Here is a 276,589-nt window from a genome sequence, read left to right as displayed (position 1 = left end):
GATATACTTAGTGTACGGTGTACCTAATTATTATTTCAAATACTAGTTTGAGCTAACTTGACAGTACTTACTACTTTGTAATGGAAATTTCCAAATTATCTGACTTACTTACTTCTATGAATTACAACTAATTTGTATAAATATTCAAAACAAGATATGGATATTACATTTTTTGTATTATTCTATAAAATAATTTGTAAAAAGAAACGCTTTAAAAAGCAAATTTCAAATAGGCAGTAATAATATTGTTAAATCAGTGGTATCATAGATTAAAATACTCTAAAGTTAATGACCGCTTCATCAGTTTGGCCAAACAACTAAATATAATTTAGCTCATTTAGTTGGTAATGACAAACTATAGTACATTATGTTTATAACCAAGTGCCAAAAACGGTTTTTTTTCATACGTCCATGGAGACCTGGGGGGGCCCGCCCGGTGAGGCATTACTTCCCCCCAGGTTTCTGACGCCGTTTATTAGGACACAATAAACAGTTTCCAATAATGACTAAATACTTGTCTTAAACTATTTAAACAAAATCGCAAAATTTTTACCCGGTAGATTTTGGATGCATAATATCTACTTATTAACCTATATTAAAAAATAAAAAGAATTACACTTGGCTATCCTCTTGATTATCACTCGGCACTACTTACAGTGGTCGACCTAAAAGTCATCCGATTATGTTTCTCGTGTAGGTACAGTTTAACATAGAACGTTTACTTCTGGGTTAACTCTATAAGTACACCGGTTTTTATGAACAATAGTAATTCAAGGGAAATGTACCTAATGCCAAGAACTTCCACTTGGCGCGGTAGTGTTAGTGTGTCTTACTAGTAGGAAAACTACCCGATTTCGAAGAGAACAAAAAAAAAAGCGTACCATAATAACGTTTGTGTGTACAATATCGTTTACGTTTCCTGATGAGTTCGTCTAGTGTATACCTACCTAAGTATAATACACACTCATACACACACTATCCCTTCACCTGGACGAGGCGGTGCGGTTCGAATGGAGTGAGTGCTATACCGAAATTCTGTCGCCGTATTCGGATCACGGACTCAGACATGGCGTGGTGGCGGCTGGCACGCATTATATAACAATATTATTCGATAGCGGCATGCACCGTGCGAGTGCCGAAGGATTCGCGACACTCCTATTGCGTCCGCCCACTTCCAAAATGGCTGACACCCTCCCCCCAGCGGCCGCTTTACAAGACGGGACACGCGAAAAAAACAACCCAGCACCACTAAGGCGGGGGCGAGGAGTACAACAACAAGAAAATAAGGAGAAGAAAGCACTCTCGATTCAGTATCCTTCCCTAACCCCCTCGCGCATTGCCGTTTTTTCCTCGAAGCCCCTTCTCGTCTCTTGCCGCCGTCACAACTGCATTGCTTATATATATATATATATACTTATATACATACAACGACGAATAGTTGATAAATTTTCCATTTCATTCACCCCTCCCCCCCCTCTCTCGCGATTCGTCTTTGCCTTATTTTTTGTTTTGTTTGTCGTCATCCTTTTGCTTGGCGCGTACTTTTCCTGGTCCAAAAAAATATCTACCCGCAAACAGCTAAAATAATGGACTCCTCACCGCTGGCATCTAAATATACATAATAATATACACCAACATTGCGTGTCATCATGACCGAAATTCCACATTGTTCAAAAAACAAGATAACAAAAATTGTACTTCCCTAATTTGTATAATATAACCATATACGTGTCCACTTTGCAATACCATCCCGTCTACAAGTCCATACCGTAGGGCGTAGTGCATAAGGTGCCTTTAAAAAAGTGTGCCAATAGTTCGTTAGCTAAAACCCTTAGCGTTTGCCGTTTAGGCATAATAATACATAATTTTGTGCTTTTATCGCATCGACATATCTTATGTCTTCGATAGGTATATCTTAAAATGAGTAAAAACAAAATTCGCATCATTCCCATTGAGCTTAGAACCAGTCTTAGAGTGCCTTCCGATTTTCTGTCTCTCATTATAGCTGATTCTTTTATCATTCTTCTCTTGTCAGTTATCCAGGGATTATCTATATTTAATCTATGTATCACCATTCTATCCCCATATAATCCCATACTCTAACACATCACGCAAATATTCGACAGACCCCAGCCGTGAAAAATGTCGAAAATGGACTCAGCTACTTACCTGGACCAATAAAGTGGAGTAAAGTCTAAAATGTTCATAAAAATGAACACGATAACAATGTAAAAATATAATTTTGTAAACAAAGTCTGGTTAACCAGAAAAAAATCAAAACTCTTTCGTTTAGAAGGGTTGGAACATTCTCATTTATCTTTTTCGAGCGAAGTTTTAGAACTTAAGGTTCTGAAAATTAGACCAAAGATAATTTCTATACCTACAATTTAAAATGTTTTTTATTAAGAAAAAAAGGGGAAAATTACACTTTAACCGAATAGTAAATTTTTCAGGTTGCTATGTGTGATTGAATTAATTAATAAAATTAATATACGTGTACAACACAGCAAATACAAATATATTTAATTGATAATATATTATATTATAATATATTGTACACAGACGGTCAATCCTAATCGTATCCAACCTAAAACTAACGATAATTTTCGGCACATTATAGCTTTTACAATTTATGCTGTTATCGATTTGTATACATCAATACGTTTAGTTATAATAATTCCTATACTCCTGCGACTACACAGGCCTAACTACGCCCCTCTACTTTTTTAACAAATATAAAATGTACACAGTTATTCAGCCGGTTTCGAGAGATTTATGGTTATTGAACGTAAATTTGTCTGTATTCTTAACATTATTTTCGTTAAACTTTGGCGAGGTTTTTTTTTATCACCGGAATAATATTTGAAAACAATACTCTTAACCAATGAAAAAGTATTATAATAAGTACGCCAAAATCCGATACACCGTATTTAAATTTTAAATTAGTCTGCTTGGGGCAATATCGATTCAGCAGTGTGCGACGACGCGAAATCGTTTACCAGAACTGCAGTGGGTGTAGTGTATAATATTATATTATGTATAAACTATTATAAATAAAACAACTTCTAACTTAAGTTAGAAGTAGTTAGAACTCTTTCAGTTGAATTACTGACTGGCATATGACTCTGGACTTCAAGTCTTGTGTTATATAAATTGTTATTTGTCGTCATTTGACTAATTTTGGTACACATAGTCGTATACAATTTTTCAGTATTTTACCTTCGGTTTCGGTTATACAGGAAGATAATAGTGTTATACATATAACATATTAACACTAATTCAAACGAATCCGTTATGGAAATAATGATGTTTAATGACCGCGCTTTGTATACAGAAGCACTAGGTTTTGTATAACGTTACGAAAGATAAGAGGAGACGTAGAGAGTAAAAGGAAAAATGCACAAGTTTGTACATCTGGCTGAGAGGGATTAACGTTTTAATAGTTCAATGGCTATAGCCGCCGACCTTTTTGTAAACGCGACAAATAAAACACAAGCTTAAGCCCTTTATGACGAGTAACAAAATGTGGAACGTATATTATACGACTTAGTCATGTTCATTCGACTTGCCACCCGCTGGCCGACGATCTCATTCTAAAACGGGCGGTGCTCGAATGAGGCAATTAACAAAAAACATCTATTTTCGTTCAAGGCGAAGACATTAATTAAATTTCAAGCTATAAAACATAAAACAACTGAACTATCGTTATAACATGAGTAGGTAGTACAGGGAAGGAAAAACAAACAAAACGAAAATTAATTTGGTTTTCTTAATTAAAACTCTTTATAACAATTTCTAGCGAATATCACGATGCAGGAATTTTATGAAATCAAAAAATGTAGCAAAACATTACTTATCTATATTTCATGTACAGCCTACTTAACAATCTAATCAAAAATAGACCATGAGAATATATTTTTCAAGAGTGCATCGACGTCATTTATATAGAAATCATGTAATCTTTTTCATATTATCATGAAAATTTAGTAAGAACGAACTGCAAATGAATTTTTACACTAATACTTAGTCTTATGGTTATTCTAAGTCTACATATTCGTATTAATGTTAAAACATAATTTTTATAAGATAATAATTACAGAAGCGAGGTATAAAGTCTAAATAATACTTATTGTAAATATGAGATGATTTTTCTAAACAATTATACCGAATTTAACAATTATTAGTTAACTACTTGGACTTAAATTATTATACCTCATTTTATTTTATCTTTAATATATGCATTCAGAATGTATGTAATACTCCAAATTGTTATTATAGGTAGTTGGCAGTTGCAAAATCGATAATAACGCAAAAAATAATTTAATGAAATGGTTAATTGTTAAAAAAGAAATAATGATACATAGATCTCCATTAACCTTTTATATTATTGCATTTTTTAATTCTTCACCAGATGGGTTCAGACGGGATTCTGATTTTGCGGGTTGGAATTACTTACCTACAGACTACAGCTAGTCTGTCTGTCAATAATCAACATATTGCTGACTAAATAAGTTCGGGACCTGGGTAAGGGTATATTCTAATTAATTCATATCTAATTTTACTTACTCTGCATACAATTATTTTAGCTTAAACCCCCCAAACAAGCGATGTGTAAGTGTACTGACACTTACACAATGCCATATGTCAAAATAGTTTATTAACTTTCACAGTATATTCGCCACTTAATTAACTTACTTCTGAACAGATTTTATGTTGAGCAATTTTAAACATTTACTGTTTACACAAAGCACACACCAAGTATACAATTACTAATTTTAAATACTTAAAGTAAATTAATTCGTACTTTAATAGGTACTAAAATGATAACGAAGATTGTGTATTTTATAAGTTAGTTACCTAATGTCGTATAAAGGATATTTAATAATTATATAATACCTATACAAAAGGTCAAACTTATTCTCAATCCAACAAGTAAAAACATAGAATAAATTTTATTCGAACTTACCATATTATAATATTATATATTACATACCGTTGCTATTTACATAAAAATTCGCACTTGCGATTCTCTTTTCATCTCGTCAGTATGTCAAAATCAATTTTTTCTGTGAGTTTCATTCTTTAAAAAGAGTAATCATTTTATAGTAATTAGTCATATGATCATACTCTTTGTGTTTATACACGTATCGCCCTTAATTTATTCATAGCCGTACGTGTAACGTTTGGGCAAAAAAAATCATTGCCAAACAGTGGGGTTGCGGCTCCCTCGTGCCGCCGGGACAAAAGAAAACGTCATATGTCTCCCATTCCCGGAGACCTGTCACCCGACACTGAGTTAGGGCGCGAGGTCGGTCTAAAAATAATTTGTACAACACTTAATGGCTCATCGGTTTTGCATAATGCATTACGACACCCCTGCCGGCGCTTCAGTATTATACAAATTTACCGTATGTAACACCAATAGAGTATAACGCTAATGGTTTGCAGTTTTAAATGAAGTATGGGGAAATGTTTTATTATACTACACGTTGCGTTGGCCCGAAGAAAACGCGGTAGCAATATCAAGTTTGGACCGCAAGGGAAGTCGTTTGGGAACTTCAAAGAGCATCAGCTCAACCCTAGTTTCTATAAAAAAAAGTCTCCTAGCGTAATATTTTTTTCGGGCTGACTGCGCCAAAAATGAGTCACAAATAATATATTGTGCCGTCTCGGATACTTGACTTGTAAACTATTCAAAAATATAGTATACAAAAAAAAAAAAGAAACTCGATTGATTCTTATCAACAAGTACTTAGAACTACATTGTAGTAGTTCTTTTTATCACATTTATCACTGATCCTATTATAATATATTGGATAATATAAATTATTATTATTATCGGTAGTGTTTGTTTCGGTATAAGGTAACTATTTTCCTTAACTATAACTATTGTAATATAATAATAGTTTTTCTCTGTGTATTGCTAAAATATCATGTTATTCACTTATTAATACCATAGTTGTCAGAGCGAGAAAAACAAAAGGCTGTCGATCGATGCGTGATACAGTAGTATGCTGTAGTAGGTACAATGTATGGTCTCAGCACATACCTCTTCCTGCGGTGGTCACGAGCATGTGCTTTCCCTATACGCTCGACTAAGCGGCGATCGGAAAAGGAGCGACGGAAACGTGATTTTCCGCATATCCACGCTAATCCCCCATCAGCGGCCACCGAGCAACGTGTCCGAGCGCGCAAATGTATACAAGCAAACCCCCCGCGCGCGTTCGGCTAATTGTAATTCTATTGGTAAACATTTATTTGGCGTAAAACTATGCGCGAGGGTGAACGGCTTCCACGTATACAAGTACACACAATAATGTATGCTATACGTGCGCCAGCGGTATACATGTATAATCATATTTATATGTGTAATACTATATATATATAGATAAAACGGAGTAGTAATGATGCTGGTATTGGTTGTTGTTGTTGTTGTTGTTGTCGTGCGATGGTATATACAAAGGCGTGGTGGACGACCGGTCACGTGTGCGTAAATCGTGCGATGCGTATCGTATTATGTCATTGCTATGCAAGGCGTTGCAATCGGCTAGTCACGTGACCGTAAGCACGATAAAATAAAAATATATGCTACGGCGTGATTTTTTCAAAATAAGTCCGTTTTGTATATTCGTACGAACTCTCCGGGGATGATGACGACGACAGCCGGATTTTATTTCATAAATCCACTCAACACCGCCTATACCTACTTTGCCAAAAAGATACCTGAAATAGGGGTCGCTGTAAATTGTAAGTTATTTTTTTGCACTCTATAACTAAAAAAAATAATTGTGTAGTCTTTAAAGGTAGTGATATATAAACGAGTTGAACGTAAGACTGATTTTTTTAAATTCAGAATGGATAATAATTTTAGATGGTCTGATGAACGTAATATCGTCAACTATGACTGTATATTGTTAACTGCGCCCCGTTTCTATCGTACGGCAGGTCACCGAGTGATCGTGATGGGAATTCGCTCCGCTAAACTAAAAATATCCTAGGTTTGCAGGCTACAGTCTAGGAGGACATCACAGGTTTAAAGTTAAGTCAAATTTAAATTCTGATCAGGTGGCACTACTGAGAGCCTTCCTATTCTTACATTAATGTCACTGTATCTTTGTCATCAGACTTGCTGATTATACATATTTTGTATAGATTGTAAGTAAAGAAAATTGTTGAATAAGTCAAAAAATGAAGAAAAAAAATGATGTAGTGAATTAAACTCAAGTCACCCGTACGATTATAATATCGCATACGCAGTTTACGTATATATAAAATATACCCGAGCCGCAATTTACACAGTATATGACGATGACCTTTTTGGGGGGACGCAATTTACCGACTCCGGAAAATAGAGTCTCTAGGATTAGGATCGATCCTAATATAGGATTTATCCTTTATAGGTCAAATCATAGAATCGAATAATAACCGAAATTAGTATAAATCGATCTCGGTAAAAGGGACCTCTTGTCGGCCGACTATAAAGTTGCAAACTTAAAAAATTCAAGGATTTGCTACAAAGATGTACCCAGTGGCGTACGAACGGGGGAGGGTGTTAACTGTTTATCAATTTCTAAAAGAGACATTGAAAAAAACTAATGAACACTGTCTAAAAAAATTCATTGAAACAGAAAACTATAATTTTTCTTTTTCTTTCTAGTACAATTTTATAAAAATATCTTATAATTATTTGGTTCATATCCCTTGCCTAAATATAAATTCATACATTATTAATGAGGCCAGTTGAAAATGTAATCAGATAAAATCTTTTATACTGCCTATTTTAATCTAACATTTGTATTTATTTATTTTAATAAATAAATGGGCGACTTCCTTTTTCCAAAACACTTAAAAAATTATATAAAATAAAACTTATGAACTTTTTTATTTTTGCTAAATGTGCACTCTCTTTTATACCCTCTTTTACTAAGCGCGCTCGCGCTATTTTGTCACCGTCGCCCGTCGATCTCGGCCGCGATGATGATGACACTATAGTTTTGTATTGTGACCAAATTGCATTATTCATCAAATGTCCGTTTTATTTTTTTCGGCTGGCAAAAAAAAAAAGCTATATAAAAAAACGAAAGAAAAAAATACAAGGCAGACAGGTCGGTCGCCCAAAAGCAATAATTCATAAGCAGCGCCCGTGAACCGCGGCGGCATAAACAAACAAAACACCAGCAGCACCATCATCGCGACAGTGTCTATCGCCGGCTGTTTCACCACGCTGCTCGCCACCGCTGCTATTATACAATATAATAAACAGTATACATATATAAGTAGTCGTATAATATCATACAACTGTAATATTGTCGTTCGTATACAGTCATATTTTGCGGCAAACAGACGGGATCATTATATCGATGTTACACTACATACAGCTATGGTTATAATATATTATACGGATCTCCTCCGCCACCGTGTCGTCGTTAGTCTGTTGTTCTACCGAAAGGTCCATCGCTATTGATATGGTAATGGCCTGCACACTCTATCCCCGTTAGCTTTGCTCGTAACCATAATAATATACAACGACAACCGGCTGAATACATTGTTGTTGTCTGTTGACGTTGGAAATCACGCCCACCATACTTGCTCATTATATTCTTACAGTCGATGATCATCAAACACCGTATCAAGCTAGTCGGTCGACCTGCAAGCCAAGTTGACAATAATGAACAGCCGTTATTTAGTAATATTTACGCATTTTTATGAAAAAAAAAAACCAGAAAATAATTGCCATTGTTATTAAACAGCAAGACAAGAAATATTGTGTATGCGAAAGCGGTCAACGCGATGAGCAGTGGGCAGTGGCAGCAAAACCGGACATTAACGGAGTTGGTCCTTGCCTGTGCGGGTCCTCGCCTTGTTTTTTTATTGAATTTTTGTAAGATAAAAAACAAGCCAGATAAATTATGGTGTATAGTAATAAAAAGCAGGAGAAGTCATAATTACAACACGTATAACGTAAAAAATAAAAATAACTATATATATATACCGTACACAGAACAAAAAATAAAAATAAATATACAAACTAACAATTTCAACATTGGTAATGTAATGTTGCAATGCTGTGGAATTTGTAGAGTAAAAACAGAACTTGGGCACATGAGTATTATAACTAATTATAGCCAATAGCTATAGTCTATATAACTATTTTAGTCGAAAACAATTTTTTCTATAGAAATGATTGTTATAGTCCCTAACAATTTTAGAGCCTTTTAGTACCTAGAGATAAAGTTTTCAAAACTAAAATTAAGATTTATTTGCAAAGTACAAAAAATTGTCTCCCAAAGAGATTAACAGAATTCTAAATAAACATAAATTAAAAATAATATATTTTTATTCAATTTTTAAAAACATGTTATTGACTAATTTAAGTATTGCTTTTTAATATGAACTAAATAAACTTAACCTAGGGAGAACTGTGTTTATTTGTATTTTGCTTATTAATAATTGTTCAAATGTTAACGATTAGTATAGTATTTGGGTTTTCTATGACGACAATTGATAAAATATTTTGACTGCTTACCGGTATTATTTTCTTTCGGTCGACGAATTTTGCATGTGTTCCGAGTCGTCAGTGTTCATATGTATTTTGTACGGTCTAAATATTAGCGAAACTATTACAAATAATCGATTATACACATTGTGAAAACGTCATCGAAGAAGGGACGAAAATCCATTAGGCTCCCGGTGTGGTATAACCCATTTGTTTTGTATTATTATTTCTAACACGGCTATTTTGTGGATCCACAGCGATTGGATCGATTAATTTCGACTTTGTCACCATCAAACTCTCATTATTAACGATACGCTCGTTTACATTACAATAACACAGTACTGTATATACGGCTCGGCGGCCAAATGGTAGTTTTACAGTAACACAATATTATACTTTAAAATTGATTCTTCTATTTATTCAACTCGACCTAACTGACGAGTGAGCTATAATATATTTTCAATAGCTACCCTTTTTTTTTTATTATTCTTTATAAATTAACTTTATAGTAAACACTGCACCTGTCATTTTCAAACGAATTGAAAAATAATGTTTATTTTACCATTTAGTATTAGTAATTAATTAGGTACAATTGTGCAAATCAATACTTCAATTTTTAAACGAAATCTTCCTATACTTAATATTTTTACAATCGTGTATTCATATCTCACACACATATTTATTGGTTATAATATCTCATAATTATTGAATAATTGAGGTAAACGGATACCAGCATTTTTTTACAAAGTAGTAATATTCATTATTTATTTATTAAGAGATTTTGATCACGCAAATAACAAATTTAATAAGGGTAAATAAATATTATTTGTTTGAATAATTTTTTCCAGGATATAGTCTTAACAATAGAACGTACATGGGTTTTTTTTATAATAACAGTTTTCATTCATTTAATATTCAAAGTATTTACTAAAAAAAGATAACATTTTACATGGCACACCGATTTCCTTGCTTTATTTACTAATGTAGTTATTAATTGTATCTATAAAATATAATTGAAATTACCTTAAAATTCCCACATTTCTGAAAACTTTTATAACTCAATATTTGAAATCGATGTGCTATACTAAGTCCTATACGTTATTCTTTTTATGTGAAATTAGGTTACCAAAAACGTTTTATTTTAGCCATATAAACTTTTAATACTACAATTAAATACAATATATTTATGTATAACGTACTTGTTATTTGTTAAAAAAAAATGTACTTGAATTTTGTGATTTCAGCAATTAATTTGTTCAGTTTTCCTTTAAAAATATTGTTTTCATAGAATATTATATTTCTATATTTTAGACATTTATCAATTAATATTATTAACATAAAAAAAATAATAAGAAGCCTGTAGCATAATTTTTATTTGTCAATTGTCTGTGAATTTAAATTTTTCGATTCTCATTAATCATTACTAGTAAAAATAAGCTTCCGTCTACCGTTTTATGGAATATATGTAGTCACCTGGATGGCTGAATGTTGGATAAAAATATATTTATTGAAGAGATAAACCAACCTCAAAAGCTATGTGAACGTTGTATTAAAAATAAATCAAATGAGTACATAAAAAAATCTGTAGTTGCAATATATTTGATCGAAGAAAAACTTTTAACTAATAACATTACTAAAATACAACTATCATATCAAAATTGCTACTGTAATAATTATACTAGGTATTATAGTTATCTTTATCGTCTACAGAGCTGTAAGTACGGAAGCAAATTTTTCGTTGTGATGTTATAATACTTTTAGATATGACACACTATTTTTATTAGCCATCGTGGTCACACTGTACTTGCTTATTATTTAATTTGTGTATTACATTGATTTTATCAATAATTGTTTAAGGTAGTTAATATTTTAAAACCAAATTTTTAAAGACTGATTGGATGTTACTGTTAATATACTAAAGAGCTCTCCGTGTCTTGTTAGGAAGGTTATTAATAATAAGTTATGGGTTTCCATTCACAGTTGGTCAATGGTTTAGCCTTTGAGAGGGCATTGTATGGTCTTGACTTAATCTTCAATAATAATAGTTTCGGCATTATTATTATAACAGGTGTAGGTATCGGTCAGAGAGCGACTCTAACTTACTATGTTTTGTCTTCAAGCGGGTAATTTTGCTTATAATATGTATGTTAATGTGGCGGTTAGGGAGCGGTCGTAAAACGCGAGAAATGACATTGTATTATTATTATTATTATTATTATTGCATAGCACATAGGGTTAGTTTCTATTGTCACCAAGGGTCCAAAAGGCATAAATAATCGCGAAAACCACCCTCCCGCGTACCATCCGCCAGTCACCACCCTCAGAAAGTCTATTAGGACTCCGTGTGTTTGTGTGGAGCAGGGGACCGAATATATGAATTATAGATCTTATTAAATCGGTAACGACCTTTTTCCCCTCTGTCTCCCCAAGCGTTTCTCTCTCACTCCCTCGATAACACAAAGATGAGCGTATGTTGTGGTTAAACAAACAAATAGCTTATGTTCACCCTGGACACAAAAAAAGTTACTGGTATATAATATTATGTAAACATTAAACATCTGATAACTGTGTGTGGCAACAGCTACGTTAAAATCGATATAGCTGTGACTGTTTTACCACTTTTATTTAACCGCTATTACAGTTTGTTCAGTTTTTGCTTTTTCGACAAAAAACATTTTTGTGTAACATGGCCACTGAAAACCAACATAATCAGGAACATGATCACTATCACGAGAATCAACACCATCAGCCACATCAGCCACATACCGACAATGAATTACCCAAAGGTATAGTCAACAACAATACGGTTACTTATACAATTACTATTATAATACGATAGCAAAACGGGTAATGTTTTTCGAGTTACGTTTTTTTCTTCATTAAAACAACATTCTTCATCAAAATCGTTCTAAAAAACCTATTACGGGCTCCGTAAATTGACATAAAATATTTGTATAAATGTTTAATACAATTAAATAGCGTCCACTTAAAATTTAATAATATTAACCCTGCACTTGAATAAAAAAAAATTATAAAGGATTACCTTAAACCTAAATGATACATTTAATTATGTTGATACCTTTTAGTATAGTTTTATCCATGGCTTATTTTTGGAAGTGTTCTATTAATTCCCTTGTTCACCAGTTGACGAGTCGATTGTGGAAAATAAATATTATTATTTAACGGCTTTATATTTTTTGTAAGGTTAAAGGTTTGTGTACATTGATTTCTACTTTTTAGTTAATTTTGCTTGTAAATATATACCTTCATAAATATTAAACTATTTATTTATTTATCAACGTTTTTCAGCAATAAAAGGAATTCCATCAAATAAAATTGTGTAAAACATTACACAACTATCATACATTACATTATTATTATTAAAAAGCGATTAAGGTAATAAGTGTAACTTTGTGTAGATTAATTTTATTGGCATTAATAAACTCGTCGAAGTCTTTATAATACTTAATTATTTTGATAAACCCAACCTATCTTGCTTTAATTGTACACTTTTAAACAACGATAAAGTTTTATCATAATTGACGTTTTGCTCTGAGTTAATAACATTGCAATGGGTATATAATATAAGTAAATGTATATTTACTAATATATACAGGGTGAATCATTAGAAATAAGACACACTTTTTTTTTAAAAATAATTGCAATTTTATAGTTTTTCCTTTTTGAAGTACAGCTTATGTTTTTTTACAATATTTTAAAACAATACTTTTGAAACTTAAATGGTAACGTATGCTATATTTAGTTTACTTTTAAAATTAAGAATAATTGACTGATTATTTTGACTGGTCGATAACCAGTTTTGGATAATTATTTTTAAAGTTATTAAACTTTAAAATTTAGGACGGGAAGAAGGGTGAAGTTTAGTATTACTATGATCTGTATGCCGTACGCGTTACTCACTCACTCCACTTCCCGTTAAGTTAAATTTTAAACTTAAATAATTTTAAAAGTAATAATCCAAAACTGGTTATAAATCAGTCAAAATGTTCAACAAATTATTCTTATTAAAAAAATTTAATTAAATTATACTTTATAATTAAGTTTAAAAAGTTCCCAGAGGCTTTGGAAAACAATAGAATGGATACAAATTTGAACATTATTTAATATTTTAAAATAACATAAACTTAATTATCATTAAAATGAAAGTTGCTATTATTTTAAGAGAAATTGAATAATCTATCCTTAATGAATCACTCTGTAATGAATCACACCCTTTTTTTTGTATAAGGGTTGGAGATACAAATGTTTACAGTTTTGAAAAATGTAGTACAATGTGTACCTAAAAGTATAGAAAAATTTTTTTTTTTTTTAATGTTCATTATTTTCGAGAAAATTAGTGTCTTGCCCAAAATGAATCACTCTGTATGTGCATGTGTTGTCTCGGCTTATTCAAACAAACGGAAATGTCATCAAGAATTAGGCGCCAATTTACTGATATAAAATGCAAACAAACCTCGTGTTTTTGGTTTTTTTCTAATTTTTATTTAATGAAAGTATATTATGCTTATTTGATTTATGACCCTCTTGTGACTCAAGTTAATTTGAACACATTGAATAAAGTTTAATCATATTTATTGGATACATTTCTATCTAAAATCGCCTATACTTATAGCTACTATATGTATAGTATATAACATTATAACATATACTACAACTATAACTATATAAGTTAGAACTATATTGTTTTATTTTATTTGATTATTATTGGATCTACATCTATTATAGTTAAAAAATGAAAAATATTTTGTTTGTTACGTCTAATACTAGCTTTCCATATAAACAATAAATCACAAAATTAATTTTTATTAGTATCCTGCGAAATGCAGCGTATTTTGCAGTGGTTATTTTCAAGATTTCCTTGATGGAATTTCACAAAATAGATCTATAATATTTAAATTAAATAATTATTACATTCAAACGTGTCTCGTGATCTCAACGTTATGACGCGGTTGCTAAATTTTTTTATTGTCTTTTATAAGACCTCGTTTAGTGGGGCTGCAACAGGCCCTAATGCATTTTTGTTCAACTCGCAACTTAATAATATTTTAGTAAAACCCTCTATTAGTCCGCTATTTAGCAAACCGAGTGCATGGTCTTATATAAGTGTTTGCATTACGATTGTAATTGCTTTTGTGAGACACGAGGGGACGCAATCGGTAAAGCTCACGTACGCCAGTCGGGCAAAATCGCTTTGGACATTTTACCATCTTGTATATAAATTGTAGACACGTATACGATTGGCCTACATATCTATGTGCTTAATGAACGAATGTTGCAATTAATTTCAGTGAGATTTACCACCCGTCAAATCGCTGTTGACCTGGGCAATAGAGATCTGTATATCAAATGTTCAATGCGAGAGATGTTACTGTATGCCATTTTCTTTACGTTGCTTGTGATCTGTAAGTCCAAACCTAACATTAGATTGATGTACGTAATGAGGATATTACTAAGGGTAGGTTCAAACATAAACACATCAAGCTTTCACTGGTATAAATTATTACAACTTAAACATTTTTACTGATAGAATAATTATTCTTCTAGATCTCATTCTATCTGTACCGCTAGTACAATGATTATGGAGGGAGTCCAAAAACGGTCTTATAGATGCACATTGTTCTAATATCCCATGTCTTCCTTATGATTACTACCCTGCCATTCAATTGCTTGGTCATAAAAGTATTTATGATTGTAGACATTTAATTAATACTGCGGGACGGAGTGGCGGTAGTGCCACTGCGCAAAGTCGCTGGTTCGAATCCGGCCACGGGCGGTCTCGCTTACTGAGCAGGGCTATCTGGCTAGGAGTAGAGACGGCCACCCCTCCCTCCTACGCTATGCATGACAGAAATTCTATGTGCCCCACTCGGCGACCGAATTAGGCCATAATAGGGCCTACTTCCGGTAAAGACGCTATATGAAAAAAAAAACTAATCTTACATTCCTTACTTATCACCTGTAGACTGTAATTCAATTTGAAAAAAATGATGCCTCTGGTTTACTATCGCGAGTAAATTTCAAAATTACTATAAATTATAATGTTATAACATTTTTTAAGACAGTGGCGCCGTACACATACTCAAAATAGTGGCCCGTGCCATCATCCTATTATAGGCTATCTGAAACCTTAGTTGGTTGAACGATTCTTAAAGGCTAGATTTAAATTAAAACTCGTTATTGTTTGAGTTAAAAGCAGGCCTTGACTTTTGTTCTCCAAATAATAGGAGGATCTCCGATGTCCTATCTGTGTTTAAATGTTGTATGTAAATGCATTTCGATAGCTGAAATCGAATTTGGCGGTACTCATCCCAATGATTATACACTAAACTCACCGCTTTAATTATTTCTCGGTCTTCAAAGCTTGTTCCAAAATGTATTCGTACGACGTGTTCGCCGTCACTCAAGAAATATTCTCTTTGTTCTTGGACACTAATTTGGATGACACGAGGACCGAAATTTCAACCATGACACATGGCAATATATACACCATGGAGCACCTGTGGAAAGTAAGTCACGCAGCTTCCAAGACACTGTAAAAACCCTCTCAATACTCGTTTTAGTATTATGAAGACGTTCTGTGTGACAAACTGTACGGTATAAAAGAGGACAACAACACCATCGCCGAAGAATCGGACGTTATAAATTATCTGAACAAACTGCTGTATCGGCCCCGTTCTAGACAGGTAAACGTTTATTAACAGTAAAACCATACGTCATAATTTTTTTAATGCTGATTTGTGACAGAGCAACAATTACTTCGTGTAGTGTTAAGTCCCTAAGCACTATAAATCCGACAGGATTTGAGAATGCCGTTAGAGGATTAAACTAGCTCTACGGGCTTCTCTAAAATACCCACTCTCTTTTAATGGCTTATATGTTTTGCGCTTTATGATTGCGACAACGTATTAACACTACAATTAAAGACACGACAATACCAGCGAGATCTGATATGATATGCGGTTTGATATAACCCGCATACAAATAATACACACGCGGTATTCTGTCAATATTCATTTGAGGATCCTTATTTTTCTTCTATTAGCTTAGAATCGAAGAAGGACACTGCACTGTTAGAAACAATTTTAAAGGACTGTTCGAAGAATGTTATGTGTCGTATAAGATAAAGTATGAGGATAAGCGGACTTTTGGACCAGGCAACGGGACGCAGTAAGTTAAACTAGTTCAAGAGTATCAATTGATTATTAGGATATAGAACATTCAAAATATACATACTTAGAATTCCATTGAAAATCTTTACATTATTGATTTAGATTAAGATAAATTGACTTTTCTATTACAGCTGGACCTATTCTGACGAAACTGTCACTCAGGGAACATATTATAGTGGAAAACTAGCCTCTTATGGAGCTGGTGGATTTTATTTTGATTTTCCACAAAGCAAAAAGGAATGCTTATCGCTAGTAAAAGAACTTGAGGAAAATAAGTGGTTTAATCGAGGTACCAGGGCCGTTTTTGTCGATTTCGCTGTGTTTAATGGAAATGCCAACACAATATGCGTTGTTAAGTAAGAATATTATTATTATTAATACATACATATGACAATATTATAGATTAATAGTTAAAATCTTGAGGGCTTCATTCGATCTTCTAATGCAGTGATAAACATAGGTGTTTATGTACTTAAATAAATAATATTATACAAATTATTTATAAATTAAAAAGAGTGAGTGAAAAAGAAATTTTATATATTATTTAAAAAATCCCGAGATCCCGAAAAAATATACATAAAACTAATTTTCTTACATAAACAAATTGTATTGTTACTTGGGATAATTATATTGCGTTATTTGGAAAGGCTTTGGGAGCTTTGGACACCTCGTATATTATACTAAGAGGACAGATCCTATTTTAAGGGGTTACGTATAGGCAATTATTTAAATTAATTATATTGCCGAATTCTTAAGGCGCATTGGATAGGCAATTTTTCAATATATCAACATCAAGCTAAACATTTTTAGCTTTTAATATTATTAAAAATCAAAGCAGGAACATCTATTTTAATATTTCTTTTTTTGTTCAACTTTTTATAACCTATTAGAGCCTGTTATTTGTACCTAAACACATATTTATACTTGTAAAAGTATACATACCACGTTCCTCAGAATACCCCGATTTTAGTTTTGAAAAAAACAATTGAACTCATCATAATTCATTACATTTACAAAGCTTCGGTCTTGACAAAATATTGAAATTATTTTTAGTTAATTATCTATTTTTTGAAAATAGCATTTTTCAAAATTTCTTCATAGTTTTTACCTTACAATTAAAAAATATTATATTTCATTTATTTATATTAGTCTATTTCTAGTTTTTAAACTATTGCCGGATACCCATTTTAGAGTACAGTTAAATTAAAAATAAATTTTGTCAACCGAAAATACGCTGTTCTAGGAGAAACAAGCAACTCTGCCTATCTATTTTGGACAGAGGTGATTTTCGATGAATTTTGCAAAAGCTTATAACGTTGCTCAAAAAATATGTACCATAAAGCGCCCAAGACAAAATTTAAATTAACTTAAATTTTAACATTCATAGCTTTACGTCAACTACAAACAAATTAGCACGGTTAATAAAATGGCTAAAAATTAATGGACCACATTAAGTACCTAATTAAGTTTACCTAGGTAAAAATAAAAAAACTAATAAGCAAAATCGCAGAGAATCCTGCGATAAAGTATATATTTTTTTAAAATATATAATAATTAATCAAGTTTGATTTTTTATATTTTTATTATTTTTAAATGTCCCACCTCTTCAAAAAGTAAATGCTAAACATTATATTCTTTGAATGGTTAAAATATTTAAAAACCCCTTTTTGTGATCTTATAATGAGATAATGAAACCAATCTATGGGAGTATATATAATATATTCTCTATCATACTAGAGAAGTAACATGTATATTATTCATAATTTTTTACCATGTAATTTTTATAACATTAACAAAACTGGCGAATTAATGATACAAATTTTTTTTTCATAAAGATTAGTGTTTGAGTTCCCGAAGTCTGGTGGCGTCATACCTTCTTATAATATTCGAACCGCTAAAATACGTGACTATTTCATGGTCGATTCGAAGCTAGACTTGATATGTACAGTAGCTGTTGTCGCGATTACCATATTGTATTACGCCATCGAAGAGTTGTTCGAAGCGGTTTACTTTAAGCTCCGCTATTTCACCATTTTCTGGAACATAATCGACTTAAGCATTGTGACCGTAAGCCGTAGTCTAGCTGATAAGTGATAAATAATTACTTGTCAATAGCATTTGAGTAAATTCTACTTTTAGGATCATAAATTGCTAGTTGCCTCTCATACTAGGTAGTTATTTAGTCATAACAAATTCGCATCGAAGCGTTTATAAGTGATTTTATCACTTTCATTTGTAATAATTCATATAGATCTATGGCCTCTTCTGTTCCAATATGTTCCATCCTCACTATACTGCCTTTTTGTAATTGTCTTTGTATATATAATTACAAAAAAAAATGTTATCGCAATGCCATTTAAATATGATTAACGATATTTAATAATTCAAGGTTTCCAACACCGTTAATCGTAAAGTACCGACATTATATTATATATATATATATATATATATATAGTATATATTTTGACCATCTCATAAATTCGGTTTAAATATTTACAGCTTGTGTTGGCGTGTGCTACAATGATAATGTTGATGGAAATATCGGAGCCACGGTCCAAAATAGAGAATTCTGCGATTTCCGGCCAGGGTCACAAGTTTTTTGAAAGCTTAGTAAACAGGCACGAGAGACTGAATTTATTGATTGCCATATTGGTCTTTGTAGCTTGCATCAAGATCATCAAGTATTTCGATCTGACCAAGTCTATGACGATCATATACTTAAGCATTGACAGAGTAAACGCATTAGTCAAAGTTTCCCTTCTTGTTTTAGATTAAGATATTATGTTTTATAACTTCACTAGACCTCGATACGATAAATTTTACAGAAATAATCTTTAGTTTGGTACCAATTCTGAATGCTGATGTTGGTTAGCATGATTCGTTGGAAAATCATTCGCCATTTCATTATTATTTATTTTCATTGGATATTGCCTATCAATGCGTTACCAATAGGAATTATTACTGTCCAATATTAATTATGCCAATATCGTATTATGCTATATTAAGTCTACAGGTCTTAAAAATAATTTATTTTGCTTATTTTAATCACAGATCTCTTTCATCATATATTCTTATATTTGTTTAACGATCTGTGTCCTAACTCCTAACGTTTCTGGATTTCTAACCAGTGTTGCAGCGCTGTGGCCAGATACTTGGTAGTCATTATGGTCGTTGTGTTTTCGTTCGCTGTACTTGGATTCTGCGCATTCGGTACTCAGGCAAGTATATTCGAAGTCGCACTAAAACTTGACTTTAGATACATCTAACAACATCACACTACCGCCCTAGGTAGAAGGATTCTCCACTATCGGCCACTCGTTGATGTCCGCCATGAGGATATTAGTGAGAGATTTCGATTATCGTTCCATCGAGCACGTTGACCAAACGCTGACCACAATTTTTTTCAACCTGTATACTTGTGTTGTGGTTTTCGTTTTTCTGGCAAGTAAAGACAAATTTGTATTCAACATGACGTGTGACTGTTAACAATAATTAAAGCAAAAAAAAACCATCTAAAATCAGATTATTATTTTTTTTGTTAACCTCCGTTCTTTGTTACGTAGTTTCAATTCGGAGCTGAGAAATTATTGTTTTCACAATGATATGGTTTTATTTTATTTTTTATGTTTGGACCCATGGTATCTTTTAAAACGCTGAATCGATTTCTCCATGTAGCAAAACGTACCTGAAAGATACTTTATTGGGTCACTATTTTAAAAAGTTTACCCCTTCTCCATCAAAATAAATAAACGTCCATTAGTTACTCACAAATTAGTTGAAGTTTGCATAGAATGTGTTGTTGAAATATCTAAATGGTTTTCGGTAACACCTATGACCTATAGAATATGTTTACATATTGCTAACGTTTCGGATGCCTTTTATCTTCCATCTTCAAGGCTGTGTGCGTGCTGGTTGTGATGTTGTACGTTGCGTTGAACTTGCTACCTGTAGACTGCAACGACCGTCTCCGCGGTCGTAGTTTATGTAATATGCCGATAAGTTGTCTACCCCCACTATTATTTTTTGCTGCCACCTTTTTATCTGTCGTTGCCGCCAGCTTCACCTGTCTCCCCCTCTCTGCGGACTCTCCGCTTCCCCTCCCTCCCACCATCAATTTGTAAATACAAATAATTTGTAACTAACTAAAAAGTTTTATTTGTTCCGCGCATTTTATACTTACTACTGTATTATTGACTAATTTATCTTCCAGAACAATTGAATATTATTATTTTTACTTTTTGTAAATTTAAAATTTTTCAACATTGAACATGATTTTTTTGGAAATACATGACTTCTCGTTGCAGACAATGTTAGTGGCAATCGCCTTTCACGCCTACTTTGATGTCAACATTGAAGAACTGATTGCCGATCGTAAACAATATGTTTGGGATAAGGTTTTCACGTGTTTGGGTGGCATTTTTAATCATCTGGGCTTAAATAAATGGGCGAATAAGAAGCCATTAGAGAAGGTACAGGAAAAACCTGGTTACATCAACTATGAAGATGTCTATAAACTATTGAGACGGTAATTATTTATAAAACATGCTTTTTACACAAATACCTAACTCCTAAGTTTTTAGATAACAATACATTTTTTAGGCAATGACAAATTAGTTCAAAAACTTTCGTTGTACAAAAATTAAAAATTAAAAAACTTTAATGAAAAATAGTTTAAATCTTTTAAATCAGAATAAAATCCTAAAGCAAATACAATATAGAAATACACCTATTTTTGTCCAATACAATATTGTGCCATTTATTTTTCAAGAAAATTTACTTTCGACCAACATACACGCTTTTGTTCTCGCTTACTGATTGTTCTAGTGATGTATTACCATGATGATGATATTCATGATAACATTTAAAAAATAAATATACGTACCTAAACAAAACAAAATTAAATACAAATCTTGAAAATTTTGCCCGCTTAGTGACAAATGTTACTTTTAAAATGGTTTGAACGTCAAAATAATTTTTAAAAAAACACGTGTAAATACAAATTATAAGACGATGGGTAACATTATTGCTTTTGTTCTTCAGCTGCAATTTCACAAACGAGGAGACGGAAAATATATTGGAACAACATAACATCGTACCACATGAACCCATTCACGAAAACGATGTTAGAAATATATTCAAAGATCTAATGAAGAAACCCCAATCTCCAGGTAATCATGTACCTTTGGTAGCAGATTAAGTTTAAAATTAATAAAATTTGTTTTGTTTTATCAAAAATAAGACGAGGCTAGTGAAACAGATCCCGATTCGTTAGACATCCAAAGGTAAAGAATAAAGTCACACTAAACAACGTTTGACAGTTTCACTTAAAAAAATATATTGCACAATTCATTTCAGGATAACTAAGCAAATGGATTCCTTGGATAAAAGGTTAGACAGAGCACACGAAGATATTACTGTGGTCATATCGCGTTTATATTTATTGCGTGGCGTACTACCGACAAATTATGCTGAAGATAAAGAAAATCGCCGAACCTGATAAATAAAAAAATACTTTTTAGAAATTTAGCAGGTAATGGCCAGACGCATCGATCTTTTTTCCCTTTTTGTCTTCTTAAGGCTTTCAAAGTATTGAGATCATTAAATGCCTATTATCTTTAATTTCTATGTACATGTACATAGAACTTTAATCTGTTTAAATTAAGATTTATAATTTAGTATAACCGTGAACATCAATATATACTATACATATATATTTTTTGTAAATGTATGCCATTTCAACAAAACAAATTATAATGTTCAATGAAAGTGATTTTCAGAATTCAGGCTAATATTGCGTTAATGTTACCACCAACGAACAACGTGTTATTTTATAATATCGTCTTCGCTCAATAATTTGGTGATGAAGAAATAACATGACTGTGGTTTTGACTTTATTAAATGTAAAATGTTTACATTACACTCCCCTCAGAACTACACTACCCTTCGTGTAAAACATATTTATAGGAGGATCGATAAATAATATTAAGCTTATTATAATACATACAATGCTAAAAACATGTTTATAAACATAGTTAGCGTCTAGTGCATAACGTTTACAAAAATATGTAAACTGGTTTTATAAACATTGTAGTTACAGTCAAATGCATCAATCAGGCGAGAACAACTACACGGATTTTGATGTTGTTTTTACTTTTTTGATAATTAACTGATGGCTTCCCAATTCGAGAATAATAGACTATGCAACAGTTTTTCTAACGATCCCTAAAATAATCTCTTTGTTTAAATTAGAGAATCTTAAATTTCTTTTAAAAATCCGACTTTTAAGCTTCTAAAACGTTTAACCGATTATGTCCAATTTTGCTATTCCATAATACCCCTTTGTCCCTTTGTTAAACAAGTGCAATAATTATTTAACATTTAACTACACGTATACAGAATAAGAAGAGTTTGTGTCATTTTATACAGGTTGATTCCGGGAAAAAAAACAGTCGCACACTATGCAGTTTTTCTTAAGTTTTCAATTCCACAAAAAATTTGATCATTTTCTTGTTTTAATAAATTCCAAAAATAATTGTTCAATTGAATAAATTATTACTAATACGTACAGGATTAATTCGCATTACATTGATTTAATAAAATTGAAAAGTATACATTAAACTTATTAATGCATTCTCTTATTTCTTATGTCTAGAATTATTTTCTTAAAAGCTTTTAAAAATGTATCGGCATTCGCTTTGCTAAAAACCATCGGAGGCTTTAACTTGATCACATTGGCGTCCGGTCCGTCACTACTGAGCAATATTCTCTCTTCGTCTTTCATCCTAAAACATAATTCCAACTGTTACTAATGGCATTTAATTTAAATTAATCATGAGTACACATACATATTGTACTAATTTTTTATAAGTAAACTGTAATATAGTCCAACAAGTTTTAGTCCACATATAACTTAGCACTGTTAATATTATTATCGGTTTAGTTTATATATTCCTCCCCACTCTGATACGTCTTATTGTGAAGTCCATATTAATACTATTGGGAAATATACAATGTATCATGTATAATTGTCAACTAACGGTGACTCTTATTTTTCAATGGTTGGCGATTATAACTTAACAAATACTAAATGGACTTTGCAATCGTCTGGCCTTTAGCCTAATAATTCGTAGCTTATACATACATAAATTACTTTTATGAGATTATAATATTGTATGCAAAATTTTGTACATTTTTTTGTAGTTATTTGTACTTTTTTGTTATACACATAATTTTACGTTTTTCTAAATAGCATAAATTCTGTCATATTTCTAAATAAATATTTAGTTAATTCATCATTACCGGTTGACAATTTCTTTAGCTTCATCAGTGGCCGGCGTTTTGGCTTTCGGATTGTTGATTATTTCAATTCCAATGAACAGTCCTATGCCACGAACGTCCCCGATCATGTCAGGGTAAGCTTCTTGTAACTTTTTTGATTCGGACAACAAATGATCGCCAACGACTCGAGCGTTTTCTATTAGGTTTTCTTTGTCGATAACATCCATTACGGCTAAAGCTATGGCGCATGACACTGGGTTGCCACCATACTGAAAGAAAAAAACCAATTTAACATTTAGGAAAACTTAAAATGACCGAGACCACAGTACAATATCTTTTGCAACCGGCATGTTTTTAATTTTTACAGGTTTATTGTGACTGATTAGTTTAAATGCTACAAATTGTTTAAAATGGTTAGAATTTGTTTTGTTTTATTTTTATAACTAACCGTGTTAAAATATTGAATACCGGTGGCAGCAAAACTTCGAGCAATGGCTTTAGTAGTAACGACAGCTGCTACTGGATGCCCATTGCCCATTGGTTTGCCTACAGTTACTATGTCAGGCACAACATCGGGACCGTCGATTTGGAAAGCCCAGTAGTGTGTACCTACTCTGCCGAACCCAACTTGGACTTCATCAGCGATACATACTCCACCGGTTTCTCGCACGTACCTGACAAAATTAATACATTGGTCATTTGTACATTAATTAGATAATCAGGAAGTGGAATACCTAGAACATCTTTCATGAAGCAAATTATGAAAGACGCCAGAATAAAAACTTATAGAGAGCTTAAAAAATAAGTGACAGGAAAAATTGAGAAAAACATCAATAATTTAACCAATCTTTGAATTGAAAAAAAATACATTAATTACAAACATACGTACGCACATTACAAGAAATGTAAACATTGGTCATTCATACATACATTAATACATTATAGAGATATATAAATCGAAAAAGAGATTTGAACGAAGGGTTAAATGTAAACAGAACAAACTATATTTAACTGAAAAAACTGTACCCTAACATTTCCTATAAATGTATCAAATAGAATTATTTCGGCTGCAACATTCCACGCACAGGAACTGTAATGGTTAATAATTGCAAATTCAATAGCCAATATTAAAAAAAAAAGTAAAATCTATATAAATCACAAATTATGTCATAATATAATAGGACTGTATAGGACTTAACATAATAATAGTTAATAATTAGCAGTTTCCAGTATTATCAATATTATGTAATACTTTGAACATCTATTGAATAGGTATGGACTATTGTGTCAGAAATGTACATATATGTATGAATAATAATTATTATGTACAATTATTATTTACAATTGCTGTAATTTATATAACTGTTATTTATTATAAGCTAAAGAGTATTATACTACATTTCAATATTTTTTTTTATCATTTGTATTTTATAAGATTACACTTTATAAGCGATTGCTACACTATACTAGTGTACTGTCAACAATTATTTTACGTCAGAATGTAAATATAAAGGTCGATATTCTGGTTTTAAATGTGTGTTTAATTTTTATTCACGTTCGATAACACTAATAAAGTCGTTAGGTACTCACTTGTACACATTTTTCAAATAATTTTTAGGCAATATAATTTGTCCTCCACAACTTTGTAAACTTTCCGCATAGAAAGCACACACTTTCTGACCACGTTTTCCAATCACTTGTTCATCGATGATCTTCTTTACTTCCAAAGCGTATAACTCTCCCATGTCTTCATCGGGGTGTTGGTCGGCCCTCAGTTTCCCCCTATAGACATCCGGCACCGGTGTCTAAAATAATTTTAACTATATAGCTAACGTGGTAACATGATACCTATAAATGACAATTACACGTTATGATATCATATCAAGATAGCTATCTGTTTTAATAGAGTCTGTGTTATAACAGTGTATAAATCGTAGAACAATGGCTACGATGGCCACTTAATTTCAATTTAACAATGTGTTAATACCTAGGAGTGAATATATTTTATGAATAACATACTATGTGTACGTAATCCGGTTTTTTTGGTGCTCCGGATAAATTTAGTTTGTAAGGTGAAATGTCAATTGTTGACGTCAGGTGTCCGTGATAAGCGCTGAAAACAAAATACAACAATTTTTTTTCATTCACGAAAACTCGTTTTGTTTTTTGTATTTTTAGTGCATTTTTATTGTTGAATTGAAATTATTTTTTCCCGATTACAAATTCATGAGTTTGCTACACCTACAAACAAAATACATAAACATTTTTAAAACTAATGAATAATTTTACAATTTGCCTAAATTGTTTATTGAATGTAAAATAGTAGTTGTTATAATATATCTAATCACGCAAGCCAACAATAAAATATACCATAGCACCTATAGTAGGTACCTATTTAATGTATTGTAGAAAAAACAGGACTTTTCATTTTTTTTTATCACGTAATAAATCGAAAACTCCACATTATCTCACGAGTCATGACTTCAATATCTGTGATAGTAAACTCACATAGCATTAATGATTAGATATGCAGAAAAACAAACATAAATGAACCATAGTATTTATTATCTATTAGTCTAATATATTATAATGTTTTTTTTTTTATTTCTCTTTGTGTTTTAACAGACAACAAACTACTAGTAATATACACATAATGCAATTAAACGTTTCCTTTAGTATTTAAACGCGTCAACGACAAAAAGGTTAAATGATCTAACAACTTAAGGGGAATCGAAAGCGCCATTTATTAAGGGGCAAAGGATAAGCAATATTTGACAAAAATTTATCAATTAGCCATTTTTTAATATGCCGACGAATTTTAAGGAGAAAAATATTTAGTTTTTCTAGTTATGATACATTTAAAGTTATTTTTCTCCGAGCTATGGCGAAAGTGTAATAAAAAATTACTTTCGTAGAAGTCATTATCTGGCGTATCTATTAGACGGATTTAAATTTTTTTTTAAGTGAAACTTACTATACTTTCTATGGGAGCTGAAGGCCGATTTTTGATTTAGCAAAAAAAAAATCAGCCTTTTAGCCCTCATAGAAAAGATTTTTAACTAAATGACAAAAAAAAATTGTTAAAATCGGTTCGGTAGACAATTCAGAAAACCTTCTTTATTTATAAAAAATTGTTCGCTTTCCGTTCTCCTTAACTAAAAAAATAAATAAATAACAGGTTAAAATATTCGGATAACTCACTGATCGAGTGTTATAATGTCGGTGTTACCGGTATGTTGCCGGCCTAATCTGAGAGCTAAATCGTTCGCTTCCGAGCCAGAGTTGACGAAATAACAAACTGACAAAGATTCAGGCATTTTGGAAACCAATTTTTCAGCACAAAGGACAAGATTGTCGTGTAAAAATCTATTGTTAGTGTTCAAAACTTGCATTTGTTTCACTCCGGCTTGTACCACTTCGGGATGGCAATGTCCAACTTAAAATTAAAAAAAACGACCAGCATTAAAACGTTTATACACAATAGCTATACTATATTATATAGCAATTCTAGTCCTGTAACATTAAATCCTATTAATAATATTTTAATATTAAAATTTATGTACTGAAAAGTGTTTTACATATTTTCCATGTACTCATCAATTTTTGAACTTAAACAAGTAAAAATAAACAATTATTTACTTCAATGAGAACAAAGCGAACGAAATAAACAATTCAATTTATTGTTGAATTGTTCTAATGTTGTAATATCATTAGTACATGCCTACTAGGGTACAATTATTAATAAGTACATTATTGATTTAACAATGATTTTAATCGGTATTTATTAATTGCACCATCGTTTTGTTTGAGTGCTTCATCACTATTCACTACCACTCAAAACAATTTCTATAATCCTGCCACTATGAAAACTTCACCTCCGACCTGTGTGTTGTGTGATTGGTATCTTTAATTTCTAAATGAAATATAGGTACCTAATTTATATACGAACGCATCCTGCCCTCTACATATGCTACAAGTTAATTATAATTTTTCAGTAACACTAGCAAGTCGTGTGCTCAAAACTAAAAATAATATGCGAAGTCATAATTAAGATTACCTTGTCACAAAACTGAATAGACAATTGTATGATGGAGATAGTTCCCCCGAGAATTTTTTTTATGTTAGATTTATGATGTATGTAAAGTAAAAACATAATACTTTTAACCTACCTCGTCTTTATCTTGGTTTTCAAATTGTACCTATCATACGCAATAAGCCACGCGGAAAACCATTTTTTTTAAATATTTTATTGTGATGATAAGTGATAAAGAACTCATAAAATACGGAGGTGAGGAACTGCATGTAGTAATCTACAGATTGTGTCAGCTAATATGGGTTAAAGAACGAATACCGGATAGCTGGAATGAGGCAATCATCATACCATTGCACAAAAAAAGAGACAAGACAAAATGTGACAATTATAGAGGGATATCGCTTTTGAACTCTGCGTACAAAGTCTTCTCTAGAGTACTACTAAATTGCATTGTCCCTTATGCGGAGGATTGCTTAGGTGATTACCAATGCGGCTTCCGAAAAGGCCGTTTAACCACAGAACAACTGTCCATAATAGGTAAAATAATTGAAAAGAGGTATGAATACAGGCAGAATATGTGGCAACTATTCATAAATTTTAAAAAGGCCTACGATAGTATCCATAGAGAGAGTCTCTACAATATTATGTACGAGTTCGGTTTCCCAAAAAAAATAATTGCACTAACTACTAACTAAAATGTGAATGGAAAACACGAAATACAGAGTGAGAACACAAAATGTAACATCAGGAACTTTTACAGTGGAAACCGGGCTGAAGCAGGGGACGCCCTGTCCCCAGTTCTTTTCAATCTTGCCCTAGAGAAGGTAGTAAGGATACTACAGGACAATGAAGGTGGTTTATTAATTGGTCAGAATAAGATACGGCTCCTAGGTTTCGCTGACGATTTAGACATAATATGTGATTCGCTTGCAGACACAGCTAACGCGGCCAGAGTGTTAGAAGAAGTAGCGAGAAAAATAGGTCTTGAAATAAATAATGAGAAAACAAAGATAATGGAACTCATTGAGAGTGGGGAGGACCCCAATGAGATGGAGGACTTAATCTATGAAAAGGTTAGCGATTTTAAATATTTGAGAGCAACGTTAAGTACAAAAAATGACTGGGCAAAGGAAATAAGTATTCGGATAAATAAAGCCCAAAAAGCCTTCTACGCACTGACAAAATTCATAACATCCAAAATGATGTCTAGGAAAACAAAAGTAAGACTGTATGTGGCTATTATAAGACCGACTCTCACGTATGGTTGTGAAGCTTGGACGACGACCAAACAAACAGAGAGAAATCTGAGGACTTTCGAGAACAGAGTATGGAGGAAAATATGTGGACCTATCATCGATGAAACCACGGGGAACTGGCGGAGGAGACATAACAAAGAGTTGTACGATATGTTAGAACTAGCACTAGTAACAAGCTTTATTAAGGGCCAACGGATACAATGGTTAGGCCATATAATGAGAAGAGGAGAGGACGTAGGGAGTTAGAGTAGCATTGGAATGGAAACCACAAGGGAAAAGACCTAGAGGAAGACGGATTGACGTGGTGGAAGAAGATCTAAAAACCCTTGGAGTTGAGGATTGGAGAGAGTACAAGGTCAGTACAAGGTAGAGATAAGTGGCGAAGTGTAGTAATGGCGGCAAAAACTCTTAGAACGTAGACATGCCAGAGGAAGAAGAAGAAGATGATAAGTGATAACCACTGACACACTACCATAGGCCATAGTGACATATGGTACCTATCTACGTTTACTCAAAAATACATCTACCCCCCCCCCCCTCGAACAAAATCATAACTACGTTTATGAGTATTGAAAAAAGGTTCTAAATGGTATAGATTCAGATAGAATAGTTAATAAGGCTAATACAAGTTACGTTCTACCAAAACTTTTGTTTTAAAATAAAAAAAATAATTTCAACAGGCGATGATTATTGTTATGATTTATCATAAAAATCTTCGAGTTAGTATGCGAGAGTAGCGATCAATTTTTTTCCCATTTTAAAATATTTCATTTTAACAAAAAAATCTACCTATCTGCCCTTGCGTCTAGTTATAGCTACCTCATTTAGTTTAGTTCTTATCAAACGTGTTAATAGTTTGACTAATCGAATAATGTTTACTTCCAAACGATATTGACATATTAGTTTATTTTGAACAAATTATGTTAAAATCATAATCATAGGCAATGATCTCTCTGGCCTACTTATAATTTAAGCTCGTTTTACTAGAGAAGATTTATTTTAATTAATGCAAATATTACCCAGTCCAGCAGAGATGCCGACCTCGGCCATCTCGGCAAGGAGAACTACTAAACATATAATCCTGAGACATACCTATTACATAAATATCCGTATTGAATGATTTATTAATTTTATACCTACTTATTAGATCTTAGTTCTAATAAGTATTATTTGTTTATAGTTTATTATAAACGAAACTTTAAAGTACACGTTTACACCTAAAAATGTCTAATAATTAACTCATTTAAGAATCTGGTAGTCCTGACTTACTGAATTGACATATTAAATTGCAATAAATCTGACCAAATATTTTAGGGGCCCTTAATACTCTTCCAAGATAAAATTATATTTAACTCGTCTTATAAAAACCAAAATGCATAAACAAACACTACAATACTCATATGTATGTGACGCAATTAGATACATACTAATAGCTAATAAAACGGAATAATATTTCTGCTTGCTGAAACTCGATCAACATAATATTTCAAGACAACCACATTAATATTTTTTTGTAATAATATCCTTTAAATATTGAAGTAAGCTGTGTCTTATAACCAGCAATGCAAAAAATTCCCATCACGATGACAAAAAGTGCCGTATTAAGTGTTTTATGGTATTATTATTATTATTGATTTTAATAAAATGTATGTACCATTTCGTTAACGGTTAAACCATGTTCGTTTTAAATTAAATGTATAAACCGCAAACTCCAAAAGCTCAGTGTGCTATAAAAGCTAATTTTTTATTTCTGCACACACACCGTTTAAAAATTGACAATCTGAACTCTGTTAAATGGATTAGCAATAATTCGTGTATAATGGCTTTAAATTTAACAAGCTGCTATTCGTCATGGGAATCGTGATTAAAATACATTATAACGCACGCTTATTTGTAATTAATTGGACATTTTTAGCATGAACCGACTACCTAGTTTGTATGAGTCCAAAGCTCGATCAGCAAAATCGTTCTTGATCGTTTAATTAGCGCCAAACAAATAACATATTTATATGGATTATGCGGCTTTACGCTTATCGCGAGTATTGTTGACATTCGCATAATTGCAATATCAGTCAACAGTTTAACACGCAATGGCCCTAATAAATCACTAAGATAACTATAAAATGTTTACAAACCTTTTTTAACGCTATTTTTAAAGAAATCCTCAGGCTCACTGCTCAGACTATATTATCAATTTATACAATATTCATTAATAACGTTAAGTCTCGGTTAGTTGTTGCTAACTGGTTTGCAAAACACATTTTAAAGAAACTGGTTATATTCAATGTCGTTATTGGCTTTGACAACATTCAACGCATACGATTTACATCATAAAAGAAAACACTCAAGACCTCAATCAGCACGACCTTATTTGATAGGAGGGTGGGCAAGTACTCTGTGTTTCCCAGGGCACTACAGGTTAAGTTTAATCTATTAGCTTAAAATGTAGGCCTCTTAATAGGCGAATGAAAAATATATAGATAAGTCATGGATTTTTTAGTGTTGCCCTGGATGTAAAATTAGCAACTACAGCTGTGATTACAAAACAAATATATTATTAATAATAAGAACGATCAAATGTTTGCGCCCAAGCGACTAGTCAGATCTGCTAAATATGCTCTCTCTTTTCGTTTGTACTGAGTATCGACCCCTTATGACTTAAAGTAAGTAATAGAATAGACCTCCATTTCTCAACTTAAATCAGAAATCAGTTCTAAATATAATTCCTTAATAATTTCTTAACAAGTGATAACACCATAAATCGTATTTTGAAGTCGAGATTAAGACAACTTGTAATAAGACTGTACTTGTTATAAGATCAAACTATACTTACTGTAGAACTTGATAAAACCAATTTAGTGATAAGCTTTTTGTTTTCAAATATATACCGAAACCCTAAGTTAGTTATTACATAAAGTATCTAATACCTAACTTAAAACTATGACTCTTAAATAAAATAAAACATTAAATATGTTTATTAACCAAAAGTACAAGCTAGTTGGTTGGCCGACTAATTAACAATAAAACGTAGAAATGCATACCATGTGCCACGTTGTTAATGCAATCCAAGTATTCTTTACCATCTTGATCGTACAAATACTGGCCTTCGCCCTTAACTATTTTCAACGGATTGTGCTTGAAAAACAATTCGCAATTTTGTCTGAAACAATAGAGACAACATTTTTATATAATAATGTATTATAATGTGGGCTGTCTGTCTGATTTCATGTAAATTCGAACACCATGTAAAAATTCATACACATTAATTTAGTACAGTTAGAAAAAATATAAATCGATAAACTTTAGGTAATATTCGAAATATTATAATCCTCTTATTTGTGTGCAATATTAACTACTGTACCTACTGACTTGTTTTATGGTTAGATAGAAAAAAATTAACTGTAAGATAAAGAGGACACTAAACTAAATAAAATGTCAAATTTTAGCAGAATAAATTAAGGAAGCTTCATACATTATTAAAAAAAGATCTTAGATCCCAGGTCTCTAGTTAATTTTTTTTAATTTACCTATACTACTTTACTCGAAGTATAGTAAAATGTATTTAATCCGGTAGATAAAATGTGAACCATGTTGGAATATAGAATGCTAAACATTCAGGTGACTTACACTGTATACATATATATAATATATAACATATTACATACATTATAAATATTATTAACGATTCGGTAGCGTTAGTGTTTCCAAAAATTTCAATTGATTTTATAAAAATGATACTTATAAAAAACAATTTTTAAATTATTTTCTGATTTATCTGAATCCATTAATAATTGCTAATTAGCTATTATTAATTTCACGCCAACAGGTGTCTATAATGTGTTTACTACTGCCCAGTGATAACACTGAACACTGTAATAAATAATGTTTACACAGAGTTGTGTACTATGACAGTGAGTAGCTCGATTGAAATCATACATAGATTATTTATATTGACATTTGACAATGGCAAAATTAACTTACTTACTATAGACAATAGACATAGATTATATTATTATCGTTTTTTTTTATGGAGAACGGGGGATAATAAATTATACGTCATATTTTAACTGCGTTAAAAGTATGGCTTTAGAACACCGCCTTATCATATTATTTCCTATGAAATATAATATAGGCGATGACCTTAGATAGCTTGTTGATTGAACCTACGGGCTACGTTGTAAAAATACAGTCAAAATTAAATGTAATTTAATTATTGTTGTGGGAAACTGTGTTTTCCATGGTTCTTAATACTTATAAGTCTCTTCTTTGTATATGTATTCTCTTGGTACACACATATCATTAATGTTAATAATTAATACTGATTGCAAGTATTCTATATTATAAAGGATTTTAAATTTCATATAACAACCTAGACAATTAGACGACCTAAAACAATGCTGGTACCTACTATTTTAACTATTTTCGGAAAAATATTGAGCGACGTAATTTTAAAAAAGGAAAACAAAATAGCTATATTTTTTCTCCATTTTTAAAGAGAAGAAATAAACCTTTTACCTTATAAGATTATATACTTGATGATATTACATATAGACCCAATGGTTTTAGTGTTACCTTGAATCCAAACAAATAACATCATTGAAAAACAGGAAAAAATACACAAATGTAAAAAAAAAATGTCAATTTCATTATCATTTTTCAAACAATCAATTAACGCTAATTATCAGAATCTATACACCGTTTTCGTCGTAATTGTTCATCTATTAATTTGTTGAACTCAAATTTAAATAAATTAGGGCAAATATTTAAATGCTTAATTAAAAAAAAATATGGTCCGTAAAATCTTTAAGAGTACAAGCTATAAAGTATAAATATTATGATTCAATGTGGACACAACCATTCCATATTTTCATAGGTATTAGGTATATACAAACAGAAAACATTAAACAAAAATGGAAAGTATATATACCAGAGACCTTTGATATTTTATGTACGGACCACAGTCCACAGGTACCTACCTAACCTAACCGTTAATATTTAGTTGAATTAGTAGAACAAAACGTTTAAAATAAAAAAATATACTACATAATATTTAGACAAACAATAGTACCTATATCTTATCAGTCTAGGAGTAGAGAATATAACTCACAAATTGAAGTCGACTATGAGAATAACTTGGGGAACATACAACGGAATTGGAAGGTATTCAACCTTTTATTTTTATAAAAAATGAATATACAACTTTAAATATAGAACTAACCCGATGTACTTATTGCGTAGATCAATGGTCTGGGCCACGGTGAGCTGTTTGTTTTCCATCGTTTTTTATACAAATCTGAACTGTCGATTTCGATATAATGTTATTATTATTATTATCAAACGCTAATGGAAATAAAATTTAATTAACCGAAAAGTGTACATGTGAGCAGGTTCACGAACTACATCCTACTGATATAACTTTTGTAAAGTTTATACAGGTCTGTATCAATTAGAATTAAGTAGGTGGAACAGCAGTTTAAATGACCTTCGCAATTGGTATATTATTATAAGTCTTAACACATGCACTCACACGCCAATTGTGAACATGTAGCTAATAGGTAGAGATATAAAAATACTCTAGGTATCATAAATATATATCACCGCTTTTGAAACGGTTAAATTAATCACAAAATATATTTGTGATTGCAATCGACGTAGTTTTACATTAGGTTTTCTTAGATTATCATTATTATTATTATAATATATATTATAAATAAACCTAATGTAAAACGACGGCAATAATTTAATATAAATTATTATAATATAGTATGGTGTATATTATAAATATAGTAAATAATTAAAAAATATGTATAAATTATGTGTATTACAATAATACAATATACCATTTGAATAACCATAGATAATTATAAACTAGGTGACGAACAAATAATAATATCATAATTGCTAAAAAATCATATAAATTAATATAATATAGAAATAAAATAAAAAAATGTATTACGATATAAATACTGAGTGGCAGATATAATTTTAATTGTTACTTATGTAGGTATAGTAAATAATATTATTATCAAAAATCGAAATTATTTTTTTTGTAATAATATTTGTATTTTAATAATAAATTAGTATAATAATAAAAATAAAATAATTATAATATATAGGTATAATATAATATAATATTTTTACGTGATATGAACAATTTTTAATAAGTGCTATTTAAAATAAATGTTCAAAGGTCGGCTCGCATATTTCACTTAACCATTGAATATTAATAAAATTAGACATACATTATAACAAAATATAAATCACAAAGTTATCTTAAAATTAATAAGGTAAGTTATACAGTTTTAGATCTTTGAGTTCATCCAGACGTCACAAATCATAGTATGTAATGTATTATGTGACATCTGAAATATGAAACACCCAGTTCAACATTGTATTGTGATTTAACAACAGTATGAAGGATTAAAATAAAAAATTTTTTTAATAATTCAAAATTATATTGTACATTGAAAAATATAATGTTGAACGCCTTGATTGAATTGGGTATTATCATCTATGGCATATACTTATAAGTTAAATAAGTTGTGGTCATATCTAAACCTACATAGATGTACTCGTAACAAAAATTGTGTACTCTATTCACTGGTACACAGAATTCGAGTACATGCATACATAGAAAAGTGGCTGCTGGGTACAGTCAGTACTTAATGTATACCCTTACACCACTGCTTCCATCCATTACACAACTGAAATACAAATAAAATGGCCAAATTTACAATAATACTGGCACATATTTTAAATTTTATGAAAAATATATATACTTTTTTTATATAAATTTAAATATTTGAATTACTAAATTTAATAATATAACATATTTTATCATTATGTATGTACTTTAATAATAAATAAACAAAGAACATGGAAGATTCAATTTGATAATTTCCAGTAGAAATATGTATGTATACAATTACAATTACAAAATAACAAACGGAATGTCACATATGGGCTAAGCAACCGTGCATAAGTACTTAATTACCTCAAATTTATTGCGTAATGATAAAGATTTATAAAAAAAAATTCTTTTTTTTATATTTAATTTATCTTTTTGGTGACACACAGTCTATAATAATATTAATTAATATATAATTCAAGTAGCATTTTTATTCTGTTTTTAAATAATTTGAGAACGACTTAGAATAAAATGTATTTATGTTTAACAAATGCTAACTTAATAACAAAAATTCAGAACTAGAATTTTTATAAATTTGTATTTTGATACGAGAAAAAGTTAAATAATATATAAAAATATGTATATAATATACCTATATAAAGAATAACAAATCCAATTAAAAAGATTCAGGCTGTCACATTATTAACTATTATAACTTTAATTTTACTTATTTCCTAGCTACAAGTATAAATGTTATTATATATCGAAAGAATACAATAATATCCCTTTTACTAATGCCTATAAAATATGACAATAATACTATCAGGTCATTTTTACCATGAAATACACATATTTCATGATTATCACTGCACATAATATAATATATATACTTATAAATATATTTTTATTTATTATGGTGTTTAAGTTTTCTACGATTCTTCTTGTATTCGATTGAAGCAATCAGCAAGGAATGTAAACTGTTCAAAACAATATTTATAATAAAATATAAATTTAAATTAATAATTAAGTACAAGCAGTTACTTCAATATTGTCTAGTCTAATAAATTAACACTTACATAAGGAGTATGCAGCTTGACACATTTGGGATTTTTATCTTCACGCTGAAATTGAAAACTAAATAAACCATTTGTTTCATTAACTTCCCAACATTTTATGGTTTTCCAAGTAAACTCAACAACTTGATTCTGTATGCAAAATATTAATAAATTATTAAAAAAAAATAACTTAGCAACAAACAAATTACAGACATCCTCATTTTATATTTGTTAACCAAATAATGGTTAAAAAAAATATTTGATTAACCTCTAGAGTCCCATCTTCAGTACAAGCTATAAGCTTTAAACCTAGATATCCGACTGCAGCCATTACGTGACCCGTCTTTCGTGAGTCACAAGGGCAATGTGGAAATATCACTTCACCGTAACCAGGAAGTTCTTTAGCCATTTTTAAATACTGTAATAACAACAATAATATTATAAGAATAAAATAAAATTCAGCCAAATATATTAGTATTTTAAAATGTCGAAAAGTTTGTTAGTATTTTTTAGTTATGTTTTCGAAAGGTGATTAAATGTTTTAAAAATATTATTTACAAAATTATATTTGAGTATTAGGTTATTTTTTTATAAATTAATAATACCTAAACAAACATTTAACCTTCTACCAAAGTATGATATAAAAACACTAACAAACTAACTATAAATATAAACCATCGTATTTGTATTTTTTATGGTAGTTATAGTTTTTAAATTAAAATATTGCATAAAATTGTTAATAGTTTTTATAAATAGGAGAGTATGGTATCTTCATAACTTGATAATAGGAGCATTAAGTATCAATACAGTTGTACTAAAAATCATTTATCAGAAAAAAATTTCAGTTTGAACTTTAAAATTTTGAAAAGAAAAAACAAAACTAAAAAAATCTTAAATTATTACTAGTATTTTCTGTAAAGTTTCGTTATTTCATTAAAAAATAGAAGAAAATGTTTTTCCCTGTTTTTTTACTCAAACTTGCTTTTGGTTTTAATACATTGTCCGCAGTGACCAAATTAATTCAATATTTAAAAACTAAATTAGCTATAACCCAAAAATAGTTTAATTAAATTAAACATATTAAATGCATTAAGACGTTAACACCCAGTATTACGTCTAATTAAGTTAAGTATATTTGTCCCTTTTTTTTCAATTTCTAAATAACTTTTATAACAAATGATTCATTTTTTATCAGGCTTTACTAATAACCATTATGTAATTAAAAAAACAATTGCTTACATCTAACATTTTGGAAGAATCTTGCAAAGCTTTTAGCTCATATAAACGATCACCTACAAAAATATTATTTCTATCAACTTCATCGATTGTACTCCAAAATATAAATGATGCTGCTAATGTATCTGATTCTAGTAGACGGGCCTCAACTGATGGATTAAAAAGCCATCGTTTTATGCACAAACAACTAGCACTAGCTGTTCTATAATTTTGTACGTATAATTGATGCGCAATTTCATTAGGTTGAATTTTTCTTTCTAAAAGATAAATAATTTTATTTAAACAACTCTACAATAAATAAGAGAAAACAATACGAATTACTAACCAAAATTGTACTCAACAATTTCAAACAAGTAAAAATAAGCTGCTGTGTTTTCAGTCATCTGAATCTTATCAACAACACTATTATAGACACTGTCGGCTGTGGAATTTTTCTTAGTTTTGATAATTACAATTTCTCTGTCTGGTAATATAACTTTTAAATCGACTATTGTGTCATAGTTCTGTAAATATAAAAATAAGTGTAAAAAAAAAATGTATACAAATATTAAAAAAGTTGAATCACTCTCTCTAATTACATAACAACGCATCAAAATATTTTAATATTCTACTCTAATGTTTGTTCTTTTATTTACAGTTATTATATTAATTTTTATAAAAGTAGGTTGAAGTAAATTTTAAGGCAATTTAAATATACTGGATTAAAATTTAGCATGCAAATTTATATGGAAGTAACTAATTATTGTAGCTTTTGAAAAATGATAAATTTTATAAAACCTTAAAATTAATTAAATTTTAAATTTTAATTCACTAAAAAAAACTTTTCTAACAATTAGGTTATCATCTTTCTTTTAGATAATATTTGTTGTAATATTTGGGTCACATTATAATTGGGACTGCCAGTAAAATATAGTTAAAGAGTTGACCAGGGTTGGCACAAGTCTGCTATCTAATCATTAGTTCTGTAGTCTGTATTAACCCATCAACGACGAGAACATATTATTTGATTACAATGGTTTCTTGTTGTTGATGGGTTAATATCCAGTTAAGTGTCGTTTATTTATTAAAAATATAAGTTAACTAAATTAAATTTTCAAAGAATGTATTAATTAATTTAAATTATTTAAGAAATACCTGATTATTGCCAGTATCAGCTAAAAAATCTTGCATAATTTCACTTTCAGCTATAACACGAACTGCGCATACTTTTTCCAAGTACAACTCTAAACCTCGTCTTCTTGAATCTAATTGTTGTTCACTCAATCTTTTTTTAAACAAATTAAGATAAAATTAGACAATGTAATGAAAAATAATAATACAATACAGAAATATACTTACGTAAAAGGCCATTTTCCAGGAAGTTTTGGAAAATTGTACCCGATAAACTCTCTTTTTAAATTAACATGCAAGTTGGAAAATTCACTGTAGCGTTTAGAGCATAAATGGCGACCAGCCATGTATATATTAAACACCTGAAATAAAACATTATTATAGCAAAGAGCTGATTAGCAGAGACTTAATTATTTTATTATTACTGATAAAATTAATATGTAATAATATTACAACACACATTTAGATTTTTATATAATTTTTTTTAGCAGAATAATATTAACTTCAAAGAACAGAAATTGTTTGACTTTTGTGTATAATAAAATTAATAGTCTAAAAAAGAGGGACCAAATACCAACATGCACAATTGACAGCTCGATCCTGACCATAGGAGGTCTCTTTCTATAAGCAGAAGGCTGTCTAAAGATAGAGTCTGTGATTACTCTCCCTGTTATAGCAAAATATAATTTTGGCTAACTAGAGACCGAACTAGTCGACTTCTGGTCAACAGTGACCATAGGCGCAATTTAAAAAAAAAAAAGGGCGCTTAAGCTCTGCATTTTTTATATATTTAAATTTAATTTAAAATGAATGAGGTTAATGTCTTTTTGGAGCAAGGATGTTGTTTATCAATTTAACATTTAACACTTGTTTGTTAGCATTTTTATTTTATAACAAAAAATAATAAAAATGTATGCAATATTACAATTTACAGGTATTTTATACAAGAGTTATACGCTTTGCTTATTTTGCAAATGTGTCAATAACGTTGTTTATGTTAATTAAATGTGTCATATCTTTTTCTATTTATAATATTGGCAAATCTGTACGTCTGTTCTGTCTCATTAAAACCCTAAGCCAAATCTTTTTTTTTTTTTAAAGCAGTAACGAGCGTTCACAAAATGCTGAACTAATGGGGAGAGTGATATCCACATGAAAGTGATAAATAATACTTAATAATAAGTACTGTTATCAACTATGCAAAAAGCTTTTGGTTTTTTTAATATTAAACATTTTATAAGCAAAAGTTTAGTACATAAACAGGAAAAATATTAGAGGGGCATTTTTTTAAAATTGGGGGATGCTAATACCCACTAAGCTCCCCCTTAATTGTACCTATGACAGTGACATATGAAAATAAATTAAATAATTAATGCAACAAAAAAACTACCTGTAACTCTTGATTAGTTGCACTTTGATCCCCAGAGACCAAATAAGAACTAAATAGCAATAGCCCTATTTTCTATCTTAGTTGTAGTTTTCTGAGGGAAATTTAAAATTCAAAATAGGTACTAGATATTTAAAGTATGTTGCCCGGGGTATGTACACTAAGAGAGATTTCACTGTAAATTGTTTTTAATAGAAGACATTCATATTATTTTAGATATTAAACTAATAAGTCAGTATACTTATTCAAGATGATAACATTATACAATATTTATATTTCCCTATAATAATATAAATTTAAATGTCTACAACATCATAAATAATTTATTAACATATTCTTACCACAAACTTTTCACCATCCTTATCAGTTACATGATAATCTGGAATAGAAATGGGTAATGATCTTTTATCACTATAATCTATATAGTTGTAAGTAGATTGATCTTCACTAGGTTCTAGTCTTTCCGCCTCCTAAAATATAAAATTAATTTGTCTAGCATTTATTGTTATTGATAATTTAAATAGCATACCCAAATATAAAAAATATGTAAATTCTAATGACATCACAACATAATTATAATTTAGAACACTTTTAAACTCTAATTAATTTGAATTGTTTGTTCTTTAAGGGTCAACATTAAATAAATAACAAATTTGACATTTTTTTTTTGATATAAACACGCATTTTAAATCAATCAAAATGTTATAAAATATTATTTGTTAAACTAAATGCTTTTAGTAGTTATATTATTCATAAGAATAATATTATTTTACTATAATAAGACTTTGTCTAGAATGTCAATAGAATTACATGTAATAATTATTATACCTATATACCCATAAAGTGTATCGGTATATTTATATAAACATACGTAATAAGAAACAAAATTACCTGAGGAGTAACAGATATGACTGTTAATGTTAAAACATCTCCTCCAGATTTAATCAGATCAACAACTTGCTTATGGGTTGATCCTTCTACATTTACATTGTTCCTGTAATTATCATATGTGATATATTATATTACGCATAGATTGAAAAAAATAAAACTACTTACACTTCAAGTATTCTATCTCCTTTGCGTATTCCCGCATCATAAGCGGCACCTCCTTCTAGCACTGCACTTACATGCTGTAAAGGAGCGTATAGCTGACCATTGATACTTTTTAGTTGTCCGCCCTCACTGACTTGGCCGCGAACATTAAAGCCAAAACCAGTGACGCTCTTAGTAATTGTAACTTCTCGTGGGCCTATAGGGATTTTCGACGACATGTTCTGTTAGTACTCCATCACCTAGAATTATGCAAACATCAAACATGTGACAAATAACATAAGGATAAAAGTTATTTTCATTTATTTTGAAAATCGCTGATGAGCAATGAACCTTATCACTTGATTGTCGTTATCAACATTATCAGTAAAAGGAAAGCTGAAATATGATAAACACGAATCTCGATCGTAAAGCAATACAAATTTTACTGTTTAAACTTTAAGCTAAAAATAAGTATCAATTGGTAAGCTTAAGCTTAAAAAAAAGAGAATTAATAAAAAATGTAAGGACCAATTATGTAAAAGAAGATGTTTTTAATATACATTTTTCAAACAAATTTAAATAAATTAAAAATGTTTTTCTTCACTCTTATAGGTATACTCCTTAAATAATAATATTACTTAGTAAACCCGAATAAAACACATTTAACGACCGTCGGGTGTCAAAATCCTAACAAACATTATTTTACTTCAATTACCAAAAGGATATTAGTATGAAAATAGTATTATTTTACGCTATAGAATATAGATAGATATTAGGTAAGCTAAGGTTATATACAATAGAAATTATAACTCATTGTTGAACGCTGGTGACTTGTAAAAATAACCCTACGTTATAGGTACTAATCCTTTACATATTAAGAAAACATATGGCATTTTGCCACCTGCACTACCGTGTTTTACGATTCTGTTTAAAATATAGTTTAAGATTGACAATTTATAATACTTTGATATTTTTAGACATAAAATACACTTACGCAAATAAATCATTACCAATAATTTCAAAATACCTATTCATTATAACTTATGAGAAAATTCTAAGTGCCCTGTAATTAATACATTGCAAAATTACACATACCTATATTATAATTTATAGCGTTTCCTAGATAATAACAACGCAAAAGTACGTGTTTTTTAATATGCGTGTAATGTAATAATTTTTAGTTCTTATAAACCTAAAAGATGATGTACTACTAAAATTTCAAATGATACGTACCTGATACAGGTACTATATTTTGTTGTAAGCTATTAATTCAAGATTATTTTTGACCTAATAAATAAATAATAATAATAAATTAAACAGTTTACTCAAGAAAATGGTAAACATATTGTAGGTAGGTACCTACATAAATGTATTTATTTAATATTTATCAGAGAAATATAATTTAGATAGATTTTATTTTATTTTTAATTAAAAATAATAGTTACAGCATTATTGTCCAGTACAGCAGTACCTATATATAATAAGGCTATTACTTATTACTTTTGTGGCTGTTATTAATCAGAACAACAACAATTTTGATTGCAGAAAACTGAAATGAAATATTGTAGTGAGATAAAGTAACAGCTACTAATAGACAATTTAGTAGTAAGTATCTAGCAAATGTTGTTCCTAGAATAACACGAACGACCGACCAAATGTCATTACTATCTATTGATACACGTATACCGTATAAAGTAGTATATATATATAGATATTAAGACATAATAGAACTCTACGGTACATTCAACTGCACTGGGAAAGTAGTGCACTCACACAATTATGCTATATAACGCGACACGCGTGCAATGCGTATTTAAGAAGAAGGGGCGAAATTACTGTTTTAAGACACCCACCCTATTTTGTGATAGAACCACGGATAAAAATAATAATTGAACCGAAGATGACTAACTAAAAAAGTATTATTTTCCTCGTTCAAATAAGAGCATAAGAATGATTTAAGTAAAATTATAATTATAAACTTGGGTAAGGGAACTACAATAAAATACAATATACTATTTACAATATACCACAAAGTAGTTAAATATTAAGCTTATCGAGGATAAAAACATTACGTAGGTACGAATTTTTAGAATTTCAAAAATTTTTCTTTCGGTAATCGATTTTCAATAAATTGTTTACAAAATATATTATACCTACTTAAATAAGTCATTAGTTGTATATGTATTAATATTGAGAATTTATAAGTAAATAAATTAACTAGAATAAAACAATTTTGCGAATTCGCCTCTTGCAGAAAATCCTAATTTTACAGCCACGTTCCTTAATTGTATCGTTAAGTTAATCTGTAAAAGTAAAACTATAGGACATAGGTAACTATAGGCTATACAGCTTGGCTACAGGCAAACGTTCACACACAGAATACTTAGTAAAAAGACAAAAACATAATCTGTTACCTAAACAGTAACAAATTAGGTACTGTTAAACTTTTAAAACTTAAATGGGAACGTGTACATTTAGTTAACTTTTTAAATAAAGAATAATTTGCTGAAAATGTTGACTGGTCGATAACCAGTTTTGAATAATTATTTTTAAAGTTGGTAAACTTTAAAATTTAGGACGGTGGCGAGAGTAGTGTAGTAATGTTTATATCTGCGCCGTCACCCTATCGCACTCCACCTCCCGTTCTAAATTTTAAGCTTTAATAGCTTAAAAAAAGTATCCAAAACTGGTTAATATTCTTAATTTAAAAAGTTAATTAAATATAATATGTTCCCATTTATGTTCCGAAAGTTAATAGTGCTGTCGAAAAAATTGAAAAAGATAAAAATTGAATATTGTTTAACATTTTAAAACAACATAAATTATAGTGTCTCCAAAAGGATAACTATACAATTTTAATTTTTTTTAGAGAAAATAAGAGTTTTATTCTAAATGAATAACCCTGCATATTGGAAGTACTAAAATCCAAAATATATCCCAAACTAATTTAAAATTTGAAACTATTTTGACTATTTTTCGTAATGTTATTATGGCATAATTTTTAATTGATAAATGTTTAAGATGCTTTTTCTCACTTCTATGGAAATAGGTGATTATTTTCAACGTTTGGCCTAAAAAAGTGTATTTGGTAGTACAATTTCTTATGTATGTAATGCAGTCCAGTGGTTAGTCGTTTTCTTAAACGGCGAAAGATAATCGTCCGAAATGCCTAGGGCAATGGTAAAAAGATGTTTTGATATCTGATTCATTTTTCAGATTTAAAGTACATTAACTTTTGCAAACGTTTGACGTTTTCTGTTGCAAAATATTCCAGATTATCTATCAATACGTAAATAAAATAACTATACTTTAACTATCAGGATCGACAGCAGAACCAAGTTATAGTTTTAGGAAGTTCTTAAAACCCAATAACACCAAAATGTATTTTCTATAATAACGCCTTAAAACTCATATTTAAAAAAAAAACATGAATAAAACAAAAATGTTTATATAGAACAATCAACAAAGAAATTAAAAATAATAAGCCTGGTGGCTCCTGATTAACAATTTTTTGGGAGGCCCCGGGAGTAGGCTGCATATTTTAGCAAATTGCTGGAACGGATTCTAAATGCGGCTTTGCATTTAGAAGTAAAATTCCTCTCAATTATTTTGGCGAATTAGACTAGTATTATAGTATATTAAGGGGATTACATGCTGTCTGTTTTTTTATGTTTTATACCAAAAAGCCAGACAACATTTCGACTACTTAGAATGGTACGAATTACATTCTGTAAAAATATACGAGTTCTTTGGCAACTTTACTAAGTTACGTAGGAAACATTTTTTGCTTCTATTACGAAAAAAAATTCAGTTTTAGTATTGAACAAATTTAAAATTAAATTCATTTAATTACAAGAAACTGACATTTTTAAATGAAAATCGGCTTCTTACATAGTAAAGTAGCCAAAGAACTCGAATCTCTTTACAGAATTGAAATTAGATCATCTTATGTAGTCGAAATTTTGCCTGGCTTTTTGGTCTGAAATATACCTAAATGGCTTTACTCATAGGAAAAAATTATTTTAATTAAAAATAATACCTTGAAGCTTATACAAATTAACCGTTAAATTGATTGACATGGTCGAAGTTTGTTAAAACCTCCTTTTTGTTAAATTTTGCCTATACAAAACTCCTTAAAAACAGACCACATGCAATCCCTTTAAGCGCGTTTCAACGAAATTTGTTGGAGTCTAAACAATATCATATATTTTTTTGTTATAGCGTGTAGTTATAATTTTAAACATGTCAAATAATTCATTTAAACTGTTTTTTATTAAAATTGTACACCTATTTATGTAAAATTACAAATAATAATGCTTAATTTGCATTATTGACATAAGTTAAAGCACCAGCTACCAATAATATTAGTATGTTTTATAATAATATCCATACGAAAAATAGGTATGTTAACCTATTTTTTTGCATAAAATTGCCTAAAAATAAATATTTTACCTTTTCTTAATACTGTTTCCGTTTTGAAACTATAATAATTGTTAAAATAATTATAGTGTTCAATAATAGCATATAAACAGAATAACTGTTGTAAAATCCAAATCATTCTTGTTCCGCTTATATTCTAAAATGTTCTACTTAATTGTGTCGATGTTTTGAAGTGCTCACTGCTCACTACAGAATACAATTCAAATTTATTTTAGCGCGTTTTGCGTCGATATTATATTTAAGAGCACTTGAAAAAATGTTTTCGACAATAAAACCGGATGGATCGTAAAATATGTTGACCCTAACATATAGTATCTATGTTCAGGTACCTACAGAGTAATACACCTTTTGTAAGCCAGTTTATATTTTGTTTGTATGTAATTATTAATTGTCCGGCGTTTATTTACACGGACATCACTCTTTATATACTTTTGGTAAAATGTCGAGACCTACATGATTTTTACCTGATGTGATGTTTATTTTGAGTCGTATGTCATCCACACGCTTTCACTTTCACCTTCGACATATGCGGATCAGAAACTAAATTCCAAGAAAAATAACTGATTTTATTATTTAAATGTAAGTAGGCCTCTATATAGGTATATAGAATATAAAACAGTTATTCTTCGTGCAATATCTCATTTATCTACTGTATATTACAAAGATAATTACATGCTAATTGTTAAAAGTATATAATTATTCATCTGTCAGAGCATAACTAAGAGCCACTAAGCTGATAAAAGAAAAAAATATATTTAAAAATAAAAATTTTAGTTTTTAGTGCATAGTCTCATAACACAGAGCACTCGGATAAAATTGAATAAGATATTACATATTTTGATACAAATTTGTATATTTTATATGTACAATATATTTAATATTATAATATTGACTTAAGTAATTTTATAAATATTATATTTATATGTTAAACAATACCTATGTATATCTCAACTAGTTAATATTAATTTATAATCTGATATAAATATTGTAAATTATAATAAGGTCCTTGATTAGTACCAAGGTATTAGTCCTTGATGTTTTTAATATTAATACATTTTAATTCACGAATTAATTATATATCAAGGTTTGTATCGTTAAGTTATTTTATATAATCTAATCTAATGATGTTGTCTCATTAAATTAAAAAATTAAAACTAAGTATTCTTAATTTATAATCGCCTTGTCTTTTAATAAATAAATACCTTAAGTACAATAAAAAAAAATGTGTATAAAATAAGATCAGTTTTAATTTTTAAACACTGACCAGAAAACATAAATACTGTCAACAAATCTCTAATGTTCTTGGGCTATTTATTACAAAATACTTGTAACGTTAAAACGTTGGCGAAACACAAAACGCAGAAAAAAATGAAAAATGGGTACGATTACAAACATAGTTTACTATAACTTTCAGACTTCAAAAAATATACATTATATACTTTTCTAATGGAAGGAAGTAAATAAATTCAAATTTCCAATTGAAAATATGACTAAACTTGTGTAGGTGATGTTTTTCTTCATACCAAATTTGTCCATTATATAAAATACAATCAGCAAGTTTAATGAACATATGAAATATGTATTCTGAAACTATTTGAATAGTTAAACTTGTGCGTTTATGAAAATATTTAAATAAATTGTTGTAAAAAAATTGTCCCAACAGTTTCGAGCTGGTTCATTTCAAGACGACCACCGCTACACGGTGTCGTCGTCTCGTATAACCAGTTTTTTTATTCCAATTATTATTATGAGTTATGACTGTAGTTAAAAGCCGAGATCGATTTTCTTTGGTACCGTCAAACCGAAGACCGGCATAAAAGAAAGAAGAACGCGTGTAAGGACGGAGTAGGTAACGACATAAAATCCAGCAGCCGGCAGGGTGTATAGGCTATAGTATTATAAAGCTATGCCCGTTCATACGCTTAGGTACTTCGGGTGTCCGCCGACCGCGTGGTGCATACATTCTGGTCACCGGAGTCCGGACGGGTCGGGTAAACCGTAATAAAAATGAATTATAATACAGTGTGAAGGCTGTGGTGGAGGTGGCGATTGTGGAATAACAATAAAGAGAGGAAAAAAGGCAGTTTTGCTATTGAGAGATCAATAACGCATCGAGCGGGTTGGGTAGGAGGAAGGGCAGACCGGTAGAGCCAAGTTACCGCGGTTATGGGCGTCACGGACGTTGTAACGGCGGCGCGCTTGCAATGTCTCTGACATCGGCCGATTGATGTTTTCGTTCGGAATTCCTGTCTGCCTCCGTCCTTGTCTAACTAAATATAGCGCCTATATATACAGCGGAGATCGTCGTCGTACGCGGTATCTTCACGCGCATAATGCATTATCGTTTCATCTCCGTCTGATTCCCGTCGTTTAGTGTGTGCGTGCATGCGCGTGTGTGTGTATGTGTGTCTGTGTGTGTGTATTATTGTTTTTTTTTCTATCGTTCCTTCCACTCTTTTATATACGTCCAAATATCATATAGGTTCATGTATATTTTGTATTTATAATATTTTAACAATACATATATATGTTTATCGTGCGTGCGTGTGCGTATGTGCGCGTATAATAGCGACCGTCGCGTTTTTCGCCTATACGAATATTTTTTAAAATTATTATTGTATTTTATTTATTTTTGTATTCATGGACCGCAAACAATAATAATAGGCGAATTGCTCGTCTAAAAAAAAAAAAATTATTATATCGGACGGCAATTGTGGCCACCGCTGTCGATTATACCGTTTACATGTCCGTTCGTCGTTTACCTTAGGATTTTACCATTTAGCATCGATTGAGTAGATCGGCTATCGCGTGTACCCGTTACGGCGGCGGCCCAGAACATCATCAGCACAGCCGCCGTCGCTGCGATATGGCGTAGGCAGTCAATGTCCAGTGTTCATATTTTACTTACTATTGTCTGTGGTCCCCTCAATTGGGACATCGTCGCAAATAGTCGTGAGTACTGCCCGAAAGTAAATTTTCATCTATTGTTGTTATTGTTCTTTAATTGGCATATTGGTCCAGAGCTTCGATTTGATCTAGTTGCTCGTCTTATCTCTTTAACCAATGTAGGTGTCTATTTAAAAAAATAATTCAGTTTTCAAATTATATATTTATAGGTATGTATAATATTTATTTTTTACACAGACTCCAGGTGATGCTGTGATGCATTTGGTTCTTAGAGCGTAGTGTTATAGCAATGAGCCACAATATGGGCGGCATGGCCCCTTACGTGACGTAAGTATATTAATTCTAAACGCTTTTAGATGGTGTCCAATGCATCTGTAGTTCTAAATCAAATGTTCATTTTCCAAGTAGGTTACCTAGAGGCCGCAATCAAATGCCGTACTACAACCAATGTCAGGACATGCCACCACACATGCAACGAGGTCCATGCTACCCGGACGATTATAACAAAATGGGTGGACCGTGCTCGTACGTATTACTTACCATTTACTTATGTTATCCCAAAATTTGTGTTATCTATACTAAAAGTAGTGATTTAATTTGTCTAATATACAATATTCCAACTGAAGAATGACGCTAAAGGAAATTGCTGTTCTGTTCTAGAAAACACTTGATTAAAAAGTTATTTAATTATTCATTTAAGATTATGATTGGAAGTGAATAACATTAAAATTGTAGCCACATTGTACAGATTTATTTACAAATGTATTGTCCAAATTTCAACTAGAAGTTTTATTTGATTTTATATTAGTAGAGAACTAAACAAGTTAAAGAACTGACCTCTCATATTATAAGCCTTGGTTCTACCACTGATGACAATTCGTTTTCAATTATGTGTAGCCTAAACTAAATATGATATTTTCGAATAAAATAATTAAAGATGTTCATAACACCGCAAATATAAAATACTTACAATATTATTATATGAAAACTATTAACTTATAGGATAAATAATATTTATTGTTGAGTAGGTTGTATAATGTGTAAGAATAGTAAATATTATACAACAGTACTGAAAATTAGGTATTTAAAAAATCAACATTATTTAGATACTTATTTTGAGTGAAAAAATGTCTAAATATCTAACGTTTGATATCGCAACCTATTCAATAATTAGATATATTAGGTTTATTAATTTATATCAATTTGTTATCACTTATTTGTATAGTAGGTATATAAAAAAATTTATAAATGCAAATGCTGAAGGGGGCGATCACCCTAGCGCTATACTTGAAGTCAACAAATAAGTGGCTTTCTTATTATTTTATTTATTAGGTATGTAAAAATAAAAAGTGTCTGCTGAATAAGTTATTAAAAAGTCAAAACTAAATGTAAACATTAACAAAAGATTTACAAAATTCAAAAACTAAATTATTTTAAAATATTTATTTTTTTAGCACTGTTTTTTTAATCTTCCTATATTTCTTTTTAGTATTGGTTTAAGAATAACGCATTTTTTTCAAGACTTAAAAATATTATTATCTAGTGTTTTTTTTTGTAAAACTGTATTTAAAAAATCCTCTAAAAGTGGTACATATATTTTTATAATCTTAATATTTAATATTCTTATATGCTATATTACTATAGAATTGGTACGGTATTTAAAATGAACATAGCTTATATACATTATAACCCTCTCAATATGTCTTGAAATTGTTCGCCGTCTACCCATTACTTTTACATGATCTTAGTACTTGGATCGGTCCAAGTACCAAGATTATTATCTTGACAGATTAGCGAATGAAAAAAATTCACAATTTGTTACAGTTACTTTATAAAAATATTTTATTTATGTTGCTAATTGAAATTTTTAATGACTAATGAATGAAGGGTATTGACTGATTATATAATTGAAATAAAAAAATTAAGTTTTGATAATAATATCAATATTTTTGTTTTTAGAAATTATTGGAAAGAAAACTATGATCTTGCCTTATGTAGTTACCTCATAGTTCTCTAAAGTATTCAGCATATACTTTTAATTTTTAATTATATTAAGTGAAAAACAATTTGATTTTTTAAACTAAACATTTTTAAACACCAATTATTTAAATTGGTTTATATATTTTATTTCTTACAATTTGTGCTATTCTTATTATTTCTTATAGTTGAAATCATTCTTCAGATTTAAAATATGACTAAAAAACAGTATGGTATATCAAGGATATAATACAAATTATTTGTAAAATTAATAATATCTAACCAAATTTTATTGTATTAAATTCTAAATTATTAATATTTAATTAATATAAAATGATTAAAATTAAAGGTTCATTTATTGATCTTATGTTGTATTTTACAGGATGTTGCCTATGGGCAATGAGTTTAAATCTCCAATGATGAATCCAGATCCACCACCACCTCCGGCTAAGAAGAAAAGAAGAACTTCTAACGCAGCAACTGTGACAAATCACGCACCTCAGCCACCACCACCATCACCTCAAGATCTATTGCCACCTCCTTTAACGGGTAAGTACTTTTACATGAATTAATGATTATTTTATTTAAGTTCCTATAAACTAATAACAATTTTAGTTTGATTGGAGATTTACAACTATTTAGACAATAGTTTCTTATTTAGCAATTACAAATAAGCAGTATTCTTTATAAAAACTGAAACCAATTTTGTGTGGGTTTGTGGCTGTAAAAGATAAATATAGCTTAAACAGATAAACTATAGAATCCATGTCATACCCAGTCGGTATAGATTTAAATAAGAAATTTTAATTTTTTAAGAATTTAAATCTGTAATGACTTCACTAGGGGACTTAAATTTTCATTTAGAGTATTATTTAAGACCCTCCCCCTTAAATATAAAAAATGATACTTTTGAAAATAGATTCATGTTATTAATTTAAGTAAAACTATAATCATTTTTTATAGCTTCAATGCAAAACTAAGAAGGTATTGGTTTTACTTTTATATGTCTTTTTTTGTTTGTTGGAGTACTATAATAATTTAATTTGTATTACACAAATATTAATGTTGTTTTGTTTAGGTTATGGCGATACAATTGTTGCATCGAACCCATTTGATGACACTCCACCTCCAATCATGAACACCAATCACATGAACAGGCAAATGATGAACTCTCGGCCCATGATGTCTGGAAGTCCGTGCCAAATGGGTGGCTCACCTATGAACTGCGGCCCACCAATGGGTAGCCCAATGGGAGGTCCTTGCAGCAATAGTCCACATAGAAATTCTATGGTGTGTGGACCGCCAATGATGAATTGTGGTGCACCGGGTAATAGTCCTCACGCCATGTCGATGAACCGCAGTCCATCCGCAATGGGTAGTCCACACATGGTACCAAATATGCGCGGCAACAGCCCTATGGAATGTGCAGCTATGGTAAAGCCATCATTAAATTGTGCATCACCAATGGGCAGCCCTGTCCCACCTAATACTAGTATGAACATACATCCTCCAATGTCTAGTCCCATGACATTGGGGCCTTCGCCAATTAATGGACATCCTAATTCAGGACCAGGCGGTAGTCCTATGATGATGGGCAGGGGAGGCCCCTCACCTTTAACAAATAGCCCTATGTCTATGAATATGCCTGTGGGTTCAACTGACCTAAATGACATGAATCAACATATGTCCATGGATAATAATGGATGCTCAATTCGAGGACCGTGTCCGGGATCTAATAATATGCCATCAGTTTCCATGGCGTGTAGACCACCTATGTCGAATCAGCAGTGCAATAGTATGCCTGGACCTAGTAATATGATGAACTGTCCAAGAGGTATGCCATGTCCTCAAATGATGAGGGGACCACCTCAATCTTCTGATCAACATAGACTTATGCCTCCTATGATGCATCATTCTCAAATACCTAATAGTCAACCAGGTGGCTATGGTCCTGGTCCTAGTTCTAAGCCAATGCCAGTGTCAGCTGGAAAGGTAAATAGTTCAATTTAAATGTATGGCGTTCAACACCAAAGTTTCCACCTAAACATTCGAAACGGGATGGCTTTTGACGAATGTCACAAACCCCCACTGATCTATAACGCATCAGCGAGGGTTTCCATCTTTTCACTCAGTTTATAATCCCCGTCTTACTCTAAAATTGACATATTTTATAGTAAAAAAGTCAAGTTTTCCATCTATCCACAATTCAAAAATATCAAAATGGTCGCAAGTGTCAAAAACTGCAAAAATATTTTTCAAATTAATTTTTTTCAAGTTAAAAATGGTTTGACATAATTTCAAATATTTGTGTTGTAAACTACGAAAAATATGCTAAGGAACTCGTTGTTCTTAAATCCTAAGCGACCAGTTTTTATTTGTGTAATAATTAAAAGAAAAAGGGAGGACGTGAAAAAAGTTAAAACTTTTGAATTTTTAGGTGGGAACACTTGGTGTGGAATACCCAATTTACAAAAACAATAGTGTGAAAGGTTTCAAAAGAAAGTCTGGTCTGAAAGGATTCAAATGTTAAATAATTTATTATACACATTTATTTATAATTAAATATTTAATGAGCCGTCAAGAGTAAAAGTGGTGCAAGTTACGAAAGTCAAAAGTTGAGAAATCAATTGTTAATGTAGAAAAGCTGTATACGTTTTTATGAGAATGTATAAGTTTCTTTGCCATTTAACAAGCAAAGCAGAATTTGCATCACTTTCGCAGGCAATAAATTGAAGGTTAACATATTGGTTGGTGCTATTACTTCAGATTGTGTGAAAACTTGATTTGCACTACTTTTGTTTTTGATAGCTCAAATAAGCTTGTTAAATGCAAATTATAGTTTAATTATTTATACTTGTAACTAAACTGTTTTGTATACCTATTTTATTTATTTTAATAATATATATATTTTTTAGATTTATCCTCATGATCAACCAATGGTCTTCAATCCACAAAATCCCAATGCACCACCTATATATCCCTGTGGTAATTGTCATAAAGAAGTTCATGACAATGATCAAGCTGTGTTATGTGAATCTGGCTGTAATTTTTGGTTCCATAGGTAAATTATTTATTAGCATTAATGTAATTGTTTTTATACAGGGTGATTCAAAAAGAATAAAACGATTCCATGATGAAATATTTTGTGAGTAAATGTATGAATCAAAATGAAGGAGTGGCTGTTTGAAAGATTAGGTTTCTAAGTTTCAAATGGTTGCTACGTGACCGCGCTAGGTGCATCGGTCTCCTAAAGAAACCTTTTCTGTGTTGTATCCTGCACCAAGGTTTATGGCCCATTTCTCATTGAGGGAAACTCTGTTATACCTAATCTTTCAAACAGCCACTCCCTCATTCTGATTTATTTACTTACAAAATATTTAATCATGGAATCGATTCATTCTTTTTGAATCGCCCTGTATAGTTCATAATAATATAGATTTTAGCCTATTGGTAATATAACACTTTTCTTATGTAGAATTATATAAGTTTTACGAGACGCAGAAAATCTTATCCCACAAATACATTATTTAAAAAAAATTACAACTTAAATTAAGTTCTGCCATTTATTGGACAATTATTATTTAGGTTTGGGTCAATTTAATTTTTGAAATATTTAATTATTCTAAAATGTTAATTGTAATAAAACCAAATTAAACTTTTGGTGGGTTAAGCTTTTTTAGTGGTAGCGCTGCTTCATATATATGTATATTTGGCTGTTTAGAAAATGATTTTATTTTACAAAATAATACATATGTATAATATTTCAAATCAATAATCTAGCATAAACTCATAATAAATATGAAAATATGTTTAATAATTACAGACCCACCTTGTACCCAAATCCCTCTTCCCACCTCATAAAGGATTTTGGGCGAAATTTGTGTTCCACGGTTATATAAAGAAAAATTTTTATTATAGGATTTGCACCGGTCTGATGGAACCTGCTTTTCAACTGCTTACAGCCGAAGTATATGCTGAGTGGGTATGTGATAAGTGTCTGCAGACTAAGAACATACCTTTGGTCAAATACAAACCGTAACGATCATCTTTAAATGCCTCTCAGCTACTACTTTTCTCTCCAGACAGGCTAGTATCAGCGGTCGCAGCGCTTTAGCCGGTGATAAAGTACTTAATCTCATGTACCAGCATCAATACAAATACTTATTTATTATTATTCATGTATGAATTATATGAAATCAAAAACGTACTCTTTTTTTTTTTTTTTTTTTTTATTGAGCTACTGTCAGTTTTATTATTATTTTTATTTTAAATATATATTATATATATATATGATTTTTTTTTAATTATGTAGCAATATATGGCTCGACATTACGTATGTGTGAAGAACAGAAAAAAGTAACTAGTACTTGTCAGTATTTCATTTATTTGCATATATTGAGTATGTTGTCACTTGTTTTTATTTGGCATTTATTGTCTTAAGTTCCTCCTTCGATAGTAATTTCATTGAATTGGGCCTTTATACTTTCTAATCTTTGTATCCTTATTGCCACTTATCTTCTCTATTATTTTATTTTTGTATGTTTTCCTAATTGGAAATGTTTTTAATAACAAAAACAATTATTGATGATTTATATTATATTTGTATGTATGATTATAAATTATGAACATTTTTTTTTTTAGAAAATAATTTAATAACAATCAACATTTGTAAATATTTAGTTCAATTAAAAAAACAATACCGAAAAACTTGAGAATATTATTCTAAGTAACTAATTAAAATGAAATATTTAAAATGAATTACTATATTTTGTATTTTTTTTATCATTGTCATCTAGTGTTATTTTATCACTTGACGATTAACCTTAATCCTATCCTATTATTAATAAAAATCAGTCATAATGGACAATCAATTGTACGTCGACAGACTGAAAAATAAACTAAAAAAATTGTAGGTACAAAAGCAACAAGAAAAAAATGTAATACATTGTAGTTTCAACAAATAATTATTTAGTTATAAACCTTTTTATATAATTAATAATATTACGAGCTGTAATAACTACAATGTGCAATATTTATTTTAAATAATATTTTTCTTTAACAACACATGTAAGAAATATATAATACACCAATGTAAGTAATTACCTACTCCATAAATCAAAACAAATAATAGACTGAATACTTAAATCTAGCCAGGTTGACACACATATAAATGTTTTCCCTATTCAACCAGATTTCACAACTCATTTAGTCATTGTACCAGTCTAAAAAGAGAAGAGTAAATGAAAGTACTAAGATAAAAAATAATATATACACCCTAAGACCAGCGTTAGTTTGTATAGCCGATCGTATTTCAGTATTGGCATCGACTATGTTTTCTGTAGTGTTTGCAGCGACTGCATCTATCCGTTCAATATCCTGATCTTGTTCTAGTATTTTCTCTGTAAACAACTCTTGTAGTTCAGCAATTCTAACAGCTTTGGACTCAATATTTCTGACCTAGGAAATACTGTTATTAGTATTCTGAAACAATAGGAAAATAGTTACTGAATTATTTACCTCGTTAGAAAGTTGATTTAGCTCATTGTACATTTCTATATTTTCAGCTTCAAACATTTGTAACTCTTCTGGCGATAGCTCTTCTTCTATATGGTTAGTACACAGACGATCAGCTGCTTCGTATTTAACTGCCATGGGTTTTTTTATTTCTTTTGAAGTGTCTGAACTATGAGCCAATTTACTCAATTTTAAGCTGTTATCATATTCTATACATCTTTGTGCTCTAGTAGTTTTCATTTCGGCAAATAACTTTGATACAGACTTGAGTCGCCATTCCACATAACGCACAATCTGTGTTCTGTGATCATTAATTTGACCATTATTACTGTCCAATTCTTTCTTGAGTACATATATTTGTTGGCCACACGTTTTGATTATGTGCTGAGCACCAATATCAATTTTGTCACGGTCCGCGTCCGTCAGTGGCGTATGTTGATCGAATGACGTAACATTAATGTAATCCCTAAAATGACGATCTAAAAAGTCCTTTAACTTTACTAAATCATTTACTATATCCTTGGCTCTTCGAGAAAAATCATCACGCCGCGGCTTACGCTGTCGCAATATATCAACTTGTGGAGCAGGCGAGCCAAATGCTCTATTCCTGGTTTTAATAGTTTTCACATAAGCCTTAAAAACTGCAGTCTTATCCATAATAACTGGTAGTTCCTTAAAAACTATTCGAATTTCGTGACGTTTGTGGTTTGTTAAATTATTTTTATCACTTTATGTTTTTGCCAGCTTATCAAATTGATAATACAATTTTGATAACAGATTATGATAACTCACAGATATATATAATAAACTAGATTGCTAACTAGCGATAAGAATTGAAGCCGACGGTCCGCCATTCTGGTGGGATTTATGTGTGTTATCAATGCATATAATATATATCTGTATATATTATTATATCAATAATATATAAATGTGATTGTTATAAACATATATTATTCTCGCGTGATAAGGTTCTAATTCCCACCAGGATGGCGGAAAGTGGCTGCATCAATCTTCTCTATTGGTGGTATATACAGTTAGCAATCTAGTTTATTATATATATCTGTGTGATAACTATAGTTCTTATCAATGGAATATGGATTAGAGACCGTTCAGGTGGACACATCTGCAACGCAAGCTATTCATACCATAAGAATTAAGAAATGGAAATCATTTGAAAATGTAAAATTTACCAAATTGTAGTTTATAATTTGTAGTTTTAAAAAATTGATTAGCGTATAACTTTTGTACCAATCAAGATGTTTGATTTATGTATAAAAAATGTTTTTTAAGTTTTACAAAGATCCTGACCCAACAATCACAACAACTTAATCATTTTTATAATCAGTCAATTCAATTTTTTTAAATTAACCAGAGAACCTAGGGTATCATTTTATTTTTTGTTAACATACAATGAATTCTGAATTCATGATATCAATATTTTATTTATTTTTGTTTCGTGTTATAGATTAGAAAATATTCCGTATTCGATGTGGCCTAGACTTAAAACAATTTAACCAGTGGCGTATATAGGGGGGTGGGTGGGGGTTCAAACTCCTCCTGAAATTTGTGATTGGTACGGCACATGTGCAATTCATTTAATCTATGCATAAACTAAAATCCAACGGGCAGGCGTATAAGAAAATATATATATTGATATATTTTTAAATTACATTTTTTCATGTTTTAAGATATTTGTCAATGTGTGCGTGTAGTATTATTATTACCATCGGGATTTTTATAAAATTAGATAACGACGGACCGTCGTAAATTATTTAACCGTTTTCAAATAAATACGACACATTATTTTAGAGCTTATAAAAATAGTTTTTTTTATTAATGCTTTTATTAAAAACTTACAATCTGTAAAAAAGTTTTACCATAAGTATTTTTTTTTAATATTATCAATAATATGTATGGTTTGTTTTTTATTTAGTTGAATTTAAAACGTCTAATTTAATGACGTGTTGTACAGTAAATTTATGACACAGTACATTGTTTAAAAAATATGAGAATATTTAAGTATATATAGTAGTTACTAGTTTATTATTGGTCTATTATTATAACAAATCCAAATAAGAAATGGACTATTACTTACATTAAGATATTTTATCAATTAATATTTTGTAAATACATTTCTTGAAAGTCTGATCACACCAGAGTGTTTTGAAATTTCCTTTTGTAATCTGTATTTTCACAATCAATTTTAACTGGCCGACTATTTTTAAGTACAGTTGATAACCTTTTAAATCGTACTTCTACGTTTCGGGGGTTTTTGTAAAATGTTATACCCTGTGTTACTACTATTTTAACTTTTAAGGTACAATTGAGGTAGAATAAGCTGCTGGACATTTAATATTTTTTTAATTCATGTCAAATGTTTTAGATTTTTGTCTTCTTATGCTATGTCTTTTACAATAATGTAGTTATGAAATGTATTAATTATTAATATAATCCCCAAAAACACATATAGAGAAAATAACTCATGCGGCAGTACGATGGTTAATCGGTCCATTGAAATAAAACAATATAATATGTAAAACACTGGAATGTATTCAAGTGTAAAGCCAGGATGTAACTTTGTGAAGTCACCGTTGCCTGCACACGTGAGTCGTGAACATATGTTACCAATGCGTCGTTTTAATTGGTGTTTTTCAACGGTTTTTTTTCTGTCGACCAGTACATTGCGCTGTCATAAGTTTCACCGGTGTAAACAAATTATCTATTCAAAACGCCTTGGCAAAAAATTCAAAAACCGTTTAATTCTGTAGAATTTTACAAACAAATTTTTTTTTAAAAAAAGGCATTTTTTCCCTAACCCAACCTAATTTGTTTATATGGTTTACGTTCTATTAACCGCTGAACCAATTTCTTCGTGTAGCAACTATAGATCAGTAATCGTATCTGAAATGTACTTCATAAGGCCGAAAAATTAAAAAATTATCTTTTCCCTATCAAAATCGAGAAAACACCCAAAAATGTCCATATTTTTCAACTTAATAATATGGCGCTCTGTATTTTTTTAAAAAATAGTCGAATTCGTCCGTTGAATATAACACATGGTGTCTATAAAAAAAAATATAATATAATGAGTAATAATATAATAAGTAATAATTAATATAATGATTATTTTAATCGTAATCAAATATCGAAAAAAAAAATTAAAATACCAATGCCTTAAGACATTGTTTACTATTTAATTAGATTTGTATGAAATAGTATTTAGGCATAGTACTGCCAATAAACGTAGATAAACCAAAAACATATCATTAACTCTTTCATAGGGAAAAACCTTATTTATTTCAATTTTTCCATCAAAGGTTTAGGAACTTAGGTCTGAAAATTAGACTGAAGGTAGATCTGTGATGGAACTATAACAAATACAACTTTCTAAAAATCTGTATTTAAATTTTTTTTGAAAATCCCCAAAAAAAAGGCGAAAATTACATTAAAACTGCTTTGCGCGGGAAAAGTATGTGAGGTTAGTATTAACAGTAGATTTACCAAATTTTCACAATGTATAGAGAAAAACTATCTATGGGGTAGCGTTTTTATTTTTTTTGATATATTTTATACTTAATATTTTGTTTATAAGCAAATGGGAAAAAGGAAAACAAAATTAATTTTCACGAATGAATAATTATGATTGTGCTTAAGCTATCAAAGAACTAAAAATGCCACGTCGTAGAAAAAGTTGTTCTATCCATTGTAAAAAATGTATAAGGTAACTTATACACAGTAATGTATGCTGTAAATACTAAATACCACTAAGTACTAAATTCTGGTCCCCCACAAACCCTTTTTTTGCGAATAAATTACGGGTGGGTAGTGTCCTCTTTAAGATTTATGGAGTTGAGCGTATATTCTTGCGAAAATAAAAAAGTCACGGTAACAACATTTCACATAATCAGTCAGAATTCGCTGATAACACAAACCAATACTTAAGTCAAACATTTTAGTACATTATTCTTTATCACTATTTTTGCTAACCCAACCTAACTTAGCAAAATTTGTTTTAACATTCTCGGGGTAAAACAAATTATAACGTCATTCGGTATAACGTTCTCGGAGCAAATCAATTTAAAACTTTATTCGGTATAACGTTCTCGGGGAAAAAAATTGTTATAACGTTATTTGTTATAACGTTCTCGGACCAAAAAAATGTAAAACGTTATTCATTATAACGAAATAATTGACTTTATAACGTTACGGAACCCTGGTTTTTTCCAATCTGAACCTCCACTTAAGGCTTCTACGTCTTTCCATCTTACACGACGTCTTCCCAGTGGCCTCCTGTTGAATTCTTTTCTAATACTATGCGCAGCAAGGGATTCTGGCTACGCCAAGCATGTCCATTGTCCGCCCACTATAGTCTGTACATATGTTGGGTCTATGGAAAATTAATTCTAGTTCATTATTTGTTCTTATTCTTCACTAATTATTATTGGTATTCTTCATTGGTCCATAAATCTTCCTTTGAAATTTCCTCTCCATGACTCAGTTTTCTTTTATCTTCCTTTCGTCGTTGCCACGCTCCGCTCCATTTGTGATAACCGGACGTAATAATGTGTTTTATATGTAGCTGTATATTCAGGTCACTCGATAAAGATCTAAATTCAAGCAATTTGGCAAGTCCATATGAACATTTATTTGCGAAAATTTGCTGATATTTCCTTTTATATATTTTTTTTCAATTAATACTGATCTCAAGTATGTAAACTGCTTGGTTACGTTGAAAACATACTACTAATAGTTTCCTATTTTCAGGGAGGCGTATGTACCCGCAGTTTCCTTTCTGCCTACGACCATGTACTCCGTTTTGGTTTTATTTATCTATAGTCGTACCTACGACGCCATTATTTGTATTCGGCCGAACAGTAATTTTACTGCAATCCATGATTATTGATTCATCCATGAGTACCAAATCATAGCAATGCATATGATCAATAACGACGTTTATACATATCTCTCTGTCTTCTTTATCTTCGCCTCACACTCCTAACTACATGGAGTCGGCCACCCTAGTCCTAAACCTCCATAGAGCTCGGTTTTTTACATCTCGTTTAATAACCCTTGCTTCCATCATATCACTCTGTATTCCGTCCACCCATCTTTTCTTAAGTCTTCCTCGTTTTCCCTCTACATTTATCTTCATAATACCTCTCACTACCTCTGCCTCATCTCTTCTCATAACATGACCGAACCATCTCAACCTATTCTCTAACCTCTTATTTTCTCCACAATTGATGCAACTCCTAGACTGCCCCTTGTGTATTAATTTCTTATTCTATCTTCTCTAGTCACTCCACTCATCCATCTTAACATTCTCATCTCCGCTACACTCATTCTCTGTTCCATTTTCTTATCTACTGCCCAACATTCTGACCCATATAACATTGCTGGCCTCACTACCTACCTATAAAATTTACCTTCAATCTTATAGGCATGCTTCTGTCACACAAAACACCCGACGCTTCCTTCCATTTCATCCATCCACAATTAATTATATTTTTCACATCCTCCTCGTACCCACCATTTTTCTGTACCACCGATCCTAAGTACTTAAACCTATCAACGTCACACACTTAATCATCACCCATCTGCTGCATTACCTGTCTTACCCTATAACCTTCTCCAAAATCAAACACGATTGTCTCCATTTACGCCTACTAATCCTCAGTCCTTTCCCTTTAAGCGCTTCTCTCCACTCTTCAAGTCTCTCACTCAAGTCTTCCGGACTTTCCCCCACTAACACTACGTCATTCGCAATCATCTCTCTGTCGTGGATGAAAATTGTGCAAAAGTTAGAGTCGTATCACGGTTTTTAATTAAACACATTTTTATTTAAATGTTTCTAATAACCTTTAATTTTAAATACAAATTTATTTGATTTTATTATTTAAAATTTGTATTTTTATTTAAATAAAACATTATTTCAAGTAAAATTTGATAATTTATTTAAATAATTTTCAAGAAAAATTCAATTAAATATTTGTGTATGACTAACTAGATGGCGTTAGGCATACCACAAACACATAAATCCTATAACGATCTATACCGTTTGAAGTCGGCGGCAGTATCCGGATAGGGGTTTTGTGCAACGTAGCCGTATTTCAGAACTTTATGTACTAGCTAAAATATTAAATTTTAATATTAGTTAAATTTATAGTATTTGCCCAAAACATATTACGATTATGTGTGTACACTATACTTAGGACACATCATAAGTAGGTAATATAGTAGTAATAATAATCAATAATTAATGTGCAATAAGAAATTGTGGTGCGATAAAGCAGATGGTAGGGAATCTGAAGTTGATAGCGAGTGTTGTAAGTTGTTGTATACTGTAAACTGTCCAAGCACATAATAAATTTAAAGTTTACCAAAACATTTTTAAATATTTACAAAGTATTTGTTACAAGTACCAAGGTATCAATTTATTATTTATTTATTTTTTAATTTCAAACTAAAACATGTAATAACAAAAAATTTTAAATCATTTTAATCACAAATAATATAATATCAATAAATGGCAACATAGTGCAGAAAAACGTACGCAATCATGTGATGTTTAGGGACATTTCTACACTTTATTGTATGCTAAAAAACGTACGCAATCATGCTTTACCGTTCGGATCAGTATCGGTGCATCAAAATTCAAAATATGTGTAATTAAATACTCTAACGTCTAAGACTATAAAGTATTGGGTGTTTGTCGGTAATCCGTGGTATACACTATAATGCGCTATTGTTCTAAGTCTCTCTTTATTATGAACACGTCCATTTTCATTAGAAAAGTATCAATTTCACAACAAAGCATTTCGTTCGTGTTCGTCTTTGATTATGAATTTCACATCGAACCCTCATTTAAATATATTGTACTTTTTATTGTATGTTAACATGTAACACTTATCTTTACTTACTTTATATTACAAATTATAATATACTTTTATTTCCGCATAAACTATAGTGTTATAACTTCTATAGTGTAATTTTTCATATCAATGTACATAGTTTTAATGAACTTGATGTCTAGAACTTTATCCTAATTGGCACCAAAGATAGATATATTAAAGAATATCAAATACAAATTCTACTTACACGTTGTACTATGTAGACAAAATTTGCGTAAAAGACTTAAATGAGTATTTGTTAGCATTTTAAAATTGTTTTGCTTCCATACATAAATAGACGTAATCCATTAAAAACTCTTTTATTATTTTGTTTTTGAGCGCAATTTTACACATTGAAGGGTTCATAAATTATGTTTTATGAAAATGTTTCTTAAAACAATAAACAGGGCAAATAGCTGGTACAAGCTGTTCAAGTCAAAACTAATATGAAGGAGAACAAAAATTAGACTATACAAAGCCCTTGTAAGGCCTATTATATTATATGCAAGCAGGGCGTGAGCATCAACAAAGACAGACGAGAAGAAACTAATGACATTTGAGAGGAAAATATTAAGGAGGATCTTCGGCCCTAAAAAGAATACTTGTAACAACGAATACGAACGCAGAACTAAGGGAATTATTTAACGAAACCAATATAGTAGGTGTTCTAAAAAGTCGAAGACTTAGCTGGGCAGGACATGTGTGAAGAGCGGGGGTACAATGTGAAAGCCAGATCGAAGAAGACCAAAAAGGCGGCCAAGACAGCGATGGAGTGACTGAGTCAAAGAAGATCTGAAGCTCCTAGGAATCAGAGATGGATAAAGGTTAGCGTTGGATAAAGAGGCGTGAAGAGGAATAGTGGAAGCGGCGATGGGTCTAAATGACCTCGAATAAGCCATAGAAAAAAAAATTCTAGTTAACATTGGATTAAAAAGGAGTTATTGGAGTTGTAACCATTTTTTGTAAGTACCTAGATTTTTTTAGAAACATATTGTTAAGTTTGTAGTATAATAAAAGGGTTATTTTTTATTTATTTCTTAAAATCTTGATTTGGTATATCATACGAAAACCAGTTGACATGTTTGTTTAAATTTAAATTATTATATAATAATCATTGTCATCATGTAAGTACTTTAATGGAAACAGTATGATTTGAAATTAAATTAAAAACAGTAGTTATAATACATAACATTTGAATGTGATTTAAGTACCTACTATAAAGTTAATATTAGACTAAATGCGAGCGTTTGAATAAAAGGTAAAGTATGGTTCAAAAGAATTGAAAACATGTATTGTGCGTAAAAATTAGACTTGGGACGACGATTAAACTATGTACAATTTGTCAGCGCTTAGTTATACAATAATATAGTAGGTTTAAGTTTCCACGAATGGGTTTTGGTGTGTGTTTTGTGTATGCTCGATTTCGATCATATTTCTGTACATCATATAGTATAGATTTTATTATGTCGAGAGGACAGGAAAAAATCTCTGGGAAAGAACACCCTTAACGGTTGCGAGAAACGTGTGCCAGGCGGAAACAGAGCAGCCAGCTCTGTCCGGGATGTGGTTTCCGCGAGACACGCGATATCCTCGTCTTCCGGTGGCCGCAGCCTAATAAAATAACACATATTAAAACAGAACGATAATGCTTATGGTCGGGGGAAAAAATAATTCAAAAACTGTCTCGCATTCTTTCGAAAAATACCGTTCTTTGCGTCTTAACACGCTAGCCACTTGCTGTTTGTCACTGGGCAAGTGTGGGTCACGTTCACGATTTCACACTACTATAGGATCGATCGCATGGTATTTATTTATCGCATTGTAATTAATGATAATACGTTAACAATACATACATTGTTGTTGTACAAATGATTAAAATTTCAAATGATCTCGGCACACATGTAGCCGACGACTATTGACTATAGGCCATAGGTAATAGGTATATCGTATACCTGTATAATATTATAATGTTCTGTAGGAAATAATAAAGCGCACATAAAAATTGTACAGTTGGCAGCGCCGAGGGTTGCTAACGACGGTTTATGGCAACTACCCCCAAATCCCGTTGAAACATGTGGTCGATCGCGGTATTCGACGATTTTTCGTTTAACCGAAAATAATAGGATCTATTTTTTTTGTTATTGTCGACACCCAAAACTACACATTAAAAACCTTATAAAATAACTAATTTCTCTTGGGTCGTCCGACAGGCAATCGCACACAGAATATTCTACTAAACAAATCATAGATAAATTATATTTGCAATACTCCATGGCATGGAGTCTATGCTATGATATATTTTAACCTAATTAAAGATGACAACATACCCACCACATTTGACAGCTGACGTCATAATTATCAGTGGGTATTCTAATATAAATGTTGAGTGTTTTGGTTATGTATATTTATTAAGTAGGCAGTAGTCCTTGGTGTTTATTAAGCGTTGACTACGTGATAAATTATATACATTTTTATTTAGTTTGTGCAATTTTATGATGAAAGTAATTGTTCTAAAAGTGCTTTGTGAAAAAGTATCAGCATTTAAAATTTTAAATGTGTTCAAACTACAAATATAATTTTCAAATAAACTTGGAAAATTATATTCAACGGTGGAACTGTACGACAAAAACATGAAGAGCTTTTCTTTAGGTAGCACCGGCCACCGAGGATAAAATCGTAGACTGTATGTTAGATCATAATCATGAAACTCTTATCAGATGAATTATTACAGAGAAGTAATGAGCAATACACTAAAATAATACCCAATCGATTGTTATTTTTATTTTGTAATTTGTACCAAGTATTTCAAAAAATGAAAACCTACATAGCTTTTGAGAAAATGTCTGTAGTCAATAATACTATAGATAAAACTTCTTCACACTTCTTGTAATTACATACTGGCGTAATGGACTTTTAAAGAGCATTATGTGTGTGGGTGTTGATTTTAAATTATTTGAGTGCATAGCACGGATTTGTTCGAGGTATCCGAACACGAAGTCGGGCTGTCTAAATGTTTTAATGGTAAAAAAAAACATGAAAATACCTCGTTAAAATTCTGCGTTGGCGATGTGGGTGGCAGAACGCACAAAATGTTCAACCCCGCGGATGCGAAGAATGAGCGCTTTACCGTAGATAATGTGTCATGTATTATAATATTATATGTGTTTAAGGCGAAAAGCATACGACACAATGGGCTGACGGATGCGGAGGAGGAGCAAGACTCGTCTAAGAAGAAAAAACCGTAGTGATTTTTTTCCTTTCGTTTCTTATTCTCCCGCAAAGTGTATACACGGAAGTTATTACAATAGGCGAATACCTGCACGGCGCACATATTTCATTCCTAAATAAATACATAGGTACACGGGACCGCCGTTATACCTGCAGAAAATCGGTTGCGCTCCTCGGCCATGTGTTGTGTTGTACTATATAATAGAGTATTACACCGGCCGTGTATCCAGTATGTGTATATACATACTGATTGCATACTGTACATAATATATATATATAGTTTATAGCGTTACTGCAATCCGGGCAAACACCGTTTGAATACGATGCGCCCCGAAACCAGTTTGATAATGGTCGCATCAGCTGCCTTATTAGATCCCTGCAGCCCCGGGCACATAGTATTAGATCTCCAAACCATATCTCTGGTTAGGTTTGTTTGAACGCACGCGTCTGTCCCGGGACGTTTAATTGCTTATTTGACTTCTTTGCCAAATGTGTTTACGATCGTTAGTCCAAGGATATAAAGTCGACGTCATCAGGCCGTAAGAGACCACCTGAGGCGGTCAGGAGATTTTATTAGACCCAGCAGAGAAACAAAATACATAATTTCAAGGAGAAATGATATAGAATTTTCTTGATCTGTCAAACAAAAACAAGACCAAAGACTCAGTTATCGAGCACCTACCGTAGTTTGGATTGATGTAGTGTACACTATTACAATCAGTAGTGTGACTCGGGGTAAATTCTAGGAGAGCCAAATTATTTGGCCCAAATATACCTCTGGAGTATACACACTTTAAACGTATTTCGGTGAAAATTAACTAGCGAGGGACTCGTATACAGTTCTTCTTCATTTATACGTTACCTCCTTTCCAACTATTAAGAGTTGGTACTAGCCATTCCTCCTCCACCTATGTGCAACATAAAAAAAGAGGGTTAAAGCCATAGTGGTGTAAGTCAAATTTTCGTAAAAGTTAAGTTAAGTATTTGTAAGCATTCATTTCTTAAGAACTCAATTCATCGAAAGGCAAAATGAATTAAGCCATAACTCATAACTACTACCCACCAGATGGCAGCACAATACAAAAGTTCTATTGTTTTCTCCAATTAAGATTAATGTGACCGACACCACTATGCTTTTAATCCCCTCATACTTCAGTATACTACTGTGATGAGAAATTTGCAAGTGATATTCTTTTGGAAGATGTTTCCACTCATGCATTGGCTCATGCTTTATACTAGTGTCAGTTTCAATACGTCCAACTATATTTTTTATACCTTCTTTCTTTATTTCTTTCAACATTAAATTTAATTTCCGTACTTACTGCTCAATTCATATTAATCTACTCTCTTTCACCTTCTCTACGATAGACGCCACACTTGAGCTCCCTCTATTATATTAATTTTCTTACCGGTTAGTAGTTTTTACCAGTAAAATACATAGTTAGACATTTGGTTATATTGAATCGTCATTCTATTAAATTAAATCATGGACCACAACGATATTTAGTTAACTCTTTCCAGAATACTACACAATCAGCCTCTAAGGTATAGCCCCCGTATCATTTTTTACAGAAAAGCTTTAATTGTTATTAGTAATTAGTACAATATAGTTTAGCGTACGTAGAAGCCAAAGAAGTCCTACATACGCGAAATGTGAAAACGATTATAATTATTACGGCGTGTAATAAATCACTGACGAGTGAGTATAAATTATTATTTGATTACAATTCGATTGTCTTAGTGAAGTGCGTATCGGTTCATCCTTCAATTTACTTTGTATTTATTTATAATACAAATCATTTTATAAGAATAGAAGGACAATTAGCTCATTGTTAATTTTAAATTCAAAATTAATTATTTAGAATCCTCGTAAAAAATAATTAGAATTTAGATGTTTCATAATTAATTTAAACCAAATGATGGCTTTTTTCATTTTATATCTTTATAGATGTTCAAAGAACATCTAAATGATGAAACGTACCCAAATTAAAAAGATAAACTTTTTTTAATAACCACCGTCCTTTAATACAAAACTACTCTCTTCAACTGTTGATAGCAAATAATTTATGTAGGTATATGATTAAAATATTTATTAAACGATTAATAATTGTTATACACTTATTGAATACATAATAAGTATTAATTTAAATCTTATTTGTTTTAAAAACGCATTCGGCCCTTCAATTGACTTGAGTTCTACTAAAATTATTCTGAAATACTACTGACTGTTTTAATACATAATTTATGTAGGTTATTGTTTACTTGGGCTTCTTCTAATAGTAATCTAGCAGCAGCTCAAAAAAATTAAAAAGTCTAATTTACGAATAATCTAATACTTTTATTATTGTAACCACGTTAATAGTTTATAACTTATAATGTAATACACTATATCATTGGCAGTGACGAAATCCTCGATCAAAACCCATTGACAATTCTTAATCTTTCGGTCATAAATCAATAACCGCATAACATTGTTGTAGTTGTTACCATTATTTGCTACAAGAGTCCAAAATATAACCATTAAGTACATACTTTTGAGTAGGTACTAGGTACCCTTTGCTTCTTTATTAATGATTGTTTGTTTTAACAGAATGAAAGCATCAATTAAACACAAATGCTAAAAACATTAATAAAATCAATTTGTTTACCTAGTTATACATTTTTAAGAATGTAAGAAAAAATGACATTTTTGAACTTTTATGGCTGTATATTAGTATAACTAAACTTAGATCGTAGACCAGGCATAATTAAATTATAATTTCGTTTAACATCAGGCAGTTTTGTTTTAATTTTGTGGTTTGATTTTGATTTATATAGAACCAAACTTCCTACATTTAAAAATGTTAAAACACGATCTCTTGTAGAAAACGAGAATCCTATAATGATAAAGTACACTCTTATTAGTTCTATAAATCGCTATGTTTATAATAATACTAAACAGTTAAAAGAGTAAAATATATGTTTTTGTAAATCGTACCCAAAGGTATAAGGTAATGTGTTAGTAAGTGACTTGAACGCTCTAAACGTCTACTCAAAGTAAAGTAAACGTATTTGTTTTATGCAACACTCGTTAATTCGCTAGTATTGGTGTAGTAATTTTGTACGATTGGTGTTCTTTGGTAATCTTTTAAATGTTAAAACTACGAGTAACGTAAAATGATATTTGTTTCTTTTGTTGTCTCGTCGTGTCTGGCCTTTATGCAATTGTACAACGCACAGGTATAAATTGTATAATTAACACCCCAAGACACTTGTACGATTTTCGTACTCACCGATTACCCGACAATCAAATATGGCTTAACATTACGGTACACAAACCGATCCTTGTAACGAGTGGAATACACGTATTAAAACGCTATCGTTTCGTCTACTTGCCGAAGGAGCAACGTCGTTTGTTGAACGCGATGCCGACAAATTACCGTGTTATAATATGAGAGATTGCACTACAACACTGTTATCGGAGTTGTGACGGTCTAAAACGTGATCGTATAGATGCCAGTCAAAGAAGAAGGATATTTTCTTATGAGGCGGAGGGACCAGATGTACAAAAAAAAAAAAGGAAAAAAAGTAAAAACGCTATTATAATAGTCGTCTGAGCCCGAGTTATTATATGCGACGCGCCCGCCGTCCTTGGGCGATTGTGTCCTTTAACGGAGCATCTTGCAAGCTGCCTCGTCGACCTAAGAACAGCTGCAACCGCGCACGGCTCGTCCTTAAAACCCCACCACTCCGCCCACTTCCTCTCTCTCGGTGTATGTACCGTCGTTTTTACCCAGCTCAGGTATATATATATATATATGTATACGTAGGGTAGTATAAAATAATATTATATACAATGCTACACGTTTATATGTACAATCCTTAAGCATAATATTTCTAAGGGTTGTTGGCGCGCGCGAGCTCACGTATGTATACCTATAATATAATAAACCGTCTTAGAGGCCGGGTGTTTCGACGAAGACGGTCGGCGGGCCAAGGGGCGCGTGCCCGACACACGCACCGACACTACCACCACCACCACCCTCTTGTTGCTGATGCACTCCCGTTTCTCAATTTTTCTCGGCCGTTTTTCAGCCGGCAGCACGAGACAATCGCCTTGTCTTTCTGTAACCGTCTTTTGCTTGCATAATAATACTGTATATATATATAGTGTGTGTATGTCAATTGTTACGTGTGCGCCTTTTGTTGTTGAAATGCTCATACAAGCGTGCCCTTTGCGGGGAAAGACGTTGGTGTTTTGTGAGGGCTGCGCACAAGCCCCATACAAGCCTATGCTTAAGACAAGAAGCGCTTCGCATCAACTGTTGGCAGGTGGATGTATATACTCTGATGTATCGGCGATTTTTGGGGGTAGCTAAAAGAAACAAATCTGACGCCTCGGTCACCTGGCCGCACCCCGTTTGGTTCAAAAGAACTTAATGCTTAGGCGTATTGTTTACATTTTGATTCCGCAGCCGACAAAATAACAAAATAACAGCTCTAGTCCTCTAGCTCTGCACCATTCGGCGCACCATTTACATAATATGTACATACAATGTAATTATCTGGCGGTCACGGCGACAATCTTAACATCTGGACTCGATGATTTTACTTTGCATAAATTATACGCTCACTGTTTTTTTTTCACCCGGCACAGCTGTTGGGCGCAATAAAACGCGTATCGCGTGTAACAGGACGACAAACAAAAAAATTACCTTACAACCGTTTACTTGTCCGTTTTAAGTAGTAGTTCTGCACAATTGTCAATGATTTATCGCGTTACCTGGAGCAACCTAGTTATAATGTAAGCCATCGAATGTGCTTTGGGTCATTTGGTCACGAGTAGGTGTAATTTTTATTACAAAATTATATAGATAATTTTTATCTACATGATATTAAATCCGCTGTATGATACAATGATCGTTTAATTATTGGTAGCGCAGGCGGTAAAAATTAATTGCACGAAACCATGAAAAGCTCAACCATTTTTTTAATCGTTTTTTGCGCTTACGACAGCTTAATAACGTACCTTTAATCTATCACGCGGAGAATACATACCGCGTGTAGTTATTTATGTGTCCACGATGATGTATTGCTTTTTTAATTATTTTTTGTGTAAACAATTAAAAGTTGTCAATTAAAATTAAAAATTATAGACTATTATATATTAAAATAAAACAATTGCTTTTATAGTTGCTCTATTTGCTTACAATTACAGCACTTGACCCTAAAATAATTTTAAAACGTTTAGACCTAACGAATTTGTTTTACAAGAAACTATTGTTTTATATTTGTTTTTGCTAAACAATAAACGATTTTGGATTCCGTTCAGACGGGAAGCACGTTGCAAAATCCGAGACCTATGTAAATTTAATAGTTCAGCCTACTGCTTAAATGATAGCCGAAAATTAATAAAAATAATGTGTAGTTGCGATTGTAGTCCTAATCACTCTAAGCTAACTTCTTACATTACTGAACACAGAACAATTATGGTATTGTGTTAGGCTTGCATAAATTATAATGTATGCTGGCGTACACCTTCACTTTATTTTCAATTGATTAAATTTAATATATATTTGATTATGCCAGGACATAGGCGAAAAAACTATTTTAAACTGTTTGCGGTTGATTTCTTTTTGTATTTATAATAATTTAAAGTTCTCCCATTATGTACAGTGTATTCCCCGTTACAATCATTGGCGTGAATAGGATCATTATTGTTTAGGAAAAGAGAGCTAGGTGTGCCCTATAGGCTTCTAAGACTCCTTCAAGTTACTTTTAAACAATTGCTATCAAATAGCGTAGACTTTGAAGCATTTTTTAAAATTAATATTTGTGGGAAGGGAATAACTTCCGTTCCCAATCGTTGGGGCTATTCGCTCTTATAGCTATAAAAATGGAATTCCAACTGTACTCTTGGGAACTACGGTGTTTGGTCATGAGGTTCGATTGAGAGTTATTACTACATTTACATGGGGTGGGATTTTGGACCGAACTATAGGTGCACGTCTTCAAATATACGAGTAGATACTTGTCCCGAGGCAGTTGCCCACCAAAATCCTGACCGGGCACGCGTCAAGACGATAATCATAAATTGTCAGACCATTGCAGCATTACCCTCTGATCTTGTTTAAAGATACCCTCAGCTCGCGGGTACCCGTAAATTAAAATTCTAAGTATGTTATCGTCTTAACGTGAACGGAGGCACGCACGCTCAGTGTAGGCATAATAATTGATATATTATTATTTCATAAGATGACGAAACTGGCGAACACTTGTTGAGCAGGTGACCACGTTGCTGCCGTCGTTGTTGTTGTCTTTGTAGCATAGGCATCGGTATTTAAAAGCTGGTCCAACTGTCAGGGCCACCTGTCGATCGTCGTCTGTGGTGGCCACCTGTCCCCCAGTTTTTGTCAGTAGACTCGTGCCACTTCCTCCGCGTTCGTCAGCTGCGTCTGATGCAGGCTGGCGTTAGGTTTTTTCATCTTGTAATTACACCGCATAGACCGGCATCGCTTTTTAATGATTCCGACACAACATTTTATATCCGTGTATATCTGATTCGCTATAACGGGTTAACGCGGTTTTGTCTAAAATTTATAGGTACCGAGTGTCTGTAAATCCGCAATCGTCTTAAGTCCACGATAGGTCAGGTCCAACTATAGTTTGAAAAAATGCCTGTTATTTTGTAAAATAAAGAGAATTAATTTCTATTTTACATAATTTTTACAGCACCTGCTAAAACATATGAATGTATATACATAACTCCAATAAGACATTTTTATTTTCATTTCTTAAACAAATGTTCATATCGAAAAATATTTTCGAAATTACTCAAAAATTTACATTATTTATTACATAAGTTAAGCATTTTAAATTTGGTCAGGTTTCATACAATTTTCAAAAAATAATGTTCAATATAAAATGCAATTGTACGTCGTCGTATAATACTGGTGTCTATTAGGTATAACTTAATACAAAAATGGTCACTGATATTATATTTGTAAACTAGACGAGTCTTATTTAAATTTGCCAAACCATTAGTTAAGCATGTATATTGTAGTAAATATTTAAAAATTGTAAATCTATTGTTAAATACGAGTATATATCGCATACCTAGATCAAAACTGTAGCAACTCAAAAAACACATTTTTTCAGGAATTCCAAAAAACGTATTTTCAAGTTTAATTACTTAAACTTGTTAAATAAACGGTAACTGTTTATTTTCATAAAACAGTTTTGTACGAACCCACGTGCACTCCGCTTGATGTCCGAGTAAAAACTTGAGTTTTAAACGGTTTTGGTAGTTAGGATTATGGAATTAGTCATTTTTACAAAAATTACTTACAGCGCCATATTTTGGAGAGTAATCAAGATAAATTTTAATTTCTTTTGAAGGTTCATGCAACTTTGTTTGTAGAATCCGAATATACAAACAAACTAAAAATACCCACTTTTTGAGTTGTTACAATTTTGATCTAGGTGTGAGATATATAAAATTATCATATATTTGGATAATTATATGTAATATATAATGATCGATTAGATGACCATCTAATATGGCTGAGGCATATATCAGTGGCACATGTAGGTATTCTTTTTTTTTTGAGGAGGGGTATAGTAGAAATGTTATTTCCCAGGCTACGCTTCGCGTGGCGGGTCTAGAAAAGTTAAGGACAAATATTTAAGAGAAATTAACTTGATTACTGATTATTACGATTTTTCCATTTAAATTAGTTTAAATCCGTTATATTTATAAGGTAAAAAAGTGTTTTTTATTAGTTTGTAAATTTACTCTACAAATATTTCGCACCCAGTGACAGTAATTTGGTATAGGACACCTGGACAGATATATGGATTTTAGCGGCAGATTTTTCGTTCTTGCGACGTAGTTAGGCGGAGAAAATTCTAGGTCGGCTGTCGTCAGACAGTAGGCTGTAGGATGACACCAGTTCGTCGACGAAATCGTTATAATTACGTTGTATTACCTATATAGGCATCAAACAAGATTTTGTTGTCAATAAAAATAACTAGAATGATAAAAAAAAAACAGGGTTACTCGACCAATACTAATAGCGTTATAATATGTATTACTATAATACTTTAAGAGCATGTATTATATTATGTTTTTTTTTTTAAATATAAGTGGGGTTGTATTGCGGCAGTTATGAAGAAATGAGAAGTCAGAATAATTGATATTGCCGCTGCCGTAGTTGTTGCGTGCTGCCGTGAATAGAAAGGCGGCGGCGTCGGCTTAACAGAAGAGCGGTTTCCCTATTGCACGACCAGATAGACCGGGCAGATGTCGGGTAGGCATAGGCGAAGAAAAAGAAGAAAAACATGCCCTAAGATATTATTTGCCAAAGGAACGTGAACAACAATGGGACGTTGTAAGTCTTCGGCAACCGTACCACGAGGATCCACGAGGCGGCTGCAAAGTAGCCCCGACGGCGGCAGCTGTTGATGGGATAGAACCGCTAACACAATCAACGGCCGGAGATCCCTCAGGGCCACAGTGGGAATTCTTATAAAACGTGTACACGCAAACAAAAGCGATGCTTTTATTATTTTTTTTGTCCATTTCAAATTATTCACCCCAAAAACTTTTCCTTTTTTTTTAATGGAATCGCGACAAAAATCAAAACGAACTATAAGAGAAAATCGAAAAAATACTCGTTACAAAAATCTATTCAGTAACGCGAGGTGACAAAGTGTATTTGATAGACATATTGGTAATACGTTTTTCTAGTGAAAAATGCAATAAAAAAAAAAAAACCTTTCCGAGATGAAAAGTAAACTTCAATTACCGTAAGTTCTTAGAAAACGGAATAACCGAAAATAATCAGCGTGTATAGCATTGAAGGCTACGTACGTTGTGTTGCAATCCATTAGCTTTTGACTACACATTGTACACAAATAAAAAAAAAATTTTTAAAAAAGAGTACTGTTTAAAGTATAATAGGACCAAAAAATAACGTGACGTCGAAGTTGTTTAACGATAAATTTGTTTTCTTTTAAAAAATAGGTTATTTTTATGCAAACGAATTACGCACAATTTTATTTTGTCTACCCGAAATTACATAGTCTAAAAAAAGCACACTGTGGTTATCGACAAAATTTTTTTTCTTTATTCAATAGAATAATTTAAAAATTAGCTTAAACTCTGTTAAAAACTCTGTTATGTATCGAATTACGAAGATAATAAAATATATAATGGTAAGCAAAATTTATGAACGAAATATACAGAGCTCAACAAAAGTTCGTTAACGCTCGAGTATATACGAACTCTCTACACAGGTGACTAAAATTTGTCTCGATATTACTTTTTTACTAAATAACTAAATAGTCAGGCGTCAGCTAAAATTAGATTAAACAATTTTAAATTAAGTCTATACTACTTTTCAAAATCAAATTAGTTATTAGTAATTAGTATTAACATTATAGTTAATACTGATGCCATAAGTGCACTACGCTATATTCATATTTAATTAAACATGTGCTTTTTTAAGCTATATTATTATGCTCCTTTGGCCTAAGATATGAGTATAGCGCTCTTTCGAGAACGATCATTTTTTACCAAATGAAAAAAAAAAAAATTCACTTTCAAGTTAAGTCGGCGATGTCGTTTGGTAACGTTATCTCGCCGATAACAATCGAATAGGACATACATCATAAACGTTTAGGTGCATTTACCTGGACATCGAACATCGTGGTTTGAGATCTATAGCGATTTTTAGAAGACCCCGAACACCGAGGTCATGCTCTACGATATTAGATCCTTGGATTAGCTTTACATATGTATAAGATTAACGGATAAGAAGTTCACTCGAAAACTACATAATAAACGTTGAATCACTTCTGTCAGCTCCGCTACGCACAAGACGAACCATCTTAAATTACAACCTTATCTATATGTGCACATATTGTCTGTCGGCGGGTTTGTGCAATCCGAGCAGAACTTCTCACGACCATGCTCTCGAATCTTTTACAATGGAAATGTATTGACATAATATTTGCGGATCCCCAGGGGTGGATTTAGCTTTAATATCTCATCCTCCTTGGCTACACTCTTTCACTTATATTTTGTTACTTAAAACCTAAATTTTAGGTAACAGTAATAATTCGGCTGTGACTAGCTAAATAATAGATACCGCCAAATACCATTTTATACTATTTATACATAAACATGAGCATGATCACAAAAAAAAAATTTGAAATTTGCACGATACGTTTGAACGAAGCGGGTGGTCGCTTTGTATGAAGAATTACTTGCATGATAAATCTTATTTATGAATAATTAATACTATATAGACACTATAAAGACTATATAGACTACTATAAAGAGTAATGTAACATATGACGTGTATTTTAATAATTACGAATTAGAAAATACCCACATAATACATATAAAACAATTGTATGGCTACAATCATATACTTGATCTGAATCATTTATTAGATGTAGGTTATAAAAAATTATTATTTTGTATTTAGTCCATTACATTAATAAATAACGTCTAATACATTGGAGCATTGACTTGCACATTGTTAGACCTATAAATGTGATCATCCTCTAGGAACTAGTGTTAATTGTTTATTAAAGGCAATCTTAATGGCAACCGCAATCCTATGCAATTTGCATACATGAATAAATACATTTCTTCGTGGTGCCTGCGCTATTTCATAAGTATTCTACATTATTATTAATCATTAACGTTTTTATTTTATTTTTGGCAATTCATGAGTTCTGTGAATATCTGTGAATGTGATGTGTAAAAATCAAACAGAACGTAAGTATACAAAACCACTAAGCCGGAAGCCCTATTAATTTAGCTTATAAAATAGATATTCTTTTCTATTTATTCAATTTATTATACCTACATGGCTACATGATTTTTGCAGACTAATAGAAAATGAATAGTGAAAATTATACCATTTGCTGTCGCGATTCATCTATTGCGCTCTGTAAACAGTTGCCGTGCGTAAACAATACAGTCAATTAGTCACAGCCATTTATACGGTGCGGTACAATAATGTTTGTTAATTGATCACCGTTTGTTAATTTAATTTAATTATTAATTGTTTGTTAATCGGCCACAATAAACTATCCCTAATTCAATGTTTTGTATTAGCAACGAATTCGAATTTGGGTCGCCAAACCTCTGTGGTATGAAATAATAACCAGACTGCAAAAAATGTATTTAATTTAATTTACGTATGTTGATTTTGCAAGTCTCGGGTCGTAATTCAGATTTCAGTGACACAACTGGGATTTTTGACGACCCAGACAAGAGCTTATATATGAGACATGGACCTTTAACCTCAACTTGTTACTAAAATTGTAATTAAAAAAGAAAATCATTAACTTCCGTTAAATTAAGGGGGTACAAGTATTTTATACTTGTCTCAACTGTCTTAATAGTTACTTTCATTTATCGTGTTTTATTTTTGAGTAATTAACACGTTTCATTATTGTTGTACTATATTAATTATGAACCTAGTTTAGGATTTGTAAACTTAAAAATACTAATCTAATCCGGTAAATAAATAGATACCTATCAATTTTAGTCAAATACACTGTGTTAATTTAACTAATAGACTAATTAACTCTATAATGAAATAACGTGTTACTTGTACACCATATAGGCTCGCTTTAGCCGTTCATTTGCAAATGCATGACACTTGGTTCGTTATACTTCCTGTAACAATTAACAACTATCCATTTGTACCATTAGATATACACCTACATATAGTAATAATTTGTAATAAAACATCCTCTGAAGCGTATTTCACCTGTTTAAAGGTTTAAAGGCATTCACGGTTTACATAGAGCACATATAACGTACGTAGTTAAAACGTTTTTACGCCAGACGCTTGTTGTTTTTTGAATATTATATTATATTATGAAGTCCTCTACAAGAAATATTTTTACATTCAATAATAATACACTCGTGGCCGTTTTCGGGGACAAATCCGAAATTCCTTTATTTTCGTGTGTATTGTTTGGTTTCTTTTATTGGCTCTATTTTTCAAAAATGGGTTAATGATGCGTACGAACACATTCTTTCATTGTAATCCATCTCCGTGGATTTGCTTTTAGTGATCGTTAAAATTGTCGTACAGCTGCGTCTTTACATTTTTCTCGTCCAGTTCAGAGTTGATCGTTCGGTTTTCGCGGAACGCGCCAGACCGAAAATTGCATATACCATTTTGCAAGATATAATATAAATGCCCATTAATGCTTATATATAAATATATTGATATCTAAAAATTCTTTTTTGAAAGGAACCAAGTATTTTTTCGGGGTCTCGAGAATCTTTAAATGCAAAGCCCGAGAAAGTACTTCAAATTCTTCCCTCCTTGAACGCATTATACTATAGAACCTTTTACTAAGATACGTAAATACATTTCCTTAAGTCTTAAACGTTTCCTTTCGTCAAAAATACAAAGTTTCCACGAGGTCGCAAGTGTTTTCGGGCATAATAACAAAGTTTTTATCTTTTTTTACATCATATTATATGGTGCATAGTTCCTGATGTTAATTTCAATTTTGAAGAGGTCATTACGCTAGCTGAACGTCGTCGTTTACGGTGATAATTTATAAAGTCTACTATTGCATTATTATTAAACATGTTAGTTTCTCGTGATCTATGTTGTACCTATCATATATTACATTTTTAACTACAACCTAAATAAAAAAATTATATTAATGTTATTTAATAATTTGATTTCCCAGCTAGGCTCGATATAGTTGGGATACAGGATGTAAATGATTTATAGGTAAATTTTACAAATTTTTTATTTTTTTACAGTATTAAAAAAGTACATAAAAAAATCAGTTGTATATTTCTTTTAGTCCATCATCTTTTGGTTTAACCGGCACACATTAATACCGTATTTGTACTTTCTACGTGTCTAAATTAAATTAGACTTTAGACTAGATATGACTTATTATGTTGACTATGCATGACAATATTTTATTATTGTATTAACAATTACCCAGAATATCCTGTGCGTTATTATTATAACTATTTACAAATGAAAACGAGCAAGTCGTAATATAGTATAAATGTTTTATTAGATATTGAAAGAATAAGTAGTATATATTTTAATGGATTTTATTGACCCTGCCATGTTTGTAAGCTGTAGTTCAAACACAAATGTAATATACTTTGTTTTATTGTACCGAGGGCGATGTATTTGTTAACGTGTGTCATACGTTAAACTAATATAAAACATATGTACACCCGACATTATTGAATAAGCTAAGTACATTTATGTATGTAAATAAATTTAATGTTAAGTAATACAATATATAAAATAAAGTGATCAGTGAAAACTAAACAAAACAAACAAGCATAATGTGATATCAGAGTAAACATTAGTCAGCTCAGTATAAACTCATAACAATGATTAGAGATAACAAAAACTCCCGGAAATCGGGGAAGGGGGCGTAGCCATTCAAAAATATATTAATACCTGTAACAAATTATTGTAAAATATTATAAAAGTCTTGATGTTTTGTGAGAAAAATTGTTTTAATAGTCTCCTAGGCAAATTATATAAACATTTAATATTCATAAATATTTTTAATCCAAATCCAATTTATTGTGTGTTTTAAAATTCCAACACAATGATTAATTGGAGTAAATGCTAATAATGTAGTTCACATTATTTTTTGGCGTTTACCCCATGTCAATGTCGTTTACGAATTTTCAAATGTGCCTATTTGACGTGGCTTAAATAATAGTTTAAATCGTTGAATGTGGCTTAAAACAATTAAAAGTGTAAGAATATCAAAAAAACCATTAGGTATCATCGTCAAAGTTTTAGGTACTTATGTTTGTCTTCCGGAAAGTGATGTCGGGTGCAGATGTCTGCATCTTATCAAACTATTTCTTGGAATATCTCTGAATCGTAGAAGAGTCGACCTTAATGTCCGCCCACTCGGTTGTTCGAATATTGTCACGTAAGGATTGCACAGTTGTGCTGTATTTGCAGTGACTTGACACGATAACGGATTACAATATAAAAAAAATTGTTACAATATTGCATTTTGTATTTTCTTGTAATATTATAAAACGCATTTGACGTCTTAAACTAATGTACACTACATATTCATTCATATTAAATTTAGATTTTAAAATTTTTTTTTTGATGAAATAGAAAAACTATGCGTTTTAGTTTAACCAGATGAGTGTTTACAACGTTGTAGTATTTGTAATTATTTAAATTTAAATGAATAAATTATAACGTTCCATCAAAATATGAAGTACCTGACATATCACATAGCTCTAAAATCATACAAAAATCTAAACCCTTGTGATTGTGAGAATAAAACATCTAAACAAAAGTTATCTATTGATATTAGTTAAGTAGTTAATACTTTTAAAGCGATTTACTCCGTGCAATGAAATAAAAAAAAATACATAATAAGTTAACTGATCACCGCATAACTTCTGTTTGATAAAACAAATACTAGGACAAAATAAACTTGGGTCAATTGTGATTTGGATGGCTATTCGACCAATTTAGCTACTCGAATGAGAATAATATTAATTAGTTAAGTTAGGTCGTTACTGTCAGAAAATTTAGTGGGGCTATAATATGAGGACAAGTATATGACCTAATTAGGACGTTAGTACAAAGAGGACGTTATGAATGAGGTAATAAAAAAGTTTGTTTTGGTCTCATAATGAGCAATAATAATGTTAAATTTATTTTGTGGGTACCAACAATGGTGTTAATAATAATTTGTTCTTCCGCAGAAAAGTTAATTTATTTAAACATAACACGCTCTCTAGTTATAAAACAAAATAGCAAAATTATCACAATCAATATTTATTATGCGTAAATAAAAAATGTTGTTAGACATTAATGTGATCAATGAATAAATAATATAAAAAAGTCCTACTATTGACAAATATTACTAGATTACTTTATTTAATAGTAACATGGCATAAACATGAGTGTATAAGTGTTATTTACAGATTAGCATTAATCTGTATATTAATTTGTTAGGTTATGGTAATACACCTTATTCAATATGAAATATCGATATCATTGTCATTGATAAAAATATAAATTAATGACATAGGTTTGTAGAAGCCAACTGATAGACGGTAGTATAAAATACTTAAGATATTAAAAACAAAACACATTTTATTTTCATTTTGATTCTGAGCGAAGCTCTACAGTGATGTATATTTTTTTTTTATCCACGATACATTTTTAACCACTAGGGTAAGTTCTTTATGTAACAAGTCGATAGATTAAAAATCGTATACGAGGTTAAAAGATGAAAAATTCCATCCTTTTAAAATTGAAAAAAACACCCAACAAATTTACAAATCTTTCTTCTAAAAATACAGCCCTCAACTTTCCAAAAAATAGTCAAAATAGTTCTAAATTTGTTTGAGGTATTTCATTTGATATGGCCATCTACGATAAATCAAAATAATAATATCACTGTTAAAGAGAGGACATCTTTACATTTACAATATACAAATGTTGAATGACTCATTACCACTTTGCTAGCCTTCTGAATTTCGACCCTAAAAGTTATATAGCACCGATTAATGCAGTGGCGTAACTAAGAGGGTGCAAAGCAAAGGGTACAGTTATACTTTGGTCCAAACCTTCTAGAGGCCCGAAAGGTCTATACTTGTTTTTATCTGTTTTTGTTTTTAAATCATTCGTATCATATTTTAATATCATTAACTTAATAAGTATTATTTTTATAACATACGTCGTCTGGCTGGCGTGGTAACGGAAAAACAGTACGAACTACTAAGTACAAACAACTGTACGAACATTTCAAAACAATTAAAATTAATCTTCAAAAGAGGGATTAGATTTGACGAGCTGCCAATATAATGGATATTCCCTATAATGGATTACATGCACGTATCAAACAAGCTCAACCTTTAGCCATACAATATGTACACTGCGCTGCTAATAATTTAAACCCCGTTATTAAAGTTTCCGTTTAACAAAATAAAATATTTTTACTAAAAACATGAAAATCTCCATACGTATTTTGCAAATAGCATTAAAGTATGCGGGCACGCCTAACCGTTAATAGTTAGACCAAATTCCCAAGCTTTCTTTATTTGTTTTAGTTTTTTTTTTTAGAAATATTTGGCATTTTTTCTAACGTTGATCCATTTTTTAACACCAAACACTACAGCCCGTGTTGCAGTTCTCAGTTCCGACGCAGTGTTGTCTCCAAGTCGGTTAGTTGACAAATGTCGAATTAACATACGAACCGTGCACGGGAATATGTGGAAAAAGGTGAAAACCACCTAGTACCTAACACTTGGGGTCGTATTGTGTGTGTGAGAACGTTTCCTCGGCTTTGCCAGCATAGCCGCCGCCTGAGGGATAGGCCGTCTGGTCGTCTACGGGACCCCACCATAATATAGCCGACGCCGGATGCTGCCAGCGCACCACCCGGATATCGATCGAATCCTAACGAGGGACCAGGCCAACGACGGCGGTGGTGGTGGCGGCTACGATGGTAGTGGTATTGCAGCCAAGTGGGGCTAGGGGTTATTATTACCTGTGTTGAAGCTACCGCGAGAGCGAAGGCAAAACTCCGCAAGAGAACGAGCGAGAGAGAGAAAGAGAAAAACTTCCCATCGGAGCACCTCTGACCGACCTAAAATCACACGATACCCTTTACCTGATACAATATTATTGTATGTATTGTTTGTGTGTATATATATATATATATATATTATTCATATCATCTCGGGACCATTTGTCTAGTGTGAGAATATCACATACGCACAGCACAACCCATCTTCTTAGCATCTCGATGCGCCGCTTTTCCCACGCCCGCGTTACTCATTTTTTGTGTATCATATGCTTCTGTAGAACTACTGTTGTTGCTGCTGACGTTAGTGCAGGTGTCCCGCGCGCAGGATGTCCGCGAAATGGCCATGGATACATTATTATTAAGTCCAGGTGATCGACGACTCTGGATTTTCAACATGGGCAAGACACCCTCGGTGAACTATGCCCGTCTGTGCACTATGTCACCTTATAAATGATATGTGGGAACTAGCCGCGTAGATTTCACTCGTAATAATATAAACAGAATAAGGTGGCAACAAAATAATACCAGTACCTAAATCAAATGCATTTTTATATCACTATATTTTTTTTTGTTGTAGGACGTAAGTGAAGTGTAAAAATCAATAGTCCGACTCTCCTAAAACTGATTAGACTTAATATCATATGTGTCAATCAAATTATTTAAGTGCGAATTCCGCGATTGCTCACATTTTTTTACAAATAAAAAATGAATATTACAATCGTTAAAATGATTGACGCATGCAGTGGCATAACGATAGGATGACATGATAAACAAAAGCCGTAAAGTCCATAGCCCGTGACTATATAATGGCCATTACTGGACGTTATATTTTATTCAAAATATTACAGTTAGACCAAACGCTTAGTCGTCATTAAACAGTAGTATTATACTTTATAACGTATTTTATATAATAATACTAGTTTACCTACAGCTTACAATAGTTATACAAAACAATCATTGTTTACAAAATATGAGATTTACCATAAAGTCTGCTAAAAAACTGTAACCTAATCAAAAACAATAACTTAAATACCTTTTTAATTTTGAGTTACAGCACCGGGGCAAAACTAAAAATGAATAATAGTTTTTTTTTAAATATTAATGTTTTGTTATATTTATTATTTTGCTTATAGATTTGCATTAAAACTATTAGTATTTACTTTTATGGAATACTTCTAATTTCTAACCATTAGAAATCTCATGAAATTAGACATAATTTCATAATCTAATATTAGAGGGTTAAAGGAATAGGGATGCTTAGGCAACATTTGTTTAGGGTTCATATGAGGGGTTAGTTTATTATTGTAATTAGGTTGGTTTCGTGCCAAACATTAATCATTATTAATTATGTACCAAAACATTTTTATAAGTATTTACGTTCATATTTTATGTTATTTTTAATTTATATATATACATATATGGATTTTTTATTTAATTGCTTTTTAAAATGTTAGTCTATAGTAAAATTTCAATAAAAAAAAATTGATGGTTTTAAAATGTGCAAAAGTTAAGGTGTACGCGTGTAAAGCGTGCTAACGGATCAAGAAATGTATTCGTGTATTATTGTTCAACGGCACCATAATAATATAGATCCTACGTTATAATTTATTGACAGGTGCGCAGTAAGCATTTCTTTTTTGCACACATATAACTTAGTAGGTATTGTGTGTGTGCGCGCGCTCGCACTATTATTGTATTCCATCTTGATGAAAATAACGAGATTTATTAATGGAATTCAATCGAAAGTATGCATAGTCGTTGCCTTGGGTTTCGCCTGCAATATAATAACGTTTCTTCTTATTTTTCCGTCCAGTTGAGCGGCTGATGAAAATCGCATTACCTATCGTCGGCGTTCAAAACTCAAAAGAGCAAGCATTTAGGGCGTTTCCATTGTTGAAAAGCGCTATTCGGCGACAACGCTATCATATAAAACGGTACACCCGCGACCACATTTAGACCAATACTCGTAAAGTCTTATTATATTACTATTTTATATGAACTATTCGTTACCGATCAAATCTCGTATTACCCAACCGCTTTGTTTTTTTATGCTCACGTCCAGTCGCTCTGCCTTCGTTACGATGCGAAAACGAAAAGTGTTTAGCCGTAATGCGTTGTAGACATGGTAAATTGCTTGTTTATCTTCAGAAGGCCGATCGACCCGGTTCTAGGCCGGTGGGGAGAAGGCGACGATTTTGAAATTTGATCTCATCGCTAACCATTTCACGTTTACCGATTTTTTTTTTTAAGGCAATCTCTGGCATTCATTTTTGTGTGGACTGCAATGTCGGTTCATCCTCGATCTCCATTGTGAAATACTGATTTCTATACAAATTCGATTTTCGTCTGCTGCAGTAAAATACGCGATGGGATTATTATTTGTCGAATAAAACCAGCTTCCAGCCATTTTCAGGATTTAAATTGAAGTGTTTAATTCCCGTTGCGCTCCCACTTGCCATTCAGATTGTACATTACCTCTTATCTCTTAATACAAATTATAACTACACACGTCACATTGTAGAAGGGAAATATTTTACTCCTCGTGCAATTCACCAAGTTAGATTATCAGGGAAAATACTCTTATCTCTTACGGCCTTACCACGGCTAAAAGCCAGCGGCACCAAACTAATTTTCTATACAAAACCCAAACCCTCCAGTCGTTGTTTAGAAAACACGGTATACCTTAGTTTTTTTTTTTAATTAAAACAATAATACAATTATTGTTAGCTTACATCTGACCGACGATCAGCCAACTCAAGACCAAGTGTCTCAATTCAGTTTTTCACTATTGGAGGCAAACGTTTAATGAGGAAAACTGTTTCCTCTTTCTGGCATTTATTTTTAATTTTTACTATGTAATAGGTATACCATATGACATAATAGTAATTGGTACAAAATATAATGGATTAGAAATAATAAATATGTTGTTTTTTTATAAACAAAACCAATGAGAGAGCGATTGATTAAAATACATTCCCTTAAACATTTAGGTTATTTGCATGTTAGTTTCATACACTTGGTCAAGAATTTTAACGTTATCAGTGTAATTACAATATTTGATGACAAATGTGGCGCACTCGGTCGGAGAGCGAGAGGGTGATAGCCCTTAGGGCAACTAATGTTTAGGCCACTTTGGGTAATTAAAACTATTATTTCTATTAAAAATTGAAAAAAATGAAGGAGTACTAACTTTTATGTTATTACTTGACCAAATTATATAATCGCTCGTGTTAAATTGTACGCCGATCCGCTTCTGTACCTAACGAGCGTTCGACGCCAATAGTAAAATGTAAAATAATATATACGTCATTTTTGGTTGGCTGAAATGTTCTTTTTACTTATACTTCATTCGTTGCTAATAATATTGTTTTATTTTTATTATTAGAACTATTAAAATATTAACCCAATCAAAATATGACTATATTCATTCATTTATCATAATATTAGAATTGTGTTTATTTATTTAACTAATAAAGACTAGCAATGTAAACTAAACACTATCTAAGTCTTAAGGTCAGAAGTCGTACCTGAAAGATACTTTATAAGGCCAACATTTAAAAAATTACCCCTCCCCTTTTAAATTGACATATATTTTTTCAACTTAAAATTTAGGTGCGCTATAACTTTTTTTTAAATAGTCTAATTAGTTCCAAATTTGTATGGAATATTCTTTAAACATAGTACTATCAATAAACGTTAACAAACCAAAAAATTATCAAAAACCCTTTCCCCCCGAAGGAGTGGAAACTTCTCGTATGTATCAAAAAAAAAATGTTTTCATAATATTAATTACAATAAATGGAAAACAACGGAAACAAATTCATAGACAAACGATCATGGTCGCCGCCTTTTTTCCTTGACACCTCTGTATTGACCGTTACTGATACAAATTTTATATTTCATTAGTTCAAAGATATATGTCCCCCGTAAAAATTAATGTCTAAGAGTTATTGTCTTCATAATATAAACTCTAGTTACTATAATCATTCAGCTGTTATTAGTTATTAATTTTATTAGTTTACCGGAAGTAAAATACAATAAATCAAAAAAATATACTTTTTCCACACAACAATTCAGAGTAAATCTCTTAACTAGTTTAGGACCTTTTAGAGAAATGTGTATTATTTCTTTTGCTCGTCATACATTTCTCCAAAACCCATAACGACTAAATTGAGTATTCCAAAGACGCTACCGAAGCTCAGTGGTACTTACACTAAGGCAGAAATAGAAAGAGAAGACTGTTTTCATTTTTTGAAATTCGTACCTTATAAAAAATATAGGTTTTTTTTAGAAGTTTTCAGAACGAAAGATCATGATTGCTTTTTGCCAATGAGCGTCACATTATATGGTACAAAATTCTGGGCAAAGCGAAGGTAGGAAAATAATGTCTAAAGAAACGGTTAGGAAATGTTATAAGGAAAAGTTTTTGGTGACTACCTTTGTAGTAGTTATAGAAGGAAAACCAGGATGGAGACAAGCATTCATGAAAATAATGTTTGGAGTTAAATGGCTCGATGGAACCGCGTTTTTCGGATCAGAAAAGTTTTTTAAAAGTATTTGAAAGTGATATTTTCTTATTATTATCTGTAAATTTTGACTTTTCTTCACTACCCCGTTATTAAACCGAAGAGCAAACATTTCGCCTGCGCCCCGATTGAACTCGGCGACTCCCTTTGCCTCTAAAGGGATCCCGGGGAATGTTCAAAGGGTTTGTGCACCGACTCCGAAAAAGCAGCAGCAGCCGGTGCGTGTGTACACTCGGAAAATCACACCCTATTTCACTGTGCAGTGTGCACACACAGTGAGGGCCGGGGATGATGTATAAACGTATAAACTACGGCCAGAAGAATGGGTGCTGCAGACAAGTGCGGTGCAGAAAGTATATATATATATATATATATATGCTGTCGGCGGCTGTCCGATTCGCTCTTCTCGCTAAAGTCGTTTACCCCGGAAACATGTCGGTGGCTGCTGCAAAACAGGAAGGGGTGGAAAGAGAGAGCGAGAGGAAAGGGACTGGAAAATGAGCGCCCGGTTATCTCCATAGCAACGCCCTCCGTCGACTTTTCGCGACAGCAGCTTCCCTCCCGGAAAATCCAAAAAGGTTCGCGTCCCAGTACGGGCATAATAATAATCATAATAATATGTATATATATAGACTGCGACTGACCGCGGTATCGTGACTGGGATACGATTTGTGTCCATGGCCGTCGGCACGTGTTTAGTTTCCAAGGTAAATAATATAATTGTGATACTGACAAATCGAAAATTTAATAGAGACACCAAATACTACCACCTAATCAGAAACTAAACATTGAATCCAATAATTGTACTTGTTATATACTAATTATACAAACTTTAACACAGTTAACATGAGTAATAAATAAACCTTCGAATACTCTGCAACTAAAGTTCTAAAAATATATGTTTTTCGAGATCAAGCCCTTTTATGCTATAACTTTTAATACATACTATTTTAATCAATCGATTTAACTTATTATTTTATCTTACTGCAAAATGTCCTACAGAAATAAAACCTCTTGTAACCTATTCATTAACAAACCACGCCATCTGAGTTTGACGTCACAGCATTTCCTGATTAACAATGATATCCAGAATTTACAGAGATTCTATGATTCTAGAGTGTATAGAGATTTTTGTAACTTTCTTCAGTTTATATCTCTGACTATATGTTATTCTAAGTAAGCCTAACCATAGTATAATAATAACAAAAACCCTAAAATAATTACAATAGTTATCGGGGTAGACCTTAATTTAATTTCTTGTAAATCAAAATATAAAAAAAGGTACAAAACCTAAAAAGCTAAAGTGCCATTTAACAATTATTATAGTCACACGCCGTATGCTGTATGATATAGAACGTAGGTCAATTGCATTAATAGTGCAACCCTTTTTTTTTATAATATTATTTTTTAAAACCTATAATTATTTTGATCGATTTGATATTTTTTCACACGGGGAAAAACATTTTTTTGACTGTAAATAATACCCTTGATATTTAAGTCATACTTTTTATGTTTATAAAATTATTATCTACTAACAACAGAAAATAAAGGAAGCACCTAAAAAAACATAAATAAAATAAGTTATAATTATCAGATTAAGACTAAAAAAAATTTAGCGTGTATAATCGACTTTGAACTATTACTATAAATTCAAGAAAACGTATTGCTCGTCAACGTCAAGTTCTGTTGGTTGTACTTAGTAATAAATTCGAGGCTACGATCCGAAAGGGGAAGATAAAAGGTTGGAAATTATTATCATTTAAAAACACCTCAAATTCTTATCAGTTAAAACGCCGAAAATAACGAATGGCCAGTAAGAACAGGTCGTAAGAAATAAGTATAAGTAGCTAGTAACTAGTAACTAGATACTAGTAAACTACAGTAGTAAAACAGACTTAAACTTTTAACATGACAAGTAAACTAAATATCGATTTTTACATGACTGATATGTACACGTAATACTATTCATGTGTAGAATTTACAAATAATATATGTAAATTCTATTAGTTTATTTGTTGGCATATTTTATGGTATAAATTATGAACAAGTTGGTTTATCGAAGCTTAAGTCTTATTTACTAACCACAAGCAGTGGCGTACTTACGGGGGGAGAGGGGGGGTCCAGGTTCTAACTTCCCCCCATAGAGCCAAAACACTAACTGTGAATAAGTAATATATTATAGGTATTTATTATATAATTGTTAAAATGTTACTCTCAACTGTTTTGTACAGTTTTGACTTTGGTAACTAATAAATGCTCAAACGCATAACTAATCTGATATTAAAAAAACGAATTACAATAATTTTATATACATAGCTATTTTACTATAAACTATTTAAGAAGATGTATACATGACTGATAACACGATAATAACTATTTTGATTATTAATTTGTACATCAATATATTATCAGAGATGGGCAAAATAGTTACCGAAATGCATTTCAAATGCAAAATTGCATTTAAAATCACGGAATAAAAACGTGTAAAGAAATGTCTGAAATTTCATTCGTGTAAAGAAAATGTGAAGAAACGTAATAGTAAAAATAAACAGATAATGTATAAGTAAAATTATTTGTTCAAAGAATTCAATTTGGAGTTTACAATTTTATCAAAGATAAAAATATAAAGCGCAATTTTGTATTTTTAAATTAGGGGAAGGTGGGGGAATCTTGGCCACCTAAGCAAGAATTAAAATATCTTTGGAACTATAAGTCCAGAAATGTCGTGATTTCTTGAAATTGAACTATGGAGTTTTTTTTCGGTAATATATTCCAAAAAATCACTTAATTGATAATTATTTTTTGGTGGGAAAAAAGTTGTTTATCATTTTGAAACAAATGGTTAGGTAGTATTATTTTTTACAACCCCCCTACCCCAGAGCAAGATTGAATATACGCCACTGACCACAAGAGTGTGACTTGATAATAGGATAAATATAGATAAATATAATTATAAATATAGTATAATATAGGATAGATAGATATTTCGTTTTAACTTTCGCGCAAAAAACCTGAGAATGTGAAAAAATGGACTTGTTTACCTACTTTTGCACTAAGCCCTCCATATTTTGTCGGGTATTAAATGTAGCGTCTATCAACCTCACAGTTATAGCTGTTATTGTAATATACAATATTCTTCTTTATAAATTGATTATGACAGAGCATTTATATCCTTACCGACTGCGAATAAAAGTTTCTGACACTGATACTTAGTTTATGAAATATTATGTGGTTTTATTTTTGAATTGCAGATTCTCTCTCGTCTAAAACTTTCTTATGGAATGCATTTTATCTTTTCGGTCGTTGAAGGTTTGATGTACTTTTCAATCACGGAGCGTAGCACGAACTTAGTAGTTTCAAGCGTGAAAAATTGACTTTAATAATGTGAAGTACTTATTGTTTTTTTTAAAGTTGAAGTGCTCGCGGTATTCTATATCTTCACATCACATATTTGATTTTTCATACACTCTTACGTTGAAATCGATTTTTATATTCAACGAAACTATCATTTATAATCCAAGCGGGTGTTCCTAATCCCAAAATTCTACACTTCCCCGTGCATGGAATTGTGTCAGAAAAATAAATAAAACTGTACAAATTAGCAATAAAGCTTAAGTCAATGAACAGATAGCCGTTCGACTTCACTTTTTTATATGAATTTCCAATTAAAATCTTTAAAGTCCAGGCGAGCATATTTTGATGTACTGTTCCTCTTTAAACTTATAAATGATATGATTGACTGGCGACTGCCCATAGTTGCTGTTTAATATTGGGTTATGGACTCCAAAGTTAGAACTAGATAAAATAAATTATATCACGTTCCCATTGCTAAGCAAAATTCAGTTCTTAATAGCCCCATTAATAGAATGTTAACTTATAGTAATAATTTGTTCAACAATTTTGATTTTTTTTACAATAATTTATTTAAACTAAAACATATTATGTTTCAATAACGTCATGCTGTTTTTGTTTGTTTTGTTCTCTGCCCGATTGTGCGTATGAAACTCAAATAAATAATAAATAAAAAATTCTCATATTACGCAGTGTATTTATTCAAGATAAATAGAATATACGGAAAATTTTCTCCACTGTAGTTCTAACTCGTCTAATGTGCAGTTGGGCTCTATAGTCTATTTATTCGACTCCTTAGAAAGAAACTTTCCAGGTGTAACTCGCGATTAATATTAGAATACGCAGAGTAATCACAATTTGACGAAATTATGTCTAAGTTAAACATTTGTTTTCTAATTATATTAGTTGTATTTTATTATTGTTGTTATAAAAATATAATTTTTTTAGAAATAGGACAGAGTGTGTAGCAAGATTTTGACAATTCCCATAGATAAAACCTCGCCAGGCGAAGAATGAAGTATAGAGGATACTGTTGAGGAGATAGTAAGGAAATATGGTGGTGCCGAGATAGACGAAAATCATTAAACAAAACGTGGACTGATGAAGTAAACAGATTAGTCAAATATACTATCTAAAAAGAATATGTCAACTAGATTGAAGATGAAGGACATTTTTTAAAAAATATTTAGGAGGTGTCAGCTGGCCAAATAAATGTATTAAAACGCTGGCTAGTGGATAAGGAAATGAAGTACAACATGATAAGTATGTTAAAATGGATGAGTTGTGTCCAGTGTAATAAGAGAGAACGAAATAAGGCATAGTTAAGCCTTAGTGCCTTGGTGAAACCTCAGTAGTACCAAAGTTAATGTAGTTTTGAAAATATTATAAAAAGAGCGAACAATGAATAGCATAGGTGGTAGTCATTGCCACCTAATTAGTCATTAATGAATATAGATTTTGATGTAAAAGAAAAGATAGGAAGGTAGTGGAAGCAAAAAGAAAATAGCTGGTATAAGAGAAAAAGTTATTAAATAATAATACTTCTTTGGTATTATTATTTAATAATAATACTATTATAATATTATTTATTTATTATTATCGACTGAACTCTAAAATTAGTAGTAAATTAGCAGTAAAGAAATGAAAACAAATATAATTTCCCACAAAACATACTTAAATTATTTAACTTTTTTACACAAATAAAAAATTATTTAGCATATTAATTTTTTCAAACATATTTCAATAAGACTTTCCTCTTGCGCTTGTTGAAGCATAACGATAATTTTTTGGTTCTTGATTAGTTATTATATTTCACGTGTCATCGAAATAATATGATAAAAACCTTTGTCTACTTATAAATATAATACATAATATGTTCACTATAGTAAAGAATGGCCTTTTAAGTTTTGAAATCGGGTCATGTTAAGTTGAAATAATTCAGACTCAAAATAGGGATTGTCACATTTGCATGATATTCCCTAACAACCCCATCGGTTCCCGCGGACTAAAATGACGACCGTGTTGCGGTAAAGTTAATGGCGGCCTCTGTAAAATGTAAACAAATACGGACCCTATACTTGTTCTCATTCGGCCTATGTCGATCAGTCCATTAAAAAAAAAACACGTTGGTTACAACAAACAGAGAATAAGCCAAGATCAATAGTCCCTCGTTTCAGTATGTGTGTGTTTGTGTGCGCGCCTTGTGCTTGATGACGCGAAACTTGGACACATTATTTTATACTCTTAAACTTGCTACAACGTGTGCTATGGTAGTCAAATACAAAATTAACCTCATCTTTTACATCATTTAATGTGCACACATTTTAGAGTCATTGGGTCAATCACACATTTATTGAAATGAGATTACATTTTCTTTGGGTCCCAAAAATTTATTTTTATCACGTTTATTATAGTTTTTAATAAACATGATTAATTTTTGGTTCATTATGATTTCGGCCATTGTCTGAAGATATGATATACCTATTACAATATGATTCTAGTACAATAAACCTATAATGTGCTGTGTGCATAGATACGTAGTCATTTATTAGCTACGAGACAGCAATATTCACTCTTTATTTCTTGTACATTTTTTGGCAAACGATCGGTATTTTACATAATAATTTTATCAGTTATTATAAAACTTCTTCCTTTCTCTCTCTGACTAATTTTTAAATAGAAATTTAACATTTTTTTAAAATTAAATTCCTTTATTAAAATTTAAAACCAAAACAATAATGTTCTTCCAAAATCGATAACTGTTCGAAAGCCAATTTTAAAAAAGTAAGAAAATGAGTATCAATGTTAATATGCTAATACAAAAGTTTGATAGCGGTAGAGTCTTCATTATTTTGAACAATAAAACGAAAGCCTACTATAATATTTTTTTTTAATGTTCAAATGTAACGGTTCTTTTAATAATAATTTAACTTCGAGAAGTTCCCTCTTGCATTTAGCTTACCTATCGCGGGGTTGGTAGTTTGGGACCATTCTGCCTACTCCGGAAAGGAAGTTTCTATATTCATACATTTTTTATAAAATCAAAATCTGGCTACACCACTGTGTTATAACTTTTAGAAACTTGTGGACAACAATTAAATACCATTTTTAAATATTATTATTCTAGTTTAATGATATACGTATATTATAATGATATAATATGCTTTACGAATCATGTATAAAATTAGTAGTCACAAATATTTATTATAATTTCGTATTAAAAGTTTATTGTATCGTTAATTAATATTGCAATGGACAATGAAATCAATTCTTCGCAGTTGTAACTTGTAAACGGCAATCGGGTCAATAAACTCCAAAGTTTTTTGCTGAATGGATAAGTAACAATCAAGTTACAATAAAATAAAACGGAAATCTGTGAAATTTGTATTACTGTGTTATATACAAAAATGGTTTCAATTATGTTGAAGCTGTATGTTAAATTAAATATTATGTTAATGTAATAATACTATCTATGAATTATAACCCCTTTGCTTGCGATGATATCAACCAAATTGTTGGAAAAAAAAATGTTTCCATATATCATCTCAGAGGGCAAAACATTACTATCAACGCATTATTGATAATTGGAAGCTATGGCTTATGCGAAAATTTAATGAATTTAAACGATCCGGGCAAGTGTTTATAGTCGTTTGTTGTTAGATTTATGTGCGGTTAGTATAGTTGCACTGTGGAGTGTCCGGTCGGGTCGCAGCCACTTCGTCTGGTACATTTAGAAATAATTGAAGTGTTGTACATACGAACGTCATATCGAGTTACAGAACACTGCTCTTACGCTCTCGCACAGACTCGTATTACACAAGTCATTGCCAAATTCCGTCTGGGCCTCGACAACTACAAGGAGTGTCGTCGGGTATTGTGAAGAAACGCCGATTTCAATTTTTTTTCCTACGTTTTGTTTTCCCCTACACACACTCGCACGTACGTCTGGTGCATTATTACGATTAAATAATAATAATACTATTAACAATGCAATAGCGTCTGAGGCGGCGGTGTCGCACAATGGATCCGGTCCCGGGGTCTAGAGCAAGGCAAATCCGGGGCGCGTTCGTGGGGCCGGTTCTCCTCTTCCTTCCGAAGACGCAGGAAGAACTGGTCTTAACGGTTTTTTCGCCTTTTGTTCTGAGCACGGGGGACTTGTGCAACCCTCTGTCTGCGTCGGACGACGTGTTAGTTTTTTCCCGGGCAAAATATCGTGAGAAGCTTACAAGGGGCGCCCTTTCCGTTTTTTCCCAAGACCGAGTCCGGCAAAAAAACATTATATTATACCGCTGGTAAAGGACATGTGTCGAAATTGGGTCTTTTAACCGTCGTTTGAATTTCAAAATTCACAGCAGCGCGGCGTTTTGTTTTAAACGCATAATGCAGATTGTTCAACGCATTCAGTACAATATAATATTTTATGTAGGATCGAAAAGGCACGAAAACCCATAATGATTACACTTTAAACGAGGGTACTCTGTTTTTTTTTGTGTTTAGATTTTAGAGCAACATTGTAATTTTCTTTAACAATCCCTCAAAATTAACGTTATGGATAAGTATAATTAAATTTTAAATTACGTTCTTTATGGCCGACAAACAACAAATTTCTTAATTTTTTGTTTAAATATTTACTCTAGCACTTATTATGCGGTAAAACAATTTAGGAATCACTAAAGTGTTTATGGAAAGCATTTTGGAACTACGAATTTAAAATTTAAATTAGGCATAACCGATTTTCGATATATTATTTATGTGAATATATTTTTTCAAGTATTAAAAGTACTTAAATATTAGTTGTTGAACTATAATTGGTATTTACTTTTTATTGATTGAATTCATTTTCGAGACGAGTCCCCGTAAAGTGGGATGACGGCGTCTATTCATTAAATGTTTTTTAAGTATTATAGTAACTTATATTTATTTCTGCTGTAATCATATATAATAATATTATATTTACTAAATGATAGTAATTATTTTAATAAACAATTATAGGTCATATAATATAATTTTTTAACAATTGAGAATTCAATTTCGAGGTACTTCAAGCGGTAGGGAAAACGCCTATTCTAAAGGCGTAATTTTAGGAGAGACAGAATGTAATTAATATCCCTAAAATTGTTCTATACATTAAATTGTATTGAAGAATTAAAATATTCTCGGTGTTGAAACACACCCATTTTTTTTAGTAAAATATATTCTCCCCTATGGAAAAGTGGTAAAATAGTTTAAAATAATTTCATCAGAAATTACAAAATTATATTAAAGTTTGGCCCAATTATTTACAGTAATACTTGAAATGCTTGATCTTAGCTGCAAACAAATCTAGTGGAGAACCAGTATAATTTCTAACCAGAGGTGGTTTTGAATTAAGTGACTAAAAGTGTTCTGAATTCTAATGTATTCTAGAGTTTTTGTTAACAGGGGTTTTTTCAATTTCCAATTTTGTGGCCAGTCTTGACTTCTAGTAAATTATGAATAACTGTGCGTTAAAATCGATTTAGTTTATCTAGAGGTCTAACTAAACACCGTTTTAAAGAATAAAACTGTGAATACTTTTAGCTACGGTTGAAATAGCTGTCATACACGATGTTTTTCTATTTGATATCTCTAGCGGAAAAGTGATTGTGCTTGCTGATTATATTTATTTAGACGAAGAAAGAGAAAAATTATATTTCCTTTAACGATTTGGCTTTGTGTGGAATGACGGCTTTCGTGGCCTGTCCAACCCGTGTGATCGTCCCGTGACAAGGCTTGAGGTTTTTACCATGTGTATCATAGAAAACCACGTGGGCATTACCCGTTTGGTGTATACACAGCGTTTGTGTGAATGTGTTTTGAAAAAGTTGAACGAGTGGTAGTTAGCTGCTGCTGCCGCTGCTGTGTTGTACCGTGAACAACCAGGACGGTTGCTAGGCAATACCTCCACGGTACACATGAACCGAGGGTGGCCAAAGCTAATTGAAAAGTCGTCGTGCAGGCTGCAACGCGAAAACTGTGTGTACGAATTTGCGCAAGCTGTGTGTGCGTGAATGCGTATACCGCCGCCGCCACCCCTGTTTTCGCACAGCATCTATATTTATATATATTTAGCCGGGGAAAGGAAGCAGCGGTGAAGTGAAGCAGATCGATGGTGCAGCCACAGGGCAACCCGTACCCGACAACGGTCTGGGTCGAACGGGTACAATGACCCTTTTTCCACCCGGTACTCGCGGGTGCAGGCCATGCCGGATCCAGGGGCTGAGCCCGGGCTAAACTTTTAGACGATATTCTTCCTCACCCTCGGTTTCCTCACCTTCGGATCTCTTTTCCCCTTATTTTATCTTATTTTTCCGGCCCCCCCCCCTCCAAACCTGAACCCCGTATACCGGTAGTTTGATATCACACAATCCGCTGTATAGCCTCAAAGCAGTTATACATTATTTCCGCTTCATGGCTTATAGTCGCACAGAATCTAAATGCAAATATACAATAACATGCGGATTCAAGACTTGAAGAATGTTTATTTGGTAAATACTACGCGTATTCTTTCACGGTTGTTATAATTATGAATTGTGTTGATTCCATTTCTTATAAAATCGGGTTTCCTCATTTGGAAGCGAAAACGCCATTTTCATATTCGAGGAAAATGTCACTTCTTCGAATTTTTCAGGAAAATTGATTGAAGACTGCTTCGGAGTTCGGGTATAGTGGCTGTTAACGATATAACGTTTCGATTCTGTTACCTTCGATTAATATATTTTATACCTCTTAATTTACGTTATCCTCTAGAATTAAGCTATAAAAAAACATGTTAATTTTCTAAAACTGGCCATAATACGAGTCTCAAATCAATCGCGTATTTCACTCAGGCGGCAGGCCTATAGTTTAAAACATATTCAATACCAATTTGACCAATCATTATATTGTGTATAAAATATTTTCATAAAGTATCAACTTTTTTACTTGGAAAAATTCGGAATGCGATATTGTATACTTTGACGAAAATATATCGTTGCCCCGCTCCCCTGGAGACGACAAACCTTAGAAGTTAGAAAAGTTTTTTTTTAAATTCACAGAAGATATAACCTTTTTTTCCTCTCGAAACTCATCCTAGTACTCATTATTATTTATTGAAGTACATACTCACTTTTTGTTTATTATTTCTTAATGTGTAAAACCTACTCCCAGCATAAATAATGATTTCATTAATATGTGTATCAGCCCATACACGCGCACTTACTTACATTACCTATAAGGTGGTTTGGCTTTTACTACTGGCAGTGGTGACCTAAATATTACTGCGGCTATGCATTTTTGAGGGGTCGTTATAAAAATATAACACACTCCTGTAGTATACAACAAGCAATTGGTCACAAACAAAAGCAGAAAAATATTATTACTTATTAAGTACTTACTTGAATATTGCTACATTGTAGGAAATTTTTGTTCATTCCTAATTTATCGATCCTCGTAGTTGTATTTGCTGTACGAAAAAATAAACATATTTTAGTAACTTAACTTGTTTAAAAAAACGTTTATATTTTATGCTTTGCGTTTACCGTATCTATAGCGTAATTCATTATAGATAAGACACTCATTTTCTTCTATAATAAATGCAATTTTATAGTTTTTCTTCTTGAAAATTGTTTTATTTATGTTATTTTACAATATTATGAAATTAATTATTATTTATCGTCTTTCATTTTTTCCTGAGGCCTATCAACTTATGAAACTTAAATAGGAAGTTATATACTTAATTAACTTTTTGAAAATAGAATAATTTGCTAAAATATTGACTGTCGAAAACCAGTTTTGGATAATTACTTTTAAGCTTAAAAACTTAAGGGTGAGAAACGTGCGCAAACAAAATTAACTCTTCACTCCACCCTTCCTTTCCCAAACTTAAAAATGTTTTCAAAAAAAAAAACTACAAAATTGCAATTATTTTAGAGAAAATGAGTCTTATCTTTAATGATTCATCCTGTATGTAACTAGAATTATTTTCAACATATTTTTTACCTATATTTTTTTTTTTATTGGAAATATTTACAATTTGTATTAATATATTATATATTTAGTAAAATGGCTCATTTTTATACAAAGCTGGACGACTTGAGTGAAGGGGGTGTCTTATGACACTACTTCAGATTTTTTATAATAATTGAAATATTTTTCCCAAAAATACGAAATTATTAACAGATTAATTGTGTTGTCATATTTACAATAAGTAAAATTAAAACTTTCGAATCAATGACTGTCTGTTAGTTGGCGCATTATCCTGATCAATGCTTTAAAATGCCTATTGTACCACATGTGTACAAACAATTTGAAAGCAAATTTGTATTTGTAACCTGTCACACAGCTTTAGTCTTTGGCTGAGCCTCTGTTGACCTGAGGTCAAACGTGTATAAAAAGAAAAAGATCTAGGTGTTTGGTAACAATCAAGATAAACTTCCTGTGTCTCTCATTCAGTAGATGCGACAGGGCCGTCGCGTCGTTCCAAGGTGTACCGGTCTGACAAGATAATTGGACTGTATTCATTATTAGGGGCGTACTTGGCGCTAACCATACGCCGCCCGTTTTAAAATCATAGTGTTATATAATTATGACACACAAAAGATCATAACTTTGAGCGTGGACAACGCACATAACATTGAACAGATCAACATCTGAATCTCTGAAAGCTAGGCCGGCAGGTGACAAATCAACAGGTGGCAAATTGTAGATTTCTTAATCAGTTATAATATTGTAATAGCCTTATTAATTATAATACCGTTATTAAATTTACATACGATGAATATGGTTTTTAAAACCCGTCGATGTTTTTATAAGACCACAAAACCCTCATTCAGCGTTTTTTATAGGACACGTGCCAAATTGTTTTTTGATTGCATCTAGTTAAAAATATTGGAAAACATAACACTCCGTACGTAATACTAAGCAAACTGTTTCGGTTTACTTAATTTAATCACAATATATTAATATTATGTCTCCTTATTTTTAATTGGATATGTCTCGCATTTTGCTCTCGAAGTAAATTAATATAATCAAAGTGTAATGTCTATTTAATTACTTTGAAGAAAAAAAAATCAATACTTTATTATTTACCTCCCTTATTGGCTGATACGATCTACGTATACAGTTTAGAATTCAATAGTCTTTCTTGCAAACAATATCCCATTTAATCTCTTCTCCATGCAATAACCACACTGTATCATAACGAACCGGAAATGAGCTTGTCCGAAATTAACCGGGCACAGTAATTTCGGGGTATTTAGTCATAAAAATAGTTTGTGATAAATTAAATAAATTAGTATATCAATGCCGCGCCGGCCGGAAACCTGCAGGTCTAATCAAACAAAAACTTTTCATAATATTCTTTCAACATTCTCCGATTCCAAAGCTGATGACTAATAAATATGTTTCAAATATTATTGTACCATTTTCTGCAAAAAAAATTGTAGTAGTCCAAATTAAGGTTTTCTTGTTTGAACAGTTATATTATTGCAAAAAAAAAAATCATACTATGTATTATTTTCCTAATTCAATGTCGAGTACTATAGTTAGCTCCGTTCTCACGAAAAATTTAGTTCTTTTTCCTCAAAACAAACCTTTTTTTTTTTATTTGCTATAGGCATAGACGCGAAAAATCCATGAGAAAATCAAACCATGTACGTAACATATCACATGTGTTCCTCCAGGCGCGAACAAATGCGGTAATATAATTTTGTATTGTCAAAATTTTTGGACAGTTTCGACGAAAAAAGTATTGTATTTTTTTCCAATTTTTCTAAAGAAGGCGTGTTTGATAAATCCGCAAGGCTGATATAGCAAGTAAAAAAACACAGCCGCGTCAGGTGCACAGGTTAGGGTACTCACGAAAAATTCTCAATGAAAAACACATGAATGGATTCGCGAATGTATACATGCAGCATACTTGCCCGTACATATTATATATATATATATATATATATATATATATATATATATATATATATATATATATATATATATATATATATATATATATATATATATACCTTTTTTTTTGCTCACAATCATAAGAATCACCAAATAATACAGAATGTATCATTAATATATTATTATACATTTTTTATAAAGCTTCAAACGCCGCGTTTATCCCACGGTCGAAAACGTACGGGACTGAAAAACCTATACTATTTATTTTGTATACCTAAAAAAGGTAAATATTTTAAGACATGGTAAACTATTATAAATTATAATGATTTCGATATCGTGCTTGGACATATTATGTGACATAAATTATTTTTTTTAAATATCAACCGACGAAACGGGCACTCTATGCGACGTCGAATACCAAAAATGATTTTAAGAAAGAAATTGATCAAACTAAAAATAGGCACACACACAAACAAATATAATAATGAGCGTTGTTTATGTTTAGGACTTCGCCTAATTGAAAATAAGATATTAAATTGACGCTTAGCCTTGACAGGTCCACGTATAAATTGTATCACGAAAGAAAGGAACAAAATTAAAAATACATCATTGTAAAATCAATTACTCACAGCCTAGTATTGAAGCTAAAATATAAACACGCCGCCCATAATCGTCATATATAACAAATACTTTTTATCAACTATCAATGTTTAATGGTAAAAACATTACAAAAAGTGAACTCAGTCGCGTCGGTAAACAAATATTTATTAGTAAACCAATTTCTGAACTATCTGGTATCACTGGCTTATAACAGTCAACATGGAAGTGTACGTTAAGGAATAAAATACATAGTTGTAAAATATTATTAATAATGACGTTTAAAAAAAAACTAATAGAACTATGGCTGATGACAGTACAGGATTATCCATTTAAATTAAATCAGTATCTCTTAAAATAATTACGTCATTGTTATTTTTCTTTTTAAAAAAATGTTTGTTATTTTTGCAATATTATAAAACTTATAAAGTAACGTAAATACATAACTGAATTTTTAAATTAAAAAGAGTATGCTAAACATTTTGACAAGTGACAGGGCGATAGCCAGTTTTCAAATTTTTAAATTTAAGACGGGTCTTATTTCTAATTTCTAGAAGGCAAAAGCTGTATGTAATATGACGATAGTTAAGTAGTATTTATTAACAACACGGAGGCGCGAGCCACGTCCATGTGATGTCATTTACTTTTGATTTCGGTGTAGGTACTAGGTATTACAAGATAAAAATAATTTTAATTTGGGCCGAAATTGACAGGCGAATAATAGCGGTGATCAATAAAAACGACTAGGGTTGACAATAGTCGGAAAGTACCACCAGCACGTGCTCGCGATAAGACCGGACGCATTGTTATCGGTGTTTTCCTTCCTTATTATTTTTAAGACGACCAAGGCTCATAAACACGATCGTCTACAGTATTATATTACATACAATACACGACCAGTAACAATTTTAAACTATCTGCGGAAATAACCTTTGACTCATAGGTGGTTAAATGAAAAAGTCATTTTTCAGATCACTAATTCGCATTTTTTCCAAAAATAATTTGGTATACTTGATTAATATATTTTTCAAAGATTTATTTTTAATTTGTAAATGCCCTGTATCTTTTTAAGGATTAAATAAAAGACGGTACAAAAAAATTCGCATCCCTACGACGTAAAACATTAAAAAACTGATCTAGGAATCTTACTTCTCATTCTTCTAGGATGCCATAGCACAAAACATGAACAAACTTGATACTTCAATTTAATCGAAAATATCAATCACAGACTACACTGGCATATTTGTTGGAGGTGGAAATCTATCAAATAACCATGAACGAACATTGTGTTGGCGTTCCGTATCCTCCTGAATCGTATATGAACGTTAATAAAGCGTTTTAGTGCTATTTTCTGATATTTAGCCAACGTGATTATCGTAATTTGAATTTAACTTATATTCTAAGAAATATAAAGAAAATGCTTGATCATTTTGCCTTATTTTTAAATTATATTATTAAATGCCAAATGGGTCCGACTCCGGACTAGCTCACTGGCTACAATTTTGTACATGTTTCTACACATGAATCTGTATTTATATTTATATTTTATACATTTGACAAATGGTAAGAGTAGTGTATAGTTTTTATTTCTTAGTGTAAGTGTAATTGAATAATTTAATTATAAATTATCTTATTTTTATTTTAATTCTTTATATTTTTTACTAAAATAACAATGAATTATTGAATAATAAGGTTTTTGAATAATTCCAATAATTCGATTTTTCATGAATAATTTATGGATTGGTCGGATGAAAAATAAATAATAAAAGTTCGATAATTATTAATTTGTGAATGAATAACAAATCGTGTTTTAGGGAATGTTAAAGGGAAAAGTGTATTCATTTTGTTCAAATTTTTTGAAAACATTTTCATTTGAATTGAATATAAAGCCATAGTTACCTATACAGATTTTTGTGCCCCATTCTAGATCTAAATTCGGTCTAATTTTTAGACCTCGAGTCGTAAATTTTCACCAAAAAAGCATAATAAAGAAAAAGTTTCTATCTCTTCTAGAAGAAATGATATTTGTTTGGTTTGTCAACGTTTATCGGTAGTATTAAAAAAATCCCATACACATTTGGAACTTATTCTACTTTTTCAAAAACATTTATGGAGCGCCGTAATTTTAAGTTGAAAAACATGTAAATTTTTAATGAGTAAAGTTTGCTCGATTTTGAGAACTTTTGAGTACTTTTAAATTTGTTGGCCAATAAAGTACCTTTAGATACGATTTCTGATCTATAGAGTTGCTACACGAAGAAATCGGTTCAGCGGTTTATATAAGATATCGTGAATCCACACAGTAATAAAATAAAATTAAAATAAAACACATTATTGTAAAAACAATACCTCTCAGCTCAGCATCTAAGCTAATAACTCGAATATTATTTTCTCACTATTTTTAATGATATATTTTTTAATAAATAAGCGTAATTATTAATTGTATATTACCGTTAAAAAGCCTATCTAAGGACCATAGGTTAACCGTTATAGCCTTCGAAGAAAATAGAAGACAGTGGCATAAAGCAATATTTTTTTAAAACAAATTATTGTTACTTTTATTCAAATTTAGTTAGATTTTTCGCTCGAGTCATTGGTATTTAATTCTTTAGACGATAACAACGTGTTATTCCAAATTTACCATAGAAAAAGGGAATTATCACGTGGTCGCCCGGCGTTCTTCGGGTAGTGCTCTGTGGTAGGGGTGGACTGGGTGGCGTTAACGATCAGCGGAGGAGGGGGTGAGGTGGAGGCGGCACACAGAGCGAGCAAAGACGCCGGCCGGCCGCCGCATGACATCCCTACCCCGGGGCCAACAAATCTACCCCACCAAAACAGACGAACACCACTGCAGCCACCCCGGTCGTCACCGTCGTCGTCGTCCTCGTCTCGGCCACAAGCCACCGGCAGTCGTTAGAGAATCGTTCGTGCAGTCAGTCGTCGAGTTCACCACAAACGCCTGGCACATTTTTTTATCGGCGCGCGCCAAGCAACTTGACACAATTTTTTATTATTATTAGTGTAATATTACAATATTAATCGTTTTTTTAATTAAACGTAACAAACCATTCATTTTATATCAATATAAGTAATATATTTACGTCTTCGACAATTTTTTTTTTACACTTTTTATAACACGCGACCAGACTCCAAACCGCGGGAAAGCGCGGTACATGTGACTACCATTGATACACCTACCTACTCGTTGTTGGACGTAATATTTTTACTAATATTTTTTACACGCAGACGACGCTCGTGTTGTCGTATACGAATTTTTCGGCCGCCGGATTATAAAATTCTAATATAGTTTAATTTAAATTAAACCCGAGTTAACGTAGAAATTTATTTTTCTAAAACATTAATTGTCGCTCTGTCGCCGTAGTCGTCAGAATCGTTTAAACCGCAACCGACAGACTTATTACTATTATGCCAACCACGATGTTCGCCGACATGGAGTTCTCAAACAACCAGCACGGCAAAGTGATCGAAGACACCAGGGCTCTGCAAGTAGCTCTCGAGCTCAGCATGCTGTACATGAGCGGTGAGCAACGCCAGAAGACTGAACTTCCCATGTCCGGCGGCAACGCCGGTATGGTCGACTCATCTATGGTCTCTCAAAACTATAACATTCCTAACGGATTTCCGGAAGAGCCTAGGAACAAGAAGAGCCAGAACATGACTGAATGCGTGCCCGTACCCAGTTCCGAGCACGTGGCTGAAATTGTTGGCAGACAAGGTGAGCATTTTGTTTTCATACCTAGTTTTTATTTAATACCTTCAAAAACAATCATGTTTGATCATATAATTGTTTTTTTAAACAACTTTTTCGTTATTTCTACGCGGTTACAACTGTTGGGAATTATTTTTGGAATACCGGGGAATTATTGTTCGGCCGGCCGTTTTCTTATCTTAACGGTCGATTTCACGTTCGATCGTTCGAGACAATACCATCCAACCGCGGATATTCCGGTTACAATTTTAGACGACCCGGTGACCGTGTGTACCTGTTGTATGATTTATAACTCGTTTTCCGCCAATACGGATTTATCCTCGTCCTACCCTTGCCTCATGTCTAACGAGTAGTACTGGACCTTTCTATGCGCTTTGCCTGCAATCGCTTAGCTGGCCGTTAATTTAAAATATTATACATTAATACGTTTTGCTATGTACGTTGTCTCGACGTTTTTTTATAATTCCCCAGGAACCTTTTTTCCCTGATCCCACGCAATCTGATCTACCCCGACCCCTATGACCGTACTTGGTAGTGGAGGTAATGCAAACGCACGCGGGATGACGAACAGGTCGTCAAGTTTCATTAATTTTTTTAAACAAAAGCCTCGTCGGTCGTCTGCCGACTGCCGGTGAGACCACGTTGTGTGTGTGTGTGTCGGTTGCATACGGCGAGACAGCTGGCAGGAAATGGTCCCGGGGCGCCTCCTGTTTTCTCTGGTTAAAACGCCTCTTGGTTTCACACAAATAATATTATCGTCGTATCGGTTATGCTCAGGTTTGCGTGTACGTGTGTCAGATGGTTCTCGGGATGGTTTTTTTTATTATTTTAATTTCGTTTTAACCTCGGATTACGGCGGTTAGACTCCTCGCGCACAACCTTGAATTCACTAAAAGAGCACTAATAAAAAACTAATCGTACTACACCATTCCTAATGAATGACTCGTACATCTTTCGTATTTTAATTTTTGCCACCACCGTCGTAGACAGCTTGTCCCCCTTGATCTAAACCAGTGGCGTATATATATATATATATATATATATGTGTGGAATAGATCCCCCTTGGCCTTTTTAGAATAGTTATAAAGTAATATTGTATTGAGAAATACAGAAAACATAACTTCAAAAAATACCAAAAAAGGTCAAGGGGTATGATCTATCCTTCATACCCCCCCATAAATACGTCACTGGTCTAACATCATTTTTTATGCTACAATAGTCGATAATAATTATCCCTTTAGTAGCTAACAGTAAGTATTCTATATTTACAACGTTGAACTTCGGTTAAGTAGGTATGATGAGCCTCTTTAGGAACATTGACCCAATGCAGCCGGTTGTTACCAAGGCCACGGTCTTTAGCAAACATGCCTTGTGTGTGTTATATTATAATCGCGTTATGTATAAAAAAACAACTCAAGTATATTAACCCGGACAATGCTGCGGAGTTCCCGCCAAACGACGTCGTTCACAATATTAATGTCCATTCCAAGGTTGTCTGTTTCTCTTTTCGTTGGAACGTGTAAACCACGTGGTTCTCGGCTTATGTCGTCGTCAAGTATACACCGGACAGAAATAATAATAATGGGGACCATTTTAGTTTTCCGGTGGTTGTGTGTGGTATACACTGCACCATCGCGTTATATTATCATCATCGGGATATCGGTGGTCAGGTGGTCGTGAAATGAGAAAAAAAAAATTGGACCGTTTCCCCGACTGGTACCGAGAACGGCAGCTGCCCGCCGTCGAGGGGTTGGACCACATTTTCAGTATCACAATGCGCTTTTTGTACCTGTTCGACGTCGTCTACCTGTTAGGAACCGTGTGACCTAAGGTCTCGTGGTTATTCGAAATGTATGCGAACCTATATTTCCACCAGATACCATTTACTATGTGTTTAAGTGGTGTACAATAAACGCCGTCTTTTCGCCCTTCTGGCGTTCTTAGGAATTTTTATTAATATACGACGAGAAGAGAAACACAAACGAACCCGACAGATTTGTTGGGTACGTTCGGCCATTTTCTCCAATACGAAATCGATGTTTTTTACGGTTGTGATAGGCCTGTAGAATCTGATGAAAAATCATTCCACACACGCTTTCCTCCGAAACGAAAGTTTAAACCAACCTTGCGTTGATTTTCTGCATAACTAAAACCGACAGTTAGCGACAGAGCGACACGTGTAAAGGGTCGTACACCCCAGTACCAATGGCGTAGGCGTGTGCAAGATACGAAATCAATATTGCAGTCTGGGCTGCCGTCGTTGCTGTTATTATACCGGGAGTCCCACGGGCAACGAGGGTGTGTCCAACAACCCTTTGGTATACGAACGAATCTAGAGTTCTGACAGAACTTTGAAATCATAATATTATTATACCCGTTTCAACATTTTAACGTTTTAGCGTTAGTCGTGGCCACATAACTCATCAGACGGCGACCTAAAATCCAATTAGTTTCTTTCTCACCTATTGGATTTAATGAGCAAAGAATAAAAAAAACGGGGCGAGCGCTTCTCGAAGTTTAGCCGTGGTTTTTTTTACCACACATCGCCCAAAGGCGGTGGCCGCTTCGTTTTCCATCCCCTCCCTTTCCCCCGTTGCGCGTGAAGATTAGAACCCTCCGGAGTCTGCCGCTTATCGTGGCGGTTTTGGTGGCGCGTAAGAAGGTCGCTTCTCCGAATTCGCTCCCCCTCTAACTAGTAACTACACTTCCCCATGACAACGGATGTTGTTGCCTTGGATACTGGCGCACCCTCTACCGCGGCCACCGCCTTCGTCTGCCGAGCACCGTTACTACAAGCACGGGCGAGGCGGCCGGCGAAATCGAAGCTCACGTGTGCGTGCGTTTCGCGCCGACCGCCAGTAGCGAAATGGTGGGGGTTGGTCTCACCGCCGGCGAATTGATTTGTGTAGGCCGTTCACCCCGTCGCACTGACACTACCGATCCTCCCTCCCTTACACGTTCGCCGGGGACTCGACCGTGTTTTGTATGCGTGCGTGTATGTATGTTTTTTTGCCGCACGTCAGCGGTCGAAACTTTTTGGGGGAGCTTTTGTCTTTTTCCCCCTCGAAAAACACTCGTGTCACGTCACGTTTTTTTGTCCCGGGCAAACGCCGAAAATTTTATGTTTCGCCCAAAATACAGGAATAAAAACGATCGACAAATTATTTAGAACCAATACCTCACAAACATATTACGCAATAAATTCTGCGAAATCGATGAATAGTTATCGAATCTCGTTTTTTTTTATTAAAATATCCTGCCGGCGCGGTAGAGAACAGAAAGAACAATGAGACGGTGTCGGCGGCTATAGTTCAAATAATTGTATGTTATTATTACGATGTATATATAAGTATACACAAATACATACACGCCGTTCAGCAAGGTTGGAGACAAAGCGCCGGTTGAACTGCCTCTATCAAGGTGAGCGGCGTCTGCTTCCATCGGTTATCGCCACTGTTAAGACTGTTTAAATTACTCCCACCGCCCCGTTGCATAAACTCGACCACCAATCTTAAACATGGCGCGGCGTGGGGAAGGGGAGACCAATGTAATAATGAACCTTATTAGTTTTTTATTCGATGATTATTTGCAGTACTTGGAATGAAGTTTTGACCGATTTATAATGTTTAAAAAAGCATTAATAAGGAGACTCGTGGAATGTACCCTCTCCTCCCCTTCCCCGACGGTCGTGTGTGTTTGGTAATAGAAGAAAAGGCATGAATTCAAAATGTTTTATTTAGTCGATATCATAGTATATAATAGTGTAGCGACGATGAGTTGGGGTTTGGTGTCAACTAAAGTGGATGAAATACAACTACAGTAGTTTTAGTCTAATTTTAATATAGATTTTAGGGGAATGGATATAAGAAATTTTTTTTAAGTTTTACGTTTTTAAGAGAGTTGTCGGGTACATTAAAAACAATGTTTTGTATGATATAGCCTGTTGGACATTTGTAAATCGTTCGCAATATGAAGGGAAATGGCATATACATATAAATAAACTAAAATTATTCATTCGGTTAAAGATTATTATTGATTTATTTAGGTTGCAAAATCAAGGCCCTGCGCGCTAAGACTAATACTTACATCAAGACACCTGTGCGTGGTGAAGAACCCGTGTTCGTCGTCACTGGCCGCAAGGAAGATGTGGCTAAAGCTAAAAAAGAAATACTGTCGGCTGCCGAACATTTTTCACAAATCAGAGCTTCTCGCAAAAACATGGCTGGTACACTGTCGCCACCTGGCCCTCCAACTGTTCCTGGACATGTCACCATTCAGGTAAGTGTTTAAAACTTGCACAAATCTTTTAGAAATTAATTAAAAATGTATTCTACCAACAGGTCAGAGTACCCTATAGAGTTGTTGGACTCGTTGTTGGGCCTAAGGGTGCAACCATCAAGCGCATTCAACACCAAACTGGGACTTACATTGTTACGCCATCTCGCGATAAGGAGCCCGTTTTTGATGTCACTGGTTTGCCGGATAGTGTGGAAACTGCTAAACGTGAAATTGAAGCCCATATAGCTCTGCGTACAGGCAATGGTTTGATGGATGATGAGAATGGTGTAGCTCTCGCCGCATTATGCAAAGCTAATCCACTGGCTGGTCTTTTCGACCTCACAGACTCAATGGGCCCTGCTATATTATCTGGCAGTTCAGGATGCAGCTCTGGATCAGTAAGTTCATGTGGTTCGGGCATTTCGGCAATTGGCGATTTGGGTAACATTTGGTCAGATGAAGGCATTGGTGGAGAATCTCCGTCTTTTGAAAATGTTGGCTTGTGGGGATTTATGGGATCATCCAGACCTTCACCAGCTAGTTCAACATCACCTCCACCCGCCAAAAAGACTTGCATGGTGTGCCACATGAGGGATATCGATGCCGCACTAGTACCTTGTGGCCACAATTTATTCTGCTTGGACTGTGCGTCTAACGCTTGTGACTCCAATGGTCTTTCCAGTTGTCCGGTATGTAAAATGCCGGCCCGCCAGGCCATTCGCATCATCTCTTAAACACAAAGGATACATATATATAGAGAAAGTACCATAAATAAATCCCTTTTATTTAGTACCTAAATGATTCCTATAAACAATTCCAAAACAATTAGTATTAAAGGTAGATTATAGACAAAATGACATTATTATTATAATTGCTCTTTTGTGGAACGAAAAAAGGGATTCAATCAAAGGCTGATTGATTTAACTGACGAACATTACAAAACGAGTCATTTTTTATTTAGTTATTATTATTATTATTATTAAATTATTATTCTTATTTAAAGAATTTTTATTATTATCCATTTGGTTATTGTGTATTTTGTTGATAAAATATGTTATTTGTTTAGTTTTTCCTCAAATTGACTGACGATCTCTATGAGAAGTCGTAATTTAAATGTTCTCGCCAGAAAACATGACATTTTAAATATTAATTTTGCCAGTGTTAGTGTTTAATAATTTATTATCAACAAATTTTTTCTCTGAGTTTTTTTTTATATGATGTTAGATTTTAATAAATTACTGTGAACAAATGTTAAGAGTTTGTTTCGGTTCTACTCACGACTGTGTAAGATAAATAATATTGTATACTGACATATCCCTTGTTAAGTTTTTTTACAAAACAGTTTAAAGAAATTAGCAGCACCTAATCTCCAATATATATTGGAACTTGGTGCTAAATATATACTTTTTTCTTCACAGTTTAAAAAAGTTTCTAATTAATGTAAAAGATTATATATAATATATAATAATTTATAATTATAAAATACTTAAAGCTAAGTTACATTCAAATAAGCCATGGTCATTTTATTTATTATTTTTTTTTAAAAATTTTCTTTTTTACATATATAAACAAATTTAAAAATATATCTATTTATAAATATATATTTTATAAATTATTTAAAAAAATCCATTCCGAAGCGGCACATTTTAATAACAGGTGCAGTGATCGGGCTGTGATTTAAACTGCCAATTTTTTCCATTACCCCGACATCTCACCAAAGTCATTTAATAAGGAAATTTAGACATTTTTTACTAGCTAATTAAAGCTCAATTTAACTAAAATACAATCATTTGTTAGAATAAAATAAAATTAGAATATAATATTTTAGCACCTTCACCACTCTACAAACAAAGACTGGAAGAAAATGTAAAATAAATATAACCCAACATCAATTTTTTATTAATTTAATATATGTATGAGTGTGTGTTTGGTGCAAAAGAGGCATTTGCAAAAGTAATAACCTAAATTTTTATATCTACTTAATAATTATATAATATTTATAAAAATTTATAATTTTTATATTAAATAAATTGAAAATTATTTTGTTATTATAAGTCCTAATATTGCCAAATGTATAGCCTTTAATATTAAAATGTGCCATTTCGCTTAAGAAAAAAAAATATTTTTTTCAATAAAAAAATAATTTACATTTTGATATGTAGCATCATTAATTATATTAAATATTTATTAACAATATAATTGAATCTTAATTTATGTCTAAATACTTATTCTTATATATATAATATATGATGTTGTGTAGTACCTTTAGGTTTTTAGAGTGATTGAAGTAAATGTTATATTGTAACTATTTACGTACTTATATTATGCTAAAATTGATTATTTAAAAAATATTAAAAAAAGTTTTCGTTTTCTAGAGATATTATACTTAAATAAATTGTATATTTTTGTTATTTATTAAATACTCCCCGCCCACCTCCCCTATCATTATTACCCCACCCCTTACTGCATTGTTAAGTATGTAGGCTACTTAGTTAACTTTCTTTTTATTATTATTATTTTTTTATACTTTTTTATTTCATATATTTATCTGAAGAAAAAACTAATTTAGTTATTTACATTTTAATTATTAAATATTTTTATTATTTAGTTGTGATGTTTTATTTTTTAATAGTATTTGATGTTAATATTGATACTTAAAAAAAATATACCGAACTAGTATTATTTATTAGGATCTTTTGTTTATTTTTTTATTTAAACATTGTTCAGGTTTATTTCTTAGTGCACATTTTTATTAACCTTTTTTTATTAACATAAATAAAAAATCTTATTGCTTTTTATGTTTTGTGTCTTGAATTTGTTTTGTTTATTTTTGGTTATATATATAATTATGTGTTAGCTATACATAATACACACAACAATTAGTACCAAAATGATGTTTTTCTGCATTTACGAGAAAAAATTGCTTTGATGTTTCCATATACTGCATTTAATACTGTTTATTTCTTATACACAAATAAGTTTTATAAATTTATTATTTACTGAAAACTGAAATTTTTTGTGTCCATACGTATAAATGGCAAACAGACCATATGATAATCATTAATGCAATTATATGTATACATACATAGTATATTGATTAATTCCATTTTTACATATATTTGAACTTGGCCTTTTTTTTAAATTTAAGAGAATGGCAGTCTCTTGTTATTTATGTATAGCAAAATTTAGTAAAAATATATTGTATCTAATATAGACATAATATAAAATTAATTACATTTATAAAAAGTGTAGGAGCAGTACTGTTGTTTACGGTTTTCTATATCCAATGATTAATTAATCAATGTTTAAGTTGTATTAATTATTAAGGTTTTAGATTATTATTATAATTACATGGTTGTCATGCTTTTAATTATTAGAGTGATGGGCTTGATATATTCTTTTTTTTTTCAATGTTTGGATCGCAGTTTACATTATTTCAGTCTTTACAAATCAGTATTAATATGAAACATGATTAGACTTGTACACACTCTTGTCATTTAAAGGCTCCATTATTTGTGAATTAATTTATTAAAATGATTGCCTTTAACGTTGTTAAAAAATGATATAATATCCTCATCTTTTTGTTTTAGATCTCAATATTTTTACTTTGCATTATTATTATACTTGCAAATAACAAGGACTGATTATAAAGCAATAATGAAAGTATAATGTATTTAAAATAAATATTTATTTTTCATTTTACATTTATTGATATTTGAGATAATAAGTAATAATCAAATAATGTTCACAAACATCAACAAAATACGATTATACTTCTATAATCATTCTTTTGTTGTTTGATTAAGTGTAATTGTGTATTTGAAACTGCTCATCATCCCTATAAATAATTTATAATTAAATATATATAAGTAAAAATTTAATTGTATTAGCGTTTAAAATTTATATAATTATGTTTTTGTGTTTCTATTTATAATATTATATTGTAAAAAAGTAACAGTGAACTTGTAACTTTAACACATAAAGGAGTCCTAAATAATTGTTTTTTCAATATAAAAAATATATTGCTACAAAATTTGTGTTTTTATTTCAGTTTAAGAATTAGTGCACATACATTTTATTTGGATGGGTGAACTATGTTAAGAGTGGAAATTTTACAACTGAAACATTCTTAAAATCGGGAACCTTAATCAAAAAGTCAATAATTGTAATAACCCTATTACAATATTTTATCAGTTGAGAGTCACAGCCAATAGATGAAAAATAGAGAATAGATTGATTGAGACCGTGGGTGATGATCTTACAATTAGCATAGAATTTAAATTTTAAGACTGTTTTTTCACGTCTCGGGTAAATGGCAAAGAAAAGTTGCTTTAATCCCATATTTTTTAAATTGGGAAACTTAAAAGAAATTTGATTTGGAGCAGATTTTTTTTAGGATTATTTATTTCTACTATTTAGATTAAAATATATCACTGAAACCACACATTTTTGAAAATAACGGACACCATAATATAATTAGGATAGTTATTTAGGATTTAGTGGACTTTTAATGCCTACACAATCTCAGGTAAAGTACAGCGCTGTGTTAACATTAGTATCTAGAATTGTTGCTGCCTTTTTATAAAATTAATATTCAACTAATTTAGAGGGTATTCCAATTGAAATCTACCGAAACCCAAAATAAGGACCACCATCCAACCAATATACAGGGTGATGTTTTTAAAGTGATATATCACCGCTCAATATCAATTTAGGCCATACTATATATAGGGTTTAATTAATAATTACATTATTTTTTCATGTAATATTTTTATACGAGATCTCAAGTTTTCACAAACCTTTCATATTAATTATATTTATTTAAAAATAAACGGTAATGTATATATATATATATATATATATATATTTAGAGAATGTTATACACCCAATTTGCTAGTGTTAAAACATACCTACCCAGAATGTGTTTTTCTCGCTCCGTGATGATTTTAGAGCAAAATGTGTACTCTATGTATAATAAAAACATAAGAAAAAAACACTTCTGTTGATTTCATGTTTATTTGAAATATCTATATTTTGTGGACAATGAGTTGAATCAGTACATCAAAACAGTATTACCTGTAACTATTTATTGTAAAAATATGTAGCAATCATATTTCATATTTTTGTTAAAAATATGATAGTTAACACAGTTATTTACAAGTAATATAATGAAAAACAATCATTTGATTTTGATTATATAAAGTTATTTAATACTTATAAAATTAAGTCCATAATTAACCATGTATTAGTATTAACAATACATTTATAATGGTTTAATATAAAGAAATTAAACTTAAAACTATTTAAGTAAAATTAATTATCATTGAAAAAAAAATCACAAACATATAAAGTGTATATTGTTATTAATTAATGCATTTTTGAACAAAATTGTAAAAGTGATAAAAATGTGCAAAAAGTTTAAATGTTTACATTCCCATTATTACTTTTACTTGATTTTTCCCATTATTTCTTGGAGTCGTTTTCTAGCTGCTATTACTCGGTCTTCTTGACTTTTGATATCCTCTATTGTAATATTAACTTCCTAATAAAAATGAAGAGGTTATAAAAAATATAGATTATTTATGTATCAAGTTATAACTATTATCTGGCATGAACAAACTTGTACAAGCGGTTGATCTGGAATCCGGTATACAATTTCTTTATCATATTGAGATCTCATTGGAGGTTGTCCAGTCACTGGCACAGCACAAACATGTAAAGCAGTAGCAACACTTTGTAGCAAAGTTTCATCTCTAACGTGTGGTCCAGCTGGCCGCAATAATCCAGTCCACCTAGTTCCTAATTCATAACCATCTTTTTCTGAAGCTCTGATTCCTTCCAACCTTTTTTCCCAGAAAACCTAGATGTAAAATTATAGGTTACAGTAACTATATTAAAAGGGAAACAAAAAACAGTTTACTTGTCTCGGTTTTTCTTGTCTGCCGTGTTTAAAATCAGATTTAACTTTACCCTCTTGATTCTTATAAACAGTAACTGGTTGTTTAAAAATTGAAGCGGTCTGTCTGATAGGAGGCACAAGAGCACCTTCGCTTCTTACACCACGACTATAATTATTTTACAAACATTAAAAATATAATTAGACAATCACACAATACAATTATAACACTTAAAATGTAATTATTATTAATTAGAATTGTTTTTACAATGATGTAGTGTAGACTAGTAACATGATTATTTCTAGTGGGGGATGTATAGGGTATATCATATAATACCAGAATATTTTAGGAATAACCAAAAATACTCGATATTACAACATAATATTAAGTTAAGCCTCTTAAGTTAGCAGGACATTTTTTCCAGCATGATTGGGTAGCGCAACAATTACTATAGAAGGAGGAGAGAAAGGTGTTATACCCTTATCAGGTGTTATTAGTTAACTACAATAATTAGATAGCAAATGCTTAAAGAACTACAATTTCTTCTATGCTTAAGGTTTGATTTTGTAAAATTTTAGTAACCAAAGTATTAACACGAAGCAGCTTAAAAATATTGTTTATCTCATAATTCCATAAGAATTGTACTGTTTAATTCCAAGAAAACTAAAGCACTGAATAGTAACAGCTCATTAATAAAATTAAAATATGATGTATGAGGTATTACCATAAAATTTCCATTTCTTCAGCCTGTGTTTTGAGGTATAATATTTGTTCTCTTCGTTTTTCTGCACGTTTCATTCGCGATATCCGCGCTTTTGTTTCTAATGACTTCTTTTTTAACCGGGGCATTGTGAACTATCTACACAAATATCTGCTAACAAACACAAGCAACTATGACTATTATTATGTTATTATACATCCAACAAACTTTGATGTCACTTAATTAATTAAGTGCATATTAATTTGTAAATTCAATACAATAACACACTTCAATTATGTGTACGTACAATTAAACAATTTCTAAGATTCACTTAAAAACGTACAATTTATTTAAATTAATTACTTATTTAAATAGATATACACTATACAATATTCGGCAATCAGCAGTATAATAATATTATTATTATTTATAATGATAAAAATTGTACATTACTACCATAGACCTATAAACATGGTAACATTTTTGCCGTGATTGAAGTTATCTATTGTTGATAACGCCATAACGGGCATTGGGATGGAGCCAGTCATGACTATAGACGCCATAGACAAGTATACGCCGGGCACTGAGACACTCAGCGCTGCAGGGCTCAACAGCGCAAGTTTATTTTCCCCTAAAAAAACATTGAAAAATGTAATGTAAAATTTATAAAATTGTTATTTTAAAAAATGATGGTAAATTTTTTTATTCTTATCAAGATGTAAAATTGATAAAACCATTCGCTTTAAAACTGTAATGGATTTTAGAAAAAATTCGGGAGTCGCGTATACCTTAGATTAAATATACATAGATAGGCCACTGCAATATCCCAAATGGCAACCGCTTTTTTGTTTCTTTATTTTTGGAGAGATAGCGCAGCATACCTTTATGGACAAAATATATTATATTAAATATTAAATAATAATAAATGTTTTTTTTACTACTACGGCAACCGCGATCGTCGTTCTACGGCTGACAGCCGCATGCAATCGATAAAACCGGTTTTATATTACCAAGCCCGTCTATTATTATTCTATTATTTGATAAAATGAAATGTTTTATATTTTACGCGGATTTCATGTTACATTAGCAAAATCTTTTTTAAACAATGTCATCTCGATTTTTCACAACTATTTTGTTTTTACCCCCTCCCCCTCCCCCTATCAAATATATGAATATTATATTTAATAATTAAAACAATTATAAACAACAAAAAATTCAGTAAAAATACGAGAATACCAAATAGACTATCAAAATAAATTAACAACATTAAAAAACATAAATAAATAAATAAGAAACCCCAAATAAAACATACTATTCAAAAAGGTTTAAAAACCTATTTAACTGAAGAATATTTGATTCTTTCAAATAATCAATTTTTTATTTACATTATTTTTAAAATTTAATTTAATTTTATTGTTTACTTTACGGGGCTTTTTCTAAAAAAATATGAATTATTTGTTGAGAATTTGTCACAAAACTAATATCAGAATAGGTATGCGTTTGAGCATTTGAAGGGCTGCGGGGAAAAAAGATCAATGTCAATTTTTTACATTCTGAGAAAATCATGTTTTTAATTTCAAAACGTAATACATTTTGCCTGTACGCCTAAACTTCCGGCGGTCGTTACTCTCGACTTATCTTTTTTTTCCCTGGTTGGAGCTCATAAAAGATACAATTCATCAATACAAATAATTTGATACCAAAATCTCATTTTCAAAAAAAATTGACAATGATCTTTTTTCCCCGCAACCCTTTATTTAATAGTTAACAAAAGTCAAAACTGTATAAAACCCTAAACACTTAATAATTAAAATATAATTATTAAATTATTATTTATTATATTTATTTACTTTAAGTTCTAAATTACTCCAGAGAGTAACATTGTAACAATTATACAATAAATACCTATACTATATTACTAATTCACATTTTTTTTTTTTTGGCTCTGGGAAGGTTGAACTCGAACTCCCCCCCCGTAAGTACGCCACTGTTCTTATCCAAATATTTCAATAGCATTCAATAACGGTCATCCTTCGGAGAACTGTGTAATTTGAGAGCTGGGTCTTCTCTTTTGTTTTTCCCGCAGTTAAAAAATACACACTTATTTCCTCTTAATGTGCTCATTGTTATGTTAATTAATTGTTAAAATAATACAAAAAAACAATGAAAACAAATAAAAAGTGAACTAAAAAGTAAAAAATAATTTTATTACAAGAACAATTTACCAATCAATTGTAGCACATTTAATTTAAAATGTCAATTACTTTGAAAACAACCAAATATTTACTACAATTTTAAATAATATAAAACATCTTTAATTTTTTACTAATAAGAAAAGCGTGGGCCCTATTCAACAAAGTCCAAATTCATTGGGTTAAGTATTATTTCATTGGCTAAGTATTATGAAATGTTTGTGTCACACACAAATATTGAACCAAATTAAAATTACAAAAGAACTTACAATATAAAACATTATCTGATAAATTTATGAGGGACTTTGTTAAATAGGGCCCACGCTTTTCTTTTTTGTCAAAAATTAAAGATGTTTAACATTATTTAAAATTGTAGTTAATTTTCGGTTGTTTTCAAAGTTTTTATTTTTTACTTTTAAGTCCAACTAAAGTTACTTAATAATTGGTTGAATAGGTTACTACTAAATTTTAGTGAAATGACTCCCACATTTGATTCTGCGTAGGGCGACCTGGATGTCCGAATCCTAATATGATTACAGGATATTGTATTGTCATCCGAGATGAGTGTCTGTGCCACGTTTCAGCCCTTTACGACATAAGGAAGTGGGTTAAATTAATTTTGCAAGATTTGAAAAATACCCGTTCAAACGTACGTACGTGTTAGCGAGCTAAAGAATAGCATGGTAATTAATGTACGAGTTCAACTCATTGAGGCTAGAGCTAAAATAAAGTTGTCAATTCTGATTATAAAAAATAATTGAATCTTTGGGTAGGTATTCAGCTTTTTTACATCAAAACATAAATAAACAACATAAAGTGTGTAGCTATAAAAAAATCGATGGTAACGATAACTTGTAATAATTTATACCCTCATATCTTTATTACACCCTGTCTTTGCCCGCTTCTAAGTATGTCCTTAACTACAAGACTTGTATTTCCTATTATTATTATTGGTTTTTCACATGTAGACTCAACTACTTATAGTTTTGTCAATGAACAAACAAATGTGTACCTAATACACACACTTGGTCCTGCGATTTATTTAAAGTTCACGAGCTCACATAATTTAGGGGAGTAATTTCCATGATATGCTATTCATATTTTTAATTTATTATTATGACAATTTATAATTTAATGTATTTAATCTTTGGTATTAAAATTGTTTTAAAAAAATCGAGTGTTTTTGTCTATAAATAAATTATAATGTACTTAATCTATGGACAAAACAGGTTTTGGAAGGAATGAGGTGATCCCACGCTTTAATCCGAACAAATATGTTAAAATTTAAATTTAAAGCAAAATTGATCCAAAAAAATTAAGCCGAGTTTATTAAATTTATAGTTAAAAATAAAATATACTCCTGCAAAACTTAAATTTCGATATTATCGTGCATACTTACTTACTACATAGACTAAATAAATATGCAGACTTATGTATTTAATCTAAACTTACTAGTGTTGCCAGATTTTTAAGTAGGTTATTAGTAAAAATCCTTAACCAAAACTAATCAAAGGTGTAAAAAAAGTAGAGAAAATTAGAATTCTAGTACTTCATGATAATATTATGTATGGAAATTTCATACATAACATTATTATATGAATATAATTAAATAATGTTTATAATATTATAAATGAAGTCAAAAATAAAAAATTTAGATTGCCGCGTAAAGTTTAACCAATAGAATCGCGCGACATTTACGCTATCTATCAACATAATCGCCTGCGTCCAACGTATCGTTTCGCTGCGTCCATTCGTGATAAATATGGGGTGGCCAAAAATTTACACGGGATGGCCCATCTATATGTTTTTAATCTATGATGAAGTGCCTAGTGTCTATAAATAAATGGTTGTACCACAGAACCACAGGTATAATATATAATATTGATATAATAATATATACAGATATATCATATATATAATATGCATTGATAACACACATAAATCCCACCAGAATGGCGGACCGTCGGCCTCAATTATTATCGCTAGCTAGCAATCTAGTTTATTATATATATCTGTGTACAAAATAGACTAAATATTTAGTCTATTCTGTGGTTGTACATAACTTTCTATTTTTATAACAGATCTATGATTATAGTATAAAAATTGATTTTATCTAATGTGGCTGCACTGTAAATTTGAGTCTTTTTGTCGCACCAATATTTTGACGGAACGGCTCCTTCATACTACCACCACTTGGGACATTGAGCAGTAGATTGAGATAACAATGATAACAATGTGTTAAACATTTGAATTATCAAGCCTAAAGAATTAAGCAAGAATATCTAATTACTTATAGATGAATAGTTTAGTGTAAATATTTATTGTTTATAATGTTTACAATTAAAGCTAAATTTAATTAGTTTTTTAAATTTAAAACCATTAGTAATCACATATCGTTCTACCATTCTTCATGTTACTGTAAGTATCTACAAAGTTTTATTTTATAATGTGTTTTGTTAGAATGTCAATTCAGTTTTTAATAAACTATAAGTTGTAAATTGGTTAAATTGAACTTTATAGTATTTTGACACGTTATGTAGTACCTATTTTTTTAAAACATAGTATAATTACACCAGAATTGACAAAAAATGCCATATCAACTTGGGGCATTCTACCACAGTCTCATAAAATTAAAATATATTTATACATGTATGTATATTTGTTTAGGTAATTTGTTCAAGTTCTCATCATGACTTGTAATTGTGTGGATGCTTCCATTACTCCATTGTTTGGCGTACAGACATTATTTGCCGCTCAACATACTTCCGAATCCTGTGGCACTAATGGTTTACCATTAACTCCAAATTCGATTACAATTTTGGGGCGAGCTCAAAGACTGCGTACTTTAAGCCATTCAAATTTAACTATTCATTTAGACTTCATTCGCAAACAGCATGGGCGTATCATTTTAATATCTCAATGCTTTAACCACTCTCTGTGGACTGAATCAAACTGTTGTTCATTATTACTGCCATTGGACAAAATTTTATGCTGGATACATGAAGTTCTGTTAGCATTAAGTTATCTTAATTCTAATGGCCTGGTACACAGGTTTTTAACACCAGAAAATATATTGCTAGATGAGCAAGATAATGTTAAATTATTTAACTATGGCCTTTATTATATGACAAACAATGGTAAAAACATAAGTTTCCCTATAGGTAAACTAAAATACACAGCACCAGAAGTGCTGATACTTGATCATATACAAAAGAAATCAGGTCCTAAAACTGATTCTTGGTCATTAGGTATTATTGTACTGGAATTAGTTCTTGGAACACAGCTTTGGCCAACTCTTAAACTTAGTCAAATTATTCGAAAGATTTTATCATTGACACATTGTTCAGATATTGTTATAAGATTGGCCCGTGAAATGGGTCGCTTATCAATGTATCAATCTCTGCCTAACGAACTCAAAGATTTCCTTAGTAAATGCATATGTATAGATGTTACTAAAAGAATGCGGCCAAAAGAACTGTGTACACACCAGGTGTTTTCATTATTTGGCAGTTCTAAAATATTAAAGAATAAATGTTATTCGTGTAAACATCCATTGAGAAAAATGGATCTTGCTCAAATCTACTACTTGTGGAAATTAGCAGGCGGCGATGTAGAGTGGGCGTTAAAGAAAAAGGGATTGATGCGGAACGAATCTTCTGTATTACTTTTACCACGATTAATAACTCTCGAAGGAACTTTTTACGGCATTGCACGTAATCAAAGTTGTTTAATGGATTTGCAAGTAGTAGAGTTATCTTTAGATTTGCTCGCAAATCGATTGCAGCATTTGCAAATTACAGATTATGACCCATTACTTGAAGAATCAAAAGAGCGTTCTGACGTTACCAATAAGCTACCATTAGTTATTCGAGAAAAAGACACTGAGTACCAATTCCATCGAGTAGTGTTGTTTGATAGACTTTTATCTGCTTATCCTCATGAATTGGACAGACTACTTACTGAAGCCAAAAAAGATATTCCTCCTTATTATAGAGGAGAAATTTGGACGTGTTTGTTGAATGTGTCTGGTGATACTGAAAGCACATATTTGGCCATAGACAAAGAAACTGCTGGCGTTACAGACAGACAAATAGAAGTTGACATACCAAGGTGTCATCAGTACAACGATCTACTCTCATCTCCTGTTGCCCATAAAATGTTAAAGCGCGTTTTGAAAGCTTGGCTTGTTAGTCATCCTAAGTATGTTTATTGGCAGGGGCTAGATTCGTTGTGTGCTCCATTTGTGTATTTAAATTTTTGTAAAGAGCATGTAGCATACGGTTGTCTGACGGCGTTTGTTAAAAAATATTTAAATGATGTGTTCCTAAGAGATAATTCTTCCGTCATACGGGAATATTTGATCAAACTTTCTCACTTGATTGCGTTCCACGATCCAGAGTTGGCCAACCATTTAGACGACAATGCTTTCATACCAGATCTATTTGCAATTCCCTGGTTTCTGACCATGTTTTCGCACGTTTTCCCCTTGCATAAGATATTCCATCTCTGGGATAAACTTTTACTAGGTGATTCTTCATATCCATTATTTGTAGGATTATCTATCTTGAGTCAACTGCGCAACACTTTATTGAACTCTGGCTTCAATGAGTGCATACTTTTGTTCTCAGATTTACCTGAAGTAGATATTGAAAAATGTGTTACAGAATCATCAAAGTTTTACGAGGCCACTCCCAGGTCCATTACTTTTAGAAAACATGAGTTGAGGATAGAAACCCAAGATTTAGACCCGTGTTTAACTTACCAGGTATTACAAGGTGAATTTTGCCCACGCATAAGCGCTTATGATTTATTAGACTTGAAAAGATCTTGCAACAAGTTCCTGGTGGTAGATACAAGGTCACAAGAGTGTTACGTAGAAAGGAGTATACCAGGTAGTTTAAATATTTATATTACGGAGGATCAGTTGAAAAATGAAAATTTTGATCTGGAACCCAGTCCCGAGCTTAGTGCGCTGGTGAACAACAAGGGCAGTGTGTTGATCGTAGTCGACAAAATCGACAAGTTTGACAAAGTTCAAAAGTTTTGTCGATTCTTAGTATCGAAAGATTATCCGAAAGTGTGCTGTTTACATGGTGGTATTGAGTCCTTGGAATCATTTAATATATTGGTACCTGCAATACCATTTTGACCAAGACAACAACATTTTTAATTTAGTTGTTAAAAAATTTAAGCTTATATTGTTATTATTATTTTTATTGATATTTAATATATTTTTTGTACTAACTTTACTAATGCACAAAAAACTTGTTATAATCTATTTAAGTATGATTTATTTTGTTTATATCATTATTTAAAAAAATCCTAATTATTATTGTTCAATTGTTCTCATTTATTTATTAATGTTCCTTAAACGTTAAACCCTAATTCGTTATTATTATTAAAAACATTTTTTTTAACTACATAATATACAGCGTGCTAGTTCCTTATTGAAAAGTTTTTTATAGAAATTACATGAAATAAGTTATAATTTCTAAAGTTATAACTAAACAATTAACAAAAATACATGAGGTTACAATAGTAATACGTTTCCCAATGTTTGGGTACTTGTAGGTTAAAAATGTAAGGCTATAAAATGCTATAATATGTTAGAGACGTGTTTAATGATACAATAATATTCTGGTTAAGGGTATATTTTTGTGAAAATCACGTGCGATTTCAATCTTTAATGCTTTAGTTAAATATTTAAAAATATGTTAACATAAATAATTTTTGTGAACTCTGAATTTTAGAATATGAATGTTGTTTTTGTATTTGAATATTAAAAGCAATTTGTAGAAGACCAACGGCAGATTGTGAAAGAAGGCACCCGTGTATCGTTCCATGTTTAAATTTGAAAAATTCGAATAACTACCATAGCTGGAAGTTTAATTATTCGAGTGGTGTAACTACAGTCTAAAACGCATAGGTGTAAGACCATTTTCGCTATTAAGTACATATGTTAACGTGTTTAGTATTTGTAGTTAGTTACACTACATACTAGAATATACCCATCCCTAATAAACAATAATAACCTTTATATTATAAAATCAACGATGCTTCTTGACGTTCTTCAAATTAATTAAAAAATGTTAACCTCTATTTTTCGAAGTATATGCCGAAAACATTAATACAATTTTAATGAAAATCTTAGATCGGCGAGTTCAGATCATTTTTAACCTAATTAGAAATAGGTCCATCCGACCATGGCGTTACCGTGCTGCAAAATACTCTGAAATCAAGAGTCTTGGTATTATAATTTGTTTGTACTTAAAACAAACATACTCACGAATCACGCGATGTTTATTTTAATCGTATTTTATACTAAATGAATGATAGTAACAACAACCTTTCTTTTTCAAATGTACGACGTGCTGTGCCCTGGGAGTGTCTGTGGGCTGTGGTCATATAACTAAAAAAATCAATAAACACATGAATGCTCAACGCACCAACTCCGCAGGCCACAGCGGGAGGCATTAGTCGCGGACTTTAAGCTGCGTAAAATTACACGAGTTACACTTACAAATTAAGATTTTAAATCATTTTAATTAATTACAACATCCGGTAAGTTTATATACATTTAATTGTACATACAGATACCGTATAACGCCCTAACAACAAATACCTAATAATAAAACGTATTGATGTATATCGAAATAAATTGTATGGAAACGCTAAAAAATAGGTGTTATTAATTATTATTCAATGTATTTTATAATATGCGTATGTACACGTGTGTATCTTTGCCTTTGCAAAGGTTCGTTTTGCATGTCAGGCCAACCATGAGGCGTTTATCGTCGCATCATGGCGGTAATGAAAAGGCAAAGGGTTCGAGTATTTCGACACACGCCATCCACGAGAATTTGGGGTTGGCTGGTCAGAGTGCTGCCGTTCCTGTTGGTGTTGCTCGTAGTTATCGCCATGTGCTTCATAGCTATAACTCACGTGAGTCTCTGACCTCTGTTTTTCGATTTAATTACGTTGTTAACGGTTCTTAATTTATAAAATGTTTCTTAAAATCGAATTTATTTTCAGATACCAACTGCAATGCAAAAGCGCAGTCTATCAATAAAAAATTCCGCCCGAGTAACAAAATTAAAATCAGATGTAAGTGTTAACTGAAGCCCCTAAATGATATCGTGTCTTATGGGAAATTTATGCCTTCTTTACCTTCATAATATTAACAAAATAAATACTTAGGGAATTAAATACAATGATACTAAAATATTTTTAAGTAATATTTTGTTTCAATTGAGAAAGTGTTTTATTTAGTTTCTCGAAAAGAGAAAAATCTAATATTAAATATACCCGGGTAAGACTAGCCTATAACTGCACTTTTATTAAAATATTCAACTACTACACCTAATTAATTTATTACAGCAAGTTAACAATGTGCCGAACAATGATTTTCAATTGGAACGTTTAATTAAGACAAAACCAGAAAGTGTTAGTTTATTTGTTGCTCGCTTGAAGAACGAAGCGAGGGGATATTGTTCGAAAAAACTTATGGAGCTTAAAAAGAGTATAGAAAAAACAAAACTATTAGCAGAAACATATGAATCTTGCCGTCCAAAATCATGGTGTCCTAAAATTCCACCAATTTTATGTAAGTTTTGATTTATGAAGTACAATATATTTAAAAATACTTTACATTTTATTAGTTTAGATAAAAATACATTTTAAATTCAAAACTGCAATATTTGCATGTTTGATAGTTAAAACTTTTATTTACTAAGAATTATTTCTAGTACAAATGTTTGATAAGTACTTTTACTTAATTATAATGTTTTTTCCATCGATCAGTATTTTCAAACATAATCATAATTGCCTATCATTGAATTACTTTAATTATGAATGCATCGGACATTTTTTTTACAAAATAGGAATTAATTTTTTTTTAAATAATGTATTCCACTATAGGACAAATTGTAGCATATGAAAAGCTGAAAAACAATGATAATATAGTTAATATTTCCAACTTGAAAGTTGGAAATTATTCAAAGTTTCAGAGCTCAACTTGTTCTACAGTCATAGGTATTTTTGAAACTCATTTTGCAGATTGAGGTATTTTTGCCACAACCCTATTCTTGGATCGATTTTTTGGAAACAAACCACAAAATGGTTTTATTTACTATTATTTACAAAAAAATTACTAATTGTTTTTTCCCACACCTCTTCATATGTTACCAACTCAAACTAATTTTAAATTTGAATGGTCTTTAGATGGTGCTGAACAATTAAGTAGTGCTGTGATCAATATGACTAAAGAGGAAATCATTGATGCGGTTGGTGCAATGAACATAGGTGGCTCCTGGGCACCCGAAGATTGTAAAGCTAGGCATTCTGTTTGTATCATAATACCTTACAGGGATAGACAGGATCATTTATGGACACTACTTCATAGACTTATACCAGTGCTTAAACGACAGCAGCTGGATTTCAAAATATTTGTTGTTGAACAGGTTTGGATTTACTTTCAAAATTATGATTCTATTTATAGTTTTAACTAAAGTGTATTTTATATAATACCTATAATCACTATATGTGCTAGTAGGTCAGTAATGCAACTTTCAATAAAGGAGCTATAATGAATGCAGCGTTTTTGACTATCTACCGTACTTATGGTTTACGGAATATAGATGATTGGCATAAAGGATTGTACGGCTGTTATATTTTTCATGATGTTGACATGCTACCTGAAGATGACCGGAATATGTACAGTTGCTCAGAATTTCCTAAACATTTATCAGTAGCAGTGAACGAGTTTAAATATCAGTAAGAACACATTAAAACTATTGGTCTAGCCTTGGTACAATCCAATACCAATAATATTGTATTACATTAAATATACCGTAATTAATTTATAGATTACCTTACCACAAGTTAGTTGGGGGTGTGTTTAACATACGACCTCATCATTATTTTCAAGTAAATGGATATTCCAACCTTTTTTGGGGGTGGGGAGGAGAAGATGACGATATGGGATATAGGTAAGCAAATCAAAAACAGTTACTTAATATATTAGTATTAATCTATTTATCATAGTATGTTTAAATAATCCATTTTTTAGATTAGAACAAGTTGGTCTACCGATCACTCGACCACCAACTCATTTTGGACGGTATACAATGGTTAAACACATCAAGCGCAAGCCTCTTGCTCATGCTGTTCGTTTAAAATTAGTCCATACCAGCCAAAAGCGTTATAAATATGACGGTTTGAACACATTAAAGTATGAAGTTTTTAATGTTGAATCAGAAAAATTATATACAAGGATATTGGTTGATGTTGGAGACATGCCTGATTATGTTAGATCATTCGAAGCAAAACGGACTGTTCTTAAGAAAAAGTGGAAATAAATACTATAATGCTAAGACTGGTGCAGGCAATGTGAACTTTAAAATCGTATATGGCACAACCAAAAGTTACAGAAATATTTTTTTAGTTTTCAAAGAGGAGTATGTTAGTGTTAAGAGAGAGAGGTAGGCATGGGCTATTTTCAAATTAAGGAGGCCAAATGACTGATGCACCTATGTCCAGAAATACAAATTTATTAATTTTTTGTCTTTAATTTATTGTTTAATTTTTAATTTAAATGTAAATCATTAAATCATCACAAATTAAGCATATTATTTTGTTCTCTTGGCACTTTAAGTACTGGCCATTGTATTCAATGTTCGGCTATGTTTATAATTATACGCATAGGACCGTTATCAATATATACATAAATTATTTTTTCTGCTTCAAAGCTATTTTTGTAATTTTTTTCCCTAGCTGATATTTTGTGCGGCGTGCCAGTTGTATCTTATGAACTGTGAAAAAGTATTGATTGTCTTTATTTAAATCTAATTACTCATTAATCGTGTAGATATATTTATTTAATATGTACAATAGATTTGAATTACCAGTTAAAAAAAAAAATGCAATATTAAAATAATTATTAGTTTGGTAAGTATGATAAGTCTGTAAGTACAAATATATCATTAAATAAAATAGCATTTTAAAATAAATATTACGAAATATCTTATTGTCTTATATGATATTACAGGATACAATTTTAGTAGAATTAATTTACTTTCTATCATAAATTATTAAAAACCAACAATATTAGGATTTACATTGTTATTATTACCAATAATGTGTATTAGTATAAAATGTGGAAGAAACAAAACAGAACATTAAAGGTTTACCTACATAAGTAAATATTAATTGCCACAAACAACAACAAATCTATTATATTATATTTTACTTACATTTTTTTTTTTTTTTAATAAAGACTAGACATTTAAAACAATAAGTATATATTAAATTACATTCATTCAATATGTATAAAACAAAAATATCACAATTAACACACACGGCTATATAAAAAAATGTGTTAGGAACAGAATAAAAAACATAATTAAAATAATAGGTGTATAAAAATATTACTAAATATTTACAATTAAAAAGTTATTTACAGTATGAATCTTAAGCTTTATAGTGCTATAAACATTATTTTGTGGTATCAAATCATGATTGAGTTTATCAAAATTATTATTTTTGTGTTAATCAATGTTTGAAATGTATACAGTACACAGAGTCAAATGTATATGAAAACTGTTTATACACTCTTTTGAAAAGTAGGAATAATGTAGCTTAAAAGTAAATAGCCTTTTAATAACTGTTATAACTTGTGTTATACAATATACAACCAACCAAAAAAATAAAAGCCTACCAAATAACTAAAACTAATATTACAGAAAAAAAGTTGTTTACTATCTTCATAAATATAGGAAAATTTGAAAAATAATACTAATTTAAATTTATGAAATAGGAGTCATTTTTTTAATCTCAACTCTTACTGTTATGCAACAATTTTTTAACATAAATAGAAAATTTGGTAAATTATTTAGAAAATAGAACATAACTTATACTAATAAGGTCAATTTAACCAACTAAATATATAAATAAACTTAAAAACCTCGAATAATCAATATAACTATAGTTTAAACTATTGACCATAACATTAATAGTAGTACTAACTTATTTAATAGTCAATAATTTTCTGCTCTTTGAACTAAAAAAAACACATCATTCGCTTCAATTAGTTTTTCATAAAACAAGAATATAGTAACATTTTAAATTAATTGTAAATTTACAAAATAAATAATGACAGGAATTTAAAGTTCTTCAGATGTATAGCGACCAACAACAATAGTTCTTAACATTGATCCAACATCATTTGGATCGTGCAAGGCTTCTCCCAACATTTTTTCTACATTTCTCATAATTGCCATTTTTTGATAATCCTGTAATGGATATTCAATTTTTTCTATTGGTCCAGCCTAAAAGCATTAAAATAAAATAACATCTTACTGTTTAACTGTATAGTACTTTATTTACTTTGAACCAAAAGTTAATTGAAACAGTGTAGCCACCACTCATTAATGACTCAACGTGGTGAAACCAATAAATTGGTATGTATAAAACATCTTCAGGACCTACAACCGCTTCATAACCACACGCATCTTTAAATTTAGGAAACATTGTATAATTAGGATTATCGAAATCTACCTAATAAAATTATATAATAAAATATTATCAATTAAAATGGTCATTAATAATATATTTTTTATTTTATATTACTTGACTTTGTCGATCGTAAGGGTGATGAACTGGATGGGGATATAAACATTCAAATTGACTGGGTGGAAACAATATAAATCTTTTATAACCTTTAACAACAGCAAACATATTCTGCTGTTCATCGTAATGGCATGGTGTAATGTTTCCTGATAAAAAAAAACATTGAAATTAAGCCATTTTTATGGGTTATAACTTATAATTAAATAATAACACAAATATTATTACCTTCTTGTGAAATTAAAAGTAGGTTAGATGTCAACGCACCCCATTTGCATATCTTTTGTTTAGACATAACCCAATCCCAATTAAACATAACAAAATCTCTAACTACGTGATGGCCAATGGAGTTGTTTAAAGTTTGTTGCAAATACAATCTAAAAATAAAAACAAATTATACTACGACGTTTACCAAGAATAAAAAAAATATTATAAACTGTTTACTGGCTATAATCTATTTTAGTAAAATCTGTTATTTTCTTTAGCAATTAATTTTTAATATTGAACATTACTTAGTTTTTATTCTTAAAACCACATATTATTTATTTATTCCTCCATTGTATTTATATACAATAATATAAGGCTTTGCCCCGGGTTTAGTTTGCCAGGGCAGAGTAAAATAATTACCAATAAGATAAAAAAAAGTCAGTACTCCAGGCTGCATATTGCAAAGCTTTAGCATACCCCGTCTCGCATTTTTTCTGGATCTACATTTGTACATTACATTATATTGATTATGTCCCCCTCTTACTCAAGGGTCCCAGTCCCAGTCACAGATCCAGTTCCAATTGTGAAAATGTTTAACAGCGTTCCCAGAATCGTGGTACATAGAATTGGCTTGTTCCTTTAATCATCACCTACCATTCGCTCAAGTATCGGGGTTACCATGGTTACAAACCAAGTGTTTATTTTGGGTTAGCAACGAAAAATATATTGTATTTAAAGTACAAAATTTGTGTTTGAGGCCACCCTTAGGGGTGGAATTTTCAAAAAGTACTATGCCAGAAACCTTCGCGGGAGTGTACTTAACAACTTCCCAAAGTTTTATGGCGATTGGATGAATGGTGTACTAATGCGTAAAGGACAAACAGACTTACATTCATTTTTGTAAATATTTTTTGTTAATGTGATCTGGCCAAGAAGAAATAAATAAACAAATAATTTGTTTATACAATATTGTTTTAATTCTTTTTAATTTAAAGTATTACAGATTCAGAATTAAAACAAAATAAAATTTAAGTGTAATGGTGATTTAAAGAAGTGGGGTGGGCTAACTAGGCAACCCCAGTTATTAATAGTCTTGTTTGTATTTAAATTATTGAGTGATTAGTATCAAATACAATATTATAATATCATAATGTGTATTACCTGGGAGCTCCTTTTTTCCATGTTTTCATTCTTTCAGCAAACTCAGAAAATGTCATGGAACTAGGGCGACTTTGTGGTTTAAATGTTATACTAGGTGTAATTTTTTTTTGATCATAATATTTAAATTTGTGATTTGTTGACACCATGACATTACAACATACTGAACTCATATGCTTTTGTAAGTAATCCAAATCCCAGTTCAACACACTGGATACTAACTTGGATCCTTTAATTAATACTGGTTTCTACAAAGTGTAAAAATACATTTAAAAATAAATAATAACAAATATTATACATGTTTTAAAAGTACAAACTTATGTTTTTTTTCAATATTGGTATGATTAGAATTTGTAGAAATCTAAAATTTGTAAGTACATTTTTATATTTTTCAGTAAAAAATGATACCATTGATTAAACTATTGACTAAAATTTTTATACTATTTGTAATTGTTGTAGCATTTGCATTGCTAATACGTACATTATTGCAGAGAAGCGAATTTACTTTAGGATCATCATGTTGCAAAACCGGTATTTTTTCAAACTTTATGTTATACTTCCTTAATTGGTTATTATTCCATCCTGCCATAATGTTAAAATAATTAAACACTAGTTCTTTTGTATCGAATAGCGTATACTAGTACTACATGAATGTTTTTTAAGTAATAAGGGTAGAAATATTAACAAAATTATATTTAATTAAATAAAAATACAATCTTTCTAAGACCCAACGCTTTCAAACTCTTTTCTAATTTCTATGTGTCGACCGTCGACTGTGCGAAATCTCTGGCCTACGTGCAAAATCTCACAAACTCTTTGCTTACAAAACTGAAGTATGATTCGGTTACAAACAGTATAAATAAATACCGTGTCTACGTTTTATCAATGTTTTGAAAGTGCGAGGATTTCGAAAATCACGAAAACAAAGACAATTTATGATAACACTATCTACTAAAATGTTCTAAAGGTAAAAATTAATTTGTTAAATTCCCAAAAGTAATGGGGATTTAATATTCATACAACGGCAAGATAAAAATATAATGATTTTTTATACTATATTTATAAGTTCTATAAATTAGATGTTAAGTTTAATTGAGTGCAATACATTTAAATTTACAATGAATTAAGCATAAGTGATATTTAGTATTAACACCATACCATAAAATAATTTTGGATAACATGTCTGATATAATTAAGTCGGCCTTAGACTATTTTAGTAGTAGTTTTTCAGCCGAAGATAATGACTATGTTGGTTCTAACGTTGAGTTGGGTAGTGTCAAGTTAAAGATTAAAAGACTTGTAGCTGAAGGTAAAACATATATTATAGCAGCTGTGGTTTAAGATTAAATATTTAATGTGTATGTTTAAAGGTGGATCGGGCATGGTCTTTGTAGCTCAAGCTCAAGATACTGGAAAAGAATATGCATTAAAGGTAGTGTATAAAAGCATGACAATGAATATGAAATTAATTAAATAATTGTTATTAATTGTAAACTACTTTTTTTTTTAGAGATTAATAGCTGGAGATGATGTTGCAGATAAAGCTATTTTAAATGAAATAGATGTACTTGTAAGTTATATTTATAGTTATATAGATATCTATGGTCGTATTACTCCTGATATATTTATAGTTTTCTATTGTATATATTAATTTTATTAGAAAAAATTGACTGGTCATCCGAATGTAATCCATTTTATGTCTGCGGCATTCACTAGTAAAATTGATTCAGTAAAAGGATCTAATGAATATCTCATATTAACAGAATTTTGTTCAGGTTTGTAAAAAAATGATTATTTCATCATCTTCATTTTTTTTCATCAATAAAAAACCTAATTTTTTACTTAGGCGGTAATATAGCAGAATTGTTATCATCAAGGAGAAAACCATTGAGTCCAAATATTGTAATATTGCTTTACTATCAAATGTGTTCGGCTACACGACATATGCATTGCCAGAGTCCTCCTATTATTCATAGAGATTTAAAAGTAATATAACTTTAGTCAACTGTGAATTATACCTAAACTAATTTTGAATTTTTTTTGTGCTTAGATTGAAAACTTTTTGATCAGTGATAATGGCAGAATCAAATTATGTGATTTTGGCAGTTGTACTACTAAAGTTTATAAGCCAGATGATAGTTGGACATCTCAACAAAGAGCCCTTTTAGAAGACAAGGTAATAAGAAAAACGTTTTCATTTGTTAATGAAATTAACTTTGATGTGGTTAACTTTGACTACCGTCCTAATCTTTGATGTACATTTTTATTTTATTTTCCTCAAAATTGAGAAAAACACCTTAAAGCAATAAAAATTACTTTTAAATTTTAACTACTTTAAATAAAACGCTAAGTAATGCTTATATTGTCACAATAAGGACTTTTATAGATATTTAATATTTTTATCATCTACAGAATTACAAAAAATTGTTTGTGAAAAGTATATAAACAGAAAGTCACTTTGAACCACATTCAAATTACGCATACAAAAGCGCATTACATTAAATATAATTATTCAATACTAGTTATCGACTGTCAAATTATTTTTAATTTTAAAATCCTATACAAATTTTAGGTACCGGTATTGACTTGAAAATATACCGATAAGTGGTGCAATACACAAGAACGGTGACTGATTTTATGAGGGATTCCTGTTGTCAACAGAGGTCATAGTTTATGAACTATGACAAAGGTATCTCTGTTGACGGGGAAAATTCTGCATAAATTCGCCGTTGTTGTGTATAGCAAAGCTTATCTGTGTAATCTAAAATCAATGGTTTCAGGTTAAAATTCTTCCAATCTTTCTATTCTTTATAAATATATTTATTAAAAATGATTTTATTAATATTTAGATCAATCTGTGTACAACGCCAATGTATAGAGCTCCAGAGATGATTGATACATGGTCAAATTTTGAGATTGGAACTGCTGTTGATGTTTGGGCCTTAGGATGTGTTTGTTATGCTCTTTGTTATAATCGACATCCCTTTGAAGATTCAAACAAATTAGCAATTATCAATGCAAGATTTTCTATTCCTCCATTGAATAGTTTATATCCAGAACTTATAACTATCATAAGTAAGTATATTTGGTCTTATTAATTTGAGTTAGTTTCCACACATTACAAAACAGAAATGTCCGCATCATTTATACACAATCCCTGCTTATTTGTGGGGGTATCATAAATGAATATCAAATTGATATTTATTTGGAATGGGACTTTAACTCTAGAATACTAACCTTATTTTTACCCTTTTATTGCTAACCATTCGTAGATTTGGTGAAATGTACATAAATATATAAAATTACGCTGATTGTTTTCTTTACTTATTATAAAATAAATATAACAATATAAATAAATAATAATAATATAATATATTTTGTATTATTTAAAATCATCCCGTAGAAACTAACCTTCGTTGTATCGACAAACTAAAACAGCATGCATTTTGTATGTACAACTTTGTATTACTAACTATTCGTCGATTTAACAATGTGGATTTTGCACAATCGAAGGTCAACGGCTAACTGATAACAATAGGGCTTTTTATTTTATCATTAAATATACTCAACAATATGTACGAGAGATTGATCAAGGGTAGAAGCTCATATGACAAACATGCTAAAAGTAGTCAGTTTAAAATTATCAGTATTCGTCGAATAGACGAATGGTTAGCTTTCTAGGGTTAATCCAAATTTCTAAAACCTAGATGTACTCATTACTATTATACATTTATATAAATAGGTATAAATGTATTTATACTATATACGTATAAAAAATATGTTAATAATTATTATTAAATTTATTTATTTAAATATGTACATAAATCTTGTACATTTATTTAAATATAAATACATTTTTACGTAAAATATTATAATATTTAATAAAAATAATATGGTAATAATTAGAAAGAAGTTCACTACAAATTTATATCATAGTATAATTACATTTTACATAAAAATAATTTTAAACAACATAACATTGTGTTTGTTTAAAGAGGGGTGTTTGCAACCTGATCCTTCATTGAGGATGTCTGTTTTTGAAACTTTACAACTTGTTGAAAGTATCAGAGAAACTTATAAAATAAATCTAGAATCAATAGATGTTAACAAACTTAAATCAGAAGCAAAACCTATAGAACCTTTAGGAGTCCAGGCTCCAAATGTTCCACAACAACAGCAACAACCGCCAGTGACAGCAAGGTATATTTTTTATTAACTTTGAATAAATAATTAATAGTTGTTTATTCAAATAAGTATAAAAAATATAATATTATTTATTATTAATTATTTTTTGTAATTATGCAAAATTTTATAGACAATCCCCTTCATTAACATTCAATTCTGGCCTATTTTCACAAATTCGCGGAGGAGCTGGTAGTTTTTTGAAAAATTTGAAAGATACATCTAATAGAGTTATGCAAACAGTTCAGTCGTAAGTACAATTTATAAAATTATTTTTTTTAGTTTTGTATCATACGAAATATATGGCAGCGAATTTGAATAACAATAGTTTGACAGGTCAAAAGTTTAAAAATAAATACATCACAAATTGTTATAGTATGAGTAGAGTCTCTCGTTTTTACGTTCGTTACTCCCACCGATCGGGGGTTAGACCGTTAAGATATGGCATTTTTGGGCTTATAGCTGGCTGTCGACTGGCTGTAGGTGGCCATTTCTCTCCTCCAGATAGTGGCCTGCCCGGAGGAACAAACCACCAGTGGCTGAGATTCAAACCGGCGACCATGTGTTGGCACACTACCTTATCTCATTCCGCCACTTGCCTGTCCCTTAGTATGAGCAGACTATCACAAAAAATAAGAAAACCCGGAACGGTTGTCTACGACCAGTTATTGAATAGATTATCAGTGCTCAATGTATATTTTATTGTTTACACAGTGTATGTGTTTTGATGACATGATTTTCACCTGAGGTGTGGTCAGTTAAAATTTGTTTGATCTATGTATTTTTGAACTTTTGACTTAATAAACAACTCCTTTTGAAATATTGTCATTCAAAAATTGGTTATTTGAAGACCCCTTTCTTAATATACCTATAATATACATATTATTGATTTTAAGGTCTGTTAATGTAAAAGCTGGTGTAGATATGACATATATAACATCAAAATTGGCTGTGTTAACTGTTTCTCAAGATACCAGTACAGATAATCTAATATCATTTCTTGATAGCCGACAATGTCGTTTATATAATATGTCTGGACAGTCATATCCTCGTACTATTGGGCAAACTGTTGTAAGTTTTGTAAATTTTACTATTTGTTTGAATTATTGACTTTATAATACACAGATAACTAGTGATATGCACATAAAAACAATCACTGATTTTCTGCTGTCAAGAAGGGATTCTACCGTCCACCCATTTATAAAGTAAGACAAAGGTACCTTTGCTGGCAGCGTGAAATCGGATACATTTTATAGATAAACATTGCTTATTAGTTATTTGAATATTATAAAATAATATATCTAACAGGATATATTATAGACATGTAATTTTTGTTTTTAGGTCATTGAGCTTTGTCCAAAATTAAACACTTGTCCAACCTTACATGAAATTTATGCTGTTTGTGATGATATGTATAATTATTTAAAAAAGAACCCTACAAATCTTTGCATTATTGCCCAGTCTTCTGTAATAATAATAACTTATTATTTAAAATTTGTTTTTTTTAATATTACTTTAACCACAGTTATTATGCAAATAGGAAAATGATAGTACTTCTGCATTGATTGCGCTTGCATTTTTACTGTACATGAATGTTTCCAGTACTGTTGAAGATGTTTGTACTATATATGTAGTAAAAAAATCATCACCCGTTTTACAACCATCAGAAAATAGGTAAAGTATATATGTTGGGACTTGTTAGGTAATTTAAAATTTAAGATTGTTTTAGAAAAGTTAATGACAATAATGATTCGTTCACGTATTATTATTATGTTTAGTAAGGAAGTATCAACTACTAATTATTTAATTGTTTTTTCCTAAATAGATATTTAAATTATATGGCAACTGAACAAACGCATAATGTTGATTCAATCAATATTAGACGAATAGTTATTGAGCCTGTTCCTCTTTTCAATAAAAATCGGTTAGTATTATTAAGAATAGCTTACAACTATTTAATTAATTAAAAAAAGTTAACATTTATTTAATGATTTTCATTGAAAATTATTGATTTATTTTTGTTTATTAAGGGATGGTTGCCGTCCATTTATTGAAGTATATGAAGGTTACAATAAAGTACTATCTACCGAACAAGAACATGAACGAATGACTTCTTATGATATTTCCAGTGGAAAGGTAAACATTAGGGAGGACAAATGTTGGCGTTTTTTTTTAAATTCTAATGTGAATATTTTGTTTTGTTGTAAAGATATTATTTATACTTAAGTCCCTTCCTGCTGGAATCAGAAATGATATCACAGTCATTGCATATCATTCTAGACAAGTCCTTGGTCGCCCAGTACCATTAAAAATGTTCCAATTTCAGTTTCATTCTGATTTTTTGATATTTCCTGATGGTGATGATGTTGTTATTGATTTTAATAAGTGAGTATATAAAATTAAAAATTGTCAAAAGTTTAAAAAGCAAAAAAAAAAATTAATAGATTCTTCCTGCTGCATATAGAATACTTCAGTATTTATACTTGTACTTAAGGAGGAGAGCAAAATCGGGAAAATGTCATGAAAATTAATTCATAAATAAATAAATGTAATTTTCTTTAATATCTACTACTCAAATACATTTTTTTTTTGTCAAGTTTAAAAAATCTTATGGGGTTATTGAGGCCAATTTTTAATTTTTAAATTGTAGCTATAAACTTAAAATAATGAACTAATTTTATATTATTACACTTTTTTATAACATAATTCATTTCAGGCGCGGATCCAACCTGCATTAACAAGAGGCGGATAAATAAAAAAAGTATATCAATATAAATTTATTTTAATCTTGTTATATTGTAAAATATACTATGATACAGCAAACAGAGAATTTCTATCCTCTCTGGATCCCGCGCCTGATTCATTTTAGAATAACTGTAGTACAATAAATCGCTACTATAAAACTAACTTTGTTAATATTGGGAAATAAAATGTGTAAACTAGTTTTTGTTACATTCTAATTTAAATTAATTGTGTACCTTTTAGGAGTGAATTAGATTTTATATCTACTGCTGAACACTACCAGAGTAATATGTTTCATGTTAGAGTTGAAATAGAACAACATAAAAACGGAATCTCAATGCAATATAGAACTCGAGACAACAAAATAATCCCTGATGCTTTATTTTCAACAGACAATGAAAAGGCACAGTTTTTTGACTTGTTTCCACAACGAAAAAATACATCTAAATCGATTGCTAATCATGTTATACCACAAGTAATTTTATAAAACCAAGTGGAAATTATCTACCTTTTTTTTTATACTTTTGTATATTTTAAAGGAGTTGCAAAAAAATCAGGCATGTGTACCACCTTTAAGACCAGACAATCCACCACATGTGATTGAATCAAAATCCAATAAAACTAATGAAGGCTTATTATTAAATTTATCATTTGTATCAATCGAAGATGAACCGGCAAAGTCAAAAAAAGAAGATTTATTTGATCTCTTAGGGTCTGAAAACAATAAGACTGACAATTCTAAAGATTTATTTGATGGATTCGTAGAAGCTACCAATACCAATAATGATATTTTGTTCGACTCGTTTGTTTCAAAACCCAAATCTCAAGTATTATATTAAATTATAAGTACTTTAATAACAAATGCAAATTAACTAAATCTTAAATATTATTTGAACTAACTTGTTCTTAGGAAGGTGATTTGTTGAATTTAAATGAACAAAACGTACAAAAAGTTGACAATCCTTGGTTAAATCAGTCAATTCCAATTGATATAAATAAGTCTTTTAGTAAGTAACCATGAACTCAAATGGTTCAAAAAATAAATGAATAATATTTATGTATGTATGTATATTTGTATGTAGCAGTTAAGAGTAGCAGCATGTCGAATGGTAGTTTTAGTTCTTCCAAATCAAATGTTGGTGATTTTGACTTTTTGAAAACAGACAATTGGATGAATTCAACCAGTTATTCCCAAACTAGTAATATTTCTTTTTACAATACTTAATTTTGACTTTTTTACTATACGAATAATTTTAGGTAGCCCTACAAAAACATTTAAAACTCCTGCAGAACCGGATTATAGTAGTATACATTTAGAAGAAGAAACTAAGGTTCCTCCAAAATCGTCCTTTGGTAGTGGTGATATATTTGGTGATTTGTTGGGAAGCCAAGGATATAAATTTAATTCTAAGACTAATACTGGCCCAAAAACAATAAATGAATTACGCCGAGAAGATTTAGTCAAGGAAATTGACCCTGAAAAGTTAAAAGTATGAAAGAATAAATTATATATATTTTATAATAATTTTTAAATTTTTAAATAATTATAATAATTTAGGTTATGGAATGGACTGAAGGGAAAAAAGGAAATATTAGAGCTTTACTTGGAACACTACATACAGTCCTATGGGAAGGGTCTGGTTGGAACTGTAATCTTAGTAATTTAGTAAGCTACGCAGATGTTAAAAAATCGTATCGGAAAGCATGTCTTGCTGTTCATCCTGACAAGGTATAATTACATAATATAATTTGTCAAAACTGAGTATCAATCATAGCAATAATAATATGTTTTTGATTAAGCAAACTGGAACTAGAAACGAAAATCTAGCGAAATTAATATTTGTGGAATTGAACAATGCATGGTCAGAATTTGATTCCAAATCAAGCTAATAAAAATAAAATTATTATATGTATTATGTTTTAAGAATAATATTTATAATGTTATTTATTGTCCTATATGTCCAAAATATTCAGTCTTTTTTAGAATTTTATGTTTTTATTTATTATATTATTGTACTATAACAATGTATTTTATTAAATATTGTATTGCAATTTCAAACACTACTTTTATCTAGTCTAAAATTAATGCTAAATAATACATTTATTTATATATTATTTTTTATATTGGTTCTAATTTTTAAAATATTGTGTTAAATCATTTACATGACAGATAAAATAATGATACTCCTTAAAAGACACGTGTTTTTAAAACTATGAAATTATTTGCTATAAATATTTTTTTTTGCCAACATGGACATAATTATTAAAATACATTATTCAAATTTTCTTAGCAATATATTTATATAAATCGTATTGTACATTCCATGTATACTAAACAATTGTAATACAAACACAGTTATATTATGTTTATTATTTCAACGGACAATGGTTTATACTATTAATTTATGAACATGTTGTATTATAATTAAAGTTGTTATTAATTATTATAAATTAATAAAATTGATTGAAACTCTATTGTCTATTTTACTTTGTGGCACACATGACTACTTAGAGAGATCACGTGTAACAACTAATTAATAGGCATTATTGAATATTACATGCTACAAATATCCAAAACCTACCTAACTTAATAACAAATATGATAATTCTTGTTTTTTTTTTAAATTGCAAAATTTTTATCTAATGTTGAAAGTTTGTTTACATGACGTAACGACTGACAGAGTGGTATAAGATATCAAAATGGTCGCAGTGTAAAATTGAATTCTTAATATAACGGTCATTTTTTTTTTTTTTTGAGGGATAACCAGTGACTTGTTAAACATAAAAAAGTATCTAATGATATTTTTTTTTATTCAAAATGTGAACAAACTAAGTTTAAAATGCATTCATAAGAGGAGGTATTTTAATAAACAAAACGGTGTCAAGTTTAATAATTTGTTTATTTTATATCACGGTAAAAAATTAAAAATAACTAAGAGAATATTATAATATAATATAATGTTAAAAAAATAATAACTTTATGTACAGAATTGTTAGTTGGTATATGCGAGTCACAGCAGCAGATTAATGATTTTTAAAAATACTAGTTGATGTGTAATTGTGAGAAAAGCTGTAGATAAGGGTAAATGGACAATTCCCCATTTAGGAAAACGTTTTTAGATGATACTGCTATATTTTAATTTTTAACCGTAAAGACAAAAATTAATTACGATTTAGAATTATAGTAGCTAATTTTATTTTGTTTTGCGGTCAGTGGAACAACAAAATTGCGAATATATGAAGAGCTGATATTTTTTAATTTATTCAAATTTTTAAGATGGTGGTGTTGAAAGAGTCGTGACTTGAGAACAAATTATTTACACAGTGCAACTTAGTATTTTATTGGTATAAGTGCAGTTTAGTTCCCACACGCTTTTTTCAAATTTTTTTTTTGGACTATATGTACTATTTTACGATAAAAATTATGGTGAAGTCAGATTTTGGGGGTCGGACTTACTTTTGAAGTTATAAGCAAAAACTTCATTTTCGTAATTTTTTAAAAAGTGCAATAACTTGGTGAAAATGAACTTTAAAAAAAAAATTGTTTTAAAAAATACGTATTTTTATAAGACTAAAAGAATGGTACAACCCAAATTTTGATTTCATACTTACTTTTCAAGTTATAAGCAATAACTTCATGTTCGTATTTTTTTTTAAAAACCCTATAACTTTTTTAAAAATCAACATTTTTAAATATTTTTTTTTTCCATTATATTTGTTTTTTAATTTTGAAGTTTTTGGTAAAATCAGAATTGCTCTAGCTTCATTAACTATTGAGTTATTCGTAAAAAACTGTAAAGGCGATTTTTGCGTGTGCGCGTCACTATATTATAACGGTAACGGCCGACGCGAGGACGTCTCTCGCCCGTCGTGGTCCTTTTTTTTTTTTGCCGTAATACCTTGTAGATATTAATACTAAGATTTACTTAAATTTAAACCTGTGACCTCCTCCTAGACTGAAGCCTGCAAACCTAGGATATTTTTAGTTTAGCGGAGCGAAGCGATAATACCCGGCGACCTGCCGTTTTGTGTCTCCATTAGATTTTTAAAAAAGTTATACGGTTTTAAAAAAAAAAATACGAAAATGAAGTTATTGCTTATAACTTGAAAAGTAAGTATGATATTAAAATTTGGGTTGCACCATTCTTTTAGTCTTATAAAAATACGTATTTTGAATAACAATTTTTTTTTTAAAGTTCATTTTTACCAAGTTATTGCACTTTTTAAAAAATGACGAAAATGAAGTTTTTGCTTATAACTTCAAAAGTAAGTCCGATCCCCAAAATCTGACTTCACCATAATTTTTATCGTAAAAAAGTACATATAGTCCAAAAAAAAATTTGAAAAAGGCGTGTGGGAACTAAACTGCACTTGTTCCATACAAATAGACAATAATAGTGAACATTTTAAACACTACTCATCAAATTAGTGTTTTTAAAACAACCGGTATAACGGTCTGACGAAAGTTCTGTGGAACTGCCTGGCGTACCGGTCCCAATCAGCGGCGTAACCGTTGCGGCTGCCGCTGTCGCCCAAACCGGCGATGCTACCCGCACTGCTTATTGCGCCCGTCAGCAAAGGTCCATGGTTATTCAGCATTTGCATGCACTCCGGATCGTAACCGCCATTACCGGCGCCTTGATGGTATTCGCCGTTGCCGTAATTACCTTCTCCGTTAGTAACACCGTCGTTGACGTTGACATTGGTGCTCTGGAGCACTATGGGTAAGGGTAACAAGAACCGTCCGGTGGCGGCCGTGTCCCTCCTGCGTCTATGGTGCGACAGCAGACAGTGCAATAACAACCGTTTCTTCAACTTCTTGAGTTTATGTTTATGGGTGCGCGACTCCGGTGAGGCGTCGTTGTAATCTTGGAATTCCACGGCATCGCTGAGCGCTGTACACGCGAAAAGAGCAAAAAGCACTAATGTACACTGCAAAAACAAATATCATAATAATTATACCCAAGTTTACAGTTTGAGTGTTTGGCGCAAGTATTGAAAAAACTACCATTACCCTTCATCCCTCCTACCAACACATTAACGTTCAAAGCCACTTCTCCTCAAATGTTCACTACCAAAAAAACGTTAGTACACTGATGAATGATGATATTTAAATCCCCCATCCTAGCATTATATTAAGTTAGCAATTGCCTGGTGGTTATACTTAGATCTTTCTGCGTGTTCCATTGAGTCGAATGTCGATGTAAGTTATATAGCGAATAATAATTGATCAGTTTAGTGATTGTAGAAATTAGGTATACCCACTCCCTGTACTCGACCACAATATATTAAAAAAAGTATAAAGTGAATGAAAAAAATGAATATTAATATAAAAATAATAGTTTTATGTTGAAATTTGTGTTATATAATATAGGAAACACAAAGACCCGGCGTGGCATATTTTATAAGGATACCTACATGAATTACGCCATACACCTATTTAGTATACTTTATATTCATTGTTACAAATCGCAAAAACTAATATTGCGCAAAAAACATGATCGTAGATGGCCAGCTTCTACAAGTTATAAAGAAATATTATTATTAACTAAAAATGATTATTAGCTTTAAACAGAGTGAATCCAAATACAACACGAAAATTATAATCATCGAGTATACAATATAAACCCAATGATATATCTATACATATAAAAATTAATGTTTGTCTGTCTGTTTGTCTGACCTTTATGCATTAGTACACCATTCATCCGATCGCCATGAAACTTAAGGAAGTTGTTGAGTACACTCCCGCGAAGGTTTCTGGCATAGTACTTTTTGTAAATTCCACCCCTAAGGGTGACCTCAAACACGAATCTTGTACTTTAAATACGAAATTACACTTGGTTTGTAACCATGGTAACCACGGTACTCGATCGAATGGTAGGTGATGATTAAAGGAACAAGCCGATTCTATGTACCACGATTCTGGGGACGCTATTAAACATTTTCACTTTTTGGAACTGGATCTGGGACTGGGACCTTTGAGTAAGAGGGGGACATAATATAATGTAATGTACATAATATGTAGATAAAAAAAAATCCGAGACGGGGTAAGTTAAAGCTTTACAATATACAGACTAGAGCACTGACATTTTTTTATTCTAATTTATAATTATTTTACTCAGCCCTGGCAACGCCGGGTCGGGACAGCTTGTATATTATATATCTGTAACAACTGTGAATAAGTGTGTAAGTCGATTTCAGTGATTTTACAGGGGAGCTTAAACTTTGACCAGCTGCCATAAATCTCTACTTAGCCAATAACTCACATCTCTCTCAAGGTTTTCTTGTTGGTCCAAAGAATTAGACATTTATTCAAGGTGTGCTAGACGCCTCGGACTACATCCTAGCGTACTTACAAGGGGAGGTCACAGTGATGGCGTGACGGATTTTCTTCAAATTGCGAATGAATGTTATTTATGAGAAATAAAAAGACCCTTATTCGAGCGTTTGTGCCAATGCGTCCTAATTCCAGAGATAATCAACTTTGAAATTTACATATTTTTTCGGTATATCTTAAATAGACCTATTTTACAACCGCCGGTAAAAACTAAATGTGGTGCAGTCGAGCATGATCGGTGCTCCGGAGCGCGCAGTACCGGGTTCAGCTCTGGCTACCGCCGCAGCACTTTTTGCATTTTTTTACAACTTTTTTTTAACTTTTATGGTAATTTATATTACAAGAAGTCTAAAAACTTATAAAATATTTATATTTTATTCCTACAGAATACATTTTTACCCTTAAAAGTACTTGATAACCTATATTCCATTCGGTTTTTCGTAATTTATTATACCTCTCGTACTGATGATTGAATAACAATTTTTTTTGTATAATTGCACTATTGTATAGTGCAATTTAACCTGTAAAGTTGTAAGACTAAAAAAATAATTTTTTTCCATTTTTCTATAATAGTTATTGGTTATTAATTAATAATTTTTTTACAACCAAAAAAAATACATTTATACTCTGTTAAGCAATGTAGTGTATTAATGTTGATGGTGATATTATAATTTATCTTCATTGGGGAAATTACGACCCGGGTGGGATGTAATAACCAATAACTATTATAGAAAAATGGAAAAAAATTATTTTTTTAGTCTTACAACTTTACAGGTTAAATTGCACTATACAATAGTGCAATTATACAAAAAAAATTGTTATTCAATCATCAGTACGAGAGGTATAATAAATGACGAAAAACCGAATGGAATATAGGTTATCAAATACTTTTAAGGGTAAAAATGTATTCTGTAGTAATAAAATCGATCATGCTCGACTGCACCACATTTAGTTTTTACCGGCGGCTGTAAAATAGTTCTATTTAAGATATACCGAAAAAATATGTAAATCTCAAAGTTGATTATCTCTGGAATTAGGACGCATTGGCACAAACGCTCGAATAAGGGTCTTTTTATTTCTCATAAATAACATTCATTCGCAATTTGAAGAAAATCCGTCACGCCATCACTGTGACCTCCCCTTGTTAGTCAATTATGACCAAAATTCGACTTGCACACTTATTCACAGTTGTTACAGATAAGGTACTAGCGAATAATAATATTGTTTTTCTCTTCTTTTTTAAAAATGTTTTTTCTTTATTAAATGACTTTCTAAAGCTAATTATTGAAGAATTATTAAATAAAAGTTTCATAGTTAAAACATTTTTTGAAACTAAAATTTCATAAAACGGTGTAACCGAAAAATTATAAAAATAATAATCATTTAATTATTTATATTATATTGAAAAAAAGTATTCAGTTAAAAAAAAAATGTTTATGTTGTAAGCCGTAAGTGTAATTAAAAATGTTTAGAACTAATTTGATTTTTTTTTTGGAAGTTCTGTACGTACTACGTAGCATGACTTATGTCTTATTGCCATTGAAAAATATATCAACTTTGAGAGCGTTATCCTTGAATAGTCGTGATGATATAATCGTCCTAGCTTACAAAGTTATTGTCGGTCGAGACAAATGAAACAACATGCTAAAACAATGTGATATATCTTCTAAGCTTTAAAATCTAATACCCATACCTAAAAAAAATTACTTTTTAATACATTTTGTAATTTAAAAAATTATAGGAATGCGTTTTAAAATAAAAGCTTCAGAATAAAACTAAGTTTTTAACAGAGTCTTGCCAAAAAGTGATTATAGATCTAATTTGAATTATTTAAATTTATAAAATATGTTAGTTTTTGTGCAACTTAGCATCAGGCTATAATTATTTTTAAATAGTATTGTTTTAATCTTATGTATGTCATAAACGTTTGGTATTGTAAAATATTATAGTCAACTTAGAAACTTATACTTAAAAATTGAAAAAAAACCTTGTTAACTTTGTTAAAAAATGCTACATGCAACTATTTGTACAACTAATACCTACTTGCGCAAAGTATGTACCTAATACTTGAAATTCAAATTTAGATTTATAATAATTAATGAGATAAAGTAATGTGTAGAACGTATGGTGGAAACTAAGATTCAAAAGGAGGAATTAGAATACATTTGGTATCAGCGATCTACTTAGAGCAAATATAACAGGATAATTAAAGTTTAACATGTTCAAATATTTTGAGCATTTGATACGTTGTTTTTTGCTTGTGTACAATTAAAAATAAAACAATAATTTTACCGAACTTGATACGTAAGCTGCAAATTAACATAAATTTTAAAACTCACCAAATGTTTCATAATTTGACTGATGGCGTTTTTCACAAACTATAGAACGTTATTGGGTATAAGCACCGGCATCCCAAACATCTTATTATGTTCGCATGAAACGGTGCAGTGACTTTCACACGAATTTGTTCTGTGAGCACGTTTGGTTTGTGTCCTATGATGTTTGTATATGCGCGAAAATATTATAGCGCCAACTCGTGTGCTCCGTCTCTAACGCGGATTCGTTATATAAGTCCGTACATGCGAGTTTAAGCATATTTAAGTACTAGTTTAACCCACGCAAACGGTGTGGCTTGACCCAGTGACTTCAATACTTGCGGCGCGTATGAATTACATAATTTTGGATAATCCACAAGCTATATTAGAAACACAAACCTACATAATATACAGGTACAGTTGGGTTGTAAAATAACACGAAATGGGTTCACCCGTGGATGTTTTGTTGTTGTAATGATTTTTTTTATGGTTACTCGCGTAAATTCAATAATACAGTGTTATTCTTTCACTGTTAAGTCCCACGATGTTAAACTGTTATTACCTGCCTGATACCTTTTGCACAGCCATCGAATTTTCCATCACAAGACACAACAAGTAGGTCGTTACAGTTACAAATAGTCCTGGATATCTGGGTATTACTTAATTAATTCATTATTTTTGGTCAGAACTCAGATGTCTCCCAAATAAGTATTTTCTCTAAAATACAGGTATTGAGAAACATTGTTTAAAACAAATTACACACAGCGCAGATAATATGACAGCAATCGATACGTTTAATTCGTTTTTACATCTTTAAATAATTGTACAGCCATATAAACGTATTTATTATACTTTTTGCAATTAAGTGACCATTGAGTAATTAAATTAACTATAAAAATATGTTAATGTATTATTTACCTAAAATTAAATAGCTTAAATATGCACAATGATATAGCAATAACGAACGGTATATGTATGTGTATGTTTATATAAATAGTAAATACTCGTATATTTAAACAAATAGCTGTAGCAGTACAAATTCAGAATTCTTTCAGAAGTCGGATTCTCCCAATTCCAAATGACCTGTAAATAATTTTTAAAATAACATTAAAAAAAAACTAAATTTGATTGTAAATGGAAGCGTTCCAAGTGTCTGGTTCCAATTAATCGGATAGTAGACAAGTAAGTGTAATTAGTAGAACCTGGTAGATTGTATTATACATTTATTGTAATACAGACATTTGGAACACTCCAAAGAAAAGCCGTATTATCAATGTAAAAAAAAAACAAAAACACACTGCATTTGCAATAATATGGTTAATAAATAAATATTTAAATAGTAAATATTAAAAACTACACCTTTTGTTTTATTTTGGTATTGTAATTACTAATTAGTAGTATCAAAACTAAATCTAATATTAAAATATCATTCAATATCATTACGAGACCTTCAAATATTTGATACTTTTTTCGATAGCAAAAAATAAATAAATAAAAAACTTAACGGACATAATTCAAAAGGTGGAGTTTGAGAAAACCATTAAGAGCAATAATGTTATTATTATAATTATTATTTCCAATATTAAAAAGGAGTTAACGTAGCAAAGAACTAAGAAGAAGACGTTATGTGATATACAGACGTGTGGTGTTTGTCGATCAGTACATTAGCCATTAAATGATGCGCCTCAACCCCGTTTATCTTTTAAAAAAAATCACTGAAATTTATTTTTTATAGTACATCTAATATAAGAGAAGAACAGTACAAAATGGTGTTATAAAAATAATTAATTTGAAAGGGAGGGGGGTGAAATATAAAAGTTAGTGAAAATAAAAATACTACTAAATATATGCGGCTTTATTTGCGAAAATATATTTTGTTAAATCCTTATAGTTTCAACGCGGAGCTAAGAAGTTGTTGATTTGAACTTATAAATTATGTATTATCTTTTTGTACTGAAGTCTGAACCTACGATTATCATTAAATTTGTTATATATGTATAAATACATATATACATATATAACTATACAAAGTCAATTGAAGGGCTGCGGGGAAAAAAGATCAATGTCAATTTTTTAACATTCTGAGAAAATCATGTTTTTAATTTTAAAACGTAATACATTTTGCCTGTATGCCTAAACTTTCAGCGGTCGTTACTCTCGACCAATCGGGTTTTTCCATGGTCGAGCGCATAAACGATACAATACATCAATACAAATAACTTGATACCAAAATCTCATTTTCAAAAAAAATTGGCATTGATCTTTTTTCCCCGCAGCCCTTCAATTTATTCATATACGTAATACACATAACTCAAAAGTCACATAAAAAATCTTTCACAATAAATACTTTTCACCATTTGGTCGTCAAAATAAAAAAAATTTAAAAAATGTCCCAATTTCTATAATAATGATTTATGAGCAACTTTAACTAACCAAATCAATTATTTTAACAATGTTATAGAATATCAATAACTTTAAGATAATAATAATACATTTTAATTTAAGAAAAATTTGTACAAATAGAAACTAGAATAGGTATGATGATTGACTCAAAAGAAAAAATTATTTAATGCAAAATATAACACACTACTTTATAATAACAAACGTCGTACGTTGTTGGTATAAAAAATGTTATACTAAAGTTATATTTTGTATGTTATCTCATGCAGTTATCTGTATATTAATATTGATAACTATTTAGTAAACTGTAAAATTAATTAAGTCATATGAAATATCGACGGTGTAATGCACATATTGTAGGATACGTCTGTATTTAAAATGTTTTGCTAGTTTGTAAATTTCTGTGACAACAACTGTATTGTAAATGGAATTTATTTCCTAAATAAAAAAATTAAAATATTTGTTTAACAAAATATATATATATATATATATACGTTACGAAGGGGTAATAATGACCGACTGGCTCCTAGAGAATCTAGAGACTCCAATCGTGGCCTCATTCGCTAAAACATGTGTTTTTAGGTATTTGGCCACAGCTCGGCTGCTAATATCTTTGCTACTGATCTAAATAGCGATACTCCTATACCAGAACTAGAAAACGTATATAAATTGTAATGCTTAATAATTGTTGCATAGTCTTTTTTATGTTAAAATACGAGTACCTACTCATGTAAATCACTCAATAAAATCTTAGATAAACGAGGCCAATAAATAAAATTAAAAAAAACCGCTCACAGATTTAAAAAAAAAACACAGCAGATTATATATGTATATACCTTAGAAAATCGTTATAAAAATAGAAAACGAGACAATGGTGAATAAAAAAAATTGATGATTAAAAAACTTTCAATTTTTTGGACGATGAATGGGAATTTTCGGACATTTGAACTTGGTCGTAGTTTTCACGCTGGCTCCCTGAATGGTCTTAAACGCTTTGGATGGCAGTATATCATAACCATCATAAGGGCAAGTGAATTCCCAACTCTTGTAGTAGTCATCGTATTCCGTTCCACTGTCGGTACGGTTAGCGTTGTGGACGGAAGTCAAGGCTGGCGTAGACGGCGTTGTAGCCGTTGACGAATACCCGGACGCGGTCATCGGTGTGATCTGCATGTCGTCCGCCACGTCATCTTCCCTCAGGAAATCAAACAGCCGAGAGTGTGTGCACGTCCTATGGTATTTTTTAGGACCGCTGACATCCTTTTCGGATGTCTGATGGCTGATGTCCGACGTGATGCCAGAATCAGCGTCTTCGCTTTTCCGCCTGAGATCATGGTCCTTGACGTCTAACAAGAGATAACTTGGCGATGCGTCATCTTCAGTTTCGCTAAACGAAATAACATCTTGGTTAACTGACGCGATATTGTGTTGCTGTTCTCCTTGTGGTTTAACTGCACTACGATCGTCGTTGATTTGTCGCCAAAAATCAACTGGTGATTCCCGTACAGCCTTTGCGTTCACACTTTTGTTTCCCGTTGTCTTCATTTTCGGTAAAGTAATGGTCACTGTGATTTCACAATCGGTTTCAGCTATTCGATTCTTATTTTTTTCTTTTTTGGCACTCACTTGGTTTCCTTTATCTCTATTTTCGTCAAGTTTTTTCTCCTTGGATTTCTCGTTAACAGTCACATCTTCCTCGTCGATAGTGTTTAACATGTGAGCCTCGTGTTCGCCGAGCGGAGAAGTAGGACAAAGCGATAAATCTATTTTATTTTTAGGTTCGTGTTCGTAAAATTCTTGTAGGGAACTTTTAAGGTGGCAAAACCCACCAAAGGAATAGAAATAGGGAGCCAACAGGGGTAACTTTCGTGATTTCACTTCTTGGTTTTCCTCTTCTACAAAAAAAAAAGACAATATCTATGCTAATAGGTGTACTAAAGTAATTTCGTTGGTATGAAGTTAAAAATGTTTTTAAAATTAACCGACAACGAACAAAGAGAGTATTCGCCGAGTATAAACCGATTATCGACGGTAGCGTAAAATCGATGCTATATCATTATTCTAGTATTTTATATAGAACAACTTGTTTTAACACAAACATTTGGAATAACGTGTAAAAGGTTAGAGACCGTCTACAGGTATTTATTTATATTTTATATATTTATACGTGTATATATTTTTGTTGATGCTGGGCGGAGGTCTTCTCACCAGGGTCAAACTATAAATAGTACTGAGAGTGAGTAATACAACAAAATATGATAGTTGAATAGCTCAGTGCTTACATTGCAGAAAGCTAAAAATAACGAATAATTTTTAACAACACTTCATTACAGAACTGATTATTAAATGTAAGTCGACTTATGCATAAGTGATAAGCACAACCATAAGCAACATTTAATAGTACGTGATACTCTCTATCTATTAAGGAGTAAAGTATAGGCAATTTTTTGCAAAATCTTAATTTAAAGATTGAACTATACTCTATGGTGTATACTTATTAATAAAGAATAAAAATAAAGCAATGAGGTTTCTTTATGGGTAGTTATTTTGTTAGCCAGACTATCACAGTCTTTTCTATAGGATAAACAACAATTGTTTCCTCATCAAAACTCTGCTTTGCAAAGGACAAGAGGTCAATATTCACAGTAAAATTACCAAATTTCCACATTACAGTATAGAAATTTATCTGTTGCTGTGTCGTCTATGTATTTAATATTATTACTCACTAACTTTTAATAAAATGAAAAAAAACAAATCTTTACGAATGAATAACTTTAGTTATCAAACAAATCAAAACGCTACGACACGTGTAAAGTTATTCTTTGTGACCTGTGTAATGTAACATTAACAAAATTCTACATCCGAGTACAAAAAAATAAGATTGCGGCTAAAATACGGGTGATATTATGTCCTCTTAAGAGTAAAACGATAAGCATATTCTAATGTTCAACAAACAAGTTAATGATCGGTACCTATTTTTTTAATGTCTAAATTAGGTTTTATTAATGGCAACGATATGTAGCATATTAAGTGTTTTATTGTAATTTAACACTTAGTTAAATGTATTTATACAAACCATTAAAAACAAATTTTGGATAATAAAGCTTGCGAAAGAAAAATAAATGTAAAAATATTGCTTAATAAATTTCTTAATTACGTAAGTATATATTTTATACGTATAGACTATGGTGAAAGTAAATATTCCTAGTAACATTAATCAACTAAACTTATAGAAATATAATGCGTCACTAGATCTATTTGTATAATAACTAATGTTTAAGACACGTTTAGAATTCTTTATACAATTCAATTTTTCATCTGGATGGTTTTTAAGATACAAAAATAAATCTGTCATATCATTTGCCAAAAAATGAATTGCAATAATCATTGGTGTCTAGTCCAAGACTCAAAATTAATAAAATAGATGTTCGTATACAAATTATGAAGTATAGTGTGATGTAAAAAATACTCATTAATTGCTTAAAGTTACTGGTTACTATCGACGATATGATTTGGATCTATAATTAGATTTGAAAGTAGTACTACTGATCACGATAGTTAATTTAAGTTGTGCGGAATTATTTCCGAAAATTAAATGAGCATAATGGGACTTTCATTCGCAGTCATTCACTATAATCATATTTTATACCTATTACTTGGCATAGTAAAAAATTTTAATTTCCCCGGTATAATGTAACCTTCCTACTGGGTCTCGGTATTTAATTTAGAATTTATAAACTCGAACATTTATTATTAATGTTTTAAATTTCCATACAAACATTGTCCTTATTAGTATACTTAATTCTTTGGTAGGATTACAGAAGTTGATGTCACATTTTGTCAATATTGATGTAGTTATACAAATATATATTCAACTGGGTATAAAAAATTTAAAAAATTTAATTTTCTTGAAGTTGGAAAATCACAATTTACATATGAACTTGAGTCATCCTACCACAGAAATAATGTAGCTGAATTAGTATTTAGTAACTGGTAGTTGTTTAAAAAACAATTTCTGATTAAAGCTTCTTAAAGGTACTTTTCTTGTATTAAAAATAAAGTTATTAAAAGTATTAAATTTTTTTATTTTACTTATTATTGTACAGAGGTATTTAGAATACCTTAATAAGTATGATGTAGTAAAATGTTAAGAATTGTGCAAATAAAAAAAATGATGTCTATAATAATAATTTAAAATTAAATTGACATTTATTTTCTTATGCTAGAAATATATAATGCTATCAACAATTTATGTTATCAATTTTAGTATAATTTATGGTCAGCAAAGCTACACGTATAATTTATTTATCTGAAATAGTTTGAAGTCTATAGTAGTAAAAAATACACTTTTTAGGCTATAGTTATCAATGTGCATAACTTACAATTATTATACGTATTCTAAAAACAATTTTCAAAACAGAAATAGAAAAAATAACTGCTTTGTCTCTTAAATAAAAAAAAAATGGACAGTAAAAAAATCTTGTTTACAATATGCACTGTACATAATATATGTAAACATGATTTTTTTTACTCATATATTATATGTGTGTATATCTGATTAACTACAAAAGGAATGTTGCATATATACTACGCAAACGTGTTGTAAACAGTTATAATATAACAATAATAAATTAGCGTAGATAATTGTGTTGACTCAATTTTTATGCGAACAATTATGTGGTGAAAATATCGATTGCATTGTAATAATTGAACAATCTCGCACTCGATCGATTACACACAATTAACGTTCAACGACATTCGTGGCTTAATAGACCAGAACAAATATACAAACAAATAACAATGTATTTGCTCCACGAAAAAAATGATAAAAAAAATAGATACATATAATGATCATTATCATTATTTTGAGCAAACCTAAACCAATTACTTAAAAATTACACATTTTTTTAATGGTTTTCGTCATGTTTTATCATCAGACGCTACATATCATTAAAATTGTTTCTAATATATATATTTCAAATCTATTTACGTTAAAAGTTCATCGAAAGATTGTATCACATATTTGATCGTCAATTATATTAAAGTAGATTAGTTAGATAAAATAAAAATAAAAATAAATACATTAACAATTTTTTACCGTTGTTCTGGCCGGTCATGGCTTGGAGCATCTTGAAAGACCTAGATGGTATAGAGCCTCCAGTGTACTTGTGTGGTTCAACGCCGGTCGGTCTTTCAGACGGTGGCACGTATATTTTGGACTCGACAGGCTCTGAAAAGTTTCAACAAACAATATAAGCCTCGCTTTACTTGAAGCCATACAAATACACCCCTAACCCAGGTCACAGGTGAGCTTTAAAGACAATAAACGTTTACCTGACACATAATGGGTTATCGGCACTGAATGGTGTTGTACGCCGTTGTCCGTCGAAACTAAACAAAATGCACAATCAATTTAATTAAACTCGAGCGTAATCGTACTGCGTGCAACATTTTTATTTAACGATTTTATTAAACAAAAGCATGTGGTAAGAAATAATAAAAAGCAACAAGCGCGCATTGCAATGACACTACTACAAAAACATGGCGTACACAGTAAAAAGTTGTCAAAAGCAAATCTACTCGTTAATAAATTCAGTCGTTTAATAACACAGTATACAGGGAGAACGCGTGCTTTACCCGGTCCTGAGTTGGTCATTGTTTGCAACATTCGGAAACTTCTAGACGGTATAGACGCGCCTCTGTAACGAGGATCCGTTTCGTTATGTAAATATTTTTCGTCGTCAACTGATAATTATACAAAACAGTAATTACTTCGATTAGTACGGTTTCATTTATATCGGGTTCGTTTTCATATGATGATGATGATAATATTGTCGAAGAAATATTGTTTTTCATTTTTTTGTATCGAGTATATGGGGCATTTTGGGTTGGGAAAATGTCAGATGTGTGAAAATCGAATTGATATATATATACACATACAATATGCTGCTCGGTTTAAAAGTGTATAGCAATATTATGCCGCCATCAGAATACGGGCATTTAAACATAATATTCATGATTACCACTATCGACCAAGACTTTGAAAATTTTGGAAGGAATAGAATCTCCTCTGTACCTCCTCGGGTTCTCTATTTGTACATTAGCTACAATGATTGTGGTGTAGAAATTTAACGGATATCTCATGTATTATTAATTATGTAATCATATACATACTTTGAGTTTTAACTTTATTCATTAATGATCTGTCGTCGTCATTCAAGTTTAATTTTCTAAGTTCGGAAAGCGGAAGCGCTTGGCTGTTGTAAGGTTGCGTGCCATCGTAAATCCCTGAAAATAATATAATATATTTATATGTTTAATTATAAAAAAAGTTTTTAGGAAAAATGAAACACGTAGAATTACAATTCGGACGACATCATAAATAAGATGGTAAATATATTTTAATTAAAAAAATCTTTTTTAGCTGCACCTTTAGGTTCTTGGGTAATTTGTTGTAGCACTTTAAAAGATCTTCCTTGTATGGGCTCCGCATCGTATGAATGGCTTAAGTTATTTTTCATCGGTGGTGGTTGTCTAACAGGCTCGACTCTCAATGGTATTACTCGTTCTTGTGCTGGTCTATCAACCTATATATTTTTATAATAACATTAATATTAATTAAATACAGTTCTTTTGAATAAAATCGTTGTTTTCTTATTCTGATGAAAAAATAATAAAAACCTTTGTTCTGGTTAAACTGTTTAGAATTATAAAACAACTAGATAATCATCTCAGAGTTTACATTGTATCCTACAAAATGACCGTAAGAGGTACATTTAACCTAATGCTGATGTCCGTGTTTTAAAATAGTAGAAATACAAATATTTACCCCTTAACACACTTTTGGTCACTTTGGCCTTTGTTCAGTTTGTAGGAGAAATAATTTTACATTGCTGGTATTGTGAGTTGGATACCTATACCCTGTTCGCCAAGAGAGCATGCCGCGACCCGACGAAAATTGGCCGTTCTGCGCATCCCGCTGCGGCACCCAGTGTGACTAGTATTCCCCCGAAGTCTGCCAGCCTTAGTCTTGCTGCTTAGTCTTCAGTCTACATGCGCAAACCCGACATGCTCTCTAAGCGAACAGGGTATAGTTGTTGTATTTGGGTTAAACCTTTTACGTGAAATCATGGTGCAAACCAAGTTTATAGTTTAAAATAAATTTACCTGATCAACGTTTTCGTTTCTGTTTTGAGCCCAAGGCGCTAGATTATGATTTTGTTGGGGTTGTGCAACTTTTTGCAACCACGGAGTGGGTGCTTTGTTCAAATGTGGCTGTTGAACCTGCGGTAAAAGACATACTCTTTCTGCAGCAGGGCGCACGTTACAAACTGGTTTCTGATCAATATTTGTTTTTGCTGGTGATTGTTGCTGAGGAAGTTGATACTGCTGTGGTTGTTGATTTTGCTGTAGTTGTTGATGTTGTTGTTGTTGATGCTGCTGAGGCTGTGGCAGTTGAAACTGCTGCGGTTGTGGTAAATGATATTGCTGTGGCTGTTGCTGAAGATAATTTTGTTGTTGTGGTAGAATGGGATATTGCTGTTGTTGTTGTTGATAATCAGGAGATTTTTGGAGTATCTGTTCAGGAGTAGGTGGAGTTTGAGCATTTCTTTCTAAACGCCTCTGCATTCTAGGACTTTTGATCTCACTGAGATCGAGACCACCCGGTAAGTATGTAAACGGCTTCTTATCTTTAGTAGCCATTGCATTTTGGATTGCTGATGGCAATTCTTTGGGTTGTTCATTCAGCTGTAAACGTTCATTAATAGAAATATATTATTTATAGAACTATTAATTAAAACGCTCCATTTTTGGACAAATTTGTTCGCTTAAAAAAAACCCACCGACAAAATGTCTACTTGTCTGGCTATTTTTAGAAATTATAAAAATATACTAGACATTAAATAGAGTAGTCAATGTATAAAAAAAATCGAAGAAAAATGATGTAGGAAATTGTATACATAAACCTACTATATTATCTACATATATTGTGATATGAAAATAATCAAGTACAATAATTGTTTTGTAGCTATGGAGAAATATAGAGGACGTTTCTCTATATTGACTGCATTCTACATTGATTTGACAAGTGGCTCCATTTTACAGTTTGACCATAGACATAAAAAAATTGCTCCATAGACCTGATACTGATAGATAGAGCATAGCATTAGTTGCCGCGGTTAACGGTGGCTACGGTCAGCGGTGCAAACTTTGTTCCATAATTATGTGCATGTGCAAAGAACAAATATGTTGTGCAATATCTATAGACTTTGTACTAATAGACGGAACATAATATCAGTAGAAATCGAAAATCGGCATCACTGCACAACAAGTGACACAAAACCGCACCACCTACCCGCATCCCGCCAGGATGCTTTGTCTATTAGTATAAAGTCTATGACCTACTCCCAATATTTTGATAAGTAATAGTAAATGGTAACACAAGTACTGGCACCATAATTTTATCTAAATTCTGTATAAAAATGGGTTTTATCTAATGTGGCAGCACTGTAAAATCAAGACTCTTGTTGAACCAACATTTTGATGAAACGCGGCTCTTCTTCAAAATGGCTTCTAAGATACATTTTTTAAAGAATAATAACAAATGATAAAAAAAATGTATAGCGAGTGCAATATTAGTATGTAGTTAAACCGCAATATTTTAATTAAATCGATTGTTAAAACATTAAATTAGCAATTAAAAGAACACAATGCACATTATGTTACTTCACTTACTTAAAGTGAATGAATAAAAAAAATAAGCTTAGGCTAGTACATCATTACACAGCAGTATAAAAAAGAGTTGTTAAATAATTGTTATTATTTTTTTTAGCATATTAATTGTAAAACAAGATAAAAACATTTTCCCATAATATTTTCGTTACAATTATTTAATAATTAAAAATTAAATTTGTTTATGTTATTACTTAATACTTATTAGTTATGTCAAAGGTATTTAAAAAATAATCAGGCACTAACTTATTTTTATAACTTATTATATAAACCATTTTATTGTTAATATTTATAAAAAATAATTAAAAATAAGTCGAGTGTTAATTATTTTTGAAATATTTTTATTTATAATTAAGTGATTTTTTACGCCTAATACTTCAATTAAATACTTTATACTATAAAGCATTTTTATAACAATGAATGATAGATAATCGCATATTGTAATAGCTGAAGGGTTAATATTTAAATCATATAATTGTAATTTGATATAATAATAGTTACCTCTGTTTTTATACGTATTGCTGGAATGTGTCCACTATGCAACATGGGAGGAGGTGGGGGTGGACCACCTTGAACTGTGCCTCCTGTAAATTAAAAACCATTGACAAAATAAGTATTGTGTTATGTGTTATCACTTTAAAATTGTTTGTAGCAAAATCTAATAGTCGACAATTGTTATAGTAGTAGTATAATATAATATTGGTATACTACACTTACCAGAACAAGGCATTGGTGGGGGCGGGGGAGGCGCAGACATGTCTCCTGTTGAGTTTCTTACTCCTACTTGGTGCCTAAAAAATATAAATAAAGTCTGTACAGTGGGGTCAGGCCATAGTGAAGTCGGTGTCGTCATAGGATGTCGGAATTATTATAACTAAGAGTGAAGAAATCACTCTGAAACGAAGAGCTTCGATGGGAATCTGCAGATGGTATAATTATTAGATTTCGATAAAATGTATTGTAAAAGCAATACAGTGATTTAAATTGTATTTATAGTATTAGTATGGATACGATTAGGGTTGATCGGTCATCTATAATTATTTCTTACCCATGTAATATATTATGTGATACGAACGTTTTATTCGAATAATGAACTGAACTATGACTATAATGACTACTTTAAGAAATCGGTTCAGCTGTTTAAAAGATACCGTGGGCCCAGACACAAAAAAAAAAAAAATAACACATCGTTGTAAAAACAATACCATCTCAGCTCTGCATCGAAGCTAAAACAATATCCTATTAGTTAAACAGTCATTAACGATAAACGTGAAAAAGATAAACTCGCATTTTTGTCGATTAGACGTGGTCACTCTTCAAAACAACAATATATAATACATAACTGAACCTACTTATGCAAGAACATGTCTAATGCAAGTAGAAAATGAGCCAAAATTGCTTAAACAAAATTTGTTGTTTCCCATAATAATAGCGTCGTATAAGTGTATTTCATATTAAATAATATACAGAGTATGCTAGAGTAATACACATTTGTGTCTCAAATTGTCGTTGAGGGGGGACAAGCTACCATATTAGGTCCGAAATGCGCTGCTTGAGAGCAGCTGTCTGTTTAACGCTAGTTATCTCTTTTGATTTTTCTGCAGGATCAGCCTTGCTAATGCCCTTGGTCGGGCGCCGATGTTTTTTTTACTCTCTTCTAATAACAAAATACACATCATTTCAACCTTGCTTGTGCACACGTTGAATTTTTTTTTGCTGCTTGTTTATCTTCTACATTATGTCTTTATAGTATTGCTAAGGTCAACGGTAATTCGATTAAACGATTGCCACAGAAAACAAATACATAGGTATACGCGGAAATGGGACAATCCAACAATGGCCATCCAAATAACAATACAAATTATGAACTGTAAGGGTCGACTACTAAGTAGATCAATACTTATGATTTTCCCTTATATTTCGAACAGCATCAGGTGAGTCAAACCGTTTATGTCTCAATTTAAAACAAAATATTCAAATAAAAAATTTAGGAAAAAATATCCTCTTTAGGGTACAATATAAGTAATAGTATGATATTTAAAAAATATAAAGTCGTATATGTTTTGTATCCAGCTTAATAGTAATACATGTCAATATGTTATGTTATTAATTTTTTTAATAAATATAACTCTAATAATCATAATACAAATTTTGGTACCTACAGATTATTAACATAAAAGTGCCCACTATAAAAAAAAAATTATGTACGGGCTACATTTTTAAAAACAAGTAAGACTCCAGTTTGACTCCAGTGAGGGCTGACATAATGGTAGATCCCGACCCAAGGAAATACGAGTTCATATAATATATTATTATATTATATTATAATACGTAACATATGAGTTATGACATTCACATATCAAGATTTTAGAAATATTTTGATTTAAAATTTTATAATATGTACATCACAGCCAACGGACTCAATTTTCAAACAGTTTCATAGATAAATTTCATATATACATTTATAGCGTCGTGGAATAATGTTAAGCTATATTAATTATGTATGCTAAAAAAACTATTTTGTAATAATTAATAATCATAATTATACTCATGTTTCATTACATACAAATAATAATAGTTTCTAATAAAACATTATTATATTTCATATACTTCATATTATAATATCATGAAGTACCAATCATTATCCAGCACCAATATCGTTTGTACAATTATATTATGCTGCAATTAGTTGATGGGTAAATATATCCGTGACTCATTTTACAAGGCCGACATTAATCAGCATCATTATTTATATGAGCAGATTGTGTATAGTTAAATAAATAATACATTCAATTATTATTTCAAGTAAAAATCAGTAAAAACATTTCAAACAGTTATCAAAGGAAGTTTAAAGAACGTTGGCTTTTGAACTTGATTTAAATACTACTCAATAATATGTTAATAATAAACAATAACTGTTAAGCTTGTCAATATATTTTTATCTCAGAATAATAAATATCAATTGAATCATAGGATACTTAAGTATTAATTTTGGTAAAATTTGATTTTATACTAATATATCAAACAAGGCTTTTAGTGTTATTTACAAACTTTGGGTTGATCATTACAGTTTCAATCGCTAATATGCATTATCTATATAGACAACTAATGAGCACATAACAAAGCATAGTATCAAAATCTCTTAAAAGTTAAAGAGGATGTAATATTACAATGTCTACATGGCGCTTTTGACATAATATTCTTCTTAATGCCCATAATGTATTGCTACAATCACGTCAAAACTATAATTTCAAAAGTATTAATAGGCATAAACTTAAAGATCTATGGTTTTTATTTAAATCAAAAGACGGATATTGAATATTTACATTACAATATATACACATTCTCAGTGTGCACGACATACACATTTATTGTCTGCGCCTTCAAATTCATATATAATAGGTATATCATACCTGAAAATGAGCATTTTTACATATAAAAATCCTGTCGTTATCCATAAGATCATAAAAGTTTTAAGAGCTAATTAGTAATTATACACACATTAGTGCATACTAATGTCGGGAAGTTCATTAAAAAGGCAATTCTATTTCTTACGAATTCAGGCTTAACGATTTAATGTGCTTCGAAAAATAACTCTAATTTATTACGTACATACATTTAATATGATAATAATGTAATAATTCACGTTTAAAAAATCAAATCTGGATAAATATAATTAAAATATGTTTTTTCTGTTAATTAAATAATTTGTTTGTTTTTTATGACTACAGACACCTTAAATAATATTGGAAATAAAGGATACATGATTTAAAACCGTTGTCGAAAAACATAAAAAATAGATATAGTAAAATAGGATACATTTTTTTAAACAAATTATTCGAATTAATGACCATTGGAATTCTGATTGGACTAAAAAAGAATACCCATCTGTTCAAACTAAAATGCACGATAAATATTTACAAATATGTTGACAATAATTTTTTAAGCTATGCAGAAAATTCAATAGTATCTGAAACAGATTATTTAACGCAAAACATATTCGATCGGGTACTCAAATATTTAAATAAAAAATGCCAGAATAGTGGGATAGGAACATAATGGGGACGAAGCCTACACTCATCGAAAAATAACGTTATATTTAATAAAAATGTAGACTAATTGGATAAACACTTAATTGATACTGACCCCATAAATGTTTTATCAGCATAATATATTCATAGTTGTTACTTGTTATTATAAATTATAAATATTTTATCACGGTAATCGAAAAATACAATAATACATTTATTAAAAATTTGTTAGTTAATTAATTAATTACAATTTATATCAACATAAGAATTTCTTTTATCGTGTTGACAGTATTTTTTTCATATGAATAAAGTAGTTTTATTAAGTGTTGATAAATAAAGTTTATTTTTAGAGTCATATAAGTTTTCAGGAATTATTACAATTGAAAGTTATGTAATCACTTTTAAATAAACGCTTCGATTCGAATCTGTGTATGGTAGGAATAATAAATATCGATAAAAGTATTGTAAAGGCAAAAATGTGTTTAAAATTGTATTTTAGGTATTAAGGTGGATACGATTAGGGTTGATTGTCTATCTTTTCTGAAAATTCGTTGCCGTTGTTATAAACCAACAACGTATTATGCAAATATTTTTTCGAATACCTTCTAATTAATTAAATGCCTTCATTAAATGTTGATTCACACACGTGACAACCTAGTAATTGAATTTGATCAAAGTATAATGATCCTCTTCTTTGGTTTATTTAAAAAAAAAAAAATTTGACTATTGATTTTCGAGAAAATTGTATGTTATCACCCACTCATGATATACGTTCAATCCAAAAACTACACTCGAAAAAGATAAATAATAAAAAAGTTTTCTACCTCTTCTAGGGAAAAAGTTTATTAACATTTTTTGTCAACGTTTAACGATTGTGCTTAAGTTTAACAAGTTGAATTAATTCGCTATTTGGAAAAAGTTATAGCGCACTGGAATTTTAAGTTGCAAAATATGTAGTTTCTGGGTGTTCAGCTTGATTTTTAATAGAGAGGTAAAAATGTTTTGAATGTTTGGTCTATAAAGTACCTTTCAGGTACGATTTCTAATCAATAGACTCACTACATAAAGAAGCAAATTTAAAGGCTTAGAATATATATATATAGGTTCCAGACAAAAAAAAACACATCATTGTATAATAGTTAATAATACTTTCTTAGCTCCGCATTGAAGGTAAAATGATTAAGGACGACGGCAAGAGCCAAATTGTATACAAGTTAAGAATACAACGCGAAGTCAAATCCAATGTTCCTATGGAACGGATTGATTGTCATAAAATTTAACATCTTTCCTATAGGGGCTATAAGGCCTGTTATTTATTTTTTTTAATTGAAGATAACCGTTTAATTTTTATTTTTTATGAAATTTTAATAATCCAACTAAATTTCTAATAAAAAAAACAATTCCATTAAAACAATTGAAATCCATCATTGAAAGTAACTTCTACGACTTTTCTTTATCAAACTACCACCAAAACTCAAATAAAAATAACTTTAAAAGTGTTGTCAATGAAACATTTTAATACCTAATCATTTCTCCTTAAATTAGTTAACATATTTAAAATTACTTCAAAATATTGCCTATATTTTGCGTTTCAATAAATAGCCTCATTTTGTTTCCCTTAATGCGATCAACCCAATAAATTCAGCGTACCTTAAAAGTAAAATGCAAAACTAAACACAGATACCCAATATAAATAAAATAATAACAGTTATTTGTCGCAGATCGAACACCGCCAAGACGTTTCTATTCACTTACAGTATACTCGCTAGTTGTCGGTCTATGCCTTGGTCTTGGATCACTTGGTTTTCGGGCAGAGAATCCAACATAGCGTTTGCTTTATCATTGTAATTGCCCAAGACGTTCCTATACATGTTATACACGAGCTTTCGCACCCTGGGATCGGTCCTGTCCACCTTCACCGGTTCGGCAGCGGCTGCCATCGGACAATTGAGTACAATATAATTATAGTTGTATACGGTATTCAAACGAAATAAAATAAATGCAATAAAATTTTAAACAAAATGGAGAACCGAAATTATTTTATTATGAACCGAATTCAGACATTAATGTTCTTCCGATTGGATAGTCGGAACGTCCGTACGTGTTTGCATGACAACAGTTAGGCGCGGAATGCTCGATGACTATTAGCCGTGTATGGTACGTGCCAGACGATAACAGGTCTGTCACTGAAAAGTAACAGTGATAGTATGCTGTCCTGTATATATTATGTACTATATTACGCTAACGCGCCATCCAACGGACCGTTTGGAAAATATATATCAATGATGAATAATGAACGTGTACATTATTATTTTTTTTCCCTAAACTTCGACAACTTAGGCCATAAGTTGTCGGTTGATTTGTCATTGGTTGGTTTTTGGGATTGTGTGAGTGTGAAACACATGTAGTATGAACATGGGTGAGCATTCGCCGCTATAAAATATTAATTATCATTACGGCGCAATACTCGTGATGCACTTTTCAATACTGAATTATCCTAACGCAAACTGATAAAGCGCCTACGTGGGTAGTAAATAAAAAAATACAATGGTAGTTTCAGAATTTCATGACACAGTATTTTTTTTCTATGAAACACTATAAATACATGTTTTTAATAAAAAAAGTCAATTACAATATTTCTAATTTTAAATCAAGTTGTTAATGTTCAAGTTCAACACTTTTTAGAGGGAAACATTTAAAAGACAAACCTATATATTTCATTTAGGTAATTACTAAAAGCAAAAGAATACAATGAAAATAATAAATTATCGATAACCAATTTCAAATAAATTCTTTTCAAGTTTTTAGCATTTGAATTATTATACAAGAGAGGTGAATATAGTGAGTACTTTATTTTATAATTGGCTTTTAAACTCGGTCAGAAGTTTATCATACAACAAAGGACCGTAATTTAAAAAAAACATGTTTAATGAATCTTTAATGATTACTTAAAATTGTATTTTTGAGTATAAGACGTGAATTGATCTATTTATAACTTAGATTTTCTGAGTAGGTTTGCACATCTAGATACATTTAGAGAAATACAAATGACGGCCACATTGTTTACATTATAATGCTTTAGTTTACTCGCACACGATATTGAATTCTAAATGAATTTTATCATTATTATTTTATCATTATGACATGCTTAACTTAAAAGTAGCCTTAAGTATTGTTGTCGTGTCCAGGTTGTATTATTTAAAACCAATGTTCTGTCCAACATTATCAGCATCAGTCTTATCACATACTTGTAATTTCCTGAATTATATCTATAAGCAAAATTACAAGCAGAAAATACAACTACAATGACGGTTCATCGCTTAAATTTTTATTTCGCTCAATTCGAAAATTAAAAAAATGTGCGATCGCGTGGGAAAACTTGCATTTCTTCAGGAAATAATGCATTCAACGTTTGATTAAATTTGAGAACAAAATAATATATCTAAAGAATTACAATATCTAATCGACCAAGCCGGACAAAAAAACCTGATCCACCATCCTGAACCTGAAAGACCATTAACAGACATTTACATTAAGACAGTTAATACAAATTAATATAAATTGATAAATCAGTTAAAGAGGTTATTTGTCTCTATGTCTATTGGAAAATATATCATGTACCTATGCAGAAGAACGTATACCACAAAAAAACTTGATCTGGAAAAATCTAAAAGAAATCATACGTTAAGGTCTTGAAGGAACGCACGTAAGGATCCGTCGAAACTAAAATTACATAAACCTGTTTTGTGCATATAAAAAAAAAAAGGTATAGTGCATCGTCCACTGCCGACGCGCCGGTTGCGTGAGAGTTATTTATTGGGAAGTTTACACATAGGAATGTGGGAGAGCCATAAGTATGTTATGTATGTAAATACAATATCAAATATATTATGTACCACACGCGGCCCGGTATGAGTCATCCTGACATTCATTTTAAATTTCCCTTTTCTTCTTTTACCGAGATTAAAACACACACAAGTGTTATAAGTTATATTTAGATATACTTTTATACGTTTTTGGTAGTTACAAACTGTAATAAATTTCAAAATGAATGCGAATTTCGTGTCAGTTACAGGTAAAATAGTAATACTTAGTAACTTTAAAAGTCAACCGCGAAAGCTGCACACGAATCGCCGTCCTTACTATGATGTTTCGTGAAGAATTTAATTTATTTAAAAGCGGTTTAGCCTTTTACTTCAATAAAATTAGCTGTATTTAACAAAGTTAATTACAACCTTTCCTCAAAACCATAATAGTTAATAACAATATATTGACTTGTTCTAATTGAAATTAACTCTGTATACATACTTCGAAATGTTATCGCCAAATAAAATAATAAACTAATTTCCATTTTATGATTAATTTCGGTGTTTTTAGAAAAACAATACTTTTGTGTATACGGTACGGGTCACATTTACCCGTATATTTCGACATAATTAGTCAATTGATAACAATAGCCTTCGTGAATAATTTGTATTTATGGATAACGTTACACTAGCCAAACTTTTTTGAATAATGATATAATATAAAAACTTCTTTGTTTTTTAGTTATTCAAAATGTATTAATTCTTCTACTTTTTATTACTATTAGACATGATTACAATATTAATTATTATGACATACTTCTACGACAGTACGATTTACATTATTTGCATATTAATACATTAAAAACAAATATATTGACCACCGAATACAGTCGTAGTGCACTAAATCCTGGAAGCTTCTGTTTATGTTGCATATTACTTATTAGCCTTTTAGTTATAAATTAATCTTAACTGTCTGGTTCATGTAAACTTTATTGTTAACATTAACAACATGTACACATTACCCGAAATCCGTAACACATACACTAAAAGCTAAACGGTGGGGCCAATGTTCTGAAATTGTTATAAATGAAGCAAATAATAATTAAAAATTAAATACTATTAGTACTTGTATAATGTATTTACTACACATTCCTATATTTAAAATTAGAACAAATTTCTTATTTATATTGAAACTGCAAGATTGAGCATTTTTTTTTTGTCAACATCGATGTTTCGATTACTGAATTTTTATTTTAGAATCAATGATGTATAAAATAATTTTAAATTTATTGTGTATAAATTATAATTTATTGCCCAGAGCCGGATTTACCTAAAAGGCGCCCCTAGGCTAACAAAAAACAAACGACCCTACTTCTTAGAACATAGATAGAATAAGAGCTGAGAATCCCCCCAATTTATTTACCAATATTTATGTTTGTATAAAAATGTATAATGGATCAATTTAAAAGTATTTTAAATTCAACCTAAAAAATTTAAGTATTGAAATTTTGTAGTGTAAGATACTAGAAGGGCCAAAAAAAAAACAATTTATTATGATGATAGTAAACAAATTATACTTAATATATTATTAAATAAAAAAGTCGTGTATATTAAATATTTGTTTTATCTGTTAATGGTTAACCTATTAAGTACAATTTTCAATTAATGTAAATAGCAAAAATGTACACTGCTATAACCAATAATAATTATTAATTAATAGTGTTTATATATGGCGCTTCCTTGACTTAGTCGCTTGATTCAAGTTATTCTGAATTTGCGATAAATGATGCCATGGTAGTTTTTAACTCTCTTTAAAATACAGAACGATCTTTCACTAGTTGCATTCGATGGAATAATGGTTAAAAACATTTTCAGAGCAGCGTCTAAATTTGGAAACGTTGCAATCATTTTCTTTTCTCTTAAAATATAATTAAGTATAATTTTGAAAAACATGCTGGGAGATTTTTTATCTGACTCTTCTATTTCAAGCTCTTAAAAATTGTTTGAAATGTAAACATTTCTCATATAACAAAACTATAATGGCAAAACATTAAAAAAATGATCAAGCTTTTAAATTTTTCCCATTAAATCATTATGTTTATCGTCTTTTTCTTTTTGTAATTTTCTCGTTTGTGCACCACTTAATTTACTATTTACTATTCGACATTGCGAATGCAAAATGAAAAAAAAAATTATTTTTGAAGAATTAAACACATAACTAGTCAACAGACTACAGAGCAATGAGCATAACCAGTGTTGAAATATTATAAAAACGTAACAATATAATGTACAGGTTTATCACCCATTTGACATTTACTTATCGAATGTTCGTATGATATTCGGAAAATTCCGGGCTATTTTTATATTTTTACAACAGCGAACATTTAATTTACAAAAATAAACATTATTATACTATATATGTTCAACAATATAAATTCTAGTAGTTGGTAAATTAAATTCGCAGATAGGAATTATATCTAAAAAGAAAAAAATCAAAAGTTTGCCGAGTCCTAAATCCGGCCTTGTGTGTATAGTTTATACTCAATATTTAAAAATCGAAAAACATCGACGCTATAAAATGCCAAATGCCTTAGGTAGATTAATATATTAGAGATTAAATGTTTAGAAATAATAAAATAATTACAATTTTGTAGTTTTTCTTTTTGGAGATACTTTTGTTTATGTTATTGTATACAATTAGAAAATATTCAAATAATGCTCATAAAATTGAACATACTCGATAGACAATAATGGATAACCTAACCTTTTGATAAGGGATAACCGTTAGCTTGTAGCCAGGTGCAAGGCATAGACAACATAGGTTATTGCGTTATTATTGCCTAATGCCTAGAGCAACATTTTAAACAGACGGCGATTTTTTACAAATTTACATTTTTTTTTAATCTTTTATTGAAATATACAACTTTTCAATTTACAACCCATGAATTACATGCAAATTGAAAGGCGACAAACTTGTAGTTTACCTAGGTTGAAATATTATGTATTGAAAGTAGCAACCAATGGCGTCAGGAGGCGGCAGGCCGTTAGGTGTGCCAAAGATAATAGACTGTAGAAAAATCCAAATAAAAACATTTAAAATGAACACTGTAACATCGATGCAAAACATCGACACTGTGAAATCGATGATTTTAGAGCAAAACATAGATTTTTCCGAAACATAGAAATGTTGATGCCACTCCTATTTATAGTTTACTTATTTGCAAGGTCAGTGCAGTGGTATTTTCGAACGCCTAACACATAAAACTAATGAGATCAAGGTGGTTAAAACAATTAATGTAGGATGTTAGAATCGACAAAATATTTATGTTTACATGAGACACATTTATATAATAATTATTTTGGTAGTCGGTTGGCCGCCTCATGAGCCATGGCATAAAAAAGACAGGCTTTAAAAGCTTTTTGAAGACAAATTTGAGCGTGGATTAAATTTTGTGAAACGTTCATAAAAAATGGCGAGCGTTTTTATTTGCGTTATCAGACACAGAGCCATTTAAAGTTTTTAGAATCCCGTATCAAAGGCACCAACCGAAATAAGTCTTTTCAACAATAACGTTTATTTGGCACTCTACCGTGTACAAAAATCAAAGCAATTTATAAAAATAAACTTGGTCTATACAATTATTCTTAATGGATACTGTACGCGAGGACTGATCATTCTATATATAACAAAACATACCTATCAAATCAATATTCCAATAGAATAATGAAGTAGGTCAAAAACACGTGTAGTGCGATTGTACAGGGTAGGGCGGAGCCGACTGACGATTTTTGAAGGCCTATGAATAACGAACAGTAAAACTTAGAGAAAAACGGTTTGTTTTATTAAAATCATTAACAAATCCCGTTTTTTTAAGTACAGTTTTGAAAATTATATCACCAAGATGGCGGCCGTCATTAGCAATATATTGTTGTAAGCGATTTCCGAAGTTTTCGTGTGATCTTCGGCACGTTTCGATGGGTGTGGCCGTGATTTCTTTCGGTGATTCTCTCCTACAGGTCTTCTATGGTATAGGGATGATGTTTGAAAACCTTATCCTTAGCCCCAAAGGAAAAAGTCGCACATAATCAAATTAGGGGAGCGTGCTGGCCAGCCCACGTCACCCTTTTGAGATACCAACCGTCCAGGGAACATTTGTCGAAAAAAACTACCAAATTTCGAGTTGTATGCGCTGTAGCCCCATTTAGGCGAAACCATACATACCTCCAGTCATATTCTTCGCCCATTTCTTCCAACCTGTGCTGCAGTTAAGTTTCCAACATCAGAACATATCGCGCCGAAGTGACAGTGACAGTCATGTTGTCCTCCTCAAAAAGTACCTGCCGATCACCCCAAATTGGGACACGGCACACCACATTGTCACTTTAGTGGAGTAGAATGGTCTTTCGAGGAGTTTCCGTGGGTTATTTTCAGCCCAGTAGCGAAAATTCTGTTTATTGGCAGATCCAGAGATCGATGAGTAAACTTAAAAAAATCGACTACAGCAATGTATTGCTGCTGACGGCCGCCATCTTGGAGATATAATTTTCAAAACATAACTTCAAAAACGGGATTTCACACTGATTTTAATAAAACAAACTGCTTTTTCTAAGTTTTACTAATCGTTATTTATAGCCCCTCAAATCTCGTCAGTCGGCTCCGCCCCACCTTGTATTTATGAGGCTAAATAGTTAGTTCTGCGTTTTAATTACGAATGGTATTTATGATGTTAATTTTACAATTAACCATTTCAGATCGTTCGATCGAGCTTTTAAATTATATATTCTATCAATCCAAAAACTTTTAAAATTATAATTATGTAAAGATTTAAAAAGTAATCTCCCTTCACTTTAAGACCAGAAACTCGCCTCATCTTCTCCTTAATTTAAAGAGATTTTTAAAAAACTAAATATATCAATCTACATTTCAATCTCAAAATAAAAAAAAAATAATTTCTTTAAAATATTTTTATGAACACTCGTTAAAATGATAGACAAACCCCAGAAAGAACCTTACTCGCCTAATCTCTGCTTTCCAAAAGATTTTACTTTTATTATTTTATATTATGAACGTGGTTAACTTAAACTCTAAAAATGTATTGAAGGGAATCAAATGTATCTATATTATATTTAAAAAAATTGTAGAAGCGTAAATTTTTTTATAATGAGGAAACCCCATAAAAACATAATTTGATCTCTAATTCTATTAAAAAATTTGAATATTTCTACAACATGTAGTTGATAGTACACTTAATAAATTGTTAGGTTAGAAGTTTATTATTACACAACTTTTTAGTAATCAACCGCTTGCAACTACAGGGTTACAAAAAAGTGATTTTTATACATTTTTACTGTATTCTGTAAAATGTATCACTAAGTAATGTTTGTGGTTTATTTACTTACGTTAGTGGACTTTATCTTATTTCAAATACCATAATCATATATTTCTAATAAATACATTTAATTGATTTAATATTTTTTAAGGAAAATGGTTTATTATGAACTGAGAATGTTAATCGACTATAAACGCCGCGAACGCGAGAAATACGTTAAATTATGTTAATAGATAGTTAATAAAAATGTAATAAATACAATACTGGATTTGTTATACACAATTATAAAATTCACTGTACTTAATCTGCTTATTATTAAGATGTTTATACCTTTAAAAGCCGGAGTCTTCTTAATTTATTTATCCTTTGGGTCGAAGCGAAATGAGACTAAATCTACACTTAACATTTTCTTTCTTAGTAATGTTTTTGTCTTGAAACAATTTTTAGTAGTTTTCATAAAAAAATGGCTCATCTCGCTACTGGACACTGCGAAGACCACCACTACATTTACCACCACTACAAAACAGCGGTGTATTTAAAACGTTATTTTTAACATAGCCATTTTGGCCCCGGTTCTTGTTTTTTGCAACGCTATTTTCGTACAACACAACCACAGAATACAACAACCGAGATTGTTTATTACAATTTTATAGGAATTTATGAAATACAGCAGGAATAACAAAAGCAATGGAAAATTATCATACAGTTCAATTTTTAATTAATAATATACTTCTCAATAACCTTATATCTTTTATTTTAGGCTACACAAGAATCTAATTTACTAGTAATCAAGTCATATTTGAATGTTTAAATTTAAAAATTAATTTTTGAAATATATATATTATCATTGCAATAATTTTACTTTTTAATTATCAAAATAATATTATTATTGATATCATAAAATTTCATAAATTGTTCAGGTATAATGTTAAAATGTTCAGGTAAAACTATTTAAGCTGTTTTGTTATTTCTATAAATAGGTGTATATTATAATCCTTAAGATACCAACAATTTAAAACTTAGCAAAGATTGATTTTCGGTTAATATACATGTTGAGAGGAGGGGGAAAAGGACATTTTATTTTTAGACATCAAATCAAACGATTTTGTCATATCAGGGAAATTTATTTTAAAATATTAGCTTCCACATAAGTAACAGCTATAGCATGAATGAAAGCATCCCATGTTGCATAATACCAATTTAAAAACATATCTGAATAATTTCACCAAGATTGGCAAAATGAGACATTAATTTCTGTTATTTTACCACAGAACTTATGTCACTAAAAACTATAAAAGTTAAAAATACGTACAATATATCACTTATGTGATTATGTCTATTAACGAAAGTAGGAGGGTGCCTTCGACTTCACCAACTCATTCAAGCCCTCTTTAAATTGTAGGTAATTAAATAATTTTGATCAACTCACTGTTCTTCCTGTTTTGATCTGTTATATATTTTATTGAATTCTTCATCCACTTTTGAACCAGGTGATAAATCCGGCATATCCATTTGTAAATAGTTTCTCTCTTTTAACACATTACTAAATGATACCTGTAAACAATTTGTTTAAGTTATGATAGTCAAACTTACTAAAAACCCGTAAAATGTACTTTTTTCTTTGAAACAACTTCAGACTTGGAAGAAGAAACAAAAAGTTCAGGCGTTTTTGAGTAAAACGCAACACTCGCAGGTCTCACGGGACTAGGGGTATGCCTGACGGTCAAATCCTCCAACGAACATTTTTCAAGTTTCTTCCAAAAATGTCTACAATCGTTATTTGAGTTGTTTGTAGAAGATTCTGTACGTAGTTTCCAAAATTGAGGTGAATTTGATCTGCTTCTAAGGCGAACTGGCTCAGAATCCTTTTGGAACGAATTTCTGCGGGGCCTGAAATTTGAAAAATCCGTGCAAGCATTTTGACTTTCGAATGGTCCATGTGGTTCTGAACGGCTATTAGTATCTATGTGAGCAATGTGTTTTGGCGGTTCTCCGACATTAATTGACGAATTCGAGTTCTCGGTGAAATTGTTTAGTTCTGTGTTTCCATTTTGTAAATTATATTGAAATTCAGGTAGCGTACAGGGTTTTGAAATGCTTTGAAATGTACTTTGTTTTGGAAAAGTAAAGTTTTTTAGAGCTTTACAACTCGACGATCTCTTGGGAGGCACAACATTTCCCCCCCGACGTTTCAATACTAGTAGCTCGATACATGTACTAGGTCTTCGCAAAAATGCAATAGCTTGCGATTCGGTAAGAGAGTAGCAGTCTATGCCATCAATTTCAAGCACGCGGTCATCCACATTCAAGTAATTTGCAGCTAATGTCTCATCTTGTACCTGGAACCAATTAGTCTGTTTAACTCATTGTTAGTTAGTATTCGGGTCAAATATTCTAAAGATTAAGTGCTTAAGTGTATGCATTGTTATGTGTAGTTGGATTTTAAAATTGAATACACCACAAAGGCGATTTAAATGTTTGGCGCAATTGTGGATGAGAAGAAAACAGAGCCAAATTAGCCATTGTCTCATTTTTAATAACTAAAATAATTTTGTGGTAAAATAATTATTTGAAAATGTAAAATGAAATTTAGCTTCTGTAGTTTAGAAGTTCAAACAATAACCAGGAGTTATTCGTGAAAAAACCCTCTATTTAAAGGATCAAAAAAATGAAAACAATTTAAAAAAAATAAGAGTCTTATATCAAAAAAAGTTATATATATAACTAAGGACTAAACTATACATAGGATATTGTTAAGGTTATAGGATATTGGTACCTCGCAGTCCGCATTAAACAAATTGTCAATTATACAATAGGTACCTATCGGTTTGAGTGTATACTGTATACTTACGTGTCTTACAGTCAGCGGTCGCCAACTGTCCCGTCCTCCACATACTTGAAAACCCCACGACGTGTAGGGGTCGTTCTTCTTAAATACAATGTTCAGCAACTGTGCCATCAATGTTGATTATGTTGCACCGAAAATTTGTAAGTGTAATGAAGCTGCTGGCATTTGACTAAGTGTCCCAGTTTTGTATGCCAACGTGAACACTGCGAATAGCATTCTTAATTAAATAGTTGACAATTGACCGGACACATTTATACTAAGACTTTAGAGTTTAGACCCATGATACAATTGCCTTTAGAATTATTCAAAATTAACATACCTTTTTTAAGTATGAATTTTTTTAGATAACCATGTTTTTGGTACATGGTCAATATGGTAGCCAGTACATATTGTACAATATGCTAGAACTCGTTATCTATCCTTTTAATTTGGTATATTATTGAGTAGTACACCAGTGGCGTAATTTGGTCATGATTGTGGGGGGGGGGGAGGGGGATAAAAAAAATTGCATACATTTTACTCATCACCCCCTCCTTCCCCCAATTTTTTTTGTATGTATACCATTGTCATATATATAACATCACTCGAACGACACTCAAATCCCCCCCCCCGTTATTACGCCACTGTAGTACACAAATACCTAACCAGCGTACAAGAATCAAACCTAATAATACCTATCAGGTAGACGTAGGTATACTTTGATCTATTAGCTAAGTTTTTTTAACTATACTCAATGATTTAGCCATAAAATCCTAAAATAATTTTAATAATTAATAATTAATTTTAGTATGAAAGCTAAAAATAAATAACACTAATCATTGCAAATATATATATTATATAAGTTTTTAAATGGTGTTCAGATGTATATACCAGTAGCCATAACATATCATTATAATGAAATAAAATTGATTTTGGGTTAAAAAATATTGATTGTGCTGAATAGTGATAAAGTAGAATAGTTACAGGCATTTTATTGTTGCATTTATAATGGTTGGTTCAAATACATAACGTAATATAAATGGACTTAAACACATAACGTTACATAACGTAACTATTTATTCGGATACGAAGCTTTAAGTCCATTTATATTACGTTATGTATTTGAACCAACCATTATAAATGCAACAATAAAATGCCTGTAACTATATATATATATATATATATATATAAAGAAGAAGACCTGACTGACTGATTCATAATCAACGCACACCTATACTATGATTTAGCTAGTGACTTTAAATGGTCAGGGTATGTTTATATTATAGTACAGGCGTGCAATAAGAAAGGATTTTGAATAATTTTTATTTTAAATGTTGAAATGGGCAAAAAACAAAATGTAAGTAGCTGAATGACCTTTATGCATTAGTACATCATTCATCAGATCGCCATGAAACATTGGGAAGTTGTAGAGTACACTCCCGCGAAGGTTTCTGGCATAGTACTTTTTGAAAATTCCACCCCTAAGGGTGTCCTTAAGCACGAATTTTGTACTTTAAATAAGAAATATTTTTCCTTGCTAAGCCAAAATAAACACTTGGTTTGTAACTATGGTAATTACGGTACTCGAGCGAATGGCAGGTGATGATTAAAGGATTCTAGTATGTACCACTATTAAACGTTTTCACTTATTGGAACCGGATCTGGGACCTTTGAGTAAGAGGGGGGCATAATCAATATATTGTTATCTACAATATGTAGATAAAAAAAAGAAACCTAGTTGAGGTATGTCTGGGAGCCTGGAGAACTGTTTTTTTTTTTATCTTATTTATAATTATTTTACTCAGCCCTGGCAACGCCGTGTCGGGACAGCTTGTAGGTATATAAAATAAAATATTGTTAAGAGATACTGGATTAGGATAGCAGTTATTTAAAAAAAAAACATTTACCCTTTTTAATATTACATACGTATACAAAAAAACTATTTAAATTAGATAGGTTACATAAAAGATAATAACTAGTTTCTGTGTTTTTTCAATAATAACAAGTCATTTGGATTTTTTAAGTTATTCTTCTTATAATTACCTACTTCTTTACCAAGTTAATGGGCTTCAATATCTGCGTATTTTTTGGTAGGAAAAACTCATTCTAACTTTAGCCGTGCTCTAAAGCATGTAATTCGGCTATAGTTTAGAAAACTAATATAAATTTTTCAATGCTTGCTTGATGTATCGAACGAAGTACATTTTTAATTTTAATTTTTCAATACTATTGTAAAATCAATATAAAATTCAAATTTAAATCTGAGTATTTTAAGGAACGTACTGCTAGAAGTAGAAACATATGTTATTATGTCGTATAAAATTAGGGCTTGTATACATTATAAAAGTAAAAAAAACAGGCACATTTTCCTATATTAATATACTACTACAAATTTTAGCATAATGTTAATTTTTAGTAAAAAATTGCCTATACAATGATCTTAATAACTGTTAGTGTAAAAGCCCCTTAAAAAATAATACTAGAGTAAAAATTAAAAATAATATTGCCACCAAGTTAAAAAGTTAATAAGTCTAAAACTGGGTAGATTATTTTTTTTTATAATAATGCATCACAGCCTACTCAAATTGAACTTCTCATTAACTGAGCAATTGATTATACAATAGTTATGACAGAGATCCAATGTTTACATTTTATTATATTTTGTATATTTATTCTATACTCTATTCAGAATAAGAACAGGCTTCAGCGGCCGACCAGTTTTCATCAGGCGGCGGTCAGGCACCGCCCATTTTACATTTTATCTGTAGCCCCACCGGCCGCAGTGTTTGAGTTCCGTTGCTCGTAGTGAAGCCACGACCATGCGCACAAGTCGGCCGCCGAAGCCTGTTCTTATTCTGAATAGAGTATAGGTAGCAAAATATAGACATTCTTAGAAATGGATGTTTGGATCTCTGCCAATAATAATAAAATTTAACTTTTTCTATTAATTAATCAGTCATTGGAAAATAACACTGTCTAGTATGATTATTACTATTTATTTATACAAGGAAAAAAATATTAAATACATTTCACAGTACATGCACTTGAGTTTATTTCATAAAAATAAAAATATTATATTTTTATCTATAGTTATACAAAGCACAATAAAATTAACTATAAAATATAACAGATCTCTACAGATTTAAAATTAACATAATTATCAATTAAATTAATATTTATTATGGTATTAAAATATTTTAAGTTCTAAATTTAATTTTTTTAAATATAATATGTAAGAGTAATATTTTCTAATTATAGATATTAAACACTATTTGAGCCTTTCATTACATTTAAAATTATTACTTTCATTTTGCTGGGTTCATTAAAGATTAATTTACGCGATACTCTGTTCAGAATAAGAACAGAGTATGCATTACTGAACAATTTATTTTAATAATAATCAGATTTAGTTATTTACAATTAAAAATTATTATTATGTTTAAGACTTAGTGTGATAACTATAATGTTTAAGAATTATGTTATACATTTATAAGTCTCTATTTAAAATAAATCTGTTACCCTCTGAATGTTTTCCAGCATAACGAAAACGACGACGTCCATATGCAGCTGATAAAAAATAATTTAAAACACATTTTAATTACTAAAACAAAAATATGTAACTTGAAAATACCTTGATGATGAATTTGATGTGTCATAGACTCTTCTGCTGGCAAGAAAATATTTGATGTATCTGCAAGTGGATGAGTAACATTGGATAATTTCCAATCATATTGAAGTGGTTCATTTTCATATCGCTAAATAATCATAAAAAATGTATATTACAATTTATTAGTTCATTAGGGTTAGTTAGTATGAAACATACTGGTCGTATGACTTTAGTGAATTCTCCTTTTTCTAATGCTGTGCTAAGTTCTTCATTAGTAACTGGTCTTGAGTCAAGAAATTTTAACTCTGGCAAATAATACAACACAAAATATCTAAAATAAAAAAATTTGACAATTTTTATTAAGATTTAGCTAAGTGGTGTCTCGCCAATCTAATCACCCTTGTATGTACATCTGGTTAATTTGGACTAAGATGATGTTTTTTTTATCCTAAATCAATTTTTAAGTTTTAAAATAGACCAACAATACAGTGTTGAGACTAAAAAAGGAAGTTTTACGATAAAAAATTCATTTTAGTAATTTTACCCATCTAAAACTTGTTTCTAAACATTTCAAAGCCCATTAGGTTTTATCTGGACTTAGGTGATCCGAGCGGGGTCTAGTTCCATTAGTTACAGGTTAGCGAGACTACACTGCATTACCAATATTATTATATATAGTTTTCTAAAATGTATTAATTTCACCTGTATCGCCTATAATCATCTTCGTCTTTTTCAAAATCAATTAGTTGCGTTGGACATGCCTTATTTCCAAGTAAACTGAGGAATCTCAAAGAAGGCATACTGTATTTGATTTGGTTAATTAAATTTTCAAGTATTGTTATCTAAACACCAAATATGTTTAAAAATTATTTTAATAATCCAAAATATATATAGTTATATTACTTTGTTATTGTTTAGTGATAAAGTGTGTAAATTAGGTAAATGAGGTAAAATTATTTTGTCATCTAAATGATTATTATCCAATATCAACTCTTCTAATTCCGAGAAATGTTCTGAATGGTTCAATGTTGTCAGGTTATTAAAACTTAAATCTAAAGATCGTACTTTTGATCCATACATTTTTCCAAGTACTTCTGGAATACATGTTACATCTTGGCCAATATAACAAAGCTGAAAAGAAACTATTATTAATACTTATCACTTTAAGCAACACAATATGTTAATATTAAATTCTAGAACATTTTCCCTCTACTTTTTAACATTTTTTTATCCACCTGTAAATTATATTATTTTACCTGATTTTTGGATACTTTAGAATCTTTGCAAAACTCATTATTAATAGTATAATAAAGATGTGAATATTGACATGACATAATTTTGCAATTAGTTTCATTGTAACCATCGCCACCTGATTATTATAGTTGATAAAAATAAATGTCACTATTTTTTAAAATTTGTATAGCTTATTTAAATATTACTACTTGTTAGAATTCTAGTAGTATTATTTTCTGTTGTAACAGTCAATGAGTATGAAAATTTACACTGCCGTGGGGCAAAGAAATTGAATTTAAGAAAGTTCATCTTGAAACTGTGTTGACATATGAAATACATAGTATTTGATGTTTGCAATTCAATGGACTGCAAACTAAATAGGGTTTCTTGATTTTATATTGAATGTGTGTATGAAGCCTCCCAAGTGTAAAGCAATTATTGTGAGTAATAGGATAAGTTATTACGTATATACAAGAGAATTCATGAAATATTTAGTAGAAATTATTTCTGAAGGCCAAAGGTGCTATTAATAGGAGCACACACTCCCAAAATGTCTAAAGCACCCCCAATAAGGTAAAAATTAAATAGTTTTTGTATATTTTATATCTAATACTTATGTGTAGGTTGGGTTATGTATACATACATATTATGATTTCATAATAATTATTAGTATAAGTCAGATAATTTACATGAAGGCAAGGTGAACAATTTTCCAAATCTTTTTAGATATTTACATTATTTACATACTTGAAAAGTAAGTTTTTTGTTGATAAAAACATGTTTAGACTTCAATAGACTATGTAATAAATGCAATCATTAATAACATCTTTATTTTAACTAAACGTAATATCTCAACAATAAAAATTAATAAACTTTTAAGTAATTGTATTATGCATAACTATAAATTTAAAAAATAATTTCTCAGTAATTTATTTCTTCGATATCATAATAAGGGGTTATAATATCTGAATATAGGCTAGTTGAGAACCGGCTACAAGTTATTTGAACAAATAAGTGTTTTTTTTCCTGGCTGATAATTGTAACCATACTGTGACAGTCAATGTACATTTCACAAAACGCTCCAGTGCGTTGATCAATTTGTATTAATTATTATTTACTAATTATATATATAAAATAAGGTATTTGATTACTTGATAGTTTTACGTTCCTACAACACTATGTTTTCTTTAATTTTAGTTTTATCAAATTGAATGAGGAATGCTTTGTTCTCAGCTTATTGATTTTGGAAACCAATAAGATTGCCAGTAGTAGGACCCAATAAGTATAAGTTAAATACATATTTTTAAAGGCTTTTGTTATTACAACAACTTACTCGATTATTTTGAAAATTAATCTTTTTGGCATCTTCAAAATTCTCTTGCTCCATTATGAAATAGATTATGTACAGTATGTAATTTTAGTATCAATTATGTAATTTCTTTCAAATCAATCTAAACAATAAAAGTTATATTATACATAATACATATAATAATATTTTTTTTTAAGATACTACTATAATATATGTTTTTTTATAAATACCAACAACTATAATAACTAAGGACGCATGACTGATACTAGTTAACTACATATTCTGGAAGTCCTGTAAATTCTTAATATTTAATTCCATTGAGTTGACGGTATATTAAATTATAATTTATATTGTTGATCATTGTATCCTGATAATTCCAAACAGCCAACTAATATTGATAACATCAACACGGGTCACAAAGAACAATTTTGTTATCTTATCACAGTCCAGAGCATGGTTTAATATTCCATTAATTACTGCCATGGGGTTTTACTCTACGTTTACTACATTTTTAAGACGTTATACCCCCTATTTATTAAGGAGTTAGGTATAGGCAATTTTTTGCAATAATCTTATTTTAAGTGTTAAACTGTGATGTGCAATTGTTATATTAAATCAGTAGTTATGACTCTTTTTTTGGTAGTTATTAATTTCTCGGATTATCACAGCATCTTAGACAGCCATTTAAAAAAAAAATTCTTTTAAATATAGCTATACGCTGAATGAGTTTTATTCTGTCCTTAGTATATATAGATTTAGAGCAGAAAATCTAATATAAAATAGCAAGATAATAAAATTTCGGAGACAATGCCATATTCTATTTTGAAAACAATAACGTAAAAAGTTATATGACATTATCTCCAGAATCTTGTCATCTTCTTTTTTTGTACATAAGTATTTTTGCTCTAAAATTATTTCAGGGCGAGTAAACCGCATTCTGTGTAGGTATGTTTAAATGCTAGAAAATTGGGTGTTTATCTTCCTCTTAAACAGAAACATACTAACGTTTCGTTTCTTTATCTTTTTATATTATTAAGATACAAATATTTATATTCTAATAGTATGATACTACTTTTTAATAAATTTAAGATATTTTATTTATAATACCAACATATTATTATTGCTTATCAAAAATATTTTATGATTTAAGTTTTAGCACATAATGTTTCCTTAACTCGTTTACCAAATTAGTAACTTAAGGAAAAAAAAATATGATTTTACCATATTCAAATTCCTTACATCCTTAAAATACAACAAATTTTAATAACTTTTAGGTTTTAAGTTAATAAAAAAATTTACTAAAAAAATGATATAAAAATACTATTTAATATTACTTAGGAATTTAAAATATTTACAATTTCAATAGCACTAAACATTTATAATCCAAATGTTCTATATTATTTATGCTACAAAATACCATTATAAAATATATGAAACATTCTTATCATAATTTATTAATTAATAATATACATACTATTATCTTACTGTTGTTTTTATATACTAATTTTTTACATAAATGTTAAATAACCTTGTACATTTTTTATACAACATTTTGAGACATTGGCATACAATTTATAAATTGATAACAAGTTTGTTTTTAATGTAAGTAAAAATTAAAAGCAAAATTGGATTAACCATTAGATGATTTCATAATTGGTGCAAACAAAACTGTAGACAAAGAAGGAAAAGTGAAAATAAATTAAAATATGTAAACAGATAAATATTATTACAATATAATGAAAAAACACTAAGTTATGCCTTTCAAATAAATTAGAGTATTAATTATAGATTATACTCACTTAACAGTAATTTTTAGCTAACACTAACTACATAATATTACGGGTACAAATTTTTCCATTACCTATCCTAGTCAAAATGATTTGTAAAACATTAAAAATATAGAATGTCATTTATATCTGATTATAATTCTATAAAAAATTATTGATTTAATTGTTTTTCTGATATTAGTCCATAAATCTGATCACACGCCAGATGTTTGGTTTTAGTATAAAAGTCATCAACTTCTTTTTTAAATGTATCTAGGAACGATTGCCCATCAGGGACAGTGAACAGGGCTCTAAATTTATTAAATACCATATTGGCCTTACGTCGAACTTTAGCGGTTTTTTCTGACATTTCATTTGCTTCCTCATCATTAGTTTCCCATTCTTTACGGTTACCAATATACATAGTTACTTTTTTTACAGTATCAACAACTTCAGAATGTTTTTTCAACATCAAAGTATTAATTTTTAATTCAGCCATTTGATCTAATATCTTTATGGCTTTGTCACAATCTGCCTTATCAGTACGCAAAGCCATTCGTAGATGATATACACAATCTAATAAGTCGACTTCAGTGGTTAAACATTCAACTTTTACTGCTTTACTAGTAGTCACTTTTGACCACTCAACGTCTAAATGATCTATTGCGCCTTTCATAAGATTTTTTAAATTTGCTGGAAGCTCATCGTCTTGATTAATTTTTTTGCTTATTTGTTTCATTTCTTTAGACACACTGTCATTGATTATAGGTGTAGTGCTATGACTCTTCGTTTTGTTCACCAATTCTGAGCTTGAACCTAAAAATTGAATTGTACTATGTTAATTAGGCGTACAAAAATATAAATAATACAACTAAAAATAAATTAAATAAATATTCACCTTTCACCATTTCATTTTGTTCTGATGAATTATCAGCATCAACACTTCCATTGATCTTTTCAGAGTTCTTAGACATATCTTTGCTTAGTCTAGAACGTTTTGGTACTTCAGCATCATTCTCATAATCAGTATATTTCTTTGGTTTGATTTTACGGCCCGAGCGTGACACTTGTCCAATGTTTGAGCTATTTGAAGACATATCCCCACTAGAAATTGGGCTACTTTTAATTTTAGAATTATGTTTTGACGATTTATTATTATCAAAGGAAACTTCACTAGTTTCTAAAACAGAATCTGACACATTTTGAGGTTCGGATTGTAATTCATTGGTTTCACAAGTTTTTCCTTCAGAAACAGAGTTCTGAAATTATAAATATACAAAATTAAAATTTTTTAAAATGACAAATTAAATTTATTAATTAATTTTAAACAAATTATGCTATATATTTATTATAGTTAAACCAAGGCTAATTTAGCCAATGTTAATAATATTATAAGTGAACAAGAAATAAACAAAGCATAAACATTATAATGCAAAAAACTAAAATTAAATAGATGTAATAATAATATAATTTTGTTTAGTTTTAAATGTACATAATTTCATGATAAAACATGCATGCCATGCAATAAAAAAAAAATTATGTCTTTAATAATTCTAACTAAGACTAAGACCGAAACTAATAGTTAGCTTATTTAAAAGCAAGTTCTAAAATTAAAATTAAATTACATTATTACTTATTAGCATGGAACATCCTTTAACCTTGGCCTCCCAGCTCGAAAACGACACAAAATAGCATTACGAAAGTAGCGCATATACTTTAAATGTATAATATAACGAGTCGTCGTCGCCATGCAAATCCAGAACTTATAATTAAGACTATACTATCGTCTTAAATCGCAAGGATATTATAGATCACAAATAATGACTATTCAGGAGCCAACAGACTAAAGCATGTTATGTTCCATGTTTAATAATTTTAGCCATTAGGCTTTAAGTAAACTGTAACTTTAAAAAAAAAATTGAATACACAAATTTGCAGTTTTAAACAAAAAACTGAGGCTAATTACACACATAAGAGTATTGCTTAATGATTTACAACATGAAACATTTGTACCTCTTATTTATGTGTTCTAAAATTAATTGTCATTGAAATATCTTCTACAGTATAACTATAGATAATAATAAAAGTAAGAAAACACCCCTGCACCTCACTATAGTTTCAATGTAACATTCTGAGTCGCTTATTGTCGCAAACCCCTGTCTCACCTCCTTTAGTAAAATGGGGTGACGTACACCTCAGGTAAAAATATACTAAATATTTACATTTTATTCTCAAAATATCTATTATATAAATTTATATTTTTAATAAGCAAAAAATTAATATGTACGATGTTAATATTTACACATTCATACATACTGTTTATAAACCATAATATTGTAAGCCATCACGAACAATATTTTTAATTTAATACATTTTATTGTAAAACTATAAAAATATTTTAAGTTCTTATTCATTAATTACATGCTTAATAAACATAATTAAATGTATTTACCGTGTTTTCCTTCAAACAAGCAATTGTCATAATGGGCAAATCTGAAACACTTTCTAACTCTTTTGTTTTAGTGGTCATTAATTTCTTAGCTGGGGATTCTAATTTTCCATCAGATAATTTTCTTTTTGTAGTTTTAGACAAAGAGAGTCCTAAACTCTTTTTTGGTCCAATAGATTTTTTTCCTTTAGAAGAACTTGACTCATCAATTGTTAGCTTTCCTTCACTTTCAGAATTTAACTCTCCATTTTTTTCAGTTTCGGTGTTAGTTTCTGATTCATTTATAATTGTATCGTTTTCTGTACTCTGATCAATGCTAGATGATGCTTGGAAAGCTTGCACAGTATCTTCAGTAATTACCGAACATTCAGTATCATTCTCAATTTGCATAAGAGCTTCAGAAAAGTGCTTGCGCTTATTTGGCTTTCCTAACTTAGACTTGTTTTCTTCATATGGAAATAGTTCATCAGACTTACATACGGCGCGCTCACCAGTACCATAGAAATAAACATGATACCGTTGACGGGAAGGAGTGTCTGCTTCAACTCCAGAAATAACAGCCGGCCAAGCAGGATAACCACGAACTTTTGCAAAGACTTTGTCTTTGATACTATAAACTTTTTTTGAAGACATTGAGTTATTTTGTACCTATGGAAATAAAGTAACTATAAAATCTGCTATACATATGTTATTGCATTAGACAAAAAATAATAATATACTGGATACTAAATTTACAGACAAATACGCATTATACTAAATTAGCCATATAGAAAGTTACAATATAATAGTTGCAAATACTGATACCATAAAAGTAACCACAAACTAAGATATGATCAACTAAGTCAATGCATGTACTATGTTTCCCCGAACAAATTTACATTAATTACTCCCTAACATAGGTTATAGGAATTATTCTTTCATTTAGTTTGAAATTGAAAAAAAATAGAAATTATCCATTTAGATTTAAGATAATTTACAAAATGAAAAAATTAATCAATAAAAATAATAAGTTAATGCCGCGTTTTTTTCGTTACCTCAGCAGTCCTTTGAATAGAAATGGCGGCAACCGTTTACGATGTACGACACATTCAACAAACAAAGGTTAATCATCTATAAAACCGCTACGTGCCGTATTATACTTACAGAATATTCTTAATCTGAAGTATAGCGTTAAACTTCCGGTCACAATTGTAAAAAAATTCAGAAACGCACCTAAATCACCAATTACTTTCAAGTTTCAACAAAATACAATTTATTTTATGAATTTGCAAACTTGAAACACATAAATATTAAACAAACCGACGGCGGCATATTGAAGTTAGGAATGCGTATCAGCGTATCAGATAATTACTATCATTGGTTCTCAAGATGTACTACTTTTTTTAATAACCAGGGATCACATATATTAATGCCTTTTATACATGTTAACCTAGATAGCTGACGGTAAGCGGTCATAGGTTCCCAAGCCATCCTATAGTATTCTTCAATTGGTATAACTTGGTTATAACCTGGTAAAAATGAAAGGTCCACGAATGGTAGAGTAGAGCGGGACCGTCATAACCATAGTGGTAAACTGTTATCATTTGGGAACCTATGACCCAATGCCATAATGACTACGGACTACGCTTTAAACTTATAGACATTTGTAGGTTGGCCAATGTTTATATTATGTTACGAATTCAATACTTAATTATAATATATCACTATTTAAGATAACTGGATAGTCAACGACGTATGTTCCATTCTGTGGTATGATAAACCACTGTTATATCGGGACCAGAATTGGATTTGGAATGTGCAAACATACTACATACAATAAACTAAATTACTAACTATATGCCACCAATAGAGAAGATTGAAGCAGCCACTTTCCGCCATTTCGGTGGGAATTAGAACCTTATCACGCGAGAATAATATATGGTTATAACAATATCATAAATACATATATATATATATATAATATCGATATAATTATATATACAGATATATATTATATGCATTGATAACACACATAAATCCCACCAGAATGGCGGACCGTCGGCTTCAATTCTTATCGCTAGTTAGCAACACGATTTAAGATAATATGGTTGCTCAACGGTCTATGTTAAGCCCATTGTCACATTGACCGCGAAACTGTCTATAATATGGCCGACATGGACAAAAGTACAACAGCGCTCCTAACCGTAAAAGTTGCAGTCCAAAATAATGATAACCCGAATACCCGCCAAAATATAAATATTTATATAATGAAGTTGTTTTTTTAGATGAGCCCACGATTTAAGATAAATAATAATACTTAAAATCGTGAACTGTACTTTATTACTAATTACGTATATATAATATACACAACGTATAGTTAATTTATAAATATTAACACTTAACATTATATATCATTATGACGTGTTGTGTACCGATGTGTTTGTCAAAAAGGACAAAAAGTACTTTTAGTGTACCCTAAGATAATAATCTTTTAAAAATTTGGGAAGAAAATTTAGGGGTAAATTTAAAAAGAAACTCTAGAGTTTGCGAGTTACATTTTAAGTCCGACAGTAAAACTACACAATGGGTATCAGGACAAGGCTTTAGTAAATACACTGTGCGTTACTGAAATTTCAATATAATTAATAAATTAATTACAAAATTTCACTAGTTATTTAAGTATTTACTAATTGCACTTATTTTTAGGTTTGTTTAAAAAAACCTAGGTTAAAAATAGGAGTTTTACCAACAAAAGCCAACTTGGATTGCAGTGCTTTGGCTAATCCTTTAGTCATGCCTCCAACAAAAAAAATTAAGGTTTCAATCAATAATATACATTTTTAGTGTAACTACAGAATAAATAATTGTAGCCTGCAATATTATGTCTATTAGATTATAAATGATACTGATATTATTGGACATGATCACTGCTATTTCTCTAAGGAGATAAATGACTTAAAATTGGACACATTTTTTGAACAAGTTTTAAAATACAACAAGTCAATGAAAGTTCCAATAGGATGGTTTGTAGATGTATAAAGTGATTACTCTAATCAACTGTGTGTTTGTTTTCATAAACTCGGTCCCTTTAAAAAAGACTATACAAGATACATAGAAAAACAACTTGTTTTAACTAGAGGTAAAATAACAATTATATAATCTCCCAAACATGTATTCTTCTTTTTGGCTATAATTTATGTAAATATTTTATCATACTAACTAGTTATAGGTATAATATAAAATAATTTTTTTAATATTATTTAAACTTTAAAGATTTAGCCATAGTTCTTCAAATGAATGGAAAAACTATTACAATATCAGACATTGATATAGAGTCTAATTTTAAACTTAAGTCCATTGAAGAACTAGAAGATATAATACAATTATTTGACAAAATTAAAGTCTATCAAGGAATAGATTTAGATCGTAAATATAGTTCTATAAAATCAAAATTTGGACCACAATTCATTAATTATTTTGACCAGTGGAGACATGTAAAATGCATAAGTGTACTAAAAGCAAATATGAGGTAGGTATAATTCATAACCATAAATATTGAGGGTTCCAATAAAGCAAATCATGCATTGGTCTTAATGTGGCAAAGTCTAGCAGAAAATGTAGACCAGCCTATTGCTGTATTTGCCTCACATGGAACAGTCAAAGGTTAACTATTTATCTAATCTGTATGCTAAATTTAAAATTAAGTTAATAAACTAAATCAATTTTTCTCATTTTCAAAAGAATGCTTTTGAAAAAAAAGTTATTGGTTGTAGAACTACTGAATACTTGGCTACAAGAAAAAGTTTCTATAAATGCTGAAATAGTATTGTATTTTTTTTTTATGAAGGTGTTGATTTAGCGAAGCTTATACTAAAAGCTATAATGTTAATAGAGGATTCTGGAGGGCAAGTTATTGGTCTTACGTGTGACGGTGCTTCTACGAATAGGACAATGTTGAACCAATTAGGGGTATTATAAAATTAACATTTATATAATGCTATGTATTATATTTTTAATATCACTTTTTATTACTTTTATTTAAAACCATTAGATAAGTGTCAAATCAGTATTAGTATTTACACCAAGGTGGATTTATAAATCCACGATGATAATAATTATTTTAAATCGTGATTGTTATACAGGTTGTAGGCGTCAATAAAAAAAAAGCTAAATATTCTTAAAAGTGGTAATGCTGGTTTTGTGGTTTGTCCGCTAAAAGCGCTAGGAGTGATTTGCACATAGCAATTCTCAGCGAAGACAGTTTGGCGGTCACATTATCAGGGCTCGTTGGGCAACTATATTATCTTAAATCGTGGTTAGCAATCAAGTTTATTATATATATTATATACACCTGTGTGTGCATAAGGCACCTAGCGCCATCTATCATACTAGAAGCGATTTACTCTAGTAAATCATAATAATGAAATATAACCGGTAAATTCATGGCAAAATAACATTTTGTTGTTTTGTCATGAATCAATTTAGCACCACTATTGGAATTTGGAATTATGTATTAGTTTTATAGATGATCCGCTTATAGCACTTAATGATTTTTGCCAAAGGCGTAGAGGTTTTGGGATAGTATATCTTATTATTATTGGCCGTTGACACGATGTAAAGCAGATATCTTATCTACACCGTGGCTGTAGGTTATACTCCATGGCGGGAGTCTTATTACATGTTAAATAAAAACTTGAAAACCAAATAATATTTAGAACACTTAATAATTTAATTTAAAATTATCAGTACAAATATGTAAAAGATAATTAAGTCGAAAATCAATATAACGATTCTTTATTGGTAAATTACAACCATAATTCTGTTTTAGGATGGCCAAAACTAATAAGTCACTTTTGGGGATATCACATACAGATATATTGTTTTAAAATGGGTATTACAAAGTGGGAAAAAAATAAATATTGTAAGACTGGGTGATTTTATTATTAAACTATATTTAATAATATGGAAGTTAATACATAAGAATACTTTTTGCTAAAAATCTTAAATTGTATTTTACCGAAAGTTGGAAAAATGGACATACCAGCTTCTGTCATCAGCCAAGGCCGTCGTTAGGGGTAGGCAGTCGATCAATTGCCTAGGGCCTCGCGCTTGTAGGACAGCTGTTGTAGGGGCATCGTGGCTAGCACGGCCGTTGACTAACATAGGACCTCGCAATTTAGAAATTGCCAATGGCCACACATACTGTAAAAACGAGCCTTTAATTCCACACAACTATTTTTCAGAATAAATTAATCAAATAATAATATCTATGATACCTAATATTTAAAAAAAAATTATCATACAATTATAAATATTATAAGGGGGCACGGTGTGGCGCAGTGGACACCTCAACTGTCACGCGGCACCTGAATTTAAGCTGTGTCCGTTGGTGTCTGGTGCTTGATCCCAGATAGGCGACTACCCGGGATTTTAAGCGGCGACCCATGCTCTACACCTACATAAAACAAACTCAAAAACTAACTAGGACATCTACCAACAGCTAATGGGCAAAGTCACCGAAGTTAAAAAAATATATATTATAGTTTATTTTTATAAAGAGTATTTCAGTTGTTAATTGTTATCATCTAGGATTGGATAATTGTCCTGCCATATTTTGAGGTAGTGCAGTTTCCCAGGGTATGTCACCTACTCAGAGGTCTTATAATAATAATAAAATAATTTACCTTTCTAGCGACTGAATTTCAGTCTCAATCTTTTTTTTTTAAGGAGTAAATAAGTATGTGTTATTTAAAAAAAACTTTACAATTATAAAGCTATATAAAAAAATATATACATATTATTATAATTTGTGTTATAAATGGAAATATACTATTAATCTAATATGTTATTGCAATAACTTTTAATTAATATATTGTGTATGTTTTAAAGCTAGGTTAAGAATAAAATATTAAAATAAATAATAATAAAAATCTTTTTTTTTATACTACAAATATTTGTATAAAATGGTTCATATGTAACTAAGGTATCTAGGTATACCGTAAACCTATTTATAGGTACATAGTATATACTATATTTAATTTGAATAATTCTTAATATTTTTCTATCTCTGTAAATATACCTAAGGAAAGGGCATTAATGAAAAGGGAAAGGAAAGGGTATACTCGTACCTATTATAGAACAGAGTACTAAGGTTTTTCCGACGTTGAAAATCTTTTATCAGGGCTATCTTTCACACAATAACAATTTATTATATATTATTATGAACCTATTAATTTACCATAGAAAAGTATTACATTACAAATACATACTATATAAGTATATGCATGTTTCAAATAGGTTTTAACTTTTAAATGAGAAATATAGTGCAATGCAATGAGTATAGAAGTATATTCCTTACTCGATATCTGAGACATTTCTAAAAAAATAAACTTAAGTTTGAATAGGTAATATTACTTCTATGCGTAGCTGAGAAGGTTACATTTTTTTTGAGTTAGTTTTTCAATGTGTTTTATTTTGTACCTGAAGTCATGATACCTTTTTCTTGTGGATCGATTTACTCGAGTAGTAACTTTATTGATTCGTAATCATATGCAATTGGTACATTGGTGGGTCAGAAGTAGAAAAGTTCACCCCTTCCCTTTTAAAATCGAGAAAAATACCCAAAAAATGTACATATTTTTTTTTGAACTTAAAATGACGGCATGCTATAACTTTTTTACAAATAGTCGAATTAGTTTCAAATTTGTGTCGAATATTCTTTAGACTAAACTCTACCGATAAACGTTAACAAACCAAACACATATTGTAAACCCTTTCCCCTAGAAAGGGGAAAACATTTTTCTTTATTTTGATTTTTTGGGTAAAGTTTTTAGGATTCATTTATTTTCTGAATTGAACATTTTATTAAATTCAATTAAATTCATAATTATACGCATTGGCGCAACTAGAGGGGATGCTGAGAAAGGTCAAATCCTACTTAACTCGTTCAGGCTCTAAAATAATGTCAGCAACCAAACAAACACATCCCCCAAGTAAGGTTTATGATTTTTACTAAAATTTAAAGGATTCACATTGTTTTTTGAAAAAATACATACTTTTTAAGTTTTACTAGCTCTTAATAATAAACAAACATAATTTTAGTTAGAGCTTCATATAATTACAAAACCATTTGGAACAAACAAACGTAGATAAAAGCTCGGACGTCACTACCCGTAAATGAAGTGCCAGACGAGAGTTTACCCGAAAACAATTTTTTTCTCTTGTTGTAGCTCGCCGGAATTCTCATATAATTATAATAGTAATAATAATGCCATTATTTTTGTTGTGTTATTAACGACATGTCTTCTTCAATCTTCTGTAAGAATTATCATTATTGTTGACCGTTTAAACATATAGCACGCGTTCCACATTACCACGCATGGTCGCCTGTTAAAACAATACATACCTGTAGTTCGTTAACTAAAAGCGGGGCACGGTGCCTTGTCGTTAGTTCTCGTGGACATTTCGCCGACGAATGCGAAAATGCAAATAAATAATAACTTAATATAACTCGTTCTGTTGGTCTCGGTGGCTGTTGGAGACGATGGTTTTCGCTCGCAGTTACCACCACCATAAACAAAACCGCCTTGGTCACCGGGACGAGTGTTCACGCCCACACGCTACGGCATGCATGCCCGCGCGAAGTTTGGCCGTTCGTTCGCACAGTAAAAGCTGACCGACCATTCGCGTTTGTCGTCTTCGCCGCAACGTAAGAATTCATTTATTTTATCGTTGCCGACCGCACGTTTGGTTAGCCTTCGACGTCCACACACGTAAACCGCAACTCAAAGGTGCGCCGCGCGTCGCTGAAACTGCACCACAAAGCAGTTGCACCACTTGTACATGACACTACTTCAAACAAGGTACGTTACGTTTTAAAAATAACACAAATATACTAAGTAGAATTTTGCAAGCTCTTATTCGAATAAAAGTGTATCCTAATAAATTATAAAACGTTATTTCAATAATGTTATAACTTATACATAAATAAACAGCTTTAAGCAGGAGTTGACCATGCGAAGGTACGAATAATAATACATTTCATTGTCAATCTACAAGTCGTAGGTATCTAATGAACCGCTAGATCAATTCGAGATTTGTATTATATATGAGATCACAACATTGTAGCGATAAAAATATAATTAAAATAAATAAAAAAGGAGTAATTTTTTTTTTTAAATTCGTATACATATTTCACTATCGAAACTATTTAAGCTATTGTTTAAATTAGGTATTGTTTTTACAACGATGTGTTTTTAATAATTTTTTTTAATTCATACATTTTTTAACTCCTACTTATGACACTCCATAACTTTTTTTAAATAGTCAAACTAGTTTGGAGTACTCTTAAGTTATAGAACTATAGTTCTATCAATATACTCAAACAAACCATAACTATAAAAATAAAATAATCTCCTTCTCTCTCAGAAGGGGTGGAAACTTTCTCTTTACTTCTCTTTTTAAAGCGTATTTTTAGGATGTGTGCGCAGTATTAATTGTATTTTTGTAGACTAGTACATTATGTGACACTTTCTTTTATCATTCAGGGAAGTTTATGAAAACCCGTGTGCGGTTTACCGTTGCAACTTGCAAAATTTAAACTTTCAGATTTTTACCTTATTTTATAAATACAATTTAATAGGTATTTTAGTCGAATCAATTGTCAAGTAAATTCAATTAAAAAATAATAAAACAACGTACTAAAATCCATCTTTTAAAAGCAATACTTCTCTTATTGCTAAGGGTAATTTAGAAAAGTCGTTTCTTTGTAATCGTTGGATCTTGTGTTTTAAATATAAAGTGCCGATCCTACCCAAAGACTCAAAAGTCGATTGAATTCAACTATTGTAAATTAGCTAAAGCAATTCAGAGAAAATCAATGCCAAAAGGTTCCTTTTAGGACGTCAGAATAATAATACTACAATTGTTGATAAATTTGTCACCTTTTGAAGATACCTACCGAAGTGTTAGGGTATAGACTATAGTATACACTGTGTACAGTGTACTGTGTACTGTGTACAGTGTATACGATAGGCATAAGTAAAACAAATGAATAACAAAAATGAATTTGCTAATACATTTTAAGATAATACGAGAAAGCTTCTTATTCGACGACGAACTTTACCTGAGGATACAATAACATATTGTTTATCGAACGCCTGTAAATTAATTACATTGCCTATAGTATAAACCTATAAATCGAGCTAGTGGGTACCGTTAATATCAAATATTTCTATTTCGGGTGAACTTTTATGTCCTTATACGGTGTAAGGCATTGTTTGCGCGTAATTCTATTTACAATGGGTGTTGGGCGATCGCTGCAGATGAAGTGGATAGTTGCTATAATTATAAGTAATTATTAGTAATTATATATATATATATAATTGCGAACTGTGTAGCCACTAAATAATAGTGACTGTGCGCTTTAACACGGTCAGTTGGTAGAACAACTGAAAGAGATTGACTCTTGTCACTATTGATCTTATTGCTGCAACCATTAACTTTAATTCGTATATATAAATACTGTAAAAGATAAAAATTACGATAAACATCTTGATAAGCCTTGACCACATAACATTAACGTATTATAAAATATTTATTACAATTACAAATAATACGTTTTTAAGACTTCGCGATTAAAATTAGGCGCCACGGGTTTATTATGGTTTGTTTTTTATTCTACGAGGGCGTGCGTTTTTTATGCAGTCGCTAACAGACAGACATAAAGAATCATTCGCTTTTTTCATTACTATCTATTTTTTTTTTTTACTGTCTTACACTTTTACAATCCCGATTTAAATTTAACCCGGTGCTGAGTCAGCCGTCCGTGGATCCTCGCCAACACTAGGAATAACTCTATGGTCGTAAATGTATATTTTTTATCGCTTCTCTCAATGAGTGTGCACTGATTAAAAAATATTTTAATTGCTAAAAAATAAAAATACGCTAGTTGTCGACAATCACTGTGTTCTCACAAGTCACAATTCAAGCGCCAAGTGTAAAAATAATTATTATTGTAAATTACTAATACGAAGACGGAGAGGAGTGCGTAATATTTTTATATATAAACATACATTCGATTTTCGCATAAACATCAAAAAACTACCATGACTTCCGGTCTTTCCGAGTTGCAAACATCCGGTATAGAAGACCGCAGATTCAGAAGAGTAATTGTCATTAGCTTCTTATTAAGAGCGTTTAATAGTTCGAAACTTGCATTTGTTACTTAACGTTTGGAAACAAAATCATCTATATTCGTGGATTTGTTTTTGGAATTCAGCATTAACGAAATAGAATATAAGTTTTAATTTATAACTAACTTACGATCCAAAAACCCAACCAGTTTTAATAGTAAAATTTTACCACCAGCGTTAATGTTTATTGCAAAAGGCAAAGACAGAACAAAATAATTATTAAAGTATAAAAATAAGTTATTACACTTCAATTATAGTTTTTGAAAACGGGTACATACTTTACCTAAATTTTAAGCCAAGAGCACGTATTTTGTTTATACAACCCAACAAATTATGGTCAAAATAACCGCCTTGAGAGGATTCTGGGATAGGGAAATGAGTCCGGATTGGACTTTTTTTATTACTAGCAGCAACTATATATCATCAGTTAACCGATTGGATATATATATTAAAATTTAATTTTAGTTGGCGTTCATTTTATTATAATATAAGAAAAATATCCTACAATCTTTAGATTGTAATATTTTATACGGCATTTTGTATCGTGTCATCACGAAACATCCGTCTATGACTTGCATTTGAGAGACATTTCGATTTTGACTATAATGCTTTATGCTACGACTATAATATATAATAATTACAAGTAAAGTCATTGATTTGCGCCGAAACAAAACTATCAAAAGGGAAAACGTTATAAATCACTGTGATAGGACATAGAGCGGATAGATATGTCAAAATGTTGTCATTTATTTAAAAACCAGGAGACAAAGCCATCAAGTTATTTTACTACACAACATAATATTTTATTTTTAAACTCACATCTGGGTTAAACGGTTGTGAACGGATGCTGCGTTTCAAATGTGTTTTCCTATAATCTATGTATAGTGCATAATAACACCGTCTAGAAAACCTCGCTTATTACCGTTGGACCCCGCATTGTTAACAGAGTTTGTTCCATCTGAACATGATGAAAGATCAAGTAAAATTTGTATAAATACAATACCATTATTTATAGCGGACACACTATGGTGTTAAAAAGCTGGCCAAAAGTAAAAAAAATTTTTTTTTTTAAACCATAACAATTTTAAAGGATTATTTTATTGTGTACACATAAATATTAAATTAATAATATATTTTGCTAAAATTAATTAAAAACATAATCTAAAATTGATTTTTAATTAATTTCAACTTCATAAAGCCAATAAAATATTTTTGACTAGGTTTTTTGTATAAATACTCCACTATGGGAAGTCTCGCAAACCCGTTGTTGTTGGGCTAGAATAGTAATTCCCGTATCCAAAGTGTTTACAACAAGAACCATTCATCCGATACCGAATAGGTGGGTGGTATCGGCGTAATTATGAAATCTGAAGAAATGTTGACATAATTATAAGCGTAGTATAGGCGTTAAAGGTCATCGGATACCGATGACGGATTTTCTGTAGGACGTAGAATCTGTTATAATATTACACATGGTATGATCTACAGTAGGTATGTATTATATTACTATATAAAGTATAACTACCTTGTTGTTGTAGTGTGCGTCATTGGAAAAACGATTAATTTTTTTGTATTTATGTTATTTACATGTCACACTTGATAATACTCCCACATAATTGGGTTTGGGGCCAGGGTTGATACTTTGCCAGTAGATTATATAAATGGGAGTATGTTTAAGACATAACGTCACAATTTACAAATACACTAAATAAACCCCCTACCAGTTTTAACTAATTTCACCAATTTTTTCGAACAGCTAACAAAATTTATTTTTGCCGCCTATATTTCATAACGATCATGGTTATAAGTTTCAAAATATTTCCGGCTAGGTTAGGTTTTGTCAATATGTGTGGTTGATGGCAGATATTTTCAAAGTTTCTACGTTTTTAGAATGAGAAATTATAATTTTTTCAACAAATATTTTGAGCCAGTTGTAAAATATAACTGATTATTTCTAAAAATTGTACTAGAGTACAGTATATTTTCTTTGACAATCAACCCAATTTTTAGTTTTCCATATTCTCTCGATTATTTTCTATTAGTTGTCAGTATTTTTAGTTTCGAAAAATTTTACATCTACACACACTTACTAGAGTTTAGTTTACTTAACTTAATGTTTGGAAGGAAAAACTACAATTTATTAATTATTTGGTTGTGATTTATTCAACCAAATTTATTTTCCGTATGCCCAATTTAGCATTTATTTTTTTATTAACATAAACAGTAAACCATATCGGTTCAACTTGTTATTCCATACCAAACTAAATAAATATTAATACGTTTACAATTCCTAATCGTTTACACTCTCAAATTGAGCCAAAAACACTTAACAAATTACTAGAAATCCGTTATACGACTTGGCACTTGTGGATAATTCCAATTTCAAAAATATTTTATAGGCGACAGACGAGTCATTACGCTTTCTTTTTGCCAAACAAGTAAACAACAAGTTATTAAAAGTTAATTACCAAAAAAAAAAGTCTTGAGCAATAAATCGTTTGGTTATTTTTACTCTAACAAAATGCTTAATTTTGACTAACAGTAGAAATAGAGTAATAGATTTCCTTGTCAGACAGTATCCGGTAACAACGTCACTTATGTTGCAATACTCTATAGACGTTTTAGGGTGGAACACTGTATGCAGGAACTATTTTATTACTATATGGATGCGTTTGTTAAATATAATCTAAATTTTGGCTAGAAATGTATTTTTTTTAATTTATTTTTTTAGTGGTTTTAAAATAGAATAATGTTTCTGTTTTTCATAACTATGTGGTCATCATAAGCTATCGTGTACGGTTATTTCTGAAATGTATATAAATAACTTAATAACTACATCATACATTTGGCATTTTTGTAAGATAAAGTGTAGGTAAAATTTTGTATTACCTAGTGGCATATTTTGGGGGGGTGTCCACGGTGTCTGGACGCCCTTGGCTAAAAAAAGTGTATTACATATGACAAATTTTTATTAAATTAATACAATTTTTGTTATAAATTTACCACTTATTTAACAATACAAAGACAAACCCATTCTATAGGTTTTATATAATTTTACATTAAAACTTTCAAAAATATATTTGTTTAAATTGTAATTGGCCTTGGCAGTCGGCACCAATGGTCATAAGCAAAATCTGTAGTTGTAGAGACTGACAATGTACTGCAAGAACTAAATAAAAAAAATACTTCTTGATTTTATAGTTTAATTTAATTTAGTTTTGTTAATAAAGAAAAATAGAATACAAAGAATATATTATAATCAAAATATATTGTGAGTAAAAATATTTTATTTATAAGTTTTTAGTGGTCGACATCTAAGGAGGGGGGGCTGGCATAGATTGAGGGGAAGGGTCTATACGAAAAATACGAATATAGAAATTACGGACACCGGATATTAAAAAAATGGACCCCCCCCAAATGTTGTTAAAATTACGCCACTGGTAATACATACTAACCTGATAAAAGTAATATTTCATAAATCAAAAAAATGTGAGAAAAACTACGCTACAAAAGTTATACTACCCACTATTGTTTAATGGTCTCTTTATTATAATGCAACATAAAAATAGGGTCGAAAATATTTGAGGGTAAAATGACAGGTGTGCGTGTAGAAATTGCAAGCAACTGTTATTAGAGGAGCCAAGGACTAAGTAGTTAATATATGTAATAGTGGTGAAGAACAAGACAAAGAAAAATATTGTTATTGGCAATGTAAGAAATGTATGCAATCGTGTTTGATTTTGTTTTTTAATATTGATAAATCTAAAGTGTTATTTATAAATTGATGGTTTTCTTTCTTGGGTAATTCACGAATGAATTAAAATGACAAAAAAATTATGTAGTTGACGGCCAACTGTAGCTCAATCAACTGGAATTCATGATTTCGTCGCCCACGCAATACCTATATCCCGCGGACTGACCCCTAAAGAGTACACGAGAAACAGTTATAGTTGAACACAATTGTAGCCTTTGTGATGTTATGGTGTTTGACGTTTTTGTGTTTTTCAAAATCAATATTACCGGGAAGCCAGCTGCTGCAGAAACCACTTATAGCTCGTGAGCGTTGCATGTATGGATCAACATCTGTTTTATTTGAATTTCCGCGATCAATGACAAACGCCACAGTGACGACGGTTCTCCTAATGATTTGTTTAAAACAATAATAAAATGGATCGGTAGAGGAGAAGTGCGAGGAGCGGATACGATCAGAGAATCTAATGGGCGCTGTCTCTTCCCCATATGGGTAACAAAAATAAAAGACAATCAGCGGTGCGCGGGGACTGTGAGGACAAGGTCAATTTGATCGTTGTCAAATCTTACACACATATGTACGCGATACAAGGTCATACCTCTACCTCCGACACTCCCCGGGCAAAGCGGCGCGGTCCGTGCCCGTTTTCACCGTGACGATTCCGCCGCCCGTTTTCGGCCTTACGTCATTATTGACGACGCCGCCGCTACAACGTACCTACAACACGCGGCGGATTCTCTTCTCCTTATTTGGAAGCGTGGTCACACAAACACACACACACGTCTAACCATATTAACGGATTTACCTCCGGCACTCTTTCAGTGATACTGTGTGCATAAAAACAAGGGAAATTGTCCTACTATGCACTATAAGGTACTATAATAAGTAAAATGATGATTGTAATTGTTGTCCTACTTTTTTTCCCCGGAAAAAAAATTCCCGTGGAAATTTTTATAGATTTTTCTGAGTTTTTTCTCGTTGAAACGCTTTTTGTTACCATTGTATTGTAGTATATATATTTAAGTGATCACTAATAAGTCTCTGATAACAATCTATTATTTTACTCGTACACTACAAACATCATAATATCATTGATTATAAATATTAGTATTTACTACTAAATACTAATACTAGTAAACATAAAAGTATTTATAATCGATGATATTATAATACATTTATGAATTGATTAATGGCGCTTAGGTTTGCTTCATACTATTAAAATTACATGGAATTATACAAATTAGCACCTCCAAAATTAGACCAAATTTAATTTGTTACATGTGTGAGTTTCACATCTTAAGTTATATAGAGAGCAGTTTTTTGTTATTATAGCCATGCCTTTTCTCTAAGCATTGAACAAAATAAGGTTAAAAGTAGTAGCGGATCATTTACACTTGAGATTAGTATAAGTAGGAAGGAAGTATTCAGCTCCTTATTCCATTAATCAAATCGACCAATAAGTAATCTGTTAAATAAAAATTATTCTTTACTAGCATAAGTATTTTAGCAATCTCTTTTATCTACAATCTACATACATAAACAGAGATCCGAGAGCAATAGGCATATGCAAGCTATTCCTTACCCGGCCTTAAAAAACCTCGTTTTAGCTAAAGAATCTTATTTTGTAGAAAAAAAGTTGCAATTTAATTTCATGGGATTAGCATAAATAAAACGAATATATCATTCTGATGTTATCTTTGTAGTTAATATATTATTAATGGATCTTCTTCATCTTCGCCTTACCTACACTCCCAACTACATGGGGTCGGCCAATATATTACTAATAGATCATTTAGAAAAAAATTAAGCAACATAAAATAAAGAATAAAATATCTAACACTAATCTAACCGCAAAAAAATACACTAGCGTATACGCGTATTTCAGTAGCAATACTCGTCAGCGGTCACAACAGACTAAGCTTACAATTAGTTTATTATTGAATGGATAATTATTACATTGTATCATAGTTTTGCGATTTTCTTCTTAAATATCAACCTACTAACTATTTATCGTACAAACAATTACTTATGCACTTAGGGGTTTCCAATTTTTAACACGGTCATGCAAACGACAAATTCTTAATGGTACCTACTACAATACTTTAAAAAAGGCGAGGTTTTTTTAATAGTACAAACGTGTCCGCCAAAGCCAAGGTCAAGTTTTACATTCTAAACTTCCAAATTTGGAAAACACATTTATATTAGCATAGAAATACGTCTTCCGGTCCATTTACCATATGGTGCTATCAAGACCAACTATATTATTTCGTTTAAAATGTCCGTTAAAATGTTTTAATTAAATCTAGTTAGAATTAATACTGTATACACGGTACAAGTATTTTAATTTCGAGATGGTTGTTTACTTAGGTATTGATCAATGAGAGATAAAAATGTAATTTATCATCTAATTATCAGTAAAATTTTCCAGCAGTCTGCATCATAATAATTTTGTTTAAACTGCTGGAGAACCCCTGGATGTATAATGTACACATATATAAATGTTATTTCCGAGGAGCAAAACTGGGCACACATTGAACATGTGTACTGCATCATAATCAAACAATAGATGTATATAAATTATGCAAATTTAAAACGTCTACTACTTGTCATAATTTATGTTACTAATGGACCGCGCAAGTACACTAATAATATACTATAGGATATATAGATAGTACTTGACACGCACTGCAATATTACATCGTCGTCATTTTTATTACAGTAGCGTTTACATTACCACTCATGTAGTTTTAATTCTCAAAATTTGTAAAATTATTTTAACCTACAATAAACAGCAGCAAAGGACTCAAAAATATTTAACCTAAATCACGTATAATATTCTATTTTACAACCGTGTATGTGTTACCTGTTGGATCGTATCCAAACCGTAAGATATACGAAGGATATTCGAACGGACAACCCCAAACCCACAAGTTGTAGACAAACGACGGAAAGGTACACTAATTATTATTTATCATTGTTCTTTGGACATACTGTTAGCCATATAGATACATCTTAGGTATATTTTAGTTTATTACCAGATGGGTGAACCATTATTACAGTATTTACAGTATTACAGAGCATTGATGGAAATCCTGGTCTGTTATTAAAACAATTTTTTCACTTTTATTTTTAAACAAAATATTTAAAACATTTTGAAAAAAATTACTATTTGCATATGTTTTTCGCAGTTTATTTACATAAATAATCATACTATTCTAGTATAACTTTATAATAATATCGCCGCTCCGGTAGAACAATGACACAACTGCAATAATTTAAATTTTACAGGAGAACCAAAAAACCAAATTATTTTTCACCAAAATGTTAATAATTCATGAATACACAATTAATTATTACAACTACAGTTACGTCGTTTTTCTACCTTATGCGTTCGCTATATCTAAACACATTGAAGCATTTAGTCCATTTTACCAAATGTTGCCGTTGTGTCATTGTTCTACCGAGGTGGCGATATGTAGGTAATTAATAATAACCGTAGTTTTAATAATCTTAATGAATGGATACAGTATTTCTAAAAATTTCTTTATTGTTAACATAAAATTTGAATAACAAATTAAGAATTTGTTAAAAGATAAAATTTGAGAGATTTATGTATAAAAAGGTAGTCCTCCAACATTTTAAATGGATTTCCTCTAAGACGAAGGTTCTCCCTCCTAAAGGAAAACATAAATTAAGTAAAATAATATCGAATAATATCGACGTGAAAAGAAATTTAAATAATTATATTTTACTGCAGATGCTATCAGTAAAATATTAAATGCGTCCAACTGAATTACATGCACAACTTGTGCTACAATTATTATGCCATTGGAAACTTTTCTGATATTGGTGTATAAATTGCGAGTTCTATAAATATGAATAAGTGTATTCAACTAATTTATACTTGTTGCAAAATAGGGAAGCCTAGCTGGCTCAAGGCCAAAAAACCTATTCATCCGCTATATTTCCACTAGTCAAGATGCGAACAAAAACCACGTGTCCGTTATAGATCACATCGACATCTGTAATCGTTACATATTATACAGTTTATTTTGTATTTATTAAATTAATTGTTATGACTCTAAAATTACAAGAATTCACATCGCTTAAAATTATTACTTTTAGTAAACTTAGCAATAGTTTGGAAAAAAAAATGGGGAAGATAGTGACTTAGATTTTTTGTTCTTAAACTAGTTAAACTAAATAATTATTTAAATACATTTGGTCAACCACTACTAAAAATAGGTTTTTTTTTTTAAATCAGTAAATATTAAAAAACTCACTATGAAGTAGGTCAATTAATACTGCGGTATTGGCTTAAGTACAAAAGTCGAAATGTTCTCAACAAATTTTGAAATTAGAACAATATTTACAAAAATGTGAACAACTTTTTGTTGAAAAATAAAAATCATAATTTTTTAAAAAAAGTATTTAAATTTAGTAAACTTAAATATTATACTAAAAAAAAATTGAAAACTTTATTGTAGCAATATTTTTTAAATATATAACAAAAAAAGGCAAATATATAAACATATTATACTTATAAAATATCGCAATAATAAATGTATGTAAAAAAACACAAAATTATCATAATATTATTTTATGCTAAGTGCCACTTTAACCTTATTTTTATTATAGATAAAATAATTTATATTATTATATTTTATAAATTATATTATTTAAAATATCTATAGCATTATAAATACTTGCACGTATGACGTATCTTTAAAACATTATTTAAGAAACGTGGGAATGCTAAGAATGTATTTTATTTTAGAATAACACAATACTGTTTTGTTGATGTTACAGGATACAGAAAAATGTATAGTCGACAAAATCAAGGCGAAGCAAGACTAGGTAAGCGGATTAACAACTGGAAATGAGATTAGTCACGTAATTAACAATATGTCGGTTAGTCACATTACCGATGTAGTTATAACCATATAAGTACACCTCGAAGCATTACTTTATCGTGTAATGAATATGGTACCTGTAGCGCCTTGCAGGATTCACTGAATTTTAGGAGGAAATTGAATTGGAATCTAGGCTAGTTGCAATACAAATCATTTCAAAACTATTGTCAAGCCATAAAAAATGTTAATTTTTAGTATATTTACGATAGCACTACATTCAAAAAGGCTATAGTTTTATTATTATTTTGTAGGTACCAATTGTCCAAGATTTGCAGACATATACAATTACATTACATACGTATACCTTTAAGAGTTTAATCCTACATCCTACATCTAAAAAAACGATAGTAGTGATCAATAGATGATTTTTTAATCTCAAAAACTTTCTTGCCTGTGCTATTTTTTATTATATGATTTCTTCTCAAAACAAACTAGAACAATATTATCCGGATCTAACTCTGACAAAATAAGAATAGATACATGCTCCCATAAGCCATAATGTGATATACCCGATAAACTGATTAACTGATATAAAGATATAGGAAAGATAATAAATAATAATAATGTATGCTATATTTTCAATTTACAATTTTTGTAACTTTTCAATTAAATTTATTTTACAATGCTTTTAGCCTCCTTCTATTTGTGCCAAATCACCCATCGATATCTTCGATCGTTCACGAATAACAATAATATTTAAAAATCAAAAACATACCCTGTAAAAATGAAGAATCGGTTTTTAATATTGGGTAATACTATTTTGTGGTTAGTAAGTACTCGAGGTCACGGTTAAAAACAAGAATAGGTTATTAAGTATATAATAAATAAATTGAAAATAATTTCTTTAGTTATCCTACTATAAAAATTTCATAATAATTAATATACTATGTCTTATATAGTATTAGTTCAAGCAGTTTAATTATGCTTTTATCACTTATTATGCAGTTTCATGCGTAGTTAAAAACATGTGTAGCCGTGTATTTATTTAAACGGAGTTGAAGTACTTTTAATCAAATACACTTGTATTCGTGTATTTATGTATATATTTACCTATATAAATTAGTAAAATTAATTTATATACCGTGTGCCGAAATAGTTCAAGTTCGAATTCGTTAACTCCGGATACACGTGTTAAATCGTGAGCTCTAGTTTCACTTCAAAGATATTGGACGGAAATGGAAAAGAAGATCGTTATGGCCTAACTTAGGCTAGGTATATGTAAAAATATACTTATAAATAAGTTTAAAAAAAATAAATCGTGTTTAATTTCCAAATGCTATTTTTGTTCCGTTACAGTTAGTTTGAACGTTGACACATTTCGGCTGTCTGGACCATAACAAACATACAGTAAAAATAGAAACTCCTGAATAAACATTTACATAATGCCGTTGCACCTTATTACTATTTTTCTTTCTATAATTTAAAAAATAAGACGGTGTACTAAAAGAACTATAACACAAAATTGTACAACATTTTATAGGACCTATAACCTATAACATACAGGTTATAAAACACGTCTCAATTGAGAGTTGGCCTTTTCTAAAGAACAATGTAGTTAAAACGTGAAAGTATATTTATACAAAATTAAAGATCAAGACTTTAGAATTTTTAGATAAAACCTTGTTTTTGGTATAGAGGTTTAAGGTATTCTTATGCTAAAACTGCCTAGTTACTTTGAAAAGTTGACATCCTGAGACTTACTATTGAGTAAACAATATCTAAGTAACTTCGTTATAATTATTAAAACCAATATTAAATATTAATTTTAATTTAAATATAAAATCAAAACTATTCATTTTATAATATTATTCTGATAATTTTTATACTTTTTTAAAATGAAATAAATAGATAAAATGTTTAGCCTAGGACTAGTCTTAAAACAGATAAAATATTTAAATGGTCAATTGTATGTCTACAACAACGTATAGATTGCAACAATTTATAGATAGGTATTATAATTTACTTCATAAAAACACGATTCAAATTTCAATGAGATACAATTTGACGTGGAATACCTCATTTTAAAAATGTTTAAGAACAACCACATAGTAAAATAAATAACCGCATTTATTAAGTTAAAAAGGGTAAAGGTGCCCAACTTCTACAATGTCGTTAAGGGCAGACTGCAGTTGCATACCCCGTGCGCACGTAAAGGGCTCTCATCATCGAATCCTCACTTAAATTTCGTCATGATTTGTAATTTTAAAAGGACTTTTTTACAAATATGTAGTAGCCATAAAAAAATTAACCGTTAAACAAATTGTAATACAATGTCGATTAACTGACTTCCAAAATATAAAATGTATATAAACCAATACGAAATTTCTTTTACCTACTCTTTGTCATTATTTTATCGATGACCTTACACTCAAAAGTAAATTGTAAATTGTAATTATATTGTTTTATGGTATTGTGGATATCTTCTTTATTCACATTTTTAGCTAGCGTTTCCTAAGGAGCAATATATATCTGTTTACAATACAGTGGCGCACACGGGATTTTTTAGGGGGCTGTGGGGGGGGGAGGGTAGACTTTTTTATCTATTAATTTCACGACAAGTTTATATTGTAAGCAAATGCACTAATTGTAAAAATATATCGATTTAAATAAAATATACTTATGTAACTCTTAGAATCTTTACTGGATGATTTGCAATCAACTCTACCTCGTAACAAAAACAATGGAATCGTTGGCAATACATCTTCGACGGGCTACAAAGAAGTGTCAAAGAGCACGTCTAGAACTGTAGGCAATGGTCGTACAGAAACTGACAAGGAATATGAAATCCAATATCTAAATCCTTCCAATAAATGCACAGTGCTCAACGAACGGCTTCCAGACCTCCAATCAGTAGATTTACTGGTTAGTATTCGTTTCATCACTGTTATTCTTGTATTTGTATTCTTTGATTTTTTTTTTCTTTTCTTTTATTATTTATATTCTTGTATTTTGAATATTAATTTGAAAACAAATCTATTTATTTGTGTAGAGGCAGGCTAACGCGGCCGGAGGGAAGAACGCTGGTTACGAAACGGTGTCGTCGTACGAATATAAAAAATCTACAGAGAGTGAGTCAAGTCCGTGTCACTTCGTCTCGATGCTTTGAAGACTAACGAGTTTTATCTTGAAATTTTAGCTAAAGGTTCAATGCCCAAACACGAAATAAACGGTGGTATAAACTTGAAGCACAACATATCTGAGTTGGACTCTTTGCTAGACGATTTAAATCATTCACAGAGAACGGGATTTTCAAACAAAGGCGTGCCCAGACATGAAATTTCGACCAATGAGTCGACCATGTATGACCAAAATCGGAATATTATGCTATTACTGATCACTCTAATTACAACATTAATTAATATTGACACGTTTTTAGCGAACCTTTGATGAGCAGTACGCCCTACAAACAGTACAGTAGTAAACACGAAGAGCACAGGTACGGCAGTGTGAACAAGGTTCCGGTCACCAACGAAGTTATTTCTACCTACGAGAGTTCAACATCTAACGGCCAACCATTAGGTTAGTAGTATACATTTCAATGGGATACTAGCAGGTATTGGTTTTGCGTTATGTATTTAGGCGTCTAATTATATTTATTTGTAGGTATAGACATTACCGATGCTCCTCGAAGTTACTCTCAATTGCTGCAGAATCAGGGACCGGGTACATACCAAACTTCCATGTACGCCAAAGAGACAACAAAAAAGGTCATCCCCGGCACCACGACGTATTCCACATATCAACCGTACAATCCACCAACTATTGAACCGGCCCAGTCTAAGGTGTACAATTACTCGGAAGAGTACCGTTCTGAGAGCCAAAACCGCTCGTTCAGGGATGTCCCACGATCTCCCGGTACGCAAAGAGCGGGCTCTCCACGTTCGCCATCGCCTCACCGTTCCCCATCACCGGTGACTTTTGCCCAGCCCCCCGAGCCCAAAAGCTATTCCAGTGTAAACAAATACACTTCCAAGACCGTGTCACCGATTCCTGTGCAAAAGTTTAGCCCATCCGATCCGAGCAGGACCAAGTGAGTTTCATTATACAGTATTAATACACATATACCATTTAATGTCGAGGAATAGTAATGAGTGTGTGTATGTCGCAGCGAAGAGGTCACTTGGGTCGCTCATGCCACGCCCCCTGTAACCCGTCGTTTCCCCGTGAGGTCAGTAAGTGTTTTGTAAGAGGTTTGTTGTGATCGTACGTGAAGGTGTACCTTATGAATTATGATATATACACCCATTTTCACCAAAGTTTGTTACACGATCCATACGTATATTGACCATATGTGTGTTAAGATTTAACAATACTTGGTGAAATTGGACGACAGTATTTTTGAACTAAGGGAATGGAACATTAAATTAAATTATGTTCTATTCAAATTATTTTATTTAGTTTTAATTAGATTACAACTATTATTGTTATTAAGAGGACGCTATACATATACTGCACATTTCTTTAAGGAGTAAAGTATATTCAATTTTTCGCAAAATCTTAATTTAGAGCTGGGTCATTCCACACGAAATCATCTAATGTGTGTGCGACTATAGCTCAAAAATGTTATCATACATTCTTTATAGATCCTTAATGACAAAACATTTTTTTTTTTGGACCTAGGTAGTTTGATTTTTAAAAATTTATTTAAAAACACCTCGTGTTCCCGGCCTTGTAATTTAAACGCCGATAGTGGTATCAACATGAAACTTGCACAGTTAAAACAGAATTTATTAGTGAAAAAATTAAAAGAAATATATTTCGTTATAATTTTATTAGTTTTCATCATTTAAATTTAGTAATAAAATTACATGATAGTAAAATATATAATACTTATTATTATACATATAAAATAATTTTTGCACAAATTGGTGGTTATGTATAAAAACTGAATACTTTTAATGTTTGATTCACAAAATTCACATAAGTATTTTTTTGGGGGTAAGAATTTAATTATTTGATATTCTTTGCAAACAGGTCTTTAAAACTACTGATCGTTAAAATTACCTGCTACTCATCAACAGCATTATTTCATTCCCGAAATTGGGAAAACTCTTGAGATTGAGTGATTTCATGTGGAATGACCCAGCTTGAACTATGGCTTATACTTGTTTAATACAGTAATGAGGACTCTTTATTGATTGCCATTTTTTTGTCAGACTATATGACTATATCACAGTCATTTCTGTAGGATAAATAAAAAAAATTTCTCATCAAAACTCCTTTGCGCGGGACAAATATGTGAGGCGAGTATTAAAAATATAGATTAACCAAATTTTCAAAATGTATCGAGAAGAATTTTTCTATGCCTTAACGTTTTTATTTTTTTGATATCTGTACTTAATATTTTTTTATATACAAATAAAAAAAATGAATTATTACGAATGATTAATTTTGATCGAGTTTTAGTTATAAAAAAAACTAAAAACGGTACGGCATTAGGTATAAAGTTTTTCGCTATCCAGTGTAAAAATTATATACAGTTACAGTAAATACCGCCCTCACATACTTGTCCCCCGGCAAAGCCATTTTTCGCGGATGAATTACGGGTGTGTTGCGTCCTTTTAACACTGTTTAAATTGTATATTTGTTGAACGTGACGTTTTTACAGTGTGGATAACACAATTAATACGCCGCCAGCCGGTCAGCAGACTGTTTATTCATACAAGTATTCTAGCGAGACCAGACAGAACACTAAGTACGGTACGCCCAACGGATACACGGCTCCTGTTCACCAAGAACAATTACCGTTGAGACAGTCGCCGTTCCCCAGGGAGGAGATAGACTCCCCTCCGGAACAGCAGAAGCCTCCTAGGAAATTGGACGACCTAATGGCATCGTTTGGAGACAAAAGTGATTACTATCGTAGCGAGCGAGAGTACCAATCTAATCAAACAAAGTCCAGGGATAATGACCGAGGTAGGACCACTGAATACACCGTTCCGATAAATAGGTCGGAACCCGACGCTGCTCCCAAAGCTCCAGAGTTAAAAGAAGTCAAGGAAACCGAAGTCACTTCATCGGTGGCAGGACCTGCTGTTTATTACCCACCAGGATCGACGACATTTGTAAAGAAGGAAGAACAAATGCAACAGGTATGAATACTGACTATTCCACACGTTTTAATATTAAATACAAATTTTGTATGTTTTATTTGAATACGCTACTTTGTTGAGCAGGGACAATTGGGTCGTGCGCAGATGAAGGCCAAAGGCAAAGGGATGTATAAATATAAAAGTAAAAGTAAAGGCAAGGAAAAACACAGCTCTGGAGCTACTATGGTTCCATGTTGCTTACCTATGTGCTGTGCTATGCCGTGTGTTATTATGTAAACAAATGACACTGTAATATAACTGTTAATTTTATTGCCATACAAATTAACAAGAAGGGAGGATTTTAATGTTTCGCATTAATTTTTGATAGGCTATTGTATAAAATATAAAAGAAACGTTTTCTTTTTTAATATCAAAATCCCACTTTTTATTTTCAAAAAGTTTTAAAGTGAATATATAAAACTAAGTAATAATAATTAATTAAAAACAAAAAAAAGTATACTTTAAATTATTAAAAATATTGTTTATACTAACCCTGTTATTATTTGTTATTGTGTAATTTTTAATATATTTTCATTTTTAAAAAAAATTAGAATTACCTATTATTGACTAGATATTCCTACTATAGCTACACACAAATATTATAACAACTAAATATAAAATCAAATCATTATTATTAAAAAGGTATGATAATAATGTAAATTAAGTTTGAATTTGAAAATATTAATTTGAACTTATTAATTATTTCAATTGTTTTGTACCCAATCTACAACGTTTGGCTTACTCAAAGAAATTATGTGAAACTTTTAGGTATGCATATTTTCAAGATATATACAAATGTAATTTTTTTCTGTATCAATTTTAGTTATAAAATTAAAAAAAATTCAGTTTTAAATAAAATCAAACAGTCATAGGATCCTATATTTTGTTAAATTAAAAGTATACATACAATATAATGACAGTAATTAATAATATATAAATTTCAGTGGTTTGAATTATTATTCTTTATTGTATATGTAGATTTATTTTTTTTGATAAACAGCGCGCACATTGTACCTAAATTTATACTCACTTCTTATTTTAAACAGAGTATATATTATAACTATACAATTTTATTGAAACTAGGTATTTATTGATGTTAAATTATTGTTATACCTTATGTAATAATATTATAAATGTAATAAAATATACCTTAGCTAGCAAACTTCTAATTGCAATATGCGTTTAACTGAAGATAAAATGTTAACAACAATTATTCAACATTGCTAAACTATTGTGCTTAAAATGATGTACCTATGTAAAGTTATTAATTATTAAAATAATTATTTACAATATGACAAAAATAAAAAATAAAATCGAAATTCTAAAAAACATATAAAAAAAGTATTTTAATATTATAGGGTACATATTTGTGCTTGTAAATACAAATTGTCTTAAATTGATAAATTGGTATTAATCATTTCCTCACGAAGTTTTCCTAGATCCTTCAATAATCTTTGCAAACATTCTTCATCATGCTGTCGTCCAACCATGTGATTAGTTAGCACATTTTGAATACTAAAAAAAAACAAAACACAATTATTGTATAATTGAAGAGAAACAATTGAATGCTATTTTAGTCATTACCTTTAATAGTATTAGAAATAAAATTAAAACACATGAACATACATACCGAAAATACATAGCTTTTGTTGTGCTCTGTTTTAATAATAACTTTAAATATTATGTTTTCAGGATTATTATTCTGTTAATTGATATTATAAAAATTAAAGGTTAAATAAGTACTAGCGTAAACTAGATATTTTATTGATATTATGTAAAGCCCATATATTAGTTTAACAGTCTGAAAAGCTCGAGCTGGAGCTCAACAAAGAGAAAAAGTGAACAAGCATATCCAGGATTTGCTATGTGGACTGATGAGCAGCCAGATACCCGAAAAAAAAACGACCAGTGGAGACACTTGCTAGATTGGTCATTGGCTACAAGGACCTTTAAGGAGATAGTAAAATCTGTCCTCACGAAGAACAAAGCTAGGAAGTGAATCCGACAAAGAGGACTAGAAAATTGAAGTTCATTATTGTATACTTTGTTATTTTTTTCCATTATTGAAATGAATTTGTTATTATTTTATGACATATGAGGATAAGTCACTATCTCATTACCCTCCCCCCCTTCCCAATTAAAGTAGTAATTAATTTGAAAAATAACCAAGGCGGGCTAGGGAGAAGTAATGTTGGAAAAGTTTCCCCTGGGCCCTAGTTCGCAACTAAAAAAAGTCATCTGATAAACTTAATAATCAAATAAAAGTTACAAATACAAAAAAAATGTCGGGGAGGCATGAACAAGGAAGTAGCTAAGATACTAGGCAAAGAGGAAACGATAAAGGCATTGCAAAATGGATGGAACAAAACTACGACAGGGCGTTGGACCCTCAGCTAATATCATCCTTTGAAGGATTGGTCCATAGATTACACCATAGACCTATGAATGACACTGACCTCTCTGGCCTCAGATGCCTCAATAATTACTTATATATTCGAATTACAATAAACAGGTATCGTAGCTTGCACCACCGTGCTTTTGGAACCATTGCCAATAATGTCAAATACACCATCCTTCAATGTGACAGATGGTATGCAGTACCACACACAGATGTCAAATTGAATAGAAATATCTTACTTTTGCTTATTATTAGACATATGTTCATTATTTTGATTTCCATACATCTTTGTGTACATTCTATTGATTTTCCTAACAGAAGTTATCCATCGTTCCTTAAAGAACATCTGTGCCTTATTAGCTTCATCACACTGGTTCTCTAAACTTGCCTAGAAATTATAATAACATATTGAAAGTTAGAATTGTTAAAAACAAAAAATGCTAGCAGGTCACTTCAACAAAAGTTTATCCCTCACATCAAAATGTTTGAAACTGATTTACATATTTTAACAAATACTTACAATTTTCTGATTTAATGTCTGTACTTCTTTTTGTAATAATACATTATGTGATTCAGATTGATGAAGTTTAGCTTCCAAGTTTGAAATTTTACTTTTAAATTCTTTGATTGTTTGTACAAAAGACGATTGCAAATTTTGCATAACATTTATGTATTTGTCATTCAAATTATCTTTTTGATATGCATACTGAAAAAAATACTATATAGTAGTATACCTGATTTACGTGATGTTGTTTATACTGCTTTCTTAATCATAAGTAGTAAAGAAATACAATAATGAAATATTTAAAAAAAATCTTAACCACACAAAGTTCTTCACTTTAGCTTATAAGCGTATTTTGACAGCAATATTACAATAATCATCACTAACAGCAGACGAGTTTAATTATTAATATTTATTACTTGTACTAATACCTCATGCGTAAACAGGTAAAAATAGTCAGTGGCGTACATTCAATGTTGCGAAGGAGGGGGGGGGGTTGTCAAAATATAATACACACAAATAACTTCTCTTCTATAATCTATAACTAAAATTTTTCAACAAAATTATGACGATTTTTTTTCTCTAATAATCAAACACATAGGTACTAATGCATGTCTGTGAACACCCGAATATTATTAATTACTATAAATAGACTATAGTTACTATTGTGTTATCAGTAATGTGTACATCCTCTTAAACAGTTTACAGTAAAATAGCTAGGTATATAAAATGATTGTAAATTCATATTTTTAATATTAGAATAGGTATGCCGTATGCATTTGAGCATTTAACAATTAACAAAAGTCAAACAGTACTAAACACTAAACACTTAATAATTAAAATATAATTATTAAATTATTATTTATCATATTTATTTACTGCAAGTAAATAAATATGATAGATTCAAGTCAAAATTACTTCCGAGAGTAACATTGTAACAATTATACAATAAATACCTATAATATATCACTTATTCACAATTTTTTTTTCTGGCTTGGAGGGGTTTGAACTCGACCTACTTATGCCCCCCCCCTGGGTAAGCACTTTACTGAAAATAGTACTAGCTACTAGGTAGTAGTAAACCTGGGAGTGGAATTAGTACTAAGCATCGTGTAAACCTGACATCATGTAAATCAGGTCAGTAGCTAAAGCCCTACAATTTTATAAATTGTGGTTATTTAAAAATAGAACTTTACAAAATTGTTTCATAAAACCCTTAAGAATTAATGACACTTTATTTCAAATTCAGCAAAAATATTCTTATTTACCAATTACATAAGCATATCTACAAAAAATAATTTTACACAAATATTCACTACCTATTACGTTATATGATATATAGAATATTTTACCTCTAATTCTTTAGATGTAATATTAGCTTCTCTTTCTTTGAGCATGTCAGCTAATTTGTCCATATTCTCAGCATATTCTTTACATTTTGTTACCTGAAATGTTAGTTCATCTTCAATGCTTTTTTTATCAGTCAGCCATTTGTTTTTAATTTCTTGTAGTAATTGCTCTTCTTTTATTTTCATCTACATAACACAAAAAATCAAATGTAAATGTAAAATGTATTTTAGCTTAAATATATTACAATTATTATACCTCTTACCTTTTCATTAAATAATATCATTTGTTGGTCTTTCCAGTCTTCTAATTCTTCAATATATTTTTGTTGTACATCATAACTATTTATGTTACTAAATTATTGTAAAGAAATTGCTTTTAATTAATTTTAAAAAAATAATAATTTATCAAGAAATTTAAAACCATACTATGTCTCATTGTTATTTGACATTATTTTTGGTTGTTCCATTACTTTTAATTCATTAGGTGATGCAGAAACCTCTCTGCTTAATCTTGTATTTTTATCTATAAAAAAACAATTAAAAACTAACGGTTTCAAATATTTATATAAATATGTATATATTTATATAAAGAAACAGAGTATTTACCTAACCGAGAAGGAAGTTTTATATTAACTATACTTGTATGAGTATTCAAATTTTCTATCTTTTTTGTTGTACATTCTTCAATCTTCTGATTATAATCTTCAATTCGTAATGACAATGTAACACTATAATTATAGTTTTTAGATCCAATTAATTTGAAGGTTTTATTGTCTACCTAAAAATTAAAAACTATAAATATTTCTGTATAATAAATATAAATATTTACATCATTGTACTCTATCATTAGATGAGGTGGTTATAAATTGAGCTCCTTTAATTTTTAAAAACAAGTATCCAAGTTTTTCATGAATATTAGTTATATTTGACACACGGAAACATTCAATTTTAATTGATTCATTATACATTCGTGTTCTTAAAAAAAAAATGACCATTATACAATATTTATACATAAATATTATTTATTAGTTGCACAATAATAAGTAAACATTTCAATTTTAAGAGAAATACATTACTTACTTTTTTAATTCTAAACTATCCATATACCATATGAATTCACAACCAAATTTTAATTCATTTTTGTTTACAAATATTGATGGAGTTTGTAGTTTTAAATCTTTTAGTGTAGCATTTATTACAATAGATCCTTTGATTAAACCAAATCCATATGCTGTAACCATATAATATAAAGAAAACACAAAATTATGATTTTTTTAATGTTTAAACATGAAATAAAATACCTGTAAAATACTATGCTAGACTTTTTATTTAGTCATTTTATATGTGGTGATAAGTACCTAATAATGTTACATCAAGAAAAATATTAGGATCATGTAAAACAAAAATTTAATAGATACATTGATCACTGTGTTTATATTATTTTTATTTTTTACGGGAGCTCATAAATCAGAGTTTACTGTTAAAATTCATCATGGGAGTAAAGCCCACTCTGCGTGAAAAAAGTTATGCTACAAAATAGGTTGTGCAATATCATCTAAACTATCAACACCACTGACTTATTTTGAATAATTAAGGATAGATTTAGAAGATAATTTAACTTCATTTAATTTTGCTTAGTTTTGAAAACAAAACTAAGATCAGGGGTAACTTTTGAAACTTCTAACTACATTTTTAGAATTTTGACTCCACTATAAATAACACATATAAACTGTAATAATTAATAATTCAATCATTTTTACCAGATACAACATTTAATATTATCCTCTTGTTCGTATAATCAGTTCCTTGAAGTTGTATTGTCATCGTATAATAAATTCAAATTGATCAAAATTCATTATTTTAAATGACTAATTTTGATAATATGTAGGAATATATTTTGGTTTTTTTTTAAGTTAAATAGTTAATATATTCTTGTATTTTAATATTTCATTTTATTCGTCAGGCATTTGAAAACTCAATTATAAAACATCTTAATGATTAATATTTGAATAATTAATAGTCAGCAATAATAATAATCGTTAAATTGAATAATATTATTAAAAAAATATATAATATTGATTATATATATTGAGTAATTAGTTAATTGAAAAAACATACGAAGCACAATCGGTAAGATAATAGGTAAATCGGTAAATAATAAAAAATCTCTTATCTTCTACCGGTACTATTTACTCAGTAAATACCTACTTTTTGAATTTAAATCGAAATTGGCGTTCGGTAATCGCTAGTTCATGCGATTGCCGCTAGGAAATAATAAACGATAAGTTACCCGAGAGGTTCTCAAATCGTAAGTAATTAGAAATAAAACCACTCCAATATATTATATAGAAATTATAATATAGAAGTCTGTGATTATAATATGTATGGCTTAAATATACGAGGCATAAATTAAAATATATACATAGATAGTACACGACCACAATATGAAACCATAGACCTATAAAGAATTAAGAAATAGGTCTATGTATGAAAAGGCGACCACAGATATAGATAATAATAATTATCAATATCTGTAACGGCAACCCAATATTTTTTGTTCATAGATAGCGTGCATTATTTGCTTGTAATATTTTAGGCGATCGTAGTGAATTACGCCGCCCCAAATTTTCCAGTTTTCTATTTTAGATAACAATAATAATGGGCATAAACCGCCATTAGACAATGGGTTGTGGTAGTTGCGGCCCCGCAGGCCGTCGTGTCGTCTGTCTATGAGTGTCGTGTAGAGTGTCGATCACTGACCAACTGCATTGTCAGTACTCAGTACTCAGTAGTCACACTCGTCACTCACAAGAAACCGAGCATAAAATTACTTTCCTTTTATTTACTTTTCGCTTAAAATTCGGTCTTTCTATTTTATAATAGTAAAATTAGAAATAAAACGTGTTAAGGAAATTATACTGTACAGGGTGATTCACAAACTATAAACTATCTTAAAACGTATTACTTTTTTTTATAATTATTCTTCACATTTTCACAGTTATTATAGTTAGCCCAAATTTGATAATTTTTAACTATATAACCCCATCCTGGGGTTACAATAATAAAAATATGTACATTAGAACTGGAGCGGTGTCTGTTGTTGCCGCGGTTGAGATCAAAATATTCTATAATATAATCCATGTATACAAAAAATAAGTATTGAATTATGGTTTTTTCCACCAAGTCCTAAGCCGCGTCCAGCGGCCGACCTTTAATATACTATGATTTTACATTATTCAAAGGGGGTAGTGATAGATCGCCTCCTCGTGGTACCCCCTGGGCAACGTTCATCTTCTCAAGACGAACGGATAAAGATCTATATACCCGGTGGTCATACTATCGTTTATAACGTTCTCCTGGCCTGGTTACATGCAACCAAACCGAACACAATCCAATCGAAAGATTCTACCCAAAAACGGCCCTTTTCAGGGCCACCGGACAAGAAAGCTAGGGTCTCCCCTACGCATTTGCCAAATTAATATTGAAGGTAATAGCAGACCAAAAAGTGACTCCATATCCCGAATCACAAGACATCGATAAAGAGGACATAGAATCGACTGTCTCACAAGTCACAACCCCTTCCACATTTATTAAATGGCTGGAGGAACTAGAACTTAAATTATAATACCAAATATATTGTTTTGTTACCTTGTTAATATTATTCACTATTACTCATACTACTAAGTACCCTGATTTGTTTTATTTTTTTTATTCATCAATCATCTGTTATATCAATCTGTTACTGTATGTTATCATATGATAATCAGTTTAATGCGTGTAACCATAAACCATACGCTAAATAATAAACATCAACAAAAAAAAAAAAAATCAATATAAAAAATAACAATTATAATATTTGTTTGTTGAGTTTTTACTTTTTTTAAATTAGTTTTACTGGCGTCTTTAGACTTTTTTTGCCGTTTGGCCATAGGCACAACCAGGGGGGTGCTAGGAGACTTTAGCACCCCAGACCCAAAATAAACATTCCCAAAAATTCAAACACCAATCCTTGATTTGTATGCATAAAATTGTAATAATGTACATACTCTGTTCAAATTTTGTATTTTAGAATATTTTTGTTTTCAAATATTTTATATCTAATGGTTTAAAGATAATAATTATGTTTAGTCAGGTATACATAATTTTAGCACCTCCTAAAATGTAGGTCTAGTTGGGCCTATGCGTTTGGCAGCACGAAACAATAAAACAAGTCTAATAATTACATGGTCCAACGTTCACTGAAAGTTTAAATGAAATTTTCGTATGACTTAATAATATAATAATATTTAACCGGAGTTTTTTTTTTATAAATTGATTTAAGAAATTTGAAAATTATAATAATTTGTAGTATAATTTTTGCCACATTCTCCAAGAAGAGTTAAACAGGTTAGTCTCTCGGGCAGATAAGCTAGTGCGGCAATATAATATTGCTAAATGTCATTATTTTTTTTTTACACGCCGCAGACTCCCTATTCAATTTAGTTACACTATAAAGGGATCAGTTTTATTGTCGCTTGACAAGTCTGTCACTGATCTAGGCTTCATTTTCAGTCCAACGCTTAGTCCTAATTTGCATGTAGAGAAAGTTTGTTGTAAAGCTCTCAAAACATTAGGTTTTGTTAAACGTGTGTCCTCCGAGTTCGAATTAAAATCACCTTTGAGAGCACTCTATTGTTCACTGGTTAGACCAATCTTAGAATATAGCTCGGTTATTTGGGACCCTCATACGGCGGAAAACTCTATAATGCTTGAGCGAGTTCAACACAATTTTTTTAATTATTTAAGTTATGCTTTAAAGATTAAGTGTCCGCATGTTTATATCTGGAGTTTTTAGTTTTATAAAAATAATTGTTACTATTTTTATTGTTGTTGTTTGATATTCCATTGATGTTCTATATGTAGTTGTAAAAATGATCACTGTTTTTATGATGATCTTGCCCTTGAGGCGTATAAATGTATAAATATAAATATTTGAATATAATATAATATATCACAAATACAATTTATTCATTTAATATAGTTAGAATAATTCTATATAAATTAATTGTTTGAGATTATTATAAATACATACAAAACGAAACTTAAACGTATGGTTATTATAAGACATTTGAGTAGGTGAAATGTCCTGGAAACTTCACAACCTTAAAATATTATAGGACAATCATTTAAATCAATGTGACAACAACAACTAAAATAGTTCTTATAAAATTAAAATATAATTTATAATATTGTATGATAATTATTTTTTATATATTACCAAATATATGATTTTATCAAAAATCCGTTTTTCACTCAACTCTTGAATTATGGCACCACAAAGTTGGGCATTAATTTCATTAAACCCTTATTTTGATGCACTTTAGTCAGGTAAAAGTGTGTCGGGGATCAGGCATCAAAATTAAGATCTAACTTTTTTTTTATCCATTTAGAACCAGTTTAGGGGGCGTGTTAATTGAAATTCCTCTAAACACAAAATAAGAACCACCACTATACATACATTAAAATAGAACAAATATTAGAATCAAGTGTTTACATAATTTTAATTTCACAATCATAATGGTAAATAGTCAATAATAATTTATCATGTATTACAAAGTAGTTTACAATAAAACAAATCAATTATTAAACATAATGATGTGTTATAAATAAAAATAGTATCAAATAGGTTTTTTAAAAAAAAATATAGATAATTGTTCACAGAAAAACGTTCATAAGTTAGTAACAACATAAAAGGTGAGCAAACTGTTCTACAACAAAATAGTTAACAGCTATCGATTATGTATAAATTAACAAAATGAATGACTTATCATGATTTAAATTTATACATATTTTGAAAGTACCTAACAACAATATTGCTAGTGTTATACTTACTTAAGTAATTAAACATAATAATAGGTAGTGATATGATAAATAATTTTTAATGGATATGTAGTTATGCACAATTAATAACATGGATAATTCAGGTAACTCAATTTTATAAATAAAAAAAATATTATTAATTAATAAGAAACCCTATTCACAATAAAAACACTTATACATGGATTGCATATTTTAGCAACTCTGTTGTGATCTTCTCAGTGTAATAGCAGACAATTGATAAAGAACACTGTTGGTAATAAAATAATGTTGTGATGACAGAGGTGTAGTTTTAGGGGTGGCTAAGGGGGCACCATCCCCCCGAAATTTTTTTAGTCTGCCTATGGGCCTATATGATGTGAATTGTAGAAGTTTAATATTGTCAAGTTTTTATTAGGTGTTAGTACCTCAGCCCCCCCTCCAAAAAAAAAAAAATCTAAATACGCCCCTGTGTGATGCACATATATTATGTGGTTTAAATCTAAAAGTTCATGTAAATAAGTATAAAATATGTAGAGCTTTCTATTATACTCTAAAAAATACTTAAGAAAATAAAAGTTAAATCACAAAAAAAATTTGGATATGACTAAACAACAAATATAATACATAAATTAAAACTTTGATCAATTGATAATACAATATTGGTTTTGAAGGTGGAGTAATCAAAATTAAGTTATACTGACAATATAACATAATATGTACCTACACCATAAAACCATTAAGATTTTGTTACACAAAATAATACATACATCAACATTATATCTTAATCAGATTTGTATGGTATGACACTGGGATGGGATTGATATGAGCTCGGTGTTTTATGCTCTTTTATAAAATAGTTGGTTAAAAATATATTAGTTGATATAACATTTAAAGATTGTAGAGATAATAATATTTAGTTAGTTACCTTTTCTTTTATAATTTATAAATATTCAGTTAGTAGTTCATCATATTTAACTAATAGTAACTTTTTAAATTTAAAATAACCCATTACACTTTTAATAGACTATTGAAGTAGAACTCAAAAACTAAAACTGACAAACAAATAAATATACAGACATCTTATTCAATACATTTTATTATTAATTAGGTAAAAAAATTATTTAAAAATAAAAAAAATTTTTTTAGGTTAAAATTCCATATAGATATCCAGAATGAGGGCTGCCCCTGTAAAGTTTAGGACCTAAAGTAAACAATTAGTGTGGGGCATTAGACCGAGATATAATATCATTTGTTCCATTTTAAGTAAGTAGAAACATTCAGTACTTACAAACAACAAAATTTCTAGAGAATAAAGGTGGACCTTTTAAGTAAGGGGCCTAATGTTGAGGGTAATGAATGTGGAGTTCAGGTCAAGGCCCAGATGGGACCGTTCTAGAGATGGGCCTGTCTAAAATTAGATATAAATATCTATATAGAATTAAAAATTGCATAATATTTTATGATATGGCACTATGTCAGTCTAAAATTCAATATCTGAAAAACAAACACAAAAACTTAAAATTTATTTAGATAGGTTAGTACTATAGACAAATAGAAATTAATATAAGCAGTTATAATATCAGTAAAAATAAAACAGCCAAAAATATTATATTGTAAAATTTTTAGATTTTATTTATGGTATAGAGTTATATTAAAAGAGCGTCATACAACGTGTAATGTACATAGGAAAAGTAATGCGTTCATATTTCAAATGCTACAAAGTCTTCAATAAACTTAGACACATAAATAGTATAATGTTGCAAAGGTATTAAGTAAGGTGGCGCAATATAAAAAAATGTTTTTTTTTCGCCCACCATTAAAAATTAATCTTTACAGTAAATAAATAAGTATATCAAAATTTGGGGTCATTCGGTAAAGTTTAACAGGTTGCTCAACATGGTTTAATATAAACCCTATAGGCCTATACATTTTAGGTATTTTTCATTAATTTGCACAATTTGCTGTTTAAAATTAAAACTATTCAATATTCTCTGAATCTGACGGTTTTGTTCGAATCCCATGAAGTTACTCTATCGTTTGATATAATAATATATACAATCTAACCTCGTTTAATATGGTTTCATAGTAGTTTTAATTATTAATAAATTTACGTTTTTTATTATTTCCAAAGTCAAACTCAAAATAAGATTGAATACTTTATTTTTAAAATCACATTTTTAGGATATAATTTGAAAAAGAGCTTCGGATTGTATTAATAATTTATTATTATAAATAGATAGTCATTATTAATTAAGTATTATATTAATTAATAATGTTTCAACTAAACCAACTGATCTTCCTTAACATTTCTTGATAAATTATTTATACAGTATGTAGCCTTCTTTCAAATAATATCCTAAAAATGTGATTTTAAAAATAAAGTATTCAATCTTATTGTGAGTTTGACTTTGGAAATAATAAAAAAACGTATATTTAATAATTAAAACTACTATGAAACCATATTAAACTATAAAGGTTAGATTATACAATCTAACCTATATTATTATATCAAACGATAGAGTAACTTCATGGGATTCGAACAAAACCGTCAGATTCAGAGAATATTGAATAGTTTTCATTTTAGTCAACAAATTGTGCAAATTAATGAAAAATGCCTAAAATTTATATTAAACCGCGTTGAGCGACCTGTTAAACTTTACCGAAAGACCCCAAATTTTGATATACTTATTTGTTTACTGTAAAGATTAATTTTTAGTGGTGGGCGAAAAAAAAACATTTTCTTTTGCGCCACTCTAGTAATAAGTTCCAACGAGTTTTGTTTGAATTAGATTATCATAATTGATATTATTTTCATTTTTTCTACCTTTTCAAATAAATATTACTATAATATGAACTTTTTGGTAAGCTGTAATGCTCGCTTTTTGGTACTATTTTTTAAATTGAGTTCCAATAAAATATGGATGGTAATAAAATAGTAATTTTTAATTTTTGCTATTGAAATGACTATGTTTAAATTAAGATTTTGCAAACAAAATCTATACTTTACTCCTTAATAGAAAGGTGGTTTGGTGTCCTCTTAATATTATTATACTGTTTAAAAAGGAAATTTATTTTTTGTAATTAGATTGTTTTAATTTTTTTTTAAAAAGGTGCTCAAATTAATTTTCCTAAAATTCAATGTTAAAACAGAACTTTTATTTGTTATATATATAAAAAGATCAATTTCATCAATATTTTATACTGTAAGTACAACATTATAACATTATAACTACCTGTTCAAAGTCCCAGTTTCTTTATTAATTGACATTATGTCTGACTTAGGATCAGGTGAATAGGAACTCCAAGATGTTTCTGAACACGGGATTAACTCTTTAAGTTCACAATTATGAACTGATCTACGGGGAACAACCATACAAGTATCTATAATATTATAAAATCTGAAAAATAAATAAATATCATTTAGAGATATATTTTTTTAATCTAATTAATTTTAGTAAAAATATGTTTTCCATACTTGATCATTAGGCTATCAATCCAACTAGTTAGTTTGATTTTTATATGATCATTTGATTTACTTTTAGTATCAAATTTGTTTGTATTGTTAAATAATTGTATTAAATTTTCCCAATCTTTAACATTTTTTTCATGTTTTTGATCTTTATTAAAAAATCTGAAATAATATTAATAGGTATTTAAAATATTTGAGTCTATCTAAACAATTTTGAAATTTATATTCTTAATCATTAAAAAAATGTCTATTAATTACTTTGGTGAAGTAATTTTTAACTATAATATTGGTAATGATTTATGTAAGATAGAGAAATCTGATAATGACTGCGTAAGTCACTGGGCTCAGTTTTTAAAAATTAGCAAATTGTACAATTTTACGCCATAAAATCAAAATTTAGTTTTTACATTTTTAGATAAGAAAAAAAAACAAATAATGATTCTCCTCTCTTAGCAACATAGAATATTCTATGTAAAGATAACCTGTGGTACCCAAATAATCTCAGACTGTTCTTTTTTTTACTGACTATACAGCTCAATATACATTAGTATTATTAGTATGTATTAATATAATTATAATTATTTGAATAATTGGTTACTTTAAAACAGTGGCGGCTTGTGGTAATTTGACACAGGAGTGCGATAAAAAATTAGAAAACCATAACCCAAAATGATATAAAATCTATTTATTTGAGGAAAATATGTATAAATATTTTCTGAAAATGTTCCGTAAGCTTGGTTTTAAATCTGAAAATAGGTTATCAAACCACGAAAAATGCCTTGATTTTTTTATGAAATTTTTTCATCGTGTCCACGTAAAGGTAATTTGTGAGATCAACAAAATTTTACACAATTTAAAGTTTTTTCTAAAATATCTCGATTTTTAGAAACTTGCTCATTATGACGTTTAATTCCTACTTTATAACCACTATCAATTTGACTTCTTATGTCAATAGTCTCCAAACACTTTGAAATTTGCCTTATTTTGTAGATGTTTAAACAAATTTTCATGTTTATTTATTTTGGCTAAAAGATGTATTAAATCTTTTACACCAGTCTTACTTCAAGATATCTCACATCCAATACAAACACAAGGGAAACAAAATAACGATACAGTAGTTTCACAACCACAAAGCCATTTGAACTTTTGATAAAGCCCAGTATTAAAATGACGAGTGTATTAATTTTGTCCTTTTTATGAAATATTAGTTAAATTGGGTAAACTTGGTAAAGGTCTACCCAAATTTTTTGATTTCTACTTTTTTTCCTAATGAAAATTGTAATTTTAAAATTTCTTGTACGGAATTTATATTATATTATAATAAAATACTACTTATAAAAAAAAACTAAACGTTAATAATACATTAATTAATTATAATTAAAATTATAATATTAATTAATAGTCACCGTTCTCCTCTGTTGTCCGTACCTAAACTTATCAACAACGGTCACGCTGTCAAATTCATATAGGATGCCGCCCGAATATTGTGCGGTATGAAATCATCGCACATTATAGTTTATATGGCCGCCTCTGCCGATAATCTGATATTATATTTATATATACTATGAAAACCTGTTTTTATATGCGCGGTTCACAATGTAGCACATATCACGTTATAATGACCGCCAAAAGTATTTATAGGCTTTCACCCAAATTGTGAGACAAAAATTATCACACTAGTCATAATATGATATTAGATTTATAGAGTATAGATATTACGAAAAATAATAAAGTATTCCTTTAACATAAAATATCAAATCAAATATATTATTTCTACTAGTTCGTTATTTCTGTAAGGGGTGCGGCTGCACCTTCGCACATAGTCACGTTCTGCCACTGCTTTAAGAGAAATAAACCAAGAACTATTTTTAATAATAAATTTAATAAATATAAAATCAACCAGATTACCAGAAAATGCCCAGTTTCTGATATTCACAGATCGAGAACTGTCCTCAAGACATGTAAATACAATAGATAGATAATTTCCATGAAAAAATCAACTAATTTGTTAATTAATAATAATTAAAATTTGCTATTAAAAATTATACTCAGTGTGTTTAAAAATATAGCATTGATTATACCTTGTATGACTAGAAAACATTGGTTTATTCCTGGAAGACTGCAATGAAGTAACTAAAAATTGTGTATACGCCACTGTTTTGTTTTCATAAATCAATAATACAGTCCATATTCCTTGTTCTAAGGGCATTTGTAATACTGGTTTTCCAAATGTTATCTACAATGTTGTAAAATATTAATGACAATTTAAAACTTAAAAACAAATAATACAAACCAATGCAGATTCTTCAATATTTACTGACGTTACATTTGCTAACTCTCCATAAGGATTTAACCATAAAAAAGTAATACTAAAACTGAAGTCACCAAGAGCCCATTGATGAATGAGTACTGGCTCTGTGTGTGGTCCAATAAGGTGGATAAAGTCGTGAGACATTTGTTCTTTTTGGTCAAAATTAGAGCTTACCATGAAAGTCTATTAACAAATAATAATGTAAGAAATAATAAAACGTATATTATATAAATTGTATAAAAAAAACTGCATTTACCATTAATCTATTGATAGGTTCTTTGTTAACTAAAATAACATTCTGTAATTTTGGCCAACACCAACTTTCAATTAATACTTTGGAAGAATTGTTTGAAAAACTTACTTCATATTGTATTAAAAAACCCTAAATTGTTTAATTAGTTAGTATAGTATTTGAATTTTAATAACTACAAATACTATTACTTTAAATTGATCTTTATAATGGTAAGTGAAAACTTGGAAGAGCTTATCCGTACTACGGACATGACAATGGGTTTTAAATGATTTTATAGCAGTTCTTGCTAGACTAGTTCCAATAGTGAGCAATACTTCATTGGGTTCTGGTTGAGTATCTTCAAAATGGTATACATTTTGCCAGTAACTCAAACGATTTTTCATATCTATAACATTAAAATTTAATTATATTAAAAGCATTATGGTATAGATGTCATTATTTTCTATTATTAGACTACTAAAAAAAAATAGTTTCCTATAATCCATTACCTATTAAAAAATAGTTACATCCTTATTTCTAAGGGATTTTTAATATTAAATTGCCTAAATATTATAATGAAATTGATATGCCAATTCTTCTATAGTAATTTTTTTTGATATCTTGCTATAAAAATTGGGGATACAACATTTTCTTAGGATATTAAAATAAAAAATTAAATGTTTACCTCAATGTTCATTATAACAATACAACATAATTTAAGTTCTAAAGAAAATATTTTTTGTTATTACCATTGGGATAATTTCCATATAACCATACTTCAACCATGTCAATAATAGTTAAGCTAACGACTGGTTCAAACTTGCGGGCAAAATATACTTGTTTTTTCTCAGTATTCTAATCAATAAATATAAATAAAATAATATTAACAAATTTATTTCATATCTTAAATTTATTCAAATTGTACCTTAATACGATTCCAATCATCAGAACGGAAAACATTTGGGCTACATCCACACCAGTCAACTACATGACGATACTGACATTTACACCCAAGCCATCTTTTCCAATTAGTAACATGTAAATTATTATCTATGTAGCTATTACAGAATGGAGAGTTTCTCAAAACAGTATGAAAAAATGACTAAAAATTAAATTTAAAAATCATAAATAATTAAAAATTAAATTATAAAATAAACTGTGTTAAAAGAGCATGTGTGAAGTTTTTTGTTAAATATTGCTTATATTTTGCCCCTCAATAGATATCCAAGAATAGGGTGAAATATCTTTTTAATGCTAAGATATTTAATGTTAGTATTTAAAATTCTATGGAATAGAATAAAAAAAAAATGTTAAAAAATAATACCTCAGCTGGTAATAATGTGTACTTGAAAAATTGCATCAAGCCAGAAATCAGTTTATCACCAGTGACCAAGTAATTGACAAATGGCCGAGATAATGCCAACCAATCACTACCACCATCCCAAACGATGCCTTTGGGTAATTCTTTTTCACCTACACGCCACATTCTTGCTTCACACTCGACAAATGTCTTGTCTAATCCTTGTTTTTGTATAAATTGCTGTACTTCACGACCATGTGACTTAACAAAATTTTTTTCACGATTAGCTGCTAAAAATCTAACTAATGCATCATTTGACCTGAAAATTCCACTCCATATAACCAGTTTCAAAATATATATAAAATAACAGAAAACATTTTACGAACTTAATTGGAAAATCAGATTCACTAAGGTTAATGACAAAATCCCAGTCCCAAGAGGACTGAACAAGATCAGTCATTGCATCCACAAGAGTAGTTAGTAATGATGCCCCACCCCAAATAGTTGAATGTCTTCGTCGAGATAATCTGACATTGCTTAACGTTAATTCAATTTTTAATAACTCTCTAAACATATAGTCATGTCTCTAAAAATAAATTAAATATACTTTAAACATAAACAAAATAATTTCTGCTCAACTATTTCAAAAGAAATATTTTTTCTTACTGCATCCACATGAATAAAAAAATAATGATCACGATGAAAGAGCGCCTTGATCAACCTATAAACCTGCCTGACAGCTCGTCCATTCAAAGTCAATAGAAAAACAATACGTACAGGTGAATCATTGTGCTTTTGAATTAATATTGGTTCTGAAGCTACTTTTGCGATAAATTCTGAAAAAAAATTGTACTATATTAAGTAGAGACCACATTTAAAAATGTAGTAAAAACAAGAATAAAATTTAATTCTGTATAAAAAGAGTAAAACAATTTTTACTGCTGAATCCTATAATTTAATATATATGTCTTTAATATATATTTAATGTACATGTATTTAATATTCTAAAGGACATACTAGAAGCACCGGTTTTAAAGACATTTATAGTATAGTGTCCTCCACATATTTGACTTTGATTTCCTGGACATTTCATATCACAAAATGTGTCTGGAAGTTTAAGATCCCATTCTGGAAGCTCATTACCACAAAAACATTCAGTTCTACAACAATTATTTGAATTAATCATTTTGCATAAATAAACAACCTATTTATACAAATTATAATTTGATCTTTACCCATATTCAACTCCAGCATAAACAAATCCATATTGTAAGCAAATATCTAAACAATTATTATGAGAATTTGTAAATGCCAAAGTAGTTTTATAGCCTAGTAATAATTTAGTTTCTCTTCCATCACGGTAGCATCCTAATTCTTTAATATTTTTCAAATCTGAAAATAAATAAATATTAAACTCTATATAATTTAAATAAGTGGCAGATCCATAGATCTTTGACCAGTTTTTACTACTATATTTACATTTCTGAATACAATTTATTAGTATATTACCATGAGAAGGACATTGATGAGTCAGTCTGTGAGGATATGGTGGACTGGTCTTCATAAGACATGATATGTTAGCTATTAACTGTTTACAAGCTTGAGTCTTTGCTCTTTGTAAAGCTGATACAGGCTCGCGTCCATTTATATTACATGGTGGTGTAAATCCTAATTCATCTACTCCTATTGTTTTTAAATTATCAGTCTTATAGTTATATCGCTGTTGAAGGACTCTAAAGTCTTCATTAGATGAAACAATATTATCTTTATCTAGAGGGAATTTGTTACGATTACTTCCCCCACTAGGTACATTATTGTAACTAGATTCGTCATCATCACCAATTCCAAAATCTGCTGTGTTTCGCAATCTATTTAAAGACTTAAGACAAAACAAGAAAGTGTTTATATAAAAAACCAGGACGCTTAATACTTAAGGAATAACAATGGTCACTTACATTTGGTGAAAACTCTTCAATAGCAGTATAATCTTGAATAGAAAGAAAAACAAAAGCCAGGATAATTTGAATACATATTATTATTGATCCTCCGATACAAAAAAACCGGTATCTCTTCAGCCATTTAAAATCCATCTTTCTCACGTTTATTACGCATCATAGTTGGTTAACGTCATTACCGTACTTCAATTTTAATATGCTAAAAAGTTAAAACTTTTAAAAGATAATAGATTACCTATTACCTAATTGAAAAAATTGATAATTGATATCTCAATATTATCATATCGGCAAAGCGGAATGCGGATGATGTGAACTAATCTATTCTGTATTTTGATAAATGATAATTTGTTTGTTACAAAATTACAGTCTTAGATCATATATGTACTATGGATAGAGCTATTCTCGGAAAAGCCTTGTGTCAACCATCTACAAATGAGGTTAATGGCCAAGCAAACTTACATTTATACTGCTGCGCGTGCTCGATAATGATTGCTCAAGAGTAGCGCACAAAAGGTTGGCTGCTATATTGTTTTTGCGGCAGAGAGCCAGATTATAATCATGGAACTTATTATCTTTCTCTGAATATCCAGAAGGTAAATCGTGGATTTTTACTGATAAACCGGCTGTTATCATAAAAGCGACTGAAAATAACAAAACAACAAATGTCAGCAAACAGCATTGCAGCGTTTTTAATAACAATGTAGTGAATGTGTGAATAATATATTATTATAATTTATAATAAGTAATATACATGTTCTTTCATAAAAAACATTTCAAAATATTATTTTTCCGATTGATTAATTTACTTTGGCACTCTTTATAGATCATATTATATAATTGTAATTTGTATTTTATAAGTTTATACATTTTGTTAACATGTGAAAACGATAGTAATTACCTTTATGTTTATAGCGTAGACCTATCTTTATATCTAGGATTTATTTTACATTTAGATATATGGTGTAAATGTTTACTTGAATGTTACTTTTATTGTATTATATAAACTCACTGTGTATTCCTTTACCAGACTCCCAAGTACTAGTTAAGTCTGATTCCTTAAAATATGAGGAACTTACCCTAAACCTTTTTTTAAACTTCATACCTAAACCTTATTCCCATTGTCCTTTTATGATTTCGTCACTAGATACACTAAAAAGAGTTTTTCCTACAATGAGGTTTACGAATAGCACAATAATTTGGTTTACTTTATATTTGAAATTTTAATGTACCCGAAAAAATATAAGTATACAGAATATTTTATAAAATAAAAAATTGACATTTTATAAACAAAGTCTGGCGGGAATAATAATCAATATTTTTTGATAAGTATAATATTATGATTTATGGTGACATAGATCAAATAGTATGCTTAGCATAATAGTTGGGAACTTTTAAATGTTGGCGTTTTACGCGGGATAATCAAATTCAGATAATAAGATACACGATTTTTCCACAAGAAGCGCTAGCAGTCACTCACTTTTTGGAAAAGAACTCTTGTAGGCGCATATAGAAAATTGCGAGGTATAGGCCGATACGCAACCAGTCTATCTCATAGACCTGTTAAGATTCTTTATAGGTCTATGGTCTATCTACAGCCGCGCTATAGACTTATAAAGAAATTATTTATAGGTCTATGGAAAAAGCGGCCACATTATGTATAATATTATGTCTATGATGGAGAACACCACTGCCGTGATAATCAACAGCCTTGAATGTCGCCACTTATCATTCCCGACTTAAGTTTCCCTTCTGGTTTTTCTGTGATAAGACTACAATTTGTTATTCAAGGATGGATAATGTGATTTTTTTAAGGAGAAGGTATTTTTAATCTCATAGTTACCCTTACCTCGGCCTTTGAATATATATTATCTTCTTGGGCCATGCAGCTGGCAGCATGACTGCTAGACTTAGGTACTGTCACAGATTCTGCGGTACTGTCACTATCTAGTTTCATCCATTGAATTTAAAAAAAAAACTTCTCGCCAAGTCCTGGTAGTCCAAGTTGTGATATCAAAAATTATATTACATCGTTTGATGTTTATGCATTTTGAGTCCTTAGTTGTTGAGGTTTTCGTAGACGGTACGAATTATCAACTGTTAAAAATGTTTGACCATAATATTTTTTTTCCAACGCAATTTAAATCGTTTTAACAGTTTCTTGTTTACAGTTATTGATTTACGTGAAATCTATTACAAAAATATTTCGTACTGGTTCATAATATTGTTATTTTAGAAGATACATTAAGTGTTTGCCTCCAATGGTTGATTACAGTAAATGGAAAAATATTGAAGTATTATTTTATAAAAAATGAAGTCAGAAGGAACTAAATAGTAATGTATTAAATCTTACATTCAGGTATCAGATGATGAAGATGAGACGCATCCAAATATTGATACGCCATCATTATTTCGCTGGAGGCATCAAGCTCGTGTTGAGCGCATGGAACAAATTAAACGTGAACAAGATGAATTAGAGGCTAAAAAAAAAAAGTAAATACCTACTTTTATTTAATGTTATCATTTATTGACACATTAAATTTATATGCATGCAACTTTTAGTTTTCAAGTAAAGGTTGAAGAGACCAAGAAAAAAATATCGGAAGCTGAACGTGAAGGTCTAAATAAAAATGACCTCGAGCAAGCATTAAATGCATTAACAGTCGAAGAACAAGAATTAAATCAAAAGGAAGATGAGTTTAAAAAAAAAGAAAAGGTTAGGTTAGGTTAATGCATAAAATATTTCAATCCTAATTATAATATATATCTTATTATATTAATTGGGTACTGTATTAAATATTATATCTATCTTGTTAAGAGTGTACCATCCCATTTTTTATTTGCTTGCAAAATATGTCTCAGGAGATTAACTTTCCTGATAAATTTTAGTTGTAGAGTAAAAGTACATCATTAGAAAAATTAAAGATCTACTTTATATGTGTGATATGTCTAAAACTATTCTGACAAACATTTAATTTTATTTTATATTTAGGTAATGCCTTGGAATGTGGATACAATAAGTAAACCAGGATTTACAAAAACAATAGTAAATGCTCTTAAGCAACCACAGCCAGAAGAAAACTTAACAGAAGAAGAAAAAGCAAAGAGATTAGAAACATTTATCAAGGAATATAAAAGCAAATTACAAGAATATGGCATGTTTAAAAAGTACAAAGATAGTCAAGAATATTTACAAAAAAATCCTCAGCTTGTGTGTGAAAACACTGCAAACTATTTAGTTATTTGGTGTATTGATTTACAAATGGAAGGTGTAAGTTCAAAGTAATATGTCTAAAGGTTAACTGATTTTTACCTAATATTTTTACTACTAGAAATCAGATCTAATGGATCATGTAGCACATCAAACCATTTGTATGCAGTATATTTTAGAATTATCTCGACAACTTAATATTGATCCAAGAGCTTGTGTTCCATCATTTTTTTCAAGGTAAATAAATAGATATTGTATTTGCAAGACATAATACAACTTTTTATTTGGACAGAATACAGTTAGCAGAGAAACAGTATAAAGATTCGTTTGATGAAGAGCTGTCAATGTTCAAAGAACGTATAAGAAAGCGATCCGAGGAAAAACTGCGTATTGCGCAAGCTGAAATTGAAGAGGAAGAACGAAAAGCTAGACTTGGGCCGGGGGGATTAGATCCAGTTGAAGTTTTTGAACTTCTACCAGATGTATGTATAATAATTACTGTTTATTGGTATTTTATTAACATTTTCATTGTTTGAGTTATTAGGAATTGAAAAAATGTTTTGAATCACAAAACGTACAGCTCTTACAAGATACAATAAAAAATATGAACCAAGCAGATGCAGCTTATTATATGAAGCAGTGTGTGGATTCTGGGCTATGGGTGCCAGATGCAAAAGATAAAAATGAACCTGAGGAAAGTGATAAAAGTACTCAAGAAGAAAATATATACAATGAAATTGATTAACAATTAAACATAATTATTCTAGTTTTTTATTTATTGATTAATTTTTATTGGTTTTAATCAAAATTTGTTTTCAATATCTATATCTATTTTATGTATTAAATAAAATTGCATATTATATCAGCTATTCAAAATACCACATTCATGTTTCATAATATAATAATAATTATTCTTTAATTTAAATTAATGTATTATTATGTATTTAAATAAAATTACTATAGCATTAGGTATTTAATAAAATTAAAATGTAATATTAGAAAAACCAACTGTACTTGAATCTGGTATTCAGAGTTTGAATGATAGTTTAAAGAATATATTATAATAAATTAATTTTTTTATATTTTTCTAATACTTGACTTATTACAATCAAAACTCATTCTGTTTAAGGATTATATATTTTTTTTTTATAAAAGTACTGTTTAAACATGTCAACGCTATTGTTATTAAACAACATTTTATGCACACCTATTGAGATTTTAATAATTAATCTGTACAAACATTCCATCAAGGTCATTAACTGTTTTACTAATAGCCTCTTTAATTGAATTTTATTTATAGTTAGATAATTGGTAGTAGTAGTAAAGTTTACACAATATTTTTGTATTCAAATATTATTATCATTCAAATTGTTATCCAGTATGTCTTCTGCAGTAGGTATACTCAAGACAAATTTTAATCAAATTTGTACTAAAGTCCGAATCTGATTAAAATTTGTCTTTTATAAAGCTTGTAAACCTAGAATATAATTAGTATGATTAATTAATTTGATGGGTATGTAGATGGTAGGTAATAAACAGTGCTACAATTCTGGGCTTAATAAAGTTGATATTTCAGTTCTGTTTATACCACTTCAACATATTATTTCGTATAACATGAGTTACTCAAAGCCTACACACTTTCCAAACAATTTTAAATTATCTAAAACAGCACCCACCTAATCTTATCATTATAATAACTACTAAAGTAGGTACCTACGATAGTAAGTTGTCTATCTCTCAGATAGCAGCTTAAAGCCTATAGCCTATAAAGTTCTATGCCTAATTTTTTTAATTTAAGAAATAGTCTTCATGCTTTTAAAGTCAATAGCCTTTTCTAAATCTAAAAAATATATTAGGATTTTTTTTATATTTTATAATAACAATTTTCATGCTTAATTTTAAATCCTATGGACAATTAACAAAAACTTTATGTATATTATATATATAATTTCCCTAGGATTAAAAGATTTAATGAATTTAACAGTTGTACATACAAACGTTATGTTAGAGTAACTATAATGTATAATAATTATACTTATATATAATAAACTTTATTCATACGGGGATTTTGTCCATACTGCTCATAAAATATATCTAAAAAAATCGATTTAGATGTACATTTTTAAAAAAATTATGGACTAAACCAATATATACTAAATAGCAAGTTAAATTCAACCCTCTGGTGGTGTTTATAATATTATTTTGGTCTTTGACTGTGTATTGGTATCCTTAATTTAGAACTATTTTGCAGTTAAAGAAGCCTGCTTTACACACTAAAAGGTTGCTTAGCAATACTCAACTATTATAAAATTGAATGTATAATCTCAAAACAAATGTTACAAAAATTAAATTAAATTAAAAATTTTAAGTTATGCCTGAGTACAACAAACATTATAAAAAAAAAATATATATATATATGTATACTATATTAATTCAAATGTACTTTAAGAAACATTTGAGTCCAGGGTTAAGTTTCCATCCTTGTCTTTTTTCCGAATTCTACCATCTGGGTATTTAGTTTCTTGTGATCCATCTGGATAAACAATTTTTGTTGTTCCATCTGGAAATATTCGTTTCTAAAAATGCAATAATTATTAGTCATGTGTAAAAGAAAATATATAGAATGTAAATTTTTTAGAAAGTAAATATTTTAAACTACTATTATTTTAACTACATGAAAACTTAGTACTTTTCCAATTTAACATTATATAATTTTTGAATCGATAGACAAAATAAAAATTTGAATTATAATTAATTGTTAAAAAGTATACATTTTTTCTAAATAATTAAGTTAAAAATATACCTTAAATTCGCTAGTATGTATTTCTCTTTGTCCATTTTGTAATACTAATTCACGTTGTCCATTTGGATTAACTGTCAAAACTGAACCATCTAAATAATTCCATACTTCTTTACCATCAGTGTATACAGTGTGCTTTTTCCCATTTACATAATCAATTTCAACTTTGCCGTCATTATAATGCTTTTCAATTTGTCCACTATAGAATCAAAACAAATTTGTGTAAACTATACTTTAAGGAACCTGTTGTCATATAAGAGATTTCAAAGTTGTTAAGCATAGGTTAATTTAACTAATATATGTTTTTTTAAAGATAGAATTATTTGTTTTCATTAGTCAAGAATGCTATTGCTGGAAAGCTCCAAGGAGAGTATTTTTCCCTATCGGATTGATAAGCTGTCTAAATAATAGAAAAACCACATAAAACTCAAGAACACGCCTAAATAAAAATGTTGGTTAATTACTAAAACATAGTTGTAGAGATATTCAATTAATTTTTTTAATCAGACAGCTATAGCATTAAGCAATCTCTGTACAAAAAAAAAAATCAAAAGTTTGAAAGTGATAAAATATACATATATGATAGATATAAGATGTATTATAAAAATAAAACATTCATAAAGAGCTTGTGGCTATTTTTTGGGTGTTCTAATCAATTTTTAAACTGAGGGGTACTTATTTAATTTTTTGAGCTTTTAAAATACCACTTTGTGTAGGATGTTATTTGACCTATTTATTTCCTACATGAAAAAAAAATGCTATCACGGCCTAGATATAAAAATTAAATTAATTAAAATACTACATTGGAAAGCCAATATTTTCTTGAATTTGATGCGGAATCAAATTTAAAATAAGCTAATAATTAGTAGTAAAAATCAATAATACTTTTTATGGAAGTTTTTATACTCAAAAAATCAATTTCTGTATAAACTTTCCGTGGAATAAGTTTTAAATATAAAAATGGAGCAGTCTTTTCTAGTAATAGTTTATAGTTCAGTTTAATAGTCTAGAAAGTAAAGAGGCATAGCTAAATATAATTTCAAACTTACTTGGGGAACTCAATAATTTCAAGGCCATTTTTAAAAGTTGTATGATAAGTTTTGTTTTTTGAAAAGTAATACCGTTCACAATCGTGTCGTGTTTCCTTCACATCACCATTATAATAAATTATCTTTATATTTAGTCCATCTGATGAAATTTTCTTCAAATTCCCATTTGAATATAATATTTCCTTACGGCCATCTTCTAATACTGTTTCCCGAATAATTCCAGAATTATTAGGATTATTATCTTTATCTGAAAAGTCACTGTCATCATTGGTTATTATATTTTCACTAAACTGATTTTCATCAGATGAACATTCTGACGATTCATCATATTCTGTTGATGTAGATGGTTTTCTCAAAATTGATGCTGGAACTTTTTTTAACGTAGGGTCAACCATTGATAAAACCATATCTGGAGTAAGTTTACTTAGTTCATTATTAACATTATGAATCATTTTTGTTTTTTTTAAAGCTTGTTTTTCTTGAGTAGTTTTAAAAGTAACCTAAAAAAGAAAAAAGTCATAATCATAATTGGCATCATTTTAACCTACAATATTTTTTTTCAGGTTGATTAGGTTTCGGTTCAGATAGAATTAAAAAATCATTGTTTTGTTGCATCATTTAACAAATTGTAATAATTAGAGTTTCTTTTTTTACGTGTACACAAAAGAACTTGTATTATAAATATTAAAACTTAGTGTCCTTTAAACTACTTGTGAATTCGTATAGATTATGAATTTTACATACATTTTCAAAAATATTTGTAAAACTCATTAATTATACAAGTGAAATACACGTGTAGTTGTATAATTATATAACAAATACTAAAAGTCAATCAATCTTAGCTCTGTTAAAAAACTTTTGGAGTTATTTTTTTCCATAATTTAATATATTCTACAGATTTATAAATTATTTTTTATTATCTATTTATGCACTTACTTTTTTATTCAATGACATCTTTTTTACAACTTCTAATTCACTACGTAGAGCAGTATTTGCATTCTCTAATACTTTAACTTGGTTTCTTAATCGGGCTTGGCCAGTAGACCACCTGGATTCCTTTTTGTTGAATTCTTCTTTTAACTCTGCTAGCTATATAAATGTTTTTATATTTTTAACTAATAATATATGCTAGTTATTAATACATACCTGCTCTTTAAGTATTTTTATTTCTTCTCTTTCCTGTTTATTAGGTTTATTTCTAAGTTCCCTAGCATTTTTTTCAAAATTAGCCTTTTCTTTTGCAAATTTTTTCTTTTCCTCAGCTAACTTGTCTTCATTCACTTTTCGTTCGTCATTATGTTTTTTTATAAGATCATCTTTACTCTTGTAGAATTGTTTTCTTTCAATTTGAAATTCACGTTGCAACTTAGCTAATTTAGCATTTTCAACACGAAATGTTTCAATCTCAGATTCTAACTCCTCCAATCTTTTTGTTAGTAATTCTGTGTTAAAAGATTGTTCTAAATTTGGATTAATTACAGGATTAGTTGAAGTATAATTTTCTAAATATTTTTTTTCATTTTCTGTGAGCTTAGGTTGATTGGATTTTGTAAATGTTTGTTGTCTTTTAATATTCTTTGAAAACATATCCTTTTTGTTTTCTTCTGTTAAATCTAATGGATCACATTCTTGGCTACAATCTGAATATGCATCATCAGAACCTTTAAGTAGTTTATTAGGAGTAGATGTGTTTACTTGGTTAAAGTTAAGAGAACGGGCAGATCTTGTTGATTGCGTTTCCTTATTACAATTTAAATTAACTGCTCCTTCAAGGAGCTGATGCACACTAGGAGAAGATGCATTAAAATTTGATTCATTAGCGCGTTCCTCCAAAATCTCAAATGCTTGTAATTCTTTTTGTTCTCTGATTTTTTCAAAATCATAATTTATAGGTACATTTTTAGGTTCATATCTATTCCAAGAATCAACTTGTTTAACTTTTTCTAAATTTAGACGAGTACTTTCAACAAAGTAATTACCTACAACAATATAAACATTTATATAAAAAAATGTTTTTAAAAAAGCCAGCACAATGCAATGGGCCTAGGGAGACATGGGGCATTTGGAGCTAGATAGGTCACAAGTATTCAGGAATACTGTAAGTTTATATGATAAAAGCATTTTCAAAAAAGTGATTTGATGTGAAACGGGTTTTTAAAAAATCTATAGTGAAACTTTTTTTTTTACTAAGAAAAACCTTAAAAATCTAATAATGTTGTCAGGGTATTAGTGGGGCCAGAACATACTTTGAAATGGGAAGATCAGAGGTCTAAAATAATTATTATAACCTTAAGTTATAAAATAATCAAATATAAAAGCTCCGATGCAAATCTAGAAATAATAGAAACTCAAATATTGATAAAAGCATTGTATTTACAATAATAAGCTTACTATTTAATGTTTCATTGTTGCTGGTATTACCCATACATAGTAATTAACAATAAATAAAATTATATTTTAAATGAAAGTTGTACAAAAAAAAAGTGAAATAAAGAAATATTTTCACCTTTTTAGGGTTAAAGGCTAAATAATAATTTCTTAATTTTTGAATTCTTTCAGCTCCATAATAATGTTAAAAAATATTTTTAAGAAAAATAGTGGACAAACTTACCTTGTTCTATTTTGGGTAATGTTTTCATTTGTTTTAAGCTTTTGAACTCTTTTGATGGAATTATCGGTTTGTTGAATTTTAATTTTCCTTTTTTATTTCTAACTTCTTCTAAATTTAAACCATATCTTGCTAAACCTGCACCTTTTTTTAAGTATGGTTTCTTTTTTTTTTTTTCGGTGTCATAATCATTTATTTGTTTAGACTGGTTTTCTTTTAATACCTTTTCATTTTCATCTATAGACTTTCCTTTACATTGATTAAAATGTTTATTCGGAGACAATATTACTAGATTGTCTCTTGAATTATGCTTCTGTAAAAAAATATATGTTATTTTTTTCATTTAATTAATAAAATAATTTTTTTTTTTTATGTTTACAACTGACACTTACAGGAGAAGAATTAAAATTTTCATTCAAAATGTTTAGATTGTATAATGATTTTTCATCACATTCAGTCTCTGAAATACAATGTTCTTCTTTATGGTTATTTATTTTGTATCCTAGTCTATGCAAAAATTCTTCGTCAATCCCTGAGTATGAAGATACACAATAATCATTATGGTTTTCTAAAAAATTAACAAGTAAAAAAATACAGTAATGTATTTCGTAGAATATTACAGCAATAAAATACAAAAAAAAAAGTTAGGTTGTACTTTTCTACCATTATGACATTCATTTAATTAAACTTATTTAATTAAACTTTTACTCAAAGATTCTTAAAGAATTAACAACTAGGTATTTGGCTTGTTGGATACAAATGTACAATGGATACAAAGTTGTAGAATATATGATCTTAAGGCTTATTTTTTGTGTTCAAAGTTGGTAATTTTTTAAATATTTTAAGATTTTTGTCAGTTTACTGTATAAGACTTAAGCAATACCAATATATACTTATTACGGTAGTAGACCACATTCCCGACAGGCCATTTCCCCGAAATATTTCCCCCCAGACACTCATTTTCCCAAATAAACAACTCCCGACAATTTTATTTATTTTTATTAAGATACTAAAAACGGACCAGTAAAACAATATGTTAAATTACGTTGAAGCAATATTGTGAGCAATAGCTCATAAGTAAGCCAATTTGTCGTTATTTTGTTTGTATTCTTCACATTCGAGGAAAATAATTTGCATTTGATTTTGTAAATTTATCTATTTCTTTGACGACGAATTGCGGACCGGTCGCCCTAGACTAAATTCCACTAGACTGACCTCCGTATTTCCCTGCACTTTTTTGAGCTCCAGCAACGCCGAGTATAAGACCGGATGATGTTGGGCAACAATAACTCTAAAATGGTTGTTCGTCCTCGTGCAGGCCGGCCGCTTACATAGGTCACATTGAAATAGTTGATTATTTTCGCCATTTCATTTGGTGCATTGTCTGACAACAGGTTGAAAACGCGCGTTACATCAGCCACTGGCACAAATGCGAGCGCTAATATCATGTGCGTACTGCGTATACATTTTCAAGTTTCGGGTCTGAATCATTATATCTTAGCTATAAATCTGCATACTGCACTTTCCTAAACACTGATTGCCCTAAATGAAAAAAAAGCACGTTACTGGAACGTCGGGAAATACTTCCAGGCAGGCATTCATGATTCCCAATTCAAAATCGGACATAGTTCCCAGAGGAACACAAACATTGAGTCGGTACTTTTCCACAGCATTTTTGACAGCTCACGTCACAAACTTTCACGCTGCTCCTTTCCCACTAGGAACGCGTACACATAACCATAAGGTAATGGTGTATCTTCTCCATCTACTGATGTTTCACTGACGTAGGCCAATGATCGTAAACAGCTGTGTGAATATAGTTTGACTCACTTTGAATGTTACATCTACAAACCATACAGGACTTCGGCATAACAGCTAAATATTTTTCCGGGTCACAAATACTAACACCCTCGATTCATTGTCGACTTGACAATTATCATACAGTAAAAACTTTTCCCCCTGGAACGTACGCCGAAATTCCAACGGCAAGTTGCGTAAGTCTTTTAACAATTTAGGATTTGGGAAAAGATTATGACGACGCGTGTGACGAATGGTTTTTCGAATTGATTCTCTCCCTGGCAGCCGAGTTAAAACATCTGGAGGTACATCTGCTAATTTGTTACAAAGTAGTTGGGCAGACGGCCTGCTCCGGATGCTCTTCCGCCTTCCGTTTTATGCCTGCCATCACGATCTCGACAAAGCTCTCATCTAGGCGGGTGAGCATGCTACGATTTGATAGGTCCTCTGATGACCATTACTGGGTCTTCATTACGCAGCATTTGTTATTGCCCGTACAGTACATTTGCCAAACCTTACTCTTTGGCAATCCCAATATACACAGGTATTTCGTTGCCATAATTTTTAACATAAATAAAAGCATCAATAATCAATTTTTTTTTTATAATTTGCACCACTGTTTTAATTTTGATTGTTAAACTATTCACTTTCAAGATCAAAATGCAGAGGATATTACTAATTATAATTTTCCATGGTAACTAAATTGCTATGTACGTTATACATAATACGTATACGATATATAGAATTTTGGGCCCCCTCCAAAATAAAATCTTGGATCCACCACTGTGCACTGGCAATAACTAATGTGGCAGCACAGGGAATCATTTTGTGTCGCCAGAAAAAAACATTTTGGGGAAATAGCTTGTCGGGAATGTGTACCAGAACCACTTATGTGTAATAAACTATAATAATTGATTTATTATATAATATAAATAGAAAAGTAACATGTCCAAGCGGCAGTTTGTAGTAACTTGTATAAATGTGGTGGTGTTCATAAAACTCACCTTGAATGCCTTCAGGTACATCAAATGATTGCAATAAATCTTCCATTTCGTTTCTTAACAAATCCATCGTTGGTTCATTCTCTGATTTTTGTTGTTGCATTTCTTGCCAGGCTTTTAATTCTTGAACACACTGCATAACAGTGGACATATTAAAATTCGATCCATGTCCCTTCATCATTTCCATTATATCGCAAGTAGTTGAAACAGTAGTCATAATTATTGTTATTTAATTGTTACTACATGTTTAGTAAAAACGCATACTTTAAAAGTTTAAGTCTTGAATCTTGATATGGGAATTTAAGACTTGTTGCATTTTGTAAATTAAAAAATAAAACAAAAAATTGTTATCAAAGAGTTTTGGCGGCTTAGATAAAAAAATCAGTGTGTCACTAATAGCAAATACTATAAATGACAATACCGGAAGGCTAGGTTTTTTTAGGTGCTCACATTTTTCCTCTAATATTAATTTGTTAGGCTGATATATTTTTTTTTGGGGGGGGGTCTGGAACTTGGCCTTTATTCACTGTTAGGTTTTTGTTGGGGATTATAATATACCAGTAAAACCTAGTTAAACGGGACATTAGGGCGGGCACACATGGGAAACTTCTTGTTGTGCAACTATTTGGTCTTTTTCAACGTATGTGAAGTCCTCAGATACATATAATAAACTTTTAAGCGTATGACATATTCTGACCGGGAGTAGGCCCTATTCGAGACTAGTTCAGTCGCCAGATGGCGCATGACATTTCTGCCATACAGGGTACATGAAGTATATCTGTTCGGTGACTTAACCTGAGGCAAGTAGCACCTAACCTAACGAAGCCACAACCTCCGCGAGTCTAACCCAGAGGCCCCAGATCACAGATGCCGTTGGGGCCTCAGTCCCGGGGCGCAAACCTCAGTCTGCGGGGCCCCCCAACCCGCAGTATGAGTTTCGCTATTCTAAACGCGTTTACCACGATAGGCGGCCCGCACCCGTTGGGCGGATGGTTTTTGTCCTTAGGCGACAGGTCAGACCCCAAACCTTATTGAATTTAGATTTAAATGCATGGGTTCATAAAGTCCATACTACTCGAGGGGCACTTGTGCACAGGCTTAAGGCCACCTGCTAGCCTTGCGGGGCCACGGGAGAGTGGGTTCTAGCCAACATCTCCCGGCCCGCTGTCTCCTCGCCTCCGAAGCTCCTTGGTTTCCAACGCGGCCCTAGCGAACTTCCAGAATTCCTCCCAGATTTTCCTAGTCCGCGCGAACGTCTCCGACACGCACGGCCATAAGTAGCCGTCGGCAGTGCCGCAACTACCGCCGGTGCAGGCGGTGCATCGCACCGCCAGACAAGCCTCCGGGTTATGTTTAAGGGGCCTCATATTTATGAAGACATAACAATTCAAGTCTAAACATTCATTTCTTAAAACAAGGTTTAAACAATTTTTAGTATTCGATTGTGTATTTTTAATGATGACACTTGAATATCTACATTGGCCATTGGATTTAAAATTGATAAATTTTATTTTGTTTACTGTAGCTATCGATATTATGATTATATGACCACTCGATAGCCAAACGTGTGTCGTATAAATAAAGGTTATAAATATTTATATAAAAATTAAATGGAGACCAAACACAGATAACCACCTTATTTGAGAAAAAAAACTATTCCATTTATTTCCATGTATTATCTAATAACAGGAGTGATAAGTTTCCAAAACTATATATATAGATTTATTGTATTATGATACTATCTACGCGCGCCCGCACCCAGCCGCTGCACATCTATTGGACTAAAAAAAAAATTGAATCATTTGAGTTTATTTTATTACTAACAATCTGGGAAAATATATTAAGAAACTTCCATTTAGTATCTAAAAAATTACAGAGCCCAAATACAAATCTTCATGATGCATGTACATTTTTAAAGGAGGCTTCTTCTTCTATTATAAGTTTAAGGGATCATTATAAAGAGCTAGTTGCTTCTGCAAGTGAGCAATGTAATAAGTAAAATATACCAATCCAAAAAACTATTCGTCGCCGTGTATATTCAAAAAAGATTTTTGGTGATGTTGACGGTGATAGAAGACTCGATATTTCTAAAGACAATCTTCGTGTGATGGTTTTTTTACCAGTTATAGATACAGCAATTTTACAACTTCAAGAAAGATTCAAAGGATTATTTGAGGTTACTAAAAGATTTGAATTTCTGGTACCGCATAATATATTATCATTTAGTGAAGAAGATATCACAAAAGCATCTTATGACTTTCAAATATTTTACAAACATGATTTAAGTACTGATATAACAAGGCAAATTCTATCCCTTAAATCTATACTAAAGGATTCATTAAAAAATGTACATTGTATTAAACACCTTTTACAATGTATTTTAGAAAATAATATGGCCTCTATGTACAATGATATTTTTAGTGCATGTATCATATTTATAACATTGCCAGTTACTGTAGCCAATGCAGAAAGATCGTTTTCAAAATTAAAAATCATAAAAAACTACTTAAGAAATTCAATGTCTCAAGACCGCCTGACAAACATAAGTATTTTAAATATTGAACGAGGAAGAACAAAAGAATTGGACATAAACAAAATAATTCAAATATTTGCTACTAAAAAAGCAAGAAAACAAAATTTTCTTAAATAAACCAAAATTGAATTATAATTATTGTTACATACATTTTTTTTTGACATGTTATAACTTATACACATATTTAAATCATAATATTATGTTTCAAGATTTTTTTGTTTTTGTAATAAACTGATTTATACACGTATGTAACAAGTATAAAGGTAATTAAAAAATAAAGTATTCAAGCGTTTAAGTTGAAGCTACCTGCCAATTATAGTTCAGCTCTTATTAAGATTCAGTAAGTATTAAATAGGGTTTAACTTTAGTTTTATAATTGGGGACCCTACAAAACTTTGGGTGAGCATTATAGTAAATAGGGGCCTCTAAAATTAGCCTGCACCGGGGCCTCTATAATGGTAGTTGCGGCACTGGCCGTCGGCCTCGAACGTTCTTTCCAGACTACGCCGTTGATCGGACACTAAAACACAAAGTGGTCCACGGTTTCGCTGGGGGCCCCGCATTAGCACGAGGCACTAGGGGTCAGAGTAAACTGGTGGAGTTTCGCATTGAAATCGCCGTGCCTAGCTGGGCAACGTAGTGATCCATGGTGAGTGGACTGCGGAGTACGAAGCCTCACGTTCAAGTCCGGAAAGAGACTTAAGGTCCATCTACCTTTCATCGACGCCACTGCCACTGCCATACAGGGTACAGTAGTAAGAATGGAAGTCGATCGGCCATTTTTGTGGGATTTACGTGTGTTTATAAAATAATATATAATATATATATCTGTGATTCTGTGCTACCAGCTTAACTTTTAACTGTTGTAAGTAGTGATAGCAGACAACAGTTATAAATATGATAAGGTTCTAATTCCCACAAAGATGGCGGAAAATGGTAACTTCAATTATCTCTATTGGCAGCATAAAAACACAGAACACAAAAAACTATAATATTAAATTGAATGGAAGCTTAATATACAAATTTCTGAACAATAGGCGATGAGAAGAAGTATTGATGAATTAAGATATTTCATAGCATAATTCAGAAATTAAAATAAACTATAATAAAAAAACATAATTTATTTATTTTAATTTACAATTTAAAACAAATATTACATCCACCAAAAACTAACAGAAAAACTAATTGTCTGGGATTCTACTCTGTGCCACCAACCAGCAGGTATAAACAACATTTCCCCTATAATAAAATATAACAAAAATATATTATAAATTAACAAATGTATGATTATAATAGAATGTATCAAAATCATTTTTGTATAATAATAATTTCATCAAACCTTCATGAAGTGTACAATGCTTAGCCTCTGCTAGGGAAAATTTAGGATATTTGCTTAAATCTGGTTTAATTGGATCAACTTGAGCAGTGTTCATTAGTAGTTTTTCTTCATATGGATATAAACATTCGGTCCATTTGGGATCATATAAAATAATATCCTTTGTACCAACAACCTTAATAATGTGGTATGATCATAATTAATAATGAGTTTTATACATAAATACGTAAAAACATGATTTAATGGAGTTTTTTTTATTGAGTGTGCATATTACTTGAGCCAAAAAATTGTTTTTTGGATCATGGTGAGTAGGAGAAATAGTTCCTTTTGGTCCAAACCATGCATTAATATCTGGTTCAGAGTCATCAGATTCTGACAAGTGACAATAATCTGGTATTCTAATATCATCTTTTAATTCTGGAATCTAAAATATTGTTCTTCAAAGGGACAATATTATTTTATGGAAATTCTAATCAACTACTTGATTAAAAAGTTGATGTTGAGCCAGGTAAGTGGTTTTATCCTTGGGATGTAAAACTCTATTGTTAATAAATTCTTCAATAGTTATCAATGTTTGACTCCAATCTTCATCGGCATAAGATGAACCAATTTCAACTGGTACAGTCCTTGATCCTGCCATTCTTAGTATATAATTTAAATCGTTCCATTTATCTAGAGCAGGCCAATGTAGCATGCCACCTATAATAATAATTTTCAAATCAAAAAACATTTCATATTATATTTAATTGTGGAATAATTACCAGTTATTTTAACAGGTAATTTTGGCTTAAAGTAATCTCTAAAAAAGGTTTCTAAAGATGGAATATTGATTATTGGAATCTCTTTGCCTATTTGATGAAGAATGTCATTATTACTTGGACATTTATTGTTAATTACTGCTTGAGGTTCTAAATAATAAAAATTAAATTAACAATTAATTTAATATTTAATATAACTACAAGTAGATAATAATTTATTTAAAATAAACATACCCAACACATTTAAGTTTGTTTGTAAAGCATTACACAAAAATGTTGCTGCTTTAGTTAATTCTTCCCTAAATTCATTTCCCATTAAAAGACCCATATCAATTGCTTTTATTGCTTTTTTGATGACTTCTTCGTCATATGAAGATTGTAATAACAGTTTTGTCTAATTAAAAATGTATTGTTATTAAATTTATATGGGGAAAATTATATGATTTAAAAATAACCAGTTTTTATTTTTAAAACGGTTTATTACCATACAAACAGTTTGATACCATTTAATAGATAAAACACTAGTTTAAGAATTTCAAACTAGTTTTTTTAAAACATTTTGTTTTTACAAACATAATATAAGACAATAACAGTAATATTTACACCAATATTTTCACTACTAACCTTAAATAAACTTGCATGGGAATATAATTTTCGCATACCTTCAGAAACATCAACCCATGAACCTGTATGTAGATATTCCCATATTTTTTCTAAAACATCTTCAATTTTTGATAGAGAAGTTGCTCGGTCATTCAATTCTAATGCTAAAATTCAGATATATTATGCATAAATTATTATTTGGTATTTTGATAAATTAATACTTCAAACAAGTAGGATAGTTGTGTAGTAAGCAGCCCTTACCACACAAAAGATAAAGAAATAAAGAAAAAGAACACTTTTTCTTTTAAATGCTACTTTTAAAATTATTTATTAAACTGATTAACAATAACAAAAAACGTATATTACATTGACATAGCAGGTGAGACACAAAATACGGATAATGACTGACTGAATACTAACAAAGTCAGTGATTCACAAATCACAATACATTGGCAATAACACTGACAAAGTACAAAGGAATCTAGTATTCATTTTAAAGGTTATACATAAGAATATACCGGGAGGTGTGGCACAGTGGACATCTCAGGTGCTGCATGGCACTTGAGGTTAAGCTGTGTTTGTTGCTGCTTGATCCCGGATGGGTGACCACCCGGGATTTTTAGCGGCGACCCACACTATCAACCCCGGATGCATGGCTGAAATGCCATGCAACCCGGCGACCGAACTGGCATAAAGTTAGCCATAGCCACTCCCGGTCAATACGCCATATGCATATATACATAAGAATATCAAGTCAATATGAAATAATTGTGTATCAGAAAAATAGTAAATATAATATAAACTAAGCTTATGAATAAATCATATAAACCAAGCAACCTTAGCTTACTACAGTTGTACCCATTACTTCACGAAGAATAAAGATCATGAGTGTTAATTGTTTTACAATACTTGTCTTTTATTTTCAATGTTTAACGTACCATTATATGATTCACGGAGTAAGAAATCTAAAGAATTATTCAGATTACTGTAGTCAAATTGAGTAGGTAAGGAACAGTTTAAATGCTGTATGATGTAATCAAAATCCATTCTAGAACGTTAAATAATTATAAATACAAATTTTAAACAAGTTAAATATTATGCCGATTTATCAGCATTCAGTACTGATAACCTGGCTGTTATCATAAACGCGACTTAATAGGTTTGTCCGTTTTGTCAAGAAATGTACAGTTTCACAACAAGTGTACACCAAAGCGTTCGTTTTGAAATAGTGTAGAAATACACCATAGAGTAATAATATAACAATACTTGTGGCCTCTTTTTCATAGCTGATGGCTCGTTATCCAAACGTTTATCTCACAGATAAATGAATATATATATACATCAATATATATAATAAACTAGATTGCTAATTAGCGATAAGAATAATCGAAGCCGACGGTCCGCCATTCTGGGGGGATTTATTCTTTTATTATCTATGGGCAAAACTCACGATTATAGATCATAGACCTATAAAGAATTTATATATCTTTATAGGTCTATGTTATAGATACATCTTTAGTCGTGGCAAAAAGTGTACGATGGAAAAAATTGTCTTTATTTACGTATGCAATATGGGGAAAGTGGTGTTATCCCATAGATTACAACAGTCATGATAAAAATCGATTTGATGATAGTCGATAGTTATTGATAATATTTTTCTCTTTAATTTTTAAAGGTAATTTTTCGTTTTCTTCTGTTACATAAAAATGTCAAATTTTAAAATTCCTTGGTTACCAATAACATTAGCTACAGTTCCTAATATTGGTGGTTTTATTGGAGGAATTTATGTACGCAAAAATATAAAAGGATGGTATGAGGTAATCATAGTTATTATTTGTAGTCTGTATATTATTATGATTATTGATATATTAGCATTACGAACTTATTTAAATACTTATATAAAACATAATTTAGACATTAAATCGACCTTCATGGAGACCTCCCAATTACATGTTTGCTCCAGTATGGACTACATTATATACAGGAATGGGATATGCTTCATTTATAGTTTACCGTGATGGTGGAGGATTTCAGGGTAAGCAAAACCATTATTTTATAAATAGTATTTATAATCAATGATAATACAATAAGTTATAAGTTAATTAAAGGTTGTATTGGGTATATTATTTATACAATTTTTGATTTCATCTATATTTACATAATGGCTTAACCTGTAGGTATGATGTAAGGTTTTCGAAACATTAGCAATATAGGTGCAGCCATTAATTTTAGGAATAATTTAAATACAACTAGTTTTGTATTATTACTATTTTATTTATTATAATTAATTAAAGAAACCTACTTTTAATTTCAGGAGCAGCTAAAATACCATTAATACTTTACTCATCGCAGCTCTTGTTGAACTGGGCATGGTCTCCATTATTCTTTCATTTTCATAAGCTAAAATGGGTATGGAATTAAATGTATTAGTTATTACTACTTAAATGTGCAGGCGCATGACGGGTTAAGATAAGGCGGCAGTGTACTAAATAAAAATCGCCAGTTCGAATTTCGGCCTTTGGCGGTTTGTTCCTCCAGACAGGCAACTGTCTGGGAGGAAAAATGGCCACCTGCACATCTCTCTGAGGTCAACTTGTTTGGAAGCGTTAGGTCGGCAACCAGCTATGAGCCCAAAAATGCTAAATCTAAAATGTTTAAGCCCTGAACAGTGAGAATAACAGACGTTAAACATAAGAGAGAGTTATTACTACTTGTATAAAATAAATACTTTATAAATAACATAATTTATTTTTATTTTTAGAGTCTATTTGAAATATGTGCTTTATGGGCAAATGTAGCTGGATGTACTGTGGCATTTTATCAAGTTAATAAAGTAGCAGGCTCATTAATGATACCATATTTAGGATGGTTATCACTAGCTACAGCATTAACTTATTATATTTATAAAAACAATCCAGAGACTCCAAAAGAACCAATAAAAGATTAAATTATCATCAGACTGTCATAATAGTTATATTAACTTTACTGCGTTCCAAAAGAGAACATACCGAGTGGGCGTACGGTTTACGTTCGGCGGCGCGCATCTCCCACCTCGACGTGCTTCATATAATATATATTTTTTATTATTGTTTAATTTTAGTTTTAATTTTTTGGGTTCACGGTTTATTTAAATAAGAAGTCTTAAAGACTTTAAATTTATTTTGAAATATGTGATAACACATTTTTGTCTGATATTTTTAATATTCAAATAGATAATATTATAAAAATAATTTTTGGTTTTTATTTGGTCTAAAATTAAATTGATCTATGAAGTCTAGCTATAAAGATTATAGTAAGCTTGTGTATTAGAAAAAACAAAATGTCTAAAATTAATAGAAATTACATTTTTTGTATAAAAAAAAAAGTTCTTCAATAATTAATAATGATTTGATAGGTATAACTTTTCGTAAATGTACTCGTGACAGCACCAATAGAACTAAGGGCTACTTGCACATTTATTTTTTATCTTTATAGATATTAATAAATTATAATACAATAAATACATTTAAATAAAATCTATGTGGTAGACGCTAGAAATTAGAATATTGCAAAATTTGGCCAAGGAAAATAAGATAAACATAAAAAAATTACTGATAAAAAATGGTTAATGTTCATACTTCACTTTATTTATTCTCAGTAGATACCTACATGATACATGTCTGCAGTCTTTTTATTTTGGCAAATATTTTAAAAACCTAATACCATTTATTTATAATTACATATTTAATTAGTTTCACGTTTAGTCAGAGCATATAGTTCGTTTTCTTCGATATTACTGCTACTTCTGTGTGATAGACTTAGTCTACTTGTATTTTCACTAGTGTCTTCTTCTTCTTCCTCAATAACACTGGCCTGAATCCACTGCTTAATACGTTCTTTTTTAGCTGCTCTATCCACAATTACAGTCTCAATTCCACAATTAGCAAAAGCTAACAAAAAGTGTTTATTTTCTTCCTGGTCTGTTTGATAACTGTATAAAGACGGGCTCAGTTCATCTACATCATCTGAAACTATAAAAATTAATATTTAATTATATAACTTATTGTTTATAATACATAAAATAATTTAACTTGATACCACATTTATTTATATTTTTTAAGTCTATTTCAAATTTCATAAAAAGAATTATGTGTACTGATTGAAAATTACTAAATCGTTTACTAAGAAGACCAGAATTTTAAGTCTTAATTTACTTTATACTAAACAATACCTGAATTAAAAAAATTATCCATAACCAGTTTTCTTTACCACCCAAAATATCGGGACTTGACTTTAACAGCTAACCTTTATTTAAAAAAAAATAGAAGTGTTTACTATTTGTAATATTTTAATGTCTGCATATAAAATAAATTAAGACTTAACTAAAAGGTTTAAGGTTATGAAATCAATTAGGTAATAGAAGATTTTTATTATTGATCTTAAACCAAAAATAGCATCAGCTGGATGCAATCTCAGATACTTACATTTATTTTTATCTAACATATATTTGGAAAGCCATCGCTCATCTATGAAATTGTGCACTTCATCTAAAAAACTTGGTCTCGTTTTTATATTAGGCTGTAGGAACTTGCGAAACATCCTTTGTGCATTTGATGTCAGTAATTTGAATAATTTAGGCCTTCTAAATGGACTCATTATTCCATTGCTTGTCAACCAGTATACATAACCCACAAATCTAGGATCTTCGGAGCTGGCTTTTTGCCATGGTAAACAGCCGGTCAGACATACAAACAGCACTACAGCGAATTGCCACACGTCATGTGAGGTTTCTACCCTATTAAAACAACTCAAATAAAATAAATATGTTATATATACTAGTACAAAGTGCACTCACTTGTATTTATGTTCAGTATCAATAGCTAAAATTTCAGGAGGCATATAAGGAATCCATTCATTCCGACGTGTGACCCAACTGCCATTTTTTCGTGTTTCACCGAAATCGCATAATTTTATCCTCGAAAAATCACTTTTGAAAACCAGTATGTTATCTAGCTTAATATCTCTATGTACCAAATCGCAACTATGAATGTATTGAATTGCAGAAACAAGCTAAAAAACATTATATTTCCATTATTAGTTTACAACACTACTATCTTGTGGTTGTTTATTTATTATGACTACATGTACAAAAAAATAACTAAATCTTTTTTTTTAACATATTTGGTTTATTTATTAATCATTATTTGGAATACAGACGCCAGTAAAGGGAATTCTAAGGTATTTAATCGCTAATACAATGTTTAAATAGTGTTGGAATAGAGTGTTATATAATGTTTGATTGGTGTAAACTATAAACCCAATTTTCTTCTTTTTTTTTTGTAGCATTGTCAGTGGTGTCGAAGTATAGTTTTTTAAGTGTGGCAACATAAAATAATTAAGTACATTCTTATTTCTCACAATGTCTATAATAGAGTCTAGAATATCTTTCACAATCCTCATTTTATATAAAAAGCTGAAACCCTTGACGAATAATTTACATTATAATGGTGAGCCCTTATCCTAAAGTAGTTACTCAGTTTTGCTTATAGGCCCTTAAAAAATTTACAATAGTTTGGAAATTACCACTAACCATAGAGATTACTCATATCAATAAGTCAATATACTTAATAAACTATAAATTACAATATAAGGCAATCAAAACACTATTCTATAAGTTCCAGAAATTAACGTCCTGAGAGGGGATGTAATTAATCAATAACATTTAAATAGGCATTAGAAAACAAGATAAACTTAAAACAAACCTTAAATCTCCCTAAAAAAGTTAGTTGCTACTGCAACTTATAAAATCTCTTATATCAAACTATTATAGCTTATTGCAAACCAGTGGTAAACTCAATTTTTTTAAGCTTAGTTTAATTAGATGTAGTTCAACCTAAGCCAGAAATGGGCTGCGGTCTCTTGCATATAATTATTTCTAACAAGAGATTATGGCCAATAATATAATTTTGGGTTACTCAAAACTAATAGTCCTGTGGACTGGTTTTCCTTTTACCCACTTGTTTTGCAACTGATTTGCTATGTAGTTCTCCAATTCCGTTGTCCGATATGTTGGATGTAAGATCACCTAATGGTGCATACTCTTGAGCAAATACGTAAAAGCTAGCTGTCTGGAAAGCAACGTCAAAAGTAGAAACGATATTGCGGTGAGCACTAAGATGATAGCTGTAATGAAATTCTCGGTAAAAGTCTTTTACAGCTATATAATTCTTTGGAAGTGCCTTTAAAACCATTTCATTGTCAGTACCACGATGTTCAACCAGCAATATTTTTCCAAACCATCCTTCGCCGACTATTTGAACAATATCGAAAGTCTCTATTAAGTCAATCTAAAATATATTTCCATAAAAATGAGATTAAAAAAGTGATAAAGAAATTAATAGTTAAAACCCTTAACCATAAAAACAATGAACTCTCTGCGTATATGTATTTCGGCAGCAATGTTGTCATCTTCAGCGCTAATGGCTAACGGTAGTCTGCTGTTAGCGCTGAAGATACTTTTACATTACCATTTAGTTTCAAAAGTTATTAGCGCTCGGGATAATACTAAAAAAGGTAAATATTTGGTTGTTTTATAATTATGTACAATAATAAAAAAAAACTATAAGATTGTAATTATTTTCCGAGAAATAAAGTCTTATCCTTAATGAATCACACTGTATCGTTGTTAACCGATGATGAAATCAATACCGACACAGGCTGGAGTTCACTATACCGTCAACCCGTAAATAATGTTAATCTGTAGTCTTTATATCAACCCGCTCTCACGGTAACTATGATTTATGATTGGCATTTGTTTTAATACTGGCTTAAATGTTGATTAACTACTGAAATGGTAAAATACAAAAAAAAAAATTAAGAACTATTGTATATTTTATTAGTATTTAGTGCTTATATTACGTTTATACTATTAACTGAGTTTGACAGAAAAAATCTTTTAAAATATGAATTCTCATTTTTGTTGCTAAAAAATGTCGTATTGTAGAATGTTATTTTAGCAAGCGGCGAAGTTCAAAATATAACGAAAAAGCCTGAGGCCAGGTCCAGGGGCCTATTCCAACAGAATTATAAGTCCACTGTCCAATAAACTTATTCTTAGTAGATAATGAAGTATCTTACTATTTATACAAAATTTAGATCAAAAGTAACACGTTGTAATTAAAATATTTATTTACCTAGTTGTAATTACTTAAAAAACTAAACAAATTGTTTAATGATATATGAAGATAATTAACATTAATAAACATTTTTTAGGATAAAATAAACCTGGTAACTTCATTTTCAGGGCGATTACAGAATAATAGAGTTCATTATTTATGAATTTGAAAATTCTAGGGTTTAAACGGATAAATTTGTTAAGCATACCAACGTAAGACAAGGTTGCCACTCTTTTTTAATTTAAAAATTCGCTGCCCTTTGCTGGTTTTCCAGAAAAAATTAAAAAAACGGTTACAGATATATGTATTAAGTTCTCAATTCTAAATTCCACTACTTCCTCCACGCATATGTAAACAAATCAAAATAAATAATTATACTCTATATGTCTGAATAATTTCACTAGTTGCAATATTTTACATATTTAAATTAAAGTTATTCATTCACAATACTATTTCCATTAGTAAGTTCAATATAATATAAAAAACTTAATAAGTAAAAATATAAGTAATGGCATAAATAAAAAATAACTAGAAAAAAAAAGTTTAGAACCAATAGAATTCCTTGTTTTAACTAATAATTCAAAGTCTTCGTTCCTTACTACTAGTAGAATTATTAAATATGGATTAATAAATATATATGGAAAACACATGAGATCAATATTTATCATAGAAACACAAGGGACTTATCTTTAAAAATTAACATTTTGGCATGATTTTTGATAATGGATTTCATTATTTATTTTACTTTTGATTTATTGTTACAAGATGCTTTATTATATAATTTTAGTTAGGCCCATGTACGTTCATTTGGGATAATATCGGGTTCTGGGCTTCTTACATATCACCGCCCCGATAGAACAATGATCTAACTGCAAAATTTGGTAAAATGGGCTAAATGCTTCAATGTGTTTAAACATATTGTCGAACGCATAAGGTAGCAAAACGATTTAACTGTAGTTATAATGATTTACCAAGCATTCCCATTTTATTAAAATTACATCCCATAACATTTTAGTGAAAATAATTTGGATTTTTCGTTCTCCTGTAAAATTTAAATTTTTGCAGTTAAGTCATTGTTCTACTGGGGCGGCGATATGTAGTTTGCTGCTCTTTTTTAGAAATATTGTTTTTTGCTAAATAAAATAAGTTTAAACTTTTAGATTTAATATTATTATAGGTGGCTTTACTAAAAACATTGTTAGATAAGCTATATATTTAGGAAAAACCCTACCTATTTATCAAATACATTTGATGCTTTACTGTACATATTTATTTTATAGTTTTGGTTGATGTAATTATGTACATTTTTTTCCATACGTTTGCCCTAGATCTTTTATACAAATTAATAAGGTTGCCACTTCATAAATTGTATCATGTAAGTATGCATTATGCACATAACTATATATTAAGTAGATAGTATTTAATACACTAGTGAAGAAATGATAGAAAAATGACTTACAAATAAATTGTAATTTTACACTTTATATGCATGTACCTTAATGTAAGCAGTAAATATGCCTTTGCCTTCAAGCTCAGCAGCCTTAATAGAGTATTAATTATAAAATTATAATAACACTATTTTAACATGAACAATCTAAAACTTTTTTTACAAAGTTAAATAAACCTTTATAAAGAAATGTTGTAAACTAGTATGCGTTAGTTTGATATGGCGTTCTTACTTTTTCTAGCTCGAATTCTCGAATTTTTGTTACATTTCCAGCGTTTTTTAGTTTTCTTGACACTCCACCCGATTTTCTTTCAAACACAAATTGATTTTGAGACATGTCTCATAACTTACATTATTTATAATTAAAACAATAACAAAATAAATAATATTTTAAGAGAAAACTATTTAACAACACTTCTTTGGTCTTTATAACGCGTTCGACAACGCTATATATTTATGTCAGCCCTATTTTAAGAACAATTATTTCCCCTCTCTAGTTTAAAAAAGTGAATATTGTACATGTTATCTAAGATTTACGAAGTATAAGAAGGCATTCTAAATGTGGGTACCTATAATATTAAATTATTTGATGTTAATTGCCGCATATAAATTATAATAAGTATTATTAAAGTTTTTTATATTAGTAAAATATCTATATTAATCATTATACATGCATATTTATATATGATACAATGATATCATAACACTAAACCACAGGGCACAGACTAAAGTAACTAAATATCATCGAACTAGTCCATATAATTTGTAGATAAATATTGCCTAAAAAAGAGAGTATTGTCTATACTCTATAGGTAGTGTGATTATTAACAAAAGAGATATTTTTAATATGTTTTTTAATGTAATACAAGTAAAAAATATCAAAATAAAAGTTACAGTATTATAGAGAAAAAAGTACAATGTAAATAACCGTATTATTTTTTAAATTGTAGGCTATTTTCCATTTTTACATAGGTTTGTCAATCCATTAGGTTCGGCTTTTATATTAAACATTAGATAATAAAACAATATGTAGTTAAGGGTTGAAATCCGGAAAGCGTCACAGTCAAAATTAACCTTTTTGTTGTTTTTAAAAAAAAAATAAAATTTCCAAGGAAAAAGGTCTGCTGGAAAAAAAGTCCGGATGACATATCAAAAGTAGGACAAAAGGTCTGAATATAATACATGTCACAAAAAATAAACGATATTTTGAACTTCGATTCTAAACAAGCTACAAAATAAGCTGAAAAAAGTTTTATCGGTGAGCATTTGACATACCAAGGGTGTTTTTACTATTTATGCCTAAGTACATAAAGGAAAATTCAAGATTTAGGCTTACAAAATAAGTATAAAAGTAATTGATATTTTAGCTATTTTTGTAGCATAATCGACGTATTGCCATTTTTGCCGTTAAATCAGGTTAATGGGAATATAAATTATTAAAAAAGTATTCTTTCACAACTATTTAAGTTATAAAACAACTCCCCGGTGCCTAGTATAATATAATCTGTGGATACTGGACCACACTTTGATCATTTCTTACTGTGTTGGGTTATATTTTTTTGGTTTAAACTGTGCTAGATTCTTACAATTTTCGGATTAGTTAAGAAATGTTTGATTGTGGTAAAATCACTTTCAGATTTAATAATTACTTTGACCTTACATTGCTAACTTCTTCTGTACCGATTTATACTGTACTTGGTTTGGACTATGCCGAGTTGAGCTGAGCTAGTTTTTTATTTTATTGTTTGTGTGTTAATCAGTTTTTAAATAATTAAATAAAATTAGGCGTATGCAGTATGCACTGATGCTCGTCATATCAATAGTATTAAGATTTTACCTATTTTACATATTTTTGTTCCACTGTATCGATCGATGGTACAATGGTAAACAAAGTAAATTTTACATACAAGAGATAATCGTGAAATAAAAGTTAGAAGTATATAATTATAGTTTTAAAAGGAAGGCAAATATCAAATACTTATGGGATGAACGCCAACAGCCATTAAAGATAAAACTAAGATTAGCAGCAGCTAATAGATGCTATTTTAGATTAATAAGGGCTAATTTATAAATATATATATATATATATATATTTATTCATTTTTTTAATATATACAAGCTATAATGTGTGTTTAATTTACAGTGTACATTTTATACAAAACATTTGCGTAATAATATCATAACATATATTATACATTTAGCATAAAAACTATAAGTAAGTTAAAAAGTCCTAATAAATAATAGAAAATAATTCAATAAGAATTTATTGGTAAACATATAAATAATAACTGAATTCATAAAAATTTACAACCTACTTAAAGCTTAAAAGCTAAAATTATAAAACATGGAATATGCTTTAGCCTGCTCGCTCCTGAATAGTGATTATTTCTGATCTATAATCTCCTTGCGATTTATGACGATAGTATGGTCTTAATTGTATGTTCTGGCCAAAACGTTTGCATGACGACGACGACTCGTTATAACTTATATTATACGTTTTAAGTAGACGTGTTACTTTCGTGTCATTTTCGAGCCTAGAGGCCAAGGCTAAAGCATGTTCTATGCAAATAAAAATAAATCAACGACTGCCATAATCTGTAAAAATTTGCATAATAAAAAAAATGTGTACCCACAAAAAACTGCAAATAACATAAATTTAATATGCAGAACAAATACATTTTATTTGCTTCGCAACAAATTCTGGAGTATTCGCTCCCAAACACTAGTCAGATAGGAATGAATTTTGACCCTTGTAATGTATTTACATTATTTACACATCTTGAGCTTACTTCCACTTAAATAGATTGATTGGTGTGCCAACGCTTCGGATGATAGAGATTATACTAATTATTTGTCTTAGTCCAAACCTGAAATTTGGTCTTAAGCACCAGGACAACCCCTGTATATTAGTACATTGATTTTGTATTAAATATTTTATGTATATTTATATATAACATTTTTAAAGTGTTTTTTTTAATTTTGAAATGGAAAGTGTGAACTTTAATAATTTTTGTTCCAATAAAGTAGCTTGCATGTACGAATTCTGATTTGTAGACTTTTAACATAAATATCCCGGTCTGTTTAGGAGATACTGTGGGTAAAGACATAAAATAAAAACACATAATTTAAAAACAATACCTTCTCAGATCCAAATTGAAGCTAATACACATTTGTCATTATGTACATATAAACATCTTATAGGAACTTTTTATATTAATTCAATAATAATACATATTAAAAGATATAAACAACTCACATTATAAAAATATTATTTGAAAACAGCGAAAAATATTGCAACTTTGCTAAATTATAATAAGATTAATATGTTAAATATTATAACAAAAAAATAAAAGAGATCAACCATCATAAAATTTTATAAAATGTTAATTTTCAACTTTTACATCTTCAATAACATTTTTATTCCCATCATTTTGATTCTTTGATGTCACAGCCAATTTAATGTTATTCTTATTATCTTTTTCGCAATTCTCGTTATTATCACTTAATATTTTTTTATCTCCAATTGAATCAACATCTCTCTTCTCTCTCGTAATTTCTTTATTTTTATTATTATTTTTAGTTTTGTTATTTTCTTGTAATACTATAGGTAATGGTATCTTATCTTTAATAACATCTTTAATCTTTGTTTTCTTTTCCGTTGAAGACATAATATTTTGCTTTTCTTGTTTTAAATTGGTGGAATTCATTTCTTTAATAGTATTTAACATTTTTTTATCTTTTTCTAATTTTAACCGAGTTTTTTTTAATTCATTTAAGATTTGTTTGGATTCAGCTAAAATTTTTTTACCTTCATTTTCATGACTTTTTAGTTTCTCAAGTATATCTATTTCTGATCGTTTGTTTAGCTCATCTTCTTCTTTTTTTATTGCATCTTTGCTAATTGAATTACCTACATCTATTTTATCAATTACTTTTACATCTGATTTAACGACAGGTTCGACAGGAATAGGTGGCTCAACACGAATTTCTTCTGATGGATTTAGTTTTAATTTTATGCTTGGATGCTGTTCAATATCCTTAGATTTTAATTTGTCAATTTTCAAAGCTAAAGTTGTAATAAAAACAAATAAATGTAGAAAAACATTGATAATTTTAAATAATTAAAAATTAAATTCTACTAACGTTTTTCAATTTCTTTTAGCATTTCTTTAGCTATAGTATCAACAGGAATTACTTCTTTGGCCTTTATAGCCTCATTGACAGCTATTTTAGATACTGATAAAGATTGTTGAATAGCAAAAAGATTAGCAAATGTGCCCATTACCATGATGAAAATACCAGCAAATAAAATTAACTAAAAAAAAAAAATAAATTGTATTATACAATTGTTATAAACAATAAAATTATAAGTTTTTCCCTTACTTTGGCCCAAAACTTCTCTTTGTGTTCTTTGTTAGCAACACGTACTAAAAACATTGAAGGAAACATAACATTTATGATTACTCCAATAGTAGAACCAATTAATCCCAATACTACTTCAATATTGGGCATCAGAAGACCAGTAATCAATGAAAATATTACAATAAAAAATGTAATACACTTGAATGGAGTTTCAGCAATGTGCTGACGTCCACCAGATACAAGTACATAATCCTGGTTAAAACAAAATTATTAAAACTAATGATAGATGATTATATTTTATATAATTTAAAATGTATTTTAATTTCTGATACCTTTGTAGCAATTAACGAGTAAATAGATGATCGACATGGGAAAATAACTAAAGGAAAACTAACAGCAATGGACATAATAAACCCAATTTTTATTACATCGCTTGATAAACACTGAGAAAAACTTGTAAGAATATTTCCTGAAAAATGTTTAAAATTCACTAAATGTTGTTAAATATATAAGCATTACAATTCTAATTAAATATTTGTCAAAATAATATTTAAAATATGAATTAATGTTGCAATATTCATATTATATTAATTTAGTAAATATTAATAAAATAAGTTAGATAACAATCTAAAACCAGTTAAGAAAAACCTTAATGTAAGATTCATGTATCAACTTAAAAAACACATTTTTTTTTCATTGGGGCTTGGACTTTTTCTTTAAAAATTTAGTTTGATTTTAATAAGACATTTTATTATTAAATTGGAATAATAACTTGAACGTATACTTTAAACATGCAATATACATTTGTGTAATCGGTTATCTGGCTACACTGATCTGACATAATATTGATATTATCAATACTACATATTGTTATCAAATTTTAAGCAAATATGATAATAATCATAGACCTTTATAACTCAGTACGTTCAGTATACACTACACGGCAGTTATTGATAATTATTATATGTTGGTTGCAGTTGCCAGTTAATACTAAACAACCAGTAAGTACATGCATACTATGTGTATAAAAAGTAATAAAGTAATTGATGAAAAAAATTAATTATAATTGTAATTGCATAAAAAACTATGAGTTTCAATATATAAACATAATGTATTTGGGTTTGAAACATAAGGTTTTTTAATAAATAAAAACGCCATATAATTGGTTAAAGAAAATCCGCGTTTGTGTTAATTAGGTTTTAAAAATTCATTTATAATACAATATTTCATTAACCTAACCAACTGACAAGTTAAGTAAATGCTCACCACCTTTTTTATTAGTTTCTACATTAATTCTAAATAAATACATTTTTTTTTAAGTTCTAACAAAATAAATGTTTTATAGAAAAAAAATGACTTTTAAAATAATGCCTAAGGAAATCTTAAAACAAATTAAAAGTTTTTTTAATTTTGTTCATACTGGTATTGGTATATACCAGTGTAGTCTTTGTAGTTAGTAGTTGGTGTAGTTGTAGCTATAGTAGTTGTAGTTAGTGTCTTTGGGTTACGCTTATAGATAGATAATGTTATAGTATGCAGGTAAAAGGATTTCATCACAATTTTAACATTTTAAATGATAAAATTCAGAATAACGGCTTAATTATATAAAAATTATAAATACATACTCAATGATTTTTAGTAAACTAAATTTATATTAATTACAGTTTTACTATCACCTATAATATGTTATTTTAGAAAATAAAACATTGTTAAAAATAAAAATAATTTAATTTCAGAAGAATTAGAATACACTTTGTCATAAGGAAAGTAATAAAAATGCCAAAAGTTGACAGAAAAAAACAGGATTTCAATGTAGAGATCAACCAAAATCGTGTAAATTACTTATATCAATTAAGTACAGCTACATCTATGCTATGCCCTGGATTATCTTCAACTTACAACTCTATAATGAAAGGATTATCTCAGAAGAGTTTATTAAAAATAGATTCAAAAATCAAAAGAAATATTTGCAAAGGATGTAATACTATACTTATTCCTGGACAAACAGCTACGTGTCGTAAATTAAAAAAACCTAAACTACTAGTACAATGGTCATGTACATTTTGTGGAATATCTAAGAGATTTGGAACAAAAGAAAATTATTGTACCTGGTCAGCAAATCCAGACTTTTTATTACAAACTATAATCTATAACAAATAAATTTACCTGTTAATGTTTGATCATGATATGCTATGTATCCAAGAATACCAACACTCATATAGACACTTGTACACATATTCATAGAAGAGCGGATTATGCCATTTAACTTTTCAAGAGATTCATGAGAAATTGATTCAAAAATGTCAAATAGTTGTCTAAAAATGAATAATATAACGTAATTACTAGCTAAAAAATCAATTATAGTTCACTTTTATTTGATAAATGTTGTTTTTTGCTTACGTTTGACAAAATAGTGACATTGCAAATATTGGTAAACACTGTAAAAGACCAGAAGGTCTCCAAAAATATAGCTCGGATATCCAAACTGATGAGAAAATTTTGTCAAAAGCCTCAACAAATATCTGAAAGTTAAACAACAATGAGAAAACCACAAAAAAATAATTACAATTAAAATAAACTAAATTCATTTTTTTGAGGCAATTTACCTTTAATACCAAGCAAGCATAAAATATTATTGCAGCTGTACAAATAGTGTTTAAACTATTTACATTTCGCAACAATCCTAGTGGTAAAACTATAAATGCAGCTAAACCTTCAAAAATCAAACCATTATATCTTTATAACATATAATATGTATACCAATTTACCAATCATAATGCTTGGACGAAGAGCCATCGTATTCTTCATGTTGAACATTTCACCAATAATTTGAGGTCCCAAATCTCCCATTACAACAAAAAATGCAATGCAGGTTCCCATGAGAAACATGATAATACTTAGTTCAACAGAGATTTTTCCTAGTTTACCAAACAAATGAAATGCTAGAACAAAATTAACATGTCAATTTATTTAGTTTTTTTTTAAAATGATAGTACAAATTTACCTAAAAACTCAAAATCTCTCGTTCTTGATTTAATAGCCGATTTTAAAAGAAAATAGCACGAAGCTCTCGACATTAAATTGCTTAAGACTAACAGTATAGTTGACAACAAAATTCCACACTAGAAAAATAAATTATAATTTTAATAGATATGATGAAAACTAAAAAATATTAATAGGTAATCTAATAAATATAAAAAATATTTACTTCTTTATAGCAAAATGGCATAGCTAAAATACTGACACCAATAATGCTATTAGCAAGAGTCATAACATAAGCCCTCATCTTGAATCTTCAATAATTATTTCTTATTTATCGGTACATTTTTAAAATACTTACAACTAACATTAAAGATTTCTACAGTATTGTCTTTTTACTTTGATTTACAATCAAAATACAATAAATAACTGTTCATGATAATGTAGGTAATTTTGTACTACATTTTAAAAATATCTTGGGTTAAAAAATAAATTTAAAGAATTATTACAAATATACACTTGGAACAGTTTTTGAAAAAATTGCCAGGTGTAAGTTTACATGCATGAATTAAGAAACAGTAATAGACAAACACGTATATTCGATACGATAACTGATAACAAGAAATATTATTTAGGAAACCCTGAACACCACATCAGCAGCTGCCATGACGAAGTAAATAAATGGTAGGTAAAATTTATAAAGAATTTCTTTATAGGTCTATGGTATGTCGCGACTTGTGATAACCATGTTTTCCGGTTTCCACTTGCGGTTGTGACTCTGTATTACATATGAGAAAAAACTGGCTATCACATTGGAATAATTGATAGCACAAGTTGCTGACATCAGACATACCTATTTTTTTTTTTTGTCATCCCTACAAGTCACTAACTATATTATAGTAAATTACACTTAAATACTCAAAATAGTTATCACAATTCACATATCGTTTGTCGTTGAGACTCGTTCGGTTTTGTAAACTTATCGTATTGAGTGTAGTTTGTGATAGGCTAGTTATTACTGTTATACATTTTATAAAAAATGGAACCAGTTACTCAAAAAGTCACATTTAAAATCACTTTAACATCGGATCCAAAACTGCCATTTAAAGTATTAAACGTATCGGAAGCAGCACCATTTACAGCAGTTTTAAAATATGCAGCTGAGGAGTTTAAAGTATCACCTGAAACTTCTGCCATAATTACCAATGATGGTATTGGTATTAATCCACAACAGACGGCTGGTACTGTCTTTCTCAAACACGGAACAGAACTTCGAATTATTCCAAGGGACAGAGTTGGGACAAATACATGTGCATAATAATTAAAATGGCTAAATATGTGTGATAAATATACATTCTATAAGTAATACAAATATTATTTTATTCTAGTTTATATTATACATCAAAAACGTCTTCAAAATGTATAATTTTTTCTCATAATTCGCCTTGTATTATATTATTCTATCTGTCAAGACATTCTCAATAGGCATCCTGATGTTGTGTTAATCCTATAATAAATATAAAATTAGTAAAAATAATATTTTCTTAAATATTAAAATATAACAATTTACATTTTAATGTCATTTGACCCCTTGATGTCATGTAAAAAATATTTAAATCCAAATTCTTTTAATTTTGGCACTTTAGCACATCGGTATTCTAAATCCTAAAATATAAGAATGTTATTTGGTTTGTATTAGTATTAATTAGCACTCATTAACTAATGAGTTAAAAATAATACTTCTTAAAGGTCACTGATTTCTTAATTCTTACACTTTCCAGTATTTCATGAAATTTTCGACGTTTTATTATTTGTAAAATATATTTCCGACCTTCAGTATATTTTCTAATAAACCTTCCAGAAAACGGAAATGATATCCAATAAGACTCTTGGTTCCTTATTAATAACAATCCACAGTTGACTAGTTCTCTGAAAATGAATAAAAATTTATTGTTAAATGGTTTTAGTATTTTAAGAATGTACACCAACTTTATTATGAAAGGGGTATGCCTATTTTAAAACAATTTCATAATTCATAAGACAAACAATTTTGAGGATATTAATTTCTTAACTAAGAGTGTTTAGTCCAATCAAGCTCCTGCTTAAATTGCGACTGTACATTCTTATTACATTCAAATATTTTGAATGGCAATCGTAATTTATCAAACTATTGAATATTACATTAATATATCTAAAGGCTAAGGTAAATATAAACCACAATAAAATTACTAAGTTGAATTTTTTTTCTCCCATAAGTAAAAATTAATACATTGTAACTAACAAATCTCAAATGTTGAGAAAATTGTTTTTTTCCAATTGTTTATGTATCTTCCTTTTGTCCTTTGATATAACATTTTTCTGTGCTCGTCGCAACCCAAACCACACAAGGAGAAGGCATGGCAATCATTATTACAACACTCTTTCAATTGATGCCATGTTTAATCACTTCCAGGCTGTAACGTGCTTTATAATCCCTAAATACCATATATTGCTCCCTAGCATGATTAAACATTATTTTAGCGAAATCACTATTTTGATAAAAATGTCAGTTACAATGTTATTTGTTTCAATCAATAATTAGTGTTTAATGTGGTATTTAAAATTAAGAATCTCCTTTATGGCTTTATACTCCCATCTATATGTCAGTCCTAGGGATACAATTATTTTCAGTAGTTATTTATTTTTAAATTATTATTTACTAAAGTATTTCTTAACTAATAAGTAATAACCTATTGATTAAGATTGGGATGATCATACTAAACATAGTACTCAATTACATTGCTTATGAAATGTTCATTTGTAAGAACTTAAAATTTAAGAAAACAATTTTTTTTTGTTACTATTGATCTGGTATTATTGAGAAACTTGAAACTTGTAACACTATTTATCATCCTCCATTGTCTGTACTCGAACGTATTTTATAATAAAATTAAGCCACTTAGCAACAATGGTCAACGCCATCAAATTCATTATAGGCTGTCACCCAAATTGTTATTTAGTATACATTAAATATATTTTTAAAATATATATATAATATAATATGAATATTATAATATATTAAACTTTTTTACGTTATCTCATGTAGTTGCAATTTTAATTTTTGTCTTAATGTAATTTTCTCCACTCCAAATGATTTTAAATTCAGTAAAGTATCTTTTAAAAATTTTTTTACACAATGGTTATCAGAATATGTTTTTAATGTGTAACTAGTGTAATCTTCATATAATAATAAGGCTGTTGGATAATCAGTAACACCAATAGTAAACTGTTGTATTTTTCCCAAATTTTGTAATTCATTCTAAAAAGATAACGATAATAATATATAAATACATAATAGTTTTAAATTAAAGATGGCAAACAAGTTCTTACCAGTTGTCTGTTAACCAATGCTTTGTCGTTTATAATATCATAAAGTTGATGAATAAATACAATAGGCGGATACTTATAATTGTTTTTTATAGCAGTAGGTAATACAGATCGTATATACCTTATTGCTGCTTCTGTATCATTAGGCAACTCACTGACTACAATACTACCATCTTCAAGTACTAAAAATAAATTATTTACTAACGTAAGCTACCCTCTGAATCACTTTCATTTGTCAAAAAGAAGAAATGTATAACATTCAGCATTATAGGATAACTCTACAAGGTCCTATAATGCCACATTTTCCCCATGTATAAAATACTATTTTTATTATAATCGTCAGGATAAATTTACTTTACAGCACACCCTTATTTTCGGGATATTTTTGCCAACTTGTAGTATTTTTTGCACTGATTACAAATCTGAAGTCGGAAAAAGGTGGGCTCTTCTAGTTCAAAAGTCATAACTACTTGAAATTTTTCATTGAAAAACACAGCAGTTTGATTAGGGAAAAATTCACAAAAAATCCTATTTTAAAATAAACACTGGAAAAAATATAAGCCTATGACTCCCTACGCCTGCCGGACCCGGATTTGTAATCAGCGTAAAAAACACTAAAAGATCATAAACAGTAAATTTATGTCAAATTGTCATAACTTCAAAAATTATAAATATTTTTTAAATTAATAAAAAGATTCTGAAAGCTGACACTCACCTTCAAATGCTTCAACAAACATTGGATGTTTATTTTAATTGATACAAAACATTTAATTAAATTAGAAACAGGGGTTTAAAGATACATTCAATTTTATACACAAGTGTTTCTAGTCGATTGTAACAAAAAAGACTAACTTGAAGTCATTGTAACTATTTAAAAATCTAAAATTGTATACAATTATTTTAAAGGTATAAGTCAGATATCAAAAAAAAATGTTAAACAAAAAATATTTATAAGATGTTAAGTTATGTCAATTTTAATGAAAAATTAATTTATTATGTGTTAATTTTATTGAGGAAATATGGAACCACTTGGGCTGAAATTTTAAACATCTTTTTTTGAAAAATAAAAACGATTCATGTTAGGGTAGCAAAACATTTTGTTTTCTAGGACAGTAATATAAAATAGATATATATTATATTGTTTAAAAATAAAAAATAAATATTCACCTTCTCTTGATATTGACATTACCAAATTTAAATACTAAATCAATAACTCATAACTATGGTATCTGAACATTAATTATAATAATTAATACTATAATTGTTGTTTTAAGTTAACTAAACTTACTTTTTTTTATAAATTATCATTTTTACTGGGCAGTGGGCAGTTGTTAGTGAAATGATAAGCGATTTTATCATAGAATCATAGGTTTCCAGAAGGGAAACCTAGGCCGGGACTGATAAGTGTCCGACATTTTGTTTTTACCAGCATCGGAGAACTGAATTTATGTTCTGTCAATAATAGGGGTTGCTACAGTTACCACGAAAGTTGCATGCCACGACTTGTAGTTACTCCGACATTGCTTTATCAGTCATTTGCCACGAATATAATCTACTTCGAATATACAATTGCTACGATTAGACGGTTAGTCCGAATTTAACATACTCCGACATCGTAAAGTAATAAAATGAATCATACAACAGTTAACTCGATATTGTGATACCACGAAAGTATTTTACTTGGGTTCAGGGCAGTTCTTCCAAAAAATGATAAGAGATAAGAGTTCTTCCAAAAGATAACACAATTTTTATTTTATCAGCGTGACCAACCCAGAAACACCAAAATATAAAATCACATTCTATCAGTCTGCCAATTCTATCAGAATAAAAGTAACTAAAATATAACTAAAGTTTGTCAGAGTTAACTGTTATCTCTAGAACTAAACGGCAATAATTCAAATGATAAAAAAAATAACCGTGTTAAAATATATTATATTTTCTTAAATAGTACACATTTTTACGATACATTTATAATGACAAAAAACCAACTAGTTCATATGACGACAACGATAATTATTGGTAAATAAAATTTACTTTCGTTTCTTATTAATATTAAATGAATATTTTTATTAGAATTCTTTTTTAATTCATAATTCAAAACTCTTATTTTCACATAATATAAACTTGCAATATTTAATATGAATAACATAATATATTTATCAATTATAGTACCTAGCGACAAAGTTCAGACATACACTATATTGTACTAATTTGTGTGACAATATTATTACATCCTATTTAAATAAAACTATTAATACAAGTAAATTATGTTTTACAGTATGATGGTAGTTGTCTGAAGTCATAAAAAGCTTATCGGTATGCTTATTCATCAGAGCGGTTCGATTCCTGAAACTATCTCTAGTCTGATTAAGTGTGGTAACAGGTATGGAGTTATTTTTTGTAAAATTGTTTTAATTGATTTAATCTCTATTATTTTAATAATTAACATTTCAACTTTTAACTTATTTATTAAAAATATATCTTTCAGTTTTAAGATGAGTCAAAGATTCTGGTTGAACAGTTCTCCATCGACACCAACTGGAAGAAATAATTGTTTTATCATTTGTCTAAATAGATTAGGTATGGAAAACATTCTAGATTTGTAGTATTAATACAAATATTGATACAAAATTAGTTTAATATCAATCTAAAACACCCTAATATAGGGTATTTAAAAAAAAAGAAATCAAATGTAAATTATCTTTCTTTTTAATAATTTAATTTACTATTTTCTAACATTGTTAGTTTTTGTACAAGAAAAATTGCATTTACTTGTAGATCTTACGCTTCATTGGTATGAGATAACAAACTAGGTCCACATGATATATACCGGTCACAAATATAGTCTATTCATGAAATCACTCTTCCAAGTGTTATTGATAGATAATTTAAATTGAATGGTATAAAAAGTTGGAAGTTAAATGGTATAAAAAAATGTCATTATCAATTTTCGTTATATTTAATTTTAACTTCACAATTAACAAACCTTAACATTAGTAATTCATTTAAAATTGGTTTTATATTATAATTATTATTAATATTATTTAACCATTTGTTGTTTTTTCAGCTAGAATGTGACCAGAGGAAGATTAAATGGACATATCATATATTTCTCCATGGACACTGTAATCCATAGACGGATTTTTGACACTATATTTGAATATTTGTTGTTGAAGTTAATTGGATTTTGTGCAAAACCCCTGGAAGAATATTCTGTATCAGACTAACATTATAAAAACCACCCAGTATTTCTGTTTACCTGCTGTTAGACATCGTAGTATCATCTCCAATCTCTTTATATTTTGTTTAATTTTATTTAAAAAAGTCTCATTATAATTTATTATTAATCAACTGTAATTCAGTTGTTTACTTATTGAATAACTTATTATCCTGTCTTCAACGTCCATATAAACTGTACTGTATTTATGACCACTACACTGATATCTCATTTGGCTAAATATTTTTAATTTTCAACTACATTAAAACAAAATTAAGATTGTTTAAATTTTTTTTTTTTTGAATACTTGTATTATTGTTTGAATATTTTTACACTTTAAGTGTCAATACAAGTATCTTTAGTTTAACGATACTAACAGTATATTATTATTACAATTTTGACAAACATAATTATTAGCCTACCAAATAAATTATAAATGTAGCTTCTGTATTTGCTTATATTTACTTACCTTAATAACATTAAAATATTAATTTATTGTAAAAATATCTTGACCTAACTAAAAGATTGAAAATTTGTAAACTGTTGTGAAATTATGTTGATGTTGTTAGGAAAAATTGTGTAGTCAAAATTTTGAATACCTAGATTAAAAAAAAAAAACGGTACAATTTTTTTTTGCTAAACCAAGTAATTATACATTTGTAAATTTTGATGTTTAGTTTATAATATATACATTTTTAGTTAAAAAATATCTTTACTTAAGTATCATTTTATACTATTTATACTTTTTACCAGATTATTTTATGTGTTTTAAACTATTACATTTATTATTTCTATTATTACTATTTATTATTTATTTAAATGACTTATCAAACTTAATGAATTGTACTTTATAAATTATAAAATTGGTCTGAAATGTATACTGTGTTACTTTAGGTAGCCTGATAGACAGGAAGTCTATATTGTTTTTTAGAAATAAAAGTTGTTTTTTCTTGGTTAGCTTAATTATATAGTGTGATTGACTAATTTTCTCTCATAATAATTTCAATTAGGTAAAATTATTTTTCAAAACATTTTTGTTTGTGTTATTTTACAACTGAAAACATGTTTTAATAACCACTTACTTTTTTGATAATTTTTAATTAAATAATATTTAATTATGATAAAAATTCAAAGCGTATTTAGTATATAGTATATATTTGTTTATAATTTTATTATTTAGAAATGCATTAGTTTTTAGATGTAGTTTTTGACACAATAAAGTAAAAGTAAACCAAATGTATTTTTTCTAAATCTGTTCTCATAGACACGTTTACTCTCGATAACGACTGATTTGTATCTGTGTATTGTAATACAAGGGATATTATATAATGCGATTAAACGAAGGATGTTTAACATATTGAATACTCTCTTTGAGTATACAATGATGTGTTCGATATAAATTGTATTATAAAGTCCAGATACCGTTATCTTTATTTATATGCATAGTATAATGTAGTAAATAATTATAGATTCAACATTTAAATAATAAATTAGCTTTAGTAAGTTTAACCCTTAACAATACCTGCTATTATCTAAAAACTATAGATATATATAAATAATGTCTTGATAATAATTGAATAGTTTTATAACATATTCAATATTTTTGATATTTTCATTTTAGTCAGTTATCAATGAATCAAAGTATACAACTATTTTCTTTTTAATAGTAACGCAGTTACATCTTATATGAATCATAATTCATGAAACACAATTTTGTAGCTCTACACAGTTTGACCTCTAAACTTTAAGTTATCCAGATTAAAATAGTTTTGAATATTGAAAACCATATGTTTAGTTTTATTCAAATTCAACTATAAAAACTCGTAAAACCATGTAAATATGTTTTAATAACTAAATATTATATTACTTCATTATTTGGGATTTAATGATTTTTCAAATATTTTTGATAGAGACAGTGATAACGATATTGGTTTATAATGGCTACAGTCTAGTAATTATAACTAGAGCCCTAGTAATTATAATTACCGACTGAAATAATAGATAATAACTACTGAACAATTATTTATTTCCTGTTTTGTGTAAAGGAATGAAGACACATTTGTTAAAACTATTGGGGCACTTACCTGAAAATAATGATAAATTAAATACCTACAACTTTTATACTTTTCATTGTTAACTACAATTTAGTAAAGTACAACTGTTTAACAGTATAAAGTTAGAATTATCTTCTACTAGTTTAATCTAGTATTTCTAACCAAAATTATGGGGGTATAAGATATTCCTAACACAATTATACCATTTTTAACTAATGTTAAATAAAAATGGGATTATCTAATCTGTTTTTAAATGTTCACTTAGTTAAAATAGAGTTAACCTGACCGCTTGATATTCAATCTTTTAATTTCTGATTTGACAATTTTATTATATACATATTAGTGGAATTGGAAATAGCCTCATTAGTTTTCACATTAAATATGTCCATAGCTACGTTTATATCATTTAAATTTTCACAACTTCACCAGTCTTAAGTAAATATTAACATACTTAAATCAGTCTTATTATAACTTATTAAACTTTTTGTGGGCAAAAAGAGCTTTAACAGCAGATCTCGATGAGAACGAGATAAGAGATAAATAAATATGATGAGATGCTGCAACTTGCAATTGTATCTATTTATTTTATAATATGTATTATTTCTATTTTTTTTATAATATAAGTAAAGTATACATTTCTTAATAAATGGAATGTAGACAGAATTAATAACAGAAAAGTTATAATATCACTTCTATAAGAAACAAATCTAATGACTTGGTTATCGCTAAGTAAATGGCCATATTAAATGAATAAGTACATAGATTAATAAAATATGGGCTATGCAATCTTCTAACAAACAAGGACATTTTCAAATCAAGAGATAATTGTAAATTTGCAAATTTATATTGACCAAAAATTGTATCATATTTTTAAATCATATGAATAACTATTTCAGAACAAATTCATATTGTTTAGTATGGTTTATATAATAAAAATATATACCCAGAGTAGCTTAATATAATCTAATTTCTGTAAAATATTAAGTGATTAATAATAATTTTTTTAAAAACCTACTAATTGATTATAAATAACATTCAGTCTTGCAAGGTATTTTAATACCGATCAGTCTGATTTGATAATCTTACCAACATAAAAGCAAGTTTTTATTAAATTACATTATATATTTATTGAGTATGACGTTTATACGATTACGACCCTAGTTTGATCATTTTTATTAATACAACAGAATTGTTAAATCTAGTTTACAGTAATTTTATATTATGCCATATTCGTATTATCTACCTATTATCCCATGCAAAAGGGCCGTACAACAATTTTTTTCTCTTCACGAGTCTTTATCTGGCAAAAGGTTCACTTTGGACTATAACCTTATAATGTATATATTGATTTATGTGGAAACTTGAAAATTAAATATGTTTTGTTCTAGTTATTCATGTAAGGTATTTAAACTACAAGTGTCATATGTTCCGTTATCCTTGCTCTAATATATCCTTTAGGTACCAAATTTTGTTAATAATATATCTTCTAAGAGACAAGATTGAAGACAAAGCTTATAAGCTCCTACCTGTATTCTTTAACTACAGAATACATATGTAAGATGTGGTAAAACTAATTTATACTTGACAGCCAAATTCTGAAATCGTCAACTAATTTAGGTAAAAAGTAAAAATAATGTTTTATTTAAATAGTAATATAAACAATTTGAGGGAAATTTCAATAAAATTATTATTATTTTATACCAAATAATATTAAATTATAACATGTACTTATATGATAGGTATATACACTTATACAATGTAATGTTAGATTTACTTATGGAATTTTACGTGTATAGTGTATACGATTTAATTAGATAATTGATAAAGATCTAACTACAATTTGCAATAAAGATAAGAACCTAACTAAAGGCAATGTTTTTGATATTAAAATACGAAATTTCTCTTGGCGGGTTTTTGGTAAAATCGATGTTGGTACTATCTGTAGTATTACACATTTTATAGGTTATGTAACATTTATTTCTTATCACGCGTTATCATTTGTTGGAAGAACTACCCCCAATTCCCCGCTTTAGAGTGTCATTTGTAACAAACCATGGAGCATCGGTGATTAAACGCATACAAATATTTTGGAAAGCCTGAATATTTTTTATAATTGAGGATTTCGCTGACCCCCAGTAATTTATAGGTTAAATAATATATTTAAAATTTTGACTTATTGCGTTCGAAAAATATCATGAATATTTGTAATATTGGACAATAATTTCATGCAACGATAACCAACATTTTGTTTTGCTAACGAAATGTTTTATCAGCCTTAGGTGTTTTTTAAATACACTGTTGATATTTGCCAAATAACATTGCCATTTGCGTCATACTTTAGTTACTCAGTTTCTATATAGTTCGAAAAACATTTGTTAAATAATGTATATGATATTTATTGAATATTTTTTTGATACACAAGATTCCATAATATATTATATTAGTAATTGTTAATGTATTAAGAGGAAAACTAACAATTAGTATAATTTCAGAAAAAAACGTGTCTTATCCTTAATGAATCATCCGTATTCAACATTAAACATATATTTAATATATCTATATATTAATACATATTTATATAATATTTTGATGGAACATTGTATTGTCATCCAAAATTAGTGTCTGGGTTAAATTTCAGCCTTCTATGATATCAGAAAGTGGGTTAAATTCATTTTGGAAGATTTAAAAAAATATACAATTTTAGTGAAATGACCCCCACATGTGACACCCTGTGTAGGGCGACCTGTATGTCCGAGTCCCAATATAATTACGGGATATGGTATTGTCATCCAAGATGAGTGCCTGTGCCAAGTTTCACCCCTCTACGACATCGGGAAGTGGGTTAAATTAATTAATTTTGCAAGATTTGAAAATACTAGAACAAACGTACGTACGTGTTAGCGAGTTAAAGAAAAGCATGTAAATAAAAATTGACCATCACGGTAGACTTAATCATCCCGGAAGTAAATCAAAAACTAGTTAATTTAATGTTCGATTTAATCAAATTAAATTAAAACATTAAATAACATTATTTTAGTCAAGAAAATATTTTAGTCTAAGTTGCTAGAAAACTTTTTTGATCAAAAATTTAACATATACACCTTACATTTTAGCAAATTTTTATCAAACCATTACAACATTTTTATGGACATACTTTTAAGTTTTGACACTCAAGTACCATTTTTAGGTTTTAATTAAATAAAAAATTACATTTTTTTTATTTAAGTTTTTTTAGCTGAGTAAAGTTGAAAACTGATATTAAACTCGCAATTACCGACCCCAAAAACATAATTTGACCACTTTTGAACTCTTTTACACAAAAATCCAGAAAAATGTTTTAGCTTCGATGTGGTTAGCGTTGCATGGAATTATTGTTCAATATTTTAAATATTCCTATGTTATTTTAATTGCCGGAAAACTTTAAATACCTTAAATTTAAAAATGTTTTCATCAAATCATTACAACATTTTTATGGACATGTATTCAGAATGATACTATTAAGTTTTGATACTAAAGAACCATTTTTAGGTTTTAATTAAATTTTTTTTTTTACTAAGTTTAAGTAAAATTGAAAACTGATATTGAATTCTCATTCACTGACCCCAAAAACATATAATTTGACCACGTTTGAACTCTTTTACACAAAAATCCAGTTTTCTTCTTCACAGTTAATATTTGAAAAAAACCAAAAAAATAACCGTTCGAGGTTTAAAGTTAGTTAAATTATACCCATTTGTTTCGCGGGGGGGGGGGGGTGTACAATTTTTCGGAGTGTTTTTAGTCGTAGTTTTAAGACCTTAAGTGCACAATTTTTCAGTTGGTAGAACTCACATGTACCCATAACCAGGCACGGCGCCAGAATTTTTTTTCTTAGGGGAGCGGGAAAGGTCAAGTGAATTTTTTGGAGGGGCAACCACAATAATTTTACCTACTTCTGTCAATAAAAAACAATTATAATGATTTATCAGTGAATGACTTTAATATTTATAAGTGAAATAGTATAAAATATGAATTTATTACAGATTAAGGGCCAATATATACTAGTGTACAATTTAAGTTAGGCAACTTTTTTAAATAAGCGTTATTTTTACCTGTCGGCCATCATATAGCTCTTATTGTACTCTATGAAAGTCGAAGTAAAAATGAAGGCTTATAAAACGCCCAACAACCAGTCAGTGGAGATTATAGTGATCATGTTATACCTACATTCTATTAAACCAAAACAATCCGTCAATAAACACTGAATTTTCGGAAAACACACACACAAACGTAAATATTATAATTATATATATATATACAGGGTGATCCAACTAACGTAAGACACTCATTTTCTCTGAAAACATAAATATTTTGAAAACAATTTTTTTCCTAAACTTTTAGGTACATATTTTGCTACATTTTTCAATATTTTGAAAATTTTTATCACGAATCCTTATAAGCCAAAATGGGGGATTTTTGTTTTTTTTTTATGGCAACATATGTTTTTAACTACATAAGTATGTAGACAAAAAATTAAAAATTATGTTAGCGTTTGAGTTTTGAATTTTCATTTATTTGTTCATTTGTTATGACTTTATAAAGATTTGATTTTTTGACTGTATTTCTTAATATTTTCAATCGTTACTACAAAGACGAGTAGTTTTATTACATTGCGTACAAATAATTTGACATGTTACCGTACTCTGTACCATAATCAGACATAATAAATAACCTATAATCTAAGTAATCTGAAGATAAGAACCTTTGTCTATTTCAAAATCTTTTATAGTGAATTCCTAGTTGTTAGAATGTTATCGCCAATTGGACAATGCGAACATAAATATGAATTTGATGTGTTACCGGTTTTGGACAAACCGAAGAAATATGATTATTATTAAGAGGAAATGTAGTATCTTAACAAAGTCATAACTAATGAACAGTTTAATAAAAATAAACAATTTTAACGCTAACACATTTTTAAATTTTTTGTCTACAAATTTATGTAATTAAAAACATATGTTGCCATTTAAAAAAACCAAAAATCCCCTTTTTTGGTTTATAAGGATTGGCGATAAAATGTTTTAAAATATTAAAAAATGTAGTAAAATATGTACCTAAAAGTTTAGGAAAAAAATTGTTTTCAAAATATTTATATTTTCAGAGAAAATGAGTGTCTTACGTTAGTTGGATCACCCTGTATACACCAAAACACATAATTATATGGGCGACGGATTATTGATAACCGATTGCAAAAACATTCAAAATATATTGATAAAAATAGGCCACATTTGGTGGCAATGTCATAACTAATAACTAAATTTGTATAGATAAATAGGTTTAAATCAAAACAACAATTGTTTTCACAATTTCCGTAATAACTAAATTTGTATATATAAAAATACAGTTATTTAAAATCTGGGTTTTAGGAATAATAATCAAATATTTAAAATTATACTATTTAGCAAAATATCTGGGGGGGGGGGCGAGAGAAGGGCAAGAATTTGTTATGAGGGGGCGCCGCCCACCTTCGCTCCCCCTTGGCGCCGTCCCTGTCCATAACATATTAAAAGAAGAACAATTTCGGCACTACAGA

General features: G+C 30.1%; 26 protein-coding genes and 1 long non-coding RNA gene across 69 annotated transcripts; 11 read left to right on the top strand and 16 right to left on the bottom strand.

The window, feature by feature from the left end:
* Positions 1 to 20,866: 20,866 nt before the first annotated feature.
* LOC126838412 (uncharacterized) lies at positions 20,867 to 23,821 on the top strand. Its single transcript, XM_050572807.1, has 4 exons — positions 20,867 to 21,211; positions 21,727 to 21,854; positions 21,926 to 21,968; positions 22,042 to 23,821. Exons 1-4 carry the CDS (start codon positions 20,955 to 20,957, stop codon positions 22,181 to 22,183), a joined length of 570 nt encoding a protein of 189 aa, XP_050428764.1. The 5' UTR covers positions 20,867 to 20,954; the 3' UTR covers positions 22,184 to 23,821.
* Positions 23,180 to 34,674, bottom strand: LOC126838411 (alanine--glyoxylate aminotransferase 2-like). Its single transcript, XM_050572806.1, has 8 exons — positions 34,472 to 34,674; positions 32,295 to 32,413; positions 27,166 to 27,400; positions 25,984 to 26,077; positions 25,555 to 25,769; positions 24,413 to 24,638; positions 23,986 to 24,233; positions 23,180 to 23,468 (listed from the first exon to the last, which is right to left on the bottom strand). The coding sequence occupies exons 1-8, from the start codon at positions 34,528 to 34,530 to the stop codon at positions 23,309 to 23,311; spliced, it is 1,356 nt and encodes a 451-aa protein (XP_050428763.1). The 5' UTR covers positions 34,531 to 34,674; the 3' UTR covers positions 23,180 to 23,308.
* Positions 34,675 to 35,399: 725 nt separating this feature from the next.
* On the bottom strand, positions 35,400 to 42,425 carry LOC126838227 (sorting nexin-27). Of its 2 annotated transcripts, XM_050572486.1 has the most exons (11): positions 42,340 to 42,425; positions 41,726 to 41,961; positions 41,561 to 41,663; positions 41,011 to 41,139; positions 39,511 to 39,644; positions 39,307 to 39,436; positions 38,498 to 38,675; positions 38,176 to 38,429; positions 37,205 to 37,354; positions 36,958 to 37,086; positions 35,400 to 36,858 (listed from the first exon to the last, which is right to left on the bottom strand). In XM_050572486.1, exons 2-11 carry the CDS (start codon positions 41,938 to 41,940, stop codon positions 36,811 to 36,813), a joined length of 1,470 nt encoding a protein of 489 aa, XP_050428443.1. In that variant the 5' UTR covers positions 41,941 to 41,961; positions 42,340 to 42,425; the 3' UTR covers positions 35,400 to 36,810. The 2 variants fall into 2 exon arrangements, with proteins under 2 accessions (XP_050428443.1, XP_050428444.1); XM_050572487.1 differs by lacking the exons at positions 35,400 to 36,858; positions 42,340 to 42,425 and having other exon boundaries at positions 36,965 to 37,086; positions 37,150 to 37,354; positions 41,726 to 42,046.
* A 6,050-nt stretch (positions 42,426 to 48,475) lies between these two features.
* LOC126838623 (protein pygopus-like) lies at positions 48,476 to 55,700 on the top strand. 5 transcript variants are annotated; one of them, XM_050573177.1, is made up of 7 exons: positions 48,476 to 49,093; positions 49,258 to 49,375; positions 49,454 to 49,573; positions 51,408 to 51,574; positions 52,104 to 53,017; positions 53,941 to 54,086; positions 54,944 to 55,700. In XM_050573177.1, exons 2-7 carry the CDS (start codon positions 49,338 to 49,340, stop codon positions 55,062 to 55,064), a joined length of 1,506 nt encoding a protein of 501 aa, XP_050429134.1. In that variant the 5' UTR covers positions 48,476 to 49,093; positions 49,258 to 49,337; the 3' UTR covers positions 55,065 to 55,700. The 5 variants fall into 5 exon arrangements, with proteins under 5 accessions (XP_050429134.1, XP_050429132.1, XP_050429135.1 ...); XM_050573175.1 differs by having other exon boundaries at positions 48,477 to 49,093; positions 49,286 to 49,375; XM_050573178.1 differs by having other exon boundaries at positions 48,477 to 49,093; positions 49,286 to 49,375; positions 49,457 to 49,573; positions 54,944 to 55,699.
* Positions 55,701 to 55,746: 46 nt separating this feature from the next.
* LOC126838624 (syntaxin-18) lies at positions 55,747 to 57,271 on the bottom strand. The gene is made up of 2 exons (XM_050573180.1): positions 56,543 to 57,271; positions 55,747 to 56,482 (listed from the first exon to the last, which is right to left on the bottom strand). Exons 1-2 carry the CDS (start codon positions 57,194 to 57,196, stop codon positions 56,231 to 56,233), a joined length of 906 nt encoding a protein of 301 aa, XP_050429137.1. The 5' UTR covers positions 57,197 to 57,271; the 3' UTR covers positions 55,747 to 56,230.
* A 47,223-nt stretch (positions 57,272 to 104,494) lies between these two features.
* On the top strand, positions 104,495 to 111,725 carry LOC126838488 (RNA-binding protein MEX3B). The gene is made up of 3 exons (XM_050572974.1): positions 104,495 to 105,345; positions 109,385 to 109,617; positions 109,680 to 111,725. Exons 1-3 carry the CDS (start codon positions 105,036 to 105,038, stop codon positions 110,349 to 110,351), a joined length of 1,215 nt encoding a protein of 404 aa, XP_050428931.1. The 5' UTR covers positions 104,495 to 105,035; the 3' UTR covers positions 110,352 to 111,725.
* Positions 111,726 to 114,764: 3,039 nt separating this feature from the next.
* On the bottom strand, positions 114,765 to 116,647 carry LOC126838414 (methyl-CpG-binding domain protein 2). Of its 4 annotated transcripts, none has more exons than XM_050572811.1 (5): positions 116,522 to 116,626; positions 116,239 to 116,373; positions 115,538 to 115,682; positions 115,238 to 115,477; positions 114,765 to 115,159 (listed from the first exon to the last, which is right to left on the bottom strand). In XM_050572811.1, exons 2-5 carry the CDS (start codon positions 116,361 to 116,363, stop codon positions 115,064 to 115,066), a joined length of 606 nt encoding a protein of 201 aa, XP_050428768.1. In that variant the 5' UTR covers positions 116,364 to 116,373; positions 116,522 to 116,626; the 3' UTR covers positions 114,765 to 115,063. The 4 variants fall into 4 exon arrangements, with proteins under 4 accessions (XP_050428768.1, XP_050428766.1, XP_050428767.1 ...); XM_050572809.1 differs by having other exon boundaries at positions 114,766 to 115,159; positions 116,239 to 116,388; positions 116,522 to 116,643; XM_050572810.1 differs by having other exon boundaries at positions 114,766 to 115,159; positions 116,239 to 116,385; positions 116,503 to 116,524.
* Positions 116,648 to 120,635: 3,988 nt separating this feature from the next.
* On the top strand, positions 120,636 to 123,732 carry LOC126838180 (TBC domain-containing protein kinase-like protein). The gene is made up of 2 exons (XM_050572354.1): positions 120,636 to 120,824; positions 121,074 to 123,732. The coding sequence occupies exon 2, from the start codon at positions 121,096 to 121,098 to the stop codon at positions 123,553 to 123,555; it is 2,460 nt and encodes an 819-aa protein (XP_050428311.1). The 5' UTR covers positions 120,636 to 120,824; positions 121,074 to 121,095; the 3' UTR covers positions 123,556 to 123,732.
* Positions 123,733 to 123,998: 266 nt separating this feature from the next.
* Positions 123,999 to 128,324, top strand: LOC126838308 (beta-1,4-N-acetylgalactosaminyltransferase bre-4-like). Of its 2 annotated transcripts, XM_050572635.1 has the most exons (8): positions 123,999 to 124,967; positions 125,161 to 125,348; positions 125,439 to 125,510; positions 125,784 to 126,009; positions 126,627 to 126,865; positions 126,958 to 127,178; positions 127,271 to 127,393; positions 127,474 to 128,324. In XM_050572635.1, exons 2-8 carry the CDS (start codon positions 125,208 to 125,210, stop codon positions 127,760 to 127,762), a joined length of 1,311 nt encoding a protein of 436 aa, XP_050428592.1. In that variant the 5' UTR covers positions 123,999 to 124,967; positions 125,161 to 125,207; the 3' UTR covers positions 127,763 to 128,324. The 2 variants fall into 2 exon arrangements, with proteins under 2 accessions (XP_050428592.1, XP_050428593.1); XM_050572636.1 differs by having other exon boundaries at positions 123,999 to 125,348.
* Positions 128,325 to 129,223: 899 nt separating this feature from the next.
* LOC126838707 (hypoxia-inducible factor 1-alpha inhibitor-like) lies at positions 129,224 to 132,230 on the bottom strand. 3 transcript variants are annotated; one of them, XM_050573355.1, is made up of 7 exons: positions 131,875 to 131,943; positions 131,711 to 131,754; positions 131,397 to 131,641; positions 130,257 to 130,405; positions 130,032 to 130,177; positions 129,789 to 129,959; positions 129,224 to 129,730 (listed from the first exon to the last, which is right to left on the bottom strand). In XM_050573355.1, the coding sequence occupies exons 3-7, from the start codon at positions 131,564 to 131,566 to the stop codon at positions 129,566 to 129,568; spliced, it is 801 nt and encodes a 266-aa protein (XP_050429312.1). In that variant the 5' UTR covers positions 131,567 to 131,641; positions 131,711 to 131,754; positions 131,875 to 131,943; the 3' UTR covers positions 129,224 to 129,565. The 3 variants fall into 3 exon arrangements, with proteins under 3 accessions (XP_050429312.1, XP_050429309.1, XP_050429311.1); XM_050573352.1 differs by lacking the exon at positions 131,711 to 131,754 and having other exon boundaries at positions 129,225 to 129,730; positions 131,875 to 132,228; XM_050573354.1 differs by lacking the exon at positions 131,711 to 131,754 and having other exon boundaries at positions 129,571 to 129,694; positions 129,762 to 129,959; positions 131,875 to 132,230.
* Positions 132,231 to 132,347: 117 nt separating this feature from the next.
* Positions 132,348 to 140,463, top strand: LOC126838706 (cyclin-G-associated kinase). 2 transcript variants are annotated; one of them, XM_050573351.1, is made up of 22 exons: positions 132,348 to 132,702; positions 132,764 to 132,825; positions 132,904 to 132,963; positions 133,054 to 133,168; positions 133,240 to 133,379; positions 133,444 to 133,569; positions 134,243 to 134,468; positions 135,389 to 135,593; positions 135,709 to 135,825; positions 136,472 to 136,646; positions 136,917 to 137,042; positions 137,116 to 137,249; positions 137,401 to 137,499; positions 137,606 to 137,711; positions 137,785 to 137,960; positions 138,561 to 138,792; positions 138,857 to 139,144; positions 139,228 to 139,324; positions 139,403 to 139,516; positions 139,575 to 139,807; positions 139,876 to 140,046; positions 140,118 to 140,463. In XM_050573351.1, the coding sequence occupies exons 1-22, from the start codon at positions 132,573 to 132,575 to the stop codon at positions 140,205 to 140,207; spliced, it is 3,222 nt and encodes a 1,073-aa protein (XP_050429308.1). In that variant the 5' UTR covers positions 132,348 to 132,572; the 3' UTR covers positions 140,208 to 140,463. The 2 variants fall into 2 exon arrangements, with proteins under 2 accessions (XP_050429308.1, XP_050429307.1); XM_050573350.1 differs by having other exon boundaries at positions 132,353 to 132,702; positions 139,400 to 139,516; positions 140,118 to 140,461.
* Positions 140,464 to 141,950: 1,487 nt separating this feature from the next.
* LOC126838708 (uncharacterized) lies at positions 141,951 to 147,246 on the bottom strand. The gene is made up of 2 exons (XM_050573356.1): positions 146,997 to 147,246; positions 141,951 to 143,249 (listed from the first exon to the last, which is right to left on the bottom strand). Exons 1-2 carry the CDS (start codon positions 147,006 to 147,008, stop codon positions 142,752 to 142,754), a joined length of 510 nt encoding a protein of 169 aa, XP_050429313.1. The 5' UTR covers positions 147,009 to 147,246; the 3' UTR covers positions 141,951 to 142,751.
* Positions 147,247 to 147,743: 497 nt separating this feature from the next.
* Positions 147,744 to 174,323, bottom strand: LOC126838705 (bromodomain-containing protein DDB_G0280777-like). Of its 6 annotated transcripts, none has more exons than XM_050573344.1 (13): positions 174,124 to 174,323; positions 172,886 to 173,611; positions 172,702 to 172,826; positions 158,823 to 158,896; positions 158,607 to 158,689; positions 156,540 to 157,121; positions 155,803 to 155,959; positions 155,547 to 155,660; positions 155,010 to 155,117; positions 154,707 to 154,763; positions 154,471 to 154,602; positions 150,209 to 151,267; positions 147,744 to 148,055 (listed from the first exon to the last, which is right to left on the bottom strand). In XM_050573344.1, the coding sequence occupies exons 1-12, from the start codon at positions 174,229 to 174,231 to the stop codon at positions 150,279 to 150,281; spliced, it is 3,255 nt and encodes a 1,084-aa protein (XP_050429301.1). In that variant the 5' UTR covers positions 174,232 to 174,323; the 3' UTR covers positions 147,744 to 148,055; positions 150,209 to 150,278. The 6 variants fall into 6 exon arrangements, with proteins under 6 accessions (XP_050429301.1, XP_050429303.1, XP_050429302.1 ...); XM_050573346.1 differs by lacking the exon at positions 174,124 to 174,323 and adding an exon at positions 174,049 to 174,114; XM_050573345.1 differs by lacking the exon at positions 155,010 to 155,117 and having other exon boundaries at positions 174,124 to 174,318.
* Positions 174,324 to 177,126: 2,803 nt separating this feature from the next.
* LOC126838380 (leucine-rich melanocyte differentiation-associated protein-like) lies at positions 177,127 to 180,638 on the bottom strand. 3 transcript variants are annotated; one of them, XM_050572753.1, is made up of 7 exons: positions 180,479 to 180,638; positions 180,273 to 180,390; positions 178,610 to 178,837; positions 178,409 to 178,548; positions 177,923 to 178,037; positions 177,731 to 177,854; positions 177,127 to 177,666 (listed from the first exon to the last, which is right to left on the bottom strand). In XM_050572753.1, exons 2-7 carry the CDS (start codon positions 180,324 to 180,326, stop codon positions 177,587 to 177,589), a joined length of 741 nt encoding a protein of 246 aa, XP_050428710.1. In that variant the 5' UTR covers positions 180,327 to 180,390; positions 180,479 to 180,638; the 3' UTR covers positions 177,127 to 177,586. The 3 variants fall into 3 exon arrangements, with proteins under 3 accessions (XP_050428710.1, XP_050428711.1, XP_050428709.1); XM_050572754.1 differs by having other exon boundaries at positions 180,483 to 180,638; XM_050572752.1 differs by lacking the exons at positions 180,273 to 180,390; positions 180,479 to 180,638 and adding exons at positions 178,963 to 179,075; positions 179,149 to 179,263.
* Positions 180,639 to 181,826: 1,188 nt separating this feature from the next.
* On the bottom strand, positions 181,827 to 185,795 carry LOC126838213 (hepatoma-derived growth factor-related protein 2). 3 transcript variants are annotated; one of them, XM_050572426.1, is made up of 4 exons: positions 185,268 to 185,432; positions 184,467 to 185,111; positions 182,913 to 183,273; positions 181,827 to 182,830 (listed from the first exon to the last, which is right to left on the bottom strand). In XM_050572426.1, the coding sequence occupies exons 1-4, from the start codon at positions 185,268 to 185,270 to the stop codon at positions 182,187 to 182,189; spliced, it is 1,653 nt and encodes a 550-aa protein (XP_050428383.1). In that variant the 5' UTR covers positions 185,271 to 185,432; the 3' UTR covers positions 181,827 to 182,186. The 3 variants fall into 3 exon arrangements, with proteins under 3 accessions (XP_050428383.1, XP_050428384.1, XP_050428385.1); XM_050572427.1 differs by lacking the exon at positions 185,268 to 185,432 and adding an exon at positions 185,498 to 185,795 and having other exon boundaries at positions 181,828 to 182,830; XM_050572428.1 differs by lacking the exon at positions 185,268 to 185,432 and adding an exon at positions 185,607 to 185,795 and having other exon boundaries at positions 181,828 to 182,830.
* Positions 185,796 to 192,082: 6,287 nt separating this feature from the next.
* Positions 192,083 to 210,075, top strand: LOC126838010 (serine/arginine repetitive matrix protein 1). Of its 3 annotated transcripts, none has more exons than XM_050572082.1 (10): positions 192,083 to 192,304; positions 203,196 to 203,243; positions 205,932 to 206,161; positions 206,289 to 206,367; positions 206,436 to 206,598; positions 206,676 to 206,818; positions 206,903 to 207,329; positions 207,408 to 207,467; positions 208,908 to 209,391; positions 209,476 to 210,073. In XM_050572082.1, the coding sequence occupies exons 2-10, from the start codon at positions 203,207 to 203,209 to the stop codon at positions 209,626 to 209,628; spliced, it is 1,776 nt and encodes a 591-aa protein (XP_050428039.1). In that variant the 5' UTR covers positions 192,083 to 192,304; positions 203,196 to 203,206; the 3' UTR covers positions 209,629 to 210,073. The 3 variants fall into 3 exon arrangements, with proteins under 3 accessions (XP_050428039.1, XP_050428041.1, XP_050428040.1); XM_050572083.1 differs by lacking the exon at positions 192,083 to 192,304 and adding an exon at positions 201,096 to 201,338 and having other exon boundaries at positions 209,476 to 210,075; XM_050572084.1 differs by lacking the exon at positions 207,408 to 207,467 and having other exon boundaries at positions 192,092 to 192,304; positions 209,476 to 210,067.
* Positions 210,076 to 210,291: 216 nt separating this feature from the next.
* On the bottom strand, positions 210,292 to 216,075 carry LOC126838013 (uncharacterized). Its single transcript, XM_050572085.1, has 10 exons — positions 215,401 to 216,075; positions 214,721 to 214,871; positions 214,480 to 214,615; positions 214,247 to 214,418; positions 214,067 to 214,163; positions 213,904 to 213,991; positions 213,644 to 213,826; positions 212,310 to 212,495; positions 212,029 to 212,177; positions 210,292 to 210,906 (listed from the first exon to the last, which is right to left on the bottom strand). The coding sequence occupies exons 1-10, from the start codon at positions 215,462 to 215,464 to the stop codon at positions 210,783 to 210,785; spliced, it is 1,350 nt and encodes a 449-aa protein (XP_050428042.1). The 5' UTR covers positions 215,465 to 216,075; the 3' UTR covers positions 210,292 to 210,782.
* A 2,728-nt stretch (positions 216,076 to 218,803) lies between these two features.
* Positions 218,804 to 229,332, bottom strand: LOC126837980 (xylosyltransferase oxt). 5 transcript variants are annotated; one of them, XR_007685659.1, is made up of 17 exons: positions 228,746 to 229,185; positions 228,300 to 228,669; positions 228,026 to 228,182; positions 227,808 to 227,950; positions 227,457 to 227,626; positions 227,177 to 227,376; positions 226,815 to 227,109; positions 226,416 to 226,592; positions 226,240 to 226,345; positions 225,700 to 225,896; positions 225,515 to 225,640; positions 225,241 to 225,441; positions 225,029 to 225,183; positions 222,954 to 223,109; positions 222,712 to 222,876; positions 220,767 to 220,972; positions 218,804 to 220,679 (listed from the first exon to the last, which is right to left on the bottom strand). XR_007685659.1 is itself a non-coding variant. In XM_050572026.1 (17 exons), the coding sequence occupies exons 2-17, from the start codon at positions 228,878 to 228,880 to the stop codon at positions 219,692 to 219,694; spliced, it is 2,808 nt and encodes a 935-aa protein (XP_050427983.1). In that variant the 5' UTR covers positions 228,881 to 228,944; positions 229,205 to 229,332; the 3' UTR covers positions 218,812 to 219,691. The 5 variants fall into 5 exon arrangements, 3 of the variants coding, with proteins under 3 accessions (XP_050427983.1, XP_050427982.1, XP_050427984.1); XM_050572026.1 differs by lacking the exon at positions 220,767 to 220,972 and adding an exon at positions 229,205 to 229,332 and having other exon boundaries at positions 218,812 to 219,746; positions 228,746 to 228,944; XM_050572025.1 differs by lacking the exon at positions 220,767 to 220,972 and having other exon boundaries at positions 218,812 to 219,746; positions 228,746 to 229,186.
* Positions 229,333 to 230,569: 1,237 nt separating this feature from the next.
* LOC126837981 (hsp90 co-chaperone Cdc37-like) lies at positions 230,570 to 232,871 on the top strand. Of its 5 annotated transcripts, none has more exons than XM_050572030.1 (8): positions 230,570 to 230,825; positions 230,914 to 231,036; positions 231,102 to 231,235; positions 231,305 to 231,458; positions 231,735 to 232,013; positions 232,075 to 232,190; positions 232,246 to 232,435; positions 232,498 to 232,870. In XM_050572030.1, exons 2-8 carry the CDS (start codon positions 231,004 to 231,006, stop codon positions 232,696 to 232,698), a joined length of 1,107 nt encoding a protein of 368 aa, XP_050427987.1. In that variant the 5' UTR covers positions 230,570 to 230,825; positions 230,914 to 231,003; the 3' UTR covers positions 232,699 to 232,870. The 5 variants fall into 5 exon arrangements, with proteins under 5 accessions (XP_050427987.1, XP_050427988.1, XP_050427989.1 ...); XM_050572031.1 differs by having other exon boundaries at positions 230,900 to 231,036; XM_050572032.1 differs by having other exon boundaries at positions 230,570 to 230,850.
* A 1,117-nt stretch (positions 232,872 to 233,988) lies between these two features.
* On the bottom strand, positions 233,989 to 241,538 carry LOC126838931 (centromere protein J). 2 transcript variants are annotated; one of them, XM_050573721.1, is made up of 8 exons: positions 241,212 to 241,538; positions 238,803 to 238,942; positions 238,414 to 238,723; positions 236,949 to 237,781; positions 236,739 to 236,891; positions 235,803 to 236,302; positions 234,757 to 234,952; positions 233,989 to 234,529 (listed from the first exon to the last, which is right to left on the bottom strand). In XM_050573721.1, the coding sequence occupies exons 1-8, from the start codon at positions 241,423 to 241,425 to the stop codon at positions 234,398 to 234,400; spliced, it is 2,478 nt and encodes an 825-aa protein (XP_050429678.1). In that variant the 5' UTR covers positions 241,426 to 241,538; the 3' UTR covers positions 233,989 to 234,397. The 2 variants fall into 2 exon arrangements, with proteins under 2 accessions (XP_050429678.1, XP_050429677.1); XM_050573720.1 differs by having other exon boundaries at positions 233,990 to 234,529; positions 238,803 to 238,978.
* Positions 241,539 to 244,849: 3,311 nt separating this feature from the next.
* Positions 244,850 to 247,838, bottom strand: LOC126838088 (bifunctional peptidase and arginyl-hydroxylase JMJD5-like). 2 transcript variants are annotated; one of them, XM_050572208.1, is made up of 9 exons: positions 247,705 to 247,838; positions 247,377 to 247,486; positions 246,460 to 246,602; positions 246,070 to 246,229; positions 245,839 to 245,985; positions 245,559 to 245,776; positions 245,352 to 245,501; positions 245,081 to 245,252; positions 244,850 to 244,980 (listed from the first exon to the last, which is right to left on the bottom strand). In XM_050572208.1, the coding sequence occupies exons 2-9, from the start codon at positions 247,483 to 247,485 to the stop codon at positions 244,895 to 244,897; spliced, it is 1,185 nt and encodes a 394-aa protein (XP_050428165.1). In that variant the 5' UTR covers position 247,486; positions 247,705 to 247,838; the 3' UTR covers positions 244,850 to 244,894. The 2 variants fall into 2 exon arrangements, with proteins under 2 accessions (XP_050428165.1, XP_050428164.1); XM_050572207.1 differs by lacking the exon at positions 247,705 to 247,838 and adding an exon at positions 247,568 to 247,693.
* A 225-nt stretch (positions 247,839 to 248,063) lies between these two features.
* LOC126838886 (translocator protein) lies at positions 248,064 to 249,668 on the top strand. The gene is made up of 4 exons (XM_050573661.1): positions 248,064 to 248,255; positions 248,353 to 248,473; positions 248,753 to 248,847; positions 249,200 to 249,668. The coding sequence occupies exons 1-4, from the start codon at positions 248,145 to 248,147 to the stop codon at positions 249,383 to 249,385; spliced, it is 513 nt and encodes a 170-aa protein (XP_050429618.1). The 5' UTR covers positions 248,064 to 248,144; the 3' UTR covers positions 249,386 to 249,668.
* A 362-nt stretch (positions 249,669 to 250,030) lies between these two features.
* Positions 250,031 to 255,488, bottom strand: LOC126838855 (serine/threonine-protein kinase meng-po). Of its 6 annotated transcripts, XM_050573611.1 has the most exons (7): positions 255,272 to 255,379; positions 255,088 to 255,192; positions 252,833 to 253,262; positions 252,435 to 252,764; positions 251,273 to 251,487; positions 250,902 to 251,212; positions 250,031 to 250,448 (listed from the first exon to the last, which is right to left on the bottom strand). In XM_050573611.1, exons 3-7 carry the CDS (start codon positions 252,833 to 252,835, stop codon positions 250,162 to 250,164), a joined length of 1,146 nt encoding a protein of 381 aa, XP_050429568.1. In that variant the 5' UTR covers positions 252,836 to 253,262; positions 255,088 to 255,192; positions 255,272 to 255,379; the 3' UTR covers positions 250,031 to 250,161. The 6 variants fall into 6 exon arrangements, with proteins under 6 accessions (XP_050429568.1, XP_050429567.1, XP_050429573.1 ...); XM_050573610.1 differs by lacking the exon at positions 255,088 to 255,192 and having other exon boundaries at positions 255,272 to 255,413; XM_050573616.1 differs by lacking the exon at positions 255,088 to 255,192 and having other exon boundaries at positions 253,091 to 253,262; positions 255,272 to 255,413.
* Positions 255,489 to 257,941: 2,453 nt separating this feature from the next.
* Positions 257,942 to 263,216, bottom strand: LOC126838135 (putative sodium-coupled neutral amino acid transporter 10). Of its 2 annotated transcripts, none has more exons than XM_050572289.1 (10): positions 262,610 to 263,214; positions 262,406 to 262,523; positions 262,170 to 262,343; positions 262,008 to 262,114; positions 261,802 to 261,923; positions 261,568 to 261,716; positions 259,734 to 259,870; positions 259,423 to 259,653; positions 259,183 to 259,354; positions 257,942 to 259,105 (listed from the first exon to the last, which is right to left on the bottom strand). In XM_050572289.1, exons 1-10 carry the CDS (start codon positions 262,685 to 262,687, stop codon positions 258,423 to 258,425), a joined length of 1,971 nt encoding a protein of 656 aa, XP_050428246.1. In that variant the 5' UTR covers positions 262,688 to 263,214; the 3' UTR covers positions 257,942 to 258,422. The 2 variants fall into 2 exon arrangements, with proteins under 2 accessions (XP_050428246.1, XP_050428247.1); XM_050572290.1 differs by having other exon boundaries at positions 258,212 to 259,105; positions 262,008 to 262,108; positions 262,610 to 263,216.
* Positions 263,021 to 263,772, top strand: LOC126838143 (ubiquitin-fold modifier 1). Its single transcript, XM_050572307.1, has one exon. It carries the CDS (start codon positions 263,420 to 263,422, stop codon positions 263,696 to 263,698), a length of 279 nt encoding a protein of 92 aa, XP_050428264.1. The 5' UTR covers positions 263,021 to 263,419; the 3' UTR covers positions 263,699 to 263,772.
* Positions 263,716 to 267,340, bottom strand: LOC126838138 (serine/threonine-protein kinase 19-like). Of its 4 annotated transcripts, XM_050572297.1 has the most exons (7): positions 267,035 to 267,340; positions 266,914 to 266,975; positions 265,750 to 265,928; positions 265,452 to 265,678; positions 264,153 to 264,309; positions 263,951 to 264,045; positions 263,716 to 263,887 (listed from the first exon to the last, which is right to left on the bottom strand). In XM_050572297.1, the coding sequence occupies exons 2-7, from the start codon at positions 266,930 to 266,932 to the stop codon at positions 263,848 to 263,850; spliced, it is 717 nt and encodes a 238-aa protein (XP_050428254.1). In that variant the 5' UTR covers positions 266,933 to 266,975; positions 267,035 to 267,340; the 3' UTR covers positions 263,716 to 263,847. The 4 variants fall into 4 exon arrangements, 3 of the variants coding, with proteins under 3 accessions (XP_050428254.1, XP_050428253.1, XP_050428252.1); XM_050572296.1 differs by having other exon boundaries at positions 266,914 to 267,339; XM_050572295.1 differs by lacking the exons at positions 266,914 to 266,975; positions 267,035 to 267,340 and adding an exon at positions 266,462 to 266,581.
* A 301-nt stretch (positions 267,341 to 267,641) lies between these two features.
* On the top strand, positions 267,642 to 269,379 carry LOC126838145 (uncharacterized). Its single transcript, XR_007685670.1, has 4 exons — positions 267,642 to 267,765; positions 268,025 to 268,129; positions 268,235 to 268,326; positions 268,814 to 269,379. It is a non-coding gene; the product is annotated as an uncharacterized LOC126838145 (long non-coding RNA).
* Positions 269,380 to 276,589: the final 7,210 nt, after the last annotated feature.

Source organism: Adelges cooleyi, unplaced genomic scaffold (genome assembly GCF_023614345.1).
Source record: "Adelges cooleyi isolate 19-005CV unplaced genomic scaffold, UGA_ACOO_1.1 ACOO_flye_CR_arks_rails_tigmint_CR_PRNA_30, whole genome shotgun sequence".
Classification (NCBI taxonomy): Eukaryota; Metazoa; Arthropoda; class Insecta; order Hemiptera; family Adelgidae; genus Adelges; species Adelges cooleyi.
Note: the sequence above shows the minus strand (reverse complement) of the source record. Positions and strands in the feature narration are given on the sequence as shown.

Bases quoted from the DNA above. Each gene is read 5' to 3' on its own strand.
- LOC126838380 (XM_050572752.1), bottom strand. From the start codon at position 179,248: ATGAACTTTCTTAAATTCAATTTCTTTGCCCCACGGCAGTGTAAATTT. The intron at 177,855-177,922 runs GTATGTTTCATA...ATGATTATTTAG, and splicing joins TCACTAAAGTCATACGACCA to CGATATGAAAATGAACCACT. The intron at 177,667-177,730 runs GTATTTTCAAGT...ATTTTTTATCAG, and splicing joins ACATCAAATTCATCATCAAG to CTGCATATGGACGTCGTCGT.
- LOC126838010 (XM_050572083.1), top strand. From the start codon at position 203,207: ATGTATAGTCGACAAAATCAAGGCGAAGCAAGACTAG. The intron at 203,244-205,931 runs GTAAGCGGATTA...TGTAACTCTTAG, and splicing joins TCAAGGCGAAGCAAGACTAG to AATCTTTACTGGATGATTTG. The intron at 207,468-208,907 runs GTCAGTAAGTGT...ACGTTTTTACAG, and splicing joins ACCCGTCGTTTCCCCGTGAG to TGTGGATAACACAATTAATA.
- LOC126838013 (XM_050572085.1), bottom strand. From the start codon at position 215,464: ATGACAATACAACTTCAAGGAACTGATTATACGAACAAGAGGATAATA. The intron at 214,616-214,720 runs GTAAGTAATGTA...TTTTTTTTTAAG, and splicing joins GATAGTTTAGAATTAAAAAA to AACACGAATGTATAATGAAT. The intron at 213,827-213,903 runs GTAAGAGGTATA...TGTGTTATGTAG, and splicing joins TGATATTATTTAATGAAAAG to ATGAAAATAAAAGAAGAGCA.
- LOC126838623 (XM_050573177.1), top strand. From the start codon at position 49,338: ATGAGCCACAATATGGGCGGCATGGCCCCTTACGTGAC. The intron at 49,574-51,407 runs GTACGTATTACT...TGTATTTTACAG, and splicing joins AAAATGGGTGGACCGTGCTC to GATGTTGCCTATGGGCAATG. The intron at 53,018-53,940 runs GTAAATAGTTCA...TATATTTTTTAG, and splicing joins TGCCAGTGTCAGCTGGAAAG to ATTTATCCTCATGATCAACC.
- LOC126838412 (XM_050572807.1), top strand. From the start codon at position 20,955: ATGATTTTTTTGGAAATACATGACTTCTCGTTGCAGACAATGTTAGTG. The intron at 21,855-21,925 runs GTAATCATGTAC...ATCAAAAATAAG, and splicing joins GAAGAAACCCCAATCTCCAG to ACGAGGCTAGTGAAACAGAT. The intron at 21,969-22,041 runs GTAAAGAATAAA...AATTCATTTCAG, and splicing joins GATTCGTTAGACATCCAAAG to GATAACTAAGCAAATGGATT.
- LOC126838886 (XM_050573661.1), top strand. From the start codon at position 248,145: ATGTCAAATTTTAAAATTCCTTGGTTACCAATAACATTAGCTACAGTT. The intron at 248,256-248,352 runs GTAATCATAGTT...AACATAATTTAG, and splicing joins ATATAAAAGGATGGTATGAG to ACATTAAATCGACCTTCATG. The intron at 248,848-249,199 runs GTATGGAATTAA...TTTTATTTTTAG, and splicing joins ATTTTCATAAGCTAAAATGG to AGTCTATTTGAAATATGTGC.
- LOC126838135 (XM_050572289.1), bottom strand. From the start codon at position 262,687: ATGAGGGCTTATGTTATGACTCTTGCTAATAGCATTATTGGTGTCAGT. The intron at 262,344-262,405 runs GTAAATTTGTAC...ATTTTGTTCTAG, and splicing joins GAGAGATTTTGAGTTTTTAG to CATTTCATTTGTTTGGTAAA. The intron at 262,115-262,169 runs GTAAATTGGTAT...TGATTTTTGAAG, and splicing joins TCGTCCAAGCATTATGATTG to GTTTAGCTGCATTTATAGTT.
- LOC126838414 (XM_050572808.1), bottom strand. From the start codon at position 116,363: ATGCCCCGGTTAAAAAAGAAGTCATTAGAAACAAAAGCGCGGATATCG. The intron at 115,478-115,537 runs GTAAACTGTTTT...TTTTACATCTAG, and splicing joins GACAAGAAAAACCGAGACAA to GTTTTCTGGGAAAAAAGGTT. The intron at 115,160-115,237 runs GTTTGTTCATGC...CATTTTTATTAG, and splicing joins CAGATCAACCGCTTGTACAA to GAAGTTAATATTACAATAGA.
- LOC126837980 (XM_050572026.1), bottom strand. From the start codon at position 228,880: ATGGATTTTAAATGGCTGAAGAGATACCGGTTTTTTTGTATCGGAGGA. The intron at 227,110-227,176 runs GTTCGTAAAATG...TGGAATTTTCAG, and splicing joins GAATCTGATTTTCCAATTAA to GTCAAATGATGCATTAGTTA. The intron at 225,184-225,240 runs GTTTGTATTATT...ACAACATTGTAG, and splicing joins ATATTGAAGAATCTGCATTG to ATAACATTTGGAAAACCAGT.
- LOC126838143 (XM_050572307.1), top strand. From the start codon at position 263,420: ATGGAACCAGTTACTCAAAAAGTCACATTTAAAATCACTTTAACATCG.
- LOC126838180 (XM_050572354.1), top strand. From the start codon at position 121,096: ATGACTTGTAATTGTGTGGATGCTTCCATTACTCCATTGTTTGGCGTA.
- LOC126838931 (XM_050573720.1), bottom strand. From the start codon at position 241,425: ATGACTACTGTTTCAACTACTTGCGATATAATGGAAATGATGAAGGGA. The intron at 238,724-238,802 runs GTAAGTGTCAGT...ATTTTTTTACAG, and splicing joins AAAATTTTAATTCTTCTCCT to AAGCATAATTCAAGAGACAA. The intron at 236,303-236,738 runs GTAAGTGCATAA...TTTCTTTTTTAG, and splicing joins AGATGTCATTGAATAAAAAA to GTTACTTTTAAAACTACTCA.
- LOC126838213 (XM_050572426.1), bottom strand. The intron at 183,274-184,466 runs GTAAATACATTT...TTATAATTTCAG, and splicing joins CTTGTTTGAAGGAAAACACG to AACTCTGTTTCTGAAGGAAA. The intron at 182,831-182,912 runs GTGAATATTTAT...TTCAATTTTTAG, and splicing joins ACAAAATGAAATGGTGAAAG to GTTCAAGCTCAGAATTGGTG.
- LOC126838227 (XM_050572486.1), bottom strand. From the start codon at position 41,940: ATGTCGTCGAAAATCCCTATAGGCCCACGAGAAGTTACAATTACTAAG. The intron at 41,140-41,560 runs GTAATTTTGTTT...TTTATATTTTAG, and splicing joins TCATATCTGTTACTCCTCAG to GAGGCGGAAAGACTAGAACC. The intron at 38,676-39,306 runs GTATTTCTTAAA...TTATATTTACAG, and splicing joins CTGATACTGGCAATAATCAG to AACTATGACACAATAGTCGA.
- LOC126838707 (XM_050573352.1), bottom strand. From the start codon at position 131,982: ATGGCAGGATGGAATAATAACCAATTAAGGAAGTATAACATAAAGTTT. The intron at 131,642-131,874 runs GTACGTATTAGC...TACACTTTGTAG, and splicing joins ATTCGCTTCTCTGCAATAAT to AAACCAGTATTAATTAAAGG. The intron at 129,960-130,031 runs GTAATATAAAAT...TAATTTTATTAG, and splicing joins CTTACGATCGACAAAGTCAA to GTAGATTTCGATAATCCTAA.
- LOC126838488 (XM_050572974.1), top strand. From the start codon at position 105,036: ATGCCAACCACGATGTTCGCCGACATGGAGTTCTCAAACAACCAGCAC. The intron at 105,346-109,384 runs GTGAGCATTTTG...TGATTTATTTAG, and splicing joins TGAAATTGTTGGCAGACAAG to GTTGCAAAATCAAGGCCCTG. The intron at 109,618-109,679 runs GTAAGTGTTTAA...TTCTACCAACAG, and splicing joins CTGGACATGTCACCATTCAG to GTCAGAGTACCCTATAGAGT.
- LOC126838088 (XM_050572207.1), bottom strand. The intron at 246,230-246,459 runs GTTAGTAGTGAA...ATTTTTAATTAG, and splicing joins CCCATGCAAGTTTATTTAAG to ACAAAACTGTTATTACAATC. The intron at 245,502-245,558 runs GTAGTTGATTAG...ACAATATTTTAG, and splicing joins AACATCAACTTTTTAATCAA to ATTCCAGAATTAAAAGATGA.
- LOC126837981 (XM_050572030.1), top strand. From the start codon at position 231,004: ATGGTTGATTACAGTAAATGGAAAAATATTGAA. The intron at 231,459-231,734 runs GTTAGGTTAGGT...TTTTATATTTAG, and splicing joins AGTTTAAAAAAAAAGAAAAG to GTAATGCCTTGGAATGTGGA. The intron at 232,436-232,497 runs GTATGTATAATA...TTGAGTTATTAG, and splicing joins TTTTTGAACTTCTACCAGAT to GAATTGAAAAAATGTTTTGA.
- LOC126838624 (XM_050573180.1), bottom strand. From the start codon at position 57,196: ATGGATAAGACTGCAGTTTTTAAGGCTTATGTGAAAACTATTAAAACC. The intron at 56,483-56,542 runs GTAAATAATTCA...AGTATTTCCTAG, and splicing joins TAAATCAACTTTCTAACGAG to GTCAGAAATATTGAGTCCAA.
- LOC126838411 (XM_050572806.1), bottom strand. From the start codon at position 34,530: ATGGAAAACAAACAGCTCACCGTGGCCCAGACCATTGATCTACGCAAT. The intron at 26,078-27,165 runs GTGAGTTATCCG...TTTTGTTTTCAG, and splicing joins GACATTATAACACTCGATCA to CGCTTATCACGGACACCTGA. The intron at 25,770-25,983 runs GTATGTTATTCA...AAATTATTTTAG, and splicing joins AACCGGATTACGTACACATA to ACACCGGTGCCGGATGTCTA.
- LOC126838855 (XM_050573609.1), bottom strand. From the start codon at position 255,376: ATGTCTCAAAATCAATTTGTGTTTGAAAGAAAATCGGGTGGAGTGTCA. The intron at 252,765-255,271 runs GTAAGAACGCCA...AATATATTTTAG, and splicing joins GAGAATTCGAGCTAGAAAAA to ATTGACTTAATAGAGACTTT. The intron at 250,449-250,901 runs GTAAGTATCTGA...TAATTTTTATAG, and splicing joins TATGTTAGATAAAAATAAAT to TTTCAGATGATGTAGATGAA.
- LOC126838308 (XM_050572635.1), top strand. From the start codon at position 125,208: ATGGCGGTAATGAAAAGGCAAAGGGTTCGAGTATTTCGACACACGCCA. The intron at 125,349-125,438 runs GTGAGTCTCTGA...ATTTATTTTCAG, and splicing joins GCTTCATAGCTATAACTCAC to ATACCAACTGCAATGCAAAA. The intron at 127,394-127,473 runs GTAAGCAAATCA...TCCATTTTTTAG, and splicing joins GATGACGATATGGGATATAG to ATTAGAACAAGTTGGTCTAC.
- LOC126838706 (XM_050573350.1), top strand. From the start codon at position 132,573: ATGTCTGATATAATTAAGTCGGCCTTAGACTATTTTAGTAGTAGTTTT. The intron at 132,703-132,763 runs GTAAAACATATA...GTATGTTTAAAG, and splicing joins TAAAAGACTTGTAGCTGAAG to GTGGATCGGGCATGGTCTTT. The intron at 137,961-138,560 runs GTGAGTATATAA...TGTACCTTTTAG, and splicing joins GTTGTTATTGATTTTAATAA to GAGTGAATTAGATTTTATAT.
- LOC126838138 (XM_050572295.1), bottom strand. From the start codon at position 266,483: ATGTTTGTTGAAGCATTTGAAG. The intron at 265,679-265,749 runs GTAAGAACTTGT...TTATCTTTTTAG, and splicing joins CATTGGTTAACAGACAACTG to AATGAATTACAAAATTTGGG. The intron at 264,046-264,152 runs GTAAGAATTAAG...CTTATATTTTAG, and splicing joins TTCATGAAATACTGGAAAGT to GATTTAGAATACCGATGTGC.
- LOC126838705 (XM_050573344.1), bottom strand. From the start codon at position 174,231: ATGGCACAGTTGCTGAACATTGTATTTAAGAAGAACGACCCCTACACG. The intron at 155,661-155,802 runs GTGCAGCTAAAA...TATTATTTTCAG, and splicing joins AATTACCCAAGAACCTAAAG to GGATTTACGATGGCACGCAA. The intron at 154,764-155,009 runs GTAAAGCACGCG...CATTTTGTTTAG, and splicing joins AATGACCAACTCAGGACCGG to TTTCGACGGACAACGGCGTA.